The sequence below is a fragment of the Hemitrygon akajei genome, chromosome 13, assembly GCF_048418815.1.
Source record: "Hemitrygon akajei chromosome 13, sHemAka1.3, whole genome shotgun sequence".
Lineage (NCBI taxonomy): Eukaryota > Metazoa > Chordata > Chondrichthyes > Myliobatiformes > Dasyatidae > Hemitrygon > Hemitrygon akajei.
Window position 1 is genome coordinate 684470 of NC_133136.1, and position 251359 is coordinate 935828.

The 251359-nt window shown below is 43.1% G+C and overlaps 1 protein-coding gene across 2 annotated transcripts; it reads left to right on the plus strand.

Moving 5' to 3' along the window:
* The first annotated feature begins 6677 nt into the window (after positions 1-6677).
* srp72 (signal recognition particle 72) lies at positions 6678-242877 on the plus strand. 2 transcript variants are annotated; one of them, XM_073064014.1, is made up of 19 exons: positions 6678-6866; positions 22143-22263; positions 29308-29431; positions 49134-49277; positions 57384-57495; positions 60497-60528; positions 71313-71437; positions 71525-71582; positions 101308-101439; positions 135967-136095; positions 153920-153992; positions 163388-163452; positions 167592-167687; positions 172580-172683; positions 199956-200033; positions 209685-209822; positions 224102-224139; positions 230575-230734; positions 242598-242877. In XM_073064014.1, exons 1-19 carry the CDS (start codon positions 6770-6772, stop codon positions 242764-242766), a joined length of 1995 nt encoding a protein of 664 aa, XP_072920115.1. In that variant the 5' UTR covers positions 6678-6769; the 3' UTR covers positions 242767-242877. The 2 variants fall into 2 exon arrangements, with proteins under 2 accessions (XP_072920115.1, XP_072920116.1); XM_073064015.1 differs by lacking the exons at positions 71313-71437; positions 71525-71582.
* Positions 242878-251359: the final 8482 nt, after the last annotated feature.

A 251359-nucleotide genomic window follows, 5' to 3' on the forward strand; every position in this document is an offset into this window, starting at 1 on the left:
GAAAGTGTCTGTATGGACTCATTGGAGGCCCGGGGTTGAGAGTAAAGCTCTCAATAATATGTTTTAAAACTCTCTTGAATTTTCCCTATTGTACTCTCAACAAGCTTTGTTTTTGGATTCTTTATTTTATGAATTGTATTGTCTGCTTGTTGTTTACATAATTTATATGCTAATAATCTAGCTGATTTATCTCCTACTTCATAATTCTTTTGTCTCAGGTAAAGAAAATTTCTTTGAGTTTCCGATGTGTAAATATAATCAATTTTACTTCACAATTTCTTAATCTCCTGTTTTAAATTAGAATTAGTTTTGTTGCTATCTACAATATGAAGTTGTTTTAATTTTCCTTGAAGGTGCTTTGAATTTTTTCATGTGAGTAGGAATAGAAATAATTTTTCCTCTCAGTACAGCTTTCAATGTATCCCATAAGATCACTGGTGATGCTTACTCCCGTGTCATTAAGGTCTAAGTATTCTTTAATTTCTCCCCTTAATCTCTCCATTACTTTTGGGTTATTGAGTATATGTGAATTTAACCTCCATAGTGTTTTCCTCATTTTCCTTTCCAGAATTAGAGACATAGAGACTGGGTTATGGTCTGACAGATCAATTGTTGCAATGCTACACTCCTTTATCTCAGCCCGAAATGTTGATGTGCTTCTTCCTATAGATGCTGCCTGGCCTGCTGCGTTCCACCAGCATTTTGTGTGTGTTGCTTCTATTCTAGGCCATGTTTTATCCTGAATCTATCTATATTAAATATAAAAAAAGTCTATCTTTGAATAAGCTGAATGAGGGAAAGAGTAATGTGTATAGTCTTTACTAGTGGGGTGTAATTCCCTCCATACATCTATTATTCTGAATAACTGTTCCTGAAGAATTGAATGCAGAGTTTAACCTAATATTAAAATCCCATCCGCAGATTACTACCCCTTGAGAGCTGGCCATTGGGTCAAAAATGTGTCAATAGAATAACCATTCATTACTTGGTGGAGCATAAACATTAGAAATGTTATTTCAGTCCCTTCTATTCTTCCTGTAATCTTTACAAATCGTCCATCCTTGTCTTTAATCTCTGAAATATGTTCATAGTTAAGAGCACTTGGTATTAAAGCAGCTACTCCTCTTTTGTGGCTCAGTTTATATGATGAATAAAATACATGCTTAAAACCCATTCTTTTTAATTTTGCATGTTCAGATTGGCTCATGTGCGTTTCCTGAAGGAAAGTTATTTGTGCCCTCTCTTTTTTCAATTCAGAGATAATCTTATTTCTCTTAATTGGATTCAAAGCCCCATTAACCTTATAGGAAATTATTTTTACTGGTTCAATTTGCATTTTTCTCTAGTAGGAAAGAAAACTCTCACCTTTTCTAAACAAACAGTGAGCAATCCCTTCTCAACAGTAAAACAGAACATAAAACCAAACCCTAGGCATTTTTGAACATAGAACATTTGAAAAATTTCCCCGACTTCCAACAGTGAGGTCTGAGCACTGACCTGCCTCAGCTCAGAGGGGTAACCTCTATCTTCACCCTGTGTTATAGGGCTCTCTGCAGTGTGAACAATCATGGAGAATTCTCTCCTTTTTATGTCTCAACCATATTGCTATCATTCAAGTTATTCTGTCTAGTTTATTTTCAGTTACCAGCTTTAATTTTACCTTTAAGTCCAATTTACTCTTTTCAGTCATTTCTCTTAATTAATCGATATTCTCTGTACGTTTGCGTCTGAATACTTGAAGCTTTTCCTTGTAGCTTGAGACTCTGGTTCGAGTGGAGCGTCCTCGCCGCACTGGTTGCCATGACTTCCACTGAAGGCATACCCCCATTCCATCGGAAGTTCATTCAGAAAAAGAGAGATAAGGAATGTCTTCCTTACTTACCTTGCCTCTGCCTGTCCTTGCCAAAGCCCAGTTGAGCCAAAGCTTTACCGCTCTGACCACTCTGATGATGACCGCTCCCACGATAACCACTCCGCTAGAGGATATCTCTTTAATGGAGACTGGGTTTTCAAAGCTCTTTGCCAGACTTGCATGAGAATGCTTCTACCGTGTCTGTGCAGTTCTCCAATCAAAGATTCTTCTCATTGTTACTATCAGCACACGTTCAATGATTCAGAACAGTTTCTTCCCATAGAAGCATAGAACACTACGGCACAGTACAGGCCCTTCAGCCCTCCATGTTGTGCTGACCCATATAATCCTTAAAAAAAAGTACTAAACACACACTACCCCATAACCCTCCATTTTTCTTTCATCCATGTGCCTGTCCAAAAGGCTCTTAAATACCCCTAATGTTTTAGCCTCCACCACCATCCCTGGCAAGTCATTCCAGTCACTCACAACCCTCTGTGTAAAAAACTTACCCCGATGTATCCCCGAAACTTCCCTCCCTTAATTTTATACCTATGCCCTCTGGTGTTTGCTATTGGTGCCCTGGGAAACAGGTACTGACTATCCACCCTATCTATGCCTCTCATAATCTTGTAGACATCTATCAAGTCCCCTCTCATTCTTCTACGCTCCAAAGAGAAAAGTCCCAGCTCTGCTAACCTTGCTTCATATGACTTGTTCTCCAAACCAGGCAACATCCTGGTAAATCTCCTCTGCACCCTCTCCATAGCTTCCACATCCTTCCTATAATGAGGTGACCAGAATTTGTCCCCTTCTGCCATTTATTTTCTGAATGGATATTGAACCCATGAACACTACCTTAGTACATTTTTATTTCTTATTTTTTGCACTACTTATTTAACTATTTCATTGTTTCTTTTTCTCTCTATTATCTTGTACAGCATTGTACTGCTGCCAAGAAATTAACAAATTAACAAAGGTAAGTTGATGGAGAAGATCCTGAGGCAGGATTTATGAACATTTGGAGCGACATAATATGATTAGGAATAGTCAGCATGGCTTTGCCAAAGGCAGGTCGTGCCTTACAAGCCTGATTGAATTTTTTGAGGATGTGACTAAACATGTTCCTAAGAAGGTTGGCGTCATTCAATGTCTGTAGTGAGATGCTGAAGATGTTCTATAGGTCAGTTGTGGAGAGCGCCCTCTTCTTTGTGGTGGCGTGTTGGGGAGGAAGCATTAAGAAGAGGGACGCCTCACGTCTTAATAAGCTGGTAAGGAAGGCGGGCTCTGTCGTGGGCAAAGTACTGGAGAGTTTAACATCGGTAGCTGAGCGAAGGGTGCTGAGTAGGCTACGGTCAATTATGGATAACTCTGAACATCCTCTACATAGCACCATCCAGAGACAGAGAAGCAGTTTCAGCGACAGGTTACTATCGATGCAATGCTCCTCAGACAGGATGAAGAGGTCAATACTCCCCAATGCCATTAGGCTTTACAATTCTACCGCCAGGACTTAAGAACTTTTTAAAAGCTATTATTAATGCTTTTTGAGATAGTGATTTAGATGCATATCATATTTTTTACTGAGTTAAGTATTGTATGTAATTAGTTTTGCTACAACAAGTGTATGGGACATTGGAAAAAAAAAAGTTGAATTTCCCCATGGGGATGAATAAAGTATCTATCTATCTATCTATCTATCTATCTATGTTGATGAAGGTAGAGTAGTAGATGTAGTGTATATGGATTTCAGCAAGACAATAGACAGTAGGTGCAGGAGTAGGCCATTCAGCCCTTCTAGCCAGCACCGCCATTCACTGTGATCATGGCTGATCATACACAATCAGTACCCGGTTCCTGCCCTCTCCCTATATCCCTCGACCCCGCTATCTATAAGAGCTCTATCTAACTCTCTCTTGAATGCATCCAGAGACTTGGCCTCCATTGCCTTCTGGGGCAGAGCATTCCACATATCCACCACTCTCTGGGTGAAAAAGTTTTTCCGCATCTCTGTTCTAAATGGCCTACCCCTTATTCTTAAACTGTGGCCTCTAGTTCTGGACTCACCCATCAGCGGGAACATGCTTCCTGCCTCCAGCATGTCCAATCCCTTAATAATCTTATATGTTTCAATCAGATCCCCTCTCATCCTTCTAAATTCCAGTGTATACAAGCCCAGTCGCTCCAATCTTTCAACATATGACAGTCCCGCCATTCGGGGAATTAACCTTGTGAACCTACGCTGCACTCCCTCAATAGCAAGAAAGTCCTTCCTCAAATTCGGAGACCAAAACTGCACACAATACTCCAGGTGGGGTCTCACCAGGGCCTGTACAACTGCAGAAGGACCTCTTTACTCCTATACTCAGTTCCTCTTGTTATAAAGACCAGCATGCCATTAGCTTTCTTCACTGCCTGCTGTACCTGCATGCTTGCTTTCATTGACTGATGTACAAGAACACCTAGATCTCGTTGTACTTCCCCTTTTCTTAACTTGACTCCATTTAGATAGTAATCTGCCTTCCTGTTCTTGCCACCAAAGTGGATAACCTCACATTTATCCACATTAAACTGCATCTGCCATACATTTGCCCACTCACCCAATCTGTCCACCCTGCATTCTCATAACATCCTCCTGACATTTCACACTGCCACCCAGCTTTGTGTCATCAGCAAATTTGCTAATGTTACTTTTAATCCCTTCATTTAAATCATTAATGTATATTGTAAACAGCTGCGGTCCCAGCACCGAACCTTGCGGTACTCCACTGGTCACAGCCTGCCATTCCGAAAGGGACCCGTTAATCACTACTCTTTGTTTCCTGTCAGCCAGCCAATTTTCAATCCATGTCAGTACTCTGCCCCCAATACCATGTGCCCTAATTTTGCCCACTAATCTCCTATGTGGGACTTTAAAAAAAGCTTTCTGGAAGTCCAGGTACACTACATCCACTGGCTCTCCCTTGTCCATTTTCATAGTTACATCTTCAAAAAACTCCAGAAGATTAGTCAAACATGATTTTCCCTTCATAAATCCATGCTGACTCGGACTGATCCTTTTCCTGCTATCCAAATGTGTCGTAATTTCCTCTTTTATAATTGACTTCAGCATCTTTCCCACCACTGACGTTAGACTAACCGGTCTATAATTCTCTGTTTTCTCTCTCCCTCCTTTCTTGAAAAGTGGGACAACATTGGCCACCCTCCAATCAGCAGGAACTGTTCCTGAATTTATAGAACATTGGAAAATGATTACCAATGCGTCCACGATTTCTAGATCCACCTCTTTAAGTACCCTGGGATGCAGACCATCAGGTCCCGGGGACTTAACAGCCTTCAGACTCAACAGTCTATCCAACACCGTTTCTGGCCTAATATAAATTTCCTTCAGTTCATCCTTTACCCTAGTTCCTTTGGCCGCTATTACATCTGGGAGATTGTTTGTGTCTTCCCTAGTGAAGACAGATCCAAAGTACCTGTTCAACTCGTCAGCCATTTCCTTGTTCCACATAATAAATTCACCCGTTTCTGTCTTCAATGGCCCAATTTTGGTCTTAACTATTTTTTTGCTATTCACATACCTAAAGAAGCTTTTACTATCCTCCTTTATATTCTTGGTTAGTTTACCTTCGTACCTCATTTTTTTCCTGGCGTATTGCCTTTTTTGTTATCTTCTGTTGCTCTTTAAAAGCTTCCCAGTCCTCCGGTTTCCCGCTCATCTTTGCTATGTTATATTTCTTCTCTTTTATTTTTATACTGCCCTTTACTTCCCTCGTCAGCCACGGCCGCCCCTTACTCCCCTTTTCCTCTTTGGAATGAACCGATCCTGCACCTTCTGCATTATTCCCAGAAATACCTGCCAAATTCCCACAAGGCATTTGATAAGGTACCCAATGCAAGCCTTATTGAGAAAGTATGGAGGCATGGGATCCAAGGGGACATTGCTTTGTCGATCCAGAACTGGCTTGCCCACAGAAGGCAAAGAGTGGTTGTAGACGTGTCATATTCTGCATAGAGGTTGGTCACCAGTGGTGTGCCTCAGGGATCTGTTCTGGGACCCTTACTCTTTGTGGAGGGATGGGTTAGTAAATTTGATGATGACCAAAGGTTGGGGGTGTTGTGGATAGTGTGGAGGGCTGTCAGAGGTTACAGCAGGACATTGATAGGATGCATAAAAATTGACTCGATGATAATATAAGTACATATTTTATGAGGTTGTGACTTCTGGCAAAATGCTCAAATCTGCCAAGCAAGCCATATCACAGTACAGTACAAGGAAAGTTTGCAAATGAAATAGAAAAGCTATTTATATTAGCATTTAGCTATTAGCATTGAGACTACCAACAAAATAATCAAAAAGGAATATATGTGTGTGTGTGTGTGTAAATAGTTTCAGTATGTGATCAAATAAATTGTTGTGTTCTTTCATAATCAAATGCCCTGTAGACCCTTGGAGGTCGACCGGGGGGGGGGGATATGGGGTTGCGGAGGGCGGGGGTGGTGGTTCTACCTCCCTGAGATGAGTTTTTGCAGGGTGGCACGTCTGTACACAGTGAATCGTAGGGCACTAAGCAGTGCGGTAGAACTGTGCGACCGACAGGTGGCGCGGGCGGGCGGCGGCGTCTGGCGAATCTCCGGCCGGCAGGTGGCGCGGGCGGGCGGCGGCGTCTGGCGAATCTCCGGCCGGCAGGTGGCGCGGGTGACGGCGGCTGGCGAATCTCCGGCCGGCAGGTGGTGGCGGCGGCGGCTGGTGAATCTCCGGCCGGCAGGTGGCGCCAGCGGCGGCTGGCGAATCTCCGGCCGGCAGGTGGCGCGGGCGGCGGAGCAAGCGGTGGTGGCTGGTGAGGCTGCCGTCGGCCGGCGGTCTCGGGCAGTTGGACGTGGTAGAGGGAGAGGATTGCGGGCGTTGCTTTGGCCATGGCGAGTGGAGGCTCGTTAACGGCTCTCTGGACCGAAGTGAATCGTTGCGGGCAGACTGCGGACTATAGCCGGGCTCTGAAGTCCCTCAATAGAAGTAAGCAGCGGGTGAGGGTGGTGAGAGGCCGTGGTGACATGTCCCAGCTGGCGGCTGGGCCGGCATGTGGAGAGAACCTGTCCTAAAGTGCATATCATACACTTTCCGACACTATTCTATCTACCACGTCTTTTCTCATTTCTCCAATCTGTTCTTCTGCGGAAACCATAAAACCGTGACCATCAAATATAGGAGCAGAAATAGACCATTCGGCCCATCGAGTCTGCTCCACCATTCAGTCATGGGCTTTGTCAAAGGCAGGTCGTGCCTTACGAGCCTGATTGAATTTTTTGAGGATGTGATTAAACACATTAATGAAGGTAGAGCAGTAGATGTAGTGTATATGGATTTCAGCAAGGCATTTGATTAATAGGTTTTGTCTATTGCAAAGCCTAGGTAGTTCTAAGGTAGGGACGTGTTCAGCACAGCTTTGTGGGCCGAAGGGCCTATATTGTGCTGTAGTTTTTCTATGTTTCTCTGGGCTGATCCAGTCATCACCACTCCCCTGCCTTCTCCCCATAATGCCCTGGCTAATTAAGAACCTATCTTTGTCTTCCTTAAATGCACCCAATGACTTGGCCTCCAAAGCCACTTGTGGCAACAAATTCCACAGATTTACCACACTCTGACTAAAGTAATTTTTCTGCATCTCAGTTCTAAATGGACGACCTTCAATCCTGAAGTCGTGCCCTCTTGTCCTAGAATCCCCTGCCATGGGAAATAACTGCCATATCTAGTCTGTTCAGGGCTTTTAACATTTGGAATGTTTCTATGAGATCTCCCCCTCATTCTCCTGAACTCCAGGGAATACAGCCCAAGAGCTGCTAGATGTTCCTCATACGGTAACCCTTTCATTCCTGGAATCATTCTTGTGAATCTCTGAATCCTCTCTAATGTCAGTATATCTTTTCTAAAATAAGGCGCACAAAACTGTACACAATACTCCAACTGTGGACTCACGAGTGCCTTTTAGAGCCTCAACATCACATCCCTGCTCTAAAATTCTATACCTCCAGAAATGAATGCCAACATTGCATTTGCCTTCTTTACCACTGACTCAGCCTGGAGGTTAACCTTTAGGGTATCCTGCACAAGGACCCTGATGTCCCTTTGCATCTCTGCATTTTGTATTCTCTGTCCATCGAAATTATAGTCTTCCCATTTATTTCTTCCACCCAAGTGCATGACCATACACTTTCCAACATTGTATTTCATTTTCCACTTCTTTGCCCATTCCCCTAATTGCCCAATCTCTCTGCAAGCTCTCTGTTTCCTTAACATTAACCTATTTCCTCCACCTATCTTTGTATCATCAGTAAATATGGCCACAAATCCATTAATACCATAGTCCAAATCATTGACATACATTATAAAAAGCAATGGCCCTAACACCGACCCCTATGGAAGCCTTCCATCCTCAACACTAACTGCCCTTCATATCGTTGTATCTTCCACCAACCTGGCCATAAAGCCACTAATTCCTTCATCCAAATAATGAGAAAAGAAGCATCCCCACACCTTCCCCTGTGGAATTCCTCTTGGCATTGGCAGCCAACCAGAAAAGTAACGCAAAAAGGGAGGAAAAGCAGTGATCCAATCACAAACAGGAGGGAATCTGCGGACGCTGGAAATCTGAGCAACATTCACAAAATGCTGGAGGAATTCAGCAGGCCAGGCAGCATCTATGAAAAAGAGTACAGTCAATGTTTTGGGTGGAGAATCTTCAGCAGTACTGGAAAGAAGCTACAGAAAGTTGTAAAATCAGTCAGCTCCATCAGGAGTACTAGCCTCTATTGTATCCAAAACATCTTCGAGGAGCAGTGCTTCAAGTGGCGTCCATTGTTAAGGCCCCCCCATCTCCCAGCACATGCCATTTCTCATTGTTACCGTCAGAAGTCTAAAGGTACACACTCAGCGATTCCTCTCTGCTGTCTGATTTCTGATTGGGCATTGAACCCATGAACAGTAACTTTTTTGTTGTTTCTGTTTTTGCGGTATTTTTAACTATTTAGTATACATATGTACACTTCCTGTAGTTAATGTTTTTCTATATTATGTATTGCATTGTACTGCTGATACAAATTTCACATTATATCCCAGAGATAATAAATCTGATTCTTTTGAGGATGTCTTAGATGGTAGAGAAGGTTGTGTCCATGATGCAGAGTCTACAACACTCTGCAAACTCTTACAGTCCTGTACTTTGAGTTGTCACATGTACTGAAATATAGTGAAAAGATTGTCTTAGAACATAGAATAGTGCAGCACAGTACAGGCCCTTTGGCCTACAATGTTGTGCCGACCCTTAAACCTTGTCTCCCATATATCCCCCCACCATCAATTCCTCCATATACCTGTCTAGTAGTCTCTTAAATCCACCACTGACTCAGGCAGTGCATTCCACGCACCAACCACTCTCTGAGTAAAAGATCTTTCTCTAATATCCCCCTTGAACTTCCCACCCCTTATCTTAAAGCCATGTCCTTTTGTATTGAGTAGTGGTGCCCTGGGGTAGAGGTGCTGGCTGTCCACTTTATCCGTTCCTCTTTATATCGTGTATACCTCTATCATGTCTTCTCTCATCCTCCTCCTCTCCAAAGAGTAAAGCCCTAGCTCCCTTAATCTCTGATCATAATGCATACTCTCTAAACCAGGCAGCATCCTAGTGAATCTCCTCTGTACCCTTTCCAATGCTTCTACATCCTTCCTATAGTGAGGCGACCAGAACTGGACACAGTACTCCAAGTGTGGCCTAACCAGAGTTTTGTAGTGCTGCATCATTACCTCGCAACTCTTAAACTCTATCCCTCGACTTCTGAAGGGTAACACCCCCTATGCTTTTTTAACTACCCTATCTACCTGTGAGGCAACTTTCAGGGATCTGTGGACATGTACCCCCAGATCCCTCTGCTCCTCCACACTACCAAGTATCCTGCCATTTACTTTGTACTCTGCTTTGGAGTTTGTCCTTCCAAAGTGTACCACCTCACACTTCTCCGGGTTGAACTCCATCTGCCACTTCTCAGCCCACTTCTGCATCCAATCAATGTCTCTCTGCAATCTTCGACAATCCTCTACACTATCCACAACACCACCAACCTTTGCGTCGTCTGCAAACTTGCCAACCCACCCTTCTACCCCCACATCCAGGTCGTTAATAAAAATCATGAAAAGTAGAGGTCCCGGAACAGATCCTTGTGGGACACCACTAGTCACAACCCTCCAATCCAAATGTACTCCCTCCATCACGACCCTCTGCCTTCTGCAGGCAAGCCAATTCTGAATCCACCTGACCAAACTTCCCTGGATCCAATGCCTTCTGACTTTCTGAATAAGCCTACCGTGTTGAATAAGCTTGCAGACTGTTCATACAAATCAGATCATTACACAGAGCATGGTGGTAAATCAATAATGCATAATAATGAGAAATGAGAGTTACAAAAAAAATGTAGGTAGGTAACCGTGCAATATTACAAGGTAGATTGCAAAGGCGAGTGGCCACCTTATTGTTTTAGGGAGCTATTTAATATTTTAAATCTAATGAGACATATTTTCAGGCTTTAAAATCTTGTGTCAATGGAAGAAGTGAGAAGAGAGAATGTTAGGGATGAGTGGGGCATTGGCTTATGCTGCCTGATTTATAGAGGCTGTGAGAAGAGTTTCATAGAGGCTGCTTTACAGAGAAATTGGAGAGTGACCATGGATGGTCTCAATGATGTGCTGAACTATGCTTTGGAGCCTCTATACCAGGCTGTAATGACACAAGTTTGAATATTCTTCTTTGTACACCTATGCCTTTGATGACATACCAAATCTCCTCAACCTTCTGAACCTTCTGCACCTATTGTCTATTGTCTATAAAAAGAGATGCTGGCATGCCTCCTTTGTAATTGCATCAATATCCTGATGCCCAGGAACTGAAAGTTGCTTGCCATTTTCACTGCCCACCCTTAATGACTGGTGTGTGTTCTCCCCTTTCTGAAGTCCACAATCAATTAAATATCTCACCTTAAACTGATGCCCTTTAGTCCTTGATTCCCCAACCATGGGAAACATTATGCCATTCCTATATTCCTCATGATTGTAGACACATAAGGTCACTTCTCATTCTGTTATGTTCCAATTTTTTTAAAAAAAGTCCCACCCTGCTCAACTTCTCTCCTTCACTCAATCTCTGCATAACTGTTCTGAGAGACTCTCAGGTACCCTGTTGAAAGAAAAGTGGAGGACTTGAGGGAGGGAAAGGTTAGGTTGATCTTGTTGAAGGTTAAAAGGTCATGGGTTGAAGGGCCTGCACTGTGCTGTACTGTTCAGAAAAGCACATAGGCAAAAGGCAGGTAACTCTAGGCCGGTTAGTTTAACATCTGTAGTTGGGAAAATGCTTGAAGCTATCATTAAAGAAGAAATAGCGAGACATCTGGAAAGAAATGGATCCATCAGGCAGATGCAATATTAGGGTTAGGGTTTAGCAAAGGCAGGTCCTGTTTGACAAAATTTTTGGAATTCTGAGGATATAACAAGTGTAGTGGATAGAGGGGAACAGATGGACGTTATTGACTTGGGATTTCCAGAAGGCATTCAATAAGGTGTTACATAAAAGACTTATCTATAAGATAAGGATGCATAAAGTTGGGGGGTGATGTATTAGCATGGATAGAGGATTGGTTAACTAATAGAAAGTAGAGAGTTGGGATACATGGGTGTTACTCTGGTTGGCAATCAGTGGTGAACGGTGTAGCGCAGGGGTTGGTGCTGGGCCCACAACTGTTCACGATATACATTAACGATCTAGAAGAGGGGACTGAGTGTAGTGTCTAAGTTTGCTGATGATACTAAATTGAGTGGAAAAGCAAATTGTGCAGAAGATACGGAGAGTCTGCAGAGAGATATAGATAGGTTAAGTGAGTGGACAGGAGTCTGGCAGATGGAGTGCAATGTTGGTAGATGTGAGGTCATTCACTTTGGAAGGAAAAATGAAAGCAAATTATTATTTAAATGGTAAAAAATTGCAGCATGCTGCTGTGCAGAGGGACTTGGGAGTTCTTGTGCATGAATTGCAAAACGGTATGCAGGCTATCAAGAAGGCAAATGAAATGTTGCTCTTCAATCCTAGAGGGATTGAATTTAAGAGCAGGGAGGTTATGCTGAAACTATACAGGGTACTGGTGAGGCCACATCTGGAGTACTGCGTACAGTTCTGGAGGAGGGCTTTGGAGGTGGTGCAAAAGAGGTTCACTAGGTTGATTCCAGAGATGAGGGGGTTGGACTATGAGGAGAGATTGAGTTACCTGGAACTGTACTCCCTGAAATTCGGAAGAATGAAAGGAGATCTTATGGAAACATAAAATTATGAAAGGGATAGACAAGGTAGAGGCAGGAAAATTGTGGCACTAGGTGAGACTAGAACTGGAGGGCATAGCCTTCAGATTCAGGGGAGTAGATTTGGGGTGGAAATGAGGAGGAACTACTTATCCTAGAGAGTGGTGAATCTGTGGAATTCTCTGCCAAATGAAGCAGTGGAGGCTACCTCAGTAAATATATTTAAGACAAAGTTGGATAAATTTTTGTATAGTAGGGGAATTGAGGGTTATGGGGTAAAGGCAGGTAGTTGGAGATGAGCCCATATAGTCAGATCTGCCATAATCTTACTGAGTGGCAGAGGAGGCTCGATGGTCCAGATGGCCGACTCCTGCTCTTAGTTCTTATGTTCTATAAAAATTGCTTATCCTTTGGGCCAATCTGGACTAAAGTGAAGCACATTAAGATGGTGGAGATCCTAATATTCTTCACAAGATGGTAATGCGCATGGACACAGCACCCACTCCAGTACCAACCAACGATGAAATTTCTTGCCCTGTTGAGCTATTTTTTGATGATAAAACACTGCTGAGCATTAAGAACACTAAAATCTGCAAGTCTTAACACGTTGGCAAGTGGAATAACATAGATCATTAGCAGTAACCGATTATCACAAAGCGCGGGCTCTTGCTCCTCACCGAAGTCTACTGTAGTTACACAGGGAAGCTGCTGTCGGAGCAGTATGCTCGAAAACAAATCCAAGAAGCATGCCAGTATTAAAGTGATACTTGAATGAATCCCTGCAGGCCTATGTTCCCTTCGATTCTATTTGCTAATGTCTGACTGCTGGAAAATAAACTGGATTATCTGCATCTGTAGCTGAACCAATGGGAGATGATGGACTGTTGCACGCCCATCTTGATGAAAACATGACTTAGAACCATAGAACACTACAGCACAGAAAACAGGCCATTCAGCCCTTCTAGTCTGTGCTGAAACTTTATTCCGCTAGTCCTATTGACCTGCACCCAGTCCATAACCCTCCAGACCTCTCCCATCCATGTATCTATCCAATTTATTCTTAAAACTTAAAGAGTGAGCCCGCATTTACCACGTCAGATGGCAGCCCGTTCCACACTCCCACCACACTCTGAGTGAAGAAGTTCCCCTTAAACATTTCCCCTTTCACCCTAAAGCCATGTCCTCTCGTATTTATCTCTCCTAATCTAAGTGGAAAGAGCCCATTGGCATTTACTCTTTCTATACCCTCATAATTTTGTAAACCTCTGTCATATCTCCCCTCATTCTTCCACACTCCAAGGAATAAAGTCCTAACCTGTTCAGTCTTTCCCTGTAACTCAACTCCTGAATACCTGGCAACATCCTAGTAAATCTTCTCTGCACTCTTTCAATCTTACTGATATCCTTCGTATAGTTAGGTGACCAGAACTGCACACAATACTCCAAATTTGGCCTGACCAATGTCTTATACAACCTCACTGTAACATCCCAACTCCTATACTCAATACATTGATTTATGAATGCCAGGATGCCAAAAGCGTTCTTTACAACCCTGTCTACCTGTGATGCCACTTTCAGGGAATTATGTGTCTGAACTCCCAGATCCCTTTGTTCCTCCACACTCCTCAGTGCCTTACCATTTATTGTGTATGTTCTACCTTGATTTGCCCTTCCAAAATGCAACACCTCACACTTGTCTGCATCTGCCATTTTCTGGCCCATTTTTCCAGTTGGTCCAAATCCCTCTGCAAGCTTTGAAAGCCTTCCTTGCTATCCACAACACCTCCAATCTTAGTGTCATCAGCAAACTTGCTGATCCAATTTACCACATTATCATCTAGATCATTGATATAGAGAACAAACAACAATGGTCCCAGCACAGATCCCTGAGGCACACCACTATTCACAGGCCTCCAGTCTGAGAAGCAGTCATCCACCACCACTCTCTGTCTTCTCCCAATTTCGAATCCAGTTTACAACCTTCAAGACACCATTCCCGACTTGGCCATCCAGATAAAAGGCCTAATCTCCTTTTGGGTGGACTGAAATTCTGTGACCTCTGGCAAGACTGGTGGAGGAGGTCTGTGTGTCTACATCAATAAGAACTGGTTTGTGTATGGCCCACTGCTCACTACAGATAGAGTTTTTAATGGTGAAGTCCATCCCTTCTAATTACCGAGGGAGTTCACAGCCATTGTGATTGTTGTGCATCTCTCCCTGTGATAGTGCCGGGGAAGCGCTGCAGGAGCTCCACAGCCCAATTTGCAACCTCAAAGCAGATGGTGTCGTTATTGATGCTGGTGATTTCAATCTTGCCAACTTAAAAACAGTACTGCAAAAGTTCTACCAGCATGTTAATATTATCACGACCAGAGGAGAGAATGTATTAGATCTGGTTTATGCCAAACTTTGTAGCATTTGCAAGGCTCTCACCTCAGATACTCAGACCACATATCCATTTTTTTAATTCCTGCATACAGAGCACTGGTGAAACGAGTCAAACCAGTTCACAGGGAGATCAGGGCCTGTCCAGAAGGTGCCACATTAGCATTGCAGGGCTGCTTCGAAAGCACTCACTCAGGGAGGTGATGACCTACGATTATTGATCAGTGTGTGGGATTGGTGACTGGCTATGTAAGAAAATGCATTGGGGATGTAATTGTGATGAAACCAGAAGCCATGGCTGACTGCAGAGGTTTGTGTACTGCTTGGGGATTGGGATGCTGTGTTCAGATTGGGTGACGCAGCAAGAGCCGTATTCTCCTGTGCTGTCAGGAAGGCAAAGTGTGAGAGAATCCAGATACCTCTGTGCCTCTGGGACACATAGCACAGCAGGCAAGGTATGTAAACTATGTTGTTATTGAGTGCTGTCGAGTTGTCATCGACTCATGGCTACCCTATGGATAGTGTGGATATGGAGGTAGTTTGCCAGGCCTTTCATCCATGCAGATAGTGCTACTGCCCAAATGGGGTCCTGGCTTGATTTGAACTTGGGACCATCTGCCTCAAAGTCCAGTGCTAGTGCCATACATCACCGGCCAGCCCGTGTTAACCACAATTGATGGTAAATCCACACTCTGCATTAGTTGCTACACAGTTTCTTTTTCTGATAGGCTGAATACATTCTATGCACAAATTGATGACTTGAATTATGTGGCATCAAGGAAACGGGACCCTCTTCCTGAGGAACTGGCACCCTCTGGCTGCAACTGAGTTGAGGAGGATCCTAGCTAGGGTAAACTCACACAAAGCTGTAAGGCTGGGTAACATACCCGGTCAGATGCTGAGGAACTGTGCAGCCCAGCTAACAGAGGTCTTAACGGACATCTTTAATATCTTTCTGAAACAGTCCACCTTCCCTACAGACTCAAGGCAGCCAGGATCGTTCTGATGCCCAAGAGAGCACCAGTAATTGGCCTAAATCATTACCACTCAGTAGCACTGACATCAACAATCATGAAGTGCGCAGGTGTGTGGACATCAGCGAGTTAGACTGGTGGGAAGAATTTAAAGGAGAGCATATTTTCTTCGGTTTGATTGAAGCATGACTGCGCAGGTGCGTGAATGTCAGCGAGTTAAACGGGCGGGAAGAGTTCAAAAAGAAGACAGCTTTATAGAGTGGGCGTCAGAGTAGAGGGAGTCAGAGTAGGAGGACTTTGGCTCAACGGGGCTTGGGCAATAATGGGTCGAGGCGAGGTAAGTTACTTGTGAAAAATAGGAATTGGAAGTATGTCTGTGAGGCCAGTGTTCTGTACTGGATGTTGGATGTGGGATGTCCGGGAGTCTCCCAGCCTCCTGGGCGGCCACATCTGCACCAGGTGCGTCGAGCTGCAGCTCCTTAGGGACCAGGTTAGGGAACTGGGGATGCAGCTTGATGACCTTCGTCTGGTTAGGGAGAGTGAGGAGGTGACAGATAGGAGTTATAGGCAGGTGCTGATTTTTTGGAGTGAAGGGAGTTTTTTTACTACTCGGGTTAAAGAGAGGTGAGACTGTGCAGGTGCGTGACGTCAGCCAGTAGAGCACGAAAGGTTTAAAAAGTCAAGGAATCTTGAACACTTTTTAATTTGGAGCAAGAAGACTGCGAGTGAACTGCTGATTTTTCAGAGGTGATAGGAGTTACGGGCAGATGGTTACACCGGGGCCACGGGAGACAGACAAGTGGGTCACAGTCAGGAGGGGGATGGGGAAGAGTCAGGTACAAGAGAGTACCCCTGTGGCTGTACATTTGTACTCCTGTTCGAGTACTGTTGGGGGGGGCAGGGGACAGCCGACCTGGGGAAAGTGGCAGTGGCCGTACCTCTGGCACAGAGTCTGGCCCTGTGGCTCAGAAGTGTATGGAAAGGAAATGGAAGGCAGTAGTGATAGGGGACTCTATAGCTAGAGGATCAGTCAGGTGATTCTGTGGACGCAGGAAAGAAAGTCGGATGGTAGTTTGTCTCCCAGGTGCCAAGGTCTGGGATGTTTCAGATCACATCCACGATATCCTGCAGTGGGAGGGAGAACAGCCAGAGATCGTGGTACATATTGGTACCAATGACATAGGTAGGAAAAGGGAAGAGGTCCTGAAAAAAGACTACGGGAGTTAGGAAGGAAGTTGAGAAGCAGGACCGCGAAGGTAGTAATCTTGGGATTACTGCCTGTGCCATGCGATAGTGAGAATAGGAATAGAATGAGGTGGAAGATAAATGTGTGGTTGAGGGATTGGAGCAGGGGGCAGGGATTCAGACTTCTGGATCATTGGGACCTCTTTTGGGGCAGGTGTGACCTGTACAACAAGGACAGGTTGAACTCGAATCCAAGGGGGAACCAGTATCCTGGCAGGGAGGTTTGCTAAGGCTGCTGGGGAGAGTTTAAACTAGAATTGTTAGGGGGTGGGAACTGAACAGAAGAGACTGTAGAAGAGGAGGTTAGCTCACAAATAGAGAAAGCTTGTAGACAGCGCGAGAGGGAGGATAGGCAGGTGATAGAGAAGGGACGCGCTCAGACTGAAGGCTTGAGATGTGTCTATTTTAATGCAAGGAGTATTGTGAACAAAATGGATGAGCTTAGAGCGTGGATCAGTACTTGTAGATATGATGTGGTGGCCATTACAGAGTCTTGGATGGCTCATGGACAAGATTGGTTACTTCAAGTGCGGGGTTTTAGATGTTTCAGAAAGGACAGGGAGGGAGGCAAAAGAGCTGGGGGCATGGCACTGTTGATCAGAGATAGTGTCACGGCTGTAGAAAAGGTGGACGCCATGAAGGGATTGTCTATGGAGTCTCTGTGGGTGGAGGTTAGGAACAGAAAGGGGTCAATAACTTCACTGGGTGTTTTTTATAGGCGGCCTAATTGATTTGGTATTGGGAAATGAACCTGGTCAGGTGTTAGATCTCTCAGTGGGACAGCATTTTGGAGATAGTGATCACAATTCTATCTCCTTTACAATAGCATTGGAGAGGGATAGGAACAGACAAGTTAGAAAAGTGTTTAATTGGAGTAAGGGGAATTATGAGGCTATCAGGCAGGAAATTGGAAGCTTACATTGGAAACAGATGTTCTCAGGGAAAAGTACGGAAGAAATGTGGCAAATGTTCAGGGGATATTTGTGTGGAGAAGGAGTATGTTCCAACAAGACAGGGAAGTTATGGTAGGGTACAGGACCCGTGGTGTACAAAGGTTTAAAAGCTAGTCAAGAAGAAAAGAAAAGCTTACAAAAGTTTCAGAGAGCTAGGTAATGTTAGAAATGTAGAAGATTATACGGCTACTAGGAAGGAGCTTAAGTAGGAAATTAGGAGAGCCAGAAGGGGCCATGATAAGGCCTTGGCGGGCAGAATTAAGGAAAACCCCAAGGCATTCTACAAGTATGTGAAGAGCAAGAAGATAAGACGTGAAAGAATAGAACCTATCAAGTGTGACAGTGGGAAAGTGTTTATGGAACACTTTCAGAGGAAATAGCAGAGGAACTTAATTAATACTTTATTTCAGTATTCACTATGAAAAAGGATCTTAGTGATTGTAGTGATGACTTGCAGCAGACTGAAAAGCTTGAGCATGTAGACATTAAGAAAGAGGATGTGCTGGAGCTTTGGAAAGCATCAAGTTGGATAAGTCGCCGGGAACGGATGAAATGTACCTCAGGCTACAGTGGGAGGTGAGGGAGGAGATTGCTGAGCCTCTGGCAATGATCTTTGCATCATCAACAGGGACGGGAGAGGGTCTGGAGGATTGGAGGTTTGCGGATATTGTTCCTTTATTCAAGAAAGGGAGTAGAGCTAGCCCAGGAAATTATAGACCAGTGAGTCTTACCTCAGTGGTTGGTAAGTTGATGGAGAAGATCCTGAGAGGCAGGATTTATGAACATTTGGAGAGGTATGATATAGTCAGCATGGCTTTGTCAAAAGCAGGTCGTGCCTTACAAGCCTGATTGAATTATTTGAGGCTGTGACTAAACACATTGATGAAGGAACAGCAGTAGATGTAGTGTATATGGATTTCAGCAAGGCATTTAATAAGGTACTCCATGCAAGGCTTATTGAGAAAGTAAGGAAGCATGGGATCCAAGGGGACATTGTTTTGTGGATGCAGAACCCGCTTGCCCACAGAAGGCAAAGAGTGGTTGTAGATGGGTCATATTCTGCATGGAGGTCACTCACCAGTGGAGTGCCTCAGGAATCTGTTCTAGGACCCTTACACTTTGTGATTTTTATAAATGACCTGGATGAGGAGGTGGAGGGATGGGATGCTAATGACACAAAGGTTGGCGGTGTTGTGGATAGTGTGGAAGGCTGTCAGAGGTTACAGCAGGACATTGATAGGATGCAAAACTGGGCTGAGAAGTGGTAGACGGAGTTCAACCCACAGAAGTGTGAAGTGGTTCATTTTGGTAGGTCAAATATGATGGCAGATGATAGTATTAGTGGTAAGACTCTTGGCAGTGTGGAGGATCAGAGGTATCTTGGGGTCCGAGTCCATAGGACGCTCAAAGCAGCTGCGCAGTTTGACTCTGTGATTAAGAAGGCATATGGTGTACTGGCCTTCATCAATCGTGGAATTGAATTTAGGAGCTGAGAGGTAATGTTGCAGCTATATAGGACCCTGGTTGGGTACTGTGCTCAGTTTTGGTTGCCTCACTACAGGAAGGATGTGGAAGCCATAGAAAGGGTGTAGAGGAGATTTACAAGGATGTTGCTTGGATTGGGGAGCATGCCTTATGAGAATAAGTTGAGTGAACTCAGCCTTTTCTCCCTGGTGTGAAGGAGGATGAGAGGTGACCTGATAGAGGTGTACAAGATGATGAGAGGCATTGATCGTGTGGATCGTGGCTTTTTCCTGAAATGGTTGCCAAAAGAGGATACAGGTTTAAGGTGCTGGGGAGTAGGTACAGGGGAGATGTTAGGGGTAAGTTTTTTACTCAGAGAGTGGTGATTACGTGGAATGGGCTGCCGGTAATGCCGGTGGAGGCAGATATGATAGGGTATTTTAAGAGGCTTTTTGATAGGTATGTGAAGCTTAGTAAAATAGAGGGCGATAAGTAAGCCTAGTAATTTCTAAGGTAAGGACATGTTCAGCACAACTTTGTGGGCAGAATGGTGTAGGTTTTCTGTGTTTCTATGTTTTCTATAATCTAGTTGAGAAAAGAAAAGCTTACAGAAGGTTAAAAAAACTAGGTAATGGTAGAGATCTAGAAGATTATAAAGCTAGCAGGAAGGAGCTTAAGAAAGAAATTAGGAGAGCCAGAAGGGGCCATGAGAAGACCTTGGCGGACAGGATTAAGGAAAACCCCAAGGCATTCTACAAGTATGTGAAGAGCAAGAGGATAAGACGTGAGAGAATAGGACCAATCAAGTGTGACAGTGTAAAAGTGTGTATGGAAGCAGAGGTACTTAATAAATTCTTTGCTTCAGTATTCACTACGGAAAAGGACCTTGGCGATTGTAGTGTGACTTACAGTGGACTGAAAAGCTTGAGCATATAGAAATTAAAGAGGATGTGCTGGAGCTTTTGGAAAGCATCAAGTTTGATAAATCACTGGGACTGGACGAGTTGTACCCCAGGCTACTGTGGGAAGCGAGAGAGGAGTTTGCTGAGCCTCTGGCAATGATCTTTGCATCATCAATGGAACAGGAGAGGTTCTGGGGGATTGGAGGGTTGCAGATTACATCATTCAGCTCAAATTACATCATTAAATTCACTGATGTGATACAGTGGTTGGCCTCATTGGCAACAATGATAAGTCCGCTTACAGAGAGGAAGTAAAGAGGTTTGTGAAATGGTGTGAGGACAACAACCGGAGGCTCAGTGTGAACAAGACAAAAGAGGTGATTGAGGATTTCAGGAAGGCACAGCTTGTCCACTCTCCATTTCCTATTAATAGCTCTGCCATGGAGAGAGTGAAGAGTACAAAGTTCCTTGGTGTGCACATAACAGGCAATTTGACCTGGACCCACAACACTTCCTTAGTAGTCAAGAAAGCAGAGCAGCGTCTACACTCCCTGAGAAGGCTGAGGTGTGCAAGGTTCACCACCTCTATTCTAAAAATTTTCTGCAGGATCACCATCAAGAACGTCCCAGCTGTCTGCATCATTGTGTGGTACAGAAGCTGCAAGGCATCGGACTGCAGGACCTGCAGAGGATAGTAAAAACATGAGAGGATCACCAGGGTCTTCCTACAATTTGTGACATTTACATTGTAGACGAAAGGCTTGAAACATTGTTGAGGATCCCCACCATGCAACCCACTATCTCTTTGACCCACCACCATCAGGAAGAGGTTCAAGAGCGTCAGGACTAGGACTGTCAGACTAGGTAACAGCTTCTTTCCTCAGGCTGTGAAACTAATAAATACCCTGTCACCACTGAGGTGTCATCATTAGGACAGTGAGCTGTTTACTGTTTACCTGTGCTGCACTTTTCTACTTGTATTTTAATTATATTTTATTAACTTGTTTGTAGTATAATATTTTGCTTTATGTGCTGTGTGTTGTGTGGGTGCACAGTGGTTCGGAGGAATGCTGTTTACTTTGGTTGAAAATATGTACAGTCAGATGACAACAAACTTGATTTGTTGAGTATAACAGGTGTATTGGCTAAAGTTGGCAAGAATATCACTTTCTTCAGAGACTAAGCGGATGTGTCTGCTGTGGAGACCTTCAGATTTCTGGGTGTCACAATCTCCCAGGACCTGAAGTGGACATCCAACGCGGACACTCTTATCAAAAAGGCTCAGCAGAGGTTGTATTTCCTACGTCAACTCAGGAAGTACAACCTGCCTCAGGAGCTGCTGATTCAATTCTATTCAGGAATAATCCAGTCTGTTCTCTGTTCGTCCATCACTGTCTGGTTTGGATCAGCTACCAAACAAGACAAGAACCGTCAGGGCTGCGGAAAGGATTATTGGTGTGAAGCTGCCCTCGATCCAGGACTTATATGCATCTGGAGTCAGGAAGCGAGCAAGCAGTATTATTGTAGACCCCTCACACCCTGGACATCACCTGTTCCAACTCTTTCCTTCTGGTAGGCACTTTAGATCACTGTGTGCCAGGACAAATAGGTACAAGAACAGTTTCTTTCCGTATGCCATCAGTCTTATGAACACTTGAATTTTAGTCTATTATAAATCAAGTCCACCTGTACATTCAATGAGGTGGACCTCATTGTATATAGTTTATGATTATTTGCACTATTGTTTTTGTTTGCTTTTCATTCTGTACAGAGAGAGCTCAGGGAAACCGGCATCAAATTCCCTGTATGTGTCCTCCTACTTGGCGATAATAAAGGATTCGGATTCTGATTCTGATGGATTTTTGGAACTTACAATTGTCCACCAAGGAGATAAATGACAAATTTTAGGGGTGTATAGTTTTAACTACCAGAATATTTTGAAATAGCTGTAAATTAGTTTGGTTTTCTTCTGTTCACACATCGGAATAATGGTAAATTTATTATTGCTAATTAAAGTGTAATTTTAATTCGTAGTACTGCAAGATGACAAGGATGATGTCACTGCGCTGCATTGTAAAGTCGTCTGTCTGGTCCACAATGGAAATTTCAAGGAAGCACTGAATATAATTCACACTCACACCAAGGTGCTTTCCAGGTAAGATGCAGATAACTTGAAAGCAAATTCAAAACTTCACAGCATTTAGAATCATAGTCAGAGAGCACTACAGAACAGAAACAGACCCTTTGGCCCATCTTACCCATGCCAACTGTTAATCTGCCAAATCCCATCGACCTGCACCCATTCAGCTCCCATCCATGTAAAATTTCTCTTGAATGTTAAAATCAAACCTGCATTCACCATTTCGATGGCAGCTTGTTCCGCACTCCCTGAGTCATGAAGTCCTGCTTCGTGTTCCCCTTAAATATTTGACCTTTTACCCTTAACCCATGACCTCTAGTTCTAGTTTCACCCAACCTCAGTTCAAAGTAAATTTATTGTCAAAGTCACCATATACAACCCCAGGATTCATTACTTGCGGGCATACTCAATAAATCCATAATAGAATAATAATTGTAATAGAATCAATGAAATACCACAACAACTTGGAATACAACCACTGTGCAAAAGACAACAAATTCTGAAGATACAAAAATAATGAAATAATAAATAAATAAGCAATAAATATCGAGAAAATGAGATGAAGAGTCCTTGAAAGTGAGTCCATTTTAATGATGAGGCAAGTGAAGTTATCCACTTTGATTCAAGAGTCTGATGGTTGAGGGATAATAACTCTTCCTGAACTTGATGGTGAGAGTGCTGAGGCTCCTATACTTTCTTCATTATGGCAGCAGCGAGAAGAGTGTGGTGAGGGTCCCTGATGATGTAGCTTAGCTACAACAGTTCTTCATGTAGATTTGCTCAATGGTGGGGAGGGCTTTACCTGTGATGGACTGGGCCGTATCAACTACTTTTTGTTGGATTTTCCATTCAAGGACATTTGTGTTTCCATATCAGGCTGTGATACAGCCAGTCAATAGGCTCTCCACTAAATATCTGTAGAAGTCTGTCAAAGTTTTGGATGTTGTGTGGAATATTTGCAATCTCCTAAGGAAGTAGAGGCACTGGCATGCTTTCTTCATAATTGCACTGCTTGCTGGGCCCAGGACAGGTCTTCTGGAATAATAACACCTAAGAATTTAATGTTGCTGATCCTCTTCACCTCTGGTGAGGACTGGCTCATGGACATGTGGTTTTCTCAGTGGAAAAAGCCTGCTTGCATTTACCCTGTCTATATGCTTCATAATTTTGTATACCTCTATCAAGTCTTCCCTCATTCTCCTGCACTTCAGGAAGTAAAGTCCTAACCTATTCAACCTTTCCCTATAACTCAGGTCCTCATGTCCTGGCAACATCCTTGTAGATTTGATTTGTTATCTGAGTTGAACCCAATACATGGTCAGATTTGATGTTTTTGGGTAAGGTTTATCAAACTGACCTCAAGCAAAAAGCATTGAACTCTGATAGTTTGACAAAATCAGGGCAGCTGAAACTGATTTCCAATTTATCAATTTATCAATCATAGTTGCTCTTATGATGTAATTCAATACTTATTTTGAGCTGGTAATTTTTAACGATGCTTGCCTTCAAACTTTTACTGTATGATGCAAAAGTGTTGATATTGAGCCTTAATTATAAAATGTTTGTTCATTGACACCTATGAGAACCCTAGGAAGAATCAGAATCAGGTTTATTATTACCAGCATGTGATGTGAAAGTTGTTAAGATTGGACAGAGCTGTAGTATGGGACATAGGTTTAAAATAATTTAGTGTTTTGTAGTTTATTTTCACCAAGAGGGTAGTGGTTTCAGGACAGCAGGGTAGTGTAGTGGTTAGTGTTATGCTCTACAACACCAGTGATCGAGGTTCCACTTCTGCCGCTGTATGTAAGAAGTTTCTGTGTTCTCCCCAAGACCACGTGGGCTTCCTCTGGGTGCTCTGGTTTAAGCACATTCCAAAGATGTATGGGTTAGTTCAAGTTAGTAAGTTATGGCATGATAGGTCAGCTAGAAACATGGCGACACTTGTCTGCCTCCAGCAGATCCTCAGACTATGTTGGTCATTCTAAATCAGAAGAAATTTTCAAATGGAAGAAGGACACTACCTTGGCTGACAAGTGAAGTCAGAGCCAAAGTAAAAGCAAATTAGAGGGCATATAAGGAAGCCAGAGCTCGTGGGAAGATAAAGGAATAGGAAACTTTAAAAAACTTGCAGAAGGAAACTAAGGAGGTCATTAGGAAGGAAAAGGTGAATTATGAAAGGAAGCCAGCAACTAATATCAAAGAAGATACTAAAAGCTTTTATAAGTATATAAAGGGTAAAAGAGAGTCGTGGGTAGATACAGGACCAATACAAAATGATGCTGGAGATATTGTAATGAGAGATGCAGAGATGGTAGAGAAACTGAATGTGTATTTTGCATCAGTCTTTACAGTGGAAGATGTCTGCAGTATACCAGTGGAATTTGTTGCCAAGAGTGGCTGTGGAGGACAAGTGATTGGGTGTATTTAAGGCAGAGATAGATAGGTTCTTGATTTGTCAGTGCATTAAAGGGTATGGGAAGTAGGCCAGGAAGTGGGGATGACTGGAAGAATTGGATCAGCCCATGATTAAACAGCGGAGCAGGCTCAGTGGGCTGAATGGCCTACTTCTGCTCCTATATCTTATGGCCTTATGGTCTTATTGATGCAAAGGACACATTTTACAGCATGTTTTGATAGTTTAGTGTACTATATATGTAACAAATAAAGCTAATCTTTTATAATCTTTATCTTCGGTTTTGAGCACCATTTTTTTTAAAAAACATTTTTTTATTAGTTTTTCAAAACATTTTACAAATTAAAAACCCCAAATCCCAATGAGGAGCATTAATACAGTGCAAAATTAAGCGTACAATAACAATATGCTACAAAGGAAGAGAATTTAACAAAAAAAGCACCTAAATTAAAGACAGGTAAGCTTAGTGTCCTCCCCAAGCCCCAAAACACAAGATAAAAAACAACAACAACTCCAGACCGACCACAACACAGTATAAAGAGTATAGGTCAGGACAGTCAAACTCCCAGACTGTGAATACACTTAGCAGCAGAGGATAATAATGCCTACTACCAGAAAAAAAAGGGAGCTGAAAGCAAGGGACCGAAAAGAAGAAAAAAAAACCCTAGTCAGGAGGAAGGTTATGAAAGTATTCGATAAAAGGTCCCCAGACCTTATGGAACTTTAGATCCGAATTAAGAACTGAATAATGAATTTTTTCAAGGTCCAAGCAGGCCATAATGTCGTTAAGCCATTGCGCATGAGTGGGCGGGGCAACATCTCTCCATCTAAGGAGGATCAAGTGTCTAGCCAGGAGAGAGGCAAAGGATAGTATTCGGCATTTGGTCGGACCCAGACATAAATCTGTCTCGCCCCAAAAACCGAACAGAGCAATTAAGAGGTTTGGTTCTAGGTGCTGATTCAGAATACCCGATAATGTAGTGAAGACATCTTTCCAGAATTTCTCCAAGCTAGGACAGAGCCAGTACATATGGATGAGAGAGGCAACGCCCCTCTTGCATTTATCACAGAGCGGGCTAATGCCAGGGTAGAATCGAGATAGTTTAGATTTAGACATATGGGCTCTGTGAACAATCTTAAACTGTAAAAGGCAATGGCGAGCACAAAGAGAGGTTGAGTTAACCGATTTGAGAACTGAGTCCCAGCTCTCCTCAGATAAGGAGATATTTAAATCCTGCTCCCAGGCCATTTTAATTTTAAGTTTTGAGCACCATTTAAAGTACATTTCATGCTATTCAAGAATGCTTGATACGTACTTTGAATTTCATTATTTTTGGGCTTGGTGGGAATGCACCTTTGAACATTTTTGGTGTCTGATCCTAAAAAGTATGTACTTGCCAGAGAAGAGTGCAGCTCCCCACGAGGTGTTGGGGAGAACGTAGAAACTCCTCACAGTGGGCTGGTCCATTCAATCTTGAAAAATGATTTGTCCACAACAGGTTAGTTGCCAGATAAATGTTTCCGATGACTGAGGGATTGGCAGCCAGGATTCAGCAAAAAGGAGTTGACAGTTTAGAACTTAGGACATAGAATAGTACAGCACATTACAGACCCTTCGGCCCGCAATGTTGTGCCGACCCTCAAAACCTGCCTCCCATATAACCCCCCACCTTAAATTCCTCCATATACCTGTCTAGTAGTCTCTTAAACTTCACTAGTGTATCTGCCTCCACCACTGACTCAGGCAGTGCATTCCATGTACCAACTACTCTCTGAGTAAAAAACCTTCCTCTAATATCCCCCTTGAACTTCCCTCCCCTTATCTTAAAGCCATGTCCTCTTGTACTGAGCAGTGCTGCCCTGGGGAAGAAGCGCTGGCTATCCACTCTATCTATTCCTCTTAATATCTTGTACACCTCTATCATGTTTCCTCTCATCTGCCTCCTCTCCAAAGAGTAAAGCCCCAGCTCCCTTAATCTCTGATCATAATCCATACTCTCTAAACCAGGCAGCATCCTGGTAAATCTCCTCTGTACCCTTTCCAATGCTTCCACATCCTTCCTATAGTGAGGCGACCAGAACTGGACACAGTACTCCAAGTGTGGCCTAACCAGAGTTTTATAGAGCTGCATCATTACATCGTGTCTCTTAAACTCTATCCCTTGACTTATGAAAGCTTACACCTCATAAGCTTTCTTAACTACCCTATCTACCTGTGAGACAACTTTCAGGAATCTGTGGACATGTACCCCCAGATCCCTCTGCTCCTCCACAGTACCAAGTATCCTGCCATTTACTTTGTACTCTGCCTTGGAGTTTGTCCTTCCAAAGTGTACCACCTCACACTTCTCCGGGTTGAACTCCATTTGCCACTTCTTAGCCCACTTCTGCATCCTATCAATGTCTCCCTGCAATCTTCGACAATCCTCTACACTATCTACAACACCACTAACCTTTGTGTCATCTGCAAACTTGCCAACCACCCTTCTACCCCCTCATCCAGGTCATTGATAAAAATCACAAAAAGTAGAGGTCCCAGAACAGATCCTTGTGGGACACCACTAGTCACAACCCTCCAATCTGAATGTATTCCCTCCACCACGACCCTCTGCCTTCTGCAGGCAAGCCAATTCTGAATCCACCTGGCCAAACTTCCCTGGATCCCATGCCTTCTGACTTTCTGAATAAGCCTACCGTGTGGAACCTTGTCAAATGCCTTACTAAAATCCATGTAGATCACATCCACTGCACTACCCTCATCTATATGCCTGGTCACCTCCTCAAAAAACTCTGTCAGGCTTGTGAGGCACAATTTGCCCTTCACAAAGCCATGCTGACTGTCCTTGGTCAGACCATGATTCTCTAAATGCCCATAGACCCTATCTCTAAGAATCGTTTCCAACAGCTTTCCCACCACAGACGTGAGGCTCATTGGTCTATAATTACCTGGACTATCCCTACTACCTTTTTTGAACAAGGGGACAACATTCGCCTCCCTCCAATCCTCCAGTACCATTCCCATGGACAACGAGGACATAAAGATCCTAGCCAGAGGTTCAGCAATCTCTTCCCTTGCCTCGTGGAGCAGCCTGGAGAATATTTCGTCAGGCCTCGGAGACTTATCCATCCTAATGTATTTTAACAACTCCAACACCTCCTCTCCCTTAATATCAACATGCTTCAGAACATCAACCTCACTCATATTGTCCTCACTGTCATCAAGTTCCCTCTCATTGGTGAATACCGAAGAGAAGTATTCATTGAGGACCTCGCTGACTTCCACAGCCTTCGGGCACATCTTCCCACTTTTATCTCTGATTGGTCTTACCTTCACTCCTGTCATCCTTTTGTTCTTCACATAATTGAAGAATGCCTTGGGGTTTTCTTTTACCCTACTTGCCAAGGCCTTCTCATGCCCCCTTCTTCTCAGCCCCTTCTTAAGCTCCTTTCTTACTACCCTATATTCCTCAATAGACCCAACTGATCCTTGCTTCCTAAACTTCATGTATGCTGCCTTCTTCCACCTGACTAGATTTTCCACTTCACTTGTCACCCATGGTTCCTTCACCCTACCATTCATTATCTTCCTCACCGGGACAAATTTATCCCTAACATCCTGCAAGAGATCCTTAAACATCGACCACATGTCCATAGTACATTTCCCTGCAAAAACATCATCCCAGTTCACACCCGCAAGTTCTAGCCTTATAGCCTCATAATTTGCCCTTCCCCAATTAAAAATTTTCCTGTCCTCTCTGATCCTATCCTTTTCCATGATAATGCTGCATTAGAACTGCATTGAGGAGAAATTTCATTTTTCAGAGGGTAAGGAGTCTTTGGAATGCTTTACCCCAGAGAATTGGAGAGGCTCAGTCATCAAGGCCATTTACATTGGTAATGAATATGCTTTTGGAAATTGAGGGAATAAAGGAATATCAAGATATAAAGGAAAAAGTCATGGAAGTGAAAGGTTATCTATGAACCTCAGGAATGGCAGAATAGACTGAGGGCTGAAATGGTTAACTCCTGCTTTGAATGAAATGCTATAATGTAGATGCGGAATTAACTTGAGGTTTGAATGATTTAAATGCTCGGCCAGATTGAAGGGGTCAGAGTGTCAAGGGTAGAGGTGAGGGACAGGCCAGTTCATCTCATCTTTGAGCTGAACTGAGGCCATGGCCTGCAACTAGTGGGCTCCTGAGTGGCCTTGCTTTGTATCTGTGACTTACTTTCATGAACTTCAGTCCTGAATGCAGTTTGATAACTTATATTGTTTGCACTATTTGGTTTTTTTCCCTCTGTATATTCTGTTGTTTTTTTGTTTGAATGGATTCTATTGGCTTTCTTTGATTTGTGGCTGCCTGTATGGAGATGAATCTCAAGGTTGTATAACATGTACATATTTTGATAATAAACGTATTTTGAACTAAAAGGTCTTCTGCAGCTATTCTGGATATTATGGGGCAAATTGCTGTCTCCTGTCCTTAGTTACTGCAGCTAGGGCATCCTACATGTATTTCAACAGTTTTAGAAATTATGGTTGAGAGATATAGAAATTCTAAATGTGAAAATAAAAGTTCAAGATAAATATATCACATTGAGCCCATCAGAATTAACCTTGGTTATCTCCTCTTGCTCTTTAGTGATGTAATTGCCTTTGAGAAGGCTTACTGTGAATACAGACTGAATCGGATTGAAACGGCATTGAAGACCATCGAAAGTGTTGAGCAAAGGACCAACAAGTTAAAGGAGCTTTATGCACAAGTGGTATCTAAATATATTTTTCCATGTTGAGAGTGAAATTAATATTGTCCCTATACAGTATGTGTGACTGACAGTGCTACTAAAAATCAATATTAGGGTCATAGAAAACTACAGCACAGAAACAGACCTTTGGCCCATCTAGACCATGCTGAATCATTTAAACTGCCCAGTCCCATTGACTTGCACCTGGATCATAGTCCTGCATACCCCTGCCATCCATGTAGTTATCCAAACTTAAATGATGGAATCAAAATTGCATCCACTGCTTGCAGTGGCAGCTCATTCCACACTCTCACCACCCTCTGAGTGAAGGAGTTTCCTCTCATATTTCCCTTAAATATTTCACCTTTCATTCTTAACTCATGAGTTATAGTTGTGGTCTCACCCAACCTCAGTGGAAAAAGCCTACTTGCATTTATCCTTTCTATAGCCCTCATAATTTTGCATAAATTATGAAGAGGTCAATACTCCCCAATGCCATTAGGCTTTACAATTCGACCGCCAGGACTTAAGAACTTTTTAAAAGCTATTATTAATGCTTTTTGAGATAATGATTTAGATGCATATCATATTTTTTACTGAGTTAAGTATTGTATGTAATTAGTTTTGCTACAACAAGTGTATGGGACATTGGAAAAAAAGTTGAATTTCCCCATGGGGATGAATAAAGTATCTATCTATCTATCTATCTACCTCTATTAAATCTCCCCTCAATATTCTATGTTCTAGTTCTAGAGAATACAGTCCTAATCCGTTCAGTCTTCCCTTATAACTCAAGACTTCCAGACCTGCCAACATCCTTTTAAATTTTCTCTGTACTCTTTCATCCTTATTAGGTGACCAAGACTGCACACAATACTCCAAATTAAGCCTCACCAATGTCTGACAACTTCAAAATAACATCCCATCTACACAGAATGCTGGAGGAACTCAGCAGGCCAGTGTATGATGCTGCCTGGCCTGCTGAGTTCCTCCTGCATTTTGTGCATATTACTTTGATTTCCAGGAATGGTAATTTTTCTCTTGTTTGTGATAGCATCCCATCTCCTGCACTCAGTATTTTGATTTTTGAAGGCCATTGTGCCAAAAGCTTTCTTTATGACCCTATCTACCAATTTCAATTAATTCTGGACCTGTATTCCCAGATCCCTTTGTTTCCCCACACTCCTCACTGCCCTACTACTTTTTGTTTAAATACAGGATCTAAATCAACAGCAACACATGCAAAATGCTGGAGGAATATCATAAAGTTGACAGAAAGTTAGGATAGAAGATTAGAAGTCAGAATAGTCTTGGTTGCCTGAAACAGTTGTTGCCTTTGTGAAGTCATTTTGGTTTTTGAATTTAAATTAAGCGAGAAATTTAAGTAAATTAGGCCCAGGGCCATTGTTTTCATGAAGGCCTTTGTAGGTGACCAATTTGATACTGATTTGATCATTACACTTCTTCCCCACTTAGTATGCAAGTTTGTTTCAATCAGATCTAAAGGAGGCTATGTAGGAGGGAAGGATTAGATCGATCATGAAGTAGGTTAAATAGGTTGACAAAAGCATCATGGACCAAGGGCCTGTACTGTTTTATGTTCTAAGCTGGAGCTCTTTTCTTTAGAGTGGTGGAGGCTGAGAGATTTGATAGAAGTTTATAGTAGAGGCTTAGATAGAATAGATAGTATATTTTTTCCCCAGGGTTGAAATGTCTATTAGTAGAGGGCATGTACTTAAGGTGAGGGGGGCAAGTACAAAGATATGCAAGCCAAGGATTTTTTTTTACACAGAAAGTGGTGGGGGCTAGAATGCATTGCCAAGGCGCAGGAATGCGATCAATTACTCCAAATTAATCTAATCGTTCCTTCAGAGAATGGGGCACATGGTCAATGTGCAGGGAAGAGGGATTAGATTAATTTGGAGTAATTGAGTCATTGCCTTAAGTAGTTCAGATTAAAAGCGGATCTCGTGCTTTCTCAGCATATATGATGAATAAACTCTGCTCGGGTTTCCAGCCAGGTACAAGTATCAATTGTAACCGACATTTTGATGACAAACTCTGTCATCTTCATCAGGGATGATGCCTGGGCATGTCTAGTGTGGTGCTATTTATTTCCCTGTAGTCCATCTCTCCTGATTAGTTAGTCCTCATCCAATCAGTTTTCTGCTCTCCCACCTTACTTACAGTCAAATTTCAGTTCTTACTTGGAGCGAGACCTTCATCTTTGTTAAAATTCTTCTCCTTTAGTTTTATTTCAATGGCTTCCTTCACCAGGCAGTCCAAAAAGCCATTAGTACAGCACAATAGTTTTATACCTCAGGGTCGGTACCACCAAGACTAACGGGCTCCCTAAGAGGGTTAAGGAGGGTTCCACCCCGAGGCCTATCATCAGTGGCAGAGATTCTCTGACTTACCACCTCCCTATGCATTAACAACAATGCTGCTCCCCATTGTTGGGGGCTGTGAGCGTCACATCAAGAAGTTGACTGACTTAGTTAAAATGATAACCAACATCTGTCTGAACCTGGAGGACATATTGGTCAGTTTCAACATGGTGTCCCTGTTCATGAGACTTCTCATGAAGGGCAGCTTGGTCCTCCTGTGGTCACAGTTTGTTACGGATACCATTGACCTTTTTGAGTACACTCTTTGTTACAAACCCCGTAACTGGGTCACTTACCAGCAAAGATAGAGAGGTCCGTTGAAGTCTGATGGTACTATTTTAACAGTATTTATTGGTAAAAATACACAAAAATAATAACAATGCAAACATACAGATACTATACGTCGTCAATACTAGATCTAAAAGTGTGGGTATAATAATAATCAATAAGAAATAGCTCTATCGTTGTCTAGGGGATAATGTATTGTCCGATGGAAATATAAAAGTCACTTAAGTTCAGGCAGGCTGCAGCCTTTGGTTGGAGTCAAAAGACAGATTTTTAGAACTTGCCAGCTTTTCCTTTTTATGATGTCGATCCTTCCAGAGTTCCGCTGGTGTTGGTTTCTCCTTTTAGCTAAAGCCGTTCTTCCGTGGTAAGGCCCGCCAATTCCGAGGCAACTGGAAAAGGACGCACGCGGGCCCCCCACCGGCTGTCGCTATTAAACGCTGTCACGGGATTTCTAGTGTTTCTCCTGGTCTCAAGGGGTTTCTCCTAGCGTCTCCTAGCGTCTCAAGGGGTTGTTCCCCAGACCCTCTTTTATCCTTACTCACGGGGTCTCAGATGTCAATCAGGTTGGGATGATGCAATCCCTCAACCAGCCCACTCTGGTCATTCCCTGAGGGCTTCAATGAATAGTACAGTACTCAATACACAATTCCGTCTCCAAGAGACAATGGCCGGTATCCGTGGCTTTGTCTCGCTGAGGGCAGGACACACATTCCAAACCCTTGAGGATTCTCTCTCATTTCCTGGGTCCCCAGACCTGAATTAATAGCGATCTTGCGATTCTCAAAAAGGAGGGGGCTACTTTGTACCCTTCGGCCCCTCAGAGTTGTGGCACATTCGTAACATCTTACATCAACGTACTTCCTCTATAAGGGTGACTACTATGAATAAATAGACGGAGTGGCCATGGGATTGCTCTTGTTGCTGACTATTGCCATTTTCTACGTGGAGGACTTTGAGGAGAGGGCTCTGAGTTCATGGTCCTTACACCCTAAATGCTTCTTCAGATACATTGATGTCACCTTCGTAGTGTGGCCTCATGGACTCCAGGCACTCCAACAATTGCTTGACCATCTGAACAGAGTACATCCAAGCATTCAATTTATGATGGAGATGGTGAAGAATGGTTGCCTCCCATTCCTGGACATTCTAATACGATGATAACCGGATGGTAGCCTTAGACATGGTGTCTATCAGAAACCGACCCACAGGGATTTATATCTCAACAATAACAGCCACTGTCATGCCTCCCAATGTGGAGCAGTTCTTTCTGCTTCAATTAACCGTGTGAAAACTTTCAGACCAGGAGAGCCTACTCGAGAAAATAAGATGATTATGCACAACATTCCTACAGAATGTCTACTGGATGAAGGAAATCAATTGGGCCATTAAAAGGGCTGGCAAAAAAACCAGGAAGCCTAACAATGAGGAGGACCCAGTTGCTACTGCCTGTCTTCCCTGTATTTCCTTGGTTTCTGGAAGGATTGCCAGAATCCTGAAGAAATAATGGATTAACCTACTAACCCTAATGTTACATTTATCCCATTCTCCTTATATTCTTTTAACTCTGTGTTGAAACTGATTCTTTTGATGTTAGGTGTCAATGATTTGTATGATGGAGTTGATGACTGTTGCAGAGTTTGCAAACGAAACGAAGATAGGTGGAGGGGCAGGTAGTTTTGAGGAATTAGGCAAGACAGCGTCTATACTTCATTAGGAATTTGAAGAGATTTGGTATATCAACAAATACACTTAAAAACTTCTATAGTTGTACCGTGGAGAACACTCTGACAGACTGCATCACTGTCTGGTATGGGGGTGGGGGGGGGGGGGCTACAGCACAGGACCGAAAGAAGCTTAAGGGGGTTGTAAATTGAGTCAGCTCCATCTTGGGTACTAGCCTACAAAATACCCAGGACATCTTCAAGGTGCGGTGTCTCAGAAAGGCAGCGACAATTACTAAGGACCTCCAGCACCCAGGGCATGCCCTTTTCTCACTGTTACCATCGGGTAGGAGATACAGAAGCCTGAAGGCACACACTCAGCGATTCAGGAACAGCTTCTTCCCCTCTGCCATCTGATTCCTAAATGGGCATTAAACCTGTGAACACTACCTCACCTTTTTAATATATATTTCTACTTTTTACATGATTTTTAATCTATTCAATATATATATATTATTTTTTTCTTCTATATTATGCATTGCATCAAAGTGCTGTTGCTAAGTTAACAAATCTCATGACACATGCCAGTGATAATTGTGATTTTGATTCTGAGAAGGACTGGTAGAATGGGCAATGAAGTGGCAGATGGAATACATTGTCAATAAGTGTATGGTCGTGCACTTTGATAGAAGAAATTAGAGGGTTAACTATTTTCTAAATAGAAAATCCAAAAATCTGTGGTGCAAGGGGATTTGGGAGTCCTTGTGCAGGATTCCTGAAAAATTAATTTGCAGGTTGTGTCTGTGGTGAAGAGGGCAAATATGTTAACGTTCATTTCAAGAGGACTAGAATATAAAATCAAGAATGTTGTGTTGAGACTTATAAAGCTCTGGCGAGGCTTCACTTGGAGTATTGTGAGCAGTTTTGGGCCCCCTTATCTTAGAAAGGATGTGCTGAAAATGGAGAGGTTTCAAAGAGAGTTCCCGAAAATGATTCCAGGATTAAATGGCTTGTCATATGAAGAGTGTTTGACGGCTCTGGGCTCTATTCACTGGAATTCAGAAGAATGAGGGGTGATCTCATTGAAACCTATTGAATGGTGAAGGGCCTTGACAGTGGATGTAGAGAGGATATTTCCCAAGGTAGGAGAGTCTAAGACCAGAGGACACAGCTTAGAAGGGCATCCTTTTACAACAGAGATGAGGAAGAATTTCTTTAGCCAGAGAGTAGTGAATCTGTGGATTTTTTCTGCCACAGGCAGCTGTGGAGGCCAAGTCTTTATGTATATTAAAGGAAGAGGTTGATAGCTTTTTGATTGGTCAGGGCACTAAAGGATAAGGGGAGATAAGACTATAAGACATCAAGTCAAGTCAAGTCACTTTTATTGTCATTTCGACCATAACTGCTGGTACAGTACGTAGTAAAAATGAAACATTTTTCAAGACCATGGTGTTACATGACACAGTACAAAAACTAGACTGAACTACGTAAAAAAAAAACACCACAGAGAAAGCTACACGAGACTACAGACCTACACAGGACTGCATAAAGTGCACAAAAACAGTGCAGGCATTACAATAAATAATAAACAGGACAATAGGGCAAGATGTCAGTCCAGGCTTCAGATAGATAGATAGATAGATAGATACTTTATTCATCCCCATGGGGAAATTCAACTTTTTTCCAATGTCCCATACACTTGTAGCAAAACTAATTACATACAATACTTAACTCAGTAAAAAAATATGATATACATCTAAATCACTATCTCAAAAAGCATTAATAATAGCTTTTAAAAAGTTCTTAAGTCCTGGCGGTAGAATTGTAAAGCCTAATGGCATTGGGGAGTATTGACCTCTTCATCCTGTCTGAGGAGCATTGCATCGATAGTAACCTGTCGCTGAAGCTGCTTCTCTGTCTCTGGATGGTGCTATGTAGAGGATGTTCAGAGTTATCCATAATTGACCGTAGCCTACTCAGCGCCCTTCGCTCAGCTACCGATGTTAAACTCTCCAGTACTTTGCCCACGACAGAGCCCGCCTTCCTTACCAGCTTATTAAGACGTGAGGCGTCCCTCTTCTTAATGCTTCCTCCCCAACACGCCACCACAAAGAAGAGGGCGCTCTCCACAACTGACCTATAGAACATCTTCAGCATCTCACTACAGACATTGAATGACGTCAACCTTCTAAGGAAGTGCCTTCCTGCACAAGGCATCTGTGTTGGCAGTCCAGTCTAGCTTCTCGTCTAACTGTACTCCCAGATACTTGTAGGTCTTAACCTGCTCCACACATTCTCCATTAATGATCACTGGCTCCATATGAGGCCTAGATCTCCTAAAGTCCACCACCATCTCCTTGGTCTTGGTGATATTGAGACGCAGGTAGATTGAGTTGCACCATATCACAAAGTCCTGTATCAGTTTCCTATACTCCTCCTCCTGTCCATTCCTGACACACCCCACTATGGCCGTGTCATCAGCGAACTTCTGCACATGGCAGGACTCCGAGTTATATTGGAAGTCTGATGTGTACAGGGTGAACAGGACCGGAGAGAGTACGGTTCCCTGCGGCGCCCCTGTGCTGCTGACCACCGTGTCAGACCTACAGTCTCCCAACCGCACATACTGAGGTCTATCTGTCAAGAAGTCCACTATCCAATCCACCATGTGAGAGTCTACTCCCATCTCCGTTAGTTTGTGCCTTAAGATCTTGGGCTGGATGGTGTTAAAGGCACTAGAGAAGTCAAGGAATGTAATCCTCACAGCACAACTGACCCCCTCTAGGTGAGAGAGTGATTTGTGCAGCAAATACGTGATAGCATCCTCCACTCCCACCTTCTCCTTATACGCAAACTGAAGAGGATCCTGGGCGTGCCTGGTTTGTGGCCTCAGATTCTGTATTATCAGCCGCTCCATGGTCTTCATCACGTGCGACGTCAAGGCAACAGGTCTGAAGTCATTCAACTCCTTTGGTTGTGGTTTCTTCGGTACCGGGACAATACAGGATGTTTTCCACTGTCTGGGTACTTTTCTCTGCTCCAGGCTCATGTTGAAGATGCGCTGTAGTGGTTCTCCCAGCTCAGTCGCACAGGCCCTCAGTAATCGTGGGGAAACTCCATCCGGTCCAGCCGCCTTGCTGGTACAGATCTTCCTCAGTTGACCTTCCACCTGTGCAGCCGTAATCCTGGGCGTGGGCAAGGTCTCCTGTGAGTGGCTATTTTCCTGTGAGGGAAGTAAGCCTGGTGTGGATTTCTGCGGTGAGGATGAGATTGAGCTGTCGAACCTGTTGAAGAAGTTGTTCAGCTGGTTCGCTTTCTCCACATCTCCACTTATGTTCGCCCCCCGCTTTGCACCGCATCCGGTGATGATCTTCATCCCATCCCACACCTCCTTCATGCTTTTTTTCTGCAGCTTTTGTTCTAGCTTCCTCCTATACTGCTCCTTTGCCCCCCTTATCTGTACTCTGAGTTCCTTCTGAACTCTTTTAAGCTCCAATCGATCACCATCTTTAAAGGCCCTCTTCTTCTGGTTTAGGAGGCCTTTGATGTGACTAGTGATCCAGGGCTTATTATTGGGATAGCAGCGAACAGTTCTAACAGGGACAACGGCATCCACACAAAAGTTAATATAGTCCGTTGTGCATTCAGTGACCTCCTCAACGCCCCCACAGAGCCCCCCTTGCAGTACATCCCAGTTAGTAGTACCGAAGCAGTCTCTCAGGGCCTGTTCAGCTTCAGAAGTCCACTTCCTAAAAGATATTGATAAAAGATAAAAGATATTGAGGAGTCTGATAGCTTGGGGGAAGAAACTGTTACATAGTCTGGTCGTGAGAGCCCAAATGCTTTGGAGCCTTTTCCCAGACGGCAGGAGGGAGAAGAGATTGTATGAGGGGTGCATGGGGTCCTTCATAATGCTGTTTCCTTTGCGGATGCAGCGTGTAGTGTAAATGTCCATGATGGTGGGAAGAGAGACCCTAGTGATCTTCTCAGGTGACCTCACTATCCGCTGCAGGGTCTTGCGATCCGAGATGGTGCAATTTCCAGGCAGTGATGCAGCTGCTCAGGATACTGTCAATAAAACCCCTGTAGAATGTGGTGAGTCTGGGGGGGTGGGAGATGGACTTTTCTCAGCCTTCGCAAAAAGTAGAGATGCTGCTGGGCTTTCTTTGCTATGGAATAGAATTAGGCCATTTGGCTCGTCATGTCTGCTCTGCCGTTCAATCATGACTGATCCTTTTTTCTCCTCCTCAGCTCCACTTCCCAGCCTTCTCCCTTTAACCTTTGATACTGTGTCCCATCAAGAACTGATCAAGCTCCACCTTAATTACACCCAATGATCTGGCTTCCACAGCTGCCTGTGGTAACAAATTCCACAAATTCACCACCAAATTAATGTATATCTCTGTTTTAAATAGATGTCCCTCTATGCTGAAGCTGTGCCCTCTTGTCATAGACTCCCCTACCATGGGAAACATCCTTTCCACATCTAGGCCTTTCAACATTCAAAAGGTTTCAGTGAGATCCCCCCCATTCTTCTAAGTTCCAGCGAGTATAGACCCAGAGCCATCAAACACTCCTCGTATTATAACCCATTCATTCTTGGAATCATCTTTGTGACCCTCCTCTGAACCCTCTTCAATGCCAGCACATCTTAAACAAGGGGCCCGAAACTGTACACAGTATTCAAGGTGAGGCCGCACCAGTGCCTTGTAAAGCCTCAGCATCACATCCCTGCTCTTGTATTCTAGATCTCTTGAAATGAATGTTAACAATGCAGTTGCCTTCCTCACCACCGACTCTACCTGCAAGTTAACCTTCAGAGGTTTGAACGGGGCACGACTGCGCAAGCGCGTGGAAGTCGGCCAGTGAGAACAGCGGGAAGAGTTTAAAAGTGAGCAGAATTTAAAAGGTGACAGTTATTTCTTCAGCAGTTTGAACGGGGCACAACTGCGCAAGTGTGTGGAAGCTGGCCAGTGAGAACAGCAGGAAGAGTTTAAGAATAAGACAGATTTACAGAGCGGGCATTGGAGTAGAGGGAGACCTAGCAGGAAGGCTTTGGCTTAATGGGGCTTCACTGATAAAAGGTCAAGGTGAGGCAGGTTATCTGTTCAGAATACAGACAAAGTATGTGTGTGAGGCTGGTTTTCTGTGCTAGGTGTCAGATGTGGGAGGTCCTGGAGACTCTCAGCCTCCCATATGACCACTTCTGCACCAGGTGCGTTGGACTGCAGCTCCTTAGAGACCACGTTAATGAACTGGAGCTGCAGCTCGATGACCTTCATCTGGTCAGGGAGAGTGAGGAAGTGATAGAAAGGAGCTATAAGTAGGTAGTCACTCCGGGACCCTGGGAGACTGAGAAGTGGGTAACACTCAGAAGAGGGAAGGGCAAGAGGCAGATGCTAGAGAGTACCCCAGTGGCTGTACCCCTTGACAATATGTACTCCTGTTTGAGTACAGTTGGGGAAGACGGCCTACCAGGGGGAAGCAACAGTGATCACACCTCTGGCATAGAGTCTGGCCCTGTGGGTTAGAAGGGTAGGGAAAGGAAGAGGATAGCAGCAGTGATAGGGGACTCAATACTTAGGGGGTCAGATAGGCGATTCTGTGACAGAGGAAAGAAACGCAGGTGGTAGTTTGCCTCTCAGATGCCAGGGCCCATGATGTTTCTGATCGCGTTCACGATATCTTGAAGTGGGAAGGAGAACAGCCAGCGGTCATGGTACATATTGGTACCAATGACCTAGGTAGGAAAAGGGAGGAGGTCCTGAAAATGGGCTACAGGGAGTTAGGAAAGAAGTTGAGAAGCAGGACCTCAAAGGTAGTAATCTTGGGATTGATTACTGGCTGTGCCATGTGACAGTGAGTATAGGAATAGAGTGAGGTGGAGGCTAAATGCATGGCTGAGGGATTGGAGCAGGGGGCAGGGATTCAGATTTCTCGATCATTGGGACCTTTTTTGAGGCAGGTGTGACCTATACAAAAAGGACGATTTGCACTTGAATCCGAGGAGGACCAATATCCTGGCAGGGAGGTTTGCTAAGGCTGTTGGGGGAGTTTAAATTAGAATGGCTGGGGGTGTGAGCCGAACTGAAGTGACGGAAGGAAGGGAGGTTGGCTCACAAATAGAGAAAGCTTGGAGACAGTGTGAAAGGGAGGACAGGCAAGTCAAGTCACCTTTTATTGTCATTTCGACCATAATTGCTGGTACAGTACACAGTAAAAACGAGACAGCGTTTTTCAGGACCATGGTGTTACATGAAACAGTGCAAAAACTAGACTGAACTACGTAAAAAAAAACAACACAGGAAAAAAAACACTACACTAGACTACAGACCTACCCAGGACTGCATAAAGTGCACAAAACAGTGCAGGCATTACAATAAATAATAAACAAGACAATAAGGCAGTGTCAGTCCAGGCTCTGCGTATTGACGAGTCTGATAGCTTGGGGGAAGAAACAGTTACATAGTCTGGCCGTGAGAGCCCGAATGCTACGGTGCCTTTTCCCAGACGGCAGGAGGGAGAAGAGTTTGTATGAGAGATGTGTGGGGTCCTTCATAAAGCTGTTTGGTGTTCTTAATGATCTCTACCTAAGAGCTGTCGATGTTCAGCGGGGAGTGGTCGCTCCGTACCCTCCTGAAGTCAAGAGCCATCTCTTTTGTTTTGTTCACATTCAGAGACAGCTTGTTGGCTCTGCACCAGTCCATTAGCTGCTGCACCTCCTCTCTGTAAGCTGACTCGTTCTTGCTGATGAGACCCACCACAGTCATGTCATCAGCGAACTTGATGATGTGGTTCGAGCTGTGTGTTGCAGCACAGTCGTGGGTCAGCAGAGTGAGCAGCAGTGGACTGAGCACACAGCCCTGGGGGGCCCCCGTGCTCAGTGTGATGGTGTTGGAGATGCACCTCTGATCTGGACTGACTAGCTCTCCCAGTCAGGAAGTCTAGTATCCAGTTGCAGAGGGCCAGCTCAGGCCCAGCAGGCACAGCTTTCCAATCAGTTTCTGAGGGATGATTGTGTTGAATGCTGAACTGAAGTCTATGAACAGCATTCAAACATACATGTCTTTTTTGTCCATGTGAGTTAGGGCCAGGTGGAGGGTGATGGCAATGGCATCGTCTGTTGAACAGTTGGGACGGTACGCAGACTGCAAGGGGTCCAGTGAGGGGGGCAGCAGGGTCTTGATGTGCCTCATGACGAGCCTCTCGAAACACTTCATGATGACAGAACAAGTGCTACACCTGCCCTTACAAGCGGAACAAGTGCTACACCTGCCCTTACACTTCCTCCCTCACCACCATTCAGGGCCCCAGACAGACCTTCCAGGTGAGGCAACACTTCACCTGCGAGTCGGCTGGTGTGGTATACTGCATCCAGTGCTCCCGGTGTGGCCTTTTATATATTGGTGAGACCCGACGCAGACTGGGAGACCGTTTCGCTGAACACCTACGCTCTGTCTGCCAGAAAAAGCAGGATCTCACAGTGGCTCCACAATTTAATTCCACGTCCCGTTCCCATTCTGATATGTCTATCCATGGCCTCCTCTACTGTCAAGATGAAGCCACACTCAGGTTGGAGGAACAACACCTTATATACCGGCTGGGTAGCCTCCAACCTGATGTCATGAACATTGACTTCTCTAACCTCCGTTAATGCCCCTCCTCCCCTTCTTACCCCATCCCTGATGTATTTAGTTTTTTTTCCCCTCCCTTTTTTTTCTTTCTCTCTGCCCATCACTCTGTCAGTTCTCCATCTCCCTCTGGTGCTCCCCTCCCCCTTTCTTTCTCCCTAGGCCTCCTGTCCCATGATCCTTTCCCTTCTCTAGCTCTGTATCCCTTTTGCCAATCACCTTTCCGGCTCTCAGCTTCACCCCACCCCCTCTGGTCTTCTATCATTTCGCATTTTCCACTATCCCTCCTACTTTCAAATCTCTTACTATCTTTCCTTTCAGTTAGTCCTGACGAAGGGTCTCGGCCCGAAACGTTGACAGCGCTTCTCCCTATAGATGCTGCCTGGCCTGCTGCGTTCCACCAGCATTTTGTGTGTGTGGCTTGAATTTCCAGCATCTGCAGATTTCCTCGTGTTTACCTCATGATGATGGATGTGAGTGCAACGGGATGGTAGTCATTTAGGCAGGACACTGAAGATTTCTTCGGCACGGGGACGATGATGGTGGTGTTGAAGCACGTTGGAACGGTGGCGCTGCTCAGGGAGATGTTGAAGATGTCAGTGAGAACATCTTCTAGCTGGTCTGCACATCCTCTAAGCACTCTACCAGGGATGTTGTCTGGTCCAGCAGCCTTCCATGGGTTGACCCTGCACAGGGTTCTTCTCACATTGGCCACGGTGAGACACAGCACCTGGTCATTTGTAGGTGGGGTGGACTTCCTCGCCGCCACCTCATTTTGCACCTCAGTACGAGCGTAGAAGTTATTCATGTAGAAGTTATTTAGCGCATCTGGGAGGGAGGCATCACTCGCACAGTCAGGTGATGTTGTCCTGTAATTGGTGATGTCCTGAATGCCCTTCCACATGCATCGCGTGTCGCCGCTGTCCTGGAAGTGGCTGTGGATTCGCTGGGTGTGTGTACACTTTGCCTCTCTGATGGCCTGGGACAGTTTGGCCCTCGCTGTTGTTATGGCTGCCTTGTTGCCTGCTCTGAAGGCGGAGTCTTGGGTCCTCAGCAGTGCACGCACCTCCGCAGTCATCCATGGCTTCTGGTTAGTGCGTGAAGTGACGGTCTTGGCCACAGTGACGTCATCAATGCACTTGCTGATGTAGCTAGTCACTGATGCCGTGTACTCTTAAGTTGGTAGAGTTGCCATCAGTTGCATGCAGCCTCCCTGAACATGTGCCAGTCAATGTGCTCAAAGCAGTCTTGAAGAGCAGATATGGCTTCTGCTGGCTAGGTTTTCACCTGCTTCAGAGCTGGTCTGGAGCACCTGATGAGTGGTCTCTATGCTGAGATTAGTATATCAGAGTTGTGGTCTGAGTAACCGAGGTGGGGGCGGTGCTCTGCCTGGTACGCATCGGGGATGTTTGTGTAAACCAGGTCCAACATGTTCTCCCCCCTTGTTGCAAAGTCCACCTACTGATGGAATTTGGGGAGCACTGACTTAAGGTTCACATGGTTAAAATCACCGGCGGCAATAAACAGTCCATCAGGGTGTGCGTTCAGCAGTTCGCTCATAGCCCTGTACAGTTCACAGAGTTCCTCCTTAGCATTGGCGCTGGGGGGAATGTAGACACTGACCATGAGAACAGTGGTGAATTCCCGTGGCAAATAAAATGGTCTGCATCTAACAGCCACAAACTCCACTAACGATGAGCAGTATCTGGAAACCAGCACAGAGTTCTTGCACCATTCCGTATTCATGTAAACACACAAGCCACCACCGCGGGTCTTACCGGAGAGAGCTGTGTCCCTGTCCGCTCGAAACAAGGTGATAGAGAATCAGGTAATAGGGAAGGGACGAGCTTAGACTGATGGTTTGAGTTGTTTCTATTTTAATGTGAGGAGTGTTAAAGCAGATGAGCTTAGAGTGTGGATCAGCACTTGAAGCTATGATGTTGTGGCCATTACAGAGATTTGGACGGTGCGGGGGCAGGAATGGCTACTTCAAGTGCAGGGCTTGAGATGCTTCAGAAAGGATAGGGATGGAGGCAAAGGTGGTGATGGGCGTGGCACTGTTGATCAGAGATAGTGTCACGGCTGCTGAAAAGGAGGAAGTCATGGAGGGGTTGTCTATGGAGCTTCTGTGGGTAGAAATTGGGAATAAGAAGGGTCAATAACTCTACTGGATGTTTTTTATAGACCACCCAATAGTAACAGGGACATAGAGGAGCAGATAGGGAGACAGATTCTGGAAAGGAGTAATATTAACAGGGTTGTTGTTGTGGGAGATTTTAATTTTCCAGTTGTTGTTTGGCATGTCCCTAGAGTGAGGGGCTTAGATGGGGTAGAGTTTGTTAGGTGTGTTCATGAAGGTTACTTGACACAATATGTAGATAAGCCTACGTGAGGAGAGGCTGTACTTGATCTGGTATTGGGAAATGAACTTGGTCAGGTGTCAGATCTCTCAGTGGGAGAGCATTTTGGAGATAGTGATCACAATTCTATCTTCTTTACCATAGCATTGGAGAGGGATAGGAACAGACAAGTTAGAAAAGCATTTAATTGTAGTAAGAGGAATTTTGAGACTTTCAGGAAGAAAATAGGAAGCTTAAATTGGAAGCATATGTTCTCAGGGAAACGTACAGAAGAAATGTGGCAAATGTTCAGGGGATATTTGCGTGGTATTCGGAGTAGGTACGTTCCAATGAGACATGGAAATGATGGTAGGGTACAGGAACCATGGTGTACAAAGGCTGTTGTTAGTCTAGTCAAGAAGAAAAGAAGAACTTATGAAAGGTTCAAAAAACTAGGTAATGATAGGAATTTAGAAGACCATAAGGCTAGCAGGAAGGAGCTTAAGAATGAAATTAAGAGAGCCAGAAGGGGCCATGAGAAGGCCAAGGCGGACAGGATTAAGGAAAACCCCAAAAGGCATTCTACAAGTAATTCTACAATCGGAGCAAGAGGCGGAGAGTGAAGTAGTAAAGGCATCTCAGAGAAAAGCCATTTCTTTTTAACTGAGTGGGGAAAAGAGGCTAGACTGTGCAGGCACGTGACGTAGGGCGCCAAAGGTTTAAAAAGGAGAGGAATTTTTTCAACACTGGTTTAAATTGAAGCAAGAGGCGGAGGGTGAAGAAGTAAAGGCATCTTGCAGAGAAGCCATTTTAAAAAAATTGGCCCTTCTAGTCCTTGCAGAAAGCTTACTCTCACCTAGTCCCACTGACCTGCACTCAGCCCATAACCTTCCATTCCTTTCCTGTCCATATACCTATCCAATCAGATGTCAGGGATAAGTTTTTTACGCAGAGAGTAGTGAGTGCATGGAATGGGCTGCTGGCAGCAGTGGTGGAGGCGGAAACAATAGGGTCTTTTAAGAGACTCCTGGATGACTACGTGGAGCTTAGAAAAATAGCTGGCTATGGATAAAACCTAGGTAATTCTAAGGTAGGGACATGTTTGGCACAGCTTTTTGGGCCGAAGAGCCTGTATGGTGCTGCAGGTTTTCTATGTTTCTATGTGTTCTGCATAAGGACTCCCGTCCCTCTGCATCTCAGACTTTTAGATTTGCTTCCCATTTAGAAAATGGTCTGGAAATTTAGTTCTACCACCAAAGTGCATGACCATGCATTTTCCAACTTTGAGTTTCATTTTCTGTTCTCTTGCCCACTTACCTTGTCTACAAAGTCATCTATTCCATCATCTAAATCATTGATATACAGCATAAAAAGAAGCGGTCCCTCTTGTCCTGAACTCCCTAGCCATGGGAAATAATTTTGCCATATCTAATCTGTTCAGGCCTTTTAACATCTAGAATCTTGTCCTCTATCACCAAGTACTCTATAACCTCATCCTTAACCAATGACTAACATCTTCCCAACCACTGAGGTCAGTCTAACTGGTCTATAATTTCTTTTATGCCGCCTTCCTCCTTTCTGAGAGTGGACTGACATTTGCAATTTTCCAGCCCTCTGGCACTATGCCAGAGAACAATGACTTTTGAAAGATCATTACTTATGCCACCACAATGTCTACCGCTACCTCTTTCAGAATCCTAGGGTGCAGTTTATCTGGCCTGGTTGACTTATGTCCCTTTACGTCTTTTAGATCCCTTGTAATAGTAACTGCACTCACTTCTCTTCCCTCACACCCTTCAACATCTGGCACACTGCTACTGTCTCCCACAGTGAAGGCTGATGCAAAATACTTATTTAGTTCATCTGCCATTTCCTTGGCTCCTTTTATTATTTCTCTGGCTTCATATTTTAGCAGTTCTATAGCTACTCTTATCTCTCATCTTTATTTTTTACATACTTGATAAAACTTTTACTTTCCACTTTAATATTGTTTGCTAGCATGCTTTCATATTTCATGCTTTCCCTCTTAATGAATCATTTAGTTGCTCTGTGTAGGTTTTTAAAAGCTTACCAGTCCCCTGACTTCCCACTAATTTTTGCTTTGTTGTAAAAGCAAAAGAGAGGCATTGTTCGTGTGGATAGTAAGAGGTTTTTTCCTAGGGCTGAAATGGCTAGCACGAGAGGGCACAGTTTTAAGGTGCTTGGAAGTAGGCACAGAGGAGATGTCAGGGGTAAGTTTTTTACGCAGAGAGTGGTGAGTGCGTGGAATGAGCTGCTGGTGACTGTGGTGGAGGCAGTTTCGATAGAGTCTTTTCAGAGACTCCAGGACAGGTATATGGAGCTCAGAAAAATAGAGGGCTATGGGTAACCCTAGGTAATTTCTCAGGTAAGGACATGTTCGGCACAGCTTTCTGGGCCGATGGGCCTCTATTGTGCTGTAGGTTTTCTATGATTCTAACCTTGGACATTCAGTTCCCAACTACAACCATCGAACTACAAACCACGATTTAGTAATGGCCACAACATCATTCCTGACAATCTGTAATAGTGCAACAAGATCATCCACCTTATTTCTTATACTCCGTGCATTAAGATATAACTCTTTGAGAATGGTATTTGCTATTCTTTTTGATTCTGCATCCTTAATGCACTGATACTCACTCTGCGGGTTGTGATTATGTTCTATCATCTGCCTGTCTGCACACTATCTTTGCTTTTTTACCATCCTGAGTCTCTTCACTTTGGTTTTCAAACCCCCCACCCTGCCAAATTAGCTTTTTATTGTAATTTTTTTTATTGAAGTTCATCATCAAACAAACATTCCACCAAATTAGCTTAAATTCTCCCTGATAGCTCAAACAAACCTGCCTGTGAGAATATTGGTTCCCCTCGGGTTTGGGTGCAACCCATCACTTTTGAACATGTCATGCCTCCCCTAGAAAAGATCCAAATGATTCAAGAACCTGAAACCCTGCCCCCTGTACCAGCTTTTCAGCCATGCATTTATTTGCCAAATCGTCCTGTTTCTACCCTCACTGGCGCATGACACAGGCAATAATCCAGTAACTACTACCCTGGCAGCCCTTCCTTCTCAGTGTTACGAACTCCGTAACTGGGTGTCTTACCAGCAAAGATAGGAGTAGCCGTTGATGATACTATTTTTAACAGTATTTATTAGTAAAAATACACAAAAATAATATCAATGCAAATATACAGATAATATACGTCGTCAATACTAAACCTAAAAGTGCGGGTATAATAATAATCAATAAGAAATAAGCTGTATCATTGTCTAGGGGATAATGAATTGTCCGATGGAAATATAAAGTTCAGTTCAGTTCATACAGGCTGCCGTCGTTGCTGATCACTGTGTGGCAATTGTTGGAGAGAGAGAGAGAGAGAGAAAAACTTGCCGACTTTCCTTGTTACGATCTTGATCCGTATCCGTCCTTTAGCTAGACCGTTCCGTGGAGGACTCGTCACCCAGGCAAGGATGGACACACACACAAGCCCCCCACTGATCTCGTAGCGTTTCTCCTGGTGCGTCTGAGGGGTGTTCCCCAGACCCAACTTTTATCCTCACTCACGGGGTCTCAGATGTCATTCAGGTTGGGATGATGCAATCCCTCAACCAGACCACTCTGGTTGCCCCCAGGTTGACTGCATCGTCTACTGACCTATTTGCCCGGTAGGCAAACTGCAGGGGTTTCAATGAATAGTACCGTACTCAATACACAATTCCTTCTCCAAGAGACAATAGCAGTAATCAGTGGTTCCGTTCCGCTTTTGTTAGGAGACATTCCACTTTTTGTGTATTCCTGCGTTGTCAATAACAACTGCCTTTTCTGTTATCCTGTGTCTCTCTCTCTCTCTCTCATTACTGACATGATGTGTATCTCTCTCATTTCCTGGGTATCAGACCCGAAATAATAGCGATCTTGCGATTCTCAAAAAGGAGGGGGCAACTTTGCACCCTTCGGGCCATCAGAGTTGCTCCACATTCGTAACATCAGCTTTCTACCTAGGTCTCTAAATTCTTCTTTCTGGACCTCTTTGTTTTTCCTTCCTGTGTCATTGATACAAATATGTACCAAGACATCTGACTGCTCTCACTCTCTCTCCAAAATGTTGTCGATGTGATCCAGAGTCCCTGACCCTGGCACCTGAGAGGCAACATACCATCTGGGTGTTCTGTTGATGTCCACAGAATCTCCTGTCTGTTCCCTGACTATCGAGTCTCCTATTACTACTGCTCCCTTCTGCACCATGGACCCATGCTTACTGTCAATAACCTGGTCTCCGTGGCATTTCCCTGGGAGGTCACCCCCCACAACAGTATCCAAAGTTGTATATTTATTTTTGAGGGGAATGGCTATAGGGGTACTCTTTGCTGTCTGTCTATTAGATGGCAGGAGATTGGGGCTGAGAGGAAATTTGGATCAGCCATGGCAGAGCAGATTTGATGGTCCAAATAGCCGGATTCTGCTCCTGTATCTTATGGTCTTACAAGATCAAGGATGTGATGCTGAAGTTTTATAAGGCATTGGTCAGTCTGCACTTGGGTATAATGAGCTGTTTTGGGCCCCTTATTTAAGAAAAGATGTGCTGGCATTGGCAAAGTTCCAGGGGAGATTCATGAGAATGATTCTGGGAATGAAAGGGTTAACCCATGAACAGTGTTTGGGCCTGCATTTGCTTGGCTTTAGAAGAATGTGGGTAGAAGGGATCTCATTGAAACCCATTGAATATTGAAAGGCCTAGATAGGGTGAATGTAGAGACATTGTTTCTTATAGTGGGTGAGTCCCAGTCCAGAGGGTATAGCCTCAGAACAGAGATCTGTCCCTTTAGAACAGAGATGTGGAGGAATTTCTTTAGCCATAGGGTGGTGAATCTGTGGAATTCATTGCTACAAATGGCTGTGGAGGCGAAGTCATAGGGTATATCTAAAACAGAGGTTGGAGGTTTCTTGATTAGACAGGATGTCAAAGGTTATGGGGAGAATGGTGTTGGGGGATAATAAGTCAGCCATGATGGAATGGCAGAGCAGTCTTGATGTGCTGAATAGTCTAATTTTGCTCCCATTTCTTAAGATCTAATTGCTATAAGAGATATTTAGACAGAGAATGAAATAAGCAAAACATTGCACAATACGAACCTTGTGCAAGAAAACGGGTTAGTGTGGCCGGTTAACACGCCTAAGATGGATATAATTGGCTTTCGTGCGGTTGTGACTGCAGGCCCATCAAAATGGTTGATTTTTGATTTCTCCCTTGTTGAGCAAATAGGGATAGAGAATAAGCAACTTACCAAATGTCTTCATATCCCTTGAAAATTTTAACAAATCAGGTTGAGATCTTTACTGGAATAAAAGCATCTTTATTTTCTATAGTTAACTTCACCTCTTCTGCAAATTCAGTTGTACAGATTGGAACGGTATGAAGACTGCTTAACAGTTTATCGTGATTTAATTCGGAATTCACAAGATGACTATGAAGAGGAAAGGAAAACCAATCTTTCTGCAGTTGTGGCAGCTTTAAGCACTTGGCAAAATTCATACCCTGTAAGTATGAGAATTTACCTTTTTAAAGAGGTGTATTACTTTCTATTGTCATCTTTTATAGTTTAATGCTGAGATTTTGTGTGTAATTTATTTTTTGCATGAAGTTGAGGAGCAAAGCATCTTGATCTTTGTTCTATCTTGGAGGAGAAGGGATGAGAGCAGAGATGTTAGCCAAACATGAAATGTGGTTAAGTCCTCTTAACTCTGATGGAAGGAAGCTATATTATAATAACCATATAACAGTTACAGCACGGAAACAGGCCATCTCGGCCCTTCTAGTCCGTGCTGAATGCTTACTCTCACCTAGTCCCACTGACCCGCACACAGCCCATAACCCTCCATTCCTTTCCTGTCCATATACTTATCCAATTTTACTTTAAATGACAATACCGAACCTGCCTCTACCACTTGTACTGGAAGCTCGTTCCACACAGCTACCACTCTCTGAGTAAAGAAATTCCCCCTCGTGTTACCCTTAAACTTTTGCCCCCAACTCTCAACTCGTGTCCTCTTGTTTGAATCTCCCCTACTCTCAATGGAAAAAGCCTATCCATGTCAACTCTATCTATCCCCCTCATAATTTGAAATACCTCTATCAAGTCCCCCTTCAACCTTCTGTGCTCCAAAGAATAGAGACCTAACTTGTTCAACCTTTCCCTGTAACTTAGGTGCTGAAACCCAGGTAACATTCTAGTAAATCTTCTCTGTACTCTCTCAATTTTGTTAACATCTTTCCTATAATTCGGTGACCAGAACTGTACACAATACACCAAATTCGGCCTTACCAATGCCTTGTACAATTTTAACATTACATCCCAACTCCTATACTCAATGCTCTGATTTACAAAGGCCAACATACCAAAAGCTTTCTTCACCACCCTATCTACATGAGATTCCACCTTCAGGGAACTATGCACCATTATTCCTAGATCACTGTTCTACTGCATTCTTCAATGCCCTACCATTTACCATGCAAATACCATGTTTCAGGAAGAATGATGACATTTCAGAGGCTCTCGTGTAAAATGCCTGACCATGCATTTGCATGGTGCACTTAATATAGGTGGAGAAACTGAGAGGATGGGATGAAGCTCTTTCAGGATCCAGTGTGGTAGGAGTAGCAAGGTGGTTGTGGGAGTCTGTAGCTTGTATGGATCTATGGCACTATAGAGTTCCTCTAGGATGCAGGGTGGTAGGATTAGTCAAGGTGGCCGTGTGAGTCTGTAGATTGGTAAACCAGGCCCTCAACCGCCCTGCCGAAATCAACGATGAGGCCATTGCTTGCCTACCTCAGGTGGAGATCAACCTGGACCTTGACAACCTACCCACAGAAGAAGAAGTCAGAAAAGCCATCAGGCAACTTTCTTGCAGCAAGGCACCAGGATCAGATGTAATCCCTGCTGAAGTCTACAAAGCAGGAGGCCCATTCATGATGCAGAAGCCGACTGAACTCTTCCAGTCTATGTGGAACGAAGGAAAGGTCCCGCAACAGAATCAGAATCAGAATCAGACTTTAATCGCCAAGTACCTATGCACATACAAGGAATTTACTTCCGGCAGATGTTGTCTCTCTGCTCATAACAATAATAATGATAAATATAAATGAAAATATAGATTATACATACAGGTAGTGCAATCCAAGTAATAGTTAGCCGACAGTTAACCGGCAGTTAACTGTTCAGCAAAGTGACCGCAGTAGGGAAAAAACTTCTCCAGTGCCTATTAGTCTTAGTCTGGAGGGATCTGAAGCGTCTACCAGACGGAAGCAGATCAAACAGTCCGTGCGCAGGATGGGAGGAGTCCTTTTTGATGTTCCCCGCCCTCTTCTTCAACCTGGAAGAGTACAGGTCCACAATAGAGGGCAGGGAGGCTCCAATGATGCGCTCGGCAGTCCTCACTGTGCGCTGTAGTCTGGTTCTATCCTACTTGGTGGCGGCTCCAAACCACACAATGATGGAGGTGCACAGGACAGACTCAATGACTGCAGTGTAGAACTGCAGCAGCAATTCCTGAGGCAGACCGTATTTCCTCAAGAGCCGCAGGAAATACATCCGCTGCTGGGCTTTCTTCAGGATGGAGCTGATGTTCTGCTCCCACTTCAGATCCTGAGAGATGGTGGTTCCCAGGAACCTGAAGTTCTCCACGGTGGACACAGGGCTGCTGAGGACTGTGAGGGGAGACATAGCGGGGGGATGTCTCCTGAAATCCACTATCATCTCCTTTGTCTTGAGCGTGTTCAGCTCCAGATTGTTCCGACTGCACCAGAGCGCCAGTTGGTCCACCTGCTGTCGATATGCAGACTCATCACTATTCTGGATGAGTCCGATGACGGTAGTGTCGTCTGCAAACTTCACATAGGGGTTGGAGGAGGTGCAGTCATTGGTGTAGAGGGAGAACAGCAGTGGAGAGAGGACACACCCCTGGGGGGCGCCGGTGTTGGTGATTCGAATATCCGAGGTGACCGGTCCCATCCTTACCTGCTGACTTCTGTTGGTCAGGAAGCTGTAAATCCAATCGCAGAGGTCAGGTGGCACAGCAAGGTGAGACAATTTGGAGCAGAGGGTATGAGGGACGATGGTGTTAAATGCCAAACTGAAATCCACAAACAGCATCCGAGCATTGGTCCCAGGACGATCCAGATGTTGCAGGATATAGTGCAGTCCCAGGTTGACTGCATCGTCTACTGACCTATTTGCCCGGTAGGCAAACTGCAGGGGATCCAGCAGGCTGCTGGTGAGGGTCTTCAGGTGGTTCAACACCATGCGTTCAAAGGATTTCATGACTACAGATGTCAGTGCGACATGTCTGTAGTCGTTCAGTCCTGTGATGGTGGGTTTCTTGGGGACCAGGATGATGGTAGAGTGCTTGAAGCAAGTCGGAACCTCACTCAGCTCCAGAGATCTGTTAAAGAGCTGAGTGAAGATGGGAGCCAGCTGATCAGCACAGGCTCGTAGACAGGAGGGGGAGACCCCATCTGGGCCTGGAGATTTTCGGGTCTTAAGTCGCTGGAACAGTCGACATACTTCTTCGCTGATTCTAAGCTGTGATCCAGGGGGGCTGGGCAGAGATGGTGGGGAGGTGATTGCAGTGATTGGGGGATGAGTGCCAGTGAGTGATGGTCGAGGGAAGGCAGGAAGAGAGACCGAAGAGGGGGGAGGGACAGGTGTAAGATGGACCCTCTCAAACCTACAGTAAAAGATATTAAGGTCGTCAGCCAAAGCTTTGTTAACCTCAGCAGGGGGGGCAGGGCGTCTCCTGTAGCCAGTGACCTCCTGCAGGCCTCTCCACACCGACAATGAGTCGTTAGCTGAGAAATTATTCCTCAACTTTTCGGAGTAGAACCGCTTGGCCACTCTGATTTCTCTGGTCAGTGCATTTCTGGCCAGCCTGTACAGGGCCCTATTCCCACTCCTGTGGGCGTCCTCCTTAGCTTGGCAAAGATGTCTGAGTTTGGGGAATAAACCATGGCTTATTGTTGGCGAAGGTCCGGAAAGTTTTTGTGGGTACACATGCATCCTCACAAAAACTGATGTAGGATGTCACAGTATCTGTCAGTTCATGTATATTGGTGGCTGCAGCTTCAAAGACACCCCAGTCAGTGGTGTCAAAACAGTTGAAAGATGCCAGCATAGTCCACATCTACAAGAGGAAAGGCAACTGCCAGTCTTGTGACAATCACCGAGGCATCTCCCTCCTGTCCATAGCTGGGAAAATCTTGGCTCGCGTCCTGCTTAATCGGCTTCTCCAACACCTTGAGCAAGGTCTCCTCCCAGAAAGCCAGTGTGGCTTCTGTGCAGAGCGTGGAACTGTTGACATGATATTTGCTGCACGCCAACTCCAGGAAAAATGTCAAGAGCAGCACAGCGACCTCTTTATGACCTTTGTCGATCTGACCAAGGCATTTGATACGGTCAGCAGAGGTGGCTTATGGAAGATAATGGAGAAGTTTGGCTGCCCTAGCAGGTTCATCACGATTGTTCGGCAGTTCCACGATGGCATGATGGTGAAAGTTTTGGATGATGGTGACGAGTCAGAAGCGTTCCCAGTGAAGAACGGTGTGAAGCAAGGATGCGTTCTCGTCCCTACAGTCTTTAGCATGGTCTTCTCTGCTATGCTGAATGATGCCTTTCGCGATTGTCAGGATGGTATACACATCAGATACAGGACTGGCGGTGGGCTATTCAACCTCCGGTGTCTATAGGCTGTTACAAAGGTAAAGGAGACCGTCGTCAGAGACCTCTTATTCGCTGATGATTGCGCCCTCAACGCCAGCACAGAGCAGAAGATGCAGCGAGAAATGGACTGCTTCTCACAAGCTTGTGACAACTTTGGACTTACAATCAGCACCAAAAAGACCAGAGTTTTGTACCAGCCCGCACCCGGAAAGCCCTACCAGGAACTACACATCATAGTAAAGGGGCAGAAGCTACTGGCAGTCGACAGCTTTACTTATCTGGGCAGTACTCTATCATGAGTGGTGAACATAGATGCAGAGATCAGCAACAGAATTGCCAAAGCCAGTGCCGCCTTTGGGAGACTCCGTGAGAATGTATGGGAGCGGAGAGGACTCAGCCTTACCACCAAGCTGAAGGTCTATCGAGCAGTGGTTCTCACCACCCTCCTCTATGCCAGCGAGACCTGGACTGTCTACAGCAGACACGCTAAACAGCTCAATCACTTCCACTTGAGCTGCCTCCGCAGACTTCTCCACGTATGATGGCAGGACAAAGTCCCAGACACGGAGGTCCTGGAGCGGGTTAGCACCCACAGCGTCTACACTCTCCTACAGAAAGCCCAAGCCAGATGGGTTGGCCATGTTGTCAGGATGTCTGACAGTCGACTACCAAAACAGCTGCTGTATGGAGAGCTGAGCCAGGGCAAGCGCTCAGAGGGCAGAAGAAACATTTCAAAGACTGCCTCAAAGTGTCCCTCAAAGACCTCAACATCAATCCCAATAGCTGGGAATTGCTTGCTCTGGACCACCCAACCTGGTGGAGCAGGACCACTAAAGGAGCATATGCAGCAGAAATCAGAGGCACCTCAGAGGCTTAGAGGAAATGCGTTGCGTGCAAGGCTCGAGCTACCTCCACTTCCACTGCAGCACTTACCCTCACGTGTCCCACATGTGGGCGAGCTTTCAGGGTCCGGATTGGCCTCACCAGTCACCTCCGGACCCACAGTCACAAACCCTCCACCTGACAGAAGTCGTGGTCGTCTTCGACTCCGAAGGATGAGCAACAACAATGGATCTATGGCATAATGCTGACCCATTTGATTGACATCCAGTCCACTGCTCTGTTTATTTCCTTCATTAAAACTTTCAACACAAAGTTCTAGGTCACCTGCCTTAACAATTTCTTAAATTGCACTGATAAAATGCAGTTGGGCAGCAATTACGTTCAAACTTCAAAGTAAATCTATCATTAAAGTATATATATGTCACCACATACGACCCTGCGATTTGTTTTCTTGCAGGCATATCCAATAGATCCATAATAGAATCAGTGAAAGGCTGTATTAATGGGCGTTCAACCAGTGTGCAAAAGATAGCAAACTACAAATACAAAAATAATTACCGTAGATTTCGCACTACAGAGCGCACCTGATTAAAAGCCGCTGGCTCTAATTTTAGAAAGAAAATCAATTTTGTACTTGTACAAGCCGCACCGGATTTTAGGCCGCAGGTGTCCCACGTTGTAATATGAGATATTTACACAGAAAGATATTACATGTGAGGATTTTTTAACTTTTAATTAAATCCATATGGTAACATAAACAAATACATATCGCAAATGCTTTTTTTCGAACCGTGCCTGTAACACGGCTACTTTTAAATATACATACGTATCGGTAACACACAAATTACGTTGCGTATACATTCCAATATCTCCTAACGACTGGTAAAAAAATATATACTGCAGCCTACCAGGAAAAGTTATTGATCGCCTTTAACTTAAAAGCAGCGTTTCGCGCTTGCCTAATGCCCCCACCTTCCCGTTTATCGCAAACCGGTATTTCCCACAAGACGCGGCGAAACCGGATGTGACGTCATAGTATCCCGGGATGTAGTACTTCTAACTTTAACTAGAAAATACTAACAAATGAATTACTAAGCGAAAATATTATAAACTAAATAACTGCCATAAAGGCAGCACAATGCTTTGAGTGTTTTCCATGTTGATGAGGGTGAGTACAAATGACTGATTTACAATAATTTAATTGTGAAAGTGCGCTTGATTTATCGTACAATTTCGTTGGACCTCTGTGAACTACTCATCAATTTTATTGGTCTACTGTTACGAGGCAAAATGTTTTTGGCGGCATGAAAAAAAATCATGCATTAGCCGTACCGTAGTAAAGGCCGCAGTGTTCAAAGCTGTTCAAAATGTGGGAAAAAAGTAGCGGCTTATAATCCGACATCTACGGTAGTAATAAATAAGCAATAAATATCAAAAATATGAAATGAAGAGTCCTTTGAAAGTGTTCCATTGGTTGTGGAAACATTTCAATGTTGGGGCAATTGAAGCTATTCCCTTTGGTTCAAGAGTCTGATGGTTGAGAGGTAATAACTCTTCTTGAATCTTGTAGTGTGAGTCCTGAGGCTCCTGTACTTTCCTGATGGCAGCAGCAAGATGAGAGCATGTCCTGGGTGATGGGGTCCTTGAGTGTGGATGCATCTTTCCAGTGATAACGCTTTGTGTACATGTGCTCAATGGTGGGGAGGGCTTTACCCGTGATGGACTAGGCTGATTCCACTACTTTTTGTAGGCTTTGCCATAAAAGGCCATTGGTGTTTCCAATGCAGACGGTCAATATACTCTCCACTGCACATTTACAGAAGTTTTAGATGTCGTGCAAAATCTTCGCAAATTCTTAGGGAAGTAAAGGTGCTGCTGTGCTTTCTTCGTAATTATCTGCTGGGTCCAAGACAGATCCTCCGAAATAGTAACTCAGAGGAATTTAATGTTACTACCCCTCTCCACTTTTGATTCTCTGATGAGGACTGACTCACAGACCTCTGGTTTCCTCCTCATGAAGTCAATATCAGCTCCTTGGTCATGCTGACATTGAGAAAAAGGTTGTTATTATGGCACCACTCAACCAGATTTTCCATCTCCCTCCTGAATACTGATCTGTCACCACCTTTGGTTTGGCCTGTGACAGTGGTGTCATCGCCAAACTTGTATATGGCATTGGAGCTGTGCTTGGCCACGCAGACATAAGTGTAAAGTGAGCAGAGCAGGGGGCAAACCAGAGTCTTGTGATCCACCTGTTCTGATAGAGATCTTGGATCCTATCAAATGCTTTGCCATGTTTTACATATTGTTACCTGTCAAACAATCAGAATCAGGTTTAATATCGCTGGCATATAGTGTGAAATTTATTGTTTGGCAGTAGCAGTACATAAAAATCTATACATCACATTAAGAAACTTACAAGGCATGTGACGGGTTATTGGTGGTTCAAAAGCAAAGGAATTAGATTAAAAGCATTATGGATAACAATTTTTTAAAGTAAATTGTGGTAAACTATCATCACAATGAAGAGACGAGTGAGGGCAACGTGAACTCGAGGTGTGAACTCTCCGTGACACTAAGACTGTGAGATTGTCCCTGGCTGCTGTACTTTATGTCTGTGAACTTTATGGCGATTTGGCCCACTAATACTGAGGTTTTGGGCCTACTCTGAGCTACTCCGGGGCTTTTAATCCAAAGACTCTGATATATATGTACAATGTCTGAAATACATCTTATGGAAATGTTTGTTTGATGATGAACTTCAATAAAAAAGATAAATTACAAAAAAAAATTAATCCAAAGACTCACTTTGGTTCGGAATGCTGTTGTTGCTCACTTCTATTGTTTGCAAGATTTAGTTTTTTTTTCATTCTCTGTGGGCACTGGGGGTGGTGGTTGGTCTTTATTAAATTGGGTTCTTTTCAGTTCCTCTTTTGTGACTGCCTGCAAGCAAACAAATATCAAGGTTGTTAAATTTATATATTCTTTGATAATAAATGCACTTTTAATCTTTGAATATGCATATGTTTAAATTAGTAATGCATAAAGAAAGAGCAAAAGTGCAATGCTATTTAACTTTATTTCACAGGAGGATTTGGGCCTACCTGAAACTTCCTATGAACTGTGTTACAATGCTGCTTGCACGCTGATTGGTGAAGGAAAGCTGTCTTTGGCTATGAATAAACTTCAGAAAGCTGAGGGTAAGTATAGTTTGCAAAAAATTAAAATGAACACTTAGTATATGTTAATAATATTAGAAATGACTGCGGAATTCCGGTGACGTCATCGTCCAGAATGGCAGCTTAAGTAAATAGCTCCTCGGGAAAAATCCATCAAATATAAGATCTTTCGAAAATATCTGAATTGATAAGGGGGGGCAAGAATGGGGAAAAAGAATGGAGATTAAAAAAAGCATCTCTGCGGAGCCTATGGCCAAGAGTGGTGCAACAAGTGGCTCTCCTATGCGAATGCATGGTAGCAAGGCTGACAGCCTCGTTTAGGTGAAGCAGCAAATACGATAAAAATTCTGGAAGAGGTACGGGGATTCCAAAAAGATATAAAACAGCAACTAAATAATATCAAGTCAGAACTTGCCAACATCAATCAAAAAATAGTGGTGGCAGAGACACGAATTGAGAACGTGGAAGATCGCATGCAAAACGTAGAACGGATACTAAGTAAGACGATAAAAATATTAAATCAACAAGAAAGTAAACTGATTGACCAGGAGGGAAGATCATGATGGAAAAATATCAGGATATACAATGTTCCCGAAGGAGCGGAGGGTTTGTCTATGATGGAGTTTTTACGAAAGTTGCTGCAGGATGTGCTGGAGATTCCTTTGACTATGGAGCTTGAAATTGAGAGGGTGCATCGTGCGCTCACCCGCGGCCTACTGAAGACAGAGAAGATAAGCCTCGCTCAATAGTAATTATATTCCTTCGATACAATACCAAAGCAGAGATTCTACGAAGGGCCTGGGGAAAGAATAGGGTGTTTTTGGACAGGAAATTGATATATTTTGATCAAGATTTCCCCCCGGCAGTCCTGCAGAAACGTAAAGAATACTCTGAAGTAAAGCGAATATTAAAGCAAGGAAAGATTAGATTCCAAACTCCGTACCCTACTAATCTGCGAGTGTTTTATGAAGATGGGGTCCAAATGTATCAGATAGTGGAAGAAGCGTCTACAGACATGAAGGCTAGAGAGTTGCCCGTCAGCGTGATCAGACTGAGGGAAAGCCAGGCTGAGCAGTTATCCCGCTCTTCTTGGGAAATAGTGAGAGAATCGAGAAAGCAGGGAACGGGAGGAAGACGACAGAAATATATCAGGAAGAGACTGGGAGTTTTCCGAAGACAGCCCTCACCCCCTCCAGAAGAGCCATAAGGTTTGGCTAACTTTAAAAGTGTTGAGAAGCTAAACAGAAGCAAAAATAGACAGTGATATACCTATCTCGAGAAATACTTATTATAATGTGGATTTTATATTACTCAACTATTCTTTTTTATTCATTCATTCACTCCTTTTTCCCCCACCTAAATGAGTATATATGGACAATTGGGCCTTGTTCCAGGGAAGGTGGAACCTGTTCCGACGGGGCGGGTTGCACCTGAACTGGAGGGGCACGAATATCCTTGCAGGAAGGTTTGCTAGTGCTGCTCTGGGGGGTTTAAACTAGATTTGCAGGGGGAGAGGAACCAGAGTGTTAGAGCAGATAGTGAGGTGCAGGAGGATAAAGGTCATGCGAGAGCTGCAAGTATAGTGCATGGAGTAAAGCCAGACCTAACATATAAAGAGGCTTTGAGGAAAGAGAAACAGAATAAAGGGTGTAAAGGTAGTAAGGTAGAAGGGCTAAAGTGTGTGTACTTCAATGCAAGAAGCATCAGGAGCAAAGGTGATGAACTGAGAGCTTGGATACATACATGGAATTTTGATTTAGTGGCCATTACAGAGGCCTGGCTGGCACCAGGGCAGGAATGGATTCTCAATATTCCTGGATTTCAGTGCTTTAAAATGGATAGAGAGGGAGGAAAAAGGGGAGGAGGGGTGGCATTACTGGTCAGGGATACTATTACAGCTACAGAAAGGGTGGGTAATGTAGCAGGATCCTCTTTTGAGTCAGTATGGGTGGAGGTCAGGAACAGGAAGGGAGCAGTTACTCTATTGGGAGTATTCTGTAGGTCTCCTGGTAGCAGCAGAGATATCAAGGAGCAGATTGGGAGGCAGATTTTGGAAAGGTACAAAAATAATAGAGTTGTTATCATGGGTGACTTTAACTTCCCTAATATTGATTGGCACCTGATTGGTTCCAATGGTTTAGATGGGGCAGAGTTTGTTATGTGTGTTCAGGATGGGTTCCTGCCACAGTAGGTTGACAGGACGACTAGGGGGAATACCATACTAGATCTAGTATTAGGTAATGAACCAGGTCAGGTCACAGATCTCTCAGTGGGTGAGCATCTGGGGGACAGTGACCGCAGCTCCCTGGCCTTTAACATTATCATGGAAAAGGATAGAATCAGAGAGGACAGGAAAATTTTTAATTGGGGAAGGGCAAATTATGAGGCTATAAGGCTAGAACTTGCGGATGATGTTTTTGCAGGGAAATGTACTATGGACATGTTGTCGATGTTCAGGGATCTCTTGCTGGATGTTAGGGATAAATTTGTCCGGGTGATTTCTCTGCATCTCTTTTTAAATGGACACCTTTTTGTTCTGAGGCTGTGCGCTCTTGTCCCAGACTCCCTCACCATGGAAAACATCCTTTTCACATCCACTCTTTCTAGGTCTTTCAACATTAGTAAGGTTTCACTGAGATCCCCTCTAATCCTACTAAATTCCAGTGAGTACAGACCCAGACTCTCAGATGTTCCTAGTATGATAACCCTTTTATTTCCAAAATTATCATTCAACTGTTCATGAATGCCCATGAGTACAGCCAAACAAAGCAGTGTTACTCTGGGGCCAAGATGCCAGAAAAATTGGAAAAATCTTACTCTTCTAGTTTTGGTAAAGGGTCATTGATTTGAAACATGACCCCTGTTTCCTCCTTCATAGATGTTGTCTGACCTGTAGAATATTTCCAGCGCATTTCTTACTTCAGATTTTCACTCATTTCCTCCCCCCTGCATACGCCACCAAGAAGGGGTAATTAAAATTACTACTTTTCTAATTCTGTGTATTTTCTCTCTTTTGATTTAGAACTCTGTCGGCAGTCATTTTCAGAAGATACTGTGAGTATTCCAGACAATGAAGGTCCTTTGATTCTTGTGCAAACTTTTTTTTGGCATTAATTGCATGCAATGAAATAGGTGTTAAATTGATTTGACAGAATCCCCCCATATTGTGGCATTAAAAAAACATATCTTTCTGCATTAACTGATATGAAATAGTAAATTTTAACTTGTAGAAGAAACTCCATGCTCCTGATTGGAACAGATGGTAGTAAAGTCTCACCACATTGTTACAGAGTCATAGCACAGAAACAGGCTCTTTGGCCAATCTAGCTTGTGCCAAACCATTTCAATTGCCTACTCCCATCAGCCTGCAGCAGGACCATAGCTTTCTGTTCCCCTATCATCCATGTACCTGTCCAAATTTCACTTAAACTTTGAAATCGAGCCTAAATGCACCACTTGCGCTCATTCTATCTCCTGTACTCAATACTTTGATTTATGAAGGCCAATGTGCCAAAAGCTTTCTTTATTACCCTATCTGCCTGTGACATCACTTTCAATCAATTATGAACCTGTATTCCCAGATCCCTTTTTTCTACAGCAATCTTCAGTGCCCTACCATTCACTGTGTAAGATGTAGTTTGGTTGGTTCTACTGTAGTGCAACACCTTGTACAGTTTGTATTAAATTCCATCTGTCAATTTCCAACCTGTTTTTCCAGCTGGTCCAGATCCTGCTGCATGCTCTGATAATCTTCCTTGCTGTCCACTACAATACCAATCTTGCTGTCATTTGCTGTTAATCACATTATCTTCTAGATCATTGATGGAGATGACAAACAGCAACAGCCCAGTACCAATCACTGTGTCACTTCACTAATCATAGCCTTTTATCAGAGGCAACCATCTCTGGCATCTCCCACAAAGCAAATGTCTAATGCAATTTACTACCGCATCTTGAATGTCAAGCAACTGAACGTTCTTGATCAACCTGCCATGAGGGTCTCTATGTCTACCTTGCTAAGTCCATGCAGGCAACATCCACTGCCTTGTTGGCTTCATCTATTTCAAGTCAAGTCACTTATTGTCATTTCGACCATAACTGCTGGTACAGTACATAGTAAAAATAAGACAATGTTTTTTCAGGACCATGGTGTTACATGACAAAGTACAAAAACTAGACTGAGCTACGTAAAAAACAACACAGAAAAAAACAACACTAGACTACAGACCTACTCAGGACTGTATAAAGTGCACAAAACAGTGCAGGCATTACAATAAATAATAAGCATGCCAATAGGGCAGTAAGATGTCAGTCCAGGCTCTGGGTGTCGAGGAGTCTGATAGCTTGGGGTAAGAAACTGTTACATAGTCTGGTCATGAGAGCTCGAATGCTTCGGTACCTTTTCCCAGATGTCAGGAGGGAGAAGAGTTTGTATGAGGGGTGCGTAAGGTCTTTCATAATGCTGTTTGCTGTGCGGATGTAGCGTGTAGTGTAAATGTCCTTAATGGTGGGAAGAGAGACCCCGATGATCTTCTCAGCTGACCTCAGTATCTGCTGCAGGGTCTTGTGATCCGAGATGGTGCAATTTCCTTTCTTTTCTTTTTCAATCTTATTATTATTATTATTAATATCAACATAATAAGATTAATACATAGATAGTGGGATTACAAACTTACAAATTTATACTGAACATGAAAGGATACACAAGCAATAGTTACAATATAATTAAGTCTTCCCAAATCATGAATGATACAAATAACATATAAACAAAGCAAAACTAGGTTATATCATAATATATATATTAAAAAAACAAAAAAGAAAAAAAAATTATGCTAGAAAACTAATCTAACAACCTAATAACTAATAAAGAGAAAAAAAGAAGAAAAAAAGAGAAAAAAAATAATTAAAAAAATGGGCTGTTTATAATATCTATAAAAAAAATACAAAATCATCAGTGTCGCCAACTCCAATCCTCTCAACATATGTATAATCAAAACTGGAAAAACAAATAGGTTTGGAACAGGGTCTCATTACATCATATGAAAATATTGAATAAATGGTCTCCATGTCTTTTCAAATTTAATAGAAGGGTCAAATACAACACTTCTAATTTTCTCCAAATTTAGACATAACATAGTTTGAGAAAGCCAATGAAATATGGTAGGGGGATTAATTTCTTTCCAATTCAACAAAATAGATCTTCTAGCCATTAATGTAAGAAATGCAATCATTTGACAAGCAGAATAAGATAAATGGATTGAGTCCATCATTGGTAAACCAAAAATTGCAGTAATAGGATGTTGTAAATCAATGTTCAATACCGTGGAAATAATATCAAAAATGTCTTTCCAATATTTTTTCAAAAGCGGACATGACCAAAACATATGAGTTAAAGACACTGTCACAAATAGGATTTATATAGGAATAAAAATGAGCCAATTTATCCTTGGACATATGAGCCCTGTGCACAACTTTAAACTGTATTAATGAATATTTAGCACATATAGATGATAAATTGACTAATTGAAGAATTTTATCCAATTCTCAATAGGGATAGTAAGGTTAAGTTCTCTTTCACAATCATTTTTAATCTTATAGAAGAGCTCTGAACGTATTTTCATAATTATATTGTAGAGTTTTGATATTACACCTTTCTGAGAAGGATTTAGTTCTAACAAATTCTCCAAAATACCCGAAGACTCAAGATTTGGAAAGGTAGGAAGTACAGTATTTAAGAATTTCCTAATCTGTAAATATCAAAAAAAATGAAATCTAGGCAAATTATATTTATTAGATAATTGTTCAAAAGACATAAAACAATTATCCAAAAATAAATCGGAAAATTGTAGTAATCCTTTAGTCTTCCAAGCTGAATAAGCTTGGTCTATAATAGAAGGATAAAAAAAGAAATTGGATACAATAGGAATAGTTAAAACAAACTGATTCAACCCAAAAAATTTCCGAAATTGAAACCATATACGTAAAGTATGTTTAACTATCGGATTGTCAATTCGTTTCTGCAATTTAGAAAGAGCAAAGGGAAGAGAAGACCCTAAAATAGAACCCAATGAAAATCCTTGTACAGATTTAGTTTCCAGGTTCACCCAATGAGGGCTAAAAGATAAATCCCAATCCTTTAACCAACATATCAAATATCGGATATTAACTGCCCAATAATAAAATCTAAAATTAGGCAATGCCAATCCACCTTCCTTCCTTGCCTTCTGTAAATATTTTTTACCTAATCTAGGATTTTTATTTTGCCATATATATGGGGAAAGTTTTGAATCAACATTAGCAAAAAAAAGATTTCAGAATAAAAATTGGTATCGCTTGAAATATATATAAAAACTTGGGTAAAATAATCATCTTAATAGCATTAATCCGACCTATCAGAGATAAAGATAATGGTGACCATTTAGTGAACAAACATTTAATCTGATCAATTAAGGGTAAAAAATTAACCTTAAATAACTCCTTATAATTTTTTGTAATTTTAATCTCTAAGTATATAAAAGAGTCATTAACTAATTTAAAAGGTAAATTTCCATAAATTGGAACCTGTCTATTTAAAGGAAACAATTCACTCTTACTAAGATGTAATTTATACCCGGAAAAATTACTAAATTGAGCCAACAATGATATAACTGCAGGAATGGATTTCTCAGGATCAGAAATAAATAATAAAAAATCATCTGCGTATAATGATAACTTATGTATATCCATTCCACGAGTAATGCCAAAAATGTTCGGTGATTCTCTCATAGCAATTGCCAAAGGTTCTAAAGCAATATCAAATAATAATGGACTAAGAGGACAGCCTTGTCTAGTACCCCGAAATAAACGACAAAAGGGAGATCTTTGATTGTTAGTAAAAACCGAGGCTACTGGAGTATGATATATCAGTTTAATCCAGGAAATAAATGTCGAACTAAAATTAAACTTCTCAAGCACAGTAAATAAGTATGGCCATTCAACTCTATCAAATGCTTTCTCCGCATCTAATGAAATGACACATTCTGAGGTGCTACGTGAAGGAGTATAAACAATATTCAATAATCTCCTAATATTGAAAAAAGAATAGCGATTTTTAATAAAACCAGTTTGATCTTCCGAGATAATTTGAGGTAATACCTTCTCCAGCCTGGACGCCAGTAACTTGGAAGAGATCTTGGAATCTACATTCAATAAGGATATTGGTCTTTAGGATGCACAGTCAGTAGGGTCTTTATCTTTTTTCAATATTAAAGAAATGGAAGCTCTATAACAAGATTGTGGCAGTTTACCCAATCTAATTGCTTCTTCAAAAACCCTGCATAACCAAGGAGAAAGAGTAGAGGAAAAACACTTAAAAAATTCCACTGTATACCCATCTGGACCTGGTGCTTTCCCAGAATTCATAGAGGAAATAACCCCTTTAATTTCTGCATCCGTAATAGGAGTTTCTAATACTGAAAGAACATCTGATGATAATTTTGGAAAATTCAATTTCCCAAGAAAATCATACATGGTATTATGATCATGAGGGAATTCAGAATAATACAGCGAGGTATAAAAATCTTGAAAAGATTTGTTTATCTCATCATGGTTAACTGTCAATTCACCATTATGTTGACGAATCTTATTAATTTGACGTTTAACCAAAGCATTCTTCAATTGATTAGCTAACAGTTTACCCGATTTATCACTATGTACCGTAGCTTCCGGACTACAGAGCGTACCTGATTAAAAGCCGCAGGCTCTAATTTTAGAAAGAAAATCAATTTTGTACTTGTACAAGCCGCACCGGATTTTAAGCCGCAGGTGTCCCACGTTGTAATATGAGATATTTACACAGAAAGATATTACACGTGAGGATTTTTTAACTTTTAATTAAATCCGTATGGTAACATAAACAAATACATATTGCAAATGCTTTTTTTCGAACCGTGCCTGTAACACGGCTACTTTTAAATATACATACGTATCGGTAACACACAAATTACGTTGCGTATACATTCCAATATCTCCTAACGACTGGTAAAAAAATATATACTGCAGCCTACCAGGAAAAGTTATTGATCGCCTTTAACTTAAAAGCTGCATCATATGTTTGCAGCGTTCTCGCGCGGGTCTAATGCGCTCGCCCCCTCCTTTCCGTTTATCGCAAACCGGTATTTTCCCCACAAGACGCGGCGAAACCGGATGTGACGTCATAGCACCCCGGGATGTAGTACAGAAAACAAATATACTTAAAACACTTCTAACTTTAACTTGAAAATACTAACAAATGAATTACTAAGCAAAAATATTATAAACTAAATAACTGCCATAAAGGCAGCACAATGCTTTTCTTCGAGTGTTTTCCATGTTGATGAGGGTGAGTACAAATGACTGATTTATAATAATTTAATTGTGAAAGTGCGCTTGATTTATCGTACAATTTCATTGGACCTCTGTGAACTACTCATCAATTTTATTGGTCTACTGTTATGAGGCAAAATGTTTTTGGCGGCATGAAAAAAAACCATGCATTAGCCGCACTGTAGTAAAGGCCGCAGTGTTCAAAGCTGTTCAAAGCATGGGAAAAAAGTAGCGGCTTATAATCCGGAATCTACGGTATATAAAAATCAGATCTGGTTTTCATTAATTGATTTTCAATCGAAGATGTAAGTAATAAACTGTGTACCATTTGAAGTTCAACCCTTTGTTTGTAAAGCTCCTTACTAGGAGCAGTCGAATATTTCTTGTCAATTTCTTTAATTTTATCAACCAATATAAGAATTTCCTTCTTAATACGTTTTCTCAAACCAACAGAATAAGAGATAATCTGTCCACGTATATATGCTTTAAAAGTGTCCCAAAGTGTTCAGCAAGAAATATCATCCGTGGAATTAGTTGAAAAGAAGAAATCGATCTGTTCCTTCATAAATTTAATGAAATCCGGATCTTGCAGTAAGGTAGAATCAAATCACCATTGCCTAACACTAGAAGCTGTATCCATAAATTTAATAGAAAGTTTCAATGGAGTATGATCAGAGATGGCTATAATATCATAATTACAACCAATTGCAGATGGAATAACTATCTTGTAACGATCAAATTCACTCATTTATTATAAACGAGAGTCCAAAGCAGTAGGATAATTCTCATCCAGAAAGCTTCGAGCCTCAGATGTGGAGAGAAAAACACGCCGTGGTGCATTCGGAGGCGAGATTCTAAGCTTCGCAGGGTATAAAAGCGCTGGTTTTAGATTTTTCTCATAACATTCAGACATCAGAGGTTTAAAAAGAAGCCTTGCCTTCATTACTTCTGGGCTAAAATCCTCCACTAATCTAAACTCGAAATCTTTGAATTTAACCATCCCTAAACGCTGAACCACACGAATAAGTTGCTCTTTGACATGCACATAATGAAATCGAACAATTACAACAGGTGGTTTAGATGAAGAACTTGATGATCGGCGCATAATTCTGTGGGCGCGATCAAGTTACAGAGGACTGTCTGGGAATACAGAAGGGAACGCATCCTTTAAAAGTTGAGCAAAATACTTCGAGGGATCCCCCTGTTCAATACCTTCCAGGAGACCAAGTATGCGTAAGTTCTGTCTTCTGGACCGATTTTCAAAGTCGACACTCTTAGCTTTAAGTGTTTCCACCTGTTTAATCGTCGAAGATAATTTCTGCTCCAGTTTTTCGATTATCAAGTCTCGCTTCCAAGCGTCCTCTTGCAAAGTTACGATTAGAGCTTGCTGCTGTTTAACTACTGAATTGGTCTTATCCATAGAAACCTGGAAAGCCTTTAGATCTTGTTTGAAAGTTTGTCGTTGTTCTTCAAATTTTTCATTTAAAAGCTCCAATAACATATCATGTCAATTCAGTACGCTTAGGATCGGTCTTTTTTTTTCTTTCCGTTGCCGTTAGAATCTTTCCCAGGGTCTCGCCCTTTAGATCTTAAAGCCATTTCTGTACTCATTTCTTCAAAATTCACAGGACACTCTTAAAGATAAGTCCAAAAAAGTAGCAAGAATCTTTTGGTGTAGGTAAAAGTAAGTTAAATAAGGGTGATCATAGGTTAAGAAAAGTAAAGGTTATGGAGCGAATCTGAAACAGTACTCACTCCATGAGCGTCTCCTGGTGACCTCCTAGATGGTGCAATTTCCGAAGCAGGCAGTGATGCAGCTGCTCAGGATACTCTCAATACAACCCCTGTAGAATGTGATGAGGATGGGGGGTGGGAGATGGACTTTCCTCAGCCTTCGCAGAAAGTAGAGACACTGCTGGGCTTTCTTTGCTATGGAGCTGGTGTTGAGGGACCAGGTGAGATTCTCCGCCAGGTGAACACCAAGAAATTTGGTGCTCTTAATGATCTCTACCGAGGAGCCGTCGATGTTCAGTGGGGAGTGGTCGCTCCGTGCCCTCCTGAAGTAACTTCCTTGGAAAACTCTAAGATTGGTTAGATATGACGTAACACGCACCAAGCCTTGCTGATGATCCTTAATCAGTGCATGCCTATCCAAGTGCTCATATATCTGGTTCCTTAGAATACCTATCAATAAGTTTCCCACTACTGATGCCAGGCTCGGAGACCTGTAATTTCTTGGTTTATTTTCAGAACCTTTCTTAAACAGCACAACAACATTAGCTATCCTCCTCCAATCCTCTGGTATCTTACCTGTAGTGAAGCATGATTTAAATCTCTGCTAGAGCCCCAGTAATTTCTACACTTGACTCCTGTAGGATCGAGGAGCACCTTGTTAGGCCATGGGGACTTATCCACTCTAATTTACCCCAAGACAGCAGACATCTCATCCTTGGTGATCGGTAGAGAGTCCATGAAGGCAATGTTGCTTTTCATCACTTCTATAGTCTCTATGTCTGTTTCCTAAGTAAACAGATACAAAAACATTATTTAAGATCTTCCCCATCTCTTTTGACTCCATATATGGATTATCATTTTGATCTTCCAGAGGACCAATTTTGCCCCTTGCAATCAGTTTGCTCTTAACATATTTGTAGAATCTCAAAGGATTCTCCTTCAGCTTGTCTGCTAGGGCAACTTCATGCCTTATTTGAGCTCTCCTGATTTCTTTCTTAGGTGCTCTCTTGCATTTCTTATACTTGAAACCCCTTTTTATTGGGCATCTGTTGGATTCTGCAGCGAGAACCCCATCTTTCTTGGGCTTCATATATCCAGCGTGTATACGATTTTGGTCCTGCCAAATCCCTGTTTTGTGTGAATGCTGTGTGATTTACTGCTCCTAGCAATCACCATCAGCAAGAAATAACAGATTGTACACTGCATACAATTATAAAGTATATTTAAGAATGTTAGCTTAAGCAAACAGTTACTTATAGAAAGATGAAAAATACCTATTATTCTTAAACAGCCAAATGTTAAACGTTTGTATATTTAATTGGAGTTCATCTTGAACTTGACTGTCACTCGCGCGCTGAACCCTTGGTCTGCGTGACAGCACGTATCACCTTCTGAATGTCACCTGAAATCTATCTCGAACAAACAGGTCTCCCACAGGAGTATTGGTCCTTCCTTCTTGAAGCCATTCATCTGCACAAAGCACCTTGTGCAACTGGGACGGCAACCTCAGCCATCTTCCCTCCTGTCGTCTTCCAGCTCCCGCAAAAAAAATGATCTCCCCACACCAACGTTCTCCAGAACCTTCTCCCAATTCCACCACCGTGATTGGTGGATACCACATTCCTAAGTCGAACAACAAAGCTTCTTCTTATCTTAGGTCAAACCCAAACAGGCTTAAAGAAGAACGACTGCTCTTACAGAACTGCTAAAGTGAAATACCAACAGCACTGCAGTAAAAAAATCTTAACCAGGGCATTACCTACTCCATAGCATCTCATTTGTTCCTAACTGCCTATACCTGCTATGCACCTCCATTTTTTTTTTCTTAATCAGGTCCTCAGTATCTCTTGAAAGTCAAGGTTTCTTACACTGTTATCTTTAACTTTCATTCTGAAAGGCACGTACGAGCTTTGTACTCTCAAAATTTCACTTTTGAATGCTGCCCACTTTGCCTGTGCACCTTTGCCTGTCCCAATCCACACTAGACAGATCCTTTCTGATATAATCAAAATTGGCCTTTCTCCAATTTAGAATCTCAACCCATGGACCAGATCTACCTGTTTGCATATTTACTTTGAAACCAATGGCATTATGACCACTAGATGCAAAGTGTTCCTCTACACAAACTTCTGCCATCTGCCCTGTCTCATTCCCTATTAGCAGATCACGTATTGCACACTCTCGTTGAGACTTCAATGTACTGATTATGGAACTCTCCTGTACACAGATTAAGGAAACTTTCCTGAACACATTTGACGAACTCTAACCCATCTATTCCTTTTACAGGATGGGAGTCCCAGGGAATATGTGGAAAGTTAAAATCACCTACTATTAGAACTTTTCATTTCTTGCAGCAGTCTGTGATTACCTTTATAAATTTGTTCCTCTAAATCTTGTGGACTATAGGGTGGTCTTTGATATAAGTATTAGAATTGATGTTTTGATGTTTCCTATGATGGGGAAATCTAAGAGCAGAGGACACAGCCTCAGAGTAGAGCTGTGTCCTCTTAGAACAGAGATGAGAAATTTCTTTAGCTAGATAGTGGTGAATCTATGGAATTTGTTGCCACAAATGGCTGTAGAGGTCAAGTCATTGGGTGCATTCAAGGCAGCAGAGGCAGATAGATTCTTTAAAAAGCAAACACAAAGAAATCTGCAGATACTGGAAATTCGAGCAACACACACAAAATGCTGGTGGAACACAGCAGGCCAGGCAGCATCTATAGGAAGCAGCACTGTTGACGTTTCGGGCCAAGACCCTTCGACAGGAATAACTGAAAGAAAAGATAGTAAGAGATTTGATAGTAGCAGGAAGAGGGGGAAATGCAAAATGATAGGAGAAGACCAGGGGGTGGGGTGAAGCTGAGAACTGGAAAGGTGATTGGCAAAAGGGATACAGAGCTGGAGAAGGGAAAGGATCATGGGACGGGAGGCCTAGGGAGAAAGAAAGGGGGAGGAGAGCACCAGAGGGAGATGGAGGACAGGCAGAGTGATGGGCAGAGAGAAAACAAAAAGGGGAGGGGGAAAAATAAATAAATCAGGGATGGGGTACGAAGGGGAGGAGGGGCATTAATGGAAGTTAGAGAAGTCAATGTTCATGCCATCAGGTTGGAAGCTACCCAGACGGTATATAAGGTGTTGTTCCTCCAACCTGAGTGTGGCTTCATCTTGACAGTAGAGGAGGCCATGGATAATTTTGACAGTAGAGGAGGCCATGGATGAACACCTGAAGCTGAACACCTACGCTCCGTCTGCCAGAGAAACCAGGATCTTCCAGTGGCCACACATTTTAATTCCATGTCCCATTCCCATTCTGATATGTCTATCCATGAAGTTGAACTTCAGCTTCAACTTTCTAGCTCCAATACTCACTACTTTGATTTCAGAAGGGCAATGTGCCAGAAGCTTTCTTTTGAGTTCAAGTTTATTGTCATTCAACTGTACACATGTGTATAACCAAATGATCCTCCAGATCAAGGTGCACAACAGTACATATAACTAAACACAAAGTACACTGCAAATGCTGTGGTCAAATCAACACATACAAAATCTGGATGAACTCAGCAGGTCGGGCAGCATCCGTTGAAATGAGCAGTCAACGTTTCAGGCCGAGACGGAGGGCTGCCTGACCTGCTGAGTTCATCCAGCTTTTGTACAAGTACATATAACTCACACATATAACACATTCTGGAAAATCTATTCAAATACTGATTTATGTTCCCTGTGATTTTGCAGTGAAACATGCTGAATTTTCATTGTAGGATATAAGTGACGAGGAAATTGATGCTGAACTGGCAATAATTCATGCCCAGATGGCCTATGTTATGCAGCTTCAAGGACGGAATGATGACGCTTTGCAACTTTACAATCAAGTAATCAAACTAAAGTAAGAAATGATTTGCCAGTCACATGTGTAGAAGATGATAACGTGTGTTTCTGTGTTGGTCACGTGTATTTTGTTCCATTCTTACAGGCCTTCAGATGTTGGACTCCTTGCAGTAACTGCCAATAATATAATTACACTGAATAAGGTACATCAGTTATCTGTATTGTCTCTACTTGCCTGGGAAGTTTGATTGATACTTATTTATCAGAATATTGAAGATTAATTTGATTAAGAACATAATCGTGTTCTCTAAAGTAGCACTCTTTGCTGAAAGACTATTTGCATTATAAATAAATACTGCAAGTAATTTGGATGAGACGTGGAAGGACATATGCAGATGACACGAAGGTTTGAGGTATTGTGGATAGTGTGGGAAGTTGGCAGGTTACAGCAGAACCTAGTGGGCACATTTAATAGAGCTGTTAGGGAGGGTTTAAACTAATTTGGCAGGGGATGGAAACCAGAATGATAGGACTAAGGAAGAGGAAAACAAATAAATCAAAGATAGTGTGCAACAGAGATGATAGAATGAACTGGCAGGCGATCAGGCATAATCACAGCCAGTGGGATGAGTTACAGGGCAATAGAGGTGTGGTGCAGTTAAAACAGAAAGCAACAAATACCGGACTGAGAGTGTTATATTTGAATGCATGCAGCATAAGGAATAAAATGGATGATCTTGAAATTTAACTACAGATTGGCAAATACGATGATGTGGCCATCTCTGAAACTTGGGTGAAGGATGGCTGCCATTGGGAGTTGAACGTCCAAGGATTTACGGTGTATTCGAAAGATAGGTCAGTAGGCAGAGGGTGTGGTGTGGCTCTGTGCACGAGAAATAATATTAAATCTTTGGAAAGAGATGACATAGGATCGGAAGGTGTAGAGTCTCTATGGGTTGAATTAAGAAATGGTAAGGGTAAAAGGACCCTAATAGCAGTTGTATACAGGCCTCCAAACAGTAGCCAGGATGTGGATTACAAATTACAGCAGGAGACAGAAAAGGCGTGTCAGAAGGGCAATGCCATGATAATTGTTGGGGATTTTAACATGAAAGTGGATTGGGAAAACCAGGCCGGTACTGGACCTCAAGAGAGAGAATTTGTAGAATGTCTAAGGGATGGCTTTTTAGAACAGCTTGTTGTTATGCCCACTAGGGGATCAGCTGTACTGGATTGGATGTTGTGCAATGATCTGGAGGTGATAAGAGAGTTTAAGACCAAGAATCCCGGATGGTCTGTTGCTTCCCTGGTGCCAGGGTTCGCGATATCTCGGATTAAGTTCTCAGTATTCTCAAGAAGGAGGGTGAGCATTCGGACATTGTGGTCCATGTAGGGACCAATGATGTGGGTAGGGTGAGTGAGGAGGTCCTGAAAGGTGAGTTCAGGGAGTTAGGCGCCGTTAAAGGACAGGATCTCCAGAATAGCAATCTCCAGATTGCTACCGGTGCCACATGCAGGCGGGTTTAGAAATAGTAAAATAATGTAGATCAACACGTGGCTGAAGACATGGTGCAGGAGGGAGGGCTTCAGATTTATAGATAATTGGGTAGTTTTCCAGAGAAGGTGGGGCCTGTTGTGGCGGGACGGTTTACATCTGAACTGGTTTGCTAGAGAGGCTCCAGTGGATTTAAACTAGATACAGGGGGGAGGAGAACCAGAGTGTAGGAACAGATGTATGGGAGAAGGAAGAAAAAGAAGATAGTAAAGTTATTTGCACCGTTAGTGATAAACAAAGAGTAAAAGGTGGAGAATTTCTTAAATGCATTTATTTTCATGCTAGTAGCATTGTAAGAAAGGTGGAAGAGCTTAGAGCACGGATTGATACCTGGAAATATGATGTTGTAGCTATTAGTGAAACATGGTTGCAGAAGAGTGTGATTGGCAACTAAATATTCCTGGATTTTGTTGCTTCAGGTGCAATAGAATCGGAGGGACAAGAGGGGGAGGTGTTGCATTGCTTGTCAGAGAAAATATTATAGCGGTGCTCTGGCAGGATAGATTAGAGGGCTCAACTAGGGAGGCTATTTGGGTGGAATTGAGGAATGGGAAAGGTGCAGTAACACTTATAGGGGTGTATTATAGACCACCTATGGGGAGCGAGAATTGGAGGAGCAGATTTGCAAGGAGATAGATATTTATAGTAAGCACAGGGTTGTGATTGTGGGAGATTTTAATTTTCCACACATAGACTGGGAAGCCCATACTGTAAAAGGGCTGGATGGTTTGGAGTTTGTAAAATGTGTGCAGGATAGTTTTTTGCAGCTGGAGGAACTCAGCAGGTCGGGCAGCATCTGTTGAAACGTTGACTGCTCGTTTCAACAAATGCTGCCCAACCTGCTGAGTTCCTCCAGCTTGTTTGTAGGTGTTGATTTGACCATAGCATCTGCAGTGTACTTTTTGCAGCAATACATAGAGGTACCAACTAGAGAAGGGGCAGTGTTGGATCTTCTGTTAGGGAATGAAATAGGTCAGGTGACAGAGGTATATGTTTGGGAGCACTTCAGGTCCAGTGATCACAATGCCATTAGTTTCAATATAATTATGGAGAAGGATAGGACTGGACCCAGGGTTGAGATTTTTGATTGGAGAAAGGCTAACTTTGAGGAGATGTGAAAGAATTTGGAAGGAGTATATTGGGACAATTTATTTTATGGGAAGGGTGTCATAGCGAAATGGAGGTCATTTAAAGGAGAAATTTTGAGGTTACAGAATCTTTATGTTCCTGTTAGGGTGAAAGGAAAGGTTAAAAGTTTGAGAGAGCCATGGTTTTCAAGGGATATTGGAAACTTGGTTAGGAAAAAGAGAGATCTACAATAAATATAGGCAGCATGGAGTAAGTGAGGTGCTCGAGAAATATAAAGAATGTAAAAAGAATCTTAAGAAAGAAATTAGAAAAGCTAAAAGAAGATATGAGGTTGCTTTGGCAAGTAAAGTGAAAATAAATCCAAATGGTTTCTACAGTTATATTAATAGCAAAAGGATAGTGAGGGATAAAATTGTTCCCTTAGCGAATCGAGCGGACAGCTATGTGTGGAGCCAAAAGAGATGGGGGAGATTTTGAACAATTTCTTTTCTTCGGTATTCACTAAGGAGAAGGATATTGAATTGTGTAAGATAAGGGAAACAAGTAGGGTAGTTATAGAAACTATGATGACTAAAGAAGAGGAAGTCCTGGCGCTTTTAAGGAATATAAAAGTGGATAAGTGTCCAGGTCCAGACAGGATATTCCCTAGGACCTTGAGGGAAGCTAGTGTAGAAATAGCAGGGGCTCTGACAGAAATGTTTCAAATGTCATTAGAAACGGGGATGGTGCCGGAGGATTGGCGTATTGCTCATGTGCTTTCATTGTTTAAATAGGGTTCTAAGAGTAAACCTAGCAATTATCGGCTTGTAAGTTTGATTTCAGTGGTGGGTAAATTAATGGAAAGTATTCTTAGAGATGGTAAATATCATTATCTGGCTAGACAGGGTCTGATTAGGATCAGTCAACTTGGATTTAAATCGCAGCAAGAGGTGGAGAGGGAAGAGGTAAAAGAAGCTCGGAGAGAAGCTTTTTTTTAATTGATCGGGGCAAAGAGGCTTGATTGCTCAGGTGCGTGATGTAGCGCGCCAAAGGTTTAGAAAGAAAGACTGCCATATACTGTGGCCATCGTTGTGGCGGCCATTGTTTTTTAGTGGACTGAGGCAGAGTGGGACAGCTTTGGCTCAATCAGGCTTCGGCGAGAACTGGCAGAGGCAACGTTGAACGGGGCACGATTGCGCAAGCGCGTGAAGGTCGGCCTCTGAGATCAGCGGGGGTATTTAAAAAGCGAGCAGAGGCAGAATACGAGCTTCACTCCTGGTGAGGTAAGGCCGGTTAAGCTCCTTTAATTAATCTAATTAGATTAGGAGTAGGTAATGGAGGCAGCATTTAGGGCAGTTGAGTGCTCCGTTTGCAGTATGTGGGAAGTCAGGGCGAGCACAGCTGTCCCTGATGACTTCACCTGCAAAAGGTGTATCCAGCTGCAGCTCCTGACAAACTGTCTTCGGGAACTGGAGCTGGATGAACGTCGGATCATTCAGGAGGCGGAGGCAGAAATAGACAGGAGTTTCAGGGAGATAGTCACCCCTAGGAGTCAGGAGACACGTAGTTGGGTGACTGTCAGGAGAGGGAAGGGGACTAGACAGGAAGAGCAGAGCACCCCTGTGGCCGTTCCCATCAACAATAAGTATACCGTATTGGATACTGTTGGTGGGGACGACCTACCATGGATAAGTTGCAGTGGTTGCATCTCTGGCACCGAGACTGGACCCTCAGTTCGGAAGGGAAGGAGGGAAAAGAGGAGAGCAGTAGTGATAGGGGATTCGATAGTTAGGGGACAGATAGGAGGTTCTGTGGAAGAGATCGAGAATCCCGGATAGTCTGTTGCCTCCCTGGTGCCAGGGTCCGTGATATCTCGGATCGAGTTCTCAGTATTCACAAGAGGGAGGGTGAGCATCCGGATGTCGTGGTCCATGTAGGGACCAACGATGTGGGTAGGAAGAGTGAGGAGGTCCTGAAAGGTGAGTTTAGGGAGCTAGGTGCCAAGTTAAAGGACAGGTCCTCCAGGATAGCAATCTCAGGATTGCTACCAGTGCCACGTGCAGGTGGGTTTAGAAGCAGTAAGATAGTGCAGATCAACACATGGCTGAAGACATGGTGCAGGAGGGAGGGCTTAAGATTTATAGATAATTGGGCAGTTTTCCAGGGAAGGTGGGACCTGTTCTGGCGGGACAGTTTACATCTGAACTGGAGGGGGATAAATATTCTTGCAGGTAGGTTTGCTAGAGAGGCTCCAGTGGATTTAAACTAGATATGAGGGGGGAGGGGAACCAGAGTGTAGGAACAGATGTATGGGAGAAGGAAGAAAAAGAAGACAGTAAAGTTCTTTGTACTGTTAGAGATAAACAGAGAGGAAGAGGTGGAGAATTTCTTAAATGCATTTATTTTAATGCTAGGAACATTGTAAGAAAGGTGGATGATCTTAGAGCATGGATTGATACCTGGAAATATGATGTTGTAGCTGTTAGTGAAACATGGTTGCAGGAGGGGAGTGATAGGCAACTAAATATTCCTGGATTTTGTTGCTTCAGGTGTGATAGAATCGGAGGAGCAAGAGGGGGAGATGTTGCGTTGTTTGTTAGAGAAAATATTACAGCGGTGCTCTGGCAGGATAGATTAGAGGGCTCGTCTAGGGAGACTATTTGGGTGGAATTGAGGAATGGGGAAGGTGTAGTAACACTTATAGGGGTGTATTATAGACCACCTAATGGGGAGTGAGAATTGGAGGAGCAAATTTGCAAGGAGATAGCAGATATTTGTAGTAAGCACAGGGTTGTGATTGTGGGACATGTTAATTTTCCACACATAGACTGGGAAGCCCATACTGTAAAACGGATGGATGGTTTGGAGTTTGTAAAATGTGTGCAGAATAGTTTTTTGCAGCAATACATAGAGGTACCGACTAGAGAAGGGGCAGTGTTGGATCTTCTGTTAGGGAATGAAATAGGTCAGGTGATGGAGGTATGTGTTGGGGAGCACTTCGGGTCCAGTGATCACAATACCATTAGTTTCAATATAATTATGGAGAAGGATAGGACTGGACCCAGGGTTGAGATTTTTGCTTGGAGAAAGGCTAACTTTGAGAAGATGCGAAAGGATTTGGAAGTAGTAGATTGGGACAATTTATTTTATGGGAAGGGTGTCATAGAGAAATGGAGGTAATTAAAGGAGAAATTTTGAGGGTACAGAATCTTTATGTTCCTGTTAGGTTGAAAGGAAAGGTTAAAAGTTTGAGAGAGCCATGGTTTTCAAGGGATATTGGAAACTTGGTTAGGAAAAAGAGAGAGATCTACAATAAATATTGGCAGCATGGGGTAAGTGAGGTGCTTGAGGAATATAAAGAATGTAAAAAGAATCTTACGGAAGAAATTAGAAAAGCTAAAAGAAGATATGAGGTTGATTTGTCAAGTAAGGTGAAAATAAATCCAAAGGGTCTCTACAGTTATATTAATAGGAAAAGGATAGTGAGGGATAAAATTGGTCCCTTAGCGAATCGAGTGGACAGCTATGTGTGGAGCCCAAAGAGATGGGGGAGATTTTGAACAGTTTCTTTTCTTCGGTATTCACTAAGGAGAAGGATATTGAATTATGTAAGGTAAGGGAAACAAGTAAGGAAGTTATGGAAACTATGATGATTAAAGAGGAGGAAGTACTGGCGCTTTTAAGGAATATAAAAGTGGATAAATCTTCAGGTCCTGACAGGATATTCCTGAGCACCTTGAGGGAAGTTAGTCTGGAAATAGCAGGGGCTCTGACAGAAATATTTCAAATGTCATTAGAAACGGGGATGGTGCCGGAGGATTGGCGTATTGCTCATGTGGTTCCATTGTTTAAAAAGGGTTCTAAGAGTAAACCTAGCAATTATAGGCCTGTCAGTTTGACATCAGTGGTGGGTAAATTAATGGAAAGTATTCTTAGAGATGGTATATATAATTATCTGGATAGACAGGGTCTGATTAGGAGCAGTAACATGGATTTGTGTGTGGAAGGTCATGTTTGACAAATCTTATTGAATTTTTTGAAGAGGTTACTAAGAAAGTCAACGTGGGTAAAGCAGTGGATGTTGTCTGTATGGACTTAAGTAAGGCCTTTGACAAGTTTCCGCACGGAAGGTTAGTTAAGAAGGTTCAATCGTTAGGTATTAATATTGAAGTAGTAAAATGGATTCAACAGTGGCTGGAAGGGAGATGCCAGAGAGTAGTGGTGGATAACTGTTTGTCAGGTTGGAGGCCGATGACTAGTGGTGTGCCTCAGGGATCTGTACTGGGTCCAATGTTTGTCATATACATTAATGATCTGGATGATGGGGTGGTAAATTGGATTAGTAAGTATGCAGATAATACTAAGATAGGTGGCATTGTGGATAATGAAGTAGGTTTTCTAAGCTTGCAGAGAGATTTAGGTCAGTCAGAAGAGTGGGCTGAAAAATGGCAGATGGAGTTTAATGCTGATAAGTGTGAAGTGCTACAATATTTTGGTAGGATTATTCAAAATAGGACATACATGGTAAATGGTAGGGCATTGAAGAATGCAGTAGAACAGAGTGATCTAGGAATAATGATGCATATTTCCCTGAACATGGAATCTCATGTGGATAGGGTGGTGAAGAAAGCTTTTAGTATGCTGGCCTTTATAAATCAGAGCATTGAGTTTGGAGTTGGGATGTAATGTTAAGATTGTACAAGGCATTGGTAAGTCCAAATTTGGAGTATTGTGTACAGTTCTGGTCACCAAATTATAGGAAAGGTGTCAACAAAATAGAGTACAGAGGAGATTTACTAGAATGTTACCTGGGTTTCAGCACCTAAGTTACAGAGAAAGTTTGAACAAGTTAGGTCTTTATTCTTTGGAGCATAGAATGTTGAGGGGGGGACTTGATAGAGGTATTTCAAATTATGAGGGGATAGATAAGGTTGACATGGATAGACTTTTTCCATTGAGAGTAGGGGAAATTCAAACAAGAGGACATGAATTGAGAGTTGGGGGGCAAAAGTTTAGGGGTAAAACTAGGGGGAAATTTCTTTACTCAGAGAGTGGTAGTTGTGTGGAATGAGCTTCCAGTAGAAGTGGTAGAGGCATGTTCGATATTGTCATTTAAAGTAAAATTGGATAGGTATATGGACAGGAAAGGAATGGAGGGCTATGGGCTGAGTGCAGGTCGGTGGGACTAGGTGAGAGTAAGAGTTCGGCATGGACTAGAAGGGCCAAGATGGCCTGTTTCCGTGCTGTAATTGTTATATGGTTATATGGTTAAGAAACCCTTAGGGAACAGTGAAATTTGACAGAGTTAATTAAGATCCAATGTGTCAGTATTTCAGTGGAATAAAGGAAATTACAGTGGCATGTCAGGTCAACTGGCCCAAGTTGACTGGAAGGGGACATTTGCAGGAAAGACAGCAGAGCAGCAATTGCTGGAGTTTCTGCGAAAAATGAAGTAATTGAAGACAGATATATTCCAAATAAGAAATTTTCGAAGGGAATAAGGACACTACCGTGGTTGACAAGTGAAGTCAGAGCCAAAGTAAAAGCTAAAGAGAGGGCCAGTGGGAAGATAGAGGATTGGGGAGCTTTTAAAAACTTGCAGAAGGAAACTAAGAAGGACATTCGGAAGGAAAAGTTGAATTATGAGAGGAAGCTGGCGACTAATATCAAAGAAGATACTAAAAGCATTTTTAAGTATATAAAGGGTAAAAGAGAGTCGAGGGTAGATATTGGACCAATACAAAATGACGCTGGAAGTATTGTAATGAGAGATGCAGAGATGGCAGAGGAACTGAATGCGTATCTTGTATCAGTCTTCACAGTGGAAGATGTCTGCAGTGTTCCTGACATTCAAGAGTGTCAGGGAAGTGAAGTTTGTGCAGTGAAAATTACGTCTGAGTGGGTGCTCAGGAAGCTTAATGGTCTGAGGGTAGATAAATCTCCTGGACCTGATGGAATGCATCCACGGGTTCTGAAGGAAATAGCTGGAGAGATTGCGGAGGCATTGACAATGATCTTTCAAGAATCGATAGATTCTGGCATTGTGCCAGATGACTGGAAAATTGCAAATGTTACTCCACTATTTAAGAAGGGTGGGAGGCAGCAGAAAGGAAACTACCTGGAGGCACATGACAAGATAGGCCAAAGCTAGCATGGTTTCCTGAAAGGAAATTCCTGCCTGACAAACTTACTGCAATTCTTTGAGGAAATTACAAGCAGGGTAGACAAAGGAGATGCAGTCGATGTGGTGTACTTGGATTTTCAGAAGGCCTTTGACAAGTGCTACTCATGAGGCTGCTTTGCAAGGTAAGAGCTAATGGAATTACAGGGAAGTTGCTAGCGTGGGTGGAGCATTGGCTGATCGGCAGAAAACAGAGAGTGAAAATAAAGGGATGCTATTCTGGCTGGCTGCAGGTTACCAGTGGAGTTCCACAGGGGTCGGTGTTGGGACCACTGCCTTTTACGATGTATGTCAGTGATTTGGTCTATGATATTAATGGATTTGTGGCTAATTTGCTGATGATACAAAGGTAGGTAGAGGAGAGGGTTCTATTGAGGAAACAGAGCCTGCAGAGAGGCTTAGATAGTTTAGGGGAATGGGCAAAGAAGTGGCAAATGAAATACAATGTTGGAAAGTGTATGGTCATGCACTTTGGTGGAAGAAATAAACGGGCAGACTATTATTTAGATGGGGAGAGAATTCAAAATGCAGAGGTGCAAAGGGACTTGGAAGTACTTGTGCAGGATATCCTAAAGGTTAACCTCCAGGTTGAGTTGGTGGTGAAGAAAGCAAATGCATTGTTGGTATTCATTTCTAGAGGTATAGAGTATAAGAGCAGGGATGTGATAGAACCATATAACAATTACAGCACGGAAACAAGCCATCTCGGCCCTTCTAGTCCGTGCCAAACGCTTACTCTCACCTAGTCCCACCTACCTGCACTCAGCCCATAACCCTCCATTCCTTTCCTGTCCATATACCTATCCAATTTTTTTAAAATGATAAAATCGAACCTCCCTCTACCACTTCTATTGGAAGCTTATTCCACAGAGCTACCACTCTCTGAGTAAAGAAGTTCCCCCTCCTGGTAACCCTAAACTTTTACTCCTTAACTCTCAACTCATGTCCTCATGACATGATGTTGAGTCTCTAAGTCACTCATGAGACTACACTCGGAGTATTGTGTGCAGTTTTGGGCTTCTTATTTTAGAAAGGATATACTGACATTGGAGAGGGTTCAGAGTAGATTCACGGGAGTGATTCCAGGAATGAAATGGTTACCGTATGAGGAACGTCTGGCAGCTCTTGGACTGTATTCCCTGGAGTTCAGGAGAATGAGAGGGGATCTCATGGAAACATTCCGAATGTAAAAATGCCTGAACAGATTAGAAGTGGCCAAGTTACTTCCTATGGTAGGGGACTCTTGGACAAGAGGGCACAACTTCAGGATTGAAGGATATCCTTTAAGAATTGAGATGCAGAGAAATTACTTTAGTCAGAGGGTGGTTAATCTGTGGAATTTGTTGCTACGAGTGGCTGTGGAGGCTAAGTCATTGGATATATTTAAGACAGAGATAGATAGGTTTTTAATTAGCCAGGGCATCAAAGAGTATGGGGAGAAGGCAGGGGAGTGGGAAGAACTGGTAGAATTGGATCAGCCCATGATTGAATGGCTGAACAGACTCAATGGGCTGAATGGCCTGCTTTTGCTCCTATACCTTGGGGTCTTATGGTCTTTTAGGTCATTGACCAGATGCAGAGCTAGGCTGAGAAGTGGCAGATGGAGTTCTGTTCAGAGAATTGTGAGGCAATGCACCTAAGAAGGTTGAATTTGAAGGCAGGATGCATGGTTAATGCCAGGATTCTTAGCAGAGTGGCAGAACAGCGGGATCTTGGGGTCCATGTCCATAGAGCCCTCAAAGTTGCCATGCAGTTTGATAGGGTGGTTAACAAGGTTCCATGGTATTGGCCTCCATTGGTCGGGGGATTGAGTTCAAGGTTAGTGATGTAACATTGCAGCTTTTCCATAATGGTTATATCGACTTGGGAGTGCTGTGCTAACTTCTGGTTACCTCATTATAGGAAGGATGTGGAAACTTTAGAAAGGGTATGGAGGAGATTTACAAGGATTCTGCCTGGATTAAAGAACATGTTTTGTGAGGAAAGGTTGAGTAAGTTAAGGTTTTTTCTCTTTGCCGTGAAGGAGGATGAGATTCTAAGAGTAGACATCCAGTACTTTTTTTGCCAGAATCAGAATCAATTTAATGTCACTGGCATATGTTGTGAAATTTGTTGTTTTTCAAATAAGTAGTGCAAAAGGGGGTGGGGGAAGGGGAAGAAGTGAGGTAGTGTTCATGTGTTCATTAACCATTCAGAAATTTGATGACAGAAGGGAAGAAGCTGTTCTGGAAATGTTAACTGTTTGTCTTCAGGCTCTTGCACCACCACCTTGATCAAAGCAATGAGAGGAGTGCATGTCCTGGGTAATGCAGGTGCTTAATGATGGATGCCGCCTTTTTGAACCATTGCCTTTTGAAGATATTCTCGATGCTGGAGAGGCTGGTGCTCATGATGGTGTTGGCTGAGTTTACAACTTTATGAGCTTTTACTTGTCTTGTGCAATGGCCCTTCATACTAGACAGTATTACAACCAGTTAGAATACTCTCCACAGTACATCAGTAGAAAGCTCTTTGCAAAGACCTTTACAAAGGTCTTTGGTAACATACCAGTTCTCCTCAAGTCCTAAAGAAATATAGCTGGTGTGGTACCTTCTTTGTAATTACATTAATACGTTGGGTCCAGGATAGATCTTCAGAGATGTTGACACCTTCGAACTTGATTCTGTTCACTTTTTTCCACTGCTGATCCCTTGATGAGGACTAGTGTTTCTCCTCTTGACTTCCTCTTCCTGAGGTTCTTACTGAATTTGAGTACAAGGGTTGTTGTTGCAACACACAGCTAATTTATCTCACTCCTGTACACCACCTCATCACCATCAGAAATTAAAACATAAGACATGAGAGTAGAATGAGGATACTCGGATACTGCTATTCCATCGTGGATGAATTATTATCCCTCTCAAACCCATTCTCCTGCCTTCTCACTATAATCTTTGATGCCCTGAAAAATCAAGAATACAGAGCAGCTTATTAGGGGAAAGGCAATACTGGATTGAGTGTTGTGTAATGAACCAAATTTGCATAGGGAGCTTAAGGTAAAGGAACCCTTAGGAAACAGTGATCATATATGATAGAATTAACCCTGCAGTTTGAGGAGAAGATAAAAGTCAGATGTATCACTATTACAGTGGAGTAAAAGGAATTATAGACACACGAGAGAGGAGTTGATCGGAATGGAACATTAAATACGAGAAAGTCTGCAGATGCTGGAAATTCAAAGCACCACACAAAAAAATGCTGGTTGAACTCAGCAGGTCAGGCAGCATCTATGGAAATGAACAGATAGTTGATATTTTGGGCCAAGGTCCTTCTTTGGGACTGAGAAGGAAGGAAGAAGATAAGATTATAAGAAATAGGAGCAGAATTAGACAATTCAGCCTATGGTGGAGTCTGTTCCACCATTCCATCATGGCTGATCCTGGATCCCACTCAAACCCTATACACCTGCCTTCTTGCCATATATTTGATGCCCTGACCAATCAGCAAATTATCGACTTCTGCTTTAAATATACGCATGGACTTGGCCTCTACCGCAGTCTGTGGCAGAACATTCCACAGATTTCCAATTTGTTTAAGTCTTGCTGTCCCAATACTGACCCCTGAGGAACCACCCCTTTTTTCCTGTTCGCTGCCTGCTGCCTGTCAGCCATTCCGCTATCCATGCCAGTATCTTTCCTGTAATGCCACAGGATTTTATTTTGTTAAGTAGCCTCATGTGGCAACTTATCAAGCACCTTCTGAAAATCCAAGACATCCACTGCTTCTCTTTTGTCCACCCTGCTTGTTACTTCCCCAAAAAACTCTAACAGATTTATCAGGCAAGATTTCCCTTCACAGAAACCATGCAGACTTTGACTTATTTTATTATTAGTCTCCAAGTACCTCAAATCTCATCCTTAATAATAGACTCCAGCACTTTCCCAACCAGAGTTTAGGCTAACTGGCCTATAATTTCCTTTCTTTTGCCTTCCTCCCTTCTTAAAGAATGGAGTGACATTTGCAATCTTCCAGTCCTCCGGGACCATGCCAGAATCACATGATTCTCGAAAGATCATGACCATTGCATCTGTTATCTCTTCAGTGACCTCTCTCAGGACTCTGGGATGTAGTCTATCTGTCCCAGGTGACTGATCCACTTTAAATCCTTTGGGTTTGCCTCGCTCTTTATCCTTTGTAATAACAATCGCACTGACTCCTGCTTCCTGATATTCATGGATCTCTGGCACACTGCTAGTGTCTTACACAGTGATGATAGATGCAAAGTACCCACTAAGTTCATCTGCCACTTTTGCTACCTCCTTTTTATTCTTTGTATAACTGAAAAAACTTTTTGTGTCCTTCTTTATATTATTGGCTAGACTGCCCTCATATTTCATCTTTTCCCTTTTTATAGCTTTTTTAGATGTCTTTTGTTGGATTTTAATATCTTCTCAATCATCCAACTTCCCACTCATTTTTGCTACCTTATGTGCCCTTTCATTGGCTTTTATGCAGTCTAACTTCCTTTGTCAGCCATGGTTGCCTACCCCTGCCACTTGAGAGTATCTTCCTCTGTGGGACATAACTATCCTGAGCCTTGTGAACTATTCCCAGAAACTTCAGCCATTTCTGCTTTGCTGTCATCCCCGCCAGTATCCTCCTCCAGTCCACCCAAGCAAACACCTCTCTCATGGCTCTTTAATTCCCTTTGTTCCATTGCGATGCTGATACATGTGACTTGTGCTTCTCCCTCTCAAATTGCAGTATGATCTAAATCATAATCACTACCTCCTAAGGGTTTCATTATGTTAAGCTCCTTAATAAGGTCTGGGTTATTACACAACACCCAATCTAAGATAGCCTTTCTCCGAGTAGGCTCAAGCACAAGCTGCTCTAAAAATCTAATTTCGCAGACATTCAACAAATTCCCTGTCTTATGATCTGATACCAACCTGATTTTCTCAATCCCTTTGCATATTGAAGTCCCCCATTACAATCATGTCATTACCCTTATTACATGCCTTTTCCAGCTTCCTTTGCAATCTCAACCCCACATCCTGAGTACCCTTTAACGGCCGATATATTATTCCCATAGAACCATAGAACATTACAGCACAGAAACAGGCCTTTTGGCTGTGCCGAACCATTTTTCTGCCTGGTCCCACTGACCTGCACCTGGGCCATATCCTTCCAAACCCCTCTCATCCATATACCTGTCCATATACTTTTCTTAAAGTTTTTCTAGTTTTTTGGAGCAATACATAGAGGTACCAACTAGAGAAAGGGCAGTGTTGGATCTCCTGTTAGGGAATGAGATAGGTCAGGTGACGGACGTATGTGTTGGGAAGCACTTCGGGCCCAGTGATCACAATACCATTAGTTTCAATATAATTATGGAGAAGGATAAGACTGGACCCAGGGTTGAGATTTTTGATTGGGGAAAGGCTAACTTTGAGGAGATGCGAAAGAATTTGGAAGGAGTAGATTGGGACAATTTATTTTATGGGAAGGGTGTCATAAAGAAATGGAGGTCATTTAAAGGTGAAATTTTATGGATACAGAATCTTTATGTTCCTGTTAGGTTGAAAGGAAAGGTTAAAAGTTTGAGAACGCCATGATTTTCAAGGGATATTGGAAACTTGGTTCAGAAAAAGAGGGAGATCTATAATAAATGTAGGCAGCATGGAGTAAATGAGTTGCTCGAATATAAAGAATGTAAAAAGAATCTTAAGAAAGAAATTAGAAAAGCTAAAAGAAGATACGAGATTGCTTTGGCAAGTAAGGTGAAAATAAATCCAAAGGGTTTGTACAGTTATATTAATAGGAAAAAGATAGTGAGGGATAAAATTGGTCCCTTAGAGAATCGGAGTGGACAGCTATGTGTGGAGTCAAAAGAAATGGGGGAGATTTTGAACAATTTCTTTTCTTCGGTATTCACTAAGGAGAAGGATATTGAATTGTGTAAGGTAAGGGAAACAAGTAGGGAAGTTATGGAAACTATGACGATTAAAGAGGAGGAAGTACTGGCACTTCTAAGGAATATAAAAGTGGATTAATCTCCGGGTCCTGACAGGATTTCCCTAGGTCCTTGAGGGAAGTTGGTGTAGAAATAGCAGGGGCTCTGACAGAAATATTTCAAATGTCATTAGAAACGGGGATGGTGCTGGAGGATTGGCGTATTGCTCATGTGGTTCCATTGTTTTAAAAGGGTTCTAAGCGTAAACCTAGCAATTATAGGCCTGTCAGTTTGACATCAGTGGTGGATAAATTAATGGAAAGTATTCTTAGAGATAGTATATATAATTATCTGGCTAGACAGGGTCTGATTAGGAACAGTCAACATGGATTTGTGCGTGGAAGGTCATGTTTGACAAATCTTACTGAATTTTTTGAAGAGGTTACTAAGAAAGTCGATGTGGGTAAAGCAGTGGATGTTGTCTATATGGACTTAAGTAAGGCCTTTGACAAGGTTCTGCACGGAAGGTTAGTTAGGAAGGTTCAGTCGTTAGGTATTAATATTGAAGTAGTAAAATGGATTCAACAGTGGCTGGAAGAGAGATGCCAGAGAGTAGTGGTGGATAACTGTTTGTCAGGTTGGAGGCCGGTGACTAGTGGTGTGCCTCAGGGATCTGTATTGGGTCCAATGTTGTTTATCATATACATTAATGATCTGGCTGATAGGGTGGTAAATTGGATTAGTAAGAATGCAGACAATACTAAGATAGGAGGTGTAGATAATGAAGTAGGTTTTCAAAGCTTGCAGAGAGATTTAGGCCAGTGAGAAGAGTGGGCTGTACGATGGCAGATGGAGTTTAATGCTGATAAGTGTGAGGTGCTACATTTTGGTAGGAATAATCCAAATAGGACATACATCGTAAATGGTAGGTCATTGGAGAATGCAGTAGAACAGAGTGATCTAGGAATAATGGTGCATAGTTCCCTGAAGGTGGAATCTCATGTGAATAGGGTGGTGAAGAAAGCTTTTGGTATGCTGGCCTTTATAAATCAGAGCATTGAGTATAGGAGTTGGGATGTAATGTTAAAATTGTACAAGGCATTGGTAAGGCCGAATTTGGAGTATTGTGTACAGTTCTGGTCACAGAATTACAGGAAAGATATCATCAAAATGGAGAGAGTACAGAGAAGATTTACTAGAATGTTAACTGGGTTTCAGCACCTAAGTTACAGGGAAAGGCTGAACAAGTTTGGTCTTTATTCTTTGGAGTGTAGAATGTTGAGGGGGAACTTGATAGAGGTATTTAAAATAATGAGGGGGATAGATTGAGTTGACGTGGATAGGCTTTTTCCATTTAGAGTAGGAGAGATTCAAACAAGAGGACATAATTTGAGAGATATGGGGCAAAAGTTTAGGGGTAACACGAGGGGGAATTTCTGTACTCAGAGAGTGGTAGCTTTGTGGAATGAGCTTCCAGTAGAAGTGGTAGAGGCATGTTCGATATTGTCATTTAAAGTAAAATTGGATAGGTATATGGACAGGAAAGGAATGGAGGGTTATGGGTTGAGTGCGGGCCAGTGGGACTAGGTGAGTGTAAGCATCAGCACGGACTAGAAGGGCTGAGATGGCCTGTTTCTGTGCTGTAATTGTTATATGGTTAAATGTCAAAAGTGGGCCCGTATTCACCACTTCATCTGGCAGCTCATTCCACACTCGCACCACTCTCTGCATGAAGAAGCCCCCCCCCCCATGTTCCCTTTAAACTTTTCCCCTTCACCTTTAACCCATGTCCTCTGGGGTTTTTTCTCCCCTAGCCTCAGTGGAAAAAACCTGCTTGCATTCACTCTATCTATACCCATCATAATCTTATATACCTCTATCAAATCACCCCTCATTCTCCTACGCTCCAGGGAATAAAGTCCTAACTTATTCAACCTTTCTCTGTAACTCAGTTTCTCAAGTCCCGGCAACATCCTTGTAAACCTTCTCTGTACTCTCTCAACCTTATTAATATCCTTCCTGTAATTAGGTGACCAGAACTGCACACAGTACTCCAAATTCAGTCTCACCAATGTCTTATACAACCTCACCATAACATTCCAACTCTTATACAACCTCACCATAACATTCCAACTCTTATACAACCTCACCATAACATTCCAACTCTTATACTCAATACTTTGGTTTATAAAGGCCAATGTGCCAAAAGCTCTCTTTACGACCCTATCTACCTGTGACGCCACTTAGGGAATTATGTATCTGTATTCCCAGATCCCTCTGTTCTACTGCACTCTTCAGTGTCCTGTCATTTACCTTGTATGTTCTACCTTGGTTTGACCTTCCCATTATGGAATTTTTTTACCCTTGCAATTTATTAACTCCTCCCACAAAGATTCAGCATGTCACCGCTTTCCAAAGATGTAATTCCATCTCTTACCAGCAGAGCCACACCACTGCCTATCCTTTGATGTTAAACTCGCAACTATGCTCTTTCAGCACCTTATTCAGAATGCTAACCACCTTTAAATACAACATCTTGGGTCCTACATTGTTCGCCCTTTTGAATTTTGTCTCTGTGGTACAATTTAACTCTTTGCCTGCATTTATACTGAATCATTGTCTTGTCCTTCCTTACATTTATGTTACACCCATTATCTACATGTAAGCCTGCTGGCTTATCCTCAGCTGTATCAAACTGGTTCCTATTCCCCTGCCATATTAATTTAAACCACTCTCAACAGCTCTCGTAAATCTGCTCTCAAGAATATTGGTCCTCCTCCGATTCAAGTGCAATTCATCCCTTTTGTACAGGTCCCAACTGCCACAGGAGCTGCCAGTTATCCAGAAATCTGAATCCCTGCCCCCTGCTCCAGTTCTTCAGCCAGGCATTTATCTGCCTCCTCATTCTATTCCTGTCCTCATTGTCACATGGCATAAGCAGTAATCCTAAAAGGACTTGCTTCTCAGCTTCCTTCCTAATTTCCTGTCTTTTTTCAGGACCTCCTCCCTTTTTCTTCCTTTGTTATTGGTACAGATATGGACCACAAATTCTGGCTGCTCACCCTCCCTTTTCTGAATATTGTGGACACATTCAGAAACATCTTGGACCCTGGCACGTGGGATACAAACTACAATCTGTGTTTCCTTTTCACATCCACAGAATTGCCTATCTGTCCCTCTAACTGTAGAGTCCCCTATTACTACTGCCATAATCTTCAGTTCCCTACCCTTCTGAGCCACAGTCCAGATTCAGTGCCAGAGGCACGGCTGCTGTTGCTTCCCCCATGCCAGAATTAAGACCATAACATATTGGAGTAGAATTTGGCCATTTGACCCATCGAGAGTGCTGCCATTTCATCATGGCTGATCCACTTTTCCTTTCAGCCCCTATCTCCTGATATCTTCCTGTATCCCTTTATGCCATGGCCAGTCAAGGAGCTATCAACCTCTGCCTTAAAGATACAGAAGACAAAGTTGGATAATCCATGTCAGAGCTGTGTAAAAAGAGCCATCTTATAATCAGGAGGGCGATCAAGATTTCAAAGACAGAGTTTCATCATTGTTTCTGAGTTGAAAAGCGACTAATTAGCAAGAGGGATTCATTAGAAAGGGCCAATAAGAATAATTCAATTGCAAGCAGAGTGGCCATTCATTTGGGGTGTGCCAGTGCTTACAGTGGCTTAACAGGTTTAGGTGACATCAGGTTTGGGTGAGGTGCATTGTCTTGTAAGTTTCTGTCTCTCTATGTCCTTATTTGCTCATTCCTCAACTGTTAGGGAAGAGTAGATAAGTGAGAATGGCTACAGGGGCAGTGTTTTGTGTGGGATGTGGGAAGTCTGGGAGACCTCTAGTCTCCCAGATAAATACATCTGCACCAGGTGCACTGAGCTGCAGCTCTTGAGAGAATGTTTAAAGGAACTGCACTTGCAGTTTGATGACCTTCAATTCATGCAGGAGAATGAGGCGGTGATGGCCAGGTTTGCTGGTGTTGTTTGGAAGGGTCTAAACTAATTTAACAGGTGGATGGGAACCTAATTGATCATGCTGAAGATGCAGTGGTTGGTTTACAAATAGAGGAAATGTGTAGTTGGACTCCTAGCAAGGAGAGGCTGACGATAGGGAAAAATTGCAGTTAACAGGATGAGTTGTAGCATAAAGGACAGACAAAGTCAAAAAGGGTAAATACAATACTGAAATATTTTTGGAACATGTGCAGTATATCAAATAAGTTAGGTGGACTTGTAGTGCAATTACGGATTGGCATGCATAATGTACGCATCACTGAATCATGGCTGAAGGAAGATTACAGCTGGGACTTGGTGTCCAAGGATACACATTATATCAAAAGGATAAACAGGAAAGCAGAGAGGGTGGTGTTGCTGTGATGATAAAAAAACTGAAAGGGTTGAAAGACCCTGATGGGAGCTGTATACAGACCTCGAAATAGTTGTAAGGATGTAGCGGACAAATTACAATGGGAGATAGAAAATGCTTGTCAAAAGAGCAATGTTACAATAGTTATGGGGGACTTAATATGCAGGTAGATTGGGAAAAATCAGATTGTTGGATTTCAAGGGGGGAGTTTCTAAAATGCCTGTGAGTTGGCTTTTTAGAGCAGCTCGTGGTTGAGCCCACTGGGGTTCAGCTCTTCTGGATTGGGTGTGGTGCAATGAATTGGAATTGATCAGAGACCCTAAGGTAAAAGAACCCTTAGGGAAAAGAGATCGCAGTATCAGAGTCAGAATCAGGTTTATTATTACTGGCATGTGACGTAAAATTTATTAATTTAGCAGCAGCAGTTCAATGCAACACATAATCTAGCAGAGAGAGAAAAAAAATAAAATAAAGCATTATAGTAAACAAGTAAATCAATTATGTATATTGAATAGATTTTTAAAATGTGCAAAAACAGAAACACTGTATATTTTTTAAAAAGTACAGTAGTGTCCAAAGCTTCAATGTGCATTTACGAATCGGTTGGCAGAGGGGAAGAAGCTGTTCCTGAATTGCTGCGTGTGTGTCTTCAAGCTTCTTTATCTCCTACCTGATGGTAATAGTGAGAAAAGGGCATGCCCTGGGTGCTGGAGGTCCTTAATAATGGATGCTTTCTGAGACACTGCTTCCTAAAGATGTTCTGGGCACTTGGCACTTGGCTAGTACCCAAGATGGACTAGATTTACAAGTCAAGTCACTTTTATTGTCATTTCGACCATAACTGCTGGTATAGTACATAGTAAAAATGAGACGACATTTTTCAGGACCATGATGTTACATGACACAGTACAAAAACTAGACAACTATGTAAAAAAACAACACAGAGAAAGCTACACTAGACTACAGACCTACACAGGACTGCGTAAAGTGCACAAAAACAGTGCAGGCATTACAATAAATAATAAACAGGACAATAGGGCAAGGTGGCAGTCCACGCTCTGGGTATTGAGCAGTCTGATAGCTTGGGGAAAGAAACTGTTACATAGTCTGGTCGTGAGAGCCCGATTGCTTTGGAGCCTTTTCCCAGACGGCAGGAGGGAGAAGAGATTGTATGAGGGGTGCATGGGGTTCTTCATAATGCTGTTTCCTTTGCGGATGCAGCGTGTAGTGTAAATGTCCGTGATGGCGGGAGGAGAGACCCCAATCTCAGATTCCTGGATTTCCTCACCGTTTAAAAAATCATCTGCACATTTATTTCTACCTCCAAAGTGCATGACCATGTATTTTCTAACTTCGTATTTCATGTCCCACTTCCTTGCCCATTCTCTTAATCAGTCTAAGTTAATCAGGCTGTGGAAGGCTGCAGAAGGAAACGTCATAAGTCCATAAGATATAGGAGCAGGTATATTCAGCTCATCAAGTCTGTTCTGCCATTCAATCATGGGCTGATCCAATTCTTCCAGTAATCCTCACTCCCCTGCCTTCACCCCCATACCCTTTGATGACCTGGCTAATCAAGAACCTATCTATCTCTGCCTTATACACATTATATCAATGGGACCAATGACGTGGGTAGGATGAGTGAGGGGGTCCTGCGTAGGGAGTTCAGGGAGTTAGGTGCGAAGCTGAAGAGCAGGACCTCCAGGGTAACAATCTCAGGATTGCTACCTGTGCCACGTGCGAGTGAGGCAAGGAACAGAAAGATTATAAAGATTAATACGTGGCTGAGAGGATGGTGCAGGAGGGAGGGCTTCAGGTTTGTAGATAATTGGGCTTTGTTCCAGGGAGGGTGGGATCTGTTCCGAAGGGACGGTTTACACCTGAACTGGAGCGGTACTAACATTCTTGCAGGGAAGTTTGCTAGTGCTTCTTGGAGGGGGGGGGGGGGGTTTAAACTAAATTTGCAGGGGGTGGGACCCAGAATGTGAGAGAGGATAGTGAGAGGAAGAATAAAGGACAGGTGGGGACTACACGGTTCAGGAATATTAAGTGTGTAGTAGAGAAAGGTGAGGCGGAACAAGTGATAGATAGATAGATAGATAGATAGATACTTTATTCATCCCCATGGGGAAATTCAACATTTTTTCCAATGTCCCATACACTTGTTGTAGCAAAAACTCATTACATACAATACTTAACTCAGTAATAATATGATATGCATCTAAATCACTAACTCAAAAAGCATTAATAATAGCTTTAAAAAAAGTTCTTAAGTCCTGGCAGTTGAATTGTAAAGCCTAATGGCATTGGGGAGTATTGACCTCTTCATCCTGTCTGAGGAGCATTGCATCGACAATGTACAGAGGGATGGTCTGACGGAACATGGACTTAAATGTGTTGAAAGAATAAGTAAATTTAAGAAGGACAACAAAATTCTAGGGGCGTATAGCCCGATGGGAGTTCGGGGAGCTGGGTTAAGCACAATAGGCAGCGATTCAAACAGAGAGAGGAGAAATGGGCTAAAAATTCTATATCTGAATGCACAAAGTGTCAGAAATAAGGCGGATGAGCTTGAAGCCCAGGTGCGAATGGGTAACTATGATGTTGTTGGGATAACGGAGACATGGCTGCAGGGAGATCAGACCTGGGAAATGAATGTACAAGGGTATACGTGCTATCGTAGGGACAGAAATGTGGGCAGAGGGGGTGGGGTGGCCCTGTTGGTGAGGAATGAGATTCAGTCCTTTGCAAGGGGGGACATAGGGTCAGGAGAAGTAGAGTCTGTGTGGATAGAACTGAGGAACAGGAAGGGCAAAAGGACCCAAATGGGTGTTGTCTACAGGCCACCAAACAGTAGCATGGATATTGGGTGCAAGTTGAATAGGGAGTTAACATTGGCATGTGGCAAAGGTAATGTCACAGTAGTTATGGGGGATTTCAACATGCAGGTGAACTGGGAGAATCAGGTTGGTGCTGGACCACAGGATAGGGAGTTTGTAGAGTGCCTACGGGATGCATTCTTGGAACAGCTTGTACGAGAGCCGACCATGGACAAGACTATTCTGGATTTAGTGTTATGTAATGAACAGGATTTGATAAGCGATCTTGCAGTAAAGGAGCCATTAGGAGGTAGTGATCATAATATGATAAGCTTTTATCTGCAATTTGAAAAGGATAAGGGCAGCTCGGAGGTGTCAGTGTTGTAGTTGAACAGGGGAAACTATGGAGCCATGAGGGAGGAGCTGGCCAAAGTTGACTGGATGGATAGCCCAGCAGAAAAGACAGTGGAACAGCAATGGCAGGTATTCTTGGGAATAATGCACAAGGTGCAAAATCAGTTCATCCCCCAGAGAAGGAAGGATTCAAAGGTGGGAAAGGGGCCACAGTGGTTGACAAAGGAAGTCAGAGATTGCATAGCATTAAAAAAAAAGGAAGTATGACAGAGCTAAGGTGAGTGGGAGGACAGATGATTGGGAAGTTTTTAAGGAACAACAGAACTTAACTAAAAAGACAATACGGGGAGAAAAAATGAGGTACGAACGCAAGCTAGCCAGGAATATAAAGGAAGATAGCAAAAGCTTTTTTAGGTATGTGAAGAGAAAGAAGATAGTTAGGAACAATGTTGGGCCCTTGAAGAATGAATTGGGTGAAATTGTTATGGGAAACAGAGAAATGGCAGAAGAATTTAATGAGTACTTTAGATCTGTTTTCACTAAGGAAGACACAAGCAATCTCCCAGATGTATGGATGGGCCAAGGACATAGGATAACAGAGAAAATTAAACAGATTGACAGTAGGAAGGAAACGGTGATGAGAAGACTGATGGGTCTGAAGGCTGACAAATCCCCAGGTCCGGATGGTCTGCATCCTAGGGTACTAAAGGAGGTGGCCCTGGAAATTGCGGATGCATTGGTAATCATTTTCCAGTGTTCCTTAGATTCAGGATCAGTTCCTGAGGATTGGAGAATGGCTAATGTTATCCCACTTTTTAAGAAAGAAGGGAGGGAGAAAACAGAGAACTATCGACCTGTCAGCCTGACATCGGTGGTGGGGAAAATGCTAGAGTCCATTATTAAGGATGAAATAGTGGCATATCTGGATAGCAGTGATAGGATTGGGCCGAGCCAGCATGGATTTACCAAGCGTAAATCATGCTTGACTAATCTGTTGGAGTTTTTTGAGGATGTAACCAGGAAGTTAGACGGGGGAGATCCAGTGGATGTAGTGTACCTTGATTTTCAGAAGGCATTTGATAAGGTCCCACATAGGAGATTGGTGGGTAAAATCAAAGCTCAGGGCATTGGGGGAAGACATTGACATGGATAGAAAACTGGTTGGCAGATAGAAAGCAAAGGGTAGCGGTGAATGAGTGTTTCTCGGAATGGCAGGTGGTGACTAGTGGGGTGCCACAGGGCTCGGTATTGGGACCACAGCTGTTTACAATTTACGTCAACGATTTGGATGAAGGCATTGAAAATAACATCAGCAAATTTGCTGATGATACTAAGCTGGGTGGCAGGGTGACATGTGATGAGGATGTTAGGAGAATTCAGGGTGACTTGGATAGGCTGGGTGAGTGGGCAGATACTTGGCAGATGGCGTTTAATGTGAATAAGTGTGAGGTTATCCACTTTGGGAGTAAGAACAGGAAGGCAGATTATTATCTGAACGGTGTAGAGTTGGGTAAGGGAGAAATACAAAGAGATCTCGGAGCCCTTGTTCATCAGTCACTGAAGGTGAATGAGCAAGTACAGCAGGCAGTGAAGAAGGTTAATGGAATGTTGGCCTTTATTACAAAAGGAATTGAGTACAAGAGCAAAGAAGTCCTCTTGCATTTGTACAGAGCCCTGGTGAGACCACACCTGGAGTATTGTGTACAGTTTTGGTCTCCAGGGTTAAGGAAGGTCATCCTGGCTGTAGAGGAAGTGCAGCGTAGATTCACGAGGTTAATTCCTGGGATGTCTGGACTGTCTTACGCAGAGAGGTTAGAGAGACTGGGCTTGTACACGCTGGAATTAAGGAGATTGAGAGGGGATCTGATTGAAACATATAAAATTATTAAGGGATTGGACAAGATAGAGGCAGGAAATATGTTCCAGATGCTGGGAGAGTCCAGTACCAGAGGGCATGGTTTGAGAATAAGGGGTAGGTCATTTAGGACAGAGTTAAGGAAAAACTTCTTCTCCCAGAGAGTTGTGGGGGTCTGGAATGCACTGCCTCGGAAGGTAGTGGAGGCCAATTCTCTGGATGCTTTCAAGAAGGAGCTAGATAGGTATCTTATGGATAGGGGAATCAAGGGATATGGGGACAAGGCAGGAACCGGGTATTGATAGTAGTTGATCAGCCATGATCTCAAAATGGCGGTGCAGGCTCGAAGGGCCGAATGGTCTACTTCTGCACCTATTGTCTATTGTCTATTAAATACATCCAATGACTTGGCCTCCACAGCCACTTGTGGCAACAAATTCCACAGAACACCACCCTCTGACGAAAGTAATTTCTCCTCATCTCAATTCTAAATGGACGTCCTTCAATCCTGAAGTCATGTCCTCTTGTCCTAGAATCTCTTACCATGGGAAACAACTTTGCCATATCTAATCTGTTCAGGCCTTTTAACATTCGGAATGTTTCTATGAGATCCCCCTCATTCTCCTGGACTCCAGGGAATGCAGCCCAAGAGCTGCCAGAAGTTCCTCATATGGTAATCCTTTCATTCCTGGAATCATTCTCGTGAATCTTCTCTGAACCCTTTCCAATGTCATTATATCCTTTCTAAAATAAGGAGCCCAAAACTACACACAATACTCCAAGTGTGGTCTCACGAGTGCCTCAGAGCCTCAACAACACATCCCTGCTCTTTAATTTTATACCTCTTGAAATGAATGCCAACATTGCATTTGCCTTCTTCACAACCAACTCAACCTGGAGGTTAGCCTTTAGAGAATCCTGCACAAGGACTCCCAAGTCCCTTTGCATCTCTGCATTTTGAATTCTCTCCCCATCTAAATAATAGTTTGCCCGTTTATTTCTTCTACCAAAGTGCATGACCATGCAGTCAACATAGTATTTCATTTGCCACTTCTTTGCCCATTCCCCTAAACTATCTAATTCTCTCTGCAGACTCTCTGTTTACACAACACTACCCACTCTTCCATCTACCTTTGCATCATCAGCAAATTTAGCCATAAATCCATTAATACTGTAGTCGAAATCATTGCCATACATCATAAAAAGCAGCGGTCCCACTACTGTCTGTTTTCTGCCGACCAGCCAATGCTCCACCCACGCTAGTAACTTCCCTATACTTCAATGGGTTCTTATCTTGCTAAGCAGCCTCATGAGCGGCACCTTGTCAAAGGCCTTCTAAAAGTACAAATATGGTCTATGCTTGGAATTTCCTCAAAGAATTGCAGTAGGTTTGTCAGGCAGAATTTTCCTTTTAGGAAACCATGCTAGCTTTGGCCTATCTTGTCATCTGCCTCTAGGTACTCCGTAATCTCATCCCTAACAGATTCCAACAACTTCCCAACCACTGATGTCAGGCTAACAGGTCTATAGTTTCCTTTCTGCTGCCTCCCACCCTTCTTAAATAGCGGAGTAACATTTGCAATTTTCCAGCCATCTAGTACAATGCCTGAATCTATTGATTCTTGAAAAGTCATCGTCAGTGCCTCCGCTGTCTCTCTAGCTATTTCCTTCAGAACCTGAGGGTGCATTCCATCAGGTACAGGAGATTTATCCACCCTCAGACTATTAAGCTTCCTGAGCACCTTCTCAGTCGTAATTTTCACTGCACAAACTTCACTTCCCTGACACTAATGTCTGGTATACAGCAGACATCTTCCACTGTGAAGACTGATGCAAAATACGCATTCAGTTCCTCTGCTGTCTCTGCATCTCTTATTACAATATCTCCAGCCTCATTTTCTATTGGTCCTATATTTACCCTCGGCTGTCTTTTACCCTGTATATACTTTAAAAAGCTTTTAGTATCTTTGATATTAGTTGCCAGTTTCCTTTCATAATTCATTTCCTTCCTAATGACCTTTGTAGTTTTCTTTTGCAAGTTTTTAAAAGCTTCCCAATCCTCTATCTTCCCACCAGCTCTGGCTTTCTTGTATGCCCTCTCTTTTGCTTTTACTTTGGCTCTGACTTTACTTGTCAGCCATGGTGGTGTCCTTCTTTCCTTTGAAAATTTCTTATTATTTGGAATACATCTGTCTTGCACTTCCCTTATTTTTCGCAGCAACTCCAGCCATTGCTGCTCTGCTGTCCTTCCTGCTAGTGTCCCTTTCCAGTCAACTGTAGCCAGTTCCCTTCTCATGCCATTGCAATTTCCTTTATTCCATTGAAATACCGACACATTGGATTTTAGTTTTCCTTCCCAAATTTCAAAGTGAACTCAATCATATTGTGATCACTATTCCCTAAGGGTTCCTTAACCTTAAGCTCTCTTATCACCTCTAGATCATTGCGGAACACCCAATTCAGCACAGCTGATCCCCCAGTGGGCTCAACAACAAGCTGTTTGAAAAAGTCATCCTTTAGACATTCCACAAATTCTCTCTCTTGAGGTCCAGTACTGACCTGTATTTTCCCAATCCACTTTCATGTTTAAATCCCCAACGATTATCATGACATTGCCTTTCTGACATGCATTTTCTGTCTCCTGCTGTAATTTGTAATCCACATCCCGGCTGCTGTTTGGAGGCCTGTATACATCTGAAAACTTGGCAACCAAGCCATTGATTCTGTCATTTAAATCATTGATATACATCATAAAAAGAAGTGGTCCTGGAACAGACCCCTGTGGAGCATCACTAGTCTCTGGCAGCCAACCAAAAAAAGATATTTTCATTCCCACTCACTGCCTCTTGAGCTATCAGCCACTGCTATAACCATGCTGATAACTTTTTTGTAATACCATGGGCTCTTGCCTTGATAAGCAGCCTCATGTTTGGCACCTAGTCAAAGGCCTTCTGAAAATCCAGATATGCAACATCCACTGCATCCCGTTTATCTATCCTACTTGTAATCTCCTCAAAGAATTCCAACAGTTTCATAAGGCAAGATTTTCCCTTAAGGAAACCATGCTGGCTTTGTCCTATCTTGCCCTATGTCACGAAGTATTCCATAGCTTTATCCATAACAATTTTCTCCAACATCTTCCCAATCACTGAGGTCAGGCTAACTGGTCCATCCATAATTTCCTTTTTTAAAAGAGCGCTGTGACACTTGCAATTTTCCAGTCCTCAGACACCATGTTGGAATCCAATTATTCTTGAAACATCATTACTAATGCCCCCTTAGTCTCTACCGCTACCTATTTCAGAACCCTAGGATTCAGAACTCTAGTCTGAATGACTTTTGTCCCTTTAGGTCTTTCAGCTTTTTGTGCACCTTATTCCTTGTAATTGTAACTGCACTCATTTCTCTTCCCTCACACTCGTCAGCACCTGGCACACTGCTAGTGTCTTTCACAGAGAAGACTGATGCAAAATACTCATTTAGTTCATCTGCATCTCTTTGGCTTCCGTTATTATTTTTGCAGCCTCATTTTCTATATCCACTCTCATCTCTCTTTTGCTTTTTTCATACATGAAGAGGCATTTTCTATCCACGTTGATAGTGTTTGCTAACTTTCATATTTCATCTTTTCTCTCCTACTGATTCTTTTAGTTGCTCTGTGTAGGTTTTTAAAAGCTTCCCAATCTCCTGCCTTCCCACTTGCAGTTTCTTAACTCAACCCACATGGATTCAGCATCTTCTGATTCTGTGTCACATCTTTCTAATGATTTGTTGCCATTCTTTACCAGTAGAACCACACCACCCCCTCTGCCTGCCTTCCTACCACTCCGATACAACATGTAACCTTGGACATTCAGCTCCCAACTACAAACATCCTGCAGCCACAATTCATTGATAGCCATAACATAATACCTACAATCTGTATAAGTGCAACAAGATTATCAGCCTTATTTCTTATACTCCTTGGATTGAGATATAACACTTCGAGCATTGTATATGCTATCTTTTTTTTTATCCTGCATTCCTAATGCACTGATACTCATCCTTCTGGCTGCAATTTTGTCCTATCATCTGCCTGCCCTTCCTGACAGTCTGTCTGCATGCTATCTTTGCTTTTTTACCAATCGTCCTATACTGGACCAGATGGTGCACACCCCAAGGTTCTGAAAGAAGTGGATGAAGAAATTGTGTAAGCATTAGTAGTGATCTGTCAAGAATCACTAGATTCCAGAATAGTTCCGGAAGACTGGAAAATTGCAAATGTCACTCCAGTCTTCAAGAAAGGAGAGAGGCAGAAGAAAGGAAATTATAGGTCAGTTAGTCTGAACTCAGTGTTTGTGAAAATATTGAAGTCGTTTGTAAAGGATGTTGTTTTGGGGTACTTGGAGACACATGGTAAAATCAACTGAAGTCAGCATTGTTTCCTTAAGGGAAAATCTTGCTTGACAAGTCTGCTGGAATTCTTTGAAGAAATAGCAAGCAGGATAGACAATGGAGAAATGGTTCATGTTGTGTACTTGGATTTTCAGAAGGCCTTTCACAAGGTGTCACACATGAGGCTGCTTTACAAGCTACAAGCCCATGGTATTACAGGGAAGATTCTAGCATAAATAAAGCGTTGACTGATTGACAGGAGGCAAAGAATGGGAATAAAGGGAGCCTTTTCTGGTTGGCTTTCAGTGACTAGGCTGCTGGTGTTCCATAGGGGTCTGTGTTGGGACCAATTCTTCTGACATTTTATGTCATTGATTTGGATGATGGATTTGATGGCTTTGTTGCAGAGTTTGCAGAGGATATGAAAATAGGTGGATAGGTTCAGTTAGTTCTAAGGACATAGAGAGGCTACAGAAGTACTTAGACAGATTAGGTGAATGGGCAAAAAATGGCAGATGGAATACAGTGTCGGGAAGTGTATGGTCATGCACTTTGGTAGAAGAAATGAAAGCTTGAGTATTTTCTAAATGGAGAGAAAATCTGAAAAACTGAGGCACATAGGGACTTGGGAGTGCTTGTTTAGGGTTCCCTAAAGGTTAATTTACAGGTTGTGTCTGTGGTGAGGAAGGCAAATGTGATGTTAACATTGATCTCAAGAGGATGAGAATACAAAAGCAAGGATGTAATGTTGAGACTTTATAAAGCACTGGTGAGGTCTCACTTGGAGTATTGTGAGCAGTTTTGGGCCCCTTATCTTAGAAACAATGTACTGAAACTGGAGAGGATTGAAAAGAAGTTCACAAAAATGAACCAGGTTTGAACGGTTTACCGTATGAAGAGTGTTTGATGGCTCTGAGCCTGTATTCACTAGAGTTCAGAAGAATGATGAGTGATCTAATAGAAACTCATCAAATGGTGCTAGTCCTTGATAGAATGGATGTGGAAGGATGCTTCCTTTCTTGGAAAGTTCCTTTCCAAGACCTGAGGACACAGAATAGAGGGGTGTAATTTTAAAACACAGTTGAGGAATTCTTTGCTGCAGGCCACTGTGGAGGCCATGTCATTGTAGAGGTTGGTAGATTCTTGATTGGTCAGGACATGAGAAGGCAGGAGATTAGGGCTGAGAGGAAAAATGGATCAGTCATGGTGAAATGGCAGAGCAGACTTATGGGCCAAATAGCCTAACTCTTATCCTGTCTTGTATGGCCTAAATATATGTGTTTTACAAAGTATGTTTGAGCTGATGTGTGAGCTTATTTCATACCTTTTCTACGGTAACATCAGTAAAGCTTGAATTTTTGTTTTGTAGTGTGGCCTCAAAGGTCAACTCAAGTGTAAAATTATTTCTTCCAGGACCAAAATGTGTTTGATTCAAAGAAAAAAGTGAAACTGACCAATGCAGAAGGCGTGGAACATAAACTCACCCATCGACAGCTACAAGCAATAGAAGTCAACAAAGCGTTATTGGCCATGCACACAAATCAGGTAATGTGTCAATCTAATGGAGTACAAATTTAATGCCATCTCATTATTAGATGTCATTTTAATTTAGACAGAAAAGTCTGAACGTAACAAAGAATTAAAATAATAGGGAAATAATAATTCAGGATTATGTTTGTTGTCTGAATGGAGACCTCCATAAAGTATTCCTAATAGTCCTGTCGCTGTGTTGTTCTTGAAACCTTCTATCTAAGGCAAACCTGATAAACGTCCACTGAGCAGCAGAACCCAGAAGTAATTTTAAAAGTGTATTAGAATTAAGTGACACCATGACTTATTATTTCAAAAAGATATTATAAGAAACCATAAACATAATACAAACTAGAACAAAGTACCGTGCACTCTGACAATTTTAGACCAGAAGATGTCGGTTAAACCATTTGACCATCAAGTCTGCTGCACCATTTCATCATGGCTGATCACTTTTTCCTCTTGGCCTCAACCTCCTGCCTTACCACTCTGTATCCTTTCATTCCCTGACCAATCTAGAATCTATCAACTTCTGTCTTAAAAGTATGTGAAGACTTGGCCTGCAGGTGCCTGTGGCAACAAATTTCAGATTCACCACTCTCTGGCTAAAGTAATTTTCCTCATCTCTTTTCTAAAATGACACCCTTCTATTCTGAGGCTGTGTCTCTGCTCCTAGACTCTCCCATCGTAGGAAATATCCTCTCTGCATCCGTGATCAAGGCCTTTCCACATACAGTAGGTTTCAATGAGGATACCCCTCATTCTAATGATTGCTAGTGAATAGAGAGACCCTTAGCCATCAAATGATCTTCATATGGCAAGTCATTCAATACTGTAATCATTTTCTCACCAGTGCTTTATCAACCCTCAACAATATATCCTTGCTTTTACATTCTAGTCCTCTTGAAATGAATGCTAACATCGTAATTGCCTTCCTCATCATCTGTCAATCTGTAAATTAACCTTTAGGGAATCCTGCACAAAGACTCCCAACTCCTTTTGCACCTCAGTTTTTAAAATTTTCTCTCCACTTGGTAAATAGTCTACCCTTTTAGTCCTTCTACCATGTGCATGATCAAACTCTTCCTGACATTGTATTCCAAATGCCACTTCTTTGCCATTCTACTAATCTATCTAAGTCCTTCTTAGCCTCTCTGTTACCTCCAAACTACCTGCCTCTCCACCCATCTTCGTATCGTTTTCGAACTTTGCAACAAAGCCATCAGTTCTGTCATTGACATATAATGTAAAAAGAATTGGTCCCAACACAGACCTCTGTAGAACACCACTAGTCACTAGCAGCCAAACAGAAAATGTTCCCTTTATTCCCATTCTTTTCCTTCTGCCAATCAGCCACTGCTTTATCCATGCTAGTATCTTTTCTGTAATACCATGGGCTCTTAACTTGTTAAGTAGCCTTATCTTCTGAAAATCCAAGTACACAAGATCCACTGGTTCACCTTTATCTATCCTGCTTGTTACTTCTTCAACAGATTTGTCAGGTAAGATTTTCCCTTGAGGAAACTATGCTGATTATGGTCTATTTTATCATGTGCCTCCTCGTACCTGGAACCCATATCCTTAACAATTGACTCCAACACCACCTCAACCACTGACGTCAGACTAACTAGCCTATAATTTTCTTTATTCTGCCTTTCTCCTTTCTTGAAGAGTGGAGTGACATTTACAGTTTTCCTGTCCTCTGGAAGTATTCGTGGAATTATGACGTTGTGGCCATGACCAAGACTTGGATGTCTCAGGAGCAGGAATGACCGCTGAGTATGCCAGGCTTTAGATGTTTCAAGAAGAACAGAGAGGGTGGCAAAAGAAGTGGCGGCATGACATTACTAATTAGGGATAGTGTCACGGCTGCAGAAAAGGAGGAAGACATGGAGGGATGGTCTACTGAGTCAGTGTAGGTGGAAGTCAGAAATAGGAAAGGGGCAACAACTTTACTGGGTCTTTTTTATCGACGCCTCAATGGTAATGGATATCGAGGAGCAGATAGAGAAGCTGATTCTGGAATGGTGCAGTAATAATAGGATTGTTGTGAGGGGCAATTTTAACTTTCCTAATATTGATTGGCATCTCTTTAGCACTAGGGGTTCAGATGCAGTGGAGTTTGTTAGGTGTGTTCAGGAAGGTTTCCTGACATAATATGTAGATAAACCAACTAGAGGAGAGGCTGTACTTGATCTGGTATAGTAAAATGAACCTGGTCAGGTGCCAGATCTCTCAGGAAAGCATTTTGGAGGTAGTGACTACAACTCTTACCTCCTTCACCATAGCACTGGAGAGGGATAGGAGCAGACAATTTGGGAAAACTTTTAATTGGGGTGGGGGGGTATATGATGCTGTTAGGCAGGAACTTGGGAGCAGATAATCTCAGGGAAATGCATGGCAGAAATATGGCAAATGTTCAGGGAACATTTGCATGGTGTTCTGCATGGGTATGTTCGGTAGAGTTAAAGAACCATGGTGTACAAATCTAGTTAAGAAGAAAGGGAAAGCTTATGAAAGGTTCAAGAAACTAGGTACTGTTAGAGCTCTAGAAAATTACAAGGCTGATAGGAAGGAGTTTAAGAATGGAATTAGAAACATAGAAAATAGGTGCAGGAGTAGGCCCTTCGAGCCTGCACCACCATTCAGTATGATCATGGCTGATCATCCAACTCAGAACCCTGTACCTGCTTTCTCTCCATACCCCCTGATCCCTTTAGCCACAAGGGCCATATCTAACTTCCTCTTAAATATAGCCAATGAACCGGCCTCAACTGTTTCCTGTGGCAGAGAATTCCACAGATTTACCACTCTCTGTGTGAAGAAGTTTTTCCTCATCTCGGTCCTAAAAGGCTTCCCCTTTATCCTTAAACTGTGACCCCTCGTTCTGAACTTCCCCAACATCGGAAACAATCTTAGAGCCTGATAGGGCCATGAGAAGGCCTTGGTGAGCAGGATTAAGGAAAACCCCAAGGCATTCTACAAGTATGTGAAGAGCAAGAGAATGAGCCGTGTGATAATACGATCAATCATGTGTGATTGTGGAAATGTGTGCATGGAGTCAGAAGTGGTAGTGGAGGTTCTTAATGGATACTTTGCTTCCGTATTCACCAGGGAATGACTTAGAGCGGACTGAAATGCTTAAGCATATAGACATTAAGAAAGAGGATGTGCTAGAGCTTTCGAAAAGTATTAAGTTATGGTCAGAAGCATCCACGTAGGATACCTCTGAGGAAGTGTGGGTGCAGAGCAGGGTTACAAGTGCGTTTAATGAAACGGGGCTTTAAACTCCCTATATCGACTATTTTGCTGGCAAATATACAGTCTCTGGTGAATAAAATCGATGATTTCAGAACCAGGGTGCTGAATCAGAGGGACGTTAGGACCGCGTGTGTCCTTTGTTTCATGGAATCCTGGTTAACCCTTTCTGTACCGGATGCAGTAATTCAGATGGATGGGTTCACTATACACTGTCAGGATAGAGCTGTAGTGTCTCTCAAAAGCAGAAGTGGTGGAGTGTGCCTCATGATCAACTCTCCATTGGTGCGCAAATATATCAGTGCTGTCCCAATTCTGTTCACCAGACCTGGAATATCTAAAAGTAAAGTGCCGTCTTTTTTACCTACTACAGGAGTTCTCCAGGGTCATTTTGGTAGCAGTTTACATCCCACCTCAGGCCAATTTCAAGCAGGCTTCAAATGATCTGAGAAACGGGATCAACATACGTGAAACAACACAATCTAATGCCTTCATTATTGTTTTGGAAGATTTTAACCAGGCCAGTCTGAAAAAATCACTAAGCAATTACCATCAACTGATCACTTTCAATACCAGAGGAAACAACACACTGGACCATTGTTACATCACCATCCGGAAGTCTGATCACCTGACTGTACTTCTACTCCCTGAGTACAGGCAGAGACTGAAGACTGCAGCAGCAGTAGTGAGGACCAAGAAGGTATGGACAATGGAAGCACAAGAGCACTTACAGGATTGGTTTGAATCGGAGGACTGGACTGTATTCAGGGATTCATCTTTGAACCTGGAAGAGTATGCTGTAGTTGTTACCAACTTCATTAAGACCTGTGTGGATGAGTGTGTGCCTACAAAGACTTACTGTACATTCCCAAACCAAAACCTCTGGATGAACCAGGAGGTACGTCATCTGCTGAAGGCTAGATCTGTGGCATTCAAGTCTGGCGACTGAGGCCTGTACCAGAAAACCAGGTATGATTTGCGGAGGGCTATTTCAAGGGCGAAGAGACAATTTCAAGCGAGATTGGAGGTGACATCGGATGTGTGGCAACTCTGGCAGGGTTTGCAACACATTACTTCCTACAAAGCAAAACCCAATAGCACGGATGGCAACAATGCTTCACTGCCAGATGAACTGAATGTCTTCTAAGCCTGCTTTGAAAGAGAGAATATAACTGCTGCACCTGATGACCCTGTGACTCTGTCATAAAGACTGATGTTAGGCTGTCCTTAAAGAGAGTGTACCTTCGCAAGGTGTAAGGTCCAGATGAAGTACCTGGTAAGTCTTTGAAAACCTGTGCCAAGCAACTGGTGGGAGTGTTCAAGGACATTTTCAACCTTTCACTGCTACGGTCGTGATGCACCATCAATAACTCTAGGAGACTGGAAGTGAACATTAGGCTTTTATTAACAGTGAAAAGGGGACCACGACCATGTTGAAGACTGATGGAGGAGCAGTGCCCCCAATCGCCTTTATACAGGGGACTGTGGGAGGAGCCACAGGAGCAGTCAGCGGTGGGGGGGGGGGGGGGAGGCGTGTCCAGACAGGTTATACATAGTTTACCACATGGTGGAAGTTCCCACTTGCTTCAAAAAGACAAGAATTGTACAAGTGCCTGTGAAGAATAATGTGGGCTGCCTTAATGGCTGTTGCTTGCTAGCACTCACATCTACAGTGATGAAATGCTTTGAGAGGTTGGTCATGACTAGACTGAACTCCTGCCTCAGCAAGGACCTGGACCCATTGCAATTTGCCTATTGCCACAGTAGGTCAACAGCAGACTCAATCTCAATGGCTCTCCATACGGCTTTAGACCACCTGGACAACACAAGCACCTATGTCAGGATGCAGTTCATTGACTATAGCTCAGCATTTAATACCATCATTCCCACAATCCTGATTGAGAAGTTGCAGAACCTGGGCCTCTGTACCTCCCTCTGCAATTGGATCCTCAACTTTCTAATCCAGACCACAATCTGTGCGGATTGGTGATAACGTATCCTTGTCGCTGACGATTAACACTGGCGCACCTCAGGGATGAGTGCTTAGCCCACTGCTCTACTCTCTATATACACATGACTGTGTGGCTAGGCACAGCTCAAATACCATCTATAAATTTGCTGACATTGTTGGTAGAATCTAGGTGGTGACAAGAGAGCATACAGGAGTGAGATATGCCAACTGTTGGCGATTGTAGGGATGACTTACAGCGGACTTGAAAAGCTTGAGCCTGTAGATATTAAGGAAGAGGATGTGCTAGAGCTTTTGGAAAGCATCAAGTTGGATAAGTCACCGGGACTAGATGAGATGTACCCCAGGCTTCTGTGGGAGGCGAGGGAGGAGATTGCTGAGCCTCTGGTGATGATCTTTGATCAATGGGGACGGAAGAGGTTCTGGAGGATTGGAGGGTTGTGGATGTTGTTCCTTTATTCAAGAAAGGGAGTAGAGATAGCCCAGGAAATTATAGACCAGTGAGTCTTACTTCAGTGGTTGGTAAGTTGGTGGAGGATTTATGAACATTTGGAGAGGTATAATATGATTAGGAATAGTCAGCATGACTTTCTGAAAGGCAAGTCGTGCCTTATGAGCCTGATTGTGACTAAACACATTGAAGAAGTTAGAGCAGTAGATGTAGTGTGTATGGATTTCGGCAAGGCATTTGTTAAGGTATCCCATGCAAGGCTTACTGAGGAAGTAAAGAGGCATGGGATCCAAGGGGACATTGCTTGTGATTCCAGAACTGGCTTGCTCACAGAAGGTGAAGAGTGGTTGTAGACGGCTCATATTCTGCATGGAGGTTGGTGACCAGTGGTGTGTGTCTCAGGGATCTGTTCTGGGACCCTTTTTGTGATTTTTATAAATGACCTGGATGAGGAAGTGATGGGATGGGTTAGTAAATTTGCTGATGACATAAAGTTTGGGGGTGTTGTGGATTGTGTGGAGGGCTGTCAGATGTTAAAGCAGGACATTGATAGAATGCAAAACTGGGCTGAGAAGTGGCAGATGGAGTTCAACGCAGATAGTGTGAGGTGGTTCATTATGGTAGGTCAAATATGATGGTCAAGTATACTCAACCTATTCTCATAAGGTACACCCCCCAATCTAGGTATATCCTTGTAAATCTCCTCTGCACTCTCTCTATAGTATCTACATCCTTCTTGTCGTGAGCTGACCAGAACTGAACACAGTATTCTAAGTGGGGTCTAACTAAGATCTTGTATAGCTTTAACATTACCTCATGGCTCTTGAACTCAATCCCACCCATGGTTGATGAAGGTCAACACACCATATGCCTTCTTAACAGCACAACTTTTGCAGCAGCTTTGAGTGTCCTGTGGACACAGACTCCTAGATCTCTCAGATCCTCCACACTGCCAAGAGTCTTGCCGTTTATCTTATATTCTGTCTTCAAATTGGACTTCCCAAAATGAATCACTTCCCACTAATCTGGCTTGAAGTCCATCTGCCACTTCTCAGTCCAGTTCCATATCCTATTGATGTTCCACTGTAACCTCTGACAACCCTACAGACTATCCACAACACCCTCAATCTTTATGTCATTCGCAAACTTACTAAGCCATGCTTCTACTTCTTCATTCAGGTCATTTATAAAAGTCACAAAGAGAAGGGGTCCCAGAATAGATCCCTGCGAAACACCACTGGTCACCGACCTCCAAGCAGAATACAAACCATCTACAATCACCCTTTGCCTTCTGTGGGCAAGCCAATTCTGGATCTTCAATGTAAGGTCTCCTTGGATCCCATGCCTCCTTACTTTCTGAAGGAGCCTTGCATGGGGAACCTTATCAAATGCCCTACTGAAATCCATGTACACTATATCCACTCCTCTACCTTCATCAATGTGTTTTGTTACATCCATAAAGAATTAGAACAATTTTTTCCATGGTAGGGGATTCTAGGATATGAGGGCATGACTTCAGGATTGAAGGATGTCCATTTAGAACTGAGATGCGGAGAAATTACCTTAGTCAGAGGATGGTAAATCTGTGGAATTTGTTGCCACGAGAGGCTGTGGAGGCCAAGTCACTGGGTGTATTTAAGGCAGAGATAGATAGGTTCTTGATTAGTCAGGGCATCATGGTGTATGGGATGAAAGCAGGGGAGTGGCGATGACTGGAAGAATTGGATCAACCCATGATTGAATGATGGAGCAGACTCAATAGGCTGAATGGCCTACTTCTGCTCCTTTATCTTATGGTCTAATTCAATCAGGCTTCTAAGGCCTGCCCTTGACAAAACCATGCTGACTATCCCTAATCAAATTATGTCTCTCCAAATGCTCATAAATTCTGCCTCTCAGGATCTTCAACAACTTGCCCACCACTGAAGTCAGACTATAATTTCCTGGTCTGTAATTTCCTGGGTTATCTCTACTCCCTTTCTTGAACAAGGGAACAACATTTACAACCCTCCAATCCTTCAGCACTTCTCCCATCCCTATTGATGGCGCAAAGATCATCACAAGAGGCTCAGCCATCTCGTCCTTTGCTTCCCACTGTAACCTGGGGTATATCTCATCCTGTCCCAGTGAGTTATCCAACTTTGTGCTTTTCAAAACTCTACCACCTCCTCTTTTTTAATGTCTATATGATCAAGCATTTCAGTCTGCTGTAAGTCATCCCCACAATTCTCAAGGTCTTTTTCCGTGGTGAATACTGAAACAAAGTATTCATTAAGTATGTCCGCTACCTCCTCTCACTCCATGCACATGTTTCCACTATTGCACCTGATTGGTCCTATTCTCACACAGCTCATCCTCTTGCTCTTCACATACTTGTAGAATGCCCTGGGATTTTCCTTAAACTTGCCCACTAAGGCTTTCTCATGGCCCCTTTTGGCTCTTCTTATTCCATTCGTAAAGGTGAACTTCCTGAAAATGTAAGAAAGTAGGACACATACAAAGATCATTTCAGACTGATAAAAAATGACTGGACTGCTAAGGGAGTGAAAAAATAAAGTCAGGTTGCAAATAATGTTGAGAGTGACACAGGGTTGTGTAGTCTTGAGAGTTACAGTGTGAAAATTAGTTTGGCTGTTTCAGTCATTCCACAAAGTGAGTTTGAACAACTTTTCAAAGATACTGTACTGAAGCCTTCGGATATCCAACTAAGAACTTGTACTGGGGAAGAGAGAGCCCCTATGGGAATGGCAATTGTGACAGTAAAATACAACAAGCACAAGCCACATTGGGCTTGTAGGTGGTAAAAACAGTAAGACCAGCATTGTGGGGATGTGATTGGCTGAGACAACTACAACTTGATTGGAGATCTGAAAGACATATGAGCAGAATTAGGTCATTCAGCCCATTTAGTTTGCTCACCAAGCCACCATGGCTGATCCCGGATCCCATACACCTGCCTTCTTGCCATATCCTTTGACAATAGACAATAGGTGCAGGAGTAGGCCATTTGGCCCTTTGAGCCAGCAACACCATTCACTGTGATCATGGCTGATCATCCACAATCAGTATTCCGTTTTAAATGGCCTACCCCTTTTTCTTAAACTGTGGCCTCGGATTCTGGACTCCCCCAACATCAGGAACATGTTTCCTGCGTCTAGCGTGTCCAATCCCTTAATAATCTTATATGTTTCAATCAGATCCCCTCTCATCCTTCTAAATTCCAGTGTATACAAGCCCAGTCGCTCCAATCTTTCCACATACCGTATGTTCTGGAGTATTAGCCAAACCCCCATTTTCGAGGTTAAAAAAGTGACTTTTTCATGTTACCTTTGTATAAGCCGACCCCTTTTGTAGAGTTTTTGATTTAACCAGAAAAGATCACAAGATCTCACATGCCGGTACTCAGCTTTGCCGGATCTGGACCCTGGAAATTTTGTGAACCAGTACCTGCTAAGAAAACAGGCACATTGTAGAGCATTATAGGCGAATTCTTAATAAATAAATCAGGGAGAGAAATTTTGGATTAGGTTTCCAATGGAAAAGAATCCTCTGAAATGTAACCCCCGTGAAACCATTTAGCGCCCATCGCAATCTCGTTAAAACATAACACAGGGTGGCGGGATCAGTACGTGTACTCAGTATTGAGTTTGTGATCACCATGTACAAAAGATTAAAACAAATGCAATATGATGCTGGCTTCAGGCTGAAGGTTGTTGATTTTGCTAAAGGAACGAATAATTCTGCAGCTGCTAAGAAGTTTATTGTAAACGAGAAACAAGTGAGAGAGTGGGGAAAGGCAGAGGACACGCTGAGGGAAATGCCAAAGGCGAAATGTGCAAACAGCGGGAAAACATGCCAGTGGCCAGAACTGGAAGAAAAAGTTTTAGAGTGGGTGAATCACCAGCGATCGTCAGGATGCTTTGTTACCAGAGAAATTATTCAAGTTCAAGTATTGAAATGGGACAAGAAACACCGTGAGGTCATCAAAAATTTCAAAGCTGCGCGAAGTTGATGCACCCGATTTATGAATAGACGTGATCTTGTGTTGAGGCAGAAAGAAAGATTGCTCAGAAAATTCTCATGAGGTGTTTACGTTCAAGAACGCTGCTGGATGGATGAAGCGGGTTGCTTGAAGTGGGTTAAAGAGGTGTAGCGTCGACGTCCCGAAGGTGTCAGGAAGGAAAAGTCGCTACTTGTCTGGGACATGTTCAAAGTGTACTTGTCAGGTGAGACAAAAGCAGCACTGAAAGCTGAAAATACGGACATTGCAGTCATCCCTGGTGGTTTGATGTCCATGCTCCAGCCACGAGATGTGAGTTTAAACAAACCAAGGAATTCATGCATCGACAGTGGAACCAATTTGACTCAAAAGCAACCAATAAATACGACCTGTCTTCCATGTATTCGTTTTTCCAAAGTTTTAAACCAACTTCCTAATTTTATGATCAAAATTTAGGGCCAAATTCTCAGCTTATACACCGGAATTTACAGTATGACAGTCCCACCATCCCAGGAATTAACCTTGTGAACTTACGCTGCACTCCCTCAATAGCAAGAATGTCCTTCCTCAAATTTGGAGACCAGAACTTCACACAATACTCCAGGTGTGGTCTCACCAGGGCCCTGTACAACTGCAGAAGGACCTCGTTGCTCTTATACTGAACTTTGGTGGCCTAACCAATCAGGAAACTATCAACTTCTGCCTTAAATATATGCACTGCAGTCTGTGGCAGAGCATTCCACAGATTCAGCACTCTGGCTAAAAAATTTCTCTTTACCTCTGTTCTAAAGGATTGCCCCTCAACATTGAGGCTGTACCCTCTAGTTCTGGGTACCCCCACCATAGAAAACATCCTCTCCACATCAATCCTATCCAGCCCTTTCAACATATGATGCTGCTTTCTTGTGGCAGTGCTCCTTGTAGATGTGCTCAGTGTGGGAACGGCTTTGCCTGTGATGAACTGGGTTGTATCCACAGCCTTTTGTAGGATTTTCCGTTTTTGGAGATTGGTGTTTCCATGCCAGGCTGTGATGCAGCCAGTCAAGATGCTCATCACTATGCATGTATAGAAGTTTGTTAAAGCTTTAGATGATGTGCCAAATCTGTTCTAATGTCTAAGAAAGTAGAGGTGCTGTCATGCCACCTTTGTAATGGCACTTGTGATGGCACCAGGGAATTTGGGGTTGCTGACTCTCTACCTCTGGTCCCATAATGAGGACTGGCTCATGGACTTCCAGTTTTTTCCTCTTGTGGTCAATAATCAGCTTTGTTTTTTCTGATGTTGAGTGAGAGGCTGTTCACTTATAATTACAAACCACAAGCTGATACTTGGGGAGAGATGGGAGGCGGTGAAAGTGAGCAATTTCAGGTTCCTGGGTGTTGGGATCTCTGAGGATCTAGCCTGGTACCAATGTAAAAATGCAGGTACAAAGAAGGGAAGACAACCTTCATTATTCCATTGGGAGTCTGAGGAGATTTCTTTTGTCGCCTAGGACGTTCGAAACTTCTGCGGATGTACTATGGAGAGCATTCTGATAGACTGCATCGTTGTCTGGTATGGGGGTGGGTGTGTACTGCATAGGACCAGAGGAGGCGACAAAGGGTTGTGGGATTGGCCAGCTCCATCATGGGTACTGGCCTCCCTGGTATGCGGGACGGCTTCAAGAACTGGTACCTTGGAAGGGCGGCATCTATTTTTAATGACATCCATCACCCAGGACATGACTTCTTCCCTTTGTTACTTTTGGGAGGGAGGTGCAGAGGCCTGGGGGTGCATGCTCAGTTCAGGAGCAGTTTCTTCTACTCTGCCATCAGATTTATGGATGGATATTGAACCTATGAACACTACCTCACCTTTTAAAAAATATTTCTGTTTTTAATTTAACTGTTTGATATACAGATATATACTTACTATAATTCATTTATTTATTTTCTATATTGCATTGTACTGTTGCTGCTAGGTTAACAAATTTCACACCTAATGCAGGTGATGTTAAATGTGATTCTGAAAATGATACATTCACTTACAAATACAAAATGATCAAAATGTAAGATGGCACAGCCTTAACAACATTATATTTATCATAAGACCATAAGATATGGAAGCAGAAGTAGGCCATTCGGCCTATTGAGTCTGCTCCACCATTCAGTCATGGGCTGATCCAATTCTTCCAGTCATCGCCACTCCCCTGCTTTCACCCCATACCCTTTGATGCTCTGGCTAATCAAGAACATATCTATCTCTGATTTAAATACACCCAATGGCTTGGCTTCCACAGTTGCTCGTGGCAACAAGTTCCACAGATTTACCACCCTCTGACTAAAGTAATTACTCTGTATCTCGGTTCTAAATGGACGTTCTTCAATCCTGAAGTCCTAGATTCTCTTGCCTTAGAATCCTCTACCATGGGAAATAATTTTGCCATATCTAATCTGTTCAGGCCTTTTAACATTCAGAATGTTTCTATGAGATCCCCCCTCATTCTCCTGAACTCCAAGGAATACAGCCCAGGAACTGCCAGACATTCCTCATACAGTAACCCTTTCATCCCTGGAATCATTCTTGTGAATCTTCTCTGAACCCTCTCCAATGTCAATATATCCTTTCTAAAATAAGGAGCCCAAGACTGTACATAATACTCCAAGTGTAGTCTTATGAGTACCTTATAGATCCTTCACATCACATCCCTGCTCTTATATTCTATACCTCCAGAAATGAATGCCAACTTTGCGTTCGCCTTCTTCACAACTGACTCAACCTGGAGGTTAACCTTTAGGGTATATTACACAAGGACTCCCAAGTCCCTTTGCATCTCTGCATTTTGAATTCTTTCCCCATCTAAATAATAGTCTATCCGTTTATTTCTTCCACCAAAGTGCATGACCATACACTTTCCAACATTGTATTACATTTGCCACTTCTTTACCCATTCCCCTAAACTATCTATGTTTCTCTGCAGGCTCTCTGTTTCCTCAACACTACCCGCTTCTCCACCTACCTTTGTATCAACGGCAAATTTAACCACAAACCATTAATACTGTAGTCCAAATCATTGACATACATCGTAAAAAACAGTGGTCCCTACACCAACACCTGTGGAACTCCACTAGTAACCAGGAGCCAGCCAGAATAGCATCCCTTTATTTCCACTCTGTTTTCTGCCGACCAGCCAATGCTTCACCCATGCTAGTAACTTTACTGTAATTCCATGTGCTCTTATCTTGCTAAGCAGCCTCATGTGTGGCACCTTGTCAAAGGCTTTCTGAAAATCCAAGTATACTACATCTACTGAATCTCCTTGGTCTATCCTGCTTGTAATTTCCTCAAGGAATTGCAGTAAGTTTGTCAGGCAGGATATTCCTCTCAGGAAACCATGCTAGCTTTGGCCTATCTTGTCATGTGCCTCCAGGTACTCCATAATTTCATCCCTAACAATCGATTCCAACAACTTCACAACTACTGATGTCAGGCTAACAGGTCTATAGTTTCCTTTCTGCTGTCTCCCATCCTTCTTAAATAGCAGAGTAACATTTGCAATTTTCCCGTAAATTTATCAATACTAATAGTTGAACAGTTTGAGTGTAACTAATAATTAGAAGATTTTTGATGTTTATAATAATACTGCATTCCTGGAAATCTGCAGCAATTGAATCAGCTCACCCTACTTTGATAGCTTTTTGATAGAGCTCCTTAGTCGCACAAAACTTGTTCTTACCCCTTGGTCCTGAAAAATTTTCCATTGCAAGATTGATACTTTACTCACTTTGTGTTTCTGCCACCCTTTTAAGGCTTTGCATTGCAGATCAAATCATGTGAAATAATCTTTTTCTGCAGTTCTTCTATATTCAAGTTTTTAAAGATAAGTAAAAATACCTGAGCACCTGCAATCTCCTTCACAATGTTCTAATTTTTAAAATATAAGTATTGAATGTGTTATTTCAAAAATTATTGTTCTTACCTGGATTCTCAATTTCTTGCTCCTACCTGTCTTAAGCTGCCTTGAGCCACTAGACTTCATATTGATGAATATTTCTAAACCTGCTCAGTAAGCTTGAGGACTGTTGATAAATACCCATTCCCATGTGTTTTCTTTTTGATCCATTTGTAATTACTGAACCATTGAGACTCTTTTCTATGATGTGTCTGCATATAGGATGGGAATTAGTATAGTGTTCCAGATGTATGGCTCAGGCACTCCAAAATGTTTAGCTAGTTAAGGTGAGTAGTTGCTTTACTAAGGAAAGGAACGACCAATGCACAATGTTTGTCAGCTGACCTTCAGCTTGTTGATAGAAAGGCCATTACAATTTCAGTGAGAAACTCCACAATTCCCTTTTTCTGGTTCATTTAGTTTTAGTCAACAGTTCCACAGGGAACTAATACTTGCCATTTTTGCTTGTCTCTGAAGCTTGAGTAAATAAACTGCTTTGCACTACTTTTACAGCAAAGCACAAATATTTTAATGTGTAACACCTCACACCCACAAATTGCCAGCAAAGTTTTTCAATCATTCAGGGAAAAGGATTAATTATGAGCTTGTTTGAATCATAACAGAGGATCTCCAGAACTTTCTGTCCTTGTAATATTACTTTTAGACTGATACATGAACCTGTCCTGGGCCAGCAGTGGTCATTTTGTCAAAATAAATGAATTAAGAAATGAATTGGTGACACCATATGCTGGCCATTTGGAAGATTGATTATCCATCCATCCATTTATCCTCCTATCCATCTATTCATCCCCTCCCAGCCCTTTCAGCCACACTGCCCAGCAACTCCAGATTTGGCCCTGGCCTAATCACAGGACAATTCGCAATAGCCAAAGAACCTACCATTCCGTTGCCCAATTAAACACCATAGGCAGTGGGATGGAATTTGGAAGATGAAATCCAGTGTTATAGTGTAATCAAACAAAAGGGGTGTCTTAGTGGCATGGTGGTTGGTGTGACACAGTTGCAGCTCACACCATCTGTATGTTCTCCCTGTGACTGCATGGGTTTCCTCTGGGTGCTCTGCTTTCCTCCCACATTTCAAGACCTAATGGTTAGTAAGTTAATTGGCCATTGTGGGTTGTCCAGTGATTAGGCTAGGGTTAAATATACACAAAATGCTGGAGGAACTCAGAAACCCTTTGGCAGGATGAGTGAAGGGTTTCAGCTCGAAACGTCAACTGTACTTTTTTCCATAGGTGCTGCCTGCCCTGCTGAATTCTTCCAGCATTTTGTGCTTGTTGCTCAGATTTCCAGCATTTGTAGATTTTCTCTTGTTTAGGGTTAAATATAGGTGGGTTGCTGGGCGACACAGCTTGCTGGGCTGGAAGGGCCTGTTCTGTGCTGTTTCGCTAAATAAATGAATAAATAATATTCGGTAGGTTTTAATGAGATCCCCTGCATTCTTCTACACTTCAGTGAGTACAGGCCCAAAGGTGCCAAATGTTCCTCATATGTTAACCCCTTCATTCCTGGAATCATCCTTGTGAACCTCCTCTGGACTCTCTCCAATGATAACTCATCCTTGTACATCCTTGGACTCAGGAGGACAAAGGGCTTAATTAGGAAAGGGAAAAAAGATTATGAGAGAAAGCTGGCAGGGAACATTAAAACTGACTGTAAAAGCTTTTATAGATATTTGAAAAGAAAAAGATTGGTTAAGACAAATGTAGGACCTTTACAGTCAGAAACAGGAGAATTGATCATAGGGAACAAAGACATGGCAGACCAATTCAATAACTACTTTGGTTCTGTCTTCACTAAGGAGGATATAAATAATCTTCCGGAAATAGTAAGGAACCGAGGGTCTAGTGAGATGGAGGAACTGAGAGAAATACATGTTAGTAGGGAAGTGGTGTTAGGTAAATTGAAGGGATTAAAGGCAGATAAATCCCCAGGGCCAAATGGTCTGCATCCCAGAGTGCTTAAGGAAGTAGCCCAAGAAATAGTGGATGCATTAGTGATAATTTTTCAAAACTCCTTAGATTCTGGATTAGTTCCTGAGGATTGGAGGGTGGCTAATGTAATCCCACTTTTTAAAAAAGGAGGGAGAGAGAAACCGGGGAATTCTAGACCGGTTAGTCTGACATCAGTGGTGGGGAAAATGCTAGAGTCGGTTATCAAAGATGTGATAACAGCACATTTGGAAAGAGGTGAAATCATCGGACAAAGTCAGCATGGATTTGTGAAAGGAAAATCATGTCTGATGAATCTTATAGAATTTTTTGAAGATGTAACTAGTAGAGTGGATAGGGGAGAGCCAGTAGATGTGGTATATTTAGATTTTAAAAAGGCTTTTGACAAGGTCCCACACAGGAGATTAGTGTGCAAACTTAAAGCACACGGTATTGGGGGTATGGTATTGATGTGGACAGAGAGTTGGTTGGCAGACAGGAAGCAAAGAGTGGGAGTAAACGGAACCTTTTCAGAATGGCAGGCAGTGACTAGTGGGGTACCGCAAGGCTCAGTGCTGGGACCCCAGTTGTTTACAATATATATTAATGATTTAGACGAGGGAATTAAATGCAGCATCTCCAAGTTTGCGGATGACACGAAGCTGGGCGGCGGTGTTACCTGTGAGGAGGATGCTAAGAGGATGTAGAGTGACTTGGATAGGTTAGGTGAGTGGGTAAATTCATGGCAGATGTAATTTAATGTGGATAAATGTGAGGTTATCCATTTTGGTTGCAAGAACAGAAAAACAGATTATTATCTGAACGGTGGCCGATTAGGAAAAGGGGAGGTGCAACGAGACCTGGGTGTCATCGTACACCAGTCATTGAAGGTGGGCATTGGGACATTGGAAAAAAGTTGAATTTCCCCATGGGGATGAATAAAGTATCTATCTATCTATCTATCTATCTATCTAGGTACAGCAGGTGGTGAAAAAGGCAAATGGTATGTTGGCATTCATAGCAAAAGGATTTGAGTACAGGAGCAGGGAGGTTCTACTGCAGTTGTACAAAGCCTTGGTGAGACCGCACCTAGAATATTGTATGCAGTTTTGGTCCCCTAATCTGAGGAAAGACATTCATGCCATAGAGGGAGTACAAAGAAGGTTCACCAGATTGGTTCCTGGGATGGCAGGACTTCCATATGAAGAAAGACTGGATCGACTAGGCTTATACTCACTGGAATTTAGAAGATTGAGGGGGGGATCTTATTGAAATGTATCAAATTCTAAAGGGATTGGACAGGCTAGATGCAGGAAGATTGTTTCCGATGTTGGGGAAGTCCAGAACGAGGGGTCACGGTTTAAGGATTAAGGGGAAGCCTTTTAGGACCGAGATGAGGAAAAACTTCTTCACACAGAGAGTGATGAATCTGTGGAATTCTCTGCCACAGGAAACAGTTGAGGCCAGTTCATTGGCTATATTTAAGAGGAAGTTAGATATGGCCCTTGTGGCTAAAGGGATCGGGGGTATGGAGAGAAAGCAGGTACAGGGTTCTGAGTTGGATGATCAGCCATGATCATACTGAATGGCGGTGCAGGCTCGAAGGGCTGAATGGCCTACTCCTGCACCTATTTTCTATGTTTTCTATCCTTTCTGAGATATGGAGCCCAAAACTGTTGACAAGACTCCAAGTGCAGCCTGACTAGTGTCTTATAAACTGTCAGCATTATATCCTTGTTTTATATTCTGTTCCCCTTGAAATACATGCCAAATTGCATTTGCCGCCTTAGCTACAGATTCAACCTGTAAATTAACCACCGTGAGTCTTGAAAGAGGACTCCTCGGCATTCTGATGTTTGAACTTTCTCCTCATTTAAATAATAGTCTGCGCTATGGTTCCTTTTACCAAAATGCATTTTCATACATTTCCCAACATTGCATTCCAGCTGTCACTTTTTTGCCCATTCTTCCAATTTCTCTGAGTCCTGCTGCAATCGCATTGCTTCCTCAGCACTGCCTACCCCTCCACCTATCTTCGTATCATCTGCAAACTTTGCCACAAAGCCATCAATTCCATTATCCAAATCATTGACAAACAATGTGAAAAGTAGCGGTCCCAATACTGACCCCTGAGGAACGCCACCAGTCATTGGCAGCCAACCAGAAAAAGTGCCATTTATTGCCACTCTCTGTCTCCTGCCTGTCAACCATTCTTCTATCCATGCCAGTACCTTCCCTGTAATGCCATAGGATTTTATCTTGAAAAGATTATTGAAAAGTACTTATTAAGGTCATCTGCCAATTCTTTGTCCCCCCATACCACCTCATCTGCATTATTTAACTGAGTCTGGTACTGCAGTGCAGAAGAGAGGGGGGAAGAAGAGGAGAGCGGTAGTGATAGCGGACTCGATAGTTAGAGGTACAGACAGGAGGTTCTGTGGTTGTGACAGAGACTCCCGGATGGTTTGTTGCCACTCGGGTGCCAGGGTCAGGGATGTTTCTGATCACGTGCACAACATTCTGAAGTGGGAAGGTGATCAGCCAGATGTCATGTTACCAATGACGTAGGAATAAAGAGTGAGGAGGTCCTGAAGAGTGAGTATAGAGAGCTTGGTAGGAAGTTAAAAAGCAGAACTTCGAGGGTGGTAATCTCAGGATTGCTATCTGTGCCACGTGCCAGTGAGGGTAAGAGTAGGATGCTCTGGCGGATGAACACGTGGCTGGGGAACTGATGTAGGGGGCAGAGTTTCAGATTTCAGGATCATTGGGACCTCTTCTGGGCAGATGGGATCTGTACAAGAGAGATGGGTTACACCTGAACTACAAGGGGACCAATATCTTTGCAAGGAGGTTTGTTAGTGCTATTGGGGAGGGTTTAAACTAGATTTGCAGGGGGGGGATGGAAACCAGAGGAACGGAGCATCACAAATAGAAGGTTTGTGTGTGGCGGTAATAATCTTCTGAGGTGTGTCTATTTCAATGTGAGGAGTATTGTGGGGAAGGCAGACGAGCTGAGGGCGTGGATTGACACATGGAATTATGACATTACAGCCATTAGTGAAACTTGGCTACAGGAGGGGAAGGACTGGTTGCTTAATGTTCCAGAGTTTAGATGTTTCAGACGTGATAGAGGCAAAGGGATGAAGGGTGGCAGGGTGGCATTGCTAGTCAGGGAAAATGTTACAGCAGTGCTCAGGCAGGACAGATTAGAGGGCTTGTCTACTGAGGCCATATGGGTGGAGCTGAGAAACAGGAAAGGTATGACCACATTAATGGGGTTGTATTATAGACCACCCAATAGTCAGCAAGAATTGGAGGAGCAAATCTGCAGAGAGATAGAAGACAACAGGAAACATAAAGTTATGGTAATAGGGGATTTAAATTTTCCACATATTGATTGGGACTCCCATACTGTTAAAGGTGTAGACGGGTTTGAGTTTGTAAAATGTGTTCAGGAAAGTTTTCTAAATCAAAACTGTGTGCAGTTTTGGTCACCGAATTACAGGAAGGATATTAATAAGGTTGAAAGAGTGCAGAGACGGTTTACAAGGATGTTGCCGGGACTTGAGAAACTGAGTTACAGAGAAAGGTTAAAAAGGTTAGGACTTTATTCCCTAGAGTGTAGAATAATGAGGGGAGATTTGATAGAGGTATATAAAATTATGATGGGTATAGATAGAGTGAATGCAAGCTGGCTTTTTGCACTGAGGCTAAGGGAAAAAAAAACCAGAGGACATGGGTTAAGGGTGAAGGGGGAAATGTTTAATGGGAACATGGGGAGGGGTGTTTCTTCACACAAAGAGTGGTGGGAGTGTGGAATGAGCTTCCAAATGAAGTGGTAAATGCAGGCTCACTTTTAACATTTAAGAAAAACTTGGACAGGTAAATGGATGAGAGGGGTATGGAGGACAGGTGCAGGTCAGTGGGACTAGGCAGAAAAATGGTTTGGCACAGCCAAGAAGGGCCGAAGAGCCTGGTTCTGTGCTGTAATGTTCTATGGTTCTGTTTTCTAGTGGTCCAATATCAACTCTCACCTCCGGTTTATTCTTTATACAGTGCCTATGAGTCCGTGTGGATAGGTCTCTATCAGTTTTTCACATCTGGATACTGCAATTTTTCCCCATTCTTCTTTACAAACTGCTCAAGCTCTGTCTGGTTGCATGGAGATCATGAGTGAATAGCCCTTTTCAAGTCCAGCCGCAAATTATCAATTGGATTGAGGTCTGGACTCTGACTTGGCCACTCCAAGAAATTAACTTTATTGTTTTTAATCTATTGCTGTGTAGCTTTGGCTTTATGCTTGGGGTTATTGTCTTGCTGGAAAGCAAATCTTCTCCCAAGTCATAGTTCTGTTGCAGACTGCATCAGGATTTCCCTGCATTTTGTTGCATTCATTTTATCCTTTCTCTCCTCAAGTCTTCCAGGGCCTGCTGCAGTGAAGCATCTGCATGGCATGATGCAGCCACAACCATCCTTCATGATAGGGATGGTGTGGTTTTGATTATGTGCAGTGTTTGGCTTACACCAAACGTAGTGATTAGTCTGATGGCCAAAAAGCTCAATTGTGGTTTCATCAAACCATAGGACCTTCTTCCAGCTGACTTCAGAGTCTCCTGACAAACTCTAGCTGAGATTTAATGTGAGGTTTTTGCAACAGTCGCTTTCCTCTTTGCTAGTCTCCCATAAAGTTGTGATGGGTGAAGCTCCCGGGCAACAGGTGTTGTATGCACAGTCTCTTCCATCTCCGTTACTGAACCTTGTAAATCTTCCAGAGTTGTCGTAGGTCTCTTGGTGGCCTCTCTCTCTCTCTCTCTCTCTCACTAGTCCCCTTCTTAGACAGTCACTTAGTTTTTGAGGACACTGCTCTAGGCAGATTTACAGCTGTGCCGTATTCTGTCCATTTCTTGATGATCGACTTATATAGAACATAAAACAATACAGTGCAGTACAGGCCCTTCGGCCCACAATGTTGTGCCAACCCTTAAACTCTGCCTCCCATATAACCCTCCACCTTAAATTCCTCCATATACCCATCTAGTAGTCTCTTAAATTTCACTAGTATATCTGCCTCCACCACTGACTCAGGCAGTGCAATCCATGCACCAACCACTCTCTGAGTAAAAAACCTTCCTCTAATATCCCCCTTGAACTTTCCACCCCTTACCTTAAAACCATGTCCTCTTGTATTGAGTAGTGGTGCCCAAGGGAAGAGGCGCTGGCTGTCCACTCTTGCCTATTCCTCTTAATATCTTGTATACCTCTATCATGTCTCCTCTCATCCTCCTTCTCTCCAGGGAGTAAAGCCCTAGCTCCCTTAATCTCTGATCATAATGCATACTCTCTAAACCAGGCAGCATCCTGGTAAATCTCCTCTGTACCCTTTCCAATGCTTCCACATCCTTCCTATAGTGAGGTGACCAGAACTGGACACAGTACTCCAAGTGTGGCCTAACCAGAGTTTTATAGAGCTACATCATTAGCCCGTGACTCTTAAACTTTGTCCCTCGACTTATGAAAGCTAACACTCCATAAGCTTTCTTAACTACCCTATCTAACTGAGAGGCAACTTTCAGGGATCTGTGGACATGTACCCCCAGATCCCTCTGCTCCTCCACACTCCCAAGTATCCTGCCATTTACTTTGTACTCTGCCTTGGAGTTTGTCCTTCCAAAGTGTACCACCTCACACTTCTCTGGGTTGAACTCCATTTGCCACTTCTCAGCCCACTTTTACATCCTATCAATGTCTCTCTGCAATCTTCGACAATCCTCAACACTATCCACAACACCACCAACCTTTGTGGTGTCTGCAAACTTGCCAACCCACCCTTCTACCCCCACATCCAGGTCATTAATAAAAGTCACAAAAAGTAGAGGTCCCAGAACTGATCCTTGTGGGACATTAAAACAGAGATACTTAACTGTACTCCAAGGGATGTTCATAAGATATAAGAACAGAAGTAGGCCATTTGGCCCATCGAGTCTGCTCTGCAATTCGATCATGGGTTGGTCCAATTCTTCCAGTCATTCCCACTCCCCTACCTTCTCCCCATACCCTTTGATGCCCTGACTAACCAAGAACCTCCCTATCTTTGCCTTAAATACATCCAATGACTTGGCCTCCACGGCTGCTCGTGGCAACAAATTCCACAGATTTACCACCCTCTGACTGAAGTAATTTCTCCACATCTCTGTTGTAAATGGACATCCTTCAATCCTGAAGTCACGCCCTCTTGTCCTAGAATCCTCTACCATGGGAAATAACTTTGCCATATCTAATCTGTTCAGGCCTTTTAACATTCGGAAAGTTTCTATGAGATCCCCCGCCCCCCCCCCCCCCCCCCCCATTCTCCTATTCTCCTGAACTCCAGGGAATACAGCCCAAGAACTGCCAGACGTTCCTCATACAGTAACCCTTTCATTCCTGGAATCATTCTCGTGAATCTTCTCTGAACCCTTTCCAATGTCATTATATCCTTTCTAAAATAAGGAGCCCAAAACTGCACACAATACTCCAAGTGTGGTCTCACAAATGACTTATAGAGCCTCAACATCACATCCCTGCTCTTATATTTTATACCTCTTGAAATGAATGCCAACATTGCATTTGCCTTCTTCACCACCAACTCAACAAAAAGGTTAACCTTTAGGGTATCCTGCTCAAGGACTCCCATGTCCCTTTGCATCTCTGCATTTTGAATTGTCTCCCCATCTAAATAATAGTCTGCCCGTTTATTTCTTCCACCATATAACCATATAACAATCACAGCACGGAAACAGGCCATTCTGGCCCTCCTAGTCCGTGCCGAACTCTTAATCTCACCTAGTCCCACCTACCCGCACTCAGCCCATAACCCTCCACTCCTTTCCTGTCCATATACCTATCCAATTTTACCTTAAATGACACAACTGAACTGGCCTCTACTACTTCTACAGGAAGCTCATTCCACACAGCTATCACTCTCTGAGTAAAGAAATACCCCCTCGTGTTTCCCTTAAACTTTTGCCCCCTAACTCTCAAATCATGTCCTCTCGTTTGAGTCTCCCCTACTCTCAATGGAAACAGCCTATTCACGTCAACTCTATCTATCCCTCTCAACATTTTAAATACCTCGATCAAATCCCCCCTCAACCTTCTACGCTCCAATGAATAGAGACCTAACTTGTTCAACCTTTCTCTGTAACTTAAGTGCTGAAACCCAGGTAACATCCTAGTAAATCGTCTCTGCACTCTCTCTAATTTATTGATATCTTTCCTATAATTCGGTGACCAGAACTGTACACAATATTCCAAATTTGGCCTTACCAATGCCTTGTACAATTTTAACATTACATCCCAACTTCTGTACTCAATGCTCTGATTTATAAAGGCCAGCGTTCCAAAAGCCTTCTTCACCACCCTATCTACATGAGACTCCACCTTCAGGGAACTATGCACTGTTATTCCTAGATCTCTCTGTTCCACTGCATTCCTCAATGCCCTACCATTTACCCTGTATGTTCTATTTGGATTATTCCTGCCAAAATGTAGAACCTCACACTTCTCAGCATTAAACTCCATCTGCCAACGTTCAGCCCATTCTTCTAACCGGCATAAATCTCCCTGCAAGCTTTGAAAACCCACCTCATTATCCACAACACCTCCTACCTTATTATCATCAGCATACTTACTAATCCAATTTACCACCCCATCATCCAGATCATTTATGTATATTACAAACAACATTGGGCCCAAAACAGATTCCTGAGGCACCCCGCTAGTCACCGGCCTCCATCCCGATAAACAATTATCCACCACTACTCTCTGGCATCTCCCATCTAGCCACTGTTGAATCCATTTTATTACTCCAGCATTAATACCTAACGACTGAACCTTCTTAACTAACCTTCCATGTGGAACTTTGTCAAAGGCCTTGCTGAAGTCCATATAGACTACATCCACTGCCTTACCCTCGTCAACATTCCTCGTAACTACTTCAAAAAATTCAATAAGGTTTGTCAAACATGACCTTCCACGCACAAATCCATGCTGGCTACTCCTAATCAGATCCTGTCTATCCAGATAATTATAAATACTATCTCTAAGAATACTTTCCATTAATTTACCCACCACTGATGTCAAACTGACAGGTCTATAATTGCCAGGCTTACTTCTAGAACCCTTTTTAAACAATGGAACCACATGAGCAATACGCCAATCCTCCGGCACAATCCCCGTTTCTAATGACATCTGAAAGATCTCCGTCAGAGCTCCTGCTATCTCTACACAAACTTCCCTCAAGGTCCTGGGGAATATCCGGTCAGGACCCGGAGATTTATCCACTTTTAAATTTCTTAAAAGCGCCAGTACTTCCACCTCTTTAATTGTCATAGGTTCCATAACTTCCTTACTTGTTTCCCACACCTTACACCATTCAATATCCTTCTCCTTAGTGAATACCGAAGAGAAGAAATCGTTCAAAATCTCTCCCATCTCCCTCGGCTCCACACATAGCTGACCACCCTGATTCTCTAAGGGACCAATTTTATCCCTCACTATCCTCTTGCTTTTAATATAACTGTAGAAGCCTTCGGATTTACTTCCACCTTATTTGCCAAACCAAACTCGTAACTTCTTTTAGCTTTTCTAATCTCTTTCTTAAGTTTCCTTTTACATTCTTTATATTCCTCGAGCAATTCCTTTACTCCATGCTGCCTATATCTATTGTAGACATCCCTCTTTTTTCGAACCAAGTTTCTAATATCCCTTGAAAAGTGCATGACCGTGCAGTTAACATAGTATTTCATTTGCCACTTCTTTACCCATTCCCCCAAACTAAGTCTTTCTAGTGAAGGTATGGTGAACATGTGAGAAAAAAGAATAATCTCTCTCCGTAGGATGGAGGAAACGCCATATATCAGAGATACCAAAATTAGAGAGAAACGATTGAATAGCTAAGGCAGATTTAGTAGGTGATCTGGTAACAGAGGACGATCGGTCCAGTTTAGGATCCAACCAACAGTTGAAGTCACCACCCAATATAAGAGAGTATGAGTTTAAGTCTGGTAGTGAGGAAAAAAACCGTTCAAAAAAAGTTAACATCATCAAAGTTGGGGGCATACAGGTTTGCTAGTGCAACTTTAGTGTTATATAGTTTACCAGAAACAATAATAAAACGGCCATTTGTATCAGATATTTTATTATGGAGTTCAAAAGGAATATTTGAGTTAATAAGAATGGAAACTCCCCTAGCTTTAGCGGCAAAGGATGAATGAAAATGCTGACCTGCCCACTTTGACAGAAGCCGGGAGTTATCAAAACAGCGAATATGAGTTTCTTGGAGGAAAGCAATGTCAGCTTTGAGTTGTTTAATATGTGCGAATGCCTTCCTCCTTTTAACAGGGTGGTTCAGTCCCTTTACATTCCAGCTCACGAATTTAAGTGCATTAGCCATTATCAATTACTAATGCATAAAAGGCAGCAGGCATATAAAAAATCAAGCAGTACAATAGCAGTCTGGGAGCAGAGATGTAAACATAGATTCGTAAGGTCAAAATATAAACATGTCCTAAGCAATGAAGAGATGTTGGAACTGGAAAACCTACCCCTACCGCACAACCCAAAACTAGATGGCTACCAAAACAAGTAGCTAGCTCTACCAAAAAAATTAACCCAAGTACAACTTCCAGATCTGTGTCATTAACAACAGTTCCGTATAAATACTATAGCAAATAATAACTAGTTTATGCACTAGAAAACATAACTACAGATTAGAACACCTTCTGCAGAAATATACAACTTAATACAGAGAAAATCGGAAGAAAACCAAAACTAACCTACCCGCGAAGAATAAAGTAAGAGAAAGGGGAAAAAAAAGGTAAGAAGGAAAAAGAAAAAAGAAGGGGAAGGGGAAAATTATAAATTCAAGACGAGTATTTATCAACCATTTACAGAGAAGGGAGAGAAAAATTCAGAGATTAGAAAAAAGGGGTGAAGAAAAGAAAAAGATAAAATAAATAAATATTTAAAGCAAAGGAAAAATAAATCAGCAGTTGAACTGTGAACCGACAAACAGGGAGGCCTTCACTAAAGACTTCGAACCTCCAAAACAAGTTAGAATTAGTTGTAGAATTCTGTAGGTAAAGTTATACAAGAATAAAGATAGGTTACACACACACCAAATCCCGGGAGAGATTGTCAACAGCCCTTAAAGTTTCAATGAATAATGTCTGAGTGATTCAAGTGAATTCCGAGTCCAGAGAAAGTAATTTTACTACGAGGAGTATTTATCCACCATTTTAGGAGGTCCGATCAGATTCCGAAGGTGACTGGATAGCCGGAAGACTTGCCACAAACGCTTCAGCTTCCTTTGCTGATTTGAACCACTTGAATTCCCTGGTATTAAGCTTGATTCGTAGATCAGCAGGGTTACGAAGGGAAGGTTTGAAACCACGATCAAAAAGCACTTTGATTGCGCCTTTAAACTCAGCGCGCATCTTTAAGGTCTGGGGTGCAAAATCTTCCGCAAAGCGAATGGTTGTATCCTGGAAAGAAAAAGAGCCTCTGCGACGTGCCTCCACAATCAGACTGTGTTTTTCCTGGTATTGATGGAAACACAAGATTACTGGTCGCGGACGGGAACCCAGAATTCCGGGGGGAACGTAAACTCTGTGTGCCTGTTCGAGCTCGGGCGGCTTCGGAAGCAAATCTTTCCCGAATAACTCACAGAGAAACTTGGCGAAAAACTTCACGGTTGGTCCCTTTTCAGTCGCCTCTGGTAATCCCAGAATTCTGATGTTGCAGCGTCTGCTACAATTTTCGAGATCCACCATTTTGGAAAGAAGTTTATTAGATTTTTCCTCTAAGCTAGAACAGAGAGTCTCCAAGTATCGAACACGACTTTCTAAATCTTCAGAAGTCGAATCGATGCGAGATAAGTGTTCAGCATGTTTGTCCACTTTATCGTTGATCCGATCCAGTTTGTCTTCTAACTGTTTGAAAGCGGTTTTAAATTCCTTTAAGATTTCGTCTCGGAGCTTTCCCAGCGCAACCATCGTCTCGTCCGATGGGGTCATGGCTTCTTTTCTCCTGGATTTAGAACTCTTGCTAGACATTGTAAGTTAGATATATTCACAGGCAAGTAAGAGATACCGAAATAATTCCTAACTAAGGTTTAAAAAATGGAGACATTTAGTGCAAAGGTAGTGACAGTAACGGAACAAAAGTTCGGAGCAGCTAAACAATCGCCATCTTACCGGAAGTCCCCAACTAAGTCTTTCTGTAGGCAAACTGTTTCTTCAACACTGCCAGCTTCTCCACCTATCTTTGTATCAAATGCAAATTTAGCCACAAATCCATTAATCCCACAGTCCAAGGCATTGACATTCATCGTAAAAAGCAGCGGTCCCAACACCGACCCCTTTGGAACTACACTGCTAATAGGCAGCCAGCCAGAATAGGATCCCTTTATTCCCACTCTCTGTTTTCTGCTGACCAGTCAATTCTCCACCCGTGCTAGTCACTTCCCTGTAATTCCATAGGCTCTTATCTTGCTAAGCAGCCTCGTGTGCGGCACCTTGTCAAAGTCTTCTGAAAATCCAAGTACACCACATTTACTGCATCTCCTTTGTCTGCCCTGCTTGTAATTTCCTCAAAAAATTGCAGTAGATTAGTCGGGCAGGATTTTCCTTTCAGGAAACCATGCTGCCTTTGGCTATCTTGTCATGTGCCTCCAGGTATCTCATGCCTAACAATTGATTCCAACTACTTCCCAATCGCTGATGTCAGGCTAACAGGTCTATAGTTTCCTTTCTGCTGTCTCCCATCCTTCTTAAATAGCGAAGTAATATTTGCAATTTTCCAGTCATCCGGTACAATGCCAGAATCTATTGATTCTTGAAAGATCGTTGTTAATGCCTCCGCAATCTCTCCAGCTACTTCCTTTAGAACCTGAGGGTGCATTCCATCAGGTCCGGGAGATTTATCCACCCTCAGACCATTAAGTTTTCTGAGCACTTTCTCATTTGAATTTTCACTGCACATACTTCACTTCACTGACACTCTTGAATGTCTGGTATACTGCAGACATCTTCCACTTTAAAGACTGATGCAAAATACGCAATCAGTTCCTCTGCCATCTCTGCGTCTCTGATTACAATATCTGCAGAGTCATTTTCTATTGGACTTATATCTACCCTCAACTCTCTTTTACCCTTTATATACTTAATAAACCTTTTAGTATCTTCTTGGATATTAGTTGCCAGCTTCTGTTCATAATTCACGTTTTCCTTCCTAATGACCTTCTTACTTTCCTGCTGCAAGCTTTTAAAAGCTCCCCAATCCTCTATCTTCCCACTAGCTCTGGCTTCCTTTTATGCACTCTCTTTTACTTTTAATTTGGCTCTGACTTCACTTGTCAGCCACGGAAGTATCCTTCTTCCCTTTGAAAATTTCTTCTTATTTGGAATATATCTGTCTTGCACTTCCCTCATTTGTCGCAGAAACTCCAGCCATTGCTGTTCTGCTGTCCTTCTTGCTGGTGTCCCTTTCCAGTCAACCTTAGCTAGTTCCTCTGTCATGCCATTGTAATTTCCTGTATTCCACTGAAACAACAAGCTGTTCTAAAAAGCCATCCCTTAGACTTTCTACAAATTCTCTTTCGAGGTCCAGTACTGTCCTAGTTTTCCCAATCCACTTTCATGTTAAAATCCCCAACAATTATCAAGACATTACCCTTCTGACATGCCTTTTCTATCTCCTGCTCTAAATTGTAATCCACATCCTGGCTGCTGTTTAGAGACCTGTATACAATTGCCATTAGGGTCCTTTTACCCTTGCCATTTCATAACTCAACCCATAGAGACTCTACACCTTCACCTATGACATCCCTTTCTAATGTTTTAGTATTATTTCTTATACACACAGCCGCACCACCCCCTCTTCTTACTAACCTATCTTCACGATACACTGTATATCCTCAGATGTTCAGCTCCCAATGGTGGCCATCCCTTAGCCAAGTTTCAGAGATGGCCACAACATCATACTTGCCAATCTATAGCTGAATTTCAAGATCATCCATTTTATTTCTTATGCTGTGTGCATTCAAATATAACACTTTCAGTCCAGTATTTGTTGTTTTCTGTTTTAACTGCACCACGCCTCTATTGCCCTGTAACTCAACCCACTGGCTGTGATTATGCCTCATCTCCTGCCTGTCATTTTTATCATCTCTGTTGCACACTATCTTTGATTTATTTCTGCTTTCCCCTTCCTCAGCCCTATCACTCCGGTTCCCATTCGCCTGCCAAATTAGTTTAAACCCTCCCTAACAGCTCTATTAAACCTGCCTGCTAGGATATTGGACCCATTTGTTTTCAGGTGTAACCCATCCTTTTTGTACTAATTGTTCCTCCCCCAGAAGAGGCCCCAGTGATCCAGGAACCCGAAGCTCTGCCCCTACACCAGTCTCAGCCGTGCATGAATATGCCTGATCATGCTATTCTTGTGCTCGTTGGCACATGGCACAGGCAGCAATCCTGAGATTACTCTCCTGGAGTCCTGCTTTTCAGCTTCCCATCCAACTGCCTGAATTCTCTCTTAAGGACTGCGTCCCTTTTTCTATCTGTGTCATTGGTACTAACGTGTACCAAGACTTCTGGCTGTTCTCCCTCTCCCTTAAAAACACGCTGCAACAGATTCGAGACATCCTGTCCCCTGGCACCTGAGAGGCAGCACACCATGCAGGTATCTCTGTCAGGCTGACTGAACCTCCTCCCTGTTCCCCTCACTATAGGATCCCCTGTGACTACCGCATTCCTCATCTTCTTCCCTCCCTTCTGCACCACAGAGCCAGGCCCAGTTCCAGTGAACCAATTGCTGTGGTTGTCCTCTGTCAGGTCGGCTCCCCTCAATAGCATCTGAAACAAGTTATCTGAGGGGGATGGCCACAGGGGTGCTCTCTACTATCTGAGCTCTTCCCTTCCCTTCCCAGACAGTCACCCACTTATCTAATTCCTGCAGCCTTGGGGTGACTAACTCCTTGTAGCTCCTATCTATATTCAATGACTTTGAAATTTTCTTATATCCATCTCCTGATGTGCTTTTCAATAACCTTTTCACAGAGTTCTTTGGAGCATTCTTTTGTCTTAATGCATCATTTTTTCCAGGATAGTGACTCCCTGGCAGTTGGGCCTTCCAGATACAGGTGTATATTTACTACAATCAATTGAAACACCTTGACTGCACACAGGTCTCCATAAACAGATCTCCATTTAACTAATTATGTGACTTCTCAAACCAATTGGCTGCATCAGTGATGATTTTGTGCATCATATTAAATGGCGGTGAATACTTAAGCAATGAATTATTTTGTGTTATATATTTGTAATTAATTTAGATCACTTTTTAGATCTGTTTTCACTTTGAAATGAAAGAGACTTTTTCTATAGAACAGTGTTCGAAAAAGCCAAATTAAATCCACTGTGATTCAATGTTCTAAATGAATAAAACTTGAAAACTTTCCGGGGGGGTGGGGGGGGGGCTGGCAAGTACTTCTTATTTTGTCAACAAAATAGAGAGAGTGTGCAGAGGAGATTTATTCGACTGTTACCTGGGTTTCAGCACCTAAGTTACAGAGAAAGGTTGAACAAGTTAGGTCTTTATTCTTTGGAGCATAGAAGGTTGAGGGGGGACTTGATAGAGGTATTTAAAATTATGAGGGGGATAGATAGATTTGACGTGAATAGGCTTTTTCCATTGAGAGTAGGGGAGATTCAAACAAGAGGACATGAGTTGAGAGTTAGAGGCAAAAGTTTAGGGGTAACACGAGGGGGAACTTCTTTACTCAGAGAGTGGTATCTGTGTGGAACGAGCTTCCAGTAGAAGTGGTAGAGGCAGGTTCGATTTTGTCAATTAAAAAAAAATTGGATAGTTATACGGAAAGGAAAGAAATGGAGGGTTATGGGCTAAGTGCAGGTAGGTGGGACTAGGTGAGAGTAAGTGTTTGGCATGGACTAGAAGGGCCGAGGTGGCCTGTTTCCATGCTGTAATTGTTATCTGGTTATAAGCGCTGTATAACAGAAAGAACTTTTTGTATCCTACTTTATATTATTGGCTAGTTTGCCCTCATATTTCATCTTTTCTCCTCTTTTAGCTTTGAAAAGCTTCCCAATCATCCAACTTCCCACTCACTTGTGCCATCTTATCTGCCCTTTTCTTGGCTTTTATGCAGTCCTTAACTTCCCTTGTCAGCCACTGTTGCCTCCTCCTGCCATTTGAGAACTACTTCTGTGGGGTGTATCTATCCTGTGCCTTGTTAACTATTCCCAAAACTTCATCCTCCTCCAACCCACCTGGGCAAGCTTCTCTCTCATGCCTCTGTAATTCCCTTTATTCCATCGTGATATTGATACATGTGACTTGTGCTTCTCCCTCTCATATTGCGGTATGAATTCAATCATATTATGATCACTGCTTCCTAGGAGTTTTTTTATATCAAGCTTCCTAATAAAATTTGGGTTCTTGCACAGCACCCAATCTAAGATGGCCTTTCCTCGAGTAGGCTCAAGCACAGCTGCCCTAAAAAGCTATCTCGTAGGCACTCCACAAACTCCTCTTGCAATCTGACACCAACCTGATTTTCTCAATCCCCTTGCATATAGAAGTCTCCCATTGCAATTGTGTCATTACCCTGATTTCATGCCTTTTCCAGTTCTCTTTGCAATTGCAACCCCACATCTTGGCTGCTATTTGGAGGCCTATATACGATTCCCATAATGGTCTTTTTACCCTTGCAATTTATTAACTCCACTAAGAAAGGTTCAACAATCTCGGACCCTATGTCACCTCTTTTTAAAGATGTAATTCTGTCTCTCACTGTCAGAGCCACACCACAGCCTATGCCTTCCTGCCTGTCCTTTCAATACAAAATATATCCTGCAATGTTAAACTCCCAAGTATGGTCTTGTTTCAGCCGTGACTCAGTGATGCCCACAGTGTCATACTGACTAATCACTAATTGTGCCATGAGGTTGTCCACCTTTTTCCGAATGCTATGTTCACTTAAATACAGCACCTTGAGTCGTGCTACAATTTAACTCTCTGCTCTGTCTGTATTTGTACCTAATCATTGGTTTGTCCTTCCTTACACCGATCATCTACTTGTAAACCTGCTGGCTCAACCTCAGCTCTATCATACTGGTTCCCATTCTCCTGCCATAATTAGTTTAAACCACTCCCAACAGCTCTAGTAAACCTGCCTGCAAGAATATTGGTCCTCCTCCGATTCACATGCAACCCCTCCTTTTTGTACAGGTCACACCCGCCCCAGAAATGGTCCCAATGATCCAGGAATCTGAACCTTTGCCCCCTGCTCCAATTCTTCGGCCACACATTTATCTGCCACCTCATTTTATTCCTATTCGCACTGTCATGTGGCATGGGCAGCAATCCTGAGATTACTACCCTTGAGGTCCTGCTTCTGAACTTCCTTCCTAACTTCCTGTATCCATTGACTGCATATGACATCCCTTGCATTGAAACCAACTGAAAGGGAATTAAGAAAGGTATTGGATGATGCCGCAATTGTCTCCATGCTGGACACTGAACCGTTGCCCAACAGAGGACAAACAGATATTGGTGCCAACCTCTGTCCCTCTGGTTGGAAAGCATATTGGCCTAAGGAAGGACCATGCTGCTCAGAGGAATTCTGAAAGTGATGAAAGCCCTGGTCCAACTACAACAGTTTTTGTAGGCACCATATCTGCAAAAGCTTCTGATATGTTATTCAGGCAGTTACGTGCAAAATGTGCCTTGGTTTTAAGCTGGAAGAGAGTTCAAGGAACTGCAGGAAAGATGCAAGCAGTCAGCTTTTGTGAGTATAAAGAACAAGAATCTACTCTGCGTGCATTAAGGTTATTGCATGAATTTCAAGTGGCATATAAAAAGTTGCTTTTAAAAGTGGATGCAAAGACCAAAGCCCAGTTGAATGAATGGAAGGCCAAAAAGAAAGGAATCAGTGGAGATACAAACACAAAAGATTTGTCAAATGACAATGGAAGCAAGAGGAGAGGTCTAATCATAAAGGGAGCAATAGAAGGATTAATAAGACAATACTCAGTGAACTAAATACACCTTCCCAAGGTCAAGATACATAGAAGGAAAAGAGCAGGAACAAGAGAGAAAGAAGCCATAACTTGGATAGAAGCAATGGTCGAAGTAGATCCAAAGAGCAAAGCTGAGAAAAGCAGAAGAAAGGTGGCTGTCACTGTCAGAATCACTTCCAGCAGTCTTATTCCTACAGCCACTATGGCATGGCTCCGGAACCTGATACTGTTTCACAGCCACAAGGCTCACTTGCCAATCAGATTGTCAAAAAAGAGAAGGGTAGGAAATCCTCCACAGCAATTAAATCTTTCAAGTCAAGTCAAGTCGTCACTTTTTATTGTCATTTGGACCATAACTGCTGGTACAGTACATAGTAAAAACAAGACGTTTTTCAGGACTATGGTGTTAAGTGACACAGTACAAAAATTAGACTGAACTACGTAAAAAACAACACAGAAAAAACTACACTAGACTACAGACCTACCCAGGACTGCATAAAGTGCACAAAACAGTGCAAGCATTACAATAAATAATAAACAAGACAATAGGGCAGTAAGGTGTCAGTCCAGGCTCTGGGTATCGAGGAGTCTGATAGCTTTGGGGAAGAAACTGTTACGTAGTCTGGTCGTGAGAGCCCGAATGCTACGGTGCCTTTTCCCAAACGGCAGGAGGGAGAAGAGTTTGTATGAGGGATGCGTGGGGTTTTTCATAATGCTGTTTGCTTTGCGGATGCAGCGTGTAGTGTAAATGTCCGTAATGGCGGGAAGAGAAACCCCAATGATCTTCTCAGCTAACCTCACTATCCACTGCAGGGTCTTGCGATCCGAGACGGTGCAATTTCCAACCCAGGCAGTGATGCAGCTGCTTAGGATGCTCTCAATACAACCCCTGTAGAATGTGATGAGGATGGGGGGTGGGAGATGGACTTTCCTCAGCCTTCGCAGAAAGTAGAGACGCTGCTGGACTTTCTTTGCTATGGAGCTGGTGTTGAGGGACCAGGTGAGATTCTCTGCCAGGTGAACACCAAGAAATTTGGTTCTCTTAACGATCTCTACCGAGGAGCTGTCGATGTTCAGCAGGGAGTGGTCACTCTGTGCCCTCCTGAAGTCGACAACCATCTTATTTGTTTTGTTCACATTCAGAGACTGGTTGTTGACTCTGCACCAGTCAGTTAGCCGCTGCACCTCCTCTCTGTAAGCTGACTCGTCGTTCTTGCTGATGAGACCCATCACTTTACGCCTGAATAGGGCAATTTAAAATTTACTATGCAGTGGATGTATGTATATTGTAGCTGTATTATAATGCACTGTGTATATAGTTGAGATACATTCTATGTTGAATCAGAGTTTATAGCTGAGCAGAGAAGAGTATTGCCTATTTAATATTTTGGTAATATTTGAGTAATCTTATTTATATTTGTAATATTTGTATATATTTGTTTGATTAAGCATTCTTATTTGTTTAAATAATTCATTATGGGTTATATGTATAAATATGTTGAATAGCATGCGTCATCATGCTACCAAATGATACGTGTGTGCCACGCTTAAAGTAAACATGAAATTAGACCGGCATTTTGGACTCCGTTGAATTAGTTTAATGTTTTGACGTTGCTGAGCATAACACAGGTGATACTTAATCAATCAGGTGATACAATTATTAATTATTTTGTTTGCATGCAATCTTTGTAGAATGTGCTGTTTAGGGCTCCTCAAAACTTTCTCCTGTTAGGGGCCAGTTGGCCTAATTTTGCACCTATGTCTTTTGGTCTTATTGTTAACTAAAAGGACCCAGTACAGAATCCAGCAACCTTTTAAAATTTTATGAACTTAAGTAGGTGCTGATATACTTGCATAGTAATTTGTGGAAACAAGTACAATGGTTTATTTTGTTCTTAGGCTGACCAATGTCGAAAGCTAACGTTAGGCTTGCAGAAGCAGAACCCGGAGACTCCACTACCGGTGTTAATTCAGGCAGCACAGATGTGTCGAGAGAAGCAGCATTCGAAAGCGATTCAGCTGTTGGAGGTAAGCCAGGTTGAGTCAATATTGTGGTCTGTAATTGGATTTCAAGTGTTGCTTTTGTTAGAACTATAATGCTGTAGTTTTAATAAGACAAGGATATTTGATTAATACATGAGGAAATCTGCAGATGCTGGAAATTTAAACAACACACACAAAATGCTGGTGAAACACAGCAAGCCAGGCAGCATCTATAAAGAGAAGCACTGTCGACGTTTCGGGCCAAGACCCTTTGTCCTGACGAAGGGTCTCGGCCTGAAAATTTGACAGTGCTTCTCTTTATAGATGCTGCCTGGCTTGCTGTGTTCCACCAGCATTTTGTGTGTGTTATTTGATTAATACATGTTATTCTTGTATCCCAGACTGTTGAGTTCCATTAAAAGGTGTTTACTCATTTCAAGTTTTTGTGTATCCTGTTCATGGTCCCACCAGCTAATGAAGCATACACTGTTAATCCATGTTGTTGACTTGCGTGATCAATAACAAAAAGTTCATGCTCAAGATCACATTTATTGTCATTCAGCAGTACACCTGTATACTGGCAAACGAGAGCATTCCTCTGGACCAAGATGTACAACACAGTACATATCATTCACACATAAAGTACCGGTAATATTACTTCAGATAAGTTAATAGATAATAATGTGCATGTAATATAACACTACTGGCACTTCATTCGTGATGAGACCTGAGTGGTGCAGGGAGGTCAGTAGTCTTACTGCCTGGAGGAAGAAGCTGTTTCTCATTCTAACAGTCCTTGCCCTAATGGTAGGGGGTCAAAGAGATTGTTAGACAGATGGGAAGGATCATTAATAAAGCTAAGGGCCCTGCATACGTAGCATTCCTGATAAGTATCCCTAAAGGGTGGAAGAGAGACTCCATTGATCCTCTCAGCAGTCCTCACAATCCTTTGTGGGACTTACATTAGATGCCTTGCAGTTCCCCTACTAGATGGTGATACAGCTGGTTAGGACAATGTTGATGGTTCTCCTGTTTAAAAAAAGAAGAAAAAAAGTTTAAATGTTGGCGGGGGGTTTGGTTTCAAGGAACCTCATTTGCCTCAATCTTCTTTGAATGGGGAGATGCTGCTCTGCTTTCTTGGCTAAAGAAGTGGTGTTGAGGGATGATGAGAGATCATCCTTCCTGGCAGCTGACGTGTCTTCCACTTCAATGAAATTGATACCAGCTCAGACTCACTTACTCATTATATTAAACTGATACCAGCCCAAACTCACTCACTCTTTGTTAAACTGATACCAGCCCTCAGACTCACTAACTCATTATATCAAATTGATACCAGCTCTCAGACACACTCACTCATTGTTAAACCCAGTACTGACTCACAGTCTCACTAACTTATTAAATTCAGCCTGACACCAGCTCACAGACTCACTAACACATGTTAAACCCAATACCTGCTTACAGACTAACACATCATGTTAAACCCAGTACCAGCTCACAGACTCACTAACACATTATGTTAAACCCAGGACCAGCTCACAGACTCACTAACACATGTTAAACCCAATACCTGCTCACAGACTAACACATCATGTTAAACCCAGTACCAGCTCACAGACTCACTAACACATTATGTTAAACCCAGGACCAGCTCACAGACTCACTAACACATGTTAAACCCAATACCTGCTCACAGACTAACACATCATGTTAAACCCAGTACCAGCTCACAGACTCACTAACACATTATGTTAAACCCAGGACCAGCTCACAGACTCACTAACACATTATGTTAAACCCAGTACCCCCTCACAGACTCACTAACACATTATGTTAAACCTGACAGCAAATCACAAACTAACTAACTCTTTATGTTAAATTCAGTACCACCCCCCCCCCCCCCCCCCCCCCGGCAGACTTTCTGGACTGAGAGTTTGACAATGTTTCCACAGCTGTATTGTGCTGTAGGTTTTCTATGTTTCTAGCTCCTGGTGTCTCCCAGTGACGTCTGACATTGGGTAGCAGTTGCTGAAGGAAGTAGCTTACCTCTTACACATTTCGCTGTTTGTGGATCCACATTCTTGTGAGATTAGCCCCAGACATCCTCTCAAATTTCGCAAACGTGGTAACTACATGTGACAATAGAGTTGTCAACAGCACAAAAACAAGCCCTTCAGTCCATCTAGTCTGTGCTGAACCATTAATTTGCCTAGTCCCATCAACCTACACCCATTCATGTACCTATCCAAATTTCTCTTAAATGTTGAAATCGAGCTGCCAGCACAAGTACTGGATGTGGGGTTTGCTGATAACTCTTTCCACACTCTCATCACTATAAGTGGAGAAGATTCCCCTCATGTTCCCACTAAATATTTTATCTTTTACCCTTAACCCATGGCCTCTGGTTCTGGTAATTGAGCTCTGATCAGTGACCAATCTGGAAATCTGAAGTTTGAGAGGGGGTGATTTCATTCAGGTCCACTGCCCATGAAGAAAAAGGCAGTGGTGGATCACAGCAGTGTAATTGAGCTCTGACCAGCGACCAATTTGAGTTTGGGATTAATTAGCAAGAGCAAGTTAAAAGAAGGCTGGGGCAAGAACAGTGGCCAGAGTTAGAGCAGTGCTTTTGAGGCACCTTCGAGCCTTCAGCAAAGAGAGACTTCAGTCAGAGAAAGCAAACAAAAAAGAAAAGCTCTAGGTAGTGTTCTATTTTTCCTTTCCCTTTTTTATATCGGCTCAGTTAGGACAGTAGAGATGCCAGGCAGGATTGTTGAATGTTCCTCTTGCAGGATGTGAGAAGGCAGGGAGACCTCTGATGTCCCTGATGACTACAACAGTGAGAAGTGGATCCAGTTGCAGCTTCTAATAAACCACATTAAGGCCCTGGAGCTGGAACTGGATGAACTTTGGATTATTTGGGAGGCTGAGAGAGGTGATAGATGGGACATATAGAGAAGTAATTACACCCAAGGTGCAGAGCACAGGAGACTGGGTGACAGTCAGGAAGAGAAAAAAGGAACAAGAGGCTGAGAGTGAAGGAGTAAGGAATCTCGGAGAGAAGCCATTTTTTTAAAAACACCGCTTGGGGAAAAGAGGCTGGACTGCACAGGTGCGTGATGTCAGCCAGTAGAGTGCCAAAGGTTTAAAAAGGCAGCCACCATATGGCAATGTTGAGAGCGGGCAGTGGAGTGAGAGGGAACAGAGTGGGACGGCTTTGGCTCAACAGACTTCGGTGTGAACAAGCAGAGGCGAGGGTAGATTCCAGTAGGTTTTGTTTTGTCTGTTTAGAGTAGAGATAATGTCAGGCAGGATGTTGGAATGCTCCTCTTGCAGGATGTGGGAAGTCAGGGAGACCTGTGGTGTACCTGACAACGATACCTGCAAGAAGTGCATCCGGCTGCAGCTCCTAACAGACCACTTTAAGGAAATGGAGCAGGAGCTGGATGACCTCCAGATCATTCAGGAGAATGAGGAGTGTATAGATAGTATTTTCAGGGAGGTTACGCCAAAGGAGCAGCGCACAGGTAATTGAGTTACTGTCAGGCAAGGGAAAGGGCAGGAAGAGCAGGGCTCCCCTGTGGCCATTCCTCTCAACAACAAGGATACCAATTTGGATACTGTTGATGGGGATGATTTATTTGGGACCAGCTGCGGCAGCCGGATATCTGGCACTGAGTCTGGTTCTGCAGTGCAGAAGGGAGGGTGGAAGGAGAGGAGTGTGGTAGTGATGGGGACGATAGGTTCTGTGGTCGTGACAGAGACTCCCGGATGGTTTGTTGCCTCCCGGGTGCCAGGGTCTGGGATGTCTTTGATCGTGTGCACAATATTCTGAAGTGGGAGGGTGATCAGCCAGATGTCATGGTGCACATTGGTACCAATGATGTAGGAAGAAAGAGTGAGGAGGTCCTGAAGAGTGAGTATAGAGAGCTTGGTAGGAAGTTAAAAAGCAGAACCTCGAGGGTGGTAATCTCAGGATTGCTACCTGTGCCACGTGCCAGTGAGGGTAAAAGTAGGATGCTCTGGCGGATGAACACGTGGCTGAAGAACTGGTGTAGGGGGCAGGGTTTCAGATTTCAGGATCATTGGGACCTCTTCTGGGGCAGGTGGGACCTGTACAAGAGATGGGTTACACCTGAACTGCAGGGGGACCAATATCCTTGCAGGGAGTTTTGCTAGTACTGTTGGGGAGGGTTTAAACTAGATTTGCAGGGGGGTGGGAACCAGAGTGACGGAGCAGATAGTGGAGCAGGGATGAAAATAAATGATGTTAAAAGTTCATGCAGAGTCACAAATAGAAGGTTTGTGTGGGGTGGTAATAATCTTCTGAGGTGTGTCTATTTCAATGTGAGGAGTATTGTGGGGAAGGCAGACAAGCTGAGGGCGTGGATTGACACATGGAATTATGACATTATAGCCATTAGTGAAACTTGGCTACAGGAGGGGCAGGACTGGCAGCTTAATGTTCCAGGGTTTAGGTGTTTCAGGTGTGATAGAGGCAGAGGGATGAAGGGTGGTGGGGGTGTTGCATTGAAAGTCATGGAAAATGTTATAGCAGTGCTCAGGCAGGACAGATTAGAGGGCTTGTCTACCGAGGCCATATTGGTGGAGCTGAGAAACAGGAAAGGTATGACCACGTTAATGGGGTTGTATTATAGACCACCCAATAGTCAGCGAGAATTGGAGGAGCAAATCTGTAGAGGGATAGCAGACAACTGCAGGAAACATAAAGTTGTGATAGTAGGGGATTTTAATTTTCCACATATTGATTGGGATTCCCATTCTGTTAAAGGTCTGGATGGGTTAGAGTTTGTAAAATGTGTTCAGGGAAGTTTTCTAAATCAATGTATAGAGGTACCAACTAGAGAGGATGCAATATTAGATCTCCTATTAGGAAACAAGTTAGGACAAGTGATGCAAGTGTATGTAGGGGAACACACTGCTTCCAGTGTTTGTCGGAAATTTACTGAGGGACACGCTGGATATTCCCTTGGCTATGAAGCTGGAAGTTGAAAGAGCCCATCACGCGCTCGTCCCAAAACCTACCCAGGATAGAAAGCCACGCTCAATAATAATTAAATTCCTTCGGTACAGCACCAAGGCGGAGATTATACGAAGGGCCTGGGGTAAGAAGGGAGTGTTTTTCGACTATAAATTAATATATTTCGACCAAGATTACCCCCCCCCCCCCCCCCGCGGTCCTGCAGAAATGCAAAGAATACTCTGAAGTAAAGCGAGTACTAAAGCAAAAAAAGGTTAAATTTCAAACTCCGTACCCTGCTAAACTTCGAGTGTTTTATGACAACGGGGCGCGGTTGTACCAGACAGTGGAAGAGGCGACTACAGACATGAAGGCCAGAGGGTTGCCCGTCAGTGTGACCAAAACGAAGGAACGCCTGACTGAGGAATTATCCCGCTCCACTTGGGAAATAGTGTGAGAATCGAGAAGGCAGGAGACGGGAGGAGGTCGAGAGAAATATATCAGAAAGAGACTGGGAGTTTCCTAAAGACAGTCCTCACCCCCTTCAGAAGAGCCATAAGGTTTGGCTAACTTTAAAAATGTTGAGAAGCTAAACAGAAGCAAAAGTACATGGTGATATACCTATCTCGAGAATACTTATTATATGTGGATTTTATATTACTTAGTTGTTATTCTTTATTCACTCACTTACTCCATTTTCCCCACCAAAATGAGAATACATATATATGTAATGTATGTGTGTGTGTGTATCTATATATATATATTTGTGTGTGTGTGCATATGTATATATAGGAAGAGTACACAAGGAAACCTTTTCTGTGTAATGGATTTGTTCACTGACTTTTATGAATACTGCAATGGGGGCCCTCAACTCACAAGTAGGAGGGGTTATCCCCCACAGCTAGACATTTCCTCTAGCTCAACGCAGGGTCATCTACCAGAGACCTCAACCTTGGAATCACACATTCGTTGCCATTTTTGTTATTATTTGCATTTCTTGGTTCTTATTTGTTCAGGGAGTAGATCGATTAAGTTTTATTTTAATTTCAATGATACGTTGACAGATAAATACAGATGGCTGAGGACAAGGTAAAATTCATTTCTTTTAATGTCAATGGGCTATTAAATCCAATCAAACATAAGAGAATTTTATCCAATTTGGAACAATTTGATTCATACTGGGAAAAATGGTTTAACTACATAATGCCTCATAGGCCTGATTTTATTCTCACAAATCAATGAATCTGTTGTAAAAAAAAAAGATCACTCCCTACTTGTACATAGTTCTTTCCTTTTGCTTGTTTTTTCTTTCCACTCTTTTCTATAAGTGTGTACCTCAGATAAATACTTAGTGGAGATTTGTGATATATATGATTATATGATATATATGTACAATGTCTGAAATACATCTTATGGAAATGTTTGTTTGATGATGAACTTCAATAAAAAAAATTACAAAAAAAATAAAATTATGAGGGGGATAGATAGAGTTGATGTGGATAGGCTTTTTCCATTGAGAGTAGGGGAGATTCAAACAAGAGGACATGAGTTGAAACTTAGGGGGCAAAAGTTTAAGGGTAACATGAAGGGGATTTCTTTACTCAGAGCGTGGTAGCTGTGTGGAATGAGCTTCTAGTAGAAGTGGTAGAGGCAGGTTTGGTATTGCCATTTGAAACAAAACTGGATAGGTATATGGACAGGAAAGGAATGGAGGGTTATGGGCTGAGTACAGGTCAGTGGGACTAAGTGAGAGTAAGCGTTCAGCACGGACTAGAAGGGCCGAGATGGCCTGTTTCTGTGCTGTAATTGTTATATGGTTATATATGGATGAAGCGGGAAAAGTTTAAAGGGAACATTTGGGGGGAGGGGGGCTTCTTCACACAGAGAGTGGTGGGAGTGTGTGATGGGCTGCCAGATGAAGTGGTAAATGCGGGTTCACTTTTAACATTTAAGAAAAACTTGGACAGGTACATGGATGAGAGGGGTATGGAGTTATATGGTATAGGTGCAGGTCAGTGGGACTAGGCAGAAAAATGGGTTGGCACAGCCAAGAAGGGCCTAAAGGCCTGTTTCTGTGCTATAATGTTCTTTGGTTCTATGGTTTTAGGAAGGGGTTTAAACAGCCCATGCAGAGTACACTCAACTTCAGGTATACTACTTTGGGTACTGTTGGGAGGGATGAGCTAACAGAGGAAAGTCACAGTGGTTGAGTCTCTGGTACTGAGTCTGGCTCTATGACTCAGAATGGAAAGAGGGAGAACAGGCACGCTGTGGTGAGAGGAGTTTCATTAGGGAAATTGACAGGAGGTTGGTGGGCAAGAACGAGATTCCCTAAAAGGTATATTGGCACCTCAGTGCCAGGGTACAGGGCATCTTGGGTGAAGTCCTTGGCATTCTTAAGTGGGATGGTCATGGTCCAGTGGCATGGGTAGGTTGAGTGATGAGGTTCTGCATGGGGAGTTCAAAGAGTTAGGTACTAAGTTGAAGGGCAGGATCTCCAGGGTTGCGATCTCAGGATTGTTACCCATGCCACGTGCTAGTGAGGCCAGAAATAGTAAGATTACAGTTTAACACGTGGCTGAGGAGTTGGTGTAAGAGGGAGGGCATAAGATCTTTGGATCATTGGGCTCTCTTCCAGGGAAGGTGGGACCTGTATAGAAGGGACAGTTTGCACCTTATCTGGTGGGGGACTAAGTATCCTAGCGGGAAGGTTTGTTAATGGTGCACGGTGGGATTTAAACTAGAGTTGCAGGGGATTGGAAACCAGAGAGCCAGAACAGTTAGTGGAGAGGCTGTGGAGGCAGATGCTGGTAAGACCTCAGACAAAGTTAGGAATCAAAAGGTTGAGCATGGTGCGACTAGTGTCCTGAGCTGCAAATATTTCAATGCAGGAAACATCGTAGGAGAAACAGATGATCTCAGGGCATGGATCAGCACCTGGAATTATGATGTGTAGCCAGTAGTGAGATGTTTGCAAGAGGGGCAGGATTGGCAGCTCAATATTCCGGGGTTCCGTTGGTTTAGACGTGACAGAGAGGGAGGGATTTTGATTTTAAAGGAGCAGGGGTAGTGATAGTCAGGGAAAATGTCACTGCAGTGCTCCTTCAAGGCAGACTGGAGAACTTGTCTAGTGAGGCATTATGGGTGAAACTGAGAACTAAGAAAGGTATGACCACATTAATGGAGTATACTACAGAACACCCAACAGTCCTAGGGGTTTAGAGGAACAAATTTGTAGAGAAATCACAGACTGTTGCAAGAATCATAAGTTTTATAGTAGGTGATTTTAACTTTCCACATAGTTACTGGGAATCTGGTACTGTAAATGGACCAGATGGGATAGTGTTTGTCAAATGTGTTCAGGAAAATTTTCTTCAGTACGTAGAAGTCCCAATAAGAAAGCATGAAATACTGGATCTGCTATGAAGGAATGAGACAGGGCAGGTGACAGAAGTTTGTGTTGGGGAACACTTTGCATCCAGTGACTACAATGCTATTAGTTTCAAAGTAAATATGCCATAAGATAGGTCTAATCCACAGGTTGAAATTCTAAGTTGAAGAAAGGCCAATTTTGATGGTATCAGAAATAAAAGTGATCTGGCAAGTGTGGATTAGGTCAGGCTGTTTTCTGCTAAAGGTGTACTCAGAAAGTGGGAAGCCTTTTAAAGTGGAATTTTGAGAGTACAAAGTTAGTATGTGCTTGTCAGAATCAAAGGGGAAGATAACAAATGCAGGGAACCTTGATTTTCAAGAGATATTGAGGCCCTGGTTAAGAGAAAAAAGGAGGTGCATTAAAGGAAAAGGCAAATAGGAACAAATGAGGTGCTTATGGAGTACAATAAATGCCAGAGAACATTTAAGACAAAATTCAGAAGATTAGACATGTTGTCAGTGTCCCTGCATCAGATCAGAAGTCAGTGTCATCCTTTCACTCACTTAGTGAAAGGTCATGTGGTAGGTCATGTTTACCCAATCTATTGGAGTTTTTCGAGGAAGTTACCAGGAAAGTGGATGAAGGGAAGGCAGTGGATGTTGTATACATGGACTTTAGTAAGGCCTTTGACAAGGTCCCGCATGGGAGGTTAGTTAGGAAAATGTGAAGGAATACTTAGGAGGCAGTGATCATAATGTGTTTGAATTCATACTGCAATTTAGAGGGAGAAGCGTAACTCATGTATCAGTATCACAATGAAATAAGGGGAATTTAGAGGCATGAGAGAGGAGCTTGCCCAGGTGAATTGGAACAGGGTACAATTGTGGATCATGGCAGAGCAGAGATGGCTGAAGTTTCTGGAAATAGTTCACAAAGCTCAGGATAGATATGTCTCACAGAGGAAGAAGTTCTCAAATGGCAGAGGTAGGCAACCGTGGCTGACAAAGGAAGTTAAGGATTGCATAAAAGCCAAGGGAAGGGCATTATAAGGTACAAAACTGAGTGAGAGGTTCGATAATTGGGAAGCTTTTAAAATGCAACCAAAGGCTATAAGAAGGAAAAAGATGAAATATGAGGGCAGTCTAGCCAATAATATAAAATGGTTTTCTCAGTTATATAAAGAGTAAAAGGGAGATGGAGAACTGGAAAATGATGCTGGTGAAGTAGTAATGGGGGAACAAAAAATGGCAGATGAACTTAATGGGTACTTTGCATCTCTCTTTACTATGGAAGACACTAACAGTGTTCCAGCGGTCTGCGTGTCAGGGAGCAGGAGTGAGTGTCATTGCTATTACAAAGGAAAAAGTGCAAGTCAAACTGAAAGGCCTTAAGGTGGATAAGTCACCTGGACCTGATGGACTACATCCCAAAGTCCTGAGAGTGGTTGCTGAAGAGATACCAGATGCATTGGTCATAATATTTCAAGGATCATGTGATTCTGGTACAGTCCCAGAGGACTGGAAGACTAAATGTCATTCCACTTTTTAAGAAGGCAAAAGAAAGGAAATTATAAGCCAGTTAGCTTATCCTCAGTAGTTGGGAGTGTTGGAGTCAATTATTAAGGATGAGGATTCGAGGTACTTGGAGGCTAAAGATAAAAATATGTCATATTCAGCATGGTTTTTGTAAAGGGAAGTCTTGCCAGACCAATCTGTTAGAGTCTTTCGAGGAATTAACAAGCAGCATGGACAAAGGAGAGGCAGTAGAGGTCATTTACTAAGATGTTCAGAATGCATTTGATAAGGTGCCTCACATGAGGCTGCTTAACAAGATACAATCTTTTGGTGTTATAGGAAAGATGCTGGCATGGATAGAGGAATGGCTGACAGGCAGGAGGCAGCGAGTGGGAATACAGGGGTTTTTTTCTAGTTGGCTGCCGGTAACTACTGTTGTTCCTCAGGGGTCAGTATTGGGACTGTGGCAAAGTTTGCAGGTGATACAAAGATAGGTGGAGGGTTAGATAGTCTGAGGAAGCAATGCGATTGCAGCAGGACTTAGACCTATTGGTAGAAAGGGCAAAAAAGTGGCAGGTGGAATACAGTGTTGGGAAATGTATGATAATACATTTTGGGAAGGAACAATAGTGCGGACCATTATTTAAACAGGGAGAAGGTTCAAACATCAGAAGTGTTAAGGGACCTGGGAGCCCTAATGCAAGACTGCCAGAAGGTTAATTTACAGGTTGAGTCTGTGGTAAAGAAGGCAAATGCAATGTTGGCATTTATTTCAAGGGGAATAGAATATAAAAGCAAAGAGATAATGCTGAGCCTTTATAAGTCACTGGTAAGGCCACACTTTAGGCCCTATATCTCAGAAAGGATGTGTTATCATTAAAGAGAGTCCAGAGGAGGTTCACAAGGATGATTCCAGGAATGAAGGGGTTAACATATGAGGAGTGTTTGGTACCTTTGGGCCTGTACTCACTAGAATTTAGAAGAATGTGGGGGGATCTGATTGAAACCTACTGAATGTTGAAAGGGCTAGATAAGTGGATATGGGGAGGGTGTTTCCTATGGTGGGGGTATCCAAAACTAGAGGGCACAGCCTTGAAATTAAGGCATGACCCTTTAGAACAGAGGTGAGGAGGAATTTGTTTAGCCAGAGAGTATTAAATTTTTGGAATGTCTGTTGCAGACTGTGATGGAGGCCATATCTGGGGATATAGTTGGCCCTCCTTATCCACGAGTTCCGCATGTGCGAATTCAACCAACCGCAAATCGAGAAAACCCGGAAGTGTTGTTCGAACATGTACAGATTTTTTTTCTTGTCATTATTACCTAAACAATGCAGTATAACAACTATTTTACATAGCATTTACATTGTATTAGGTACTATAAGTAATGTAGAGATGATTTAAAGTATACGGGAGGGTGTGCGTAGATTATCGTGGATTGGGATTGAAAAAAGTTGGAACTTCTCTTACTAAGTAAGTCGGAACAGGTACATCCGGTATTATTTAGCGTCAGTTAGTCAAACGTTTGTCTTAGTATGTAGTATATCTTTTACCTTTCCATGCATATAAAACACTTAAGAACGTATGTTTCAGCACCGGGCTCAGGAACAGAAGTTCTCGAGTTTGATCCAGTGACAGATGGCTCCCGAGCGCGCTCTCCATCCTTGCCTGGTTGTTGTGGAGGATCAAAAACCCAAAACCCAATAATTAAACCACTGCGTTGCTTAGTAATAATTGTAGCTTTCATCAGGGCAAGGCCTTCTCACTTTAACCTTTAAAATTGTTCCGATTGTTGACCGACTGTAGCCTAACACTTTTCTAATGACCAATGGCATTTCACCGCTTTCCAATCACTTTATTATTTCCACTTTATTTTCAATCCTGATCGTGATTGTTTTCATGAACAGAAACACGACAGATTCAGAGTTCCACTGCCGGGTCCTACTGCACTGAGTCAGGTTAAATAAGGTGTGGGGTTCCTCTGGGTCCGAGGGTCCACTGCATTGAGACAGGTTGAATAGGGGACTTGAGCATCCGCGAGGGGTCCAGGAACCAATACCTCGCGGATAAGGACTGTATTTAAGGCGGAAGTTGATCGTTTTCAGATCGGTCAGTGCATCGAAAGATATGGCTAGATTGCAGGTGTTTGGGGTTGAATGGGATTGGGGATCAGTCATGATGGAATGGGGGAGCAGAATCGATGGGCTGAATGGCCAAATTCTGTTCCTATGTCTTGTGATAGAAACATAGAAAACCTACAGCACAATAGAGGCCCTTCGGCTCACAAAGCTGAACTGATCTTATAGTGGGCACAGGACCAGAGACTTTAGCAAGTTCTAGAGATTTCTGCAGGTCTTTTACTATTACCCTTGGGTTGTTTTTCTTCTCCTTGACATTGCACATTGTGGTTTTGGTGTGATCTTTGCAGAATTTTCATTCCTAGGGAGAGTAGCAACAGTACTGAAATGCCTCCATTTGTGGGCAATTTCTCTTGCTATGGACTGGTGAACACTCAGATCAAGAAATGCTTTTGTAGCCTTTTCTAGCTATATGCATCTCTACAGCACAATACAGGCCCTTTGGCCCACAATGCTGTGCCGAACATGTACTTCAGAAATTACCTAAGGTTACCCATAGCCCTCTATTTTTCAAAGCTCCATCTACATATCCAGGAGTCTCTTAAAATATCCTATCATATCTGCCTCCACCACCATCGCCGGCAGCCTATTCCACGTACTCACCACTCTCTGTGTAAAAAAAACTTAACCTTGACTTCTCCATACCTACTTCCAAGCACCTTAAACCTGTGTCCTCTTGTGGCAACCATAGAACATTACAGCACAGAAACAGGCCTTTTGGCCCTTCTTGGCTGTGCCAAACCATTTTTGTGCCTAGTCACACTGACCTGCACCTGGGCCATATCCCTCCAAACCCCTCTCATCCATATACCTGTCCAAGTTTTTCTAAAACTGTCAAAAGTGAGCCCGCATTCACCACTTCATCTGGCAGCTCATTCCACACTCCCACCACTCTCTGCGTGAAGAAGCCCCCCCCCCCCCCAATGTTCCCTTTAAACTTTTCCCCCTTCACCCTTAACCCATGACCTCTGGTTTTTTTCTCCCCTAGCCTCAGTGGAAAAAGCCAGCTTGCATTCAGTCTATCTATACCCATCATAATTTTATACACCTCTATCAAATCACCCCTCATAGGGAATAAAGTCCTAACCTATTCAACCTTCCTCTGTAACTCAGTTTCTCAAGTCCCAGTAACATCCTTGTAAACCTTCTCTGCACTCTTTCAACCTTATTAATATCCTTCCTGTAATTCAGTGACCAAAACTGCACACAATACTCCAAATTCGGTCTCACCAATGTCTTATACAACCTCACCATTACATTCCAACTCTTATATTCAATACTTTGATTTATAAAAGCCAATGTACCAAAAGCTCTCTTTACGACCCTATTCACCTGTGACGCCACTTTTAGTGAATTATGTATCTGTACTCCCAGATCCCTCTGTTCTACTGCACTCCTCAGTGTCCTAACATTTACCTTGTATGTTCTACCTTGGTTTGACCTTCCGAAGTGCAATACCTCACACTAGTCCGCATTAAACTTCATCTGCCATTTTTCAGCCCATTCCTCCAACTGGTCCAAATCCCTCTGCAAGCTTTGAAAACCTTCCTCACTGTCCACTACACCTCCAATCTTTGTATCATCAGCAAACTTGCTGATCCAATTTGCCACATTATCATCCAGATCATTGATATAGATGACAAATAACAATGGACCCAGCACTGATCCCTGTGGGACACCACCAGTCACAGGCCTCCACTCAGAGTAGCAATCCTCCACTACCACTCTCTGGCTTCTTCCATTGAGCCAAAATCTAATCCAATTTACTACCTCTCCATGTATACCTAGAGACTGAATCTTCCTAACTAACCTCCCATGCGGGACCTTACTAAAGTCCATGTATACAATATCCACTGCTTTCCCTTCATCCACTTTCTTGGTAACTTCCTCGAAAAACTCTAATAGATTGGTTAAACATGACCTACCACGCACAAAGCCATGCTGACTTTTTCTAATAAGTCCCTGTCTATCCAAATACTTGTAGATCCTATCTCTTAGTATTCCTTCCAATGATTTACCTACTACCGATGTCAAACTTACCGGCCTATAATTTCCCGGCTTACTTTTTGAGCCTTTTTTAAACAACGGAACTACATGAGCTATCCTCCAATCCTCTGGCACCTGACCTGTGGATATCGACTTTTTAAGTATTTCTGCCAGGGTCCCTGCAATTTCAACACTAGTCTCCTTCAAGGTCCGAGGGAATACCCTGTCAGGTCCTGGGGATTTATCTAGTCTGATTTGCCTCAAGACAGCAAGCACCTCCTCCTCTTTAATCTGTATAAGTTCCATGACCTCCCTACTTGTTTGCCTTGTTTCCGTAGACTCCATTCTAGTTTCCTCAGTAAATACAGATGCAAAAAAACGCATTTAATACCTCTCCCATTTCTTTTGGTTCCATACATAGCCGACCACTCTGATCTTCAAGAGGACAAATTTTATTCCTTACTATCCTTCTGCTCTTAACATACCTGTAGAAGCTCTTAGGATTATCCTTCACCCTGACTGCCAAAGCAACCTTATGTCTTCTTTTTAGCTTTCCTGATTTCTTTCTTAAGTATTTTCTTACTCTTTTTATACTCCTCAAGCATCTTATTTTCTCCCTGTTGCCTATACATTTTATACATCTCTCTCTTCTTCTTTATCAGAGTTCCAATATCCCTTGAGAACCAAGGTTCCTTATTCTTATTCATTTTGCCTTTAACCCTGACAGGAACATACAAACTCTGCACTCTCAAAATTTCTCCTTTGAAGGCCTACCACTTATTTCAGCCCTGGCAAAAAGCCTCTGACTATCCACATGACCAATGCCCCTGATCATCTTATACATCTCTATCAGGTCACCTCTCATCCTCCATTGCTCCAAGCAGAAAAGGCTAAGTTTACTTAAACTATTCTCATAAGGCATTCTCCCCAATCCAGGCAATATCCTTGTAAATCTCCTTTGCACCCTTTCTATGGTTTCCAAAGCCTTCCTGTAGTGAGGTGACCAGAACTGAGCACAGTTCTCCAAGTGGGGTCTGACCAGGGTCCTATATAGCTGTAACATTACCTCTCAGCTCTTGAACTCAATCCCATGATTGATTACGGCCAATGCACCGCATGCCTTCTTAACCACAGAGTCAACCTGTGTAGCAGTTTTGAGTGTCCAATGGACTCGGACCCCAAGATCCCTCTGATCCTCCACACTGCTAAGAGTCTCACCATTAATACTATATTCTGCCATCATATTTGACCTACCAAAATGAACCACCTCACACTTAGCTGGGTTGAACACCTTCTGCCACTTCTCAGCCCTTCTAAGGTCCTCTGAAAGTTGTTTTGATTGAGGCATTGTGCACATAAACAGATCTTTCTTGAGAAGAGTAGGCTGTCAGTAAACTGACTTTGTGTGTCTTTTTTATAGGGCAGGGCTTCTGTACAACCCACACCTCTCATCTCATTGATTGGAACACCGGAATCCAAGTAGCTTTTGTAAGAGATATTACCCCAGAGATTCACATACTGTTTTGAATCTAGACTGTGATTATTTACTCAGTATTGATGAGATGTACAGTTTGTATGTTGCTAGTTTAGGCAGATTGTGTTTGTCTGTTATTGTGACTTGGATGAAGATCAGTCCACAATTTATATGGTTATCAATGTAGAAAACCAGGTAGTTGCAAAGCGTTCACAAACTTTTGCTTGCAACTGTAGTTTTAACAACATCTTTCTCCACCACCACTTCACTATTTGTTCTGGTTCTCTGGTTCCCATTCCCCTGCAACTGTAGTTTAAACAAGTCGTACAAAAGCGGCAATGCTTCCTGCTTGGATATTAGTCCCCCTGCAGTTCAGTTGCAAACAGTCCCATCTGTACAGGTTTCACCTTCCCTGGAAGAGTACCCAATAATCCAAAAATCTGAAACCTCCCCTCATGCCACAACTCCTTAGCCTCATGAAAATTATATAATTTAATGTACTTCTGGTCTCGCATGTGGCAGGGGTAGCAATCTGGAAGTCACAACTTTGAAGGTCTTGTCCTTTAACTTTGGTCCTAATTCCCTGAATTCATTTCCAGGATCTTGACACCCATCCTACCCATGTCATTGGTATTGACGTAGACCATGATGGCTGGTTGCTCATGTCTCTGACCTTTGCACCTGGGTGGCAACAGACTGGGAATCTCATTCTCATCCACAGAGCCACCTTTCTGTTCTCCTAACCAACAAAATCCCCTGTCACTACTGCAATGCTCTTCTCCCCATTTCCCTTCTGAGCCACAGAGCCAGACTCAGTGCCAGAGACCTACTTGTTGTGGCTTCTCCTTGGTAGATTATCCCCCCAAACAGTATCCAAACCAGTATACCTATTATTGAGGGGAACAGCCACAAGGATACTCTGCAGTGACTGCCTATTCCCTTTCCCTGTTCTGACAGTCACTCACCCAGGGACCTGCCTCCTGCAACTTAGGGGTGGCAGTTTCCCTGTAGTGCCTATCTATCATCTCCTCATTTTCCCAAATGAGCTGAAGGTCATTGACCAAGCAGCTTGGTAAACTTTGTGCAGATGTAGTTATCAGGGTGAATGTGCCACTAACTCTGGACCCATTCTCAGTGCACTGCCTGTGTAGTTAACAGAAGAAGAAACTTGCTGGAAACTTATTTCGAGTCTGCATTTGTGTTTGTCCAGGTCTGTTGAGCCAAAGCTGGACCAGTCTAACACTGGTCCACTCACATAATAGCTGTTCTGTTTACACCACCCTTTTCCTTAGTGGCTCAAATAAAATTCACTCCCAATGATACTTGCGGTTTTCAAATGGCTTCTGCCCCCGCAAGATGTCACTTTCTTACTCGCTACTTCAAAACAAGCTCACTCCCAATGAACTTGCAGATTTCAAATGGCTTCTGCTCTGCAACATGTTGCTCTTGTCACATGCTACTTGAAAACAGTGGCTCACTACTGATGAGACTTGAATTTTTCAAATGGTTCCTGTTCTGCAAGATGTTGCTCTCATTCAGTTTCAAAATTGATTCAAAACACTTCCAAGACAATTACCATTGCACATATCCCATCCTTGTAGACTTTGAATGTGACTTCATTCTATGAAACCTAGCATGTTTTTCAGGAGATAATCACCCTGAGCAATTGAAGAGTCTATTTCTATGAAAGGTCTCTTACGGGAAATGGGGAAAAGAAAAGTAACAACAGCAGTGGATCAATGACCCTCCAATTAACCCCAATAAAAAAATTGTGTAGATTGGGACTATATTCTCCAGAACTCAGAAAAATGAAAAGAAATCTGATAGAAACATAACTGGTTGAGCCTAGGATTCATACTTTCAGATTAAGGAGTAACACATGTGGGACTGGGATGGGAAATTTCTTCTCAGTGACTGATAAAACTTTGGAATTCTTTACCTTGGAGGTTTGCTGTGGTCATTCAACATTGCCATAGCAAAAATTTTCCGTCAACCTGCTCACACTATTGAACACTACTTCCTAACAATAAAAATCCATGACAGGACTATGGAAAACATTATCCATCTTTCAGCAAGGCAGTTTGTCAGTAATAAAATTCACCACTGTATTTAGTGTGTAGTTATAGCCTTAGGATGATTGAGGAAAAATGAAAAATCCTACAAGCTGAAAGCTCATGGCCCACCACTGGATTCATAGGCATATCAAATTTTTGATATGAGAAAAGAGACCCACTTGGTTTGTTCTCCGATGTGTACATCTTTGCATTTCTAATATCATCCTTGTACATTTTTTCTGCAACCTCTTTGTATCTGGTTCTTAAAATATTGAACTTCACTGTGTTCTTGAACATTGTTGTGTAAGAACCATGAGTTAATATCAGTATTTCCAATGTATTTTGATTTGAAGGATTTCTTGGAACAACACCCAGAAAATGCATTTGAACTGAAGATGACAATTGCACAGTTATACCTTGTTCAAGGTGGGTATCCCTCTCTAAATTCTAAGATTCTGGCATGTTAGTTTCTCAATCACTGTTTAAAATTGCTGCTCAATCCTTGATTATAAATGACCCTTTCTGTGGGTGAAGAGTGGAAGAATCAACAAAGCAATTTGCTAGAAGAACTCAGTGGGTTGAGCAGCTTCTGTGGGTGAAAAAGAAATTGCCACATTTCGGGTCAAAACGCTGCATCAGTGCTAAGAGGAAAGATGGCCAATAAAGAGAACAGTGAGGCAGGAATCGGAGGTGGACTAATGGGAAGGGGTATAAGGGTGGAGGGGTGGTGGTGGGAGTGTGGAGTTAGGGGTTGGTAGCAGGTGAGTGAATGATGATGGCAAACAGAGAAATGAGGCATATGAGATGAGGTTTGAAGATTGGAGGGAGATGAACAGGAACGCAAATGTTCCTGTATGTTAGACTTTGATATGCAAAGGAGGTGTGCAGAAGATAAGAAATAGGAATAGGAGTCACCTGTCGAGTCTGCTCTGCTATTCAATAAGATGATGGCTGATCTGGCCATGGACTCAGCTCCAAGTACCTGCTTTTTCCTTATAACCCTTAATTCCCTTGCTTTTCAAAAAACAAACTATCTAATTGTGTCTTAAGTATATTTACTGATGCAGACTCTACTACCTCCTTGAGCAGAGAATTTCACACATTCACTACTCTCTGGGAAAAGCAGTCTCATCATTTCCATCCTAAATCTATTCCCCTGAATCTTGAAGCTTTGTCCCCTAGTTTCTATAAGATTCCCCCTCATTCCTCTGAATTCCAGCAATATAATGCCAGACAAGTCAATCTCTCCTCAATTTGGTGAACTTCCTCTGCACCCCTTCCAAAGTTGGTATATCTTTCCTCAAGTAAGGAGACCAGAAATGCACATAGTACTCCAGGTGTGGCCTTACCAGTATGCTGTGTAGTTGCACTAGAATCTCCCTACTTTTAACTTCAATCCTTTAGCAATGAAGGCCAACATTCCATTTGCTTTATTAATACACTGTTGCATCTGGAAATCAACCTTCTGTGATTCACACACAAGCACTCCCAAGTCCTTTCGCACCATAGTGATCACAATATGATTGAGTTTGACTTAAAATTTGATAGGGAGAAAGTAAAGTCTGATGTAGCAGTATTTCAGTGGAGTAAAGGAAATTACAGTGGTATGAGAGAGGAGCTGCCAAATAAATTGAAAGGAGATGCTGGCAGGGATGACAGCAGAGCAGCAATGGCGTGAATTTCTAGGAAAAATGAGGCAGGTGCATGATAGATGTATTCCAAAATCAAAGGAATACTCAGATGGCACAATAGTACAACAAGGGAAGTCAAAGCTAATGTAATTTAAAAAAAAGAGAGTGAGGATTTGGGCTTTCAGAAGACCTTGGACATGGTGCCACACATGAGGCTGCTTACCAGGTTACAGGAAAGTTATTGGCCTAGTTAGATCATTGACTTATTGGTAGAAGGTGTCGAGTGGGAATAAAAGGATCCTTTTCTGATTGGCTGCCATTGACCAGTGGTGTTCCGCAGTGGTCAGTGGTGGGACCACTTCTTTTTATGCTGTAAAATGATGATGGAACAGATGGCTTTGTTGTGAAATTTGCAGGTGATACAAAGATTGGTGGAGGGGGAGAAAATGTTGAGGAAACAGGGTGCAGAAAGACAGACAAATTTGGAGAATGGGCAAGAAAATGGTAATGAAATATAATGTTGGAAATAACATGGTTATGCACTTTGGTAGTGGAAATAAATGTGCAGACTATTTTGTAAATGGGGAGAAAATCCAAAAAATTGAGATGCAAAGAGATGTGGAGTCCTTGTGTAGAACACCCTGAAGGTTAACTTGCAGGTTGAGTGGCTCTGAGTCTGTACTCACTAGAATTTAGAAGGATGGGGGTGGGTAGAGAATCTCATTGAAACCTTTTGAATGTTGAAAGGTGTAGACAGAGAGGATGTGGAAAGGATGTTTTTCCTATGATGGGGTAGTCTAGAAGAAGAGGGCACTCTCAAAATAGAGGGGCATCCGTTTAATACAGTGATGCGGAGAAATTTCTTTAGCCAGGGGGTGGTGAATTTGTGGAATTTATTACCACAGGCAGGTGTGGAGGCCATGATGTTGGATGTATTTAAGGCAAATCTTGATAGGTTCTTGATTGGACCCAGCATCAAAGGTTATGGGGAGAAGACCAGGGAGTGGAGCTGTGGAGGGGAAAAAAAGGATCAGCCATAATTGAATGGTGGAGCACCCTCAGTAGGTCAGATGGCCTAATTCTACTGCTGTGTCTTATGGTCTTATAGCATACTACATTCTTTCACCATTTAAATAATAATTTGATCTTCTATTTTTATTCCCAAAGTGGATGACCTTGCATTTGCCAATATTGTACTCCATCTGCAAGATCCTTGCCCACTCATGAAGCCTATCATTATCTCTCTGCAGTCTCTGTGTATTCTCTACAGAATCTGTTTTCCACTCAATTCAGAGTTATCAGCAAATGTAGGTATGCTACACTATGACCCCTCTTTGAAATCGTTAATATATATTGTGAACATTTGTGGGCCCAGCACTGGCCCCTGCATCACTCCAATCACCACAGACTGCAAACAGAGAACCACCCATTTATCCCAACTGTGCATTCTATTTGTCTTACTGATCCTCTATCCATGCTAATGCATTACCCCCACTTCATGTACCTTGATCTTTTATGGGACAGCTTTCTGACACACTGGAAGTCCAAGTATACACCCTCCAGCTGTTTTCCCCCTCTTCTGCTGAACTCATTACATCCTCAATGAACTGCAGCAAATTTGTTAAACAGGATGTGCTCTTCATGAATCCATGCCTTTTCTGCCTAATGGAACCAAATCTATCCAGATCTCCTGCTATTTCTTCCTTAAAGATAGCTTTAAGCATTTTCCCAACCATGGGTGTTGAGTTAATTAGACTACTGTATTTTCGGCCTTTCACCTGCATCTTTGTTTGAACGGTGATAATAGGAGCCAGTCGGTCAGAGCCTGATCAGAGATGGAGCCTGAACCAGATTGGGTTGAATGGGAACCTGTGGGTAATCTTTTTCTGCAGTAGTTGGATGGAACCAGGGGAACTGGGTGATAGGGGGCTGGTTTGGCAAAGGGACAGAAAATGTGAGGACCAGTGGAAGATCACAAGGAGATTGGGAAGGAGAAGGAATTAACCAGAAGGTAGACTCATTTAAAATTGGAAAACTTAATGTTCATATTGATATTAATCAACTGATACTAATTTTGGGATGCTATAAAGATAAGGTGGAGGGACAGGTAGTGTTGAGAAAGCAGGAAGTCTTCAGAAGGACCTGGACAGATGAGGAGAAAAGGCAAAGAAGTAGCAGATGGAATATAGTCTAGGGAAGTGTGCAGTCATTCACTTTGATAGAAGACTATTTTCTAAATGGGGAGTAAATTCAGAAATCAGAGGTGCTGCAAAGGAACTTGCGAGTCCTTGTGCAGGATTCCTTAAAGATTAATTTGCAGGTTGAGTTGGTGGGAAGGAAGGCAAATGCAATGTTAGTATTAATTTCAAAAGGACTCAAATATAAAAGCAAGGATGTGCTTTATAAGGATAGGCTCCTTGTGAGCGGTTTTGGGCCCATATCTAAGAAAGGATGTACTGGCATTGAAGTGTTAATGTATGAGGAGCATTTGATAGCTCTGGGCCTGTACTACTGGAGTTTAGAAGAATGGTGTGGAGGTGGGGGATCTCATTGAAATTTAGCGAATATTGTAAGGCTTAGATAGAGTGGATGTGAAAAGGATGTTTCCTATAGTGGTTGAGTCTAGGACAAGAGGGTAACATAGAAACTTAAAAAACCTACAGCACAGTACAGGCCCTTTGGCCCACAAAGCTGTACCGAACATGTACTTACCTTAGAACTACCTACGCTTACCCATAGCCCTCTATTTTTCTAAGCTCCATGTACCCATCCGGGCGTCTCTTAAAAGACCCTATTGTTTCTGCCTCCACCACTGCTGCCATCAGCCCATTCCATTGGCTCAGAATAGAGGAACATCCATTTAGAATGGAGTTGAGAAATTTCTTTAGTCAGAGCATGGTGATCTGTGGAATTCATTGCCACGGACAGCTGTGGAGGCCAAATCATTGGATATATTTAAAGTAGATGTTGATAGGTTTTTGATTCAGAAGGGTTTCAAAGGTTAGCCTGACATCAGTGGTGGGAAAGATGCTGGAGTCAATTAGCCTGACGTCAGCGGTGGGAAAGATGCTGGAGTCAATTAGCCTGACGTCAGTGGTGGGAAAGATGCTGGAGTCAATTAGCCTGACGTCAGTGGTGGGAAAGATGCTGGAGTCAACTATAAAAGAGGAAATTACGACACATTTGGATAGCAGTAGAAGGATCAGTCCGAGTCAGCGTGGATTTATGAAGGGAAAATCATGCTTGACTAATCTTCTGGAGTTTTTTGAGGATGTAACTATGAAAATGGACAAGGGAGAGCCATTGGATGTAGTGTACCTGGACTTCCAGAAAGCTTTTGATAAAGTCCCACATAGGAGATTAGTGGGCAAAATTAGGGCACATGGTATTGGGGGCAGAGTACTGACATGGATTGAAAATTGGTTGGCTGACAGGAAACAAAGAGTAGTGATTAACAGGTCCCTTTCAGAACGGCAGGCTGTGACCAGTGGGGTACCGCAAGGTTCGGTGCTGGGACCGCAGCTGTTCACAATATACATTAATGATTTAGATGAAGGGATTAAAAGTAACATTAGCAAATTTGCTGATGACACAAAGCTGGGTGGCAGTGTGAAATGTCAGGAGGATGTTATGAGAATGCAGGGTGACTTGGACAGGTTGGGTGAGTGGGCAAATGTATGGCAGATGCAGTTTAATGTGGATGAATGTGAGGTTATCCACTTTGGTGGCAAGAACAGGAAGGCAGATTACTATCTAAATGGAGTCAAGTTAGGAAAAGGGGAAGTACAACGAGATCTAGGTGTTCTTGTACATCAGTCAATGAAAGCAAGCATGCAGGTACAGCAGGCAGTGAAGAAAGCTAATAGCATGCTGGCCTTTTAACAAGAGGAATTGAGTATAGGAGTAAAGAGGTCCTTCTGCAGCTGTACAGGGCCCTGATGAGACCCCACCTGGAATATTGTGTGCAGTTTTGGTCTCCAAATTTGAGGAAGGACATTCTTGCTATTGAGGGAGTGCAGCGTAGGTTCACAAGGTTAATCCCGGAATGGCGGGACTGTCATATGTTGAAAGATTGGAGCGACTGGGCTTGTATACACTGGAATTTAGAAGGATGAGAGGGGATCTGATTGAAACATATAAGATTATTAAGGGATTGGACATGCTGGAGGCAGGAAGCATGTTCCCGCTGATGGGTGAGTCCAGAACTAGAGGCCACAGTTTAAGAATAAGGGGTAGGCCATTTAGAACAGAGATGCGGAAAAACTTTTTCACCCAGAGAGTGGTGGATATGTGGAATGCTCTGCCCCAGAAGGCAGTGGAGGCCAAGTCTCTGGATGCATTCAAGAGAGAGTTAGATAGAGCTCTTATAGATAGCGGGGTCAGGGGATATAGGGAGAGGGCAGGAACGGGGTACTGAGTGTGTATGATCAGCCATGATCACAGTGAATGGCGGTGCTGGCTAGAAGGGCCGAATGGCCTACTCCTGCACCTACTGTCTATTGTCTATTGTTATGGAGAGAAGGCAGAAGAATGGGGTGGAGGGGGGATAATAAATCAGCCATGATGGAATGGCAGATAATTTTGTTCCTATATGTTATGGTCTTATCAACTAACTTGGATGGTGCCATGGTCCATATGTACTGGTCATGCCAGGTGGAGTATGAGGTGTCATTCCTCTAGTTTGCATAGAGCTACATCCTATCAATGGAGAAGGCCAAGGATGGACTGGTCATTGTGGGAATGGGAAGGGTAAATTCGGAGCTCAGATTAGCTAGTATGGACCAAACATAGGCTCTTTGCCCCTGTTCTCGTAGCCAGCTGGTGGTGTAGTGGCATCTGCACCATACTTCTAAGCGAGTGGTCCCGAGTTCAAATCCGGCTAGCTCCTTGCTTGGTTTCCATCTGTGCTGGGTTGAGTGTTGAGCTAGAAATTCAGCCTTGTAAAACAAACACTAAAGAAACGTCAAGGTTGCTCAATGCGCCAGTGAGGCATGGGAGGATATATCATAGAAATAAGCATGAGGTGTGGCATTTAGGGATGACAGGTTGTGGAAGGATTAGTGGATGCTAGAGTCTTGGGAAACATTGTAAAACAGAAGGATCTAGGTGTTGTCACAGGTAGACAGTGTGGTGAAGTACACTTTTGGCATGTTGGCCTTCATCAGCCAGGGGACTGACTACAGAAACTGGAATGTTGTGTTGTAATTGTACAAAACATTAGTGAGGCTACGTTACGAATATTATATGCCATTTTGGTCACCCTGCTGTAGGAAATACAGTGACATGCAAAAGTTTGGGCACCCCGGCCAAAATTTCTGTTACTGTGAATAGTAAAAGATGAACTGATTTCCAAAAGGCATAAAATTAAAGATGACATATTTCTTTAATACTTTAAGCAAGAAAACTTTTTTATTTCCATCTTTTACAGTTTCAAAATAACAAAAAATGAAAAGGGCCCGAAGCAAAAGTTTGAACACCCTGCATGGTCAGTACTTAGTAACACCCCCTTTGGCTAGTATCACAGCTTAGAACCATAGAACATTACAGCACAGAAACAGGCCTTTTGACCCTTCTTGGCTGTGCCGAACCATTTTTCTGCCTAGTCCCAATGACCTGCACCTGGACCATATCCCTCCATACACCTCCCATCCATGTACATGTCCAAGTTTTTCTTAAATGTTAAAAGTGAGCCCACATTTAGCACTTCATCTGGCAGCTCATTACACATGCCCACCACTCTCTGTGTGAAGAAGCCCACCCCCAATGTTCCCTTTAAACTTTTCCCCCTTCATCCTTAACCCATGTCCTCTGGTTTTTTTCTCTCCTAGCCTCAGTGGAAAAAGCCTGCTTGCATTCACTCTATCTATACCAGTCATAATTTTATATACCTCTATCAAATCTTCCTTCATTCTTCTATGCTCCAGGGAATAAAGTTCTAACCTATTCAACCTTTCTCTGTAACTCAGTTCCCGGCAACATCCTTGTAAACCTTCTCTGCACTCTTTCAACCTTATTGATATCCTTCCTGTAATTCAGTGACCAAAACTGCACGCAATACTCCAAATTCAGCCTCACCATAACGTTCTAACTCTTATACTCAATACTTTGATTTATAAAGGCCAATGTACCAAAAGTTCTTTTTACTACCCTATCTACCTGTGATGCCACTTTTAGGGAATTTTGTATCTGTATTCCTAGATCCCTCAGTTCTACTGCATTCCTCAGTGTCCTACCATTTACCTTGTATGTTCTACCTTGGTTTGCCCTTCCAAAGTGCAATACCTCATGTTTGTCTGCATTAAAGTTCTATTCAAAAAGTTCAAAGGAACATCTAAACAAACCTCAGGAAATCCTCAGATGCTGGAAATTCAAGCAACACACACAAAATGCTGGTGGAACACAGCAGGCTAGGCAGCATCTATAGGAAGAAGCACTGTTGACGTTTCGGGCCGAGACCCTTTTCTGACAAAGGATCTCAGCCCAAAACGTCAACAATGCTTCTTCCTATAGATGCTGCCTGGCCTGTTGCGTTCCACCAGCATTTTGTGTATGTTATCTAAACAAACCTGATGCATTTTGGAAACAAGTCCTGTGGACTGATGAAGTTAAAATAGAACTTCTTGGCCGCAATGAGCAAAGATATGTTTGGAGAAAAAGGGGTGCAGAATTTCATGAAAAGAACACCTCTCCAACTGTTAAGCACAGTGGCGGATCAATCATGCTTTTGGCTGGTGTTGCAGCCAGTGGCACAGTGAACATTTCACTGGTAGAGGGAAGAATGAATTCAATTAAGTACCAGCAAATTCTGGAAGCAAACATCACACCATCTGTAAAAAAGCCGTAGATGAAAAGAGGATGGCTTCTACAACAGGATAATGATCCTAAACACACCTCAAGATCCACAATGGAGTACCTCAAGAGGCACAAGCTGAAGGTTTCGCCATGGCCCTCACAGTCCGCCGACCTAAACATCATCGAGACTCTGTGGATAGACCTGAAAAGAGCAGTGCATGCAAGACGGCCCAAGAATCTCACAGAACTAGAAGCCTTTTGCAAGGAAAAATGGGCGAAAATCCCCCAAACAAGAATAGAAAGACTTAGCTGGCTACAAAAAGTGTTTACAAGCTGTGATACTTGCCAAAGGGGGTGTTACTAAGTACTGCCATGCAGGGTGCCCAAACTTTTGCTTCAGGCCCTTTTCCTGTTTTGTTATTTTGAAACTGTAAAAGATGGAAAATATAAAGTTTTCTTGCTTAAAATATTAAAGAAATGTGCCATCTTTAACTTTATACCTTTTGGAAATTATTTCATCTTTTACTCGCTTAGCTATTCACAGTAACAGAAATTTTGACCGGGGTGCCCAAACTTTTACATGCCACTGTATGCCCTAAGCTGGAAATAGTGCTGAGCAGATTTACGAGGATGCTGTCTAGTCTCAAGGGACTGAGTTATGGAGAGAGATTGAGGAGATTGGGACTTTATTTATCAGAGCGTAATAGAATAAAGGGTAATCTTATTAACATGTAAAAAGTTCTGAGGGGCATAGATAGGATGTGCAGTCTTTTTCCTAGGGTTGGAAAATGAAGAATGTGGACTGAACTGCCAGAGAAAGTGATTGAGGCAGGCACATTAACAATAATTAACAAGCACTTGTACAGGTACATGGATCGGAAAGATTTGGAACAGGAGTTCCCAACCTTTTTTATACCATGGACTCCTACCATTATTTGAGGGGTCTGTGGATCCTGGATTGGAAACCCCTGATTTAGAGGGATATGTCCCAAATACAAGCAAGTGGGATTAGCTTAGATGGGAATCTTGGTCTATATGTGCGAGTTGAGCCAGTGGTCCTGTTTCTATGCTGGATGACTCTATTCCTCTGCAAAATGGTTACCCAGGCTACACTTGGCCTCGTGGATGTAAAGGGGTCCTTGAGCAAAGGTATGCATTGGATGGGGCTGGAGGTGGTGCATGTGAATCTTTGCTTTATCTGCAAGGACTGTTTGAGTCCCTGTCTGGGTGAGGAGGGGGTGTAAGAACAAGTCTTACACCTGATTTAATTGTAGGGGAAAGTACCAGGGGTCAAGGAGATTTCCACATTCAGTATCTACACTCTCATCTCTCAATTAGAAGAAGCATTTAGTATTAAAGTGTTCATTATTTTTCTTTTTCTTGTTATCTTCCCAAAAGGTCATGTTACAAAAGCATGTGACATCTTGAGATCAATTGATGAAAAACCAAATAAATTAGGGATGGTAAGTTATAAATCGTATAATGACAGAATGTTGTAGTGACTGTGATGTGATTATTGGCTGCTATAGTATGTAGCCAATATAATTGGTGATTGCAATCAGTGCATTCTATGCACACCTTCCCATCATATTGAGATTGATCAGAAGTAACCTGTGATTGTTTTCACCCTCTGGTTCCCCTGATGTTGACATATGTTAAAGATACAATCATGGTAGGTAAGTTTGTTGGTAGTGTAAATATTGTAGAATGTTATGTCATAATACAGGGAGAATCTTGGTGAGTCGAGTATGTAGGCTGAAGATTAGCAAAGGGCTTTCAATCCAGGTAAGAGTGAAATGTTGCACTTGGGACGTCAAACCAGGGTAGGACATATCGAATGAGTGGTAGGGCTCTGGGAATACTATGGAACAGAGGCACCAAGGAGTACAGTTGCATAGTTTACTGAAAGCAGTATCACAGCTAGACATTGTGATGAAGGTGGTGTTTGGCACATTGGCCTTCATCAGTCAGGGTAAGTTGGGAAATTATGTTGCAGATGTTAGTGAGGCCGCACTTAGAGTATTGTGCACAGTTTGATCACCCAGGTATAGGAATGACGTTATTAACTAGAAAGAGTGTGGAAAAGGTTTACCAAGATGTTGCCTAAACTTGAGAGCCTGATTTACAAGGAGAGGTTGTGTAAATCAGAATCAGGTTTAGTACCACTGGCATATGTTGTGAAATTTGTTGTCTTTGTTGTCTTTGCGGCAGCAGGCAATGCAATACATAATAATAGAAAAAATGTGAATTATACTAAGTAGTTAAATGAGAAGTGCAAAAATAGTGATAAAAAAAGTAATGAGGTAGTGTTCATGGGTTCAATGTCCATTCATAAATCAGATGGCAGAGGGGAAGAAGTTGTTCCTGAATTGACGCATGTGTGCCTCCAGGCACCTGTACCACCTTCCTGATGGCAGCAATGAGAACAAAGCATGTACTGCGTGATAAGGCTCCTTAATGATGGATGCCACCTTTTTAAGGCATCGCTTCTTGATGATATCCTGGATACTACAGAGGCTCGTGACCATGATGGACCTGAGAAGTTTACAACTCTCTGCAGCTTATTTCAATCCTTTGCAGTTGCCCCCATACCCATAACAAATGGTGATGCAGCCAGTTAGAATACTCTCCACGCTTTGTCTGTAGAAATATTTAAGTGTCTTTGCTGATATAGCAAACCTCAAACACCAAATAAAATATAGTTACTGTTTGCCTGCTTTGTAGCTTCATTGATATGTCAAGCCCAGGATAGATCCTCAGAGATGTTGACACCCAGGAACTTGGAACTGCTCACTCTTTCCACTTCAGATCCTTCTGAAGTCCACAATCAGATAGATAGATAGATAGATAGATGGATAGATAGATAGATACTTTATTCATCCCCATGGGGAAATTCAACTTTTTTTTTCCAATGTCCCATACACTTGTTGTAGCAAAACTAATTACATACAATACTTAACTCAGTAAAAAAAAAAAAATATGATATGCATCTAAATCACTGTCTCAAAAAGCATTAATAATAGCTTTTAAAAAGTTCTTAAGTCCTGGCGGTAGAATTGTAAAGCCTAATGGCATTGGGGAGTATTGACCTCTTCATCCTGTCTGAGGAGCATTGCATCGATAGTAACCTGTCACTGAAGCTGCTTCTCTGTCTCTGGATGGTGCTATGTAGAGGATGTTCAGAGTTATCCATAATTGACCGTAGCCTACTCAGCGCCCTTCGCTCAGCTACCGATGTTAAACTCTCCAGTACTTTGCCCATGACAGAGCCCGCCTTCCTTACCAGCTTATTAAGACGTGAGGCGTCCCTCTTCTTAATGCTTCCTCCCCAACACGCCACCACAAAGAAGAGGGCGCTCTCCACAACTGACCTATAGAACATCTTCAGCATCTCACTACAGACATTGAATGACGCCAACCTTCTTAGGAAGTACATTCGACTCTGTGCCTTCCTGCACAAGGCATCTGTGTTGGCAGTCCAGTCAAGCTTCTCGTCTAACTGTACTCCCAGATACTTGTAGGTCTTAACCTGCTCCACACGTTCTCCATTAATGATCACTGGCTCCATATGGGGCCTAGATCTCCTAAAGTCCACCACCATCTCCTTGGTCTTGGTGATATTGAGACGCAGGTAGTTTGAGTTGCACCATATCACAAAGTCCTGTATCAGTTTCCTATACTCCTCCTCCTGTCCATTCCTGACACACCCCACTATGGCCGTGTCATCAGCGAACTTCTGCACGTGGCAGGACTCCGAGTTATATTGGAAGTCTGATGTGTACAGGGTGAACAGGACCGGAGAGAGTACGGTTCCCTGCGGCGCCCCTGTGCTGCTGACCACCGTGTCAGACCTACAGTCTCCCAACCGCACATACTGAGTTCTTTGGTCTTACTGACATCAAGTGCAAGGTTGTTGCTGCAATATCATTCAACTAGTTGATATATCTTGCTCCTGCAGCCCTCTCATTACCATCTGAAATTCTGCCAAAAATAGCTAATGTTAGCAAATTTATAGATGGCATTTCAGCTATGCCTAGCCCCACAGTCATGGGTGTAGAGAGAGTAGAGCAGTGGGCTAAGCACATATCCCTGAGGAGCATCAGTGCTGTCAGTGAGGTGGAGATATTGTCACCAATCCACACAGATTGTGGTCTACCGGTTAGGAAGTCGAATATCATATCCAATTGTAGAAGGAGGTACAGAGGCCTCTGTTATGCAGCTTTTTGATCAGAACTGCAAGAATGATTGTGTTAAACACTGAGCTGTAGTCAACATACAACATCATGACATAGGTATTTGTATTATCCAGGTGACGAAAGGTCATGTGAAGAGCCAGTGAGCTTGCAATTGTGTAGACGTATTGTGGCAATGGATTAGGACTTTTATTCCCTGAAATGTAACAGGTTGATCGGTGACCAGATAGAGGTACACAAGATTATAAGGTCCATAGATAGGGAGTCAGTTCTAAAAACAAAAGGCATATGGTTATGGTCAAAGGGTATTGTGTGTTTACGGTCGGGGTATTCTGTGTTTACAGTCAGAGGTCATACGTTTATGATCAGAGACATGAAATTTAAAAGGCTTTATGCAAGTTCAAGTTCAAGTTTATTTGTCATTTAGCCATACATGATTACCCATAGATACAGCGAAATGAAACAGTGTTCCTCCTGGCCCAGCTGCAAAACACAGTATCAACAGTTATTCATTGTACATGCAGTACAAGATAGCAGCAAACATGCAGTTACACAAAATATATCACTCATGTCCCTGAGTTCATGAATGTTGTCAGTTAGAGCAAGCCTGTAGCAGTCTGCAGATGAATGCAATCCAGTTTGTTTTACATCAGGTGAACACTGGAGGGCAGCACCAATGCCAGCATGTGCCCCACGTCACACTGCCTCCAGGCACTGACTCTGACACCTCTCTCCTGGACAACTGCAAGCAGGTGACACCACGCTAAAACTGAGGCCACGTAGCTCCCCTGCCATTGGTCTCACCAATAAACCAATGAACTGGACTTGCAGCATTCCACATTACCAATATCCAATTGTGGTCTTGCGATCACAAGAAAAACATTTAAGGCAATCACCTGCTGTTAGACTGCACACCACCTTCGCACACCGACTCCTTTCTGTAGCAGGCAGCAATACAGTTTGCATCTTATCCATTTCCTCTGCCAACCAGCAGCCCGCCGATGGGGCAGACCTATAGTACTTTTAACCCAACAGTATCTTGCAATCGTAAAACAAAGGCGTTTAAAAAAGACAAATTAACAACATTTAAAATTCATCTGAAGAATGGTAGTGGAATATGTATTGATTTGGCGTATTCTGGCCCAGTTCCTTATTCATTGGTTGATTTTGTGAAATAATTTTATAAGATAAAAATTGCAGAGTTTGGTTTAAAAAATTTAGAGTGGAGAGATTGTGGGGATAAATGGGATTTGCAATCTGGGAACATTTCATCATTGTTTTTGAATATTTATGTGTTTGATGTGTATTACTTGCATTGTTCTTAAAATCTCCACATGTAATGATTTTTATTGATGTTATAAAAATGAACAATTTTTTCGTATTAAGTTTATATCCATTTTTTTCTCTAGGTGTCAGCCTTAGTTACTATGTATAGCCATGAGGAAGATATCGATAGTGCAATAGAAGTCTTCTCTCAAGCTATCCAGTGGTACCAAGAATACCAGGTATCTCCTGCTATGCATTTTGTTTTTGAGGACCACACAAAATAGTGTGCACATACAAGTAAATATCAAAAGCATCAGTAGAAGGGTTAGCCTTTGATTTTAGCTTGAAGGAAACAGAGTTGGCATAAATCAGTCTTCTGCTTCACAAGATGCAATAAATAGTGTGTCACTGGATGGTTGAACTTGTTACATTTTATATTTGATATGGATGAATGCATTTAAGATATAGGTGTTAAAATTTGCTGATATCACAAAAGGGCAAAAAGCAAGTTGTGAAGAGATCATCGAGTAGTTCTAAATAGATGATGGGCAAAGATTTGAAGGGCATGCGGTAGATGTGACATTGTCAATTTTGGCAGAAATAAATAATTTAAGAACTGAAATGTTGCTCTGTTCTGCAGAGGGAGCATTATGCCAAGTGCATGGTTTATAAAAGGATTATCATGAAAAACTGCTAGCAGAGTGTTATTGTTCATTGCTGGAGGTGACACATCAGTTGTGTAGGGGACTGGTGAAACCACATCTGGAGAACTACATCGTTACAGTCTCCTTTAAGGCAGGATGTTAATGTGTTGGAAACAGTTCAGGAAAGATTTCCTCTTGTTGTTAACTACCACCCCTTGAGCACTACTTCTCCCACCTCCATTCAGAGCCACAAGCAATTTTTCCAAATGATGCAGCACTTCACCTACTAATCTGCTGGAGTCATCTGTTGTGTCTGGCGCTTCCGGATGTGGTCTCTATGTTGGTGAGACCAATTGTAAATAGGAGAGCCGCTTTGTTGAGCGCCTCTGCTCTGTCCACCAAAAGCAGAAGTTCCCGGTGGTGAAACATTTTAATTCCCATTCCCATTCAGACATATCAGTCTGTGGCCTCCTCTTGTCCCACAATAAGGCCACTCTCAGGGTGGAGGAGCTTGTCTTATGTCTGGGTAGCCTCCGACCTGATCGCATGTATATCGATTTCTCCTTCCGGTAAAAAAAAATTCCGTCCTCCAAGTGAAGAGACTTCACTTGGAGTATTATGAGCAGTTTTGGGCCCCTTATCTTTGGAAAGATGCACTGAAACTGGAGAGGGTTCAAAAGAGGTTCATGAAAATAATTCCAGGATTGAATGGCTTGTCATATGAAGAGCGTTTGATGGCTCTGGGTCTGTATTTACTAGAATTCAGAAGAATGAGGGATGCCTTATTTGAAAAATATTGAATGGTGAAAGGCCTTGATAGATTAGATGTGAAGAGGATGTTTCCAGAGGATGTCCAACACCAGAGGACACAGCCTCAGAATAAGAGCATAAGACATAGGAGTAGAATTAGGCCATCTGGCCTATTGAGTCTGCTCCGCCATTCAGTCATGGCTGATCCTTTTTAAAAATCTCCTCCTCAACCCCAGTTCCCAGCCTTCTTCCGTAATGTTTCATGCCACATCCAGTCAAGAACCTATCAATCTCTGCCTTAAGTACATACAACGACCTGGCCTCCACAGCTGCATGTGGCAACAAATTCCACAAATTCACTACCAATTGGCTAAAGAAATTTCTCTTGCATCACTGTTTTGAAAGGGCATCCCTCTATCCTGAGGCCATGCCCTCTTTCCTAGACCCCCCCATCCTTTCCACACCTACTCTGTCTAGGCCTTTCAACATTCGAAAGGTTTCAATGAGATCTCCCCACTTCCTTCTGAATTCCAGCGAGTACAGACCCAGAGCCATCAGAGTTCCTCATATGATAACCCTTTTATTTCTAAAATCATCCTTGTGAACCTCCTCTGGACCCTCTCCAATGCCAGCACATATTTTCTAAGATGAGGGGCCCAAAACTGTTCACAATACTCAAGGTGAGGCCTCACTAGTGCCTTATAAAGCCTCAGCATCACATACTTAGTCTTGTATTCTAGACCTCTTGAAATGAATACTAATATTGCACCTGCCTTCCTCACCACCGACTCAACCTGCAAGTTAACCTTCAGTCGGCTGGTGTGGTATACTGCGTCCGGTGCTCCTGGTGTGGCCTTTAATATGTTGGTGAGACCTGACGCAGACTGGGAGACCGTTTCACTGAACACCTACGCTCGGTCCGCCAGAGAAAGCAGGATCTCCCAGTGGCCACACATTTTAATTCCATGTCCCATTCCCATTCTGATATGTCTATCCATGGCCTCCTCTACTGTCAAAATGAAGCCAAACTCAGGTTGGAGGAACAACACCTTAAATACTGGCTGGGTAGCCTCCAATCTGATGGTATGAACATTGACTTCTCTCATTTCCGTTAATGCCCCTCCTCCTCTTCTTACCCCATCCCTGACAAACTTAGTTGTTTTTTTTCTCTCTCTCTCTGCCCATCACTCTGCCTGTTCTCCATCTCCCTCTGGTGCTTCCCCCCACCCCCTTCTCCCGAGGCCTCCCATCCCATGATCCTTTCCCTTCTCCAGCTCTGTATCACTTTTGCCAATCACCTTTCCAGCTCTTAGCTTCATCCCACCCCCTCCGGTCTTCTCCTATCATTTCGCATTTCCCCCTCCCCCCACTACTTTCAAATCTCTTACTATCTTTCCTTTCAGTTAGTCCTGACGAAGGGTCTTGGCCCGAAACGTCGACAGTGCTTCTCCTTATAGATGCTGCCTGGCCTGCTGTGTTCCACCAGCATTTTGTGTGTGTTGTTTGAATTTCCAGCATCTGCAGATTTCCTCGAGTTAACCTTCAGGCTGTTCTGCAAAAGGACTTCCAAGTCCTCTGCATCTCAGAGTTTTGGATTTTCTCCCCGTTTAGAAAATAGTCCACACGTTTATTTCTACTGCTGAAGTGCACGACCGTGCATTTTCCAACATTGTATTACATTTGCCACTTCTTTGCCCATTCTCCTAGTCTAAGTTCTTTTGCATCCTACCTGTTTCATCAACACTAACTGTCCATCCACCAATCTTCATATCATCTGCAAACTTGACAACAAAGCCATCTATTTCATCATCTAAATCATTTATATACAGCATAACAAGAAGTGGTCCCAACAGTGACCCCTGTAGAACAGCACTAGTCATTGGCAACCAACCAGAAAATGATTCTTTTATTCCCACTCTCTACCTCCTACCAATCAGCCAATGCGCTAACCATGTTAGTGACTTTCGTGTAATACCATGGACTCTTAACATGGTAAGCAGCCTTGTCGGAGGCCTTCTGAAAGTCCAAATACACAACATCCACTGCATCCCCTTTATCTATCCTACTCATAATTTCCTCAAAGAATTCCAACAGCTTCGTCAGGCAGGAGTTTCCTTGAAGGAAACCATGCTGACTTTGTGCTATCCTGTCCTGTGTCATCAAGTACTCCATCACCTCATCCTTAACAATTGACTCTAACATCTTCCCAAATGGGGTCAGGCTAACTGGTCTATAATTTATTTTCTGCTGACTTCCCCCTTTCTTAAAAAGTGGACTGACATTTGCAATTTTCCACTCCTCTGGCACCATGCCAGAGTCCAATGATTTTTGAAATATCATTTCAAATGCCACCATAATCTCTAGTGCTAGCTTTTTCAGAACTCTTTCAGAATAAAGGGGCATCCTTTTGGTACAGAGATGAGGAGGAATTTATTTAGCCAGACAATGGTGAACCTATAGAATTCTTTGTCACAGACAGCTGTGGCAGACGATTCTTTATGTACATTTAAGGCAGAGATTGATAGATTCTTGATTGGTCGGGGCATGAAGGGATTTGGGGGGAAGGCAGGAGATTGAGGCTGAGAGGAAAATTGGATCAGCTATGATGAAATGGCAGAGCAGACTCAAATGGCCCATTTCTGCTCTTATTTTATGGTCTTATGTAGAATTGAATTGAACTGACTATTTCTTACATCTTTCACATACGTGAGGAGTAAAAATCTTTACATTACGTCTGCGTCTAAATGTGCAATGTATAATTTATAGTAATTTGTAATAAATGGAATGTACAACAGGACAGTCATTGTAAAATAGGAATGCAATTGTATCAGTGTGAATTAATCAGTCAGATGGCCTGGTGGAAGAAGCTGTCTCGGAGCCTGTTGATCCTGGCTTTAATGCTGCGGTACTGTTTCCCGGATGATAGCAGTTTGTGGTTGAAGTGACTGAGGCCTCAAATGGAACCCTAATGGCACTAGTCTTCGTAGTATCCAGGACATGCCCTCTTTTCATTGCTACCATCAGGAAGGAGGTACAGGAGCCTGAAGGCACACACTCAATGATCCAGAAACAGCCTCTTCGCCTCCTCCATCTGATTTCCAAATAGACATTGAACCCATGAACATCACCTCACTACTTTTTTTTTGCACTACTTATTTAACAAATATATATTTGTTTAACAAGTATATATATTTATATTTACTGTAATTCAGTTTTTTCCTCTATCATTATGTATTGCATTGTACTGCTGCCAATAAATTAATAGAAACATAGAAAACATACAGCACAACACAGGCCTTTCGGCCCACAAAGCTGTGCTGAACATGACCCTACCTTAGAACTACCCAGGCTTTACCCATAGCCCTCTATTATTCTAAGCTCTATGTAGCCATCCAGGAGTCTTTTAAAAGACCCTATCGTTTCCCCCTCCACCACTGCCGCCAACAGCACATTCCACACACTCACCACACTCTGCATAAAAAAGCACACCCCTGACATCTCCTCTGTACCTACTTCCAAGTTCACAAATTATATGACATATGCCAGTGATATTAAATCTGATTCTGATTTGGTAGTCCTGATGAAGGGGTTGGCCCAAAACGTCAACAGTTCATTTCTCTCCACGGATGCTGCCTGACCTGATGCGTTCCTTAAGCAGTTTGTGTGTGTTACTCTGGATTTCCAGTATCTGCAGGATCTCTTGTGACTATAAATTGTTATTTTGATTTTAAATATAGCCAAATACACCAGCTCATTTGCTATTAGTGAGAGAAGCAGCCAATTTTAAGCTGAAGTATGGGCGGCAAAAGGAAGCAATCAGTGATTTGGAGCAACTTTGGAGGTATGGCTTAATTCATTCTTTATATTATAGCCTTTGCAGTTGCTAAACTTTGCACTGCATTGCAAGTTTTTATCCATATTATCTTGTGAAAATGCAGCCATGGGAAATCATGCTTCCTCCAACTGAATGTAGAAATGTTTTTAAAAAATGGTTGAATGTTGAATCATAGCCAGTACTCCTGACTTATATTTGCAAGAAAAAGTTTATGAACACTTTGCAATTACCTGGTTTTCTGCATAATTACTCATAAAATGTGGTCTGATCTGCATCTGAGTCACTATAATAGACACACACTATCTGCCTAAGCTAATAACACACAAACATTTGTACTAGTTCTCATCAATACTGAGTACACCACTTAATCAATCACAGTCTAGGTTGAAAATAAGTATGTGAACCTCTGGGTTAATGCCTTCAGCAAAAGCTATTAAGAGTCAGGTATTCCAATCAATGAGATGAGATTGGAGGTGTGGGTTGTAGAGCGATACCCTGCCCTATAAAAAAGACACACTAAGTCAGGTTACAGACAGAACCTGCTCTTCTCAAGAAAGATTTGTTTATGTGCACCATGCCTTGATCAAAACGACTTTCAGAGGACCTTAGAAGAATTGGAGAGATGCATGAAGCTGGAAAAAGGCTACAAAAGCATTTCTAAAGACCTGAGTATTCATCAGTCCAAAGTAAGACAAGTTGTCTACAAATGGAGGAAATTCAGTACTGTCGCTACCCTAAGAGTGGACATCCTGCTCAAAGAATTGAAAATACACGTGGACTAAGGTGTTAACTGTCCTGTGCTATCATCAGTTGATCTGCCACCTGTCTTCAGGAGTTTTGGCCCGCTTATGATCAAGACTCCCTCGAGGTGGTGGGCCAGCAGTGCTGAAGCACCGCCTCCCACTGGTGAGCTTAGAAATTTGGCATCTGCCTCTATCAGAGTTGTTGGTCGCTTCCATCCAACAGATACTCTACTCTTCAGGTGTCTATGCAACTATTGAAGAGTTTGCAAAAGATGGATACACTGCCTGACTACCTGCACCTCTGGACATACCTGGTCTACACCCATTATGATCCTGTCTCTGCTGCCTCAGCTACAGCCCTGCTGGTTGACTTGATCTTTTCTAGTAAGTCAAGGTCACGCAGCCACATCTGGAAAGTGAACACAATATAGCCATGGCAGCCTACTTTGAATGGATAGCATGAGACCTTCCACTCTCTGTCTCTGCACTCTGATCTTAATTTTGCATATTTGGTTAACTTGCGCTCATGGGCTTCATCGATGTTGTCTTCCCAGCGGTCTATGACTTCACCAATAACCACTTCTCTACTGGTGTCAGATCATACAATTATATCTGGACACAATGTGGTGAAAGCTACTTGCTCCTGGAAGCTGCCTTTCCCATCCAGGTCGGCCTTGACACACCAATCATTGGCTGAAGAAAGTATGCTTGATTGTGGGCCTGCACTGTACACCCTTTACTTGGAGCCTTCTTTCACAAATGATATGCAATGTTTTGTGCAGCATGGGGCATGAGATAAGTTGTGCTGCAGTACTCTCCGCTCAGCCGCTTCTGTTACAACTTTGAGAACGTTGTTATGTCTCCAAGTGTACATGCCGCTGGAAAGATTGACTCTGCTTGCACTCAAAATATGTTCAAGTGTTCCCTTCTCGCCACAAGCAGCACACCTGTCTGTCTTATCTTCATACCAGGTGCTGAGGTAGGCAGGTGTTGGGAGCAGTCCATACGCTGCTCTGCATAGAAAAGAAATGTGGAGCAGTTCCATCTGCCACAGAACATTCCAAGATAGATGTCATTGTTCAACACTTTCCCACCAGGTCCAAGCCCCTTGTTTGGCCAAGCCAGCTGTTTTAGCTAACCTCTTCTCTTCTACCTCTCGTATTTTTTGCATTACAAGCTCACGGCCTCCTTATCTGCAGAAGATGACCACCACTTGTGGGTTGTCCATCCAAGTCCTTGGTGGCCAAGTCCCAACCATCTCCTTGTGCTTCAATCTGGACTGTGCCTCATCAACTGTTACACGGGCTGACCACTTCCTGCCTGATCTCACATCCAGCTGGGTGTTCTTGATGAAAGGATCTTTTGAGTCTCGAAGCATCAAGAATTATCTTACCTTGGCTACTTTGACCTCTTCAACAAGGGATTGCACTAGGATGGTAAGCTTTGTCTGATTACTGTGGATTGCAACATTGGTGAGGCTGCTCCAAGCCACTTCTTCACGTACTTGTTGATCTTCCGTTCCATTGCCTCAATATGGGACATTGCCACTTCATAGACAGTTAGTGGCCACATTATCCCTGGCATCAGTCCGTACTGCAAGCATCACAACTTCAACTTGCCAGGCAAGCCACACTTGTCGACAGACATCAGACCTCTGTTCTCCTGTCTCTTGAGCCCTCTGATCTGTTCTTTCTCTTGAACCCTCTTGGTATCTCTCAGCTCCTCTGTGCCTCTCAGCCCGAGGCTCTTAACTGTTTGGTCCTGAATAGATGGAATCTCCTCTCCACAAATGAAAGTCAACCAGCTTTCCTCTCCTAAGAACAAAGCTCCTTGACTTCTTGGTCTTGAACTTCATTCTTCTCCAATCCATTAGCTCCTCGAGTCTAGACAGTACACTTTCCACTGTCAAAGACAGATCGACCCGATGCAAAGGCATCAATGCCAAGGATGCAATAAGACCATAAAACAAGTGACAAAACCTTCACTCTTTATTCATAGCATGCTATGGGAGAAGTTACAGACTGATCTCCCAAAGAGCCAGTCTGGACACTGCCCTGCCCCCGAATCACAATTCTTCACAATTTATAACATCAATCATTACAGGAAATATTATAATTACGCGAGTTAATACAGTTTTAGAATAGTTTCGATCACATGCTAAGATACAATTAGATGTAAAATCATCATTGGATAGTTATAATAATTTTCTGCCAAAGCTAGCCTGGATACAACCTTACTTCCTCATGTTGACACCTCCCCCTACTCTCAAATGTTCTACCCCCACCCCCACGCCATCCTTCCCCTATTTAGTTATATTATACCTCAAAGTGCTTTGTGCGACCAGACAATTCCTTATTTGAACCTATGCCTAACACTATTAGGGAACAATGTCTGGTGCATCACTTGTTGCTGAGTAAGGTTCACTTTTGGCTGTCCAGCAACTAACATAAGGTACCTATAAGGTAATTAATCATTAGCTAATCATTGTCTTTTAATATCTTTTAATCTATACCCCTATTTACCTATCCCTTTACTCCATCACCACTGCCTCTGTGCTAGGACCCAAAAGGGTGAGATCGTCCATGAACACTCGTATTGGTGGTAACTCCCCTCTGCCATCAAGTGTGACACCTGGTCCCACTGATTCTACAGCCCTCACAATGACCTCTATGGCTAACTCAAAAAGGATGGGTGAAATTGCACATCCCATTGGGATTCCAACATCTAAGCTCTGCCACCTCGTTGTAAACTGCTGAGTGAAAAACTTCATCCGGAAATCGTTGTAGTACTGCATAACAATGTTCCTCACCTTAGCAGGAATTCATAGGAATTCCATCGCAAACTCAATCAGGGCATGGGAAACAGAACCATACGCATTTGCAAGATCAAGCCAAACTACAGCCAGATTTCTTCTCAACCTCTTTAACTCCTGGATATCATACTAGTATGTTTAAGGCATCCCGGGAAGCCTGGTATTCCTGCCTTCTGCACAGATGTATTTACCAATCCATTCTCTATCACAAATGAAGATATTCTTTCTGCTAGAATGCCAACCATAATCTTCCCCCTACATTCAGGAGTGAAATTGGTCAGAACTGATTCAATGCAGTAGAAGTCTCTTCGGGATGTATACTCCTTCAGCCTCACTCTATGACAAAGGGACAACACCTTGTCTCCACACCACATTTAACAATCTCCACGAGTATTTCCTCAGGTCTTCACACTTCTTGAACACCTTGTACGGCACTCCATTAGGTTCTGGCACTGAACCTGACCTTGCCTTTCTGATGAACCGTTCGACTTCTGCCAGTTTGGGTTCTGACAGATTGAACTTCACTCCTGGCTCGGTATGCTTCACAAGCCCTGAAATGTCAAGCAAAGGAGCCTCCCGCTGTTCATTAGAGTAAGTGCTTGCCAGGTGATCCTCAAGTTCTTGTTGAGAGATGTTAAGCTGCCCGCTCTTATTTTGTTCAAACAATCTCTTTGTGAACTTGTGAGGGTTCTCAAAGAACGACTTTCTTGCCTTCTCTCTCTCTCTTTTTATGTTGTGACTGCACGACGAAGTGATGCTAACTTTATTCGAAAATGCTCTCAGAGATCTGCAAGCCCTGGCTTGTCACCCTCACTTGCTACCTTCCACCTCTATGTCAATGATCTAAGCTCTCTCCTCAACCTACTAATCTCCTCCTGGCACCTGCTTGGTTGCTGTGTAGGCTTTGCTTTCTTCAACTCAACCAAACCAAACCTGTACTTTCCAACATTGTAAATCATATCACCCATCATTTCAACTTCTTTTTGATGTTCCCCTGAGAGTGTTCTCCAACATTATACTGATATCCTCATCAAACACACACCAAGCCTTCTCATCTGCCATTACTGGCCACTTGACCTTCCTCTTCTTCTGTACCTCCTCACCACCGCCATCATTCAAAGGATCTACCTGGGTATCGTGGTCTGAAACCTGACCTGGGATATCTCTCATCTGACCTGGAGTATGATGACTCTCCAGAGCGAATCGCTGTGGCTTGTGAATCAGTGGTTGAAAATACCACATCATCTGTACTTGTGGGATGAAATAGCACTTCAACTTTGCTTGGTGGACTCATAAACCTTTAATGCTGGAAAACGCTCTCCCACACCAACACATTGGACAGTCAGAGCCTCTTATCCTAGCTCTTGGTCATAGTTGTTCCCTGTAATTAACTGTATCCATCTGATTGGGTCCATCATTACAAGATCATACCATTTGGTGAAGGAAGTTGGAGGATCAGAATGGGAGAGCGGCGGGAGCATTTTGATTTTTTCTTCTTCTCATCGGAGTTAAGAGAGGCGGGACTGCGCAGGCGTGTGACGTCGGGCAGTGAAGCGGGGAAGATTTAAAAAGGACACAGCCTTATACAGTGGGCAGCAGAGTGTAGGCTTAAGGGCTTTGGCTGAACGGGCTTAGGCGAAAGCAGTTGAGGCAAGGTAGGTTTAGGTTTCAGTTTTTCCTGTTATTTAAGGAAAGGGGAAGTATGAGTGTGAGGGCAGTTTGTTGTTCTCAGTATTGGATGTGGGAGGTCCTGGCGTCTCCTAGCCTCCCGGACGTCCTCATCTGCGCCAGGTGCGCCAAGCTGCAGTTCTTAAGGGACCGTGTTAGGGAACTGGAGCTGCAGCTCGATGACCTTCGTCTGGTCAGGGAGAGTGAGGAGTTGATAGAGAGGAGTTGTAGGCAGGTAGTCACACCAGGGCCACGGGAGGCAGACAGGTGGGTCACGGTTAGGAGGGGGAAGGGGAAGAGTCAAGTACTAGAGAGTACCCCAGTGGCTGTACTTCTTGACAATGTGTACTCCTATTTGAATACTGTTGCAGGGGAGAGCCTACCTGGGGCAAGCAACAGTGGTTGTGTCTCCGGCACAGAATCCGGCTCTGTAGCTCAGAAGGATAGGGAAAGGAAGAGGAAGGCAGTAGTAATAGGGGACTCAATAGTTAGGGGGTCAGATAGGTGATTCTGTGGACGTAATCAGGAGACCGGGATGGTAGTTTGCCTCCCTGGTGCCAGGGTCCGGAATGTCTCTGATCACATCCAAGATATCCTGAAATGGGAGGGTGAGGAGCCAGAGGTCATGGTACATATAGGTACCAATGACATAGGTAGGAAAGGGGAAGAGGTCCTGAAAGGAGAATATAGGGAGTTACGAAGGAAGTTGAGAAGAAGGACCGCAAAGGTAGTAATCTCGGGATTACTGTCTGTGCCACGTGACAGTGAGAGTAGGAATGGAATGAGGTGGAGGATAAATGCGTGGTTGAGGGATTGGAGCAGGGGGCAGGGATTCAAGTTTCTGGATCATTGGGACCTCTTTTGGGGCAGATGTGACCTGTACAAAAAGGACGGTTGCACTTGAACCCTAGGGGGACCAGTATCCTGGCCGGGAGATTTGCGAAGGCTACTGGGGAGACTTTAAGCTAGAATAGTTGGGGGGTGGGAATCAAATTAAAGAGACTAAGAGAGAGGAGGTCAGTTCACAAATAGAGAAAGCTAGTAGACAGTGTGTGAGGGAGGATAGGCAGTTGATGGAGAAGGGGAGCGCTGAGACTGAAGATGTTGGGGAGAAGGAAGAAAAAGATAATAAAATTGTTTGCACCGTTAGGGATAAACAGAGAGGAAGAGGTGGAAAGTTTCTTAAATGCATCTATTTTAATGCTAGGAGCATTGTAAGAAAGGTGGATGAGCTTAGAGCATGAATTGATACCTGGAAATATGATGTTGTAGCTGTTGGTGAAACATGGTTGCAGGAGGGGTGTGATTGGCAACTAAATATTCCTGGATTTTGTTGCTTCAGGTGTGATAGAATCGGAGGGGCAAGAAGGGGAGATGTTGCATTGCTTGTCCGAGAAAATATTACAGTGTGACGACCCACTTTCTGCGCAGGCGAACCGGCTCACAGATAGCCAGCGCGCAGGGGGAGACTTTGGTAATGCACCTCTGATATTTCCGCCCGGAGAGGGCGGGCGCTAGGGATTAGATGCCAGCGCCGCGAAGTTTGAATAAACTAGTTTCGAAACGACTTACCGACTGCGTGTCATTATTTCAGCGCTGTGTGTAGCACATTGCTACATTGGTGACCCCGACGGTCCAAACAGGATTTGGACCAAAGATGACCGACTTTTCATCTGTTCACGCAGTTTCGCTAAAACTGCCCACTTTTTGGATGCTGCGACCACGCGTGTGGTTTAGCCAAGCAGAAGCCCAGTTCCAGATTCAGCAGATATCTTCTGATTCCAAGCGTCACTATCACGTGGTGAGTGCCCTTGACCAGGAGACGGCCACCCAGGTTGTGGATTTCATACAGTCGCCCCCCCAGAAGAAGGCAAATATGAAGCACTCAAAGCGCTGCTCATTGGGACCTTTGGCCTCTCACGGCGTAAGCGAGGTGCCCGCCTGCTTCACCTGGACAGTTTGGGAGACAGACTGCCGTCAGCTTTGATGAACGAGATGCTGGCCCTGGCTGACGGACACAAGCCCTGCCTCATGTTCGAGCAAGCGTTCCTAGAGCAACTGCCCGAGGACATACTTCTGCTGCTGGCCGACGCAGATTTCAGCAACCCCCAGAAGGTGGTGGCCCAGGCAGACGTGCTGTGGAAAGCCAAGAGGGAGAGCGTGGCGTCTGTCGGTCAGATTACCAGACCACGCACCCAACAGCGGACAAGACCAGGCTCGGCGGGGGGGTGCACACAACACAGAGGCAGGAGTGAGGAGGCCAGTGAACAGTGATGTTTCTACCACCAGCGGTGGGGCACAAAAGCCTGCCGTTGTCACCTGCCCTGTAAGGGCCAGCTGCTGCTAATGACTATGGCAGCTGGCCACCAGGACAGCCTCTTGTACGTCTGGGACAAACAGTTGGGACGCCGCTTCTTGGTCGACACCAGAGCGGAAATCAGCGTCTTGCCCCCGATGGGGTACGACTCCCGCAACAGGAAGCTAGGACCCAACCTGCGGGCCGCAAACGGCAGCACGATATGGACCTACGGCACCCACACAATGCAGCTGCAGTTCGGCGCCAGCCGGTTCACGTGGGACTTCACACTGGCCGCCGTGGCCCAACCACTCCTGGAGGCGGACTTCTTGCGAGCTCACAGCCTGCTGGTCGACTTGCAAGGGAAAAGACTGGTACATGCTGAGACTTTCCAGGCATTCTCCCTGGGTGAAGCCAAGTTGCCGGCTCCACAACTGGATTCCATCACGCTGTCGGACAACGAATTCCCTAGAATCCTGGCGGACTTTCCATCGATTGTGGCACCGCAGTTCACGGCAGCCATGCCCAGACACGGGGTTCAGCACCACATCCCGACCAAGGGATAACCCCTCCACGCCCGTTCACGAAGGCTCCCCCCGGAAAAGCTCCGCCTGGTGAAGGAGGAGTTCAAGAGGATGGAGGAATTGGGGATCATATGGAGGTCCGACAGTCCATGGGCCTCCCCCCTGCACATGGTGCCCAAAGCAGCTGGGGGCTGGAGACCATGCGGCGACTACCGCAGATTGAACGAGGCTACAACTCCAGACCGCTACCCCGTGCCGCACATACAGGACTTTGCAGCAAACCTGCACGGGGCAAGTATATTTTCCAAAGTAGACCTCATCCGGGGATACCATCAAATCCCAGTGCACCCTGAAGACATCCCCAAAACAGCACTTATCACCCCGTTCAGCCTGTTCGATTTCCTCCGAATGCCGTTCAGCCTGAAGAATGCCGCACAGACGTTTCAGCGGCTAATGGATGTGGTGGGACACGACCTGGACTTTGCGTTCATCTATTTGGACGACAACCTTATAGCCAGCAGTAGTCGCCAAGAGCATCTGTCCCACCTCCGCCAGCTCTGCTCCCGCCAGAGTGATTTCGGCCTCATGATCAACCCGGCCAAATGCCAGTTCGGTCTCAATACCATCGACTTCCTGGGCCGCAGGATTACCAAAGACGGGGCAACACCTCTGCCCACCAAGGTAGACACGATCCGCCACTTTGCCCGGCCCAACACGGTCAAAGGCCTACAGGAGTTTGTTGGTATGATGAACTTCTACCACCGTTTCCTCCCCTCAGCAGCCCATATCATGCGTCCTTTGTACACCCTGATGTTGGGTAAAGGCAAGGATATTACTTGGGACGAGGAGGCCGCGGCCACTTTCGTTAAAGCCAAGGAAGCCTTGGCAGATGTCACGATGCTGGTGCACCCCAGAACGGACGTTCCGACCGCACTCACGGTGGACGCATCCGACACAGCAGTTGGTGGGGTGCTGGAGCAACTCATCGAGGGGCGCTGGCAACCCTTGACGTTCTTCAGCAAGCACCTACAACCACCCAAACTCAAGTACAGTGCTTTCGACCAGGAGCTGTTGGCACTGTATCTGGCAATCCGGCAGGTACTTCTTAGAAGGCAGTCCGTTCACCGCGTTCACGGACCACAAACCGTTGACCTTCGCGTTCACGAAGGTGTCCGATCCCTGGTTGGCTCGCCAGCAGCGACATCTGTCCTACATCTCCGAGTACAGGACGGACATCCAGCATGTCTCAGGAAAGGACAACGTCGTGGCGGACGCACCCTCCAGACCAGCTGTCCAGGCCCTGTCCCTGGAGGTGGATTATGCAGCACTGGCGGAGGCGCAGCAGGCAGACAACGAGATGCCCAGCTACAGGACCACAGTCTCGGGTTTGCAGCTGCAGGACTTTCTCGTAGGCCCAGGTGAGAGGACCCTCCTGTGCAACGTGGCTACCGGCCAACCTCGCCCCATCGTCCTGCCAGCCTGGAGGCGGCGAGTTTTCAACTCCATACACGGTTTGGCGCACCCATCTATCAGGACAACCGTCCGGCTGGTCTCCAGCAAGTTCGAGTGGCACGGACTTTGCAAGCAGGTCAGTGAATGGGCCAGAACGTGCGCGCAGTGCCAAACAGCCAAGGTGCCGTGGCACACTAAAGCCCCGCCTCAGCAGTTCAAACCCACCCACCGGAGGTTCGACCACATTCATGTGGATATCGTGAGCCTCCTACCAGTGTCCCGAGGAGCGCAGTATCTCCTAACTATGGTAGACCGGTTCACGAGGTGGCCAGAGGCGGTCCCGCTCACCGACACATCTGCCGATTCCTGCGCCCGAGCACTGATCGCAACCTGGGTAGCACGCTTCGGGGTACCGGCCCACATTACCTCCAACAGAGGCGCCCAGTTCACCTCCAGCGTGTAGTCAGCTGTGGCCAGCCTGTTGGGAACGCAGCTACACCACACTACTGCCTACCACCCACAGTCGAACGGACTAGTGGAACGCTTCCACCGTCACTTGAAGTCGGCTCTCATGGCCCGCCTGAGAGGACCTGACTGGGTGGACGAGCTTCCCTGGGTCCTGCTTGGAATTCGCACAGCGCCCAAAGAGGATCTGCACGCCTCGTTGGCCGAGTTGGTGTACGACGCACCCCTGGCCGTCCCGGGAGAGTTCATACCAGACCAAAAGTGGCGAGAGGAAGAACCCGCAGCAGTCCTGGACAGACTACATGAAAGGCTCGGCAACCTGGCCCCCATACCGACTTCACAGCACGGACGGACCCCGACCCATGTACCCAAAGACCTGCAGAACTGTAAGTTTGTGTTTGTACGAAGGGGCGGACACCGGGCACCGACCGCTACAGCAGCCGTACGAGGGGCCGTTCAAGGTGATCAACAATGGGTCCACGTACATTCTGGACATTGGGGGGAGAGAGGAGGTTTTCACAGTGGACCGACTCAAACCGACCCATGTGGACTTGGCGCAGCCGGTCAAGGTTCAGGCACCGCAGCGCAGAGGCAGACCTCCCAAACAGAGGCTGATCCAGACTGTGGACATTGGGGGGGGGGGGGTGTCGCCGGTTCTGGGGGGGGGTTATGTGGCGACCCACTTCCTGCGCAGGCGAACTGGCTCACAGATAGCCAGTGCGTGGGTGGAGACTTTGGTAATGCACTTCTGATGTCATTTCCGCCCGGAGAGTGCGGGCGCTAGGGATTAAATGCCAGTACCGCGAAGTTTGAATAAACTAGTCTCAAAACGACTTACCGACTGCGTGTCGTTATTTCAGTGCTGTGTGTAGCACATCGCTACAACAGCAGTGCTTTGGCAGGATAGATTAGAGGGCTCGTCTAGGGAGACTATTTGGGTGGAATTGAGGAATGGGAAAGGTATAGTAACACTTATAGGTGTGTATTATAGACCACCTAATGGGGAGCGAGAATTAGAGGAGCAAATTTGTAAGGAGATAGCAAATATTTGTAGTAAGCACAGGGTTGTGATTGTGGGAGATTTTAATTTTCCACAGATAGACTGGGAAGCCCATTCTGTAAAAGGGCTGGATGGTTTGGAGTTTGTAAAATGTGTGCAGGATAGTTTTTTGCAGCAATACATAGAGGTACCAACTAGAGAAGGGGCAGTGTTGGATCTCCTGTTAGGGAATGAGATAGGTCAGGTGACGGAGGTATGTGTTGGGAGCACTTCGGGTCCAGTGATCACAATACCATTAGTTTCAATATAATTATGCAGAAGGATAGGACTGGACCCAGGGTTGAGATTTTTGATTGGAGAAAGGCTAACTTTGAGGAGATGTGAAAGGATTTAGAAGGAGTGGATTGGGACAATTTGTTTAATGGGAAGGATATAATAGAGAAATGGAGGTCATTTAGAGGTGAAATTTTGAGGGTACAGAATCTTTATATTCCTGTTAGGTTGAAAGGAAAAGTTAAAAGTTTGAGAGAGCCATGGTTTTCAAGGGATATTGGAAACTTGGTTCGGAAAAAGAGAGATCTACAATAAATATAGGCAGCATGGAGTAAATGAGGTGCTCGAGCAATATAATGTAAAAAGAATCTTAAGAAAGAAATTAGAAAAGCTAAAAGAAGATATGAGGTTGCTTTGGCAAGTAAGGTGAAAATAAATCCAAAAGGTTTCTACAGTTATATTAATAGGAAAAAGATAGTGAGGGATAAAATTGGTCCCTTAGAGAATCGGAGTGGACAGCTATGTGTGGAGTCAAAAGAGATGGGGGAGATTTTGAACAATTTCTTTTCTTCGGTATTCACTAAGGAAAAGGATATTGAATTGTGTAAGGTAAGGGAAACAAGTAGGGTAGTATGGAAACTATGATGATTAACGAAGAGGAAGTACTGGAGCTTTTAAAGAATATAAAAGTGGATAAGTCTCCAGGTCCTGACAGGATATTCCCTAGGACCTTGAGGGAAGTTAGTGTAGAAATAGCAGGGGCTCTGACAGAAATATTTCAAATGTCATTAGAAACGGGGATGGTGCCGGAGGATTGGCGTATTGCTCATGTGGTTCCATTGTTTAAAAAGGGTTCTAAGAGTAAACCTAGCAATTATCGGCCTGTAAGTTTGGCGTCGGTGGTGGGTAAATTAATGGAAAGTATTCTTAGAAATGGTATATATAATTATCTGGTTAGACGGGGTCTGATTAGGAGCAATCAACATGGATTTGTGCGTGGAAGGTCATGTTTGACAAATCTTATTGAATCTTTTGAAGAGGTTACTGGGAAAGTTGACGAGAGTAAAGCAGTGGATGTTGTCTATATGGACTTCAGTAAGGTCTTTGACAAGGTTCCACATGGAAGGTTAGTTAGGAAGGTTCAGTCGTTAAGTATTAATATTGAAGTAGTGAAATGGATTCAACAGTGGCTGGATGGGAGATGCCAGAGAGTAGTGGTGGATAACTGTTTGTCAGGTTGGAGGCCGGTGACTAGTGGTGTGCCTCAGGGATCTGTACTGGGTCCAATGTTGTTTGCTATATACATTAATGATCTGGATGATGGGGTAGTAAATTGGATTAGTAAGTATGCAGATGATAATAAGATAGGTGGCGTTGTGGATAATGTAGTAGGTTTTCAAAGCTTGCAGAGAGATTTTGGCCAGTTTGGACAGTGGGCTGAAAGATGGCAGATGGAGTTTAATGCTGATAAGTGTGAGGTTGTGGCAACCCACTTCCTATGCAGGCAAACCGGCTCACAAAGTGGGGCGCGCATCAGCAGAGAGGCCAGCCCCAAAATGGCACTGGGCCTTCTTCACCAGCAAGGGGAGAAAGCCCATGTGCGGGGAGACTTTTGTAATGTACCTCTGAGGTCATTTCCACCCGGAGAGGGCGGGAATGGAACTGCGTAAAAGCCAGTGCTGCGAAGTTTGAATAAACTAGTCTGGAGTACAATTTACAGACTGTGTGTCGTTATTTCTAGCTCTGTGTGTAGCACATTGCTACATTGGTGACCCCGACGGACCAAACAGGATTTGGACCAAAGATGATCGACTCTTCGTCTGTTCACACAGTTTTGCTAAAACTGCTAATTTTCTGGACGCTGTGACCCCGCGTGTGGTTTGACTAAGCAGAAGCCCAGTTCCAGATTCGGTAGATATCTTCTGATTCCATGCATTACTATTACGTGGTGAGCTCCCTTGACCAGGAGACAGCTGCCCAGGTTGAGGATTTCACACAGTCACCCCCGGAGGAAGACAAATATGCAGCATTCAAAGCGCTGCTCATAGGGAACTTTGGCCTCTTACGGCATGAGCGAGGTGCCCGCTTGCTGCACCTAGACGGTTTGGGAGACAGGCCGCCGTCAGCATTAATGAACAAGATACTGGCCCTGGCTGAAGGACACAAGCCCTGCCTCATGTTTGAGTGGGCGTTCCTAGAGAAACTGCCGGAGGACATACATCTGCTACTTGCCGACACAGATTTCAGTGGCCCCCAGAAGGTGGCGGCCTGGGCAGACGTGCTGTGGAAAGCCAAGAGGGAGAGCAGGGCGTCCGTTGGACAGATTATCAGGCTACACGCCCAACAGTAGGCCAGACCAGGTCCGGCAACGGAGTACACACAACCCAGAGGCAGGAGTGAGGAGGCCAATGAACAGTGGTGTTTCTACCACCCTGTTGCCTGCCCTGCAAGTTCCCGGGAAACGCCAGGGCCAGCTGCCGCTAATGGCTACGGTGGCTGGCCACCAGGACAGCCTCGTGTATGTCTGGGACAAACAGTCGGAATGCCACTTCTTGGTCGACACCAGAGCGGAAATCAGCGTCTTACCCCCGACGGGGTACGACACCCGCAACAGGGAGCCTGGACCCACCCTGAGGGCCGCAAACGGCAGCATGATATGGACCTATGGCAGCTGTAGTTTGGCGCCAGCCGGTTCACGTGGGACTTCACACTGGCTGCCGTGGCCCAACCACTCCTGGGGGCAGACTTCTTGTGAGCTCACAGCCTGCTGGTCGATTTGCAAGGGAAAAGACTGGTCCATGCCAAGACTTTCCAGATGTTCTCCCTGGGTGAAGCCAAGTTGCCAGCCCCACACCTGGACTCCATCATGCTGTCTGACAACGAATTCACCAGAATCCTGGCAGATTTTCCATTGGTTCTGGCACCGCAGTTCACGGCAGCCATGCCCGGACATGGAGTACAGCACCACATTCCAACCCAGGGACCACTCCTCCACGCCCGCGCATGAAGGCTCCCCGTGGACAAGCTACGCCTGGCGAAGGTGGAGTTCAAGAGGATGGAGGAATTGGCGATCGTATGGCGGTCTGACAGCCCATGGGCCTCCCCCCTGCACATGGTGCCCAAAGCAGCCAGTGGCTGGAGACCTTGCGGCATACCGCAAACTGAACGAGGCTACAACTCCAGACCGCTACCCAGTGCCGCACATACAGGACTTTGCAGCAAACCTGCATGGGTCAAGCATCTTTTCCAAAGATGCCAAAAGACCTCGTCCGGGGATACCATCAAATCCCGGTACACCCTGAAGACATCCCCAAAACAACACTCATCACCCAGTTCGGCCTGATCGAATTCCTCTGAATGCCGTTCGGCCTAAAGAATGCCGCACAGACGTTCTAGCAGCTAATGGATGCGGTGGGACGCGACCTAAACTTTGCGTTCATCTATTTGGACAACATCCTCATAGCCAGCAGTAGTCGCCAGGAGCATCTGTCCCACCTCCACCAGCTCTACTCCCACTTGAGTGATTTCGGCCTCACGATCAACCCGGCCAAATGCCAGTTCGGACCTGACACCATCGACTTCCTGGGCCACAGGATCACCAAAGACGGGGCAACACCACTGCCCACCAAGGTAGACGCGATCTGCCACTTTGCCCGGCCCAACACTGTCAAAGGCCTGCAGGAGTTTGTTGGTATGGTGAACTTCCACCACCATTTCCTCCCCTCAGCAGCCTGTATCTTGTGCCCTTTGTTCACCCTGATGTCGAGTAAAGGCAAGGACGTTACTTGGGACAAAGAGACCGCTTTTGTTAAAGCCAAGGAAGCCTTGGCAGACGCCGTGAAGCTGGTGCACCCCAGAACGGATGTTCCAACCGCCCTCACAGTGGATGCATCCAACTCAGCAGTCGGTGGGGTGCTGGAGCAACTCATCGAGGGGTGCTGGCAACCCCTGGTGTTATTCAGCAGGCACCTGCGGCCACCTGAACTCAAGTACAGTGCCTTCGACTGGGAGCTGCTGGCTCTACATCTGGCAATCCAGCATTTCAGGTACTTCTTAGAAGGCAGACCGTTCACTGCATTCACGGACCACAAACCGTTGACCTTCATGTTCATGAAGGTGTCTTATCCCTGGTCAGCCCGCCAGCAGTGACATCTGTCCTACATCTCCGAGTACACGACGGACATCCAGCATGTCTCAGGAAAGGACAACGTCGTGGTGGACGCATTCTCCAGACCAGCTATCCAGGCCCTGTCCCTGGGGGTGGGCTATGCAGCACTGGCAGAGGCGCAGCAGGCAGACGACGACAGGACCGCAGTCTTGGGTTTGCAGCTGCAAGACTTCCTCGTAGGCCCAGGTGAAAGGACCCTCCTGTGTGACGTGGCTACCGGCCAACCTTGCCTCATTGCCCCGGCTACACCACACAACTACCTACCACCCACAGTCGAATAGACTAGTGGAACGCTTCCACCATCACTTGAAGTCAGCTCTTATGGCCTGCCTGAAAGGGCCTAACTGGGTGGACGAGCTTTCCTGGGTCCTGCTTGGAACCGACTCAATCCAGCCCACGTGGACTTGGCACAGCCAGTCAAGGTTCAGGCACCGTGGCACAGAGACTGATCCAGACTGTGGACATTGGGGGGTGTATCATCGGTTCTGGGCAGGGTGGTTATGTGGCGATCCACTTTCTACGCAGGCAAACCGGCTCACAAAATGGCGCATATGTCGGCAGAGAGGCCTGCCCCAAAATGGTGCTGGGCCTCCTTCTTCACCAGCACGGGGAGAAAGCCCGCGCGCGGGAAGGGACTTTTGTAATCCACCTCTGATGTCATTTCTGCCCGGAGAGAGCAGGAACGGAACTGCGTAAATAGATAGATAGATAGATAGATACTTTATTCATCCCCATGGGGAAATTCAACTTTTTTCCAATGTCCCATACACTTGTTGTAGCAAAACTAATTACATACAATACTTAACTCAGTAAAAAAAAATATGATATGCATCTAAATCACTATCTCAAAAAGCATTAATAATAGCTTTTAAAAAGTTCTTAAGTCCTGGCGGTAGAATTGTAAAGCCTAATGGCATTGGGGAGTATTGACCTCTTCATCCTGTCTGAGGAGCATTGCATCGATAGTAACCTGTCGCTGAAACTGCTTCTCTGTCTCTGGATGGTGCTATGTAGAGGATGTTCAGAGTTATCCCAGTGCCAGTGGCGCAACGTTTGAATAAACTAGTCTGGAGTGCAACTTACAGACTGCGTGTCGTTATTTCTAGCTCTGTGTGTAGCACATCGCTATAAGGTGCGACATTTTTGTAGGAATAATCAAAATAGGACATACATGATAAATGGTAGGGCATTGAGGAATGCGGTAGAACAGAGTGATCTAGGAATAATGGTGCATAGTTCCCTGAGGGTGGAATCTCATGTGGATAGGGTGGTGAAGAAAGCTTTTGGTATGCTGGCCTTTATAAATCAGAGCATTGAGTATAGGAGTTGGGATGTAATGTTAAAATTGTACAAGGCATTGGTGAGGCCAAATTTAGAGTATTGTGTACAGTTCTGGTCACTGAATTATAGGACAGATGTCAACAAAATAGAGTACAGAGAAGATTTACTGGAATGTTACCTGGGTTTAAGCACCTAAGTTACAGAGAAAGGTTGAACAAGTTAGGTCTTTATTCTTTGAATCGTAGAAGGTTGAGGGGGGAACTTGATAGAGGTATTTAAAATTATGAGGGGGATAGATAGATAGAGTTGACGTGGATAGGCTTTTTCCATTGAGAGTAGGGGAAATTCAAACAAGAGGACATGAGAGTTAAGAGGCAAAAGTTTAGGAGTAACACGAGGGGGAACTTCTTTACTCACAGAGTGGTATCTGTGTGGAACGAGCTTCCATTAGAAGTGGTAGAGGCAAGTTTGATTTTGTCATTTAAAAAAAATTGGATATGTATAAGGACAGGAAGGGAATGGAGGGTTATGGGCTGAGTGCTGGTAGGTGGGACTAGGTGAGAGTAAGCGTTCGGCACGGACTAGAAGGGCCGAGATGGCCTGTTTCTGTGCTGTAATTGTTATATGGTTATACCAAGAGCACAACGTGCAAAGCTGATTGAATTCAAGACATGAGGTAATGTTGCAGCTATATAAGATCTTAGTTAGACTCCACTTGGAGTACTGTGTTCAGTTCTGGTCACCTCATTACAGGAAGGATGAGGATACTATAGAGAGTGTGCAGAGAAGATTTACACAGATGTTGCTTGGATTTGAGAACATACCTTATAAGAGTTGTTTGAGTGAACTTGGCCTTTTCTCCTTGGAGCAACAGAGGGTGAGAGGTCAGCTGATAGAGATGTATAAGATGATGAGAGGCATTGATTGGATAGCCAGAGGCTTTTTCCCAGGGCTGAAATGGCTAACACAAAGGGGCAAAGTTTTAAGGTGCTTGGAAGTAGGTACAAGGGGAATGTCAGAGGTAAGTTTTTCACAGAGCGTGGTGGGTGCATGGAATTTACTGCCAGCGAAGGTGGTAGAGGTGGATACAAACGGGTCTTTTAAGAGATTCTTAGATCAGTACATGGAGCCTTAGGAAAATAGAGGGCTATGCAGTAAGGAAATTCAAGACAGCTTCTAGAGTAGGTTACATGGTTGGCATAACATTGTGGCCCGAAGGACCTGTAATGTGCTGTAAATTTTCTATGTTTCTGAATGCAGAGCACTTTATTTGGAGGAATAAGGGCACTGCACACCAAAACCAAAACCTTATCCTGACTGTGAAGGTTGGTGGAAGAAGCATCATAGTTTGAGGCTGCTTTGCTGCCTCTGGGCCTGGACAGCTTGCAATCATTGAGAGAACAGTGAATTCAAATTGTATCAAGACATTTTACAGGAGAATATCAGGGTCACAGTCCATCACCTGTAGCTTAGTTGAAGTTGGATGATGCAAAAAGATAATGACCCGAAGCAGAAGAGTAACTCAGCAACAGAATAGTTAATAAAAAAGAAAAATTGTGTTTTGGAATGGTCAAGTTACAGTCCAGACCTGAACCCAATTGAGAGGCTGTGGCGTGACCTGAAGAGGGCTGTTCATGCAAAGTATCCCAGGAATATTGATGATCTGAAAGGTCTAAAATTCCTCCTTGTTGTTGTGCAAGTCTAATCAGCAGCTACAGAAAATGTCCCCTGTAGAGATTACTGCTGCTAAAGGAGGTTCTAGCAGTTATTAAATACATGGGTTCACATACTGTTTCCAGCCTGGACTGTGAATGATTAAACAATATGTTCAATAAAGACATGAAAAGTAAAATGTTTTTTTATTTGTTTAGGCAGCTGTGTTTGTGTATGATTGTGACTTAGATGAAGATCAGACCACATTTTACGAGTAATTAATGTAGAAAACCTGGTAATTACAAAGGGTTCACAATTTTTTTCTGGTAACTGCCCTTGTCCCTTGCACCTGGAAAATTGTGATAGTATAATCTCAAACAAGTGTTTATGATCACACAAATCTTTCAGCCTTCTTTGCCAAGCAGCATCACTGCTGCTGTATGTTTGTTCCAGAATAGCCTGAAGAAAAGTGTTTAGGCTTCTTAAAAACAATCTTAGTCAACAAAAGTTAAAAGTTGTCTTATTCTGTGAATCTATATATTTGGCATAGTTTTTTCCTGCAAGTTAGAGTTGTTGAACGTTAAAACAATTGATAATACTAACTTATAAAACAACTAAATTATTAAATATAGCAGATGGCAGTAATGCTTTAATATGAGCTGTGATTTATTCCGTATCATTCCACTGTGCTCTCATTGCTCCTCAGCAATTAGACCATTCGAACATTATTTGGCGTGTAAATTATCCGGTGGTTGAGTACTTCAGGGTTTTGTGCTTGTTGTGTGAATTACTTATAAAATTGGATAGGTATACGGACAGGACAGGAATGGAGGGTTATGGGCTGAGTGCGGGCCAGTGGGACTAGGTGAGAGTAAGCGTTCATCGTGGATTAGAAGGGCCGAGATGGCCTGTTTCCGTGCTGTAATTGTTATATGGTTACAGCTCATCTCAGAAAGGGCCTATAATACCAAGACATGAAGTATGAGCAGTAAATGCTGAAAATACCACTGTCAGTCAGCTTCTATGGAAAGAGAAAAATAATGAGTATTTCTCATCTGTGACCTTTCAACAAGCAAATAGAGTTTCCAGCCTGCCTTATGGTTGGTGGAAGCATTTGGATTGATGAGGAGAGTCTAACACTGGAGACACCCAGCCTCTTTGGCCATGGCATATATGTGAAAGATCTGCACAGTCCTGTGTACGTGTTCTATGAGGAGACGGTGAGAACCCAGAGCTCATAGAACATACTGGACCACTACCAAATTGGTACTGTCAAACCTAGGAATGACAAGAGATGAGGTCATGCATAGAAAATTTAGGGAGTTAAGTAGAAAGTTAAAAAGTAGGATCTCCAGTGTTGTAATCTCTGGATTACTGCCTGAGCTACATGCCAGTGAGGCTAGAGATTGGAAGATGGCAAAGTAGAATGTCTGAATAAAGAGCTGGTTTAGGAAGGATGGCTTTAGATTCAAAGATTTCAAAGGTACATTTAATGTCAGAGAAATGTATACAATATATATCCTGAAATGCTTTTTCTGCACAACCATCCCTGGAAAATGAGGAGTGCCCCCAAAGAATGAACGACAGTTAAATGTTAGAACCCCAAAGTCCCCCCCCAGCTCTCCTCCCTCCCACGCGTAAGCGACAGCAAACAACAATCCCCCCCACTAGCAAAACAAAAGCATCAGCACCTGCCACCGCGCACTCAAGCGTGAGCAAAGCAACAGCAAAGACACAGACTTGCAGTACTCCAAAGACTACTTGTTCACCCGATATTCGATGTACCACAGGATCTCTCTCTCCCTAATAAGGGAGAAAGAGGTGGCTCCATTTCACAGCGAGAGGGGAGACATAATAAGCAACTTGCTGGTTTATGATGTTAAATGTCTGTTGCGTCGCTTTTTCCGAGCTCTGTGCACAAAGATCTCGGGTCTCTGGGCACGCAGCCTTAGATCTTCCATCTCCCACGACACACCGATCTCCTGCCTAGACACCGACCTCCATCTCCAGAGCTACGAAATCTCAGTGCGCTGAAGGCGAGTGAAGCTCTTAGGTCGAACCCTTGGTGTGAAACCTCAAGGGTGGGTCCCATTCCCTCAAAGAACCATAGAATCGGAGTCAGCGGGAGACGCTCATAGAGTGAGTACTGTTTTAGATTCGCTCCATAACCTTTACTTTTTTTAACCTTTGATCACCCTTATCCAACTTATTTTTACCTACACCAGAAGATTCTTGCTATTTTCTTGGACTTATCGTTAAGAGTTTATTGTGAATTTTTGAAGATATGCAAACAGAAATGGCTCTTAGATCTAAAGGACGAGAACCTGGGCGCAACCCGAACGGTAATGGAAAGAAGCAAGCTCATCCGCAACGCACTGAATTAACTTATGAATTGTTTATGGAGGTTTTGGATAAAAAATTTGATGAACTACAACAAATTTTTAAACAAGATATAAAGGCTTTTCAAGATTATATGGTTAAGACGGATTTAGTAATTAGCCAGCAGCAAGTTCTTATCGCGTCTCTGCAAGAAGAAGCTCAGAAACGAGATTTGACAATTGAAAAATTGCAACAGGATTTAATTTCAGCCACTAAATTGGTGGAAACACTTAAAGCCAAGAGTGTCGACTTTGAGAATCGGTCCGGAAGACAGAAACTACGTATACTTGGTCTCCCAGACGGCATAGAAAAAGACAACCCTTCAAAATATTTTGTTCAACTTTTAAAAGATGCGTTCCCATCGGTTTTCCCAGATAACCCTCCGTTACTTGACCGAGCACATAGAATTCGGCATCGATCATCGAGTGCTCCAGCTAAACCTTCGGTTGTAATTGTCCGGTTTCATTATGTACATGACAAAGAACAACTTATTCGTGTGGCTCGGCGGGTTGGAATGGTTAAATTTCAAGATTACTATTTCCGTTTGGTTGAAGATTTTAGTCCTGAAATTATGAAGAAAAGGCATCTTTTTAAACCTCTGATGTCTGAATGTTACGAGAAAAATCTAAAACCTGCGCTCTTATACCCTGCGAAGCTTAGAATCTCTCCGCCGAATGCTCCACGCCAGGTTTTCCTTTCTACATCTGAAGCGAGAAGTTATCTGGAGGAGAACTTCCCTACTGCCATAGACACTACTCTCTAATAAATGAGTGATTCTGATCGTGTAAGATGGTTTTCGATTCCTCAAACCAGATTTAGTCTCTGGTTATTGGTGTAGGTTTATCCTATACTTTATATTTAAGTTAAAGTGTGTTTTCGTTATATTAATCGCTCTGTTTTATACACTTTAACCATTATACTATATTTTTGACTATTATTTTTGTTCCTTCGAAGGGGTATTTTTAACCCTTCGAAGGTGAATTCTTTTTTATTAAGATGGTGGTTTTTTGGAAAAATATTCTTGGTTTTGTTTAAGATGGCATTTTTTCTTCTCTCGTCTTCTTCCTATAATGCATCGCTTATCATAGTTTAAATATTTCTTGATTTGTTTGGGTTATAACCCGACTTATAAGCTTTTAGTGATTATATTCTTTTTTTTTTACAACTAAGTATATTAAGAAGTGTGGTTTTAGTATAGTGATTATAATTTTTAAAGTCGGGGTGGTTTTTTTTATATATATCCTTTATATGCGGAGTGGTCTTCCGCTAATATGGGGGTAGAATTAGTCTCATTTTTTCCTTTTTCTAGCCATATTTTGGCTTTTTTTCTTTTTCTTGTGGGGGTGGGGGATGGTCTGTTTTCTAATTTTATTTTACCAGTTTTTTTTTAGTTTTTTCATTTGGGCTGATTTTGAACTTCAAATATGTCTACGATGTCGTCACTTCCGGGTCCGCTCTTTATTTTTGTTCCTCTTCCGGGTGCATGAGTTTATAATTTGGTTAACCCTTTTTATACCAAAGGGTTGATTTTAGAAGCATGGCTCAGACCATTAATTTTGTGTCTTGGAATACTAATGGTTTAAACCATCCGATTAAACAAAAGAAGATTTTCAAAGTATTCCAAAGACTTAATGCTCATATCATTTTTGTACAAGAAACTCATGTGAGGAAGGAGGACAAATATCGCTTTTTTAGGTCTTGGCGGGGGTCAACAGTATCATTCGAATTCGAATGCCAAAGTAAAGGGAGTTTCAATTTTTATTGACTCCTCTATTGCATTTGTTCAACACGATATCCTTTCGGATCCGAATGGTAGATTTTTGTTAATTACGGGTTTACTTTGTAATAAAAAGGTTGCTATGGTTAATGTTTATGCTCCAAATGTGGATTGTCCTGATTTTTTTAAGTCCTTATTTACCTCTTTACCTAATCTAAATGAATATAAGTTAGTAATGGGTGGTGACTTTAATTGTTGTTTAAATCCTTTGATGGACAAATCTATATCTATTCAGACTTTACCCAATAAGTCGGCCACTTGTATTAACTCCTTTTTGACTGATAATGGAGTTTTTGATATTTGGAGATTTCGGCATCCTAACGACAAAGAGTTTTCTTTTTTCTCACATGTTTATCATTCTTATTCGAGAATTGATTATTTTTTTATTGATTCTTGTTTTATTCCATTGGTAATTGGTTGTAATTATGATATTATAGCTATCTCTGACCATGCTCCATTAAAACTTTCTATTAAATTTACGGATACAACTTCTAATGTTAGACAATGGCGATTTGACTCTACCTTATTGCAAGATCCGGACTTTATTAAATTTATGAAGGAACAGATCGATGTCTTCTTTTCAACTAATTCCACGGATGATATTTCTTGCAGAACACTTTGGGACACTTTTAAAGCGTATATACATGGACAGATTATCTCTTACTCTGTTGGTCTGAGAAAACGCATTAAGAAGGAAACTCTTTTATTGGTTGATAAAATTAAAGAGATTGACAAGAAATATTCAATCACTCCTAGTAAGGAGCTTTACAAACAAAGGGTTGAACTTCAGACGGAACATAGTTTATTACTTACATCTCCGATTGAAAATCAATTAATGAAAACCAGATCTGATTTTTATATACATAGTGATAAATCGGGTAAACTGTTAGCTAGTCAGTTGAAGAATGTTTTGGTTAAACGTCAAATCACTAAGATTCGTCAGCAGAAGGGGGATTTGACAGTTAACCATGATGAGATAAGTAAGTCATTTCAAGACTTTTATACCTCCCTGTATCAATCTGAATTCCCTCAGGATCATAATACCATGTGTGATTTTCTTGGGAAATTGAATTTTCCAAAATTATCATCCGATGATCTTTCAATATTAGATACTCCTATTACGGATGCAGAAATTAAAGGGGTTATTTCCTCAATGAATTCTGGGAAAGCACCAGGTCCAGATGGGTATACAGTAGAATTTTTAAAATGTTTTTCCGCTACTCTTTCTCCTTGGTTATGCAGGGTTTTTGAAGAAGCAATTAGATTGGGGAATTTGCCACAATCTTTTTATAGAGCTTCCATTTCTTTAATACTGAAGAAAGATAAAGACCCTACTGACTGTGCATCCTATAGACCAATATCTTTATTGAATGTAGACTCCAAGATCTTTTCCAAGTTACTGGCATCCAGGCTGGAGAAGGTATTACCCCAAATTATTTCGGAAGATCAAACCGGTTTTATTAAAAATCGCTATTCTTTTTTCAATGTTAGGAGATTACTGAATATTGTTTATACTCCTTCACATAGCACTTGAGAATGTGTTATTTCATTAGATGCGGAGAAAGCATTTGATAGAGTTGAATGGCCTTACTTATTTTATGTGTTGGAGAAGTTTAATTTTAGTCTGACATTCATTGCTTGGATTAAACTGATTTATCACACTCCAGTAGCCTCGGTGTTTACTAATAATCAAAGATCTCCCTTTTTTCGTTTATTTCGGGGCACTAGACAAGGCTGTCCTCTTAGCCCATTACTATTTAACATTGCTTTAGAACCTTTGGCAATTGCCATCAGAGAATCACAGGATATTTCGGGTATTAATCGTGGGACAGATATTCATAAGTTATCTTTGTATGCAGATGATTTATTATTATTCATTTCTAACCCTGAGAAATCTATTCCAGCAGTTCTATCATTGTTGGCTCAATTTAGTGAGTTTTCTGGGTAAAAGTTAAATCTTAATAAGAGTGAATTGTTTCCTTTGAATAGACAGGTCCCAATTTATGGAAATTTACCTTTTAAATTAGTTAATGACTCTTTTATTTACTTAGGGATTAAAATCACAAAAAACCATAAAGAATTATTTAGGTTTAATTTTTTACCCTTAATTGATCAGATTAAATGCTTGTTTACTAAGTGGTCACCATTATCTTTATCTCTGATAGGTAGGATTAATGCTATTAAGATGGTTATTTTACCTAAGTTTTTATATATTTTTCAAGCGGGTACCAACTTTTATTCCGAAATCTTTTTTTACTAATGGTGATTCAAAAATTTCCTCATATATATGGCAGAATAAAAATCCCAGGTTAGGTAAAATATACTTACAGAAGACAAAGAAGGAAGGTGGGTTGGCATTACCTAATTTCAGATTTTATTATTGGGCAGTTAATATTAAATATTTGTTATGTTGGTTGAAAGACTGGGATGGATCTTTTGGCCCTCATTGGGTGAGTTTGGAAATTAAATCGGTACCAGGTTATGCTCTGGGTTCTATTTTAGGGACGTCTCTCCCTTTTGTTCTTTCTAAATTACCGAAACGAATTGACAACCCAATAGTTAAACATACTTTATGTATATGGTTTCAATTTCGGAAATTTTTCGGGTTGACTCAATTCATTTTAAATATTCCTATTGTATCTAATTGCTTTTTCCACCCTTCAATTATAGATCAAGCTTTTTCGGCTTGGAAAACTAAGGGATTACTAAGATTTTCTGATTTATTTTTGGACAATTGTTTTATGTCTTTTGAGCAATTATCTAATAAATATAATTTGCCTAGATTTCATTTTTTTTAGATATTTACAGATTAGGCATTTTTTAAGTACGGTACTTCCTACGTTTCCAAATTTTGTGTCTTCAGATATTTTGGAGAGTTTGTTTGAATTAAACCCTTTTCAAAAAGGGCTTATATCAAAACTTTATAATATAATTATGAAGATACGTTCAGAGCCCCTTTATAAGACAAAAAAATGATTGGGAAAGAGAGCTTAATCTTATTATTCCTATTGAGAATTGGGATAGAATTCTTCAATTAGTTAATACATCATCTGTATGTGCCAAACATTCATTAATACAATTTAAGGTCGTACATAGGGTTACAACCCCATCCTTTTACCGCAATTTTTGGTTTACCAATGATGGACTCACTTCATTTATCCTCTTCCGCCTGTCGAATGATTGCATTTCTCACTCTGATGGCTAGAAGATCTATTTTGTTGAATTGGAAGGAAATTAATCCTCCCACTGTATTTCATTGGTTTTCTCAAACTATGTTATGTTTAAATTTAGAAAAAATTAGAAGTGGTGTATTCGATATTAAATTTGAAAAGATATGGAGACCATTTATTCAATATTTTCATATGATGTAATATAACCCTGTTCCAAGCTTATTTGATTTTCCAGCTTTAATCTTATTTATGTTGAGAGGATCGGAGTTGACAACACTGATGATTATGTATTCTTGTGAGATATTATAGCCCTTTTTTTTCTTTTTCTAGTTTTTCTTTCTTTTTTGCTTTTTTCTTCTTTATTAGCTATTAGATTAGTAGTTTAGTTAATTTTGCAAACTTTTTTTCTTTTTTCTGTTTTTTTTATATCATATATTATGAAATACCTGGATTTACCTTGTTCATACATATACTGTATGGTTCATGTTTTGGGAAAACTCATTTATACTGTAATCATTGCTTATGTATTCTTTCATGTGCAATGGGAATTTGTATGTTTGTAATCCCTTTATTAATATATCAATTGTATTTTGTTCATATTATTAATATTAATAAAAAGATTGAAAGAGAACCATAGAATCCTAGATCATTGGGATCTCTTCCAAGACAGGTGAGACCTTAACAAGGGAGACATAATGTACCTAAACTGGAGGGGCAGCAGTATCCTTGCAGGGAGATTTGCTATTGCTGTTCCTTACTCTGTCAGGAAGGAGGTAGGGGATCCTGAAGATTCAGACACAGCTTCTTCCCCTTCGCCATCCGATTCTAGTTATTTAGTACTTCATAGAAATGTCATGTCTTTGCCAGCAGGTGGAGTACTGGAGGAGAAGATATAAGTTAAGTCAAACAAGTCCAACAAGAAAAGCTAGCAGGGTCAAGCTAAAGAGCATGGAGTGAGGGTGGGGATTAACTTCCCAAGTGTATTTATCTTAATACAGGCAGGATTATGGTAAGGCAGAAGAATTTATAGACACAAGGGATTAAGGTGCTGGAATCTGGAACAAAAACACACAAAGCTGGAGGAGCTCAGCAGAATTGAGCAGCGTCTGTGGAGGGATATTGGCAGCTGACATTTTGGATCAAGACCTTTAATCTGGAGGTCTCGACAAATATCAGCTATCCATTTCCAGTTCTTTTCCTATATCTTATGGTCTTAGGTGAGCTTAGAATCTGGATGAGCACCTGGACGACAATGCTCTGGCCAATTACAGAAACTTGGTCAGTTCAAAATTCCAGGCTACAACTGTAATGGAGCAAGAGGGCAGGTGTCAGAAGCCTCTCTGCCGTACATCTGTTGAAATTTGATAGTCTTTGGTGATATACCAGAGGCAACATCCCAAGGCATCAGTTTGCTGCCATTTACTAAGAATTTAAAATAAAGTGTTGTGGTTCAGTAATAAAGCATACGTATTGCAGACAGAAGATTATTTCTTGTAGTTTCTCCACCTCTATTTTAATTGATAAAATCAGAATGCTTGATGTTTGTATACATGAAAATTACAGACATGACCCTGTTTTAATTTCATTCTTAGAATACTCACTATTTTGCCTTTCCAGACAGAATTCTCAGGATGTACGGACTTTGGCACAGCTGATCTCTGCATATTCATTGGTGGACTCCAAAAAAGCCAAGACGTATCCTTTTTTCGAGGAGGGTGTATTCTTTGTTATTTTTAGCAGTTTTCACATGTCATTTTGAGTAGCTAAAGTGAGAGTGGACTTACTCAAATGAGAACGTGGTGTAGAGCTGCAAATTTCAGCAGCAGCAGTAATCAAGGGGGCCGGGAAAGATTCCTAGAGAGCTGAACCAACCTAATGCTATAATAGCAAAGGATAGGACGAGAAGGTGATCATTTCATTTGCAAGGAAATTGCCTTCCATCCTTTAATATTCTTCAGGATTTAATATATTGGTAGGGTTTGTCATGGAGCTGTACAGCACAGAGAACATCACTTCAACGATGTGCTGGCATTGGAGAAGGTCCAGAGAAAGTTCATGAAAATGACTCCAGTTGTGAAAGTGTTAATGTATGAGGAGTATTTGATAGCTACAAGCCTGTACTTGCTAAAGTGTAGAAGAATGAGTGGGGATGTTATTGCAAGGCCTGGGTAGAGTGTATGTGGAGAGAATGTTTCCTAAAGTGGAGGAGTCTAGGACCAGAGGGCACAGCCTCAGAATAGAAGGATGTCCATTTAGAGCAAAGATGAGGTATTTCTTCAGACAAAGTTGGTGGTGAATTGAATTGACTTTATTACTTACATCCTTAATATACATGAGGAGTAAAAATCTTTACGTTACATCTCTGTTCAATTGTGCAAAGTGCAGTTATAGTAATTTATAATAAATATGTGCAACAGGGTAGTCAATAAAACATAGAAATACAGTAGCATCAGCATGAATTAAGCAGTCTGATGGCCTGGTGGAAGAAACTGTCCCGGAGCCTGTTGATCCTGGCTTTTATGCTGCAGTACTGTTTCCCACATGGTAGCAGCTGGAACAGTTTGTGTTTGGGGTGACTCGAGTCTCAAATGATCCTTTGGGCCCTTTTTACACACCTGTTTTTGTAAATGTCCTGAATAGTGGGAAGTTCACATCTACAGATGCATTGGGCTGGCTGCACCACTCTCTGCAGAGTTCGGCGATTGAGGGAAATACAGCTCCTATACCAGATAGTGAGGCAGCCAGTCAGGATGCTCTCAATTGTGCCCCTGTAGAAAGTTCTTAGAATTTGGGGTGCCATACTAAGCTTCTTCAACCGTCGATAGAAAAGATCCTGAGAGGCACGATTTATGAACATTTCGAGAAGCATAATATGATTAGGAATAGTCAGCATGGCTTTGTCAAAGGCAGGTCATGCCTTATGAGCCTGATTGAATTTTTTGAGGATGTGCCGAAACACATCGACGAAGGTAGAGCAGTAGATGTAGTGTATATGCATTTGAAAAGGTACTCCATGCAAGGCTTATTGAGAAAGTAAAGGGACATGGGATCCAAGGGGACTTTGCTTTGTGGATTCAATATTGGCTTGCTCACAGAAGGCAAAGGGTGGTTATAGATGGGTCATAGAGGCCAGTGACCAGTGGTGTGCCTCAGGGATCTTTTCTGGGACCCCTTTTCGTGATTTTTATAAATGACCTGGATGAGGAAGTGGACGGATGGGTTAGTAAATTTGCTGATGACACAAAGGTTGGGGGTGTTGTGGATAGTGTGGAGGGCTGTCAGAGGTTACAGTGGGACATTGATTGGATGCAAAACTGGGCTCAGAAGTGGCAGATGGAGTTCAACCCAGATAGGTGTGAAGTGGTTCATTTTGGTAGGTCAAATATGATGGCAGATTATAGTATTAATGGTAAGACTCTTGGCAGTGTGGAGAATCAGAGGGATCTTGGAGTCCAAGTCCATGGGACACTCAAAGCTGCTGTGCAAGTTGACTCTGTGGTTAAGAAGGCATACAGTGTATTGGTCTTCATCAATTGTGGAATTGAGTTTAAGAGCTGAGAGGTAATGTTACAGCTATATAGGACCCTGGTCAGACCCCACTTGGAGTACTGTGCTCAATTCTGGTTGCCTCATTACAGGAAGGATGTGGAAACCACAGAAAGGGTACAGAGGAGATTTACAAGGATGTTGCCTGGATTGGGGAGCATGCCTTATGAAAACAGGTTAAGTGAACTCAGCCTTTTCTCCTTGGAGCAACGGAGGATGAGAGGTGACCTGAAAGAGGTGTGTAAGATGATGAGAGACAGTGATCGTGTGGATAGTCAGAGGCTTTTTCCCAGGGCTGCACTAGAGGGCGGTTTTAAGGTGCTTGGAAGTAGGTACAGAGGAGATGTCAGAGGTAAGTTTTTTTACTCAGAGTGGTGAGTGCATGGAATGGGCTGCTGGTGACGGTGGAGGAGGCAGATACAATACGGTCTTTTACAAGGGGTGATTGATAAGTTTGTGGCCTAAAGTAGGAGTCAATTTTAGAAGACCTAGCACATTTATTTCTCAACATAGTCCCCTCCTACATTAACACACTTAGTCCAGCGGTCGTGGAACATATGGATTTTGGACCTCCAGAAAGTGTCCACAGCATGAGTGATTGATAAGTTTGTGGCCTAAGGTAGAAGGAGATGAGTTATACAGGTCTCGTTACATGCACATGCAGTTCAACTCTTTGAGTGATTATGCAAAAAGTTTGAAGTTAATAACATCAGTTAATAGCTCAAGGGGTGATTGATAAGTTCATGGCCTAAGGTAAGAGGAGATGAGTTACTAACTTCAAACTTTCTGCCTAATCACTCAAGTCAAGTCAAGTAGCTTTTATTGTCATTTCAACCATTAGTGCTGGTACAGTACACAGTAAAATCAAAACAACTTTCCTCCAGGACCATGGTGCTACATGAGACAACACAAAACCTCACTAGACTACTTGAAACAACACAAAACTACACTAGATACATGAAAGAACACAAAACTACATTAGACTTCAGACTTACACGGGACTACATATAGTGCACAAAACTATGCAAGACGGTACTAATATAACTAATAATAGGCACAGTAAAAGGCAAATTACAATATAAATTTGTATATGATGTAATGATATACAAATGATGTAAATGTAAACAATGTTTTAGCAGGAATTGAGAAAGAAATGAACAAAAATTACTAAGGCAGTGGAGTGGTGTTCAGTTGAGTGAGTGAGTGTGTGTGTGTGTGTAAGTTGGTGTCAGACTAGACTCTGGGAATTGAGGAGTCTAATGGCTTGGGGAAAGAAACTGCTACACAGTCTGGTCGTGAGAGCCCGAATGCTTCGGTACCTTTTGCCAGATGGCAGGAGGGCAAAGAGTTTGTATGAGGGGTATGTGGGATCCTTCACAATGCTATTAGCTTTGCGGATGCAGCGTATAGTGTAAATGTCTGTAATACCAGGAAGAGAGACCCCGATGATCTCAGCTGACCTCACTATCTGCTGCAGGGTCTTACAATCCGAGATGGTGCAATTTCCGAACCAGGCAGTAATGCAGCTGCTCAGGATACTCTTGATACATCCTCTGTAGAATGTGGTGAGGATGGAGGGTGGGAGATGGACTTTTCTCAGCCTTTGCAGAAAGTAGAGACGCTGCTGGGCTTTCTTGGCTATGGAGCTGGTGTTGAGGGGCAAGGTGAGATTCTCTGCCAGGTGAACACCAAGAAATTTGGTGCTCTTAACGATCTCTACGGAGGAGCCATTGATGTTCAGCGGGGAGTAGTCATACCTACTCTCCTGAAGTCAACAACCATGTGTTGTTTTGTTTTGTTCACATTCAGAGACAGGTTGTTGGCTCTGTACCAGTGCATTAGCCACTGCACCTTCTCTATATGCTGATTCGTCATTCTTGCAGTTAAGGCCCACCACAGTTGTGTCATCGGCAAACTTGATGATGTGGTTCGAGCTGTGTATTGATGCACAGTCGTTGGTCAGCAGAGTGAACAGCAGTGGATTGACCACACAGCCCTAGGGAGCCCCCATGCTCAGTGTGATGGTGTTGGAGATGCTACCTCCAATCCGGACCAACTGAGGTTTCTCCCAGTCAGGAAGTCTAGAATCCAGTTGCAGGAAGAGGTGTTCAAGCCCAGAATCTCAGCTTTCCAATCAGTTTCTGAGGAATGATTGTGTTGAATGCTGAACTGAAGTCTATGAACAGCATACATGTCCGGGTGGAGGGTGATGGCAATGGCATCGTCTGTTGAACGGTTGGGACGATATACGAACTGCAGGGGGTCCAGTGAGGGGGGAAGCAGGGTCTTGATATGCCTCGTGACGAGCCTCTCGAAGTACTTCATGATGATGGATGTGAGTACAACAGGACGGTAGTCGTTGAGGCAGGACACTGAAAACTTCTTCCATAGAACCGTAGAACATTACAGCACAGAAACAAGCCTTTTGGCCCTTCTTGGCCGAACCATTTTTCTGCCTAGTCCCACTGACCTGCACCTGGGCCATGTCCCTCCAAACCCCTCGCATCCATATACCTGTCCAAGTTTTTCTTAAATGTCAAAAGTGAGCCCGCATTCACCACTTCATCTGGCAGCTCATTCAACACTCCCACCACTCTCTGCGTGAAGAAGCCCCCCCCCCCTAATGTTCCCTTTAAACTTTTCCCCCTTCACCTTTAACCCATGACCTCTGGTTTTTTCTCCCCTAGCCTCAGTGGAAAAAGCCTGCTTGCATTCACTCTATCTATACCCATCATTATTGTATACACCTCTATCAAATCACCCCTCATAGGGAATAAAGTCCTAACCTATTCAACCTTTCTCTGTAACTCAGTTTCTCAAGTCCCAGCAACATCCTTGTAAACCTTCTCTGCAATCTTTCAACCTTATTAATATCCTTCCTGTAATTAGGTGATCAAAACTGCACACATACACAATGGTCTCACCAATGTCTTATACAACCTCACCATTACATTCTAACTCTTATACTCAATACTTTGATTTATAAAGGCCAATGTACCAAAATCTCTCTTTACGACCCTATCTACTTGTGACGCCACTTTTAGAGAATTATGTATCTGTGTACTGCACTCCTCAGTGTCCTACCATTTACCTTGTATGTTCTACCTTGGTTTGACCTTCAGAAGTGCAATACCTCACACTTGTCCACATTAAACTCCATCTGCCATTTTTCAGCTCATTCCTCCAACTGGTCCAAATCCCTCTGCAAGCTTTGAAAACCTTCCTCACTGTCCACTACACCTCCAATCTTTGTATCATCGGCAAACTTGCTGATCCAATTTACCACATTATCATCCAGATCATTGATATAGATGACAAATAACAATGGACCCAGCACTGATCCCTGTGGCACATCACTAGTCACAGGCCTCCACCTAGAGTAGCAATCCTCCACTTCCACTCTCTGGCTTCTTCCATTGAGCCAATGTCTAATCCAATTTACTATCACCATGTATACCTAGTGACTGAATCTTCCTAACGAACCTCCCATGCAGGACCTTGTCAAAGGCCTTACTGAAGTCCATGTAGACAACGTCCACTGCCTTCCCGTCATCCACTTTCCTGGTAACCTCCTCGAAAAACTCTAATAGATTGGTTAAACATGATCTACCACACACAAAGCCATGTTGACTGTCCCTAATAAGTCCCTGTCTATCCAAATATTTGTAGATCCTATCTGTTAGTATTCCTTCCAATAATTTACCTACTACCGATGTCAAACTTACCGGCCTATAATTTCCCGGCTTACTTTTTGAGCCTTTTTTAAACAACGGAACTATATGAGCTATCCTCCAATCCTCCGGCACCCGACCCGTGGATATCGACGTTTTAAATATTTCTGCCAGGGCCCCTGCAATTTCAACACTAGTCTCCTTCAAGGTCAGAGGGAATACCCTGTCAGGTCCTGGGGATTTATCTAGTCTGATTTGCCTCAAGGCAGCAAGCACCTCCTCCTCTTTAATCTGTATAAGTTCCATGACCTCCCTACTTGTTTGCCTTGTTTCCATAGACTCCATTCCAGTTTCCTTAGTAAATACAGATGCAAAAAACTCATTTAATATCTCTCCCATTTCTTTTAGTTCCATACATAGCCGACCACTCTGATCTTCCTTTTGCTCTTAACATACCTGTAGAAGCTCTTAGGATTGTCCTTCATCCTGATTGCCAAAGCAACCTCATGACTTCGTTTAGCCCTCCTGATTCTTTCTTAAGTATTTTCTTGCTCTTTTTATACTCCTCAAGCATCTTATTTCCTCCTGTTGCCTATACATGTTATGCATCTCTCTCTTCTTCTTTATCAGAGTTCCAATATCCCTCGAGAACAAAGGTTCCTTATTCTTATTCATTTTGCCTTTAACCCTGACAGGAACATACAAACATACAGCACAGGGACAATGGTGGTGGCCTTGAAGCACATTGGAACGACGGCACTGGTCAGGGAGATATTAAAAATGTCAGTGAGAACATCTGCTAGCTGGTCTGTACATCCTCTAATCACTCTGCCAGGAATCAGCGGATGCTGCCCGACTTGCTGAGTTCATCCAGCTTGTTTGTACATGTTGATTTGACCACAGCATCTGCAGTGTACTTTGTGTTTACTGCCAGGAAAATTGTCTGGTCCAGCAGCCTTCCGTGGGTTGACCCTGCATTGAATTTTCCTCACATCAGCCACGGTAAGACACATTACCTGGTTGTTGGGAGGAGGGGTGGTCTTCCTTGCCACCACGTCATTTTTCGCCTCAAAACCAGTGTAGAAGTTGTTCAGTGCATCTGGGAGGGAGGCATCACCAACACAGGCAGGTAATGTTGTCCTATAGTTGTTGATGTCCTGAATGCCCTTCCACATGCGCCACGTGTCACCGCTATCCTGGAAGTGGCTGTGGATTCGCTAGGTGTGTGTACGCTTTGCCTCTCTGATGGCCCGGGACAGTTTGGCCCTCACTGTTGTTAGGGCTGCCTTGTCACCTCCTCTGAAGGCGGAGTCTTGGGTCCTCAGCAGCGCACGCACCTCCGCGGTCATCCATGGCTTTTGGTTGGAGCATGTAGTGATGGTCTTGGATACAGTGACATCATCAATGCACTTGATGATGTAGCTAGTCACTGATGCCATGTACTCCTCTAAGTTGGTGGAGTTGCCATCAGTTGCAGCCTTCCTAAACATGTGCCAGTCAGTGTGCTCAAAGCAGTCTTGAAGAGCAGAGATGGCTCCTGCTGGCCAGGTTTTCACCTGCTTCAAAACTGGTCTGGAGCACCTGACGAGCAGTCTGTATGCTGGGATTAGCATAACAGAGATGTGGTCTGAGTAACTGAGTTGAACTGCGTGTGCATGTAATGAGAGCTGTATAACTCATCTCCTTCTACCTTAGGCCACGAACTTATCAATCACCCATGATGTGGACAATTTCTGGAAATCTAAGATCCGTATGCTCCATGACCACTGGACTAAGTGTGTAAATGTAGGAGAGGACTATGTTGAAAAATAAATGTGCTAGGTTTTCTAAAATTGACTCCTTCTACCTTGGGCCATGAACTTATCAGTCACCCCTTGTAAGCGACTCCTGGATAGGTACATGGAGCTTAGGAAAATAGAGTGCTATGGGTAACGCTAGGTAATTTCTAAAGTATGTACATGTTCGGCATTGCATTGTGGGCTGAAGGGGCTGTATTTTGCTGTAGGTTTTCTATATTTCTATATCTGAGGTGAAAGAGGCGCTGTGTGCCTTTTTCACCACACAGCCGGTATGTACAGACCACGTGAGATCCTTGGTGAAGTTTATGCTGAGGAACTTAAAGCTGTTCACCCTCTCAACCCCAGGTCCATTGATGTCAATAGGGGTTAGCCCGTCTCCATTCCTCCTGTAGTCCACAACCAGTTCCTTTGTTTTTGCGAGGTTGAGGGAGAGGTTGTTTCTTGACATCACTGTGTCAAGGTGATGAATTCCTCTGTAGGCTGCCTCATTATTATTTGAGATTAGTGTAGTGTCGTCAACAAATTTAATTAGATTGGAGCTGTAGGCGGCAACACAGTAATGGGTACACAGAGAGTAAAGGAAGGGGCTTAGTACATAGCCCTGAGGGGCACCTGTGTTGACGGTCAAAGGGGCAGAGCTGAGGGAGCCCACTCTTACCACCTGCTGTTGAACTGACAGGAAGTCCAGGATCCAAATCTGAGGTGTCTGAGCTTCTTGTCAAGCCTGGAGGGAACTATGGTATTGAATGATGAACTGTACTCCAAGAACAGCATTCTCACATAAGCATTCCTCTTTTCCAGATGTGTAAAGATGGTGTGCTATTGCGTCGTCTGTCAAGCGTTTGGGTCGGCAGGCGAATTGTAGGAGGTCCAGTGGGAGTGGCAGCATGCTGCAGATGTAGTCCTTGACCAGACTTTCAAAGCATTTGCTGTATATTTAGATGGGGAGAGAATGGGCAGACCATTATTTAGATGGGGAGAGAATTCAAAATGCAGAGATGCAAAGGGACTTGGGAGTCCTCATGCAGGATACCCTAAAGGTTAACCTTCAGGCTGAGTCAGTGGTGAAGAGGTGAATGCAATGTTGGCATTCATTTCTAGAGATATAGAATATAAGAGCAGGGATGTGATGTTGAGGCTCTATAAGTCATTTGTGAGACCACACTTGGAGTATTGTGTGCAGTTTTGGGCTCCTTATTTTAGAAAGGATATACTGACATTGGAGAGGGTTCAGAGAAGATTCACAAGAATGATTCCAGGAATGAAAGGGTTACCGTATGAGGAACGTCTGGCAGCTCTTGGGCTGTATTCCCTGGAGTTCAGGAGAATGAGGGGGGGATCTCATAGCAACATTCCAAATGTTAAAAGGCCTGAACAGATTAGATATGGCTGTTATTTCCCATGGTAGGGGATTCTAGGACAAGAGGGCACAACTAAAGGATTGAAGGATGGCCACTTAGAACAGAGATGTGGAGAAATTACTTTAGTCAGAGGATGGTAAATCTGTGGAATTTGTTGCCTCTAGCGGCTGTGGAGACCAAGTCATTGGGTGCATTTAAGACAGATTTAGATAGGTTCTTGATTAGCCAGGGCATCAAAGGATATGGGGAGAAGGCAGAGGAGTGGAGATGACTGGAAGAATTGGATCAGCCCATGATTGAATGGCGGAGCAGACTTGATGGGCCGATTGGCCTACTTCTGCTTCTGTATCTTATAGTCTTATTGAGGTGAGTGTAACAGGACGTCAGTCGTTCAGACATGTTACCTTGGTCTTTTTAGGTACAGGGACAATGGTGGATGTTTTGAAGCAGGGATGGCACTCTACAATGGGAGAAGGAGAGATTAAAGATGTTTGTAAACACACCCGCCAGGTGTGCCACACGCATCCTGAGTACTCGCCCTGGGATGCCATCCAGTCCCACAGCCTTGCGACTCCATGGAATTCATTGCCACAGATAGTTATGGAGGCCAAGTCATTGGATATATTTAAAGTGGAGGTTGATAGGTTCTTGATTAGAAAGGATGTTAAAGGTTACATGGAGAAGGCTGGAGAATGGGGCTGAGAGGGATAATAAATCAGCCATGATGGAATGGCGGAGCATACTCAATATCCTGCTCCTTTGTCTTATGGTTTTATGTTCTGGTCTTCAGCACATCACATCCATGCTGACCTTTTTGCCCATTTACACAAGTAACTTTTTCCTGCACAAGGTCCATACCCTTCTTGCCAATATATGTACCTGTCAGTGCACTGATAAATTGAGAAATATGAAAGTTTAAAAAGGTCCATTTAACGATTACACTTACATTTCCTGAATGTTTCTGTCCAGACTTAGCAAGCACTTGCCTTCACTGGAAGCTATGTCTTTCAAAGTGGATGTCGATGCCTTAGAGAATTCACATGGTGCCACGTACATAAGGAAGAAGGCTGGAAAAGTGGCTGGTGAAAGCCAATTGAAAGAACGTGGGTATGTGGAAAAATTGTTAAAATTGATTTTTCTGAAACACAAAAGGAATGGTTTTAGAGAGTGAATGACAAAGCAGAGACAACTGCATGACACCAGTCTGAAGAGGAAGGAGGCATGATAGGACTTGGTTCTGTCAAGTGAGCTGATCCATGCCAAACAAAAAGTAGTTTAGGAACAGAGTCTATAGTACTTGGTGTGATTTAGTGGAAAAACAAAAGGAGTAATCTAAAATTATAAAATTTAATAAGGACCAACTTCATTGAATGGCAAGGAATCTAGCTAAAGGGAAGTCGAACCGACTATGAACAAAATGTAATGGAACGATGGGTTACTTCTGACCAAACTGTAATGGAATGATGGGTTACAACTGACCAAACTGTAATGGAACGATGAATTATGTCTGGCCAAACTATAATGGAACAATGGGTTACATCTGAGTGAACTAATGGAATGATGAGTTACATCTGACCAACTGTAATGGAAAGGAAATTGAAAAAGAAGTTGGAAAGGGAATTAAAGAGGGAAAATTCCAATTGCATACTGCATCAAAAACAGAAGAGATTCTCCAGACGCTGGAAATCCAAAGCAGCATACATGGAAAGTTGACTTTTCGGGCCAAGACCTTTCATCAGGACTAGAAACAAAGGAGGTTTGTGAACCTGGTTTTCTGCATTAATTACTCATAACGTGGTCTGATCTTCTTCTAAGTTACAATAATGGATAAGCACAATCTGTATAAACTAATAACACGCAAACAATTGTACTACTTCTCATCAATCTACAAATGTTTGTATGTTCAAATAAAATGTGAACTTCTGAGGTAATGCCTTCTACAAAAGCTGTTTGGAGTCAGGTGTTCCAATCAATGAGATGAGATTGGAGGTGTGGTTTGTAGAGATACCCTGCGCTATAAAAAACACACAAAATCAGGTTACTGACAGAGCCTGCTCTTCTCAAGAAAGATCTGTCTAAGGGCACCATGCGTCGATCAAAGCAACTTTCAGAGGACCTTAGAAGAAGACTTGTAGAAATGCATGAAGCTGGAAAAGGGTACAAAAATATTTCTAAAGACCAGCGTGTTCATCAGCCCACAGTAAGAGAAATTGTCTACAAATGGAAGAAATTCAGTACTGTTGCTACTCTCCCTAGGAGAGAGAGGCCTGCAAAGATCACACCAAGAACACAACGTGCAATACTGAAGGAGGTGAAAAAGAATCCAAGGGTAATAGTAAAAGACCTGCAGAAATCTCTAGAACTTGCTAAAGTCATTGTTCATGTGTCCACTATAAGAAAAAGGCTGAACAAGAATGGTGTTTCTGGAAGGACACCATGGAGAAAACCCCTGTTCTCCAAAAACAAAACAGTACTGCATGTCTCAAGTTTGCAAAAAAAGTACCTGGACAATGTTCTGTAATGGACTGCAATGTTCACCTGGACTGATGAGACAAAAGTAGAGCTTTCTGGTAGAAATGTGCACTGCTATGTTTAGAGGGAAAAAGGCATTGCAGATTAATATGAAAACCTCATCCCAAATGAAGCATGGTGGAAGGAGCATCATAGTTTGAGGCTGCTTTGCTGTCCCAGGGCCTGGACAGCTTGCAATTGTTGAGGGAACAATGAATTCAAAATTGTATCAAGACATTTTAGAGGAAAATGTCAGGGTGACAACTGAAGCTTAATAGAAGTTGGATGATGCAAGAAGAAAATGATCTGAAACACAAGACTAAATTAACTTCAGAATGGTTTCAAAAAGAAGAAAAATAATGTTTCAGAGTGGCCAAGTCCTATTCTAGACCTTAACCCTATTGAGGTGCAGTGGCATGACCTAAAGAGGACTAAGTATCCCAGAAATATTGATGAACTGAAACAGTTTTGTATAGAGGAATGGTCTAAAATTCCTCCTTATCATTATCCAAGTCTGATCTGCAGCTACAGGAAATGTTTGGTGGAGGTTATTGCTGCAAAAGGAAATTCTACCAGTTATGAAATACAAGGATGCACATACTTTTCCCAGCCTGGACTGTGAATGTAAAGAATGTGTTCAATGGCAACACATGCGGGCTTCCCACAGCACACGATTGAATGTGCTGGTAGTTAACACAAATGATACATTTGACTGTGTTTTGATTCACATGTGATAAATCTGAATTTGAATTTTTCCTGAATCGAGTAGGTTCGATGATATTCTCCAAAATAAATACAGGCGAGAGGTATTCATTTAAAACAACACCCATCTTCGAACCACACTGCTACCTCAGAAAATTTACCCTCTCCTAAATTAACCTTCTGCTCTTGATAATCTAGACCTGTTGGATTATCAAGATGTGTGAAATGAGCTACTTTTTAATCAGGGCAGTAACTGAGATTTTGAATGCAGTTTCCCAGCAGTTTTTCTGATTTCAGGAGTGAGTGATCAGCAAGAGGATTCATTAGAAAGGATCAACAAGAAAAAATCAAGTGCAAGTGTAACAGCCTTCTGTTTGGAATGAGCCAGTGTTGAGAGTGGCTTTGGCTCATCAGGCTTAGGCAAGCAACACGCACAAACGCTGGAGGAACTCAGCAGGCCAGTCAGTATCCGTCAGAAAAGTGTTTAGTCGCCGTTTCAGACTGAGACCATTAACTCCTGATGAAGGGCCTTGGCCTGAAACATTGTCTATACTTGGATTGCCAGCATCTGCGGATTTTTTCTTATTTGTATTTTAGGCTTAATCGAGATTTGGTTTGGGTGAGGTAGGTTCTCTTGTAAGTTTCTTGCTCTCTCTAACCGTATTTGTTCATTCCAAATCTGTTAAGACAGAGTAAATTAGTCTGGCTCCAGGTAGTGTTTTGTACTGTGGGAAATCTAGGAGACCTGCAGCCTCCCAGATAAACACATCTGTACCAAGTGCACCAAGTTGCAGCTCCTCAGAGAAAGCATTAAAAAACTGAAGCTCCAGCTTGATGACCTTCGACTCATATAGAAGAATGAGGAGATGATAGACAGAAGTTACAGGGAGGTAGTCACTACAAGGTTGCAGGAGATAGGTAACTGGGTGACTATCAGGAGAAAGAAGGGAAATGCACAGCCAGTGCAGAGTACACTTGTCACCATTTCCGCAATAATAAGTATACAACTTTAGATACTATTGAGTGGGACAACCTACAGGGGTGTGGGGGGGGGGGGGGGGGGGGGAGTGACGGTAACCGAGTCAAGTGCTGTGACTCAGAAGAACAGAGAGGTGAAGAGGACTGCAGTGTTGATAGGAGATTCCTTAGTCAGAGGACCAGAGACGAGGTTCTGTGGACATGATACAGACACCTGGATGGTATATTGTCTCCCTGGTCCCAGGATCAGGGATGTCTTTGATTGGGTCCATGGCATTTTCAAGGGTGAGGGTGAGCAACAATGTCATAGGTAGACAAGGTGAGGAGGTCCTGAAGAGAGATTTTAGAGAGCCAGGTAGAAAGATTAAATCAAATCAAATCATTAGAAAGAGCTGACATAGGGTTGGATGGTGTCGAATTATTGTGGATAGAGCTAAGGAACTGCGAGGGTAAAGAGACCCTGATGGGAGTTATATACAGACCCCCAGTAGCAACGATGTTGTCTACAAATTACAGTGGGAGATAGAAAATGCAAGCCAAAAGGTCAATGTTACAATAGTCATGGAGGATTTCAATACGCAGGTAGCTTGGGAATATCAGGTTGGTGCAGGGATTCCAAGAGTGGCAACTTCTAAAATGCATACGAGATGGCTTTTTAGAGCAGCTCGTGGTTGAGCCCACTTGGGGATCAGATATTCGGAATTGGGTGTTATGCAATAATCTGGAATTGATTAAAGAGCTTAAGGCAAAAGAATCCTTGGGGGCAAATAATCATAATATGATCAAATTCACCATGAATTTTGAGAAGGAAAGGCTAAAGTCAGAATTATCAGTATTACACTGGTAAAGGGAATTAGAGGCATGAGAGGGGAGTTGGCCAGAATTGCTTGAAAAAGAACACTGGCAGGGATGACGACTGAGCTGCAATGGCTGGAATTTCTGGAAGCAATTTTGAAGCCACAGTGTGTGTGTGTATATATATATATATATATATACGTATCCCTAAGAGTAAGATGTATTCTAAAGGAACGATGACACAACGAGGCTAACAACAGAAGTCAAAGCCAACATAAAAGCCAAGGAGTGGCATATAATAGAGCAAAAATTAGTGCTTTATTAGAGGATTAACAGAGGATTGGGAAGCTTTCAAATTCCAACAGAAAGCAACTAAAAAAAATCATTAAGGAGTTAAAAATAGAATACAAAAGCAAGCTAGCCAATAATATTAAAGAGGATACCTAACGTTTCTTCAGATACATAAAGGTGAAAGAGAGGAGAGAGTGGATACTGGACCACCGGAAAACAATGCTGAAGAAGTAGTAATGGGGGGCAAGGAAATAGCGAATGAACTGAGTCAGTATTTTGCATCAGTCTTCACTGTGGAAAACACTAGCACTATGGTGGAAGTTCCAGGTGTCGGGTCATGAAGTGTGTGAAGTTACCATTACTAAGTAATACTAAAGGCTGGGTGAGTGGGCAGATACTTAACAGATGATGTTTAATGTGAATAAGTGTGAGGTTATCCACTTTGGGAGTAAGAACAGGAAGGCAGATTATTATCTGAACGGTGTAGAGTTAGGTAAGGGAGAAATACAAAAAGATCTAGGAGTCCTTGTTCATCAGTCACTGAATGTGAATGAGCAAGTGCAGCAGGCAGTGAAGAAGGCTAATGGAATGTTGGCCTTTATTACAAAGGGAATTGAGTACAAGAGCAAGGAAATCCTCTTGCATTTGTACAGAGCCCTGGTGAGACCACACCTGGAGTATTGTGTACAGTTTTGGTCTCCAGGGTTAAGGAAGGACATCCTGGCTGTAGAGGAAGTGCAGAGTAGATTCACGAGGTTAATTCCTGGGATGTCTGGACTGTCTTACGCAGAGAGGTTAGAGAGACTGGGCTTGTACACGCTGGAATTAAGGAGATTGAGAGGGGATCTGATTGAAACATATAAGATTATTAAGGGATTGGACAAGATAGAGGCAGGAAATATGTTCCAGATGTTGGGAGAGTCCAGTACCAGAGGGCATGGTTTGAGAATAAGGGGTAGGTCATTTAGGACAGAGTTAAGGAAAAACTTCTTCTCCCAGAGAGTTGTGGGGGTCTGGAATGCACTGCCTCGGAAGGTAGTGGAGGCCAATTCTCTGGAAGCTTTCAAGAAGGAGCTAGATAGGTATCTTGTTGGATAGGGGAATCAAGGGATATGGGGACAAGGCAGTAACCGGGTATTGATAGTAGATGATCAGCCATGATCTCAAAATGGCGGTGCAGGCTCGAAGGGCCGAATGGTCTACTTCTGCACCTGTTGTCTATTGTCTGTTGTCTAAGGAGCAGGTTCTTGGGGAAACTGAAAGGTCTGAAGATAGAAAAGTCTTCTGGACCAGGGTTCTGAAAGATGTGGCTGAAGAGATTGTGGAGGAATTAGTAATTATATTTCAAGGATCACTAGATTCTGGATTGGTTCCGAAAGACTAGAAAATTGCAAATGTCACTCCGTTCTTCAAGAAGGGAGAGACAGAAGAAAGAAAGTTATAGACTAGTTAGTCTGACCTCAGTGGCCAGGTGTATGTTGAAGTTGATTGTTAAAGATGTGGTTTAAAAAGGGATGTTTTCTGGTTGGCTGTGTTATGCCGTTGGCCCCCTCCTTTGTGAAAATCGCAAGAACTCTAGTTAAGGGGGGTCAACTGACCCAAGAGAGAGAGACGTGCGGAAGACCACGTTCTCCCAAGAAGCAGAATAAAGGTGACTTTGACTATTGTCTCATGGAGACCACGTGAAAAGCCCTCGGGCAAAGTGGGCTGGTTGAGAGAGAGATCGCATTACCTGCAACTTGATTGACACCTGCGATCCCGTGAAGAAGTATAAAGGCGGGTCTGAGGGGAGGACCCTCAGACGCACCCAGGAGACACGAGATCGATTCCCGTGGGAGCGGGACGCCATTTTGAAGGAAGCCACGTGAGTTAGATTCCGAATTTGAATCTGTGGCTAAAACCAACGAAAGACTGCTTTTAAATAACAACGGGGAAGTCTGCTCCCCTGATTCCAAGGATTTGCTCTGCCAAGACGACGGGCAAGTGTGCATCTTTTCTAAATCATCTCTTTCTCTCTACAACGTAAAAACCCCAGCGGGTTCCCAGAAAGGAAAAAGCCTGCAAACTTCTGAGTGACTCTTTATACTTCTGTTGGACTCAGTATTACCCCCTAGACAACTGTAGAGCTTATTTCTGATTGATTATGGTTACACCGGTGTTTTAGATTGAGTTTTGACGACGTGTATGATCTGAATGTTTTGTATTAACCATACGTTTGTGCCCTTGTTGAATAAAACGTTTGAAAATAGTAGCATCCGACTCAGCTGATCCATCTATCTTTGCTGGTAAGTTACCTGGTTACGGGGTTTTCGTAACAAGTGGGGTGCTCGTCCCGGATCTGAAACCAAACGGGAGGGTCAGTGAATCTGGCTGTAAGTCCAAACTTAAATCTGGTTACGCAGGTAGCCAGACGGGAAACCAGCAAAGATGGATGTGGAGGAATTTAGGAGAAACCCGACGGTAGAGGCGCTAAGGAAGGCTACAAAATCAGACTTGGTAAATTTGGCGCAGGCATTAGACCTCACAGCGGTGAAGCCAGCAATGAAAAAGCAGGAAGTGCGAAGGGTCATACAACAGCATTACGTTGGGAAGAAGGTGTTTGCAGCTGAGGATTTGGAAAATATTCCCGAAAGGAGATTAGCGAGTGGGACAGATCAGGTAGAGTTGGAGAAAGCAAGGCTGGACCATGAGCTTAAAGTAAAGCAGCTAGACGTAGGAGAGAGCTGAGAGGGAAAAAGATGCCGAGAGAGCCGCGAAGGAAAGGGCTGTGGAAAGAGAGCATGTGTTCAAACTAAAGGAATTAGAGATAGGACGGGATCGTGAGCTCCAGCTAAAGCAGCTAGAAATAGAAGCAGAAGAGAAAGAGAAACAAAGGAGCCATGAATTGGAGCTGAACAGGCGAAAGCAAGAGCGAAGAGATCAAGGGGAAGAGAGAGAGGAGGGGTTTGATGTTAGCCGGGCATTGAGGTTGGTCCCCCCCGTTCGAGGAGACGGATGTTGATAGTTATTTCTTGATTTTTGAGAAGGTGGCAAGGAATCAAAAGTGGCCCAGAGGGCAGTGGGTGGCGTTGTTACAAAGTGTGTTACGAGGGAAGGCACAGCGGGTATATGCCGCGCTGCCCCCAGAAAGGGACGGAAATTATGCTCAAGTAAAGGAGGCCATTCTCCGAGGTTACGAGTTGGTACCTGAGGCGTATAGACAAAGGTTCCGAAATTTAAGAAGAGGGTGGAATCAAACATATACCGAGCTAGCCCATGAGAAGGGTGTGCTCTTGGACCGTTGGAGCACAGCTGAAAAGGTGGCCGAGAACTATGAGCGTCTCAGGGAGTTAGTTTTGATTGAGGAATTTAAAGGTTGCGTTCCGGAAGAGATCCGAATGTATTTAAATGAGAGGACGAATCAGTCCCTCTCAGAGATGGCTAGGGTTGCAGATGAATATGCCCTAACCCACAAGACAAAGTTTTCCTCGCCAAAGAGTTACCCGAGAGACCGTCGGAATGGTAGGGAAAGTCCGCCGGCTGAGGCGGAGATCCCGCCGGGAGCTAGCAGAAAAAGTGAGGATAACAGACAGGAAACCTGGAGATCTCCTGGTTTAACCTGTTTTAATTGTGGGAGGGTGGGTCATATCGCATCAAATTGCTTTGCTCCGAGAAAGGAGCCAGAGAGGGAGAGAGCAGCAACCCCTATCGGGCGTGCAGTGGTAATCAGGAAATGGACAAGAGAGCCCCAGGTAGATGGAGTACCGGAGGGGCGGGAGACATTTAGTTCCGAAGGAACCGTGTCTTTGAGGGAAGGGGACCCCCCCCCCCCCATCCCCGTACAAATTTGGAGAGACACGGGGGCGGAACTATCGTTAATTAGCCGTAATGTGTTAAAATTCGGCCCTCGCACGGGCGAGGTAGCCCTGAGAGGTATCGGGAACCAGACCGCGGTCGTGCCTTTGCATAGGGTCTTTCTCAATTGCGAGTTGGTGTCGGGACCTGTGGAGCTAGGAGTCCTGCCAGAGTTACCGGGGGAGGGCGTGGACCTCCTGTTGGGTAATGACCTCGCGGGTGGGAAGATCGGAACCGCCCTGATAGTTGAGGCCCCGCCCATGGAGTCCCCGAGCTATCGCGCATGCGCGGACACTCGCAGCCTGTCGAGAGCGGCGGCTGGGACAGCGCGCAGTTTGAAATTGGCCCAGACGTTTTTACCGACCCTACACCACGAGGGTTCAGAGGGTGGTAAAACAGAAGGTAGTAAAGTAAAAGGGGGTAAGGGCGAGGAGATAGCCCCCCCCCCTTAGTGAAGAGAAAGGTCCTAGAGGTAGGAAATAAAGATGAGAAACAGATAAAGCTGTTAAGACGTCCAGAGTTGGACGTGGTTGATCTGTCTGGTTTGGCAGAATTGTTTGGAGAAGTTGAGAGTTCTAAAGATGTTCTCGATGGTCCCGAGAGTGAAATGGGGGCAGTCTTAGAGGAGAAGGGTATCCTTGCTGTGGAGAAGTCAGCTGACATGGCCGAGGAGGTTGTTTCAGCTCGCAGGGTTGCGCCTTCCCCAACAGGGGGCTGCCTGGAGAGTAACTGGAAGGAGGGGGGGACGTTAGAATTTGAAAAAGGTACGGGTATTGAAAGCCTGGAAGAGGCCAATGTCCCGTTTGAGTGTGTCCAAGATGGGGATGCACGTGGTGCTGAACCTAGTCACGGAACTCAAGGGAAAGGGGATTGTGTAGTTCCCAAATTGAATGAAGAAAATTTAAAGGCTGGACTGATATCAAAAGCAACAACCAGGCTACAGAGACAATGGCTTGGTACCACAAAGCCTGTGAATCAATTACAGGTTGAGTTGGAAGGTAAAGGGGCCCCACACGCTATTGTTATTCCAGAGTGTGGTGTGAAAAGGCAGAATTTGAAATGCTGTCTGAACAAAGCGGGATCGCTTGCGGATCTTAAATTGGAAACTAATAGTATGACGGGTCCTGAAGAGAAAAACGACAAATTGCCTAAAATTAAGGAATTGGGTGGTCTAAGTTTGGAACACGCTGATAAAATAACTCCTATGAAAGGAGCGGGCGAAAGCCTATTTCGCCAGGGTGCCCAAGATCGCCACGAGGGAATTAACCGGAAAAGAGGCGAGGGTTAATGGGGACGCGATTTTTAAAATAGCAGAAGCCGGTTTTAAGGGATTTTGACAAAGTATGTGAATAATAAAGACAACACCCATGGAAGCTTGACTGTTAAGTTTGAAAGTAACATAAAAATTTGTCTTTTGCATGAACCTTTGTAGATGTATGTAAGCTAAGATCACACCTCCTTAGTTATGTTGCTGAAGAAAGCAAATAAATAAGGTGGTTATTGAGCTGAAGTTTGATGCTACCAGGCGTTAGTATGGCACATGAGGTTAAGGTATTAAAGAAAAGGGGCACTGTACTTGTTACCTGTTTAGATACTGACTTGAATGTATAACAGTAGTACTCTGTGAAGAGAAAAGCTTGTGTAGTATGTAGATTCAAAAAAAAAAATCCTGTGTCAACCTGTTTTTAACCGCTGGTTAAAAACCCATTATGGGGGGAGGTGTTATGCCGTTGGCCCCCTCCTTTGTGAAAATCGCAAGAACTCTAGTTAAGGGGGGTCAACTGACCCAAGAGAGAGAGACGTGCGGAAGACCACGTTCTCCCAAGAAGCAGAATAAAGGTGACTTTGACTATTGTCTCATGGAGACCACGTGAAAAGCCCTCGGGCAAAGTGGGCTGGTTGAGAGAGAGATCGCATTACCTGCAACTTGATTGACACCTGCGATCCCGTGAAGAAGTATAAAGGCGGGTCTGAGGGGAGGACCCTCAGACGCACCCAGGAGACACGAGATCGATTCCCGTGGGAGCGGGACGCCATTTTGAAGGAAGCCACGTGCGTTAGATTCCGAATTTGAATCTGTGGCTAAAACCAACGAAAGACTGCTTTTAAATAACAACGGGGAAGTCTGCTCCCCTGATTCCAAGGATTTGCTCTGCCAAGACGACGGGCAAGTGTGCATCTTTTCTAAATCATCTCTTTCTCTCTACAAAGTAAAAACCCCAGCGGGTTCCCAGAAAGGAAAAAGCCTGCAAACTTCTGAGTGACTCTTCATACTTCCGTTGGACTCAGTATTACCCCCTAGACAACTGTAGAGCTTATTTCTGATTGATTATGGTTACACCGGTGTTTTAGATTGAGTTTTGACGACGTGTATGATCTGAATGTTTTGTATTAACCATACGTTTGTGCCCTTGTTGAATAAAACGTTTGAAAATAGTAGCATCTGACTCAGCTGATCCATCTATCTTTGCTGGTAAGTTACCTGGTTACGGGGTTTTCGTAACAGCTGCTAGTGACTAATGGTGGCCCTCAGGGTTCAGTATCGGACTGCTACATTTCATATTGTTTGTCAATGATTTAGTAGTGGAATTCATGACTTTGTGGCAAAGTTTGCAGATGATACGAAGATAGATGGAGGGGTAGGTAGCACTGAGGAGGCAATGCGATTGCAGCAGGACTTTGACAAATTGGTAGATGGGGCAAAAAAGTGGCAGGTGGAAAACAGTGAAAAAAAATGTATGACAATGCATTTTGGTAAAAGGAACAATGGTGCAGACTATTATGTAAACAGGGTGAAGGTTCAAGCATCAGAAGTGCAGAGGGACTTGGGAGTCCTCATGCAAGACTCCCAGAAGGTTAATTTTCAGGTTGAGTTTGTGGTAATAAAGGCAAATGCAATGTTGGCATTTATTTCAAGGGAAATAGAATATAAAAGCAAGGGGATAATGCTGAGCCTTTAAGACACTAATCAGATTGGCTGTCAGTGATTAGTGGTGTCCCACAGGAGTCTGTGTTGGGACTAATTCTTTTTACGTTATATGTCAATGACGTGGAATTTCGTAATTGATGACTTTGTTGCAAAGTTTGCAGATGAGACGAAGATAGTTGGAGTGACTGATAGTTTTGGGGAAGTAGAGAGGCTACAGAAGGGCTTAGACAGATTAAGAGAATGTGCATAGAAGTGGCAGTTGAACTGCAGTGTCGGGAAGTGTGTGGTCATACCCTTTGGGTAGAAGAAATAAAAGGTTGATTATTTTCTAAATGGAGAGAAAATACAAAAAACAGACGCAAAGAGACTTGGCAGTGCTTGTGCAGGATTCTCTTAAGGTAAGGACATGTTCAGCACAGCTTTGTGGGCGTAAGGGCCTGTATTGTGCTGTAGGTTTTCTATGTTTCTATGTTAGTTTGCAGGTTGAGTCTGTGGTGAGGAAGGCAAATGCAATGTTAGCATTCTTTTCTAGAGAACTAGAATGTAAAAGCAAGGCTGTTATGTTGAGACTTTATAAAGCATTGGTGAAGCCTCACTTGGAGTATTGTGATCAGTATCTTAGAAAGAAAACCGTAGTGTACAAAGGCTTTTGTAAATCTAGTCAAGAAGAAAAGAAGAGCTTACGAAAGGTTCAAAAAACTAGGTAATGATCTAGAAGATTATAAGGCAAGCAGGAAAGAGTTTGAGAATAAAATTAGGAGAGCCAGAAGGGGCCATGGGAATTCCTTAGCGGGCAGGATGAAGGAAAACCCTTAGGCATTCTACAGGTATGTGAAGAGCAAGAGGATAAGACAGTGGAAAAATGTGTATGGAGCCAGAGGAGATATCAGAGGTACTTAATGAATACTTTACTTCAGTATTCACTACAGAAAAGGATCTTGACAATTGTAGGGATAACTTACAGTGGACTGAAAAGCTTGAGCATTTAGATATTAAAGAAGAGGATGTGCTGGAACTTTTGAAAAGCATCAAGTTGGATAAGTCACCAGGACCGGATGAGTTGTACCCCAGGCTACTGTGGGAGGCGAGGGAAGAGATTGCTGAGCCTCTGATGATGATCTTTACATCATCAATAGGGACGGGAGAGGTTCCGGAGGATTAGAGGGTTGCAGATGTTGTTCCCTTATTCAGGAAAGGGAGTAGAGATAGCCCAAGAAATTAAAGGCCAGTGAACATTACTTAAGTGGTTGGTAAGTTGATGGAGAAGGTCCTGAAAGGCAAGATTTAGGAACATTTGGAGAGACATAATATTAAAGAATAGTCAGCATGGCTTTGTCAAAGACAGGTTGTGCCTTAAGAGCCTGATTGAATTTTTTGAGGATGTTACTAAACACATTGATGATGGTAGAGCAGTATATGTAGTGTATATGGATTTCAGCAAGGCATTTGATAAGGTACGCCCATGCAAGGCTTATTGAAGAAGTAAGGAGTCATGGGATCCAAGGGGAGCTTGCATTGTGGATCCAGAACTGGCTTGTCCACAGAAGGCAAAGGGTGGTTGTAGACGGGTCATATTCTGCATGGAGGTTGGTGACCAGTGGTGTGCCACAGGGATCTGTTCTGGGACCCCTACTTTTCTTGATTCTTATAAATGACCTGGATGAGGAAGTGAAGGGATGGATTAGTAAATTTGCTGATGACACAAAGGTTGGGGGTGTTGTGGATAGTGTGGAGGGCTGTCAGAGGTTATAGTGGGATATTGATAGGATGCAAAACTGGCCTGAGAAGTGGCAGGTGGAGTTCAACCCAGATAAATGTGAAGTGGTTCATTTTGGTTGGTCAAATATGATGGCAGAATATAGTATTAATAGTAAGACTCTTGGCAGTATGGAGGATCAGAGGGATCTTGGGGTCCGAGTCCATAGGATATTCAAAGCAGCTACGCCAGTTGACTCTGTGGTTAAGAAGGCATATGGTGCCATTGGCCTTCATCAATCATGGGATTGAGTTTAGGAGCCGTGAGGTTATGTTGCAGCTATATAGGACCCTGGTCAGACCCCACTTGGAGTATTGTGCTCAGTTCTGGTCGCCTCACTAAAGGAAGGATGTGGAATCCACAGAAGGGGTGCAGAGGAGATTTACAAGGATGTTGCCTGGATTGGGAAGCATGTCTTATGAGAATAGGTTGAGTGAACTCGGCCTTTTCTCCTTGGGGCAGCGGTGGATGAGAGGTGACCTGATAGAGGTGTATAAGATGATGAGAGGCATTGATCATGTTGGTAGTCAGAGGCTTTTTCCCAGGGCTGAAATGGCTAGCATGAGAGGGCATAGATTTAAGGTGCTTGGAAGTAGATACAGAGAGTGTACCTACTTCCATAAGTAAATTTTTCACACAGAGAGTGGTGGGTGAGTTAAATGTGTGGTAAAGGCGGATACAATAGGGTCTTTTAAGGAGACTCTTAGATAAGAGCTTAGAAAAGTAGAGGGCTATGCTGTTGGGAAATTCTTGGCAGTTTCTAGAATGGGTTTACATGGTCGGCACAACATTGTGGGCCAAAGGGCCTGTAATATGCTGCAGATTTTCTATGTTCTAACATATCCCTCAGAGTAGATATCACATGGCTACCCTTTAATGCATATTGGCTTTCAACTTAGTAGGCATTTAGATGACACTGACTGTACTTGATATCAAATTTTGTCACGGTTAAATGTCACTTGAACTTACTGGGCAATAACATTTAATTGTATTCCAGCACTCCCTCTGTCTTCAAATACCCATAATATGATGTTAGTGAATGGTAAATTTAGAGTCAAGGAAAAGTACAGTACAAAATCAGGGTATTCAGCCCATATAGTCTGTGCTGAATTATTTAATCGCCCACTGCCAAAACTCTCCATAGACCTACCAACCATGTACGTATCCAAATTTCACTTGAACAGTGAAACTGAGCTTGCATTCACCTCTTGTTCCACATTCTCATGACCGTCATGTTCCCCTTAAACTTTTTACCTTTTACCCTGCAACCCATTACCTCCAGTTGCAGTTCCACCCAGTGGAATCTCAGTGGGAAAAGGCTTCTTGCGTTTACCCTGTAAACCCCTCATCATTTCAAGGCTGATATTTACTGAGCGTTTGTATGAAATGGTCTGTGATCAGTGATGAGTGGTTGGTCGTATTTACATTTCCATGACTTGGATTGATTTAATAGCTGCGAGGGAAATGGAGCAAATTTATTCCGCAACATGTCTGAAAACTTAATGGCTGCAATTTTTATAGCATTCAGGTTATTTTTTTCTGCTTTGATAGAATTTTTCCTTCTGACATTTTCTTTTGTTTGTTTTACAGACAGGGTGATATAAAGAAAAAGAAGAAGAAAAAGAGAGGTTTTTTTCTTTACATTTCTTATTTCTGTTTACCAGCATCAATTTCAATTGGCATATGTTTAATTTGTGATAGATTCTGCTGTTCATTTATTATATTACTTTGCTTGACACCCTAAATTAGTTTAAATTGAACCTTGAACATTACTGTGAATGGCTTCGGGGCAATGTTTTGGACCATAAGACATAGGAGCAGAAATAGACCATTGAGCCTGCTCCACCAATCAATCATGGTTGATCCTTTTTTTCCCCTCTACAGCCTCACTGCACAGCCTTCTCCCCATAACCTTTGATGCCATGTCCAATCAACAAATGATCAAGCTCTGCCTTAAATACACCTAATGACCAGTTCTCCACAGCTGCCTGTGGTAATAAATTCCACAAATTTACCACTCTCTGGCTAAACAAATTTTTCTGCATCTCTGTTTTAGGTGGACACCATTATATCCTGAGATTGTGTCCTTTTATCCTAGACTCCCCCACCTTTAGAAACATCCTTTCCACATCTGCTCTGTCTAGGCATTTCAACATTTGAAAAGTTTCAATGAGATCCCTCCTCATCCTTCAAAGTTCCAGCGAGTACAGACCCAGAGCCATCAAATGTTGTTCATACGATAACCCTTTCATTCCCGGAATCATCCTTCTGAACCTACTCTCCAGTGCCAGCTTATCTTTTCTTAGATGAGGAGCCCAAAACTGTTGACAATACTCAAGGTGAGGCCTCATTATAAAGCCTCAGCATCACACCCTTGCTCTTATTCTAGACTTCTTGAAATGAATGTTAACATTGCATTTGCGTTCCTCACCACCGACTCTGCCTGTGTTAATCTTTAGGGTATTCTGCACAAGGACTCCAAAGTCTACACAGTTATTTCTACTACCAAAGTGCATGACCATGTATTTTCTAACATTGTAATTAATCTGTCACTTTCTTGCCCATTCTCCTAATCTGTCTAAGTCCTTCTGCACCCTACCTGTTTCCTCAACACTTCCAGCCCCTCCACCAATCTTCGTATCATCTGCAAACTTCACAATAAAGCCATCTATTCCATTGTGTAAATCATTAATACTGACCTGTGGAACACCACTAGTCACTGGCAACCAAACAGAAAAGGATCCTTTTATCCTCACTTGCAGCCTCCTACCAAGCAGCCAGTGCTCTAACCATGTTGGTAACTTTCCTGTAATACCATGGGTTCTCAACTTGGTAAGCAGCCTTATGTGTGGCACCGTGTGCAAGGCCTTCTGACAGTCCAAATATACGAAATCCACTGCATCCCCTTTATTTATCCTATGTGTAATCTCCTCAAAGGATTCCAAATGGTTCGACAGGCAAGATTTTCCCTTAAGGAAACCATGCTGACTTTGACCTATCTTGTCCTATGTCACTGAATACTTTATAATCGCATCCTCAACAATTGACTCTAACATCTTCCCAACCACTGAGGTCAGGCTAACTGGTCCATAATTTCCTTTCTGCTGCCTTCCTCCTTTCTTAAAGAGTGGACTGACATTTGCAATTTTCCAGTCTTCGGGCACCATGCCAGAGTCCAATGATTTTGGAAAGATCACTACTAATGCCTTCCCAATCTCTACTGCTACCTCTTTCAGATCCTTGGGTGCTGTTTAGCTGAGTGACTTATGTACCCTTGAGTCTTTCAGCTTTTTGAGCACCTTCTCCCTTGTAATAGTCACTGCACTCACACCCTTCAACATCTGGCACACTGCTAGTGTCTTCCACCATGAAGAATGATGCAAAATACTCATATAGTTCATCTGCCATCTCCTTGGCCCCTGTTATTAGTTCTCCTGTCTCATTTTCTAGCGGTCCTATATCCACTGTCCTTTCTCTTTTATTTTTTACCTACTTGAAAAAGTTTTTACTATCCACTTTGATATTGTTTGTGAGCTTGCTTTCATATTTCATTTCTTTCCTCGTGATTCCTTTCATTGCTCTCTGTAGAGTTTTAAAAGCTTTCCAATCCTCTGTTTTCCCACTAATTTTTGCTTTGTTGTATGTCTTTTGCTTTTACGTTAGCTTTGACTTCCCTTATTCTACTATTTTGCCATTTCAATATTTGATTTTGGAATTCATCTATCATGCACCTGTCTCATTTTTCCTAGAAATTTATACCATTGTTGCTCTGCTATTATCCCTGCCAGCATCTCCTTCCAATTTACTCTGGCCAACTCCTCTCTCATACCACTGTAATTTCCCTTACTCCACTGAAATACTGCTACAACTGACTTTCTCCCTATCAAATTTCAAGTTGAACACAATCATATTGTGATCACTGCCTCCTAAGGGTTCTTTTACCTTAAGCTCCCTAATCATCTCCGGTTCATTACATAACACCCAATCCAATACAGCTGATCCCCTAGTAGGCTCAACAACAAACTGCTCCAAAAAGCCATCTCGAAGGCATTCAACAAACTCACTCTCTTGGGATCCATTTCCAACCAGATTTTCCGAATGGACTTGAACGTTGAAATCTCTCATGATTATCATAAAATTGCCCCTTTAAGACATCTTTTCTAATTCCTGTTGTAATCTATAGTCCACATCCCAGCTACTTTTGAGAGGCCTGTATATACTATCAGGGACCGTTTATTCTTGTAGATTCTTAACTCAACCCAGATGGATTCAATGTCTTCCAATCCTATCATCTCTAGTTAACCTGCCTGCAAGGATAATGGACCCTCTCAGGTTCATAGAAGCATAGAAACATAGAAAACCTACAGCACAATATAGGCCCTTTGGCTCACAAAGTTGTGCCGAACATGTCCCTACCGTAGAAATTACTAGAGTTATCCATAGCCCTCTATTTTTCTAAGCTCCATGTACCAGTCCAAAAATCTCATAAAAGACCCAATCGTTTCCACTTCCACCACCGTTGCTGGCAGCCCACTCCACGCACTCACCACTCTCTGCGTAAAAAACTTAACCCTGACATCTCCTCTGTACCTACTCCCAAGCACCTTAAAACTATGCCCTCTTTTGGCAGACATTTCAGCCCTGGGAAAAAACCTCTGACTATCCACACGATCAATGCCTGTCATCATCTTATACACCTCTATCAGGTCACCTCTCATTCTCTGTCACTCCAAGGAGAAAAGGCCGAGTTCACTCAACCTGTTTTCATAAGGCATGCTCCCCAATCCGGGCAACATCCTTGTAAATCTCTGCACCTTTTCTATGGTTTCCACATCCTTCCTGTAGTGAAGTGACCAGAACTGAGCACAGTACTCCAAGTGGGGTCTGACCAGGGTCCTATATAGCTGCAACATTACTTCTCGGCTCCTAAATTCAATTCCATGATTGATGAAGGCCAATACACCATATGCCTTCTTAACCACAGAGTCAACCTGCGCAGCTGCTTTGAGCGCCTATGGACTCAGACCCCAAGACCCCTCTGATCCTCTACACTGCCAAGAGTCTTACTATTAATACTATATTCTGCCATCATATTTGACCAACCAAAATGAACCACTTCACACTTACCTGGGTTGAACTCCAAATGACTCTTCTTAGCACAGTTTTGCATCCTATCAATGTCGCGATGCAACCTCTGACAGCCCTCTACTCTATCCACAACACACCCAACCTTTGTGTCATCAGCAAACGTACTAATCCATCTCTCCACTTCCTCATCCAGGTCATTTATAAAAATCATGAAGAGCAAGGGTCCCAGAACAGATCCCTGAGGTACACCACTGGTCACCAACCTCCATGCAGAGTATGACTGTCTACAACCACCTTTTGCCTTCTGTGGGCAAGCCAGTTCTGGATCCACAATGCAAGGTCCCCTTGGAACCCATGCCTCTTTACTTTCTGAATAAGCCTTGCATGGGTGTACCTTATCAAATGCCTTGCTGAAATCCATATACACTACATCTACTGTTTTTCCTTCTTCAATGTGTTTAGTCACACCCTCAAAAAATTCCATCAGGCTCGTAAGACATGACCTGCCCTTGACAAAGTCATGCTGACTATATTATACCTCTCCAAATGTTCATAAATCCTGCCTCTCAGGATCTTCTCCATCAACTTACCAACCACTGAAGTAAGACTCACTAGTCTATAATTACCTGGGCTATCTCCCTTTCTTGAATAAAGGAACAACATCCGCAACCCTCCAATCCTCCAGAGCTTCTCCTGTCCCAATTGATGATGCAAAGATCATCACCAGAGGCTCAGCAATCTCCTCCCTCACCTCCCACAGTAGCCTGGGATACATCTCATCCGTTCCCGGCGACCTATTCAACTTGATGCTTTCCAAAATCTCCAGCACATTCTCTTTCTTAATATCTACATGTTCAAGCTTTTCAGTCTGCTACAAGTCATCACTACAATCACCAAGATGCTTTTCCATAGTGAATACTGAAGTAAAGTATTCATTAAGTACCTCTACTATTTCCTCTGGTTGCATACACACTTTTCCAATGTCACACTTGATAGGTCCTATTCTTTCACGTCTTATCCTCTTGCTCTTCACATACTTGTAGAATGCCTTGGGGTTTTCCTTAATCCTGCTTGCCAGGCCTTCTCATGGCCCCTTCTGGCTCTCCTAATTTCATTCTTAAGCTCCTTCCTGTTAGCCTTATAATCTTCTAGATCTCTAACATTACCTAGCTCTCCGAACCTTTTGTAAGCTTTTCTTTTCTTCTTGACTAGATTTACTACAGCCTTTGTACAGCACGGTTCCTGTACCCTACCATCCTTTCCCTGTCTCATTGCAATGTACCTATGCAGAACTCCACACAAATATCCCCTGAACATTTGCCACATTTCTTCCGTACCTTTCCCTGAGAACATCTGTTCCCAATTTAAGCTTCCAAATTCCTGCCTAATAGCCTCATAATTCCCCTGACTCCAATTAAACGCTTTTCTAACTTGTCTGTTCCTATCTCTCTCCAATGCTATTGTAAAGGAGATAAAATTATGATACATTTACTCTTCATTCTGGTTACAGTACAGAGCCTTTGGCAGATATTGTACATGTACTCTTCATTCTGCTTACTGAATACTCCAGGATAAAGAGTAAGACCGTTTAGAAAGGGATATATATTTAACTTCAGGCAACATACAGACAAATTGAGAACGGTTGTGAATACAGATCTGATTGGTCCATTCTGTACAAAGTCCAGAAAGAGATGATACCAAGATTGGGAGCATAGTGGGAAATGAGGAAAGCTATCTAAGCTTGCAGCAGGATCTGGACCTGTTGGAAAATTGGGCTGAAAAAATGCTGGTGGATTTAAGTGTGAGATTTTGTAATTTGGGAGGACAAACCAGGTTAAGACTTGCACGGTGAGTGGTAGGGGTCTGAGAAGTATGGTAGAACAGAGAGATCTGGGAATACAGATTCATAATTTCTTGAAAGTGGCATCACAGGTAGATAGGGTTGTAAAAGGAGCTATTGACACATTGGTCTTACTGTAAATAAATGTGTTGAATACAGGAGTTTAGATGCACAGGAATTTGCCAGGACTTGAGGACCTGAGTTATAGTGGAAGGTTGAATAGATTAGAACTTTATTCCCTAGAAGATAGGAGAATGAGGGGTGATTTGATAGATGTATATAAATTTGAGGAGGATAGATAGGGTAAATGCAAGCAGAGTTTTTCTGCTGAGGTTGGATGAGACTAGAACTAGGGGTCATTGATTAAGGATGAAAGGTGAAAAGTTTAAGAAGAACATGGGGGGAATTTCGCTGAAAGAGTGGTGGGAGTGTAGAACAAGCTGCCAGTGGAAGTGATGGATGCAGGTTTGAGAAATTGGATAGATACATGGATGGAAGGGCTGTGGTCCTGGTACAAGTCAATGGGACTAACCAGAATAACAGTTTGGTATGGACCAGATGAGCGGAAAGACCTTTTCTATGCTGTAGTGTTCTAATTACTCTAAAGTTGAAGAGCAATTAGTTTTGTGGAGGTGTTGGCTTCAGTAGTTGGTTTGCCACAGTGTATGAAAAACTCGTCAATCAGGAATTACCAGGTTGGACACATGATAATTTCTATACTTCCCATAGAGTATAGAAAAGTGAACAGTAATGTCTGTATGATGTATACACATTCACCCTATGGTTCAGTAGGTGCTATGATTTTCCCTAACATGCCAAAGCTATGCTGTGTAGAGAATTGGAATAGAGCTGATGAGCAGAAAAGAGAGGTTACAATAAAATGAAATGGGGGTAGAACTTGTATCTATGAGATTGTTCTGAGAGCCAAGTGGAATGACCTTCACAGAGTTTTGAAGCATAAAGTTGTTTCTACTTCAAAGATGTAAAAAAAACTTTGGAATGAGAATGCCTTTTCGTAATGAAGCCAAATTTTAGGGAAAAATCAGCAAATTCAGACATTCTTGATCTAATTTAGTTAAGCGAATGAACTTAAGTTAGTCCAAAGTGTGTAATTGTCTAACTTTTTAACATGCAGGTAAACTACCCAAGAATTTTGATCCAAAAGTACCCGCAGATCCAGAACGATGGCTTCCCATGCGGGAACGCTCGTATTATCGTGGGAGAAAGAAGGGCAAGAAGAAAGAGCCCATTGGAAAAGGAACTCAAGGTGCAACATCATCTGGAGCTAGTGAGCTGTGAGTATTTGCTGTGTGTGATGGTCTTTCAAGGTCCCTGTGCTGAATAATACAAGTGGATATTTGGCAAAGTATGGAATCTGATTCAGTCACTTGTCAGGTAGAATGGCATCCTCCTGTACTCCAAGATCACAAGCATTACTGAAATCAAATATAGTTCTTATGTTGGTACCAGATCATAACTGAAAGATTCATCGGTTTCAAAGTTCTCTAAGTAATTTATGTCTCCTACATCTGATAGTCTAAGCTTCGATGATTCTTAATGCAGACAACATTTAACCTCTTTTAATAACATTACATAGATTGAAGGGGTGGTTAGGTTTTTTACTTCCATCGCGTATTCTAGGGAAGAAGGGTTCCGTTTTTATCAAGTGGGAAATTGGAGTTGAGATTATAATCAGATTAGCAATGTTTTTATTGAATGGTTAAGCAGGCTTCAGTGCTCCAAATTTTTATTTTTGTGGAGTTGAAAAGCAAAAATACTGCAGATGCTGGAAATCTGAAATAGATGAAAATTCTGGAAATATTCAGCTGGAGCAGCATCCCATCAAAGAGAACTAATGCTGCCAATCAACCTCAGAATAGAGGGACATCCAGTTAGAACAGAAATGAGAAGGAATTTCTTTAGCCTCTAATGAAATTAGATTTCATTAGGTTAGATTAGATTATCTAACATAATTAGAAATTAGATTAGGTGGTGAATCTGTGGATTTTGTTGCCATCGACATCCCTGTAGAAGCCAAGTCATTGGGTATATTTAAAGTGGAGGTTGATAGGTTCTTGATTATTCAGGGCGTAAAAAGGTTACAGGGAGAAGGCAGGAGATTAGGATTGATAGGGGTTATAAATTAGCCATGATGGAATGATGGAGCAGATTTGATGGGCCAAATGGACTAACTCTGCTCTTCTGTCTCATGGCCTTACAATCATACCCATGAGATGTGATATGAAGTTTCTGACCCTTCTGCAGATTCAAATATGTTCTTCAAATGTTGTGAAAGAGGACCATTATTCATGACTGTAACCCAGCAGGACAGCTGTCTGTGCCTCTTCTCTCTGTTGCTTCTCTTTTCTGTTTGTTGGCACTGCGGGGGAAGGCACTGCTACTTAAGCTTGCACCTGTCCATTTGATAAAGACAGACTTGGGAACACAGACATGTTTATCTTTGAGAATTTTGTGTTTATTGAGGCTGTAACTGCTGTCAGTGTCAATTGGTAATTTAGTTTTGCGGAAAGTTTCACCTGCTGATTGAGTAATGAGGGATTGCACCTAAACCCAAGGGAGTCCAATATCATTACAGGCAGGTTTGCTAGAGTTGTTTGGGAGGGTTAAACTAATTTGGCAGTGCGATGGAAACTTGACTGATAGTGCTTAGGATCAGGTGGTTGGTTTACAAACAAGTGCAATCTGTATTGAGACTCTTAGCAAGCCTCTCGCTGATGACAGGACAAAATTGCATTCAACAGGGTAAGTTGCAATGTAAAAGGCAGACAAAATTTGTAAAGGCTGAATTCAGAACTGAAGGTGTTATATTTGAATGTGTGCAATATATGGACTAAGGTAGATAAACGTAGCACAGTTACAGATTGGCATGTATGATGTTGTAGGCATCACTGAATCATGGCTGAAAGAAGAAAGAAAGAAGAGGCCACAGTTTAAGAATAAGGAGTAGGCCATTTAGAACAGAGTTGAGGAAAAACTTTTTCAGCCAGAGAGTTGTGGATCTGTGGAATGCTCTGCCTCAAAAGGCAGTGGAGGCCAATTCTCTGCATGCTTTCAAGAAAGAGTTAGATAGAGCTCTTAAAGATAGCGGAGTTAAGGGATATAGGAAGAAGGCAGGAACAGGGTACTGATTGTGGATGATCAGCCATGATCACATTGAATAGCGGTGCTGGGTCGAAGGGCCGAATGGCCTACTACTGCACCTATTGTCTATTATAGCTAAGAGCTGAACAACCTTGGATATCGACTGTATCGAAATATGCTACAAATTTGCTGACGATACAATCATTGTTGGTAGAAGCTCAGGTGGTGACAAGAGGACATACAGGAGTGAGATATGCCAACTAGTGGAATGGTGCCGCAGCAGCTACCTGGCACTCAACGTCAGTAAGACGAAAGAGCTGCTTGTGGACTTCAGGAGGGGTAAGATGAAGGAACACATACCAATCCTCATAGAGGGATCAGAAGTGAAGAGAGTGAGCAGCTTCAGGTTACTGGGTGTCAAGATCTCTGAGGATCTAACCTGGTCCCAACATAATTGATGTACTCAAAAAGAAGGCAAGACACCAGCAAATATGAGGAAATCTGCAGGTGCTGGAAATTCAAACAACACACACAAACTATACCTTATTAGGAGTTTGAAGTGATTTGGCATGTCAACAAGTACACTCAATAACTTCTATAGTTGTACAGTGGAGAGCATTCTGACAGGCTGCATCACTGTCTGGTATGGAGGGGCTACTGCACAGGACCGAAAGAAGCTGCAGAGGGTTGTAAATCTAGTCAGCTCCATCTTGGGAACTAGCCTACAAAGTACCCAGGACATCTTTATTTAGGGAGCAGTGTCTCAGAAAGACAGCATCCATTATTAAAGACCTACAGCACCCAGGACATGCCCTTTTCTCACTGTTACCATCAGGTAAGAGGTACAGAAGCCTGAAGGCACACACTCAGCAACTCAGGAACAACTTCTTCCCCTCTGTCATCTGATTCCTAAATGGACTTTGAAGCTTTGGACACTGCCTCACTTTTTTCTAAATATACAGTATTTCTGTCTTTGCACATTTTAAAATCTATCCAATATATGTAATTGATTTACTTGTTTATTTATTATTATGTTTTTATTTTATTTATTGTTATTATTTTTTTTCTCTCTCTGCTAGATTATGTATTGCATTGAACAGCTGCTGCTAAGTTAACAAATTTCACGTCACATGCTGGTGATAATAAACCTGATTCTGATTCTGAAAGGACAGGCAGTTAGGCAGAGGAGGTGGCGTAGCTTTCTTGATTAAAAAACCTGAAATTAAATCATTAGAAAGAGCTGACATAGGGTCAGAAGGTGTGAAATCATTGTGGGTAAAGCTAAGGAACTGCAAGGGTAAAAAGATCCTGAAGTGAGTTATACACAGAGTATAACTATAACAGCAGTAAAATGTGGTCTACAAATTATGAGGGGACATAGAAAATGCATGCCAAAAGGGCAATTTTTACAATAGTCATGGAGGATTCAATATGTAGGTAGATGGGGAAAATCAGGTTGCTGCAGGATTCAGGGCGAATTTCTAGAGTGCATATGAGATGGCTTTTTAGAGCAGCTCAGGAGAGGAGATGCTCAACTCCCACATAGTCCATTATTATTTTTATTAGGAGACATTGAAGGGACAATACCGAAACTTAAATTGAACAAGTATCAGAAAAAATTTATAAAAATTGCATTGGCAGTAGCCAAGAAAGTTATCACAGTTAGTTTGAAATCTGATTTATATTTAACTATGGATCATTGGAATAATGAAATACATAGTTGTATTCCATTTGAAAAAATTACATATAATCTAAGAAATGAATATGATATATTTTTGAAAATTTGGCTCCCATACTTACAAAAGATAGGATTAAATACACAGGTCCTTTGAAGATAAAATCATAGTAATTGGGGAAAATAAAAATAAATATCAAAATTATTTTGAACTCCATGGAGCATGTGCGGGTCCTCCGATATCCAGGCAATCTTTTTCTTCTTTCTTTCTTTTTTTTTCTTTCTTTTCTTTAGATGAGGGTTAAGGGGAGGGGGGGGAGGGTCAACATTATTTTTCTTACTATTTTATTATCACATTTATTCCTTGTAATTTCTAAAATTAATTAATTAAATAAATAAATAAATTAATTAATTAATAGATAAATGAAAGGAGAGGAGAGTCAGCTTAAATTGATTGGAAAAGGTTCTTTGGAAATTGACTGCCAAAGCAGCAACAGCTGAAAATTCTGGAAGCAATTTGGAAAGCACTGGATATATACATCACAAAAAGGAAAAAAAATGACACAACTGTGGCCTACAAAAGAAGTCAAAGCCAACATAAGACAAGAAGACACAGGAGCAGAATTAGGCAATTCAGTCCATCAGGTCTGTTCTGCCATTCCGTAATGGTGGATCCCAGATCCCATCCAACCTTATATACCTGCTTTCTCATAGAACATAGAAATATACAGCGGATTATAGGCCCTTCGGTCCACAATGTTGTGCCGACCATTTAACCTACTCTAGAAACTGCCTAGAATTTCCCTAGCGCATAGCCCTCTATTTTTCTAAGTTCCAAGAGGCTCTTAAAAGACCTTAATGTATCCAATTCCATCACTGCCACTGGCAGTGTATTCTACGCATCCACCACACTGTGTGAAAAATTTATCCCTGGCATCCCCTCGCTACCTATTTACATGCACTTTAATATATGCCCCCTTGTGTTAGCCATTTCAGCCCTGGGAAAAAGCCTCTAGCTGTCCACAAGGTCAATGCCCTTCATCATCTTATACACCTCTATCAGGTCACTTCTTCCATGGAGAAAAGGCCAAGTACACTTAACCTATTCGTATAAGGTACACCCTCCAGTTCAGCCAACATCTTTGCAGATCTCCTCTGCACTCTTTCTATAGTATCCACATCCTTCCTATAGTGAGGTGACCAGAAATGAACATGGTACTCCAAGTGGGGTCTGACCAAGATCTGATATAGCTATGACATTATCTCATGGTTCTTGAACTCATTCCCATGGTTGATGAATGCCAACACACCATACAACTTTTTAACAATACTGTCAACCTGTGCAACAGCTTTGAGTGTCCTATGGACACAAACCCTCTCTCAGATCCTCCACACTGCCAAGAGTCTTACAATTTATATTATATTCTATCTTCAAATTGGACCTTCCAAAATGAACCACTTCACACTTATCTGGGTTGAAGTCCACCTACCACTTCTCAGCCCAGTTCTGCATCCTATTGATGTCCCGCTGTAACCTCCGACAACCCTCCAGACTATCCACAACGCTTCCAACTTTTTTCTCAACAACAGCACCCTTCTACTTCTTCATCAAGTTCATTTATAAAAATCACAAAGAGGAGGGGTCCCAGAACAGATTACTGCAGAACACCACTGGTCACTGTCCTCCATGCAGAATACGAATCATTCAGAACCACCCATTGCCTTCTGTGGGCAAGCCAATTCTGGACCCACAAAGCAAGGCCTTGGATCCCATGCCATCTTACTTTCTGAAGGTGCCTTGCATGGGGAACATTATCAAATGCTTTACTGAAACCCATATACACTACATCCACTGCTCTACCTTCATCGTCTGTTCCATTACATACTCAAAAGAATTCATTCAGACTCGTAAGTCACGACCTTCCCTTGACAAAGCCATGCTGACTATTCCTAATCAGATTATGTTTCTCCAAATGCTCATAAATCCTGCCTCTCGGATCTTCTCCAACAACTTGCTCATCACTGAAGTCAGACTCACTGGGTTATCTCTACTCCCTTTCTTGAACAAGGGAACAACATTTGCAACCCTTCAATCCTCTGGTACTTCTCCAATCCCTATTGATGACGCAAAGATCATCGCAAGAGGGCTCAGCAATCTCCTCCTTCGCTTCCCACGGTAACTTGGGGTATATCTCATTCGGTCCCGGTGACTTATCTAATTTAATACCTTTCAAAAGCTCCAGCACATCCTCTTTCTTAATGTCTATATGCTCAAGTGTTTTAGTCTGCTGTAAGTCATCCCCACAATTGTCAAGGTCTGTGGGGATGGGAAGCAAAGTATTCATTAAGTACCTTTGCCACCTCCTCTGACTCCATGCACAAATTTCCACTATCTCAACTGATCAGTCCTATTCTCACACGGCTCATTCTCTTGCTCTTCACATACTTGTAGAATGCCTTGGGGTTTTCCTTAATCCTGCTTGCCAAGGCCTTCTCATGGCCCCTTCTGGCTCTCTTAATTCTTAAGCTCCTTCCTGGCAACCTTGTAATTTTCCAGAGCTCTAACAGTACCTAGTTTCTTGAACCTTCTGTAAGCTCTTCTTTTCTTTCCCACATTCTTTGGATACCATAATCCTTTAACCCTACCATCCTTTCCCTGCCTCAATGGAACGTACCTATACAGAGCTCCATGCAAACGTTCCCTGAACATTTGCCAGATTTCTGCTGTGCATTTTCCTGAGAACATGTCCTCCCAATTTATGCTTCCAATTTCCTACCTAATAGCATCATATTTCCCCCTACCCCAATTAAATGTTTTCCCAAATTGTCTGCTCCTATCCCTCTCTAGTGCTATAGTGAAGGAGATAAGAGTTGTGGTCACTACCTCCATAATGTTCTCCCGAGAGATCTGACACCTGACTAGTTTCATTTCCCAATACCTGATCAAATACAGCCTCTCCTCTGGTTGGTTTATCTACATATTGTGTCAGGAAACCTTCCTGAACACACCTAACAAACTCCATCCCATCTAAACTCCTTGTGCTATAAGACCATATGGTATAGGAGCAGAAGTAGGCCTTTCGGCCCATCAAGTCTGCTCCGCCATTCAATCATGGGTTGATCCAATTCTTCCAGTCACCCCCACTCCCCTGCCTTCTCCCCATGCCCTTTGATGCCCTGACTAATCAAGAACCTATCTATCTCTGCCTTAAATACACCCAGTGACTTGTCCTCCACAGCTGCTCGTGGCAACAAATTTCACAGATTTACCACCCTCTGACTAAAGTAATTTCTCTGCATCTCTGTTCTAAATGGACGTCCTTCAATCCTGAAGTCGTGCCTTCTTGTCCAAGAATCCGCTACCATGGGAAATAACTTTTCCATATCTAATCTGTCCAGGCCTTTTAACATTTGGAATGTTTCTGAGATTCCCCCCCCCCCCCCCCCCCCCATTCTCCTGAACTCAAGGAATACAGCCTAAGAGCTGCCAGATGTTCCTCATACAGTAACCTTTCATTCCTGGAATCATTCTTGTGAATCTTCCCTGAACCCACTCCAATGTCAATATATCCTTTCTAAAATAAGGAGCCCAAAACTGCAGACAATACTCCATGTGGTCTCACGAGTGCCTTATAGAGCTTCAACATCACATCCTTACTCTTAGATCCTATACCTCTAGAAATGAATGCCAACATTGCATTTGCCTTCTTCACCACCGACTCAACCTGGAGGTTAACCTTTAGGGTATCTTGCACAAGGACTTCCAAGTCCCTTTGCATCTCTGCATTTTGAATTCTCTCCCCATCTAAATAATAGTCTGCCCATTTATTTCTTCCACCAAGGTGCATCATTGTACTTCATTTGCCATTTCTTTGCCCATTCCCCTAAACTATTTAAATCTCTCTGCAGGCTCTCTCTATCCTCAACTAACACGAACCGGGATTTGGGGTGGGAGAGCCATGTCAATCTCACGGGTTTGGTGGGACTGGAGTGTGTCTTCCCTAGACTTGCGCAACGGGCTTTCAATAGTCTACCCTTTTATTATTTCTACCGAAGCGCATGACCATATACCATTCCATCTGACACTTCTTTGCCCATTCTGCTAATATGTCGAAGTCCTACTGTAGCCTCTTTTCTTCCTCAAAACTACTTGCCACTCCATCTATTATCTGCAATCTTCGCAACAAAGCTATCAATTCTATCATCCAAGTCATTGATATATAACATAAAAAGAAATGGTCCCAAAACAGACTGTATGGAACCACTAGACACTGGTAGCCAACCAGAAAAGGCTCCCTTTATTGCCACTCTTTGCCTCTGGCAAACAGCTACTATTTTATCCATGCACATATCTTTTCTGTAACACCATGTGTGGCACCTTGTCAAAGGCCTTCTGAAAGTCCAAGTACACAATATTAACTGATTCTCTTTTGTCTATCCTGCCTGTTATTTCTTCAAAGTATTCCAACAAATTTGTCAGGTGTTGATTTTCCCTTGAGGAAACCATGCTGACTACGGCCTATTTTATCGTGTGTCTCCAAGTTCCCTGAAACCACATCCTTAACAGTCAATTCCAACATCTTCCTAACCACTGAGGTCAGACTAACTGGCCTATACTTTTCTTTCTTCTGCCTCTCTCCCTTCTTGAAGAACAGAGTGACGTTTGCAATTTTCCAGTCTCCAGAACCGTTCCAGGATCTAGTGATTCCTGAAAGATCATTTCTAATACCTCCACAATCTCTTCAACCACCTCTTTAGAAAAGAAAGAAAAAATAAAAAGGGTCCATTATAATTAAACAGTCAAATGTGCACCAGTTGGAGCTCAATTCACCGATCTTCAGCCAATCTTGCTGTTTGTCTGCATCGAATCACGATCTCCCCACCAGGTTGTATCCTACAACCAGTTTTCTCCAGCATTTTCTCTCTTCATCTCACACCAAAAAAAACCCCAGCTCACTTAAGCATTGGCATTCAACGTTCGGCAGGGACTAGAAGGGCCGAGATGGCCTGTTTCCGTGCTGGAATTGTTATATGGTTTCCAAAGCATCTGTTATCTCTTAACTATAACCCAAACACTGCTTCTACAGAAAGACCATTACGTTAGCAGTGAAACCTTTCCCAGGGTGTTACACTCTCCCCCCATCAAAATAAGTCATGTCCTCATGACATTGAGATAATTTGTCAGCCCTTCATACAAAGCACAAAGTCCAACCCAGGTGTAAATGACTCTGATGTAGCTCACCAAGGGGATAGGTGCTACACTCTGTTTCCCAGGTGCAACACAGGCAAGTCTGTTTTGGAGTTTCCTGACTCTTTGGGATCTCCTTACCCCATCATCTACTTCTTCAGGTTCAGACACTCCCTCCTTTCTGTCTACCTGGGAGGCACCTGCCTGTCCATTCCTCGTGCCTCCCAACAACTCAGGTCTCCTCGTCACGTGGCTGAGCTCATCCTCATGCCTGGTTATCGGGAGTCCAGCCTCCTGTTATTTTCAAACTGTTAGTTCCCCCCTTTTCATCCACGGGAGAAGGGATGGGAATCTTCGTCAATTATTGAGGAAATTGCAAAGGGCAGCATATACCACACCCCCGGGGTGGGCTGTCAGTGGTCACTTCAGCCAAGAGGACTACTACCGAGGACTGTACCCCGCTGGCAGAGGCCTCCCACACCTCTGTCGCATTCTTCTCATCTCACTTCTCTGATCAGCTCGACAAATGGTGGGGAGGGGTGCATGTCTTACAAGACATTCCGAGATCCCAAACAATCTGGTCCTGTAACTGGGCACTTTTCACCACTTGGTCCATTCTTAATGATTCACCTCAGCTGTTTGAAAGGCTCCCCTACGCCACAAGCAACTCGGCTGCCTCTCTAGCCAAACAATCTAGACAGAATTTCTCCTCTTCCTCCTGAAATATGTTCTGAAATCCCGCCATTGAGCCTCCCATCATGCCAGATGCATTTTCTAGCACTTGCATGTAGCCCGCAGAGGTAGTAAAGAGGTTCTGTGTCTGGGGATCTCACTACATCAGCAGCAGGCCCCCTCAAATACCAATCGCTGTCTTTTTATATCATCAGAGCACTGCCACTCATCCAGCATCGGAGAGGTCTGCTCTGCCCAAGTCTTATACTCCTCTTCCCCTTTAGTGGTAGGCTTCATTCCTGAGAACATGCTGAGCCTACGATAGCTGGGACTTTGAACCTGGGCATTTTGCCATTTATTCGCCAGGGAGGTAAGGGCTGATACCAACTCAGAATTCTCACCTATCGCAGGAGGACTCATTAGACCTTCCACATCAGACCACTCCTTCCCCTTGTTCTACAGAAACAAGATCAACTTGTATTATAGTCTCCGCCCCCAGCTACAGGAGATTCGGCTTCCGATTCAACATGTTCACCTTCACTCCCCTCCCCCTGGAAAGTATGGACAGCCTACGGCACCCCCCCCCCCCCAGGCCCCAATAGTACCAGGCAGTTCCACTGCTGTTACATCAGTCTGAACTAAAACGAAGTATTTGCCTGCCATTTTGTCAAACCTCCGCTTTATGAACGCAACTGTTCCTAATGCTTTAACGGTACTTAAAGTCCGAATTAAGAAATCCTTGAGGCTACGAATGTCCACCCCACTCAACACACATGCATTGGTTACCAGTAACCCCTTGGATTTGCACCACCACTCAATCCCTGCAGCATCCATAACCACATATCGTAATCACTTTACTGGACAATAGTTCAGCACAGACTGAAACACACAACCCAGTGGATCAATGCTCAGGGCAATCACAGAGCATCCAACAAAATCAATCCCAGACAATACCCCCACAATGAAACCCGCTGGTTTCCTTGGCTACATAAGTCTAGGGAAGACAACCTCTGGTCCCACCAAACCCGTGAGATTGAGATGGCTCTCCCACCCCAAACCCCAGTTTGTGTGGATGTTGTGTAATTTGCTACCCTGTTATAACTCAGTGCCAAGAAACAGCAGACAGCACACTGCATATGATAAAAAGAATTATATTTGTGAATCTTAACTAAAGGGTTAGTAAAGAAAAAACAAAAAGGGCCCATTATAATTAAACAGTAAAATGTGCACCATTTGGAGCTCAATTCACCGATCCTCAGCTGATCTCACTGTCTAGCCTCATCAAATCACGATCTCCCCACTGGGCTGTACCTTATGACCAGTTCTCTCTAGCGTTTTCTCTCTTCATCTCATGCTGAACGAAAAGACCCAGCTCACGTTCCGAAGCACTGGTTATCTCTAACCATAACCCAAACACTGCTTCTACAGAAAGGTCATTACGTTAACAGTGAAACCTTTCCCAGGGTGTTACACTATTTTCTAAATGGAGTGAAAATTTCAAAATCTGAAGCACAAAGGGACTTGGGAGTCTTTGTGCTGGATTTCCTAAAGGCTCATTTGCAGATTGAATCTTTGGTGAGGAAGGGAAATGCAATGTTAGCACTCACTTCAAGAGGATTAGAATTTAAAAGCAAGGGTGTAATATGGAGGCTTTATTAAAGCACTGGTGAGGCCTCACTGGAGTATTATGAGGAGTTTTGGGCCACTTAGAAAGGATGTGCTGACACTGGAGAGGGTTCAAAGAAGGTTGACGAAAATGATTCCAGGATTGAACAGCTTGTCATATGAAGGGCATTTGATTGCTCTGTAATCACTAGAATTCATAAGAATGAGGGGTGACCTAATTGAAACCTATCGAATGCTGAAATGTCTTGAGAGAATGGATGTGGAGAGGAACTTTCCTATGGTGGGAAAGTCTATGACTAGAGGACACAGCTTCAGAATTTAGGGCCATCTTTTTAGAATAGAGATGAGGAGGAATATCTTTAGTCAGAGAGTGGTGAATCTGTGGAATTCATTGTCACAGGCAGCTGTGGCGGCCAAGTCTTTGGGTATATTTAAGGCAGAGGTTGGTGGATTATTGATTGGTCAGGGCAGGCAGGGAGATGGCAGGAGATTAGGACTGAGAGGAATAATGGATCAGCCATGATGAAATAGTGGAGCAGACTCGATGGGTCAAGTGGGCTAATTCTGCTCCTGTATTTTATGGTTCTGATCTCAAGCTGAATCCAAAAGCACCAGTCCATGCCTGGAGATGGAATAAGCTGCAATGCTCAGCTACATTTGTGGTAGATGCACCCTACTATATGCAACCCTCCAATTAAAGTAACCCCCACAGTCTGCAAACTGTTTGCTGAAAGTAACTCATAAGTAAATGATTTGCAATCTGAAAAACCATACTTGGGTTACTATCACGATCCCCAGTTAATTCATTGTGTTGTCACATATCCACAGACTGATGGAATATGTTTAAAGATGTCTTTACATCTGAGTCAATGACCATTCTACTCTTCTAATTCAGGGATGCAAGCAAGATGGTGAATAGCCCGCCCACATCCCCAAGACCTGGGACAGTATCAACGGTGGCATCATCCAGCAACATTGTACCCCCTCGACAACAGAAACCCTCGGCAGCTTCGAAGAAAAAGCAGCAACAGAAAAAGAAAAAGGGTGGAAAAGGGGGATGGTGATTACATTTAAATGTGTAAAAGAAAATTCTACACATGCAGAGATTTGAAACAATCAATGTAAACACATTGTGGTGTTAAAACAGCTTTAATAAAAGACTCAGTGTGACTCATGCTTACTGTTTGCAGATTCCTATATGCATCTAATTTGGAAGACTGAGCTACAAATACATATCAACGCTCCATGTGTTGTTTTAGCTTATTCCAATTCCAGTAACTCAAAGTGATGAGAGTTGGAGGGGAGAGGGCACAAGAGAGTGAGGTGGATGAGGGAACTGAGAAGGTGAAGGTAAGAAATTGAAAGAGATGTTGTACAAGAAGCCTGCAGCCCAACATGTCAGGATTCTTCAAATACTTTGCTAGTATGAGGGGAATTTGGCCTCTCATCCCTTTTCAGCAGTGAGTAAAGAACCCCTATCTCACTCTGTGTAGATGTGTTTCATCCTGAAACATAAGCAGAACAAATGTAGTCTCTTTGACCCTTTATATCTGTTCTATCAACCAATAAGGCTAATTTTTACCCTTTTGTCCTAATTTCCTTCTGCCAATTACTTCCTTCTCCTGAAATTAGCAGTACAAATCAATTGGGTAGTAAGGAAGGCATAAGATATAGGAGCAGAATTAGGTCATATGTCCCATTGAGTGTGCTCTGCCATTTCATCATGGCTTATCCTATTTTCTCTCAGACCCTTCTCCCACTAACCCTTCATTCCCTGACTAAACAAGAATCTATCAATCTCTGCCTTAAATATACCCAATGACTTGGCCTCCACAGCAGCCTGTGGCAATGAATTCCACAGATTAACCACTCTCTGGTTAAAGGAATTCCTCCACATCTCCGTTCCAAACAAATGCCCCATCTGAGGCTGCGTCCTCTGGTGTTAGACTCTCTCACCATAGTAAAAATCCTCTCCATGTCCAGTCTCAAGCTTTCCACACCTGATAGGTTTCAATGAGATCCCCAACATTCTTCTGAATTTCAGCAAGTACAGATCCAGAGCTATCAAAGGAGAATTGGTTAATGTTGGGTACTTGGATTTTCAGAAGGTCTTTGACACAGTGCCACACATGAGGGTGCTTAACGAGCTACAAAAGTATCGAAAGGACAGGCGGGAAGGCATAGGCAGTGGTGTGGCTCTATCGGTAAGAGATGGAATTACATCTTTAGAAAAAGGTGACACAGGGTCAGAGAATAGTGAATCTTTGAGTGGAATTATGAAATGACAAGGGTAAAAAACCATTATAGGAATCATATTGATCTCCCAATAGTAGCCAAGATGTGGGGTTGAGATTGCAAAGGGAGCTGGAAAAGGCATGCAATAAGGGTAATGACACAATTGTTATGGGGGACTTCAATATAGAAGGGCATTGGAAAAATAAGGTTGGTGTTGGATTGCAGGAGAGAGAATTTGTTGAATGTCTACAAGATGGCTTTTTAGAGCAGCTTGTGCTTGAACCTAACTCAAGAGAAAGGCTATCTTTAGATTGGGTGTCATGTAATAACCCAAATCTTATCAGGGAGCTTAACGTATAGGAACCCTTAGGAGGCAGTGATCATAATATGATTGAATTCAAATGCAATTTGAGAGGGAGATGCATAAAGCATATGTATCAGTATCACAATGGAATAAAGAGAATTACAGAGGCATGAGAGAGGAGCTTGCCCAGGTGGACTGGAGGAGGATACTGACGGGGATGACGGGAGGGCTAAATGACTGAAGTTTCTGGGAATAATTCACAAGGCACAGTATAGATATGACCCACAGAAGAAGAAATTCTCAAATGGCAGGGGTAGGCAACCATGGCTGACAAAGGAAATTAAAGACTGCATAAAAGCTAAGGAAAGGGCATATAAGGTAGCAAAAGTGAGTGGAAAGTTAGATGATTGAGAAGCTTTTAAAATCCAACAAAAGACAACTAAAAAAGCTATAAAAAGGGAAAAGATGAAATATGAGGGCATACTAGCCAATAATATATGGCAGATTACCAAAAGATTTTTTCAGTTATATAAAGTAAAAGGGAGGTGAGTATTGATATGGCACCACTGGAAAATGATGCTGCTGAGGTTGTAATGGGGGACAAAGAAATAGCAGTTGAACTTAATGGGTACTTTGCATCAGTTTTCACTGTGGAAGACACTAGCAGTGTGCCAGAGGTCTGTAAGTGTCAGAGAGCAGGAGTGAGTGCCATTGCAATCCCAAAGGAAAGAGTGCTGGACCACCTGGACCAGATGGACTACATCCCAGACTCCGGAGAGAGGTTGCTGAAGAGATAACAGATGCATTGGTCATGATCTTTCAAGAAATCCTGATCTTGGCATGGTCCTGGAGGACTGGAAGATTGCAAATGTCACTCCACTCTTTAAGAAGGGAGGAAGGCAAAAGGAAGGAAATTATAGGCCAGTTAGCCTAACCTCAGTAGTTGGGAAAGTATTTAAGTATTATTAAGGATGAGGTTTCAAAGTACTTGCAGACTAATAATAAAATAAGTCAAAGTCAGCATGGTTTCTGTGAAGAGAAATCTTGCCTGACAAATCTGTTAAAGAGTTTTTCGAGGAAATAACAAGCAGGGTGGACAAAGGAGAAGCAGTGGATGTCATTTACTGGATTTTCAGAACGTGTTTGATAAAGTGCTGCACATGAGGATGCTTAACAAGATAAATTCGTATGGCATGACAGGAAAGATGCGGGGCATGGATGACAGAATGGCTGACTGGCAGAAGGCAACAAGTGGGAATAAAGGGCAATGATTTGGATAATGGAATTGATGGCTTTGTGGCAAAGTTTGCGGATGATACGAAGATAGGCAGAGGGGTAGGTAATGCTGAGGAAGCAATGCAATTGCAGCAGGACTTCGACAATTAGGAAGTGGCAGATGGAATACAGTGTTGGGAAATGTATGGTAATGCATTTTGATAAAAGGAACAATAGTACGGATTATCTAAATGGGGAGAAAGTTCAAACATCAGAGGTGCAGAGGGATTAGAAGTCCTCATGCAAGATTCCTAGAAAGTTAATTTGCAGGTTGAGTCTGTGGTAAGGAAGGCAAATGCAATGTTGGTATTTATTTCAAGGGGAATAGAATATAAAAGCAAGGAGATAATGCTGAGGTTTTATAAGACAGTAGTCAGGCCATACTTGTCAACAATTTTGGGCCCCATATCTCAGAAAGGATGTGTTGTCGTCAGTGAAAGTCCAGAGGAGGTTCACAAGGATAATTCCGGGAATGAAGGAGTTAACATATGAGGGGCATTTGGCAGTTGAAAGGACTAGATAGGGTGAATGAGGAGAGGATGTTTCCTATAGTGGGGGTATCCAGAACTAGAGGGCACAGCCTCAAAATTGAGGAGCAACCCTTTAGGACAGAGGTAAGGATTTTTTTAAGCCAGAGAGTAGTATATTTGTGAATGCTCTGCCGCAGACTGTGATGGAGCTAAGTCGGTGGGTATACTTAAGGCGTAAGTTGATCATATCCTGATCAGTCAGCGCATCAAAGGATTTGGTGAGTGGGTAGGTGTATGGGGTTGAGTGGGATCCAGGATCAGCCATGATGGAATGGTGAAGCAGACTGAATGGGTTGAAAGGCCTAATTCTGCTCCTGTGTCTTATGTTTTCAGGATCTTATGAACCCCATGGTATTGCAGGAAAGATTCTAGCATGGATAAAGCAGTGGCTGATTGGCAGGAGACAAAGAATGGGAATGAAGGGAGCCTTTTCTGGTTGGCTGCCAGTGACCAGTGATGTTCCACGGGGGTGTATGTTGGAACTAGTTGTTAATGATGTGGATGATGGAATTGATTGCTTTGTTGCAGACAATGTGAAGATAGGTGGAGGAGCAGGTAGTTTTGAGGAAATAGACAGCTACAGAATGACTTAGATTAGGAGAATGGGCAATGAAATGTCAGATGGAATACAGTGTTGGGAAGTATATGGTCTTGCACTTCGGTAGAAGAAATGAAAGGGTTGATTATTTTCTGAATGGAGATAAAATACAAAACACTGAGGTGCAAAGGGTCTTGGGTGTCCTTGTGCAGGGTTCCCTAGTTAAATTGCAAGTTGAGTCTGTAGTGAGGAAAGCAAATGCAATGTTCATATTCATTCAAGAGGACTAGAATATAAAAGCAAGGATGCAATGTTCAGACTTTATGATGCTCTGGTGAGGCCTCACTTGGAGTATTGTGAGCAAGTTTGGACTCCGTACCTTAGAAAGGATGTGCTGAAACTGGAGAAGGTTCAAAAGAGGTTCACAAAAATGATCTTTTCCAGTCTTCTCCTATCATTTCTTATTTTCCCCTCCCCCTGCTACTTTCAAATCTCTTACTATCTTTCCTTTCAGTTAGTCCTGACGAAGGGTCTTGGCCCGAAACATCGACAGTGCTTCTCCTTATTGTCACGTACCCTGTGACAGGGTTACCGAACCAGCAGAAATTGAAACACCTTTGGAGTCTGGTATTACTGTAACTAATAGTGTTTATTAGTAAATTAAGTAATATAGTACTATAAAATGCAAATATATGAAACAGGTTAGCAATGATATATACAGAAGTGTGGAAATAGGAATCAAAGGTAGTTGCTGGTGTAACGTTGGAGAGAGAGAGGGAGTGAGAGATGATGCAGTTGCCGTCGCACCTTCCGTTGTCTTCCTGTCCTGTTATGGTCTCCAACTGTGACCCTGTACAACCGTTCTTCAGTGGTAGACCTGTCACCCAGGCGAGGGTGGACACACAACAAGTCCCCACCGGTTGTACCTTCACACACTGTGAGCCACTGATCAATTCCTCCAAATTGATCCTTCAAACCCCCACCTTCACGTGGGTGCACAACGCTCTTTCAGTGTCCCGTGGTGTGCCTCCCTGGTGTGTCTGCCTGTGTCTTCACAGACCTGCTTTTTATCTCTCCTTTCGGGGCACCAGCTGTCCATCAGGCTGGCCCTGCCTTGCTGCCTCTGCAAGAATCATTTTAGTGAACCTCCTCTGGACTCTCTCCAATATCAGCACACTCTTTTTTAGATAAGGGGCCCAGAACTGCTCACAAAAGTGAGGCCTCACCCGTGCCTTATAAAGCCTCAATGTTACATCCTCAAGACCTTCTGCAGCCTCTCTTCTTCAACACTACCTGCCCCTCTACCTAACTTTGTATTGTCTGCAAACTTGCCACAAAGCCATCAATTCCATCATCCACAAGCAAACACGGGGAAATCTACAGATGCTGGAAATTCAAACAACACACACAATAGACAATATAGACAATAGACAGTAGGTGCAGGAGTAGGCCATTCGGCCCTTCTAGCCAGCACCACCATTCACTGTGATCATGGCTGATCATACACAATCAGTACCCCGTTCCTGCTCTCTCTCCATATCCCTTGACCCTGCTATCTACAAGAGCTCTATCTAACTCTCTCTTGAATGCATCCAGAGACTTGGCCTCCACTGCCTTCTGGGGCAGAGCATTCCACATATCCACCACTCTCTGGGTGAAAAAGTTTCTCTGCATCTCTGTTCTAAATGGCCTACCCTTTATTCTTAAACTGTGGCCTCTAGTTCTGGACTCACCCATCAGCGGGAACATGCTTCCTGCCTCCGGTGTGTCCAATCCCTTAATAATCTTATATGTTTCAATCAGATCCCCTCTCATCCTTCTAAATTCCAGTGTATACAAGCCCAGTCGCTCCAATCTTTCAACATATGACAGTCCTGCCATTCCGGGAATTAACCTTGTGAACCTACACTGCACTCCCTCAATAGCAAGAATGTCCTTACTCAAATTTGGAGACCAAAACTGCACACAATACTCAGGTGGGGTCTCACCAGGGCCCTGTACAGCTGCAGAAGGACCTCTTTACTCCTATACTCAATTCTTCTTGTTATAAAGGCCAGCATGCCATTAGCTTTCTTCACTGCCTGCTGTACCTGCATGCTTGCTTTCATTGACTGATGTACAAGAACACCTAGATCTCGTTGTACTTCCCTTTTCCTAACTTGACTCCATTTAGATAGTAATCTGCCTTCCTGTTCTTGCCACCAAAGTGGATAACCTCACATTTATCCACATTAAACTGCATCTGCCATACATTTGCCCACTCACCCAACCTGTCCAAGTCACCCTGCATTCTCATAACATCCTCCTGACATTTCACACTGCCACCCAGCTTTGTGTCATCGACAAATTTGCTAATGTTACTTTTAATCCCTTCATCTAAATCATTAATGTATATTGTAAACAGCTGTGGTCCCAGCACCGAACCTTGCGGTACCCCACTGGTCACAGCCTGCCGTCCTATCAGCCAGCCAATTTTCAATCCATGTCAGTACTCTGCTCCCAATACCATGTGCCCTAATTTTGCCCACTAATCTCCTATGTGGGACTTTATCAAAAGCTTTCTGGAAGTCCAGGTACACTACATCCACTGGCTCTCCCTTGTCCATTTTCATAGTTACATCCTCAAAAAACTCCAGAAGATTAGTCAAGCATGATTTTCCCTTCATAAATCCATGCTGACTCGGACTGATCCTTCTACTGCTATCCAAATGTGTCGTAATTTCCTCTTTAATAACTGACTCCAGCATCTTTCCCACCACTGACGTCAGGCTAACCGGTCTGTAGTTCCTTGTTTTCTCTCTCCCTCCTTTCTTGAAAAGTGGGACAACATTAGCCACCCTCCAATCAGCAGGAACTGTTCCTGAATCTATAGAACATTGGAAAATGATTACCAATGCGTCCACGATTTCTAGAGCCACCTCTTTAAGTACCCTGGGATGCAGACCATCAGGTCCCGGGGACTTATCAGCCTTCAGACTCAACCGTTTCTTGCTTAATATAAATTTCCTTCAGTTCATCCTTTACCCTAGTTCCTTTGGCCACTATTACATCTGGGAGATTGTTTGTGTCTTCCCTAGTGAAGACAGATCCAAAGTACCTGTTCAACTTGTCTGCCATTTCCTTGTTCCCCATAATAAATTCACCCGTTTCTGTCTTCAATGGCCCAATTTTGGTCTTAACTATTTTTTTTCCACCAGCACACAAAATGCTGGTGGAACACAGCAGGCCAGGCAGCATCTATAAGGAGAAGCACTTTCAACGTTTCGGGCCGAGACCCTTCGTCAGTCCTGATGAAGGGTCTTGGCCCGAAACGTCAACTGTGCTTCTCCTTATAGATACTGCCTGGCCTGCTGTGTTCCAATTCCATCATCCAAATCATTGACATATGACATGAAAAGAAGCAGTCCCAACACATCCCCTGTGGAACACCACTAGTTAATGCAGCCAACCAGAAAAGGCTCCCTTTATTCACACTGTTTGCCCTCTGCCAATCAGCCACTGCTCTATCCTTTCCTGTAATACCATGGGCCAGTAGCTTGTTAAGCTGCCTCATGTGGCACCTTGTCAAAGGCTTCTGTAAATCCAAGAATACAATGTCCACTTACTCTCCTTTAACTATTCTGCTTGTTACTTCTTCAAAGTATTCCAACAGATTTGTCAGGAAAGATTTTCCCTTGAGGAAACTGCTGACTACGGTCTATTTTATCATGTACCTCCAAGTACCCAAGACCTCATCCATGATAATCAACTCCACCATCTTCCCAACCACTGAGGTCTGACTAACTGACCTATAGTTTCCTTTCTTCTGCCTCTTTCCCTGCTTGAAGAGTGGAATGACATTTGCAAATTTCCAGTCCTCCGGAACCATGCCAGAATCTATTGATTCTTGTAAGATCATTACTAATGCCTTTACAATCTTTTCAGCCACCTCTTTCAAAATCCTTGGTGTAGACTACCTGGTCTGGGTGATTTATCTACCTTCAGACTCTCAGTTTCCCAAGCACCTTCTCAGAAGTAATGGCAGCTTCACTCACTTCTGCCCCCTGACGCCCTTGAACTTCTGGCATACTCTTGTGCCTTCCCCAGTGAAGACTGATGCAAAATACTTATTCTGATCATCCGCTATTTCCTTGTCTCCCATTACTACCTCTCCAGCATCATCTTCCAGGAGTCCCATATCTACTCCCACCTCTTTTGACTCTTCATAAAACTGAAGAAATGTTTGGCATCCTCTTTAGTATGGCTAGTTTAGCATTGTATTCCATCTTTTCATTCTTTGACTTTTTAGTTGTGTTCTGTTGGTTTTTAAAAGCTTCTCAATCCTCTAACTTCCCACAAAATTTTGCTCTATTTGCCCTCTCTTTGTCTTTTATGTGGCTTTGACTTCTTTTGTTAGTCATGGTTGTGTCATCTTACCTTCAGAATACTTCCTCTTTGAGATATATAAATCCTGTGCCTTCTGAATTGCTCCCAGAAACTTCAACCATTGCTGCTCTATGATCATCCCTGCTAGTGTCCCCTTCCAATCAACTTTTGCCAGCTCCTCACAGTCTCTCTAATTCCCTTTACTCTAATAGTTATACTTGCTTTGATCAGTTGAGGCATTGAGTTCAACAGCCAGGAAGTTATGTTGCAGCTTTATAAAACTCTACTTGGGCACAACTGGAGTATTGTATTCATTTCAGGTCACCCCATTATAGGAAGGATGTGGAGGCTTTGGAGAGGGTCTAGAGGTTACCAGGAAGCCTGGATAAGAAGGTATCTGCTAAAAGGAC

Coding starts and splice junctions, on each gene's coding strand:
- srp72 (XM_073064014.1), top strand. CDS start 6,770: ATGGCGAGTGGAGGCTCGTTAACGGCTCTCTGGACCGAAGTGAATCGT. Junction 101,440..135,966: donor TGGCCATGCACACAAATCAG/GTAATGTGTCAA, acceptor TTTTGTTCTTAG/GCTGACCAATGTCGAAAGCT. Junction 224,140..230,574: donor AAAGAAGAAGAAAAAGAGAG/GTTTTTTTCTTT, acceptor TTTAACATGCAG/GTAAACTACCCAAGAATTTT.